Source organism: Mastacembelus armatus, chromosome 4 (genome assembly GCF_900324485.2).
Source record: "Mastacembelus armatus chromosome 4, fMasArm1.2, whole genome shotgun sequence".
NCBI classification, from domain to species: Eukaryota; Metazoa; Chordata; class Actinopteri; order Synbranchiformes; family Mastacembelidae; genus Mastacembelus; species Mastacembelus armatus.
In genome coordinates, this window is record NC_046636.1 from 23,985,938 (window position 1) to 24,205,401 (window position 219,464).

The following is a 219,464-nucleotide window of genomic DNA, read 5'->3' on the forward strand; positions in this document are numbered from 1 at the left end:
TTCCCCTCCATACTTATACAAGGGGTGGTGAAGCCATGTGTGTTTAACATTACATGGAAAGGCCCACACATAAGTTTAAAACCTGAATATACTGTAAAAAAAAAAAATACCACTGATTAAGCAGCACTACGCTACTGTACATGTACAGCCCTGGAAATCCATGTACTCAGGCAAGGAAAGTAAGACAATAAACAAGAGTATCAGATGACTTTTGAGAGTGCAAAGATGATGACCGGACTGCAACAATACTTTTAACATCTTTCAAATTAAACAATTTCACATGCAATTTCACAAAGCACTTTCCAGTCAAACCAGTTTGCATTTGTGCAGAGCTTTTGCAAATACAAAAGGCAGGAAGCCTCAGCACAGACGTACGAGAACACCTCAGCCAATATGTGACAGGAACTCGAGTTTTGCAGAGGGAGACTGGAATGTCTCCCAGATAGGTGTGGTCTGTCTGTGTCTGTCTGTCTTTTGGGGCTTCCATTTTATAGCGTGTTGGTGAGGCCGACACAGATATGGTTTCACTCTCTTTGGCAGAACCAGGCCTCACTGCTGACAGCAGGTTTTATTTGATGTGGATGTCCCGTGTTGGGTTTCAGTGCTAGCTACAACATATGATCTCCATTATGACCAGTGGAGGAACGCGTACTGGTAGATGACTGGTGACTCTGGGCCGACAGAGGAGAGGGGGTGGATGAAGAAATGGAGGAAAGCCAACAGATGGAGAGTTGCATGGAAGGAGGTAGAAATGTCAAGGCAGAAACACAGTGGATCAGTGGGATCAGGTGGATGAGACAAAACAAGAACACGAAGGCAGAACAGAAGAAATCAATGAAATTGGGTGTAAAGAACTAACTAAAATGAATGGACTTTTAATGGAGTTTAGAAACCAGTTTAGTTGCACTCAGGCCTTTACTCTATTACATTTATCGGTAGACAGTTATGGCTGTGTCACGCGACACATGGGACTTTACTACATGCATTAGAGCAAAGATAAACAGGGACAAATATAGACTTTTTTAACAAAAAACTTGCTAAAATTCAACTTTGCATTGCATAGTTAAATTAAATAATATAGTGAGATTACAAATCCGTATCTTTTCAGTTACCACTACTCTCCTGCACACTCCCACTGAGGATTCAGGATTCAACAGCACGCAGTCTGTCTTTACAGCATCGGTCCTTACAAGCTAATGTATTACATATGCCAGGCCTAGCCTTAATTGGAATCTCTACATATTACAAGTCTCAGTAAACTTTATGAAGCACATTCAGCATTAGTTCCACAGTAGTGAAAATGAGGAGGATGTAATACATTTCCTTGCATACAGAAATGAAATAAAAACAGGTACTAGCTCAGGGTACAAATTACTAATCTGATACAACATGTACTATGGTTCATGAAACTTAATTATATGTTGGCACAATACTTGGATGTTGCTTAACTAAGTGCCTCTAAGCGCTGGAATATTTTCAACTAATAGATTCATGGTGTTAGGTGGCATTTGTTTAAAGCTAGAAGAATTAATTACACAGAAAGTCTAACATAGCACCTGCTGTGAAAGGTCAAAAAGATAAGTGACTTAAAGATGGCAAACAGTTCAACAAATGTATTAATTCTATTTAAGGATGTCTAATAAGTCAGAGTGGGGAAAAAAATCTTTCGAAATATACAAAGATCGCATATCATTGTAACACATTCCTCCCATACATCTAATTATTGTCCCAACTAAGTGAAGTGATAATTGACTCAAATTGAGCCTGTGTTGACAGTAATATAAGCAAAACAGTATTATCATCAGTAACACTGGCAATCACATCTCACACTGATGATATTCTTCATGACCTTCGGGGGCCTAAAATTACATTTGAGCACCAACAATTAATTTCACATCATTATGTGTGCATTTACATCATGTCACATGAAACAGCCTCTTATTATCCAAACCACATTGGACTGCCTTGGAAATGTAATTCTTCAATAATGGGAGTTAGTTGCTTATGGTTGGCTATATAGTCTCCCATCTTCCCCTGTGTTGATAATAACTTGGGCTAACTCTCGCACCAATGTGTTTAATAATTTGATGGAGGAGGGGTAAAAATCATATTTATTGGATTTAACTGTTTTGGGGGCTCTCTCTCCGCCAAATTGAGCTTGCACACCCTTCTATAATTCCTTCTTATCGGCCAGAGGCTTTAGTTATTTACTTTAAAATGGACTAATTTCTTATTCCAGCGGAGGGGGGCCCGGCCGCTGACTTGAACAGCTGCTTCATGACCCAAAAAACTGTCAGTCTTTCCCTGGAATAAATTGTGGACTGTTCCATTTCTCAGTGCAGGGGTGGCGGGAGCTGAGAGAAACCGTGAATTCTGCGTAAAAACGTTCTGACGCATCGTTTTAATACGACATATAGTGTTACATAAAAGCTGTAAGATACATGGGTTTACCTGTGTGAGGTTCAGAGAGCCTCTGATCCGGACAGGACGCGCTGTTTCGTAGCGGCCACCCCCGCCCCTGGGAGCACAGATTCATGTGGGCTCATAGTAGAATCAATTCACAGAGAGGGCAGCTTGAAACCGGCTGCTCATGCCTGTGCTCTTAGTTTGGAGAGAGTGGCGTGTCGGGCAGCTTGGAGTTTAATAGTCCGGGTAGCATCCGTGCTGTATGTTCATGTCTGTCTTCCCATGTGTACGTGCATGGCTGCTACGGCTGTAAAAGACCGAGAGACAGAAAGAGAAGGAAGGAGGGAGATTGGGGGGGAATGTGCTCGGAATTTTGATTTGACATGTTAAAGCTCTGATTGAATCTTTGTTTTAGGCGCAGCGGAGGTTTATGACAGATGTCGTGAAATAAAGTTAGTGCTCCAGCAAAGTCCGCTCTGCTGTGGATGTCTTGATGTTTCCCTCTGTCTCTTACTCTGTGAGTGTGAAACAAAGCGACTGACAGTGAGAGATGCGTGTGTGAGCAATGTTTCTGTGCCCAAAACACACAACTTCATGGTGTCAACGCACATTTTGACATTTGTCTCGCACAGTTGGCTCTGACTTACATGGCTGCAAAGTTGGCAGCTTTTATGGCCATCTACCTCTTCGATCCGTCTCTGTGCACCAAGAAACATGAGTGAAAATCATATCAGCTCCACTGCCAGCATTCAAGACTCACATTTAGTCACATTTAGTCAAATTAGGAAAATAGTTAACCCTCCAAACCATCCAGGCAAAATCAAAGGTTTTTTCCAAGCATGGGCCCAGGTGCTTCTGGCTTATCTATCTGTAAATAAACTCTGCTGCATCTATAGTAGTAATATTTCTACACACTTCCATTAAAACTCATTTGTCCTGCTTTTCTTGCAGCTTTAGCGATTAAACTTCTCATCTCCAGGTCACTTTCTTGCACATGGTATTCAGAGCAACAATATATTACCTTTTAATCATTTTCTCTGAGAATATTATTGGAGATAAATTATTCACAAAAACACACTACAATAGACTGTCCCATCAATCCCACTGATGAACTCTCCTTCTCCCTCCCTCAACTGTCTCTGACTGTTGTTCCTCTATCATTATTCTATTCACACACACGCACACACACACACACACACACACACACACACACACACACACACACATGCTGCTCACTCTGTATTTGCCTGTTTATGTGAGTGTGTGTGTGTCAGTGGTGGTGGCGTGTTTAATGCACTGCAGGTTGGCTCCTGCAGCAGGTCTGGCCAGATAAGAACAGCACACAGCTTTCTGCTGGGAGGCAAAGAGAGAGAGGAACACTGCCGCTTCACTCATATAAACCATTAAATTGTAATAATGGGGCCACCAGCGCTCAAGCCTGGATCCATAGCGCCCCCTGTGGGTCGCAGGATCCTTGTTATTGGACGTGCATCCCACTGCTGAATGAAGTACTAGTGGCAGTTATTTGGGGTTAATTGGCTAAAAGGTGTAACTACAGTTTTTATTTGTAATGAAGCATACAAAGATGAGGGTTAGCAGAGCGAAAAGGGATTATTATTTCTCTGCCAGGATTATATTCCTGGAAATGTGGCGAAGGATTCGAAGGAGCATGTAGATCATACAAAGACGTATAATTCAGTACTTGTATGGGTTATTTTCTGGGAAACTCTGGACTCTGGTCTATGGCACTGTGTGGTGCTTTTGTCCAGAGGCAGGAAAAAAAAAGAAAAACTAAACATCACTTAGTGTGTGTTAATGGTTCCTCCTGGGTTTGCGCTGCAGGAAACCCAAGTTCACCCTCAGTGTTACTGAATGGTGGTCCACACACTGTGCTCAAAGTATGGGAAGACCTCTCATCAGGTCATAAATGTGACGTGTGAGTTGTCTGAGGCTGCAAGAACCATAAAATCTCAGTTTATCTTTCCCTGTGTCAACAGAGAACGACTGATTGTAGGAGGCAGGGAAAGAGTGAGACAACAGGGTCCATTTGCATTCAATGACTCAACATCTGTGTGAAAAGTACAATTTGTTCCTGCTCCTTTTTTTTTATTTTTATGCTTCCTCCTCCACCACACACAGATAATTTTATCCATGATTAGGCTGAGACACACACACTGGAACCCATAGCCCTTCTTTCTATCTCTAGTTTGGTATCAATGGGAGGCCTGCCGCTGCCAGACTCATTCACTGCACACAGTGAAGGCTGGCCCGGTCAACTTACTGAAGTGGCACTACAGTGTTCAATTTTTCTCTCTTACCCAAAGTGTGTGAATGTATGGCAGAGCATTCAGAGCTCTGATCCAGCCTTCACCTCCTGTTTGATACATGAGAAGAAAGTCAAAGATACAAATTTTCACCTACTACAACAAAAAAGCGTAAGGACTGAACTGTGTGAGAAACCAACAAAGATGTCTGAGGCTATTTTTGCACAGAAGATTGTTTAGGCCACATCCTTTACATCCTGGTTGTCCAGAGACCAGGTTCCTTCCAAATTTGCATGACATCCTTAATCTCTCCCCTTTTCCTTTCACTAAAGGCTTAAAATCTGCTGTCATCAGTCGTGGAGCACATCAGTGCTGCCTTCACAGCCCAGTATGTGCACGGTGACCAGCAACAGCACCCTTGCCAAAGCATCACAGGGTAATGTAATATAACACCCCCTTTTGTGTTTGATTATGTGTCACAGCTGACAACAAGGAGGCATGTTTTGATATATCCTTCTGTCTGTCTGTCTTTCACAGCCAGCCGGCATGTTATGCTAATTGGACACATGTACTGGAAGCTCTGTTGTGCTGCCCCTGTTTTTTGGTGTTTGATTATAAATTCACTGTGTCTGGTCTGTTTTTTTTTTTCTATGACAGAGAAGCTAAAGCAATTGTAGATGTGGCTGTTGATGAGGCTTAATCCTACAATTTACAAGTAAATTCAGAAGGAAAAATGTATGAGATTATAATCTGATTATTATAGAAATTATTTTGTTCATATGCCAGAAAAAAAAAAAAAGTGAATTATATTTAGTTGTATTTAGTTGATCTAATGTTGACGTGAAAAACAAACAAATTATCAAAGTTACCATATGATTTTGCTGAAATGTATGGGAAATGGCCAACTCTCAAATTCTACTGTAACTCAGTTTTGAAAACTTGTTTTTGTTTTTGTCTCCTGCAGGTGAGCACAGGTAGGTGCATCATTTATTCCTTCAACAGCTGTTACAGCAGCAACATTTACCCTCGCCTGACGTTACAGCTCTCATCTGTCAAACTTTTTTGTGCTCATTTTTCATCCCTTTAGAAATCCACTTTCTGCTCAATTTATTTTGTGGCACCCATTCATTTCCTTGACTGTTCTCCACATCAGCTTTTTCTGCTGTGTTCAGGTGTCTCCACATGACTGTGTCTCTGTTCACCTACTCAACTATCATATCTGGCCAGGAAAACTTTCTCTCAGTCACATTAAGTGATAAAAATGCAATAACTATCCTCTCCGACACATAAACTTTAATGATTATAAAAGTCATTCCTAAGCTCCGGTGAACTCAAAACAAGGCTGAGCAGATGCAATATTTTATAAATGGCATTTAGTGCTACAATAAACTTCTTACTGAACCTCTTAAACGCTGCTGCCACCTAGTGGACTGTAATACTTACTACACAGGATGGATTTTATTTGGGCAAAGTGAAAGATTTCTTTGTTGGGCTTAAAATAACAGAATTTTCAAAATGGCGAGTAGTAAATGCAGGTATTTTATATAGTAAAAGACCTGCATTATGTGTTAAGTATGTACACATTGTACTGTTACCATAAAATTTCTGCTTATAGAGTCAGCTTTATAAAGGAGAAATGCTGACTTAAAATATCAGTAGCTGAGTGGGAGCTAATTCCTGCCGCCAGGTTTCACTTTCTGCTGACAGTGTTTCCTACAGGAGTGTATTCATATCTGTGGTTTTGTAAGGGGATGTTCAACAGACCCATTTGTTCTGGCATCCACCAACATTTGTCCATATACTGTATCTTTAATGAGGCTTTGTGCTATTAAAATAAGCACAGTTCTTCTCTTTTTCTTATTTATTCATCTGCTTCACCCTTATTCTCAGAAGTAACAAATGACGCACATACACACACACACACACACTAGCGTCAGTGTGAATAATCAATATGGTGTTTAAAATATTGCTCTTTTTAAACAGAAAAAACTATCTACTTCTCTTACTTATTTACAATGAAAACACTTTATTTGTCATGTTCTAAGCATCATTTCATTCAAAATAAACAGACCAGTAAAAAGAAAGCAAAACACAGTTTGAAATTCATATCCCCTGTGATATATACCTTCAGCTTGAACCAGCAGATATTGATTGGATGGCTTTTAAATCGAGAGTCCTTCCTGGAAATCATGAGGACATTGTCATTCATCATTACACTTTCTATTCAATGAGTACAGTAAATATGAACACAAAAAAAGCACAAGTCTACAGTAGGGCCGTGCCATACTGGGATGGCGGGCGGTTAAGATAAACTATCAAAGCATCACTTGCATGCACAGTTTATTGTCTACACAGCCTGGATTAAAAGAGAGCATTACAGGACATCAAAAGCACTGAGAGGAAAACAGAAAATCTCTAAGACTGTGCAACTCTGCTCAGTAACAAAAGTCTGTTAAAAGCTTTGCATTACACGTTGTTACAGAGGTTATCTTTCAGTATGTGCTCCTAGGACATACAAAATAGTCAGCTATTAGAAAGCACATGGCACATATAACAGCTAAGAACTTTTTAAGTGATATAAGAGCAAATATATGATAATACTATAGTAATAGGTGCAATCTTCCTGCTCTACGTCTCCTTCCCGCCTGTGTAACAGTAGGCCTATATTTTACATACAGAGCAATTACATTTGTATGGTGCCACTGTACTTGGCACTTCAAATAACACTGTTGAACACACAGCTCATGTCGATGATTCTGAATAAATAGAGAAGAAAATAAATAATAGGGTTGATTTTTGTTCATTCTCGGACAGAGCATCAAGTTTGAATCCAGGTCCAGTTTTAATACTACCAGCTGTTAAAACGTGTCACTCATAAATGAATGTGGACTGTTGCAGCTACATCGAAACGCCTGGAGGGGTGAGATGACAAGAGACATATTTTTGGATTTCTGAGTAAATGTGTCTTTGATTTTCCAAACTGGGCAAGAATGTGCAGCTCACCTGAGAATTTTTCAGATTGTGTGCAGGTCAACCTTGATTTTTAATTTCTAGACCATTTTTCGTAACAATGTCAATAAACAGGTCAAATTGTTGACTAGATCAATGGAGTAGGTTTCCTGCAGCGCTCACAAAATCGCTTTCAAAGTATTTTGCTCACCATTCATTCACCTTCCCTCCCTCCCTCTATCTCTCACATACCTTTTACTATTTTTTTACCCCCTGTGAAGATGAGGACAGTTAAATCTAAAATGCCTTTTTTTGTCTACAATCGACATGAAAAATGATATGAAAGCTCTCAGCTGTAATTCATCCTCCCTGCGTGTCTTCAGCGTGGCTCTGATACAGTGTTTTATCAATACTAATGAGCAGGCCAGTCATTAAGGTAAAGTTGAGGATAAACTTTAAGGTATCTGGGCTGTACACGGAAATGAAATGTATGATTAACTGAAAAACCTGTCTGATCAACACAAGCTAGATGTTTTAGAAAGCTAGTTTCAAAAGATGGGAGGCAGCCATGCTCTTAAAAATATGTTTTTAAAAATTCTGCTGACGGCCCACAGATTTTAGACATGGTTCCCCTGGGAAACAAGACAGCAGGTCTCCCATTGGTCCTTTCTAAACGCATGTTTTGTTGAGGTCAACTTTCACCGGCAGCGGCCCCGCCTCCTGGCTCTCCTCTGGTTGTTTCACAGGAATGGCGATCATGGGACTCAGGTGGTATGGGTTGACTTTGTGGGTGTTGTCCAGAAACTCTTTATCTCCATTGATGCTCAGCTGAAAACACACAAAGAAGAAAGAAAGAAAGTGAGAAAACCTGAAGAAGGTTTCTCCACCTTGCCTTGACTGTTACAACAAAAAGTCTTAAGTTTGCATAACCTGACGGTTCCTGTAATGATTTGTAAGGTGAGCTGTTATACATCCCTTTTTCAGACCCCTTGGATGAAAAGGATGCAGAGTCTTTAGATGAGGATACAAGATTCATAGGAACAGACAGTACTGACTGATTTTAATGAAGTGAAGCGCAGCAAGAAGTCTGATCATTTTTCATGGATCTCTGAGAACCATGTTTTGTGCTGATCTTTACTGAGAAAAAAAAAAACTCTCAAAAATGGTAATTTGTACTGTAACCAACTCCTCAGCCTGGCAGCGTAAGATTGAAACGAGACAACCACAATAACTGTGGGGTGCATAACCACACTTTGACAATGCATGTCACTCAGATTAGAGGCTGCGGATGGAAAAACACCTTTAGATGACTGTGAAGGATGTAATCTACTGAAAAGAAATGCCATAACACAGCATGTGAGCTGCTGTGGATGAAAGAGGCTGGTAAGAATCACATTTATCATTACTCTGCTTCCCTGCCATCATTGCCAACCTGGAGTTTTCAGTGCATTTTGTTGCCTGCTAGTTGAGGAATAAACAAAAGACTGTGTACTTCTGGTCCATGAGAGTGCACCTCCATCAAATTAAGAGACAACTATGTCACAGAAGATGGGAGCACGTGGACTCAGACTCCAGTCTAAGTTGTTGTTTGCCACCATATTGCTAGTGACACTGCTATGCCTCTTCAGCCACATGCTGAGTCATGAAACAGGGCACGTCGAATAGCAAACGAACCATGAACTCATTAGGCCACTTTTACATTCTCTGACACATATGTGAGTGCTCATTAGCTCACACGCTCATGTGTGTTTGCACCTGCGTTTTGATGTGCTGCTCTGGTGCGGTGACGAGGCTTGCACAGCTGAGCCACAACATCACCATGATGGACAGGAAGAGGCAGGCCGCTAAAATCCACCGTGGAAGGCCTGAACGTCTGGAGGACAGACACGCAGAGGACAGGGATCGATCAATGAAATGCACATGAAGTGGTCGTTAAATGCGAAACTTCCATGAATGCAAATATATGAACAGTATGCTTCTTACAGTTACATGCACTTTCAGTCATTATGCATTATGATGCAATTAAACTACTATAAATCAAGACTTATTTGAGTTCCATTTCAAAAGCATAGAATAATTAATGGTATGGTGTTAATATCAGCTTTCAGATACATGAACATTAACTTTACAATACAGCAGTTGATTGACAGGTCTGCACTGCCAAACACCACAATAATATTGTAACTCAGAGAGTAATAAAAGCAGACATAATATTCCATGTTCACTGTGATGGATTAGTGAGCTGTATCACATTTCAAGTCTCTGCAAGTTGATTTTGATTCTAATATTAAATTGGCTGGAGGGAAAGAAATCAGTGTATGGAACACAGTTTCCTTTACAAAATGTCTATCAGTTTATGGAGGAACACAGTTTATTTTCTTTAGCTACTAAACTCTCAGCAGGATAACACTGGCCTCACCTTGACATGCAGCCCAGGAAGTCATGCTCAGCCGTGGCGTCGTCTGTGTGCTGGACTGGGTGCTTCCCTTTGCCTCCTGCTTTGGATGCTCCCTTCTCCCCATGCCCCCTCACACCTGCAGCACAAATTCAAGATGTCCAAGCGACTCATTTAGACACTCAGTTTGAATCACATGACAAGGGAATGTTGCAGCAGCATATACTGTATGTGCTACTTACCCTGACAAAAGCTTGCCCATGTATGTGTGTGTTGGGTGTATGTTTATGTTCTCACCATGAGGCCTCTGGGTGTGAGAGTGGACCTGAGGCCATGGTTTGTCCGCCACATTGGACCGAGGAGCCTGCAGCTCAGGCAGAGAGTACTCCATCTCTGGCTGGCTCTGAGGAGAAACAACAACACCAAACACACTCAGCCGCAGTTTCACCTCAAAAGCTCACAAGCAGGAATGACTGGAAAGGGTCTGGTTAACCCTGCAGGGTTGCACCACAGACAGACTCTAAGGATATGCTGCGTCTTCACCCTGAAAACCTCTGTGGCTCCTGTGGCTTTGTTTAGGATCGATGTCCTGATGAATGACAAAAGGTTGTCCAATGAGTTTTGATACAATTGGCTGAACTTGAACACACAATGCTCCTGTATACATTTGCATTCATCCTGCTGCTGACTTCAGCTGTGAAATCATCAACACATGCCCAAGCCATAACAAAGCTCCCATGTTTGACAAATGAGGTTCTATGCTCTGAGTCAAGAGCAGTTCCTTGTTTTCTCTACACTTTCCTCTTTCCATCAATGTTGATTTTTGCCTCATCAGTCAATAGAGCTTTGTTCCAGAACTTTACGGCTTTATTTTTGGATGTTTTTGTGAACCCTAACCTGGACTTTCTGTTTTTGAGGTTTACCAGTGGTTTGCATCTTGTGGTGAATCCTCTGAGGTTCTGGTTATGAAGTCTTGTCTTGACAACATGTACGTCTGTATCCTGGGGAGCATTGCTGACTTCTTGTTTTCTTCATCATGCAAATGATTCACTGCTCATCCACAGACGTGTCCTCCTTATATTGACAGACAGTATTGAGTTAGTGAGCTTTAGAGGTGCTAATAAGTGGATTTGTTACCAAGCAAAAACTGCAAAAATGATAATCATGTTTTCATCTCATTTGGAGCATTTAGCATGGTTCCATACTGTCATCAGCATGTCTAGGTGTCTCTCTCACCAAAATCTGTTAAGTTCACTTGAACTGGGACAGCACTTCTGAAAAATGACTTTTAAATCTACTGCTACACACACGCACACACACACAGAGCCTGCTGTCAGTATTTGCACTGATGTGTGTTTCATTATGTGCTCAGTGTTTCTGGTTCCCCTGGAGAACTCATTAAAAGGGGATTTTGTTTCCCCACTGCCGACCTTCCCTGCACTACCACAGCAGCTGTAGTTGGTTGTAACAATACTACTGCTGGTCTCAGCAACAACAACGCACCTATTTAGAACAGTACATCCCTGTCAACCATCCCGTATTTATTGATTTGCACACTTAACCGGATCAATGGACTCACACTAAAATGTAGAAACAGCTAATTTCATTCTCTGTTTCATTCATTTTTTTTACTTTATCTAGGAAATGAGGGTAAAACAAACACCATGCCACACTGTAACTGAGTGTGGAGTCATGGCTGCTTACTGAGTTTATTTCCCAAAACACCTAAAAACCTCTAAACCTCTGCTGCTGAAAAAAAGTTATTTCACAACCGAGTTTATTACCCCTAGCGAGCAATATTTTTTGACAGCATGCATTGAAACCAGATGCGGCGCCAGTGTAAAGTTTAGGGAGAGACAAGGGTAGATGTGAGGGGAATAATTCTCATTGGCTGCAGACTGAAGAGATCTAACCATCAGTATGAGTGCACCCTAATCTGCATCTGTCATGCATTATGAGCAGGATCGCAAAAGGTGCTCTGTTTTAAGAAAGCGAGAAGAGAGAAAGAAAGAAGGGGTTTGAGAGTTCAGAAGCCTCTCAGCCATAAAGAGACCAAAGTTTTAAGGAGGAGGAGGAGTGGTGGATACAATTAAAACAAAGAATCCTGTGTCCCTTATTTAGTTGATTTTGGGACTGTTTCTGCTGTTTTTGATAAGAGTACAGGATCTCAACAAATGAGTAAATTGTAGTAGTAGTAAATTAGTCTGTAGGTGGAATTTTGATTGCAGCCGAATTATAAAAAGGCATTTCATACTTTTATACACACCATTTTATGCACAGTGTCATAGGAAACAGAGAACATGTATTGAGAACAACAAAAACATGTGAACAATATGCTATGGCTCAGCACTTAAATGCCACAAGATATTTACAGTGATGTTATATCTTTGTCAACAACTGCTCAAGATTATTTTTGGCATATCAAAACCTTCAGTGATGCAGGTTGTGTCCTGCATGACATTCTCTTCATGCATAAATACTCATTAGGGCACCAAATGTGGATTAATCCACTGCTGAAAAGAACTTTCATTGAAAATGGGAAGATATTTAAAAATATTTATGTCTTCAGTAGCAACAAATGAGTGTGTGGCCAGTGACAGTTGGGGAATTCAGAAAGTAGTGAGACATCTTTGCTGTTTTTTGTCTTTTCATGGAATCTGTTGACAATAGGAAACATTTCTAATTTGACATAACGTACCCTTTAAACCACAGACCATAATAAATAGACACCATAAGTTACAGTCAATGTGCTTCATATATCCACGCTGCATGTAACGTTCATGCTTAAGTCACATCAGACACTTGAGCCCAGATGAGTAAACTAATCTGAGAAAACACTCCGACTTCTATTTTGGTGTAGCGTCATAAATCAAAGTCACGCTTCCTTCAGACTGTTATATTACCGGTTCGCTGTGTTCCATTCTCAGGTTTTGTTTCTGTAAAATCCATTTTGGCAGAATGACTAATGCAATTGTCAAGAAGAAATGGGGTAGTGGCTTCTTGCATTCAGCCTTACACCACATTCAATTTGCACTGCAGGCCACCTTGCTAACTCACCACAGCTCAGTTGGAGGAAGCCTTTAATTGACTCACTTTTGTCAGGAACATCCTCACTGTCACACTATCTCGGACTGATTTGTCAGAATAACAAGGAGGTGGTGAGGGAAGGAGTGAGGTATAAGGCTGCATTTATACGTGTTTCCTCAAAATTAGTTTTCTGTATTTTTTCCTCGACTGGGGACAAAATCCCAGTCGTGACCAAAAACGGACTTTTCCACCCTTTAATCTGAACTAACTGCTTCCACTGGCTACTGGCGCTGCCTGTTTTTTCTGATATTTGAGGCTGAACGCAACAAGTTGCTGTCACACAAACGCACACAGGAGCCTGCAGATGGATGAATGTAAGTAGTGAGCTCATTATGGGTGTCCACATAATTTGTATTGCAAGCTCGCTTGGCTTGTTTTTCCTGTTTTGTTGTGTCTCAACTTAGTTGGACTTTTTCTGTTGTTTCAACACTCAGAGGGTCAATCTGTCAACTTGGTGCCAGTTTTCCAGCTGCCCACTAAACACAGGCCTGTGGAGCCTGGCTTCCCCTCACTGCTTCACCCTGCATGTCACTGCTATAAAAGCCAAACATCCATCACCGAGTCCAAAAGAAAGGTAATTTCATGTTCTCTGGCTGCTCTGTCTCTATATATAAAGTGAAAGCACACAGCCCAGCGCGCACATAGTGAATTTCAGTATATAGGGGAGTCTTCTGTTATACAGAAGCCCTTTTGTATGAGTTCGAGTGCATAAATACTATCATTTCCCACAGAGACCTTTAATTATGTAGCTAAAATTACCACCAAAGCCACATTATTCAAATAGAAAAACCCATGACAGAGCAGAGATACAGGTTTCTGACCAGCTTTTGAAATTTAGAGGATATGGTTGGGTAGTCTGGTGGTTAGCAAGACCAAATCTTATTATAGCTTTAATGTATAGGTGGTGTACTGCACTGACTTTACGAGTGCACTCAGTTAGAACATAACAGAACGTACTGGTTGCACAAACTTCAAAATTTGCTCTTTCAATGATATAAAATGTGTAGAAAGCCTTAATCTGGATCTGGATCTGCCTCAAAATACACACCGTGGCAGATCATTGTGGGATACATGCGTCCCAGTTAAGTAGTCCATGAGAGAGAAGTGAAAATGTTTCAGAATTACTCCAACTCGTAATGGACCAGCTCTAAAGTACAATCATTTGTTTCTTGAGCCTATAACTTGTCTACCGAATCTCATCAAATGTCCTTCTGACAGCTACCCAGCAGACTTCAGCTCGGTGGATGTCATCAAACCCTGACATGAACAATGAGTCTGTCAAGCACATTTTTATTTTTTCAAATCCTGCAAATGAACTTCTGAATATTTATTTGTCACAGTCAGAACTTCTGTTCTGTTCTTCAGTAAAGTCCACTCTAATAAATCTTGCAGTGACTTTTTGTCTTGAGGTGAGTTCACTGCAGTCGTCCTGTCACTAATCAAATATGCATGGTGCTGAGGGCAGTGACATAATTTAAAAGGACATTTAGAAACAATTAAAGTGCTGGGAAAAAATGCAGAACTCTGAATTTAGCCACCTTTTCCACCATCCTGCTGTGTGCCCTTGTTCAGTCAACCTTCACAGATGCAGACACTAAAATGGGCTGTGAGGCACGTTGGCAGCGACCCAACTTCCACAGCACCATATCATATAGGACATGTTAGGCAGGCAGAGTGTGGCTAAACCAGTAATCTGTACTAGGCTTTTATTGCGAAGTTAAAAATACACAAAGATCATGATTGCTCAAAGAGCCATAAATACAATATGAGGAAAGAATTTTCAGGGGTTTGTCTTTGCTGTTGCAGAAAAATACATACAGTATATACAAAAACAAATCACATCCAAAAGATTTTAACGCTTCCAAACTACTTTTACATTAACAGACAATTGAGTCCAGTGCATACACTTAGTTTTATTCCTACCTGGAAAACCACAACCTTGCCATCATCAGCTTGCAGGTAGAAGGTCCATGTAGAGGAGATGAAGCTCTGAGCCGAACTGACGATGTCATTGCACCAACCGGACACAGCCTCCATCACAGAGGGGGGCTTTGGGCGGAGAGTCATGGCCTTCAGCTGCAGAACAGAGGGTAGGGCGCTCTATTACGAGGTATTAATGGTATTTCTGTTTCAGAAGGTGTAGTCAGCATGCTGGCTCTTTGTTATAGCTGCATTTACTGTATGTGTGTATGTGTGTGTGTGTGTGTGTGTGTGTGTGTGTGTGTGTGTGTGTGTGTGTGCAACCACAGACTGCAGAGTGGCCTTTCTCACCTTCCTCCTCTTGATCTCAGGTTCAGAGGGCTGGCTGGCACAGCCGGTGCTGCAGGCCTCCTGCTCCAGCAGCTTAATATATGCCTCCTGGCAGGCTGAAGAGAGAGACAGGGACAGTTGTGAAGCATTACAGAAAAGGCACAATGGTATAAAAAGGGAAGAAGCAGGAGGGAGGTGAGAGTGCAGATGGAGTAGAGAGAAGACAAAGAAGAAGCACAAAAAAGAGTGGGCATAGAGTACTAGCCAGCTGAATCACAGAGAAGAGGAAATAAAACTGGCACAGACTGCTTATGTTGGAAGGAAAATAAGGGTGTAAGGCTGCTGTTGTATCCTTTGGCCACTGTGGAGATGATTCGCTGCACGTTGCAATTATTGAAACAGGGGGCAATGGGGCATCTGCTGTCTGGGCGGCAAATCACAACATTGATTTCCAATAGAGCAGTTCAAACAGAGCAAAGAGCCTCAAACATCCCGAAAATACCCAGAGTCTGCTCTCAGGAAGCACAGCAATGTTTAGCAGAGCTGTTGTGTTTGACAGCTTGATGCCCCTGAGCAAGAAAATGTGGACACTATCTGCTTTAGTCTTGACAACCTGGAATCTAAATGGATTTTTGACTTCACCTTAACTATTCTGTCTGACTTCTACTCAGACATGTCTTGATTCAGCCCTTTTGGGGTTTTACAACATCCAAGAAACAATAACAGGAATGAGAAGTTGAATTTGCACATCATCTTGTTGACACTGATTTTATTTGCTCTTTTTGACCCAACACATTAAGAATTAAGGCCTCAGCAGTTTAAACTTTGGCCTTTGCCTGTTCAACCAGCCATTCAAATTCATTGAAACAAGCAGGCCAACACAGTGACTCACCTCCCTGACACTCCTCTCTGCTGGTATTAAAGCCGGCGTTGCCATTGACAAACTGGCAGATGGAGTAGAGGCGACAGCCACGGTGACAGGCGTTCATTATGGAGTCCTACCAGTCAGCCACAGAGAAAGGAAGGGGAAACAAAATTAGAGATGTCTGCTGCACTCTTGGATAAACTTTACCCTGTTAGGAAATATGACAAAGATAGGTTATGGCACTTGATAAGAAGCTTTCAGTCACTGTAAAGGAAAACCAGTGATAATGAGCCACATGTGTACAAGTTACTGCCTTCATTCACTGCAAAGTCAAGAAACAGCGCCCTCTGGTGACCTTCCTGCGAACAGGAGAGACAGATATTCTCTGACCACGGCCTTGCACGGTTTTTTTACTGCCTTGTGCCTGTCATCATCTTTACTGCTGTCCCCTGTTTGTTCGCAGAGAGCAGGGAGGCAGCCCCTGTAGTTTGAAGGCGTTTGCGTAGTGAACAACTCTGCGGTAAAATAGCTCCAAACCCGCTATTTTTCTATCTCAACCTTCCATCCAGGGAAAACAACACCTTTGCAGCGCTGCTCCCGCTGCCCTGCAGGATGTCTGAACCACACCTGAAGGCAGCCGAGTAGGAGGAGGAGGAGGTGGAAGGACAACAATCCGACACTGGAAATGTAGGCAAGGGTCTAAACCACAGAAACACAGAAACCCATAGCCATCATCTCCAGTCCCCCCAGGTCCAGCGTGGCCTTGTCTTTAAGAACAGGATGCTGTGGAAAATGTCAATAAAGGATCTTGGTTTCATGCTGCACAACAGTCTCACTGATCCTCATGGTCTGCACTACGCCTGGTTTGGCTTATCTTAATTGCGCATTAAAAATATTGAATGATTGGCGCAGTCTGTTGCAGGTATAGATTAATGTGAGCCTGGACGCAGTTGACTCTCTGAATGAGTCTTTAAGGTGCAGATGAAAATGAGCTGCATCCATTTTTCGGCCTAACTGCGCGCTGTGGCATCCAAGGGGATGCAGCGAGAAATCGGGGCCAGCATGGTGCTGGTCATTACGCACAGATATGGACACATTTCTATTCCTCGTTTTCATGTTAAAATAGCGGTTTTTTTCGATGGTGAGTGTATTGAGTTAGTCTGTATTTCGCTGCAGGCGTTGAAATGTCGGACAGCAGGACGAAGCTGTGAATCCGCTGCGGGTAATGCGCTTTCTGCAGAGATAGTCGTAGACACAGCACAGAGGAATGACTTACTTTAGCGGGGCTTTTGTTTTTGATGGTGAGCTGGCATTGTTTTTTGCAGTAATTGATGTCGCCTAGTTGGTTGTCAAACAGATCCGAGGACGCAGCCGCGAGTCCAGCAAGAACCACTGAGAGCAGGGCCGAGAAGCCGCACATCCTGCCGCCGAGCCGGAGCATCTCAAAGCCTGGAGAGAGGAGCGGAGAGTCGAGCTTCTACAGCACTGAGCTCCCTTTGTGGCGGCGTAGCTGGCGTGGAAGCTGCTGCTGCCTCAGCCCAGGTCCTGTCTGCTCCGCTGATCTGCTTCTGTTCGTGGCGTCACGCATCCTCATCCTCATCATCATCACGCATACGCTGCCCCCCCTAAACACACATACACGCACTCACACAAACCTGCAGAGCAGCCTTCACTGCGGTGCATAATGTGACAGCGATGACATTCATTAAAATGAGCAGATGTCCCGCTTGTTGAAATATGGACACAGTTCATGTGACTGTTTCCAGTGTAAAGATCCTGCTGAAAGACATGTGGGCCGAGGGACAATTAGTGGAGTTCAGCGCCAAAATATTTTAGAATCCTTCCTGATTTATGGGTTTACAGAGAAATGATCAACTTTCTTATCGTTATTCAAAGTGTGTGTATGTTTAAACTTTCTATCCTTCAATAAAAGAAGACATAACTGTGCATTGATTCGTGTTTAATATCATTTACTCATAAAAGAAGTCCAAGTCCAGATACTGGATAAACGTAGGCGATAAAGGAAATGAAAAAATACAAGTCCACTACAAAAGTACACAATTCAGCTGCATTTATATTGTATTGTCAAGTGTGTCTGTGTGTGTTCGGTGTATGTTGTGGGGGTGTGTGTCTGGGAGGGGACAACTTTTGTGATCTCCGATGCACTAATGTGATTGTGTGGGAAAACAAGGGAGGAGCAAACAGCATGAAGCGGAGTGTTAGAGCAGCAGCAGCAGCAGCGGAGCCACTCTGGGGTTGAAAAAAGGAGCAAACCCCTAAGTGTCTGCAGTCACTCTGCTCTTTCACTAAGTTTCACTGAAGACTCACTGATTTGATCTGAGATCAGTCGCTGGCGAGCGAAGCAGCGCAGTCCCTCCTCCAACTTTACCCCTTGTCTCCTCCTCACGTCTGTGGAAAGTCGAAAAGGACAGAGAGGGAGGAAAAAAGCCGAAAGAACCATGTTTGCCTTAATGTTTCTCCTGCTTGTTCCACGTGTGTTGTTGTCCTCGACGCGTAAGTACCTTCACTTCAACAGACGCACACAGCCCACAGGAGTAATTCACCTCGCTGCTGTGGGTTCAGACCGCAGGAGAAGGGAGGTGCAGAGTTGTCTTAAAGATTAGATCAGTTTCCCACAGGGAGTTTGTCATATGGAAACTCCAAACCAACAAAACGAGTTCATATTTTAAAAGAGTTATTTCACTTGCTTTAAATCAGCACAATGGATGACTCTTCTGTTCACACGTTTCACCTCCCCAGGTGTTAATTATCACCGCACCTATACCAATTATAGTGGAGATGAGATGTACCTCAGTAAGTAACCACAAAAGTCTACTTGGCTTCTTTTTGGTAAGATTTTATTGAGAAGGAGCCAAAAACATGTTCAGTCCAGTGCATTCTTCAGATTATTCAGACACGGATAATCCCCTGTCACAGTATTTGTAATTGGATATTGTAGTGCCTGTATATGTCAAGACATCAACAGCTATAGGTAAACTAGCAGGATGGGATTTTGTCAAATTGAGCAAATGAAATGCTGACAAACCAGGAAATGTCAACACAGAAGAACAATTCAAACCCAGTGTTACCTGCAACGAGCTAACAGCAACAAATGCTAAAAAGCAATTTCTCACAATAAACGTCTTAATGTTATCGAACCCTAATGCTTATTAGTTAGAGAAACCTTTTTGAATATTATGACAAATGTTAGGAATCTTCTCAACGAGATTAGATTGTCTTAGTGTCAACAACAATTACGTAAAGAAATCATCAAATTGTAGTAATTTCTACTAAAATAAATCCAGTTGCAGTGACAAGGCACTAATATGGGAATGATCATTAAATGTGATCACCCTGTAATAGTGAATTAGGCTGAGAACAAGGCCTGTTAGACGTAGTGGTGATGAAGCTGATGAGATAAATTGATATAAACAGTCTTCATTAGCGCTGTTGCATGAAAGAAATGCAAGAAAGATCATATTCAAGTCATCAGTGTGCAGTCATTTATTATCAGAGAGCAAGAAGCTTCTGTGTGTGTGTGATGAAAAGACACATAAAACACACATGTAATAAGGACCAACACATATGCTGGTTCATTTCATGTTTTTCTGCTTAGCATTATTTTTAAAGTGAATCACTGAGGCTCAAACTTCAGTCCTTCTTACATGAGAACGTCTCTGTACACGTTAATCCACTGAGGCTGGGAACATGGTAGCATAACACACATGTATGTTAGCAAGCTGTTCCACTGCCCACCTGCAGCATGGTTAATAAAAGTCTACACATTATTCCTTATATCAATGTGGAGAAAGAGCTCAGGGTTTCGCATCAATCATAAAGGCAAACTTTAAGAGGTGCAGGTTACAGATAAAGCAGGGTGACCTCTCTGACTGATCTTACTCAGAGTCCATAAATGTGCCGAGCTGCTGTTCTGCAGTGGTGCAATACTGCTTCTCGATGCGCTCCTCACACACAAAGTTTTCTCATGTTTGGCAGCAAAGTTGGACTCTAATGATTTTTTTGTTGTTGCGGTTTCACCTCAGGCTTCACCTGCAACGTGTCCAACACTTAAATAAATCAAACTGCACAGAGAAATGGCTGCCCAGGCCCTAGAGGGGCATTGAGTCAATAAAGGTTAGGGAGATAAAAACCTAAAATCAAATTAAAGAATGATGGTAACTTAGCCTAATTTTTGCCTCTGGTGCATTTAACATTTTTGTTTGGTATAAAAAGGTGGGGGTTCTACGCATGTTACCACTAAAATTTGCACTATCATAGAAGCAGTGTACTGCCTGTGACGCAGGGAAAATCTCAGAAAATTATCTAAACCACTTTTGATAATTGATTTATCACTTTAAGGGGCAGCACGGTGGATGAGTGGTTAGTACTGTTGCCTCACAGCAAGAAGGGCCCGGGTTTGCAACCCGTTTCTGTGTGGCGTTTGTGTGTTCTCACTGTGCTTGCATGGGTTTGAATAGGATTAAGCGAGTATAGATAATCAATGGATGGATGGATAGGAACAGAGCATGAACATAGATGTCTGTGTGTCCATCATCCAGATGAAGCGGCGATCTCTCCTCAAGATCCCATCCTGCGTATCGGCTCCAGTCTGACGGCCACGTGCACACTGAGCCCTGAGTTTGGCCTCCACGCCAGTATGTTGTTCTGGACGCTGAACGGGATGCGTCTGTCCAGCAGCGCCTATACCGTGATGTCCTCTGATGTCCTCAGTGTCACCCTTCACAACTTGAATGGCTCCAAGCAGCAGTCTGGAGACAATCTGGTGTGTCATGGTGCAGATGGACACGTCCTGGGTGGTTCTTGTCTCTATGTGGGCAGTAAGTGAAGGCTTTTCCGTCTGTGCAGAGTTGTAGAACAGGCGATGTCCCTCTGAGATACATTTGGGCTAAGGAGTCTGGCACAGGGCTTTCAAGAGGTAATATGGTAAAGAATAAATGGGTTTTTCAAGCACATATTTAATTAACTCAATTTTAAAATTGCTGTGATCTTGAGATATTATTTGTAAAAACTATAATGGATTTTTGCAAACAAGAGTTTCATTAATATATTGACATATTCAGACAATTTTCTATTGTTTAAACAATGCTGATCCTTTCTTAATACAGAGCAACAAAATAACAGTATCATGCTTTTATTATAAAATACTTTGTTAAAATTGGTAAATTATAACAAGGTGATCAACTTTAAGCTTTAAAAATTTATACTGATAAATATCTAAGTAAAAAGTCATTTCAATTCAACAAGGGTAGCACAAGCATAAATGTTTAGACATAAATGTTTAAATAACCTCATGGAACATAAATCAAAATTGAAATATTATGAAGCCAACTTGAAAACAGTTTTATATACTTATCTAAGTTGTAATTTCTTAAACGCCTCGTAGTCCCTGTTTGATTCCTATATAAAGCACATTCAGCAACTCCTAAGATTCACATTCAGAATTTGAATTAAAGAAACCTTTCTCTGATTGCTGGTGTATAAGGAAACACATACTCACACACACACGTTATTAAGAAATGGTCCTATTGAAGGCAAACAACGACGATAAGTTAACCTGATTTCTATTATAATAATAGTTATGCAACTTTGTACAGATTGATTATAGCATAACATCTGAGCTTCGTTTTGGTAAAATTGGTGTTCTGTTATTTATTTACGTGTCTGAAGCCTTTGAAGACTCCGACAAACAGTGTGTGGTCTTTGGTTCTTCATACAAGTCGTTTTGATTATACGTCTGTAATGATTTGTTGTATAACTAATCTGCTTTTTAATGCGTCAGTGTGATGGAGCGAATGCTTCACGTGAATGGATGAGACTGACTCTGTTTTTATACTATTTTCTTTGACTTCCCTTTACATTTGACTGCATTTGATTTCAACATGTGGACAAAGTTTTTTAAAAATTATTTCTGTCCCTAAAAATTTGATTTTTCATTTTTTTCACCAGTGCCTCCAGAAAAGCCGGTCAATTTAACATGTTGGTCCCGCAACACGAAGGACTTGAGGTGCAGGTGGAGCCCAGGGGGGGTGGGTGAAACCCACATCCGAACCAAATACACCCTCAAGTACAAATTGAGGTGAGCGTCCCAGACCTGCTGCAGCTCACAGGTGACCACCTCGTCCAACACCACTCAGGTAGACTAGCAATAAATGCACATACAGTGTGTGACACATACAGTTGATCGTCATTGAGGCTACACTCGAAGGCGGCAGTGTGCAGTTTTGCTTTTGTACTAAGTTTTTTAAAATAGTCATTAAGCCTTTTCCGATACATACCTCAGAGGGATGTTTTGTGTCCAGGTGGTACGGGAGAGAGAAGGAGTGTGAAAATTACAGCACAGGGAAGCAGCGTTACACCTGCTACATCCCTCGCAACCTCGCCCTCTTCACCCCATACGAGATCTGGGTGGAGGCGAACAATCAGCTGGGCTCTGCCACCTCTGACATCACCACCCTGGACATCCTTGATGTAGGTGAGTAAGTGAAGGCTCAAGTTGTGTGGTCTTGTTTAAACTCTTGAACATTATGAAACACAACTACTTTCTGTCCTGTCCCATCTTCTCCTCTCGTCTTCTGTGGTTGTTTGTCTGCAGATCTCCTGCATATGGCTAGCACACTAACACGGGGGATTTATTTTTATGGTTCCCTTCCTCCAACCCACCGCAGTGTTATGGGTTCATACTGCAACTCTCTAAGATAAACTGCTGTGTTGTAAAAGTTAACCACACAGCAGATGTCTCTCAGGTAATGGCTCCACAGGTTTCTCACTGTGAAATGCATGTTTTGACGTATGAGCGATACCAGGTATTCCATACAATTCCTCCAGCCATGATGTAGTAGTGTAATCTCGTGGCCACCATGAATGCCACATTTTTTTAAAAACAGTGTTTATTGTCCATGGCTGAGCATCCTCTGCCTCCATTCATCCACACTGCACACTGAGGAGATAAGATGGGGCTGACAGTGACTTGGAGGAGTGATGCCATACATATGCTGCATTACAGCGACTCAGTAAGGGAAATGATAAGCTCAGAGAATATTGTTTTCTGGCTGGATTTTCCTCCGTCCCTTGAACTGAAGGCGATAAAGCAAATAAAGTACATCATCGGACAAACAGCGTCACACTCCCAACAGTGACGGATGCCTGAAGCAGAAGGTTACAAGCAGGAAACACTTTTACAAGACATTTAATCAGTTCCTTCCTTTGTCTCCTTCTCCTTTATCTTTCTCATCCTTTCTCTCCTTCTAAGTACTTGATTTGTTTGCACACTTTATTACACCGGGCAAAATGTTTTATTTAAGACCGACTGTGAGGGAACAACATGCTCTCAGCAGGAAGTACAGGCTGACCTGAACCAAAGCCTGACAGCCAGTCTGTCCAGCAGGAGAAGACCCACCAAGTATTTTTGTCAACTCATTTTTTTAGTTTTCATGATAATACTTAAATATTCTACTTGCCCTTTGGAACATCTGCATATCTACTATGTGACAGATGTCTGGAAAACAATTTTTTACACTCAATTCCACTTCAAGACTTTTAGCCTTATTTTCAGCTGTTACACACTGTCCTAGTGTCATTTGATGTGTTGGAATCTGTATTTAGGTTTTAATATGTGTAAAGCACTTTGGTCGACCCAGGGTCATGTTAAACATGCTACATAAATAAATGTTGATCTATTGATTGACACCCCTGCACACATTCAAGCCTATTTTAAGTTTGGATATTGTGTCTCTTTAAGACTCTAGGACAAAAAAAATAAAATGGTGCTAAAATATCGGATGAATAAATTCTGGGAGCCTGTGCTCTGATGGTGATTACGTTCTGTTATTTATATATTTGACTCAGGCTGGTATTGATTGCAAAAAAGTAAAATTTCAATCATCTAAGACTGTATGACAGTCAAACTTCACCTCTTGTCATTTTTTTAAAAAATATCTACATGATTTAAATGACAAAGTTACTGCATTTTAAAATGAAGTATTATGATTTAGAAGTATTGACGTGGCTCTGATATTAGACAACGTGATGGTTATTTTCATCTAAGGTTTTCTCAGAACTGACCCTTTCACTTCAAAAGAGAAGCAGTAATAAAAAATGAGAATAAGACAAAACAAGAGGGAAATCTTTACAGTCAGAAACCCAAAAATCTGATCATGAATATTGACTCAGGGTAAACACCTACATCTGCTTCAAGCAGTGAAATTGAAGGTAAGAAGTCATTTCTACAGATGGTGTTCTCAGCACAAGGGAATAAAAAATAGACTGAGTGCAAAATGAAGTTATCGTGCAATGTTTACTCTCTGGAGGTCACTCAGACCTCCTGTGTGCTGCATCCCTGTTCTACATTCTGTGCATCTGTTGTACACAAACTTTTTACTGTTTGTCCCTGTGCGTTCAGTGACTACAGACGCTCCTGCCAATGTGCAGGTGAGTCGTGTTGGCGACCTCGACGACCAGCTGACAGTCCGCTGGACCAGCCCCTCCGAGCTCAAGGACATCCTGTTTCAAGCCAAATATCAGATACGCTACAGACTGGAGGACAGCACAGAATGGAAGGTGGTCCTCACGCTGAATCACACACAAGCCTGCAGACTTTACTGTGTGGCTACAACACCTCTATAGCTGCTGTGGAAATATTTTGAAGTGCGACATTGACTAATCCATTAAATGATCAACATAAAAGTTGCTGCTGCTTCATCCTCAGCCTCCTGATTGGACTTTTATTATAAAGCAAATTTCATTCTTTTGTAAAGGAAAAAAAAAAACTAGGCTTGCTGCGATCTAAAGCTGGTAAATTTAAAGCCTGGCTTTGACCCCAAAGTGCAGAAGTTATCTGTTATTTTTCTCTGCTGTGTATGTACCTGTGCCTGTAGCATTCAGGCTTCACTATTGAATGAGAGGATAAAGAAACTAACATTCAAATGTAGTTTAATCTCTGGAGCCCCTTTTATCCAGACTACATAAAATCAAAATAGAAAAAGCTTGTATATCATAAAACAGACTTTGAATCTGTGCTAGAGGCAAATGCACAGCAGATATCGCTCGGTGTTCAGGTCTTGAGGCTTTTCCTTCTCTGACAAATCCACTACTGTTATTTCATCTCAGTTATTTTGTATCCTGCCTCAGGCGATGGATGACGTCGGTAACCAGACATCATGCCGTCTGGCAGGCCTTCGGCCCGGGACTGTCTATTTTGTTCAGGTGAGGTGTAACCCAGTGGGCATCTATGGCTCCAGGAAGGCCGGCATCTGGAGCGACTGGAGCCACCCGACCGCCGCCTCCACACCCAGCAACGGTGAGTCAGAAGGTATAACAAAAAAAAAAAAGAAAAATATGCAGCATGCAGTATTTTGCTATTTGGATGCAAAGTAGTAAATAATTGTAGAAATTTTTATGTAAGACTGTTGGATCCATCAAATGTTTGAAAGTATAACTGCAGTCTTTCCATTCCTTGTCTCTCTTGGCTTAAATGGATTTTAAATGCTTCCCAAATGTCTGTGATGCCCACAAATCTTGACCATTCATTCCTCTTTAATAATCAACCTTTCATTGCCAATTAAAGACAGAAAAACTACGTCCTTATCCCCGATTCAACATCCTGAGCTCATAGATCCAAACCGCATGTGACCCTGGAGAAACCAAACATCAATAGGCTAGATACCTTGATAGAGATCTCCAACCAGATGATTAGAAGAAACTGCAATGAGCCAGGGGGACATTTGATAGATTTTTGTCATCGGCTTCAAAGATTGATCAAGTTAAAAAGCTGGTTGTTCGTCCAAAGCACACACAGAGCCTATAAACTTGAGTGGAAGCAGGTTTGGGAGTATGAGAAGCAGATAATGAGTTACATAGGTTATGTGGTATTTACTCCCCAGAGGAAGGAAGTGATTATCAGGCACTGTTGTTTGCCATAAAGAATTGATTTATGGCAGAGTTACGACTTTCAGTAGCGTCCTCCACAGAAAGCCAACTACTTTATAGTATATCACCTCCACAGTGTGGGACATGAAACTGGGAAACATTTCTGTCCATGTGAAACTGTAGCACATCTTGTTTTGAGAAATTAAACTACATGAATCATCATAAATGTTCACTGAGGAACGCTGTGTTCTCTAAAAGCATTTGTGCTCAGGGATGTGCATTTTTTCTGTATTACATTACTTTTTAATAATGCACCAGAGCAATATTTGTGTTTGAAGACAAAGAGACTAATGGAAAAATGAAATTACTGTCCTATTAAAAAACACAGTTCTGGTGAGTTCTGCTAAGCTGTTATTTGCTATCAAGCTATTTTTTATTTTTTTGTCTCATGCAAATTTCACTAATATGCACTAAACATAAATTACAGCTGGGGCTCGTGAGAATGTCGATAGTTGTGCAGACACTGAGATTAACCATCCCTCAGGAAAAATGTATATTTGCCAAGAGATGAGAAGTCAGGAGATCAGGTGTTATATCCTCTGGGAAACATGAGTGTGCTGACTAAATCTAATGGCCGCCCAGCCAGTGGTTGTCAACATATTTCGGTGTGGACCAAAGTGGTGGATAAGCCAACAGAAAGATCATTATTGCTGCTCCTAGAGCCACCTGCCAACCGAGTTACATTATTTTACCAGGTTAATCCACTACTAGAGCTGCTTTCCAGAGACGTCATATGTAAAAACCAAACAATAAAACAGCATGAGAATTCTAACAGTCAGATAAAGAGGCGCATCAAAAACAAAATCATTCCCTGCATCTCCACAACATACAGTACATTCATTAAACAAGTGTTTGTTCTATTGTATCTAATCTATTCCTGTGCTTGTTAGTTGACTTAAATACATAGTTTTTGAGAAAGTGCCAAAAAAGACTAAATGTGTCCGTCACATTTGTACCAACACATTTCCTGTATGTAATCTCTACACCACATTGCACTAAACCTTATCCTGACTCTATCTCTGGCTCTGTTCTCTCATCCTCCCTACATTGTCTCGTTCCTTTGTCTTTACCCCTGTCCTCTTCATCCCCACTCCCCCACCCTACTTTATCCTCCCAGAGCGGCTGCAGAGCGGCTCATGTGATCCTAAGCCTGGTGAGCAGAACTCCACCCTGCGGCGGGAACTCAAGCAATTCTTCGGCTGGGTCCGCAAGCATGCGTACGGCTGCAGCGGCATGTCAATCAAGCTGTACGATCAGTGGAGGGTGTGGCTGCAGAAATCGCACAGGACGCGCAACCAGGTAGGTAAGCAGAATCTCTCTTTTCATTATCTCCACACACACATAGACACAATATAACAGTTAGTGCTGCATTGGTGTCCTGAGCTGAATTTCTGACCCTGCCTTTGTTATGCCATGTGGTTACAAACACAGATTATTCTTGAATTGGCTGAGTCTGTGAAGTTACAGTCCGTACTTTATGATAAGGTGAAATGTGCGGTTTTGACTTTATTGGCCCAGAGGTGGGATCATAAAAGCAGATATGGTCTAAGTCATGCACTGATTTTATTACATCTTTTAACGACAGAGACTTCTGATCTTCAGCTGAGGACCACAACAAAGAGAAATGAACATGTAAATGTAATTAACAGTCCATTTTAACGTGTTCCTTTTGTGTTTTGTATTCTCTTGGCATGAGGAGCCCCTTTCACAAAAATAACACAGGCCAAATGGCAGCCAGAGCCTCATCATCCTCTCTGTGTTCACATGACTTTGTGAGGAGTTGAGACCCTTTTTTAGCCACATCCTCTGCTGCTCAGACCTTGAACTTACATAAACCTTCACTCTACCTGACTCAATTAGCACAGCAGTCTCTGGGTTTTTTGGGTTTTATAGGACACGCACTGTCATCTGAATAATGTCTTTGTTCACAGAGTGTGACAGGTTCCCATTGATCATCTTGAGAGAAAGGTAGCAGGGGGCTGGGAACGATACGCAGAGAATAAGAAAGAGATAATGTAAAGAAAGACGGAGAGGAAAAAGTGCCAGCCTGACAGAGCAATTACTGTGATGATTATATATTACATGGTTTTTCCCATTTAATTATCCTGGTATGAACCATCTGCTTTTGTCTTTTCAGATTCTACAAGACGATAATTCATAGCACTACCGTGGTGTTTAATTCAAGAACCACATCAAGAAATACAGATAACTGGCCCTGAGGGTCCCAGCTGTATGAGAGGTCCAGTGTCCCGGCTGAGGGATACTGCAGTGTCACACAGCCGTAAGCTTAAAGCACTAAGACTAAATTTGTCTTTGCACAACAGTAATATTTTAGTCAGCGATAACTAGTGTTACTCTGAAAAAAAGGAAGTTATGGTGATAATCCAGACATTTTATTAATCTAATGTAGGAAAAGCACATTTTAAATATTAGTTTGAAGTTAAATGGTAACAAAACATTGCTAAAAAAAAAAAAAAAAAAAAAATCAGTAAAAGTAATTTTTAATATTAGGTATTTTACCTACACATTTCTACTTTTATATCCTCAAATCTGAATGTGACATTTCTTGTTATGACAGTTTATGGCCATTAGGATAGTGTGTCAATATTTCAAATAGAATTTTAAAATTACAAATGAGCTGCATAGAGACGGATGTCACACATCAAAAATTGATCACAAAATGTTTTTTAAATTGCAGAAATATTTGATCAATTAGTAAAGTCCTAACTAGCCCACTATGTGTAAAATGTACATACTGTTGTGTACCTGACCAAACATTTTGATGCTATATATTTTTATAACAATATTTAAGGAATGTGGATTTTGTCTAAGTTATATACACTTCTTGTATTCACTAAGCCTGAAAATATGTATGGCGTATAAAACAATAGTAAAGTGCAAAAAAAAATCTTGAACATTGGCTTTTTTTTATTTAACAAAATAAAATGTATCAAGTACACAAACATATTCAGATGTGCATCTTACAGTATTTACACACGTTTTTCTTCTCCTTTTCCTTTTGCTGGAGCATGCATTAACGCAAACACATGACTACAGATAGAAATGCACAAAGCCCAGAATGTGAAAAGCCCCCTGGGTGGAATAAGACTGCAGCAGTGAGCAGGGTGGAGCCAGCGGGGGGATCGATATGTGCAGCTGAGGAGTCTGAGAGGGAAGTTGCAGCAGGGCCCAGTCAATCTGTCAGCACCAGTGTCTGGTGAAGTGAGAGGGTGGCTACGGGACTTAGTGGAGTCACCTGTCAATCACACTCCTCCGAGTCATATTTAAAGTCCTGCATGATCTCACTCAGCGCCTCTTTGTTCTTGATGATTCTAGACAAAAATGAACACAGACATTTATTTGGAAACTACAGTGTTGCATGGGTTAGTTGTGAATATCTATGATTTATTTCCCAACCAAATGAAGCTGCAGTGGTAACAAAGGAAAGTCTGTGAGGTCTCCAGAGGCCCTGAGCAGTTCTACAGCCGACAGGAGGTTAATAGTGGGTGAGTGAATGGGTCAGCAGGGAGCTAACTCAGTAAACCAAGGGGAGGTAATAGCTGCTCTTACTCGTGTTTGATCTCCTGAATCTTTTCTTGACAGTCTTCGTCCTCCGGGTGATCCTGGGCCCGCTGCCTGGCCAGCTGCAGCCTGGCTGTCTGTTGAGAAGGCACATCAGATAAGATTTATGCAAACCATTCATCAGCAGAGGATGGAGCAGAGACAGATGGTGGTCTTTTGGATAATAGAAGCTTTATAACATTAGTGGTAGAAAGTGAGTTAATATCGGAGAGGAGTGCAACGCAAAACTGAAACGAATCACCCCTTAAAACCAGATGTACAGGAATGTGGGGAGCTGAAGCGGTGACATTTTAGCACAGGCCTCACTCAAACTGCCCAGCCATGATGAGCGGCACAGACCGATAGCAGCTTTCTTTAATTTTATTTTTTTTTTGTCACTGATTTAAAACAGAATCGCTAAAAAACTCCGTAGCACCACATCATGATTTCAATTGATCTGAATTAGTTTTTGTTGTTCCAGAAGCCCTAAATATTTCCTATCACAAGCATCAAACAGTTTCCCTCCTTTAGTGGTTTATGTTTAAAACATTTATGACCCTAAAACCAATAAATGAAATCTTTAGTGTGACAGCAGCAAAACCTGCTGGCAGAGAGCAATTTTGAACCATTTTAGAACTCTGCCTCCTTCTGGTGATACAGAGGAGTCGTCTCAAACATTAGAGAAGTGCTGAGAACATTTATACCCCATAACATCATTTTTCATTTAACATCAGTTATGGCAGGTAAAGTGGATGTTGAAAAATCTGCACATGAAAGATAAAATAACTGAAAAGCAACGTTAACATTTAGTAATGGCAAAAACATACAAGAATTTTAGGCAAATTAAAAAGTATAAATTGATGAATATTTCAGTATGCAGTCAATTAGTGTTTGTTAGGGGTGGGACTCTGTGAACCTCATGGTTTGATTCAATTACAATTCACAGGGCAATGATAAAGTGGTAAATGATTATTGATGCTTTTTTTTTTTTTCAATAAAGGATTTGTTTCTCGTTCTGGGACTACTTAGCATTTTCAAAGTGTAAAGAATTTGTAATAATCCATAATGAATTTCCTTCCAAGAACTACTAGAACAAATAGAAGAGATCTGGCAAAACCAGAAAGTTCAATCTATCAGCACTGAACCAACGAGAAAAGAAGAGTGTGTCTGTAACTAGTGTGTCTGCTACAGTCCATGTATCAGATATTACAGCTATCCTACCAGCTTTCATAAGTGATTCTATGTACATCATTGTCAGTGAAAGTTTCAGTTCACCCTTTCCAAGTTGGGTGGAAGATATAACGTTGCTTTCTTAATGGTCCTGTGGTTAGCAGTAACTAACATAACTAGGTGTTTTTCTTCCTCCTAGGTGTTTTTGCATCTTTGTCATGTTTGCAAAATAGTTTAGTTTGACACAATATAGTGTGTCTTTCATCCAGGTTTTTCCTCTTCAGCTTCACAGAAGCCAACGTGCATCCACATAACTTTTAATGCTAAACGTTCACACTGCCAAGTTCCATGTTTTGTGTTCCATCCATATAACATTATCAATTAAAATTCAAGAAATCGATTTTTAACATTTGTGAATCAATTCATAACCATTCATATCAGCATCATGATGTATCTAAGAATCTGTTTTTTCCCCTGCAGTATTCGACTGCTCTCTTCAGTTATATGTGAATCCTCTTTTAGTCTGGGCTCTTACTTACAAATTTATTTATTAATTTGACTTTTTAATTTGCTCTTTGCAGCATCCAATTAAAATATTAAGCCTTTAATTACATTTCAACCATTTGCAAGTCTCTAGTTTCTTTGTAGCTGCAGCTTCTATATGATGAACAAACAGTGATAAATAAAGGTATGCTGCAAGTTTTATGTGTCTCCTATTGACCTGCTGGTCTCTCGCTCAGTGTCTAGACTCAGTACAAAAAAATTGAAGCATACAAAAAGAGTTGCCTACCAGTTCAAGTTTCTGCTTCTCTTTGCATTGCAGCTTTTCAATGTGTTCAGAGAGATCTGGTCTGTCAAACTCATGGTGCAGCTTCCCCTTGAGCTCCAGCACTTCCTTGGAGATGCCGCAGAAGGCCTGCGTTATCTCATGGACAAGCTGCTTATAGTGGTCGAAGTCGTAATGGGGTCCTGTCCTCAAGTAGGCCTCATGTCCCCTGGAAAGCAGTCAGCAGCCAAAACAGCAAGGGAAGAAATCAATGAGGTTTCAGATTTTTCAGATTTGTCTGTTTATGTGCTTTGATTCAGGGAAAGTGATCCCTGGAGGCAGCAGTAAGGTCCTGTCACAGTATGTGTAAATGTATATGCTTGCAAATTATTACTAGATCCAACTTACTCTTCAAAGAGTCTATAGGTCTCCAGCCGCTCTGACTGAAGATGATAAAACCTCTGGATCAGAGCTTTGAAGTCTGCAGGGACCTGCAGGCATGAGCCACATTAAGGCAAGTTAATACACATCAGGCAGAGAAGAATCACTGGTTTTAGTGACAATAACACACAAAATGAATAACAGTTGTTACTTTTTATAGACATATGAAACATCTAATTTTAGTTTAAGAAATATTTTTCTATATATTTTAATAAACTAGTTGGGCCTTTACTAAGCCAAAGTAACATTTTATAACGTAAACGCCCATAAGCTAAACTCATCTATAAATAATCTTTGAATAACGGCATATTCTACCTCACAGGTTAGGCACAATAGGTGCTCATAGGCTCTATGCAAAGCTCTTTAGTTTTTACAGTGAAGTGAAAAAATCAAGAGGCAAACAGGCAGAAGTGCTCAGCTAACATTAATTTAGCTTAGCTTAGCTTAGCTTAGTTTAGCACATGTGATGCTCCAGCTCTGAGACGTTAACTGTCGAATAAAATGGCAAACACTTACCATCATAACATGTCCGGAAAAGGTGCGCGGAGTTCAGAGAATTTAAAATAGTCTCATATTCATATTTGCAGGTATAAAACTTTGCGTTTCTCTCGTGTATGAATCAGCAGCCTGCGTGCCCCCTGAGCCGGAAATGACGCATCAGCGCAGGCAGGTTCCAACGGTCGATTTCAAAATAAAAGTCTGCTAAACTACTTGGACTACAGTAACTGCGGGGCGCATTTTCATTCTGTTGACGCTATAAAAAAAAAAGCAGTTCTTATTGCATTTGTGTTTTTAGCCATTCAGTTACAGCAACCGAATTATTAGAGAGCATCATATAAACCAATAAATGGACTATATTCACGATCGTGAATATATTCACAATTGTGTTTGACTGTAAATACTATAAATGATATTTAGATATATATTTACCACATTGCAAGGCCTGTAGTTCTGCAATAAATTCAAACTACTAAATACCGTTGTGTGTTTTAAACGTTCAGTGGAATGAGTCAAACTTTAACAAAATACCAATTAAGTGGTCAACATTATTACTTAAATGTACTTCAATTTTCATAAATCGTGTCACCGAGGGCAGATGGGTGATGTGATTGAAACCTGTCTTGAGACATGTATTGCATGTACCTTTCGTTATTGTGTGGACGTGACATTACATTGAACGTTATTATTGGTTTTATTTTGAAAACCTGCTGGCAGCTGATTGGTCCAAACCAATGAACTAGTGCCCAGCACAATTATAGGCAGGTCATGTCTTTTATTCCATTACAGACGGTGCCTATGAAAAGGAAGGTACCATCAAACGGTGGCATATGAACAACAGACCATGAATTGTGGTTTTAAAAGCATAACGCGAGGTAAACAACCTCAAAGTCATTTCTGAAACTACCTGTTGCTCCTGATCCTGCAGCACAAATACAGCGAACTATAATTTCATGCACTGGGAGCTCGTCTGTCTCTTGTCTGCTTTGTGATTGTGGGATTAGAGAGCATTATCTGGATATGGAGGAAATGGGTCGCAAAGCTACTACTGTGCAGACGCGGACCCTCCTACGCCTCGAGTCTCCCTCTACCGTTCATTGGTCCATTCAGTTCAGCACCACGCAGACTGAACAGCGACACAGCCGCTGAAGATGCTGCGCGGCGTACGCTGCTCTACACGGTTACTATGACACTGTTGGTCTGTTTTTTTAGTACTACTGCCATTGTTTCAGCAGTTTCCCACCGATGCTCCCACTCGGTGTATTTGTAGATGATTGTGCTCCCTCGTTCTGATCGCTGACACCCCGCCTGTGTCGTCTAACTCTGCAAGAGGAAGCTGTTTTTCCCCATCGCAGATGCTCGGACTCGCCGGTTTTGTTTGTTTCACCGGGTTTCCCTCCCGTCGAGGTGACAGGCATGACGGGCTGTAACGCTGCCGCTCCGGTTCTAGACAGTAGCAGCATCTCCTGCACAGTGCCGCATCAACAAGCCTCACCGCCCGAACACCGGGTCCCCCTGCCGGCGCCCCGGTGTCCGCCGGTTCCTCCTCGCTTGTTGTGACATGACAGCTCGGGGAAAGAAGAAGAGGATCAAAGGTTACGGGCAGGGGTTCAAGCAGGAGCGCAGGCGGCTCGGATCCATGAGCAGAGGGCACACGGAAACAGGCAGTCTGTCCCGTTGGCGTGGAGAGGATACAATCATATATTAGCAAAAATCCACCTGATACTTTATTAATCCCTTCGGGGTCTTTCTCTTCTGGCTTGCACCCTCCAGAGAGGTCAGAGCACGGGGTCAGCAGCGCACCTAGAGGTGGGCGAGTGCCTGCTGACACAGACGGACTGAACCTGGATCCTGGTCTCACTAGAACCCAGGAGCGGTCCCGCGATTTCACTGAAGCCTTATTGTGATTCGGATTTGGGCCTGTATCGTGGTAGCACCCACATCTGCCTTACAGTCTTATCTGATGCACGGCCTCATAGTGTTGATACTGGTCGAGTCCCAGTCAGCTGTGCTGTTCCCCAGGCCTGCCAGGCTCACTTGGCTGCTCCTGACCATCACCTTCACCTACACAGCCATGGGCTGCATCCAGAGCATAGCCTGTAACAAGTCACGCATCAAACGAGAGAACATTGTGGTGTACGACCTGTCCGCCACCATAGACCACTGTCCGACTGTCATTGAGGAGAACTCGCCTATAGTACTTCGGTACAAGACGCCCTATTTCAAAGCATCGGCGCGGATTGTGATGCCCCCCATTGCGCGCAATGAGACATGGGTGGTGGGCTGGATCCAGGCGTGCACCCAGATGGAATTTTACAACACCTATGGAGACATCGGCATGTGAGTTGACACCTCCTGTCACCCGAGTCCCTCATCACACCCTTGTGACGTGTGAATGCATGCTTGTACACACCGTATTATAACGTGCCCATGCCTGTGCGTCACACTGGGTTGCAGAGAGGAGCATTTGTGCACGCAGCAGGTTAACTGTGCTTGTCAGCCTCCTTCATTCAAACGCCCACCGACAGATTCTGTTCCTGTGACTTTGGCACCTAAATAGAAAAGCTGCTATTAGAGGAGCTAAACAACAGTTGCTGCTCTCACACTCAAATTGTGCCCACGGAGACATGTCCTCCCCCACACCCCCACAACAGGCAGGCAGGCAGAGACACACACACACACACACACACACACACACACACACACACACACACACACACACACACACACACACACACACACACACACACACACACACTATCTTCAAGGCATATGTGTGGGGGTGTTTAATCCTGCTGGGTTTATAGAGTGGGTGGGTGTAGGGGTGAGAAATAGGGGCTTAAGGTTGGGTGTCATCAGACAGGTGCTGAAAGCACAACAAACAGATGACACAATTGTTACAGTACAACAAAGTGATGATGATAATCCGCGGGCATAGTGAATCACCAGATCACCAGATACCATTTACAGGCAGCTACTGTTGTCTCAGGCTTGTGTCAACATAAGACTTCTAGAGCATTTCTGAAACTTCTGCTGCTTTCCTGTAAGAAAAAAAAAACTTACATCTCAGTCACCAGTATCCAAGAAATCCCTTAACCAAATATCAAAAAGCTCACACTCAAACACCAAGATATGGCACTATTACTAATAAATTCACTGATGGCTCATTGATCTATGCTTCAGCTGTTAGACTAACAACTATTTTCTTCAACTAATCTGTCAAATATGTAGGCCAAGTCAATTAATCATTTATTGTCTAAAATTTGTGAATATAGTCGCAATTTTCTAAAGCTCAAGATCTTGTTGGTTGATTGGAATTTCAAAAAAGCATTACATTTACAGTGAGTTAAAAAAACATCAAAAGAGCAAATGCAAACATCTGGAAAGGTGAAAACGTCAGAATCTTGGAGTTGTTGCCTGATAAAAGACTGATAAATGTTTATTTTATTTTTTTGACAGAGTAGCTGCATATTTCAATCACTCAATCTAGTTTAATGTGAAAAGACGCTTTAAAGTCAGGTGTAGACATTTTCATGATCAGGTGATAAAAGTGGAACCAACCTAACATTAGCTGGAAATCTTTCCAGTCTCATGCTTTGTTTCCTTCCAGGTCGAGCTGGGAGCTGCCTCAGCTGCGAGAAGGCCTAGTCAGAGCCATCAGCGACTCAGATGGTGTGAGCTACCCCTGGTACGGAAACACAACAGAGACCGTCACCATAGTCGGTCCCACCTCCAAGCCATCCCGCTTCATTGTCAGCATGAATGACAACTTCTACCCAAGTGTCACCTGGGCTGTGCCAGTCAGTGAATCAAACACACCTTTACTGACTAACATTAAAAGGGACCAGAGCTTCACTACCTGGCTGGTGGCGCTCAACACCACATCCAGGGAAAAGATACTGCTCCACACCATCAAGTGGAGAATGAGAGTGGATATCGCAGTGGATCCAACCAAGCCTCTGGGCTCAAGGGCCCGGCTCATGGGCCGGGTGCACCAGGACCAGCCACGGGTGCTGACTCGCATGGAGCCCATTCCTCTGAACGCAATGGGGAGGCCCAACGCCAACGACGCCCAGGTTCTGATGTGGAGGCCGAGGAGAGGGCCTCCGCTTGTTGTCATACCACCCAAGTAGCGCAATGAGAGCATCCGATTGGCTGTTTGTTATATCACGTCACAGCGGGCACTTCTGCAGTGAAACAGCTAACAAGATAATCAGATGAAAAGAGAAACAAAAACACAAAGTGAAAGTGATCTCTAAGTAGGCTGAGACTGGCTGAGCACAAATCAGAGAAGCTGTTTGCTTGTAAAATCTTGAGGGGACAACTGCCTTAATTCCCCACTTTTGCCTTTGATGATCCAGAAAGTAGGCCTGATGCCTACTTCTGGTCCTGTTGAGCTTTTGGGTGATCAGGCTTTTACTCCAACCCAGCGCAACAGAGAAAAGCATTGTATAACTCTGAAAATCCCCCATCAGTGTTGGGATGTAACACAAACCTGTACTGTAGCTACTCAGGCACAGAAAGATACGACCATGCCTAGATTCAGACCGTGTATTAAAAAGGTTCCTCAACCTTAATGATGATATAAGTCCAACCTGCTCTGTACTGTAATGTACTGTAAAGTGCTGTGTAAGAGTGTTACCAAGGAAAGGTTTCAGTGTTTGTATGTCCCGCGGGTCCAAGCAGGATGGCACTGCTGCAGGGTTTACTCATAAAGGCCATAGATAACTATGACGACAGCTGAAATGTTACTGGGTGACTGGCGATCTGTCCAGGGTGTACCCCACCTATTGCGGCATGTGGGCTAGGATTGGCTCCAGCGACCACCTCCGCGACCCCGCAGGATAAGTGATAGATCATGGATGGATGGATGTTACTGGATGATGTTCTTTTGCAGATGACATGTGTATGTGTGTGTCTAGGCATGTGTGTATGTGTTTGTAGTTGTGTGTTTTCTATAATGAAGCCCCAGGGTTTGGGCCAGGCTTGCTGCTTTGACAAACCAGACTGCCTCACACACTCACACAGTCACACACACACACACACTCACAAACAAACACAAAGTGGGCCTCATTTATGATCACGGTACTTCTCTGAGATGATTTAAAAAAGAGATTAAAAACACAAAGGTACCATACATCCATCCACAGAGCTACTTTCCTTTCTACAAATCACAGAAAAGGTAGAAAACAGTTTGGTTTAGTCATATGCACCCACAGGCATAAATGAAGCCCTAAATCTTGATTTCTTCATTTTTTTTTTTTTTTTGCAATTACAAGCTGCAGAGCTTCTCCCTCCCTGCCTTTTGAAAGCCAGTGATGCCTGTGTTGATGACAGCCTTCTACAGTAAAAACCTGATTTCGCCTTTTCCATGTGCCATCTAATTAGGTTTGTAAGGTTGCTGTATTTTACGAGTCATAAAATGAGCCTGGCCTCAGCAGCTGCAGCAGGACAAACTGAGCTTCAGTATGTGTTTCCCCAATCAGTATATGTTGTTGAAGAACAAAGATTTTTGTGAAAGAAATCTGTATTTGTGTTAAAAGACTTAAAGGATCTATTCACCCAAATTACAAAAAAAAAAAAAAAAAAAGCTTCTCATTGATCCCTAGCAGTATACAGACATGCAGATTTGGGGGATTTTAATTTTCCATTTCTTAAAAAAATCTGTCAGTGTCCTTTGTGACGCACCAGAAAATGATGTATAAGGTTTGTAGTATGTCTGTAATCACCTGCATTGTAGTGAAGCAGAATCAGAAATCTCAGATACTTAAAGGCCTGTGCAATTATAAACAGACCTATCTGCATGACGTAAGACTGCTACAAGTAGGAGATTATTCTTTTCCCTGAAATTTGGGGGAAATGACCCTTTAAAGACTTGTGTAGTGTTTGGTTGGACAGATATACAGTCCCTTGTGCCATCATAAGGTTTTAATAGTCCTTTTTATGAAGAACTTTGAGAGAAAATGAAATCCTGCAGCTTACAGAATATTATGTTGACTCTGAGAATGTTGCTTATTGTTTTGTAGACTGGTCTATGTGCTGTATTTCTGTTCTTACACACTCAGCGCTCCCTGGGCCAGTAAAACAGGTCATGCTGAACTGCTGAGCTGGTCCAGACGAGACAGAGATGAAGAGAGTCAGAGGACATAACCACATTCTTTTACCCCATGCTGCTCATTACTCTTGGTGCAAACCAAACAAGCCTTCACTCACACAGAAACACAGACAAAAACACCTCATGAAGACACTACAGCCATGACCACCAGGAACGAGTGTTCGGCACACACAAACACACATCATGTATAGGTATGGACTGTGGATATTTTACCAACTTGCCTATTGTAGCTATGACACAGGAGCAGAGTGTGAGGTAAACGGCATCTGAGCGCCCATGTTGACAATCAATGGAAACATCTAGAGCAGCACTTTCAGCTAGAGAAGCTAGGGAGGTGATCTTTCTTGGTCTCTATATTCAAATAATACAGGCTTTTATATGGTGAAACCAAGAGGAAACGATTTTTTCCACATTGCCACAATTAAAGTGTTAAGAAGATTAATTCCTACTCAGACATGAGGTCACTCAGTTTGCTGTCTGTGTGTATCGGGCTTGGTATCAGGGCCTCAAGTGTCTTTTACAGTAACAGATGTGCCTGGGGATTCAAGGGTAGAGCTGAACACAGCCCTTCATGAGGAGCTTGACTTGTTAATTCCTACTTGTTCTGCTGACTGACTGGACTTTAATGCAGTGATTATTTAAAATGACTGAGTAATGGTGTTTTACAGTGTTATAATATGAAGGACACAAACTCTGCCATGTTACAGTCCTTTCTCTCAGACTGTCTGGCTTTTGCATGCAGTGTTTTTAAACTCATTAAAACAGATGCCAAATATATCAAAGTGTGAATGGATTTATGTTATGGAGCTCTAAGATGACATGCCAGGCTAAATTAGGCAAATTAGAGGTGTAATTATGTAAAAATTCATTTAGAATCAGATATCTGGGGGTAATACCTTGTATGAGATAAACTGTAGTGCTGTCTAGTTTGATGAAATGTAAATGTGGTAGACAAGATCAGGGAGGAGACTCACAATGACACATTCATAGAAGTTAAAGGATGCAAATCTCTTTTATAAAAGATTCACATATTTGTAATTAAAATAATAAAGTTAATAATAACCCGCTTTTTTACACAAGAGAAAAAGTAAAACTGTACAGTCCAAGGTTACTTTCTCAAATATGTCTGATGTAATCAGTATCAGTAGACTTACTGTAGCTGAGCCACATCCAGTATTTTTATGATTACTTTGCCACAGAACATATTGCAATACAAGCACATGACATTAAAAAACGGATGTCAATAGCCAGTGGCTTTGAAAAATATTGTAAACTTAGACCTAATGAATGAATAAGTTACAGACAATTCATTTAGATTTAAAGGTTACAATAGAAATGGTGTTATTTACTTCATTTTCAAGTACAAAATTACAACATAATCAAACTGTCCCAATATCAAAATCTTCAAATAATCCCATCTGTTACAGCCCAGAACAGTATTTCTGTGTCAGATTAATTTATTCTTGTAGCATTTTATTCACACAACCAAATTAGATAGAGCAAAGTCATACATGAACCATTTCTGTCAGACGCACTCTATATGTTAGCGAAGACATCCCAGTCTCTATGTTGCCTGGCAACAAAAACCGTCTCCAGAAATAGCAGAATAAAACCCAACAACTGATGAGTGTAATTTAGACTAGTCACAAAACTGCAACTACCATAGCCTAAAGGCTTCTGAGCTTGGGAAGTTTTTGCCCCTAGCTGTGCCTTCCAGGTAGACAGGCCTCTTAAGCTGCAGCCACATCTGCAGCAGGCTCACACCCCAAACCACGTGCCCAACACAAACCCTGATCCAAATCATTTGAACTGTCAGAGCTTGTTGGGGCATTGCATGCAGCATTAGAATAGACAATTGCTTGGAAGGCTCATGTCATGTCCTTAAATGTGCTTTCAGAGGCTAAACTGGGACAACCTGTGACTGTCAGTGCCTCAAAAGAGCAAGTCTGAGGTGCCACCAGTTGAAATGACACAAAACATTTGAAAATTGAGGTGTAGAAGGCTATGAAAGTCCTGTCTGCTTCTTTTATCCTTTACTGTATAGCTGTGATTGACGTGGCAGTAACAGTGTCAGGCAGTCAAACAGGTTCTTAAACACAATCAGTCCTGTCAAGAAAACCTCTTCAGCTCTGGCAGCCAGGATTATCTGTACAGCTGCAATTACGAGGGGAAAAAAACCAAAAAAAAAACCAAAACCTTTTGCCACAGTTTTCCCATTCTCATTGGCTACTTGTCCCAGCTGAGGCACTTTTGGTGTATAAGACCCATCACAGTGTTTTGCTAGCTGTTTTTGTATTTAATCTTCTTTACTTTTCCTGTCCTCTATTCCCAACCTACTTATCTCCTTGCCTCCTACTCTTCTCCTACTCCTCTGCTCCTCCTTTCAAAGACCTTTCCCCTCTTTTTAGCTCTGTCCTCCTTTACCTTCGTTGGCTTGTCACTTCAACAGGACCTCCTAATGCTGTTGTAGCGTTAGCCGAGGGAGTCCTATGCCCTGCTGGGGTTGGGGGATGGCTTTGCTTCATAACCATATAGGAAAGTGGCCACGATGACCAAAACAGCTCCTAGGAAAAACACACTGTGGACGAGAAGAGACATTATCAGCTCGAGACACTGTGATTATGGGTAAGAAAAACAGAGATAAAAAAATATACAGAGGAGAGACAGGAAGAGATGGTGACTGATTCCTCTACCCAGTGGGGTCGAAATCCTGCAGCCAGAAGTACGATATAAGAGTTGACAGGATGATGGAGAGCGATGTAGCAAAGCCCTTGAGGATGTTGTCTGCGTACTTGATGACCGCTGCTATGACCAGACCACCCAGTGCCTGGAGAAACAACAAACACGAACACAGATGGACAAAGGCATGACCTGTACAGGCTGACAGAGAGAGACAGAGTCTGAGCCATGACATTACACAGTCTATTACACAGGCTTGAAAATCCACTCCACAAACAAATGAGGGCAACACTTAAATCACACATCAGCTCTTGATGAATGGTTTAATAAAGTTTAAAATCTTTACTAATGTACATGTCACAAAATGACAGTCAATGGAAGCCCTGCTAATTCTGCAGTTCTCTGGTGAATGCTAACTGAGCTACATGGTGCAGGGCTGTGAGCGCTCCTGGTGTTACGGCCAGTCTCCTGGTATCTCCTCAAAGCCCTTGAGACTGCTGGGAGACACAGCAAAGCTTCTTGTGACTGCACACATTGGACAAGGACATCAGCAAAACACAAAGCTTGAGAAGAATCAGTCGGGGAGGATAAGGAGGGAGCATTTGTCTGAGGCCACCGCATGCAAAACCATTTTAGGGTTGGTCTCCCTTTTGCCTCTCCATTGTTCGATTTTGAGCAGTTTGTATTTCAGTTTTGATGGGAAACACATACAGTATTGAATTACTGTTGGTGGAGGGAGAGATACCTGCAATGCTACAACACTCCAGGTGACTGTGTTGTAACCCTGGAACATTCCTGACTCCTTGACCCTCTCCCCATCGTAGACCAGCATCCCAAAGAGACCAAACACCAGACCGAACAGCCCTGGAAACCCACACAAACCAAAGAATGAGCCAGCTAAAGATCAGTCAGACAGAATGAACTATCCCAATTTAGGGAACGTCATATGCTAAGTACTGTGTTGACATATAGCAGATACAAATTATACGCAGGGTCAATTAAAACTTTAAATTTAGAATCATTTCCTAAAAGTACACACACAAGGAAAAGACAGGGAGAGTGAAGAAATGGAGTCCCTGGTGTGTTCTGAGGTCTCTCTCGCGCACACACACACACACACACACACACACTCGCGCGCGCGCGCGCGCACACGCACGCACACACACACACACACACACACACACACACACACACACACACACACACACAGATGATTAAAACTAGAGTGCTAAAATGCTCAAAATGAAATGCTGCTATGTTGATGTTTAGTAGGTTTACTGTTTATCATAGTCACCATTAAGATGGTGACTAAAAATGGTTAATGGTTCTTAAAAAACCTGATTTGGAAAAAGTTATTCATGCCTTTATCTTCTTCAGATTGGACTATTGAAACTCCATCCATTCTGGCATCTCCTCTAAATCATTCTTTCGCCTCCAACTAGTCCGAAACGCAGCAGCTATGCATCGTACTGGTTTTAACAAACAACATCACATGACCCCAGTGTTGGCATTTTTTAGAACTGATTTTAAAATTTAATTGATTACTTTTAAGATCCATCTGGAGCTGGCCCCCAGTTGTTTTTATTAGATTACTTAATCCCCTATGAGCCACCCCGCAGCCTCAGACCCACAGGTGGGGCTTTTTTGAGTCATGGCTGAAACCTAAGGGAGACCATGTGTTTGCAATTCAGGCCTCTCGGCTTAGAAATACCCTGCCTGAGGAATATTAGACCCACCCAATCAGTTTCTTCGTTTAAATCTCTTCTCAAACCGTATTTTTATAGACACACTTTCATGTGATGCCATTGTTCTTTTTTATCTTATGTTTGTTTGCTGTGGGTATGTGCATTATATTGTTATGCTTGGTTTTATTGTTGTTTGCTCCATGTATGTCAGTTTATACTCATGTGCAATGATATAAAAATTAGAAATGTGTGGCTTTTTGTTTGTCAAATCATGTGATCAATTAACCAAGTCAACATTTCAAACCTAAATTTCTCACATTTTTTATTTATTTTGTTGCATCACTTTTACAACGACCAATAAAAACACACTGCTCTCATCTAGGTTTCAGTATTTAATGCAGGTGAAAAAAATGCCAAGCTCACACCAGGAATCGCAGGAGACTTAACACGTGCCTTACACGTTGCAGGGTAAAAATAAACTAGACAGGAACATTCATCTTAACAGAAAAAGATTGGAGGTAAAAAGCCCAGCTGGCTTTCTGTGCTCACTTCAGAAAGACACTAATGGGGACTTTTTCAATCTGTTTGCAGAAACAACATCTCTCTGTGTGATCCCTTCGCTGACGGACGTGTCTTTATCAAATATTATAAAGTAATTTTGGAGATTTTACAGCTCTATCTTTGGAATTTTAACATTATTATTGTGTGGATTCAATTTCCTTTTGCTTGTAAGAATAACAGGTGTAGCATTCACATGTGACTGAACAGCTGACTGATTCCACTGCTTGATGAACACTGACCTAGCTGGATGTTGCGGATCCAGACGCTCTGTTTGCTCTCCTTCAGGATCTTCTCAAAGTAGACACCGGCAAACCCGCTGGAACAGCACGCCACCAGGACCGCTGTCACACCAACAAACTGGGAACCTGCAGACAGGACCTCCTTCTCCGGGGCAGTAGAAGACTCAGAGGGCCACTGCAGAGAACAATGACTGGTTACCACCGTGACGTAATGACAATACCGCACATCCAAGAACTGGAAGAGAAGGCATCTACTAAAACTCCAATAACTCAGGAAGACACCAGAATGTAGCTGAAAGAGCAGCTAGAAAGGTTAAAAAAAATGATTTCTTCAAATACAACAAACACAAAAAAGAGAGTACTATACAGTTTATAATCAGCAGGTCAATATAAGAAAACACACTGAACTTTTAGGCAATAACTGTCAAAAGAAGCAAGTTCTTTTATAAACTTTCTGCATAGTGTGTTTGGATTAAAAATACCAATGAAATCTAATCTTAAGAATCACTCTTAAATCTCTGCCCCATATGAAAACAACTTCACATCTTTTCAAAGTTATACAAAATGCTGCAGAGTAAGTTCCTGCATTATGTGCTGCAGTAAGCAAGAAACTGATAATCTCTGGTTGTGCGGTGCACGGAATATATTGCAGCTTCTGCATTTTCTCTTCCCTCCATCCATTATCGAAATGGTTTCCTCCTATCAAGGGTCATGGTGAGATGGGAGGGATGAGCCGATCTGAACCGACTGAGGCTGGGTGCTACATAGGTGTGAAGTCACATTCACACCTAGGGGCAATTTAGAGTCAACAATTAACCTAAACCCAACCTGCTTGTGTTTGGACTGTGGGAGGAAGCTGGAGCAGCTGGAGAGAACCCACACAGACAGTGGGCGACACTCACTAACCACTGCACCGCAACACAACAAGATGGAATTAGTCTTTAGTCAAGGCCATTTCAATAAGTTAATCATTTTGGAAGAAGATGCTGTTTGCCTTCCAACTTCATACCTCCTCCATCTGCCCCAAAACAAACCCTGCTGAGTGAGAAACAACAATACAAACCTTAGAAACAAACAGTGAAAATGAGATGCTGTGTCAAAGCAAAACAGACCAATTATTTCTAACAGTAACAGAGTCATGCTGGCTTTTAAGCTCCTGCTTGTTTGTAGGTGATACGCTTTGCAAACACAACAGTTGCTATGGCTAATGTGTTAAATACTATTCTTGACAGGATGATCTGTGATATGAGCCTTCAGATGGTTAATCTGCAGTTGCATTCCTGAAAATGGCCTGTTCACACTGAGAACAGTTTGGGAGTAAATATTTCTACCCAACTGATCCTGTACACACACGAAGGTGTGGCTCCACGTCCTGCTTTGCACTCCGGTTTAATTCTAACTCACTGCCATTTTCTTTGTTTTGCCAATGTGGAGGAGGAAGTGTTACAACGACAAGCTTTGCTTTTCGTTTTGTTTTTTTTTTTGACACTTCATCATTCAGCAGCACATCCCTCTGAACCACTGGTAGCCAATATTTATTCAACGCTCTAGTGCAGGCTTCATTATTTGGCTTTGCTTATTTAACCTCTATATACCTGAGTAACTGCCACTGAGATTAAGTTACTAATCTTTCTGCCTGGCCCCAAGAAGGAACTAGAGTTCACACAGTAACGGAAGCAAAAAACACAGGAACTATTCCAATAAACAGCTGAGGAAACACTTAATTAGAACTGAAGTGACAGAATTAGCCACATTTTTAAAAACACTAACGATGAATTTTTAAAGCTTCTCAATGATTTCAGGAGAACGCAGCCAAAAACAAGTGCTGCCTATTTTTTGAGAACAAAAAAAAGAGCTTAAAGACTTTAGAAAGCATGATGAGAATGTCCTCAGTTTCAGTATATTTAGAAATGCAGCCATTTGTCCATCAACAGGAGATATAGACGATATTCTCTAGTCTGTTTCTTGAGATAGTGAAAAAGTTGTTTTCATTTCTACAAGTAGTTAACATTTAAGAGACATGAAGCTGCACCGGACCTGCACAAGAGCCACTCCAGCCATGAGAATCAGCAAAGAGAGCCACTGGTAGACCCCCAGCCTGCGGCCCAGCATCGACACTGAGAACAGAGCTGTGGTGAGGATCTTCAGCTGGTACGTGACCTGGTGGAGACAAAGCGAGAGAACTAAACAATCCATGAGCAGGAATCTTGTGCTAATTGCTAAAAGACTCAGAAAGAACATCAGCTCCTCTGTGTATTACATAGAACCTGGCCTCTGTCCTACCTGGTAGGTGGCGGCGTCCAGGTTGGACAGGGCGACGTACAGCAGGTTGTTCTGCAGTGTGTAGATCCCTGAGGGGATCGCCAGCTTCAGTGTTTCAGTGGGTTTGTGAGCGATTTCCTGACGCAGGACACTGTTCAGAGCCCGCATGTTGTAACCTGTAAGGGAACCCACTGAATTAATCTTCCCAGTTTATTCTTTGTTCCAGTACAAAGGAACCAAGCCAAAAGAACTGATCAACAGGAAGAAGAACCTCTGCAGCACTTTGTCATTTTCAATACTAAACCTCAGTACTAGTTTCATTACATCTGTAAATGTGTCCACTGTGCTGGACTGACAGAAAACTAATCAACCATTTCATTATCTGATGAATCATTTGAGGAATTTCTGAAATACAGACACCAGCTGTTCTCTGCTTCTCCAGTGACCCCTGGTGATGAAATGAGAGTTTCTGAGATTTCCCCACTATTCACTGCAGATATACTCATCATTGCTCACTGTGCTCCTTGAAGACGAGCAGCACACAGGTGAGGATTTTCAGGACCTCTGCCACCACCACAGCGGACGAGGCCAGGTACCGCGGGCCCTCGGCCTGCAGGGTGCGGGAATACCGCATGGTGAGCACCAGGGAGGTCGTCTGGAACACCAGCACGCCCAGGGAGAGGTACTTCAGTCGGGAAGAAGCCATGGCCTCTGGTCGGTGGGGAACTGGACACAGAGAAAGAGGTGTAATTACAGCAGAGAACCACAGTGAGGAGGGTTTTTACAAACAGAAAGGTTTTTACTGACACTCACCTTTTAAACCAACTTCAGCCGCGTCTTCAGATATGCGTCTTTATATAAAATCAAACCTCCTTTAGGGCTTAAACCTCGGCTGGTCGGATCGGGGCAGCTCTCCCAGACACACGGACCAGGTACTGAGACTCAGCCCAGCTGTCAAAACAGCAGCACTTCAGCTCCTGGCGCCCAATGACCCGCACCGGATCTTTACCGTCCGCCGAGACCTGCTCATTTTCTCCCCGGGCTCTCCACACCGCCTGTCGGCCCACTGACCCCCATCAACTCCCCGCTGCAGGAAAGAGCAAAGCGTCCAGAGAAAAAATCCCAACCTGTGAAGTCCTGGATGATTTCCGTGTACACGGTTCTTCCTTGTCTGTTTCGCACGAATTCTGGTGATCCCCAGCGCCCCCTGCCGGACGGGAATAAAGTGAACCACTCATATTTGTTGTGAGCTATAAGAGAAAAGTGTTAGTGCTAAAATGGACAAATGACAAAATCCATAATGGTGAAACACTAAACGCTTAAAAAAATTAAAACCGTGTAATAAACGTCCAGTTCTATGCACTGAATTAAAGAGAGATAGCCATCTCTATCCTACTTGTCCAGCTATCCGTGCTGGTTACCTGCATCAGGTGTGTTCAGTCAATACCATCTCAGATGAGAGGGGATTTGAGGAAAACAAAGTGAATTGGTATCTTCCAGCTTCTGGTCATCTATTAGCTTCACCATTCTGAACAGGAATAAGGAATTAAAACTGAATTTACACTTTTAGACCCAAATGTAGGTCAGCACAGCACAACTGTAACTGGGGATCTGAATATAAAAAAATATATATATAAAAAAAATAGGCTTCACAATTATTATTTCTGCCTTTCTTATAAAACAAAAAACGTTATATTTTAATATTAGAAATACTACTTTAATTAAAGTGCTTGTACGTACTGGTGGATTAAAAAAAAAGGTAAATCACCAATACTGTATATTTGTCAAGCACTGTACATTACTGTTGTAGTGTGTTGTTAATGCTATTAATATCATCAGTATTAATTAACATTGTAGTGAAGACCTCTGTCCGTAAATATTGTGGTAATGAATCTGCAAACCTGAAGCACCAGGTCAAAATTATCCAGATTTACAGGATAGACACAACTTTGATGATCTTTACTGCTACTGCAAAGATTATTGCAGATTGAATCATGCATTTATATCAGCCCGTTAGGATCAATGCAAACAACAGGCATATCATAAGATGAATATATTGTAGGTGTTTTTTTTTTTTTTAGTAAAATACATCCTGCAAGAAAAATAACATTTAAAGCAGAGATAAACACAAAATTCATGGAGATCTGGTTTTATTTCAGTAAGCACATTTGTTTGATCATTTCTTTTTTTCAAACTGTCACGTTTTAGTCTTCTACCTTATACAAACATGGTGACAACTACTTCATATGCCATGTATATTATAGACTATGTGGTTAACAAAAGTACAATGAAAACATTTTATATACAGAAAAGAGACACATTGCCTTGCATATGTACGGGAACTGACATGCACTACTTTCAATAAAGTGATGACTAACACCTCAGTACACTTGTTTAGGGCAGATGGACATTGTAAGTATAGAAAAAAAGGCCCTAAACTATCAGGCACTGATAATATTGTTGAAACATGAGTTTGGTTTGTTTATACTGATAGTAGTAATATGAAACAAAGGGAACATTTTTATTTCTACAGTATGTGTGTGCTGAACTTTTTACAAGACTTCTGCAAACATTGATGTATCTGACAGAAATTTGGACATGAGGTACATTTTTGGCTGTATAAAACAAATTTGGTCATAAAAACTGATTTTCCTTTTTATAAAGTTTCAGTGAATTTAGTGATTGTCTGCGTTTACAGAGCAGATGCACAAAGCTGCTCACTGCTATTAGAAGGAAAAGCTGAAAAATACCTTTGTTTAACCTTATTTACCTCCAGACTTGGTTTATGAATCATGATAATTTAAAAAAGGTGCAGAAATATACTGATTGTAGTTAAGCAAAAGGCAGAACTGGTTAAATATTTCTGAAAGACAAATATTTAGAAGAGGTGGGTTAAAGGTAAAAACATGCACCTCTATAACATTCAGAATCATCTAAGAAGTGCGAACAGTTTTCATATATAAAAAAACAGACTTTAAAACATGTCTTTGCCAAACGTAGCTCAGTAATAACAAGCAGAATGTGCTGTAGTCTATATACATTTCATCATACATCAAACTAAACCTGGTGACGCAACAGTAACAAAGAGTGTGACAAAACTAACATGTTTTTGCATAAAGTTTGTCAAGCTTCTGAATTAATCCCTCAGCAACATGACTGTGTCCATGCAAACTGGAATTGAATCCCCCATATTTCTGTAAAATAGCAATTGCCTTCAAAACGCCGAAAATACCCTGTGTTCTCACTGTACCACATTTATCAGCTGCAGGCAAAAATTCCATTATATGAACTTTTGTTGTGTACAGACAATGTTTGACTTGAAACGGTAAAATACTACACAAAAAATACATTTAAGCTGTCGCCACATGAAGTGTAAAACCACTTAGGAACAAGGAGGTGTGACTTTGTTTATAATCTATGATTATTTTGGTGTTTGTCCTGCTAATCATGCAACAGCCTTTTATAAAATCCCTCCGTTGGCACATTAAAGCAGACGAAGTATGAATAATAAAAAAATAAAGCAATACCTAGGTAGCTCTGCTTTGAGAATTAAAGCATCAACTGAATGTGACTCATCATATTAAAAGAGCAGAGTGAATGGCTCTGACAAGGAGTTAGTAATGAGTGGCAAGCTTAGCAAATAGCTGAATTAAAAAAATGTCCTCCAAAATAAATCCAGAACTGTCGCAGTCCTCTCTCAGCGTCTTTCACTACCAGCACACTGTCATCTTGCCAGCAGCACCTCGATGATCCCTCAGTTAACAGTTTTGAGGCCAAAGACCAGAAAAGAAAACTGACAGTTAACAGAGAGCCGTGCTGGGATCATAGGAACCACACAGAAAATTCACTTTGTGACAGCAAAATCCATGCTTTTTGGTATTGAGAACTTTTTCTAGTTGGTAATAATTGATGATGCTTTAGAAACTATACACAGTTTTCTTAAGTGCAAAGAGAAGAAAACATAAAAGGGTATGTAACCAAGTATTCTAATGAGGAACATACAAAGAGAAATTGAGAAAAAAGTGAGAAAAGCACTGAATGAGTTACTATGTACTTTAGTGAACTACACAGAAACCCCCCGAGTCAGTCTGTTTATGCTTTCCTCTGGCCGGCCTACGCAAACACCTGCATGTTTCCCAGCTGAGGCTGTTGAGAGGACTGCTGCGGCTGCGGCTGCAGCTGCACCTGCTCTGGAATGTGAGTGCGGTGTGATGATGGCAGTGCATGGTGGGGGTTCCCCAGCGGGGTGGGGCTAGTGGTGACGTCGGACCAGTCCGAGTTGGAGTGTGGCGAAGAGGATGACCAGGGGTCTGGGGATTCAGGTGAAGGTGTGAGATACGGATGCTCGCTGGGTGGGTGAGCAGAGTGGCCGGGGGTGGTGCCCTCTGAGCCAGCGGTGGTGTAACTGTGCTGGGAAGGGGGTGTGGGATATTTATCCACAGGGCTTTGCATGGGTGGAAAGGAGGACAGTGGCCGGGACTGGCCTTCAATCCCGCCATGGCCACCGTGGCTGACGGTGTTGCTGGGCTGCAGAGAGTGGGGGAGACTGTGATTCATGGTTAACTGCTCAGGCATCGGGTACATCATACTCTGGGTACAGGTGAGGTGGCCTGGCCCCTGCTGGGAATGACCCTGGGACTGTGTGACTTGTACCTGGCCCAGCTGTGGCTGTTTCAGCATAGCCTGGTTCCCTCCAGGGGCCATCATCTGGAACGTGACGATTGGAGGCAGCTGCTCCCTGCTCATAGTGACATTCATGGGTGTGAGCATTGGGCCCTGGCTGCGGTGTTGGCCCACGCCAGGATGAGATCCCCCCATCTGGTGCGGTACGAGGCCAAACATATGGCCGCTGTAACTGTGCTTGGTCATGCTCACCCAGCCCTGCGGCTGTCCCAGCATGTGGCTGACGGGAGGCAGCATTTGTCTGGTGGTGGGGTTGCTCAGGAGGGGAGGGGAGTTTGCTGTCGTTGAAACAGCGCCCGATGCATCACCTGCATAGGAGTGTGGTGACTCCAAGGAGTCAACAGGTGACATGGTGACAGAGCTCTCTGGAAGTCCTCCTGCTGCCTTGACACCATTCACGCCCCCTCCCGTACCTCCTCCACTTCCTCCTCCTGCTGCAGCACTCACACTTGGCCCCTCCCCTCCAGCAGGCTTCTTTCTTCTCTTGGCCTTCATGTCTTTCATATCCTTAGCTCCTCCACCAACACCTCCTACCTTTGCTCCACCTCCACCCCTCCTGGTCTTCTTCCCTTGCGGTCCAGGACGCATGCCAATGAAGCCTGCTCCGTTGGCCCCACACATAATAGAGGAGTTTCCTCCACCCATGTGGTTGGGTCCATTGTGTGGACTGTGAACCAAATTGTACTGGTCCAGGAGGCGGACTATGTCATGATGCATACGTTCTTGAGCAGTATCACGGGGCAGCCGATCCAGATGATCAGTGATGTCACGGTTGGAATAGTGGTCGAGGAGAACCTGAGCCGCCTCGAAACTGCCTTCCCTGGCCGCAAGAAACAGTGGGGTCTCCTCCTGGAGTGAACACACATAATGATAAATATGCAACGGTAGTTATAAACAGTAGACCTTTTGTTATCTGTGCTATCTTTCTTTTCCTTAACTATATTTGAACTGTCTGGAGTGTAAATGAGCATACAGAGATTATATTTTGAGTGTACATGGTGTGGTATGAGAAGTTTCTTTTTATATTTACAGTTCATGGCTGAACGAGCAGAGTGTAGACCAAGTTTTGATGTAAATAATAGGTTGCTATATTAAGAACTAGCTTATATTGATTAAATATGACTTTTCCAAGTACACCTATGCCCATATACGTCCATAACTTGCACTTAATTATTAAGCACATAACTTAGTGTGGTATCTTTATTTCTACTTTTGTATGACTTTTCATTACTGTTGCACTGCAAACAGAGCATTCCAGGAACATGACTGAAATGGCATTAACAAAAACATAACAACACACCTTATTGTCCTGCATGTCACGATTGGCCCCATTCTTCAAAAGCACAAGAGTGGCCTCTACATTATTAACTGCAGCTGCCCAGTGCAGAGCAGATTTGCCTGAAATGGTGATATGGTAAGAAAAGACACAAATACACAGTAATTATTAATCAGGATTACAACAATTTCATTTATAACTCCTCTGTTACATATAGATATTCAATACAAAAGAAAGATATTTGATATAGGATGTAAATAAAACATGCAGTTTCCTGACCATGGTCATCTACAGCATTTATGTCAGCGTGGCAGTGGATCAGCTCTTCCACCATTCCCTCCACAGCCAGCCTGGCTGCCAGGATCAGAGGCGTAGTGCCGTCGTTCATCCGAGCATCCAGTTCTGTTGCACGATTACGGATCAGAATCTGAGGGAAGATATAGATAAAAGAGCAGAGAGAAAAGAGATGATGAGGAGCAGATTTCAGAGTTAACTATCAGGTCAGCTCCAGATCAGATGGTTGTCTCACCTGGAACACTCCCTGGGCATCAGCTGCCACAGCAGCATGCAGGGGAGTTCTGCCCATGTTGTCATGAGCGTTGGGATCAGCTCCAGCATCCAGTAGTCTTTTAGCAGCATCAGCTCTGGCGTAGCGAGCAGCCAGGTGGAGCGCTGTTTCACCTGTGCGGTCCGTCTGGGCCATCAGTGAAGCACCCTGGGTGATCAGGTCTGAAATGACGCTTGGTCCTGGCTCATCTCCTCCACTCTCCTCCTCCTCTTCTCCATGCAGGCTGCAGTCTGGGCCTCCACTGTTGCGCAGCGATGCCAACATGAGTGGCGTGAAACCATCTGGGAGAGGAGAAATTCATTATTAAGTAAATTATTAAGAATGAATCAGTCCTAGAAGTCTAAAGGTTTTTTCTCACCAGGTCCTTTGACATTAACATCCAGACAGTCAGCATCCAGGTCAGCCTGTGGGGGAGTGAGTGTGATGTCAGCAGCCTTGCGGTGCTGCAGGGTCCACTCCCTTCGATCAACACCGCCATCCATAGCACTGGGCAGCAAAGGTTTGTCTTCAGTCTATAAGAACCAAGAGAACTTGAAACATTCATAAGAACTAAAACCTTTCCTCGTGTTCCTAACATTTCTTACTCATAATTTCCTCTAATCCATAAATGCATTTTTATTATTTTTTTCTTAATTTACTTACTCTTGGTATTTTGCATGGGACCTCATCTTCCATCCACCTCTGACTCTGACCTCCATCAATCATAGCTCCATCCTGGCTCTTAAAATTCCTGATGTGGCAAAAACAAACAAAAAGTTTATGTGATAATAATCATCTGAGAAATCCTACTCTTAAATTAATTCTTATTGGGTAATTGTTCTCGTGTGTCCCATTTTAAACATGTTTTAATGAAAGCTGCTTGTCTGTATATGCACTCACTTCATGTCAAAGTCATCCTGGCCAACAGGCTCCCTCCTCTTGTCATTTTTATTGGCCAAGAAACCATCAGGCAGCCATAGTGCACCATGTTTATGCTTCCTCTTAGCTGCTAGCATCCCCAGCACCAGGATAAGCAGAATAATAAACACTGCCACTCCAACCAGGTACAACAAGTAAACTGACTTGTCATCCAGAGGAACTCTTTCTCTGTCTGAAAGAGAAAATCAAGGTTTTTACCAAAAAACAAACCAAATCAATTTCACTTACTGCTGAGGGACAGGCCTACTTACCTTCGACTGACACTAGAGGGTAAGGCAGGTCAGCTTTGATATGTGCCGCTGCAATGAAGGATGCAGCCTCACTTGTATTGGAGAAACAGTTGACTGAACTCTGTGAACATTCTCGGTTATCGATTTCCAGGTGCACCTCAGAGCTGTTAACGACAAAATACAAAGACAGACAAGGACATGAGGCCATTTCAAACTTTCATGGCAGCTATAAAGAAGAGAAATTATGTGACTATTTCAACATAAACTATCCTTACCCAATAGCCTCCTTTTTCAGTTCCCGCTTGCTTCTGCTCCTCTGTCCATGTCGACCATGCTCATCCTCTCTCTCATAGTAAGGGTACACCATTGGATTATTATATTTGTCCAACTTCACCTGTAGGTTGGTGTGCAGCAGGGCTCCCAGAAAGCGCAAGAAACCCCTTAAGTCTTCAAGCAGCTCGTCAGGTTGCAGTAGGACCACGATAACTAGTGTGCCATCTGCCAGTTTGGGTGGAGTGTCTGCAGAACAGTCCAGACCGTCCCAGCCACAGGCCGCCGTGTAGCAGCTCTGGTCACAGATGCCATTGCTGTAGTGGTCTGTGCAGTATATGTCATACCTGAAAATGCACAGTTCAAGCAGGATTATTTTTGGGTGATTTTACTGTACTTTATACTAAACTGCAATAGAAAATTGTGGAGGACTGTTACGTACTTGCACGGAGCTGGTGGGGTATTCTGGCATTCAAAGCCATCAAAGAGGCACCCAGGGTTGTTACACTCCTGATTACACTCTCCATTTTTAAAATATTCCCAACAGGGAACTGTAGCAGTACAGTTGATCCAAGGCTGCTGCCTGTTGAGTGAGCAGTCTCCTCCATCCCACTGGCATTCATAGTTGTTACACTTATCATCACACACTTTGTCCCCTGACTGCGACTTACACTCGACATTGGGGCAGGGTGAGTGTAGTACAGTTAGGTTGTTTTCACAGAGGTCTCCAGAGAAGCCCATGGGGCAGTGGCAGTACTGGTATGAATGAAATCGTTTTTTGATGCAGGTTCCTCCATTGTGGCAGGTAAGCTGACATGTCTGCTCTTTCTCACAGTAGTCCCCATCGAAGCCTGGCTGGCACTGGCAGTAAGGGTGGCCACCAGGTGACTTCACGCAGTGCCCGTCATTCTGGCAACGTAGTTCTGCACAGCTGTATTCGATTTCGTGGCAGTTTGACCCAGTGAAGCCCTATAAAACATGAAATATAGTTGAGGTGTGGTGGTAATGCAGCCATTTTAAAGGTCAGGGTTGGCTATGCATTTTTAACAGCCAAACAAATCTGTAGTAGACATTTAATTACAATGTCTAATGTACCTCTAGGCTCTCCTACAAATTTGCTGCTTGTCTACTATACCTGAGCCATGGTGTGGCCCTCTGAAGCAAGCATGAGAATGAGAGAGGGACCAAGAGGTTAGTGTAGAAAAAACAATTTAGTGTGAAAATGTTGACGTTCTAATATGAGAGAAGAAAGGAAAACACTGAGGTCGGATCTCCTATCCACTTTATGCATTTTTACATAAAGTTATTACATACTCCTTCACTGTGATCAGACAGCAAAATATACCCATTAACCTAAACATGTGTTTTAATTGGACTGTAAACTTTCATATTAAATGTTTTATGGAGAAAAGCATAAATTATATGCAGTATTTAACTTAGTTCATAGTCGCTTGCATTCCTTATAAACATTCACTGTTTGATAACCAGGTGTGCAGGGCTGCGTGTAACCCAATACACTAATGTTAATTTAACTACAAAACAATAGCTTGCAGAAAAAAAAAGCAGAAACTTCACTGCTATTTTTTTTTTTTTTGTGTTGATGAATTGTAACACTGAGTCCTGCCAGACACACCACCTGTATTCTGCTTCACACTCTAAACTTTGTAACATATGCAGAAAAATCCAAGCAGATCAAAAAGCCAGGCATGCCATACTATAACTTATTTGAAAGCTGGATGAACATGCAATATGTTCATCAAGTGACCTTAATAAAAAACAATAACCTGGTATAAAGGTATTTCAAAATATTAAAGACACTTACAGAAACACAGGAACAGGTGTAGCCATGTATGGAGCTTATATTTATTGCACAGGTGCCACCATTATGGCAGGGCTTAGACAGGCACAGATCCACCATAGACTCACAATGACGACCTAGAAACAAGATGAGGGAAAGTTATAATGGAAAATAAGTCATAATCAACAAGTGAAATACTTTTCTCGATTATTTACCAATACATTTACTGTAGATTACTCGTTAATGTTATAAGAAATGACAGAACTAGACCAATGACCATGTACCTGTGTATCCAAGGCGACAGCGGCACTCATAATCGTTGACTAGCTGCACACAGTCGAGACTGCCGAGAGCGTGGCAGGGCCTAGAGAGGCATTCGTTGAGATCCCCCTCACAGTGTTCTCCAGTGAATCCTGGAGGGCAGGAGCATGTGTAACGGCCCACACCGTCTACACACTGTCCTCCATTCCGACAGCGAGGTTCCCAGGAGCCAGGCTTGGGGGCGCAGTCATCTTCATTTACTTCACACTGGATCCCTAAGAAGGGAATGACAAATAAATATGTCACTGTGTGGATCAAGTAAATTACATGTTTTACAAGATAGTGTTTCAATGTGTGATAAACTCAGACTTCATGATTTTTATAGAAAATATACCACACATCCAATATTTCTTTCTCACCTTTTTACTATATGCAGACTTACCTTGAGTTCCAGGTGGGCAGGCGCACATGAAGCGGTTGATGAGGTTGATACAGGTCCCCCCATTGAGACAGGGCTTTGAGTGGCATTCATCAACATCATATTCACAGTTCACCCCTTGGTAACCTGGTTTACACTGGGGTAATGAAGCAGCAGAGGTTAGCTTACTGTTTGCTTCAGGACTAAATGTTTCTGGTTCACACGCTTTGAAACTTATAAAACAAACACATACACAAAAAGCTTAGAACTGACTTACTATACACTCATATGTGCCCTGGTAGTCCTTGCATGTAGCTCCATTGCGACAAGGGTTTGACTGGCACTCATCAACCAACTCTTCACAGTAGCTGCCCATGTATCCAGCCTGGCACTGGCACTGGTGGGAATTGCCCACATTTACACATTGCCCGGCATTCTTGCACACATTCTCCACTTCCATACCTAGTCATTTGGAAAAGGAGGTGCATATGGTGAATAAAGACTGTGAACTGACTGTTTTCAATTATTGCCCATCTTTAGATTTGGTTAACACTTTTAAGCTAATTTAAGCTTAAGATGATTTGTGTTAAAAGCATTTATTAAATGTTTATAATGCTTAAAATGCTAAATGCAGAGATTAAAGTAAACTGCTGAAACTCTACACAGGCACACATGGCAAATTGGCTTAGTGACAACACAGTTTTTCTTGTGCTGACCTCTGTGCTGAATTTCTACATCACTGTAACGAGAATATTTGCTGTCATCCTAACTATAAATAATGGTGTCACTGAGATAAAAACTCAATAGGAAGTAGTCTCTCACCATTCCTGGCAGCAAAATCCTGGCAGGACATGTTGGGAACATCACAGTAAAGTCCAGTCCATCCCATTTTACAGTGGCAGGTCCAAGAGGTTCCTGTTTGAGAGCAGGCACCGCCATTGTGACAGCGCACATGACTACACAGGTTTACGCGGCTCTGCAAATAAACATAGGAAAAACAAGACAGTTAAAGCGCTTTGTGAATATATTAGACAGATGGACCTCACATAAAGCCGCATTTAAAAAGCCTCAATGAAAAATGTATTAACCATACCTGATTACAACTATTATTTAATTACACTTTGCTGACGACTAATTTTTAGTAGTTTCCCTCACTATCTGAGTGCTCTGTTTTGTGTGTGCAACCCATTTATTCCAATCTGGTCAACTGTATTTGGAGACCACAAATCACACATTTGCCTTTCCAGTCTGTATGCATACATTGTTCTATATACTTAGACCCTATTAAGTAGCTTTCACTTCAAATTTCCAACACTTTTAAGACCTAGTTCATGCCCGTTGCCAGCAGATCTACTCTGAACACTTGCAAACCAATTACCTGGCAATTCAGTCCATTGTATCCCATTGAGCAGGTGCAGCGGTATGTGCCCATGCCATCAGTACAGGTACCGCCATTTTTACAGGGCTGAGAGTCACATTCATTCTTCTCGTACTCGCAGAATGTCCCTTGAAAACCAGGACGGCAACGGCAAATGAAGGAGCTGATGCCATCGATGCAAGTCCCATTATTTAGGCAGGAACTGGGCAAGCAAGGTGAAAAAGAGTAATTAATGAAAAAACGTCTGTCTACAAGTGCTGAGACACAGACACATAATTTAAAAGGCATGAATGAAAGGGAAGAACAAAGAAAGCATAAAATGAAAAAATTATCTTGATTTTGTTGAGCCACAGAGTTTGTTTGAAGAACCCACTGTTATCCAGATTGGACATTTAATTTTGATAGTTATCCTAATTCTATTAGGTCATTGCTGGAGATGCAGTAGAAATCATTCAAGAAGAATTAATTAAGCATCATGGATCATGAGTTGAATGAATGACTCACCTCTCAGTACATTCTAGGATGTTGCGTTCACACAGAATACCATCAAAACCCGGTCTGCACTCGCACACAAAGCTGTTGACATAGTCCCAGCACACAGCATCATTCTTACAGGGTTGACTGGCGCACTCGTCTACCTCGATCTCACAGCGGTGCCCTTCAAAACCTGGGCGGCAGTCACAGGAGAAACCCCCAACTTCATCCACACAAGAGCCTCCATTCAGACATGGGTCTGTGGAAAGGAGAAGAGAAAAAGAGAGGCTTTCTGTGAACAGAAATTAAATTTAAAATTTAGGTACTCAGTTTATCTAAGTTATCGCTGGGCAATCCGCCAACGGCCGAACCACCTTCCTTTTTTAATTTTTTTTTTTACATCGTGTATACACTTATGCACCCATGGTGTCTAATTATGTCGCAACAGAAACTCACTGGGTGAGCAGTCGTCAATGTTTGTCTGACAGTTGTGTCCACTATAGCCAGGTTGACATTTACACATGTAGCTGCCTGAGTTGTTTATGCAACGACCACCATTTTTGCAAGGGTTCTTCATGCATTCATTCACATCTTCATTACAGCGCTGACCTACACAGTTGGGAACAAAACTAAAATTAGTAAAGGATCACACACATACTCAGACGGACACTTAAAACAATATTCTGAAGATACACACATACCTTGCCAACCAGCAGGACACCGACAGGTGTAAGATGTGTAGTCTGCAGTTGGATAACACACTCCCCCACTCTGACATGGATGAGATGCACAGGGAACCTGTTCCACCTCACAGTCTTTACCTATATTGATATTGCACATACTTTTAATAATGATAAAATAAACTGAATGAAAATCTTCCTTAGAATGATATTCAATTAGACACTAATTCTAAGAAATGGATGTTGATATGGTGGAAATATGGTTATCACCAACCTGTGAATGGTGGATTACACTGGCAGGTGTAACTGTTGACACCATCAATACAGAACCCCTGGTGCAGACAAGGCCCGGATGCACATTCGTCTATGTTTTTCTCACAGTTGGCACCTAATTAGAGAGAAGGCAGGATTCATTGGTTTCTTCTTTCTTCTATAGGTATCTAAGTATTAAGTTTTGAAAATGCTATGCTGATAAACAAAAATTATTAATACTAATATCAATGTTACCTCTGAAACCAGGCTGGCACTGACAGAAATAGCCATTACGTCGATCCACACAGGTGCCACCATTTTGGCAAGGACTTCGCTGGCACTCATCTATTTCCTGATCACAGTGTCGTCCCGTCCAACCAGCTTCACACTCACAGTAGTACCTTTACACCACAGAAATGTAAGCTCAAATTTAAATGTGAAATTAGCCACAGGGTAATAATAACAGTGGGATGCCATCTCCAGCATCAGTTCTAAGAGCTTTCAAACGGCTGTTAACTTGGATTATTATATCATTATACAAACAGCTATGCTAATACTGCAGAGGCAAATTTTCAAAGCAAGGCAAATACATTTTCTTTAACTGTAGGGGGTGAAGGGTTCACATATAGACAGAGTAAAGGGGAAACTATACTATTAAACTATAAAACAGAAAGTTAACATACCCATGTTGCCGTTCAATACATTCTCCGTGCACACATGGCTGAGGAGCACAGTGGTCGGTGCCAGAGAGACATAGAGGACCATGGGTGTTTGGTGGGCACAGGCAGTGGAACCCATTGACCTTGTCCAAGCACGTTCCCCCACTCATACATGGGTTTGAGTTGCATTCATTAATTTCCACATCGCATTTAACTCCTATTAGAGAGCAATTCATTTGGAATTAGCCAAATCATGGGGCACGCTGGATTACTGTGTTGATAAAAATATTCTGATATAATATGCTTCATTTTGAAAACACTTTACTAGATCTTTACAAAACATACCTGTATATCCAGGTGCGCACACACATTTGTACTCGTTAATGCCGTCCTGGCACTGTCCATAATCACAGGGGCTGCTAGCACAATCATCTTCATTGATCTCACAGTTTACCCCTGAGGAGAAAAAAATACACAAATTAAGAGTGAAAATATTCAGGTTATATTCTTCATCACTTTATCTGCTTAGTGCTTACTGAGTACTACAGCAATAACCTCATGAGAATGAGATAATTTACCACCAGGGGGAGGAAGACTCCATAAAAAAAGAGTTTAGCAAGAAGTGAGAAATGTGACTAAAAATGGAGACAGAACTTTAATATAGCAGTGGGTTACGACATAAGACTTTAAACTTTTAACTACTGTTAAAAATGGGAGACAGCAAGACAGAGAAACAGGATGAAAAGGAATACAAAAAGAAAAATGGACAGACATAGGACTACGCACCTCAGTGAAGGGGAAGTGAGGGCATGAAACCTGAAAGTGAGACCTGACACCAGTTTTGGTAAAGTGAGTACAGTACAGACTCCATTACGACACCCCCAAGTTGGTGTAAAGTACTGGACCGAGTTTATTAATCCACAGAGCAACATGAAGTAGCTGCCCTTGACCCAGTCTTGTGACTTCTACACATCAAGTGCTCTTCAACACATTTAAACCTATACAGGAAGCTCTAAATGTGGGGGATGGGAGTCTTCACATTAAAGGGTTCTTACCTCAACATGAGAAAAACTCTCCAGAACACATTAATGTGATCTGCCAAGCAATTATTTAGGAATGATGCAGATTTGTATTAAAAAGAGTCCATAGAAACTATTTATTATTATACTATTGATTATATTCAGCAGGGAAGTATTGAGTAACTATATGTTTAATATAGCAACAAGATGCACTTTTAAAAGTTAAAGTACTTGCAGGACATGCTATTATGGAGAAGTGGCTCAGATGCCCCTTGTACAAATCTACGAGAAGTACAAACAGGGTACTGTCTTATGAGGCACAAAGAAGACAGAGGAGCAACATTATTACATTTGCTTGTACCTGAACCACACTGCCACTCACACCAGTCTGGTGTATGTTTCAAAGTTATTTGTTATAACTGTATTTTTACAAGGTAACTTTTCTCAGTGAATTTCTCGAGTACTTGCATCATTTCTGTTTCATGAGAATGAACTAGTCTCACTATACAGGCAGTAATCTGAACACACAAAGTACTTACCGGTTGTTCCTGGTAGGCAGTTGCACTGGTAAGCATTAACCAGGTCAATACAGCGTCCTCTGTTCTGACAAGGGTTGCTTTGGCACTCCTGGACCTGGATATTACAGATGGGGCCTGTGTATCCAGGATGGCACTCACAAGAGAAGGTTGCGATGCCATCTTTACACACACCATGGTGGCATGGCTCTGGTACGCAGTCATTGATGTTCTTCTCACACAGTGTACCAGTGAAGCCTGTGGTGAGGACAATGCTTCTCAGAATAACAACCAAAGATATTGTATCATGGATCATGTGACTATTTCAGATTATTTTTTGGGTCAAATAGGACATCGGCATCATTTTATAGTGCAACAGGACTGTTTGTTCATCAAATCAGAATTTGAATCATGTTACTTTTACTTCAAATTAACAATTATTCCCTTTTACCTTCGGCACATTCACAGTCATATCCATTGGGTCGGTCAATACACTTGGCCCCATTTAAACATGGTGTGCTGGAACACTCATCAATGTCTATCTGGCACATGTCACCACTGAAGCCTGAAAACAGAACACAGAACAACCTGATGAACAGTCTGGAAACAGATACATAAAACATAAATACATAAACATAGGTTCATGTCTACTAACCTGCTGGGCACTCGCAAACAAAACGGCTGACCTGGTCGTGACATTTACCCTGGTTCAGACAGGGGGAGCTGATACACTCATCCACCTCATTCTCACAGTGATTTCCCATAAATCCTGCAGGAATACACAGAAATAGGGTTTTATTCCTGAATTTTTAATGGGTCACCTTTGCTAAAGTTCTAAAGTTTATTTGCAGTTTTATTTAAATGTAGTAGCATTTCTAACAAGAACGTTTTTTTCCCCTGTCTGTTTGTATATGTTCACTATATTCTCATGAACTACTACACATCCTTGAATGGAAAAAATGTAGCACATGAATTGCTCATCTCCTACGTTTTGATCAGGAATATCCAGATTTAGATTTAATTTCCACAAATTTTTAAACTAAGTAAGCATTTTACAGCCTTAGTTAAGTCTTTTGTAGTGATTTCTATTAATCAAGTCTGTGTAGATTCTCAGTTGTCCAGGGAAAGAGGTTGAGTCATGACAACTAGACTTTCAGTTCTTTAAAGGTAAAACGTTTCGCCACCCATCCAATTGGACTGATGAAGCCATGACTCAACCTCTAGATTATATTAATCAGTAAACTATTATTTTCCATTAAATCTCCTCCTGACTGAAAATTGTGGATGGTCAAAAAATGCTTAAAAAATAAAGTAATACATAATTTCTCAAAAACTCTACCAGGCATGCAGATGCAGGTGTAGCCCCCAATACGATCTAGACAGGTGCCATCATTCTGGCAGGGGTTTGAAGCGCACTCATGTACATCTTGCTCACAGCGTGGTCCAGTGTAACCCCTAACACAGTTACACGTGAAGGAGCCATCGGTGTTCACACACTGACCACCATGCTCACAGGGGTTGGTACCTGGAGATGATAGGGAAATGGGTTGGAAAGCCATACAGAGCAGACATGTGTATGCAAATCTGAGAAGGGTAGCACTGTTTCTCACCAATGCTGCATTCGTCTATGTCAGTGTTGCAGGTGGTGCCGACATATCCAAGTGGACAGTTACAGTTGAACATGCCACTGATGGGGTTTGTGTCACAGTGGGAACCCTCCCTGCAGGGGCTACTGATGCAGGCATCATCTCTATGGCAGAGTAAGCCTAAAAAGAATAAGATGGTAAGAATGAGTAATAAACTTAAGTGTTCAGCCATCAGAATCAATTATTCAAATTCAAAGGACTTGTCTGTGCTGAGACAAAAAATATCCCCAGAGAATTTCCAATGCAGGATTATGCATGAAAAACAAACTCAATGCAAATTTGCTATTGCAGAGAGGTTTACTTTTAAGGCAAGGCTTGTTTGACAGTTTGACATGGATAGCATTCAGCACCTTTTCCTTGAGGAAAAAGCTTTAACGAATATAGTGAAATGATCTTCTTAGAAATTACATCAGCTCTCATTAGACTAACTACACAGAAAGTCCCCTAATATACGAAACTCTTTCAACAGTAACTGATAAAGAGTATACACATCTTCCATGAAAACAGCAATACTGATATTGTGTATTTATTGAACTACTTGTGTTTCTCTTTTTTCCATTGTAAACCATGAGGCAATATCTAAAGGGAAGAGAGACAACATTTCAGTTTTGTCTTTTGACAGATTTTCTTGATATACAGTTATTTTTATTATTTTAGTGTGTTATACGGTTTGGTACAAAAATGCCCAACAGCTTTTGGCCTACCTGTCTTTCCGTATGGACAGACACAGAGAAAAGAGGCAACTCGGTCGATGCATGTAGACCCTGGGCTGCACGAAGCTGTAGCACAGTCATCAATGTTTTCAGAGCAGTCAGGTCCACTCCAACCATTAACGCATACGCACACATAGCTGCCGATCAGGTTGCTGCAAGTACCTCCATTCTGGCAAGTGTTTGGCTGGAGATGACACTCGTCTACATCCTCTGTACAGTGCTGTCCTGTGGAGACCAGTAAAGAGAAAAATGAACGCAAGTAGGCTAAATATGCACAGTCTAAGAATGCTGCAGCATCATGTTGGCAATGCATCCCCTGGTTGGATTAGTTCTACATAAACTCAGAAAAGCTCAATGAAATTGATCTATGCATGTTTGCTTTGTAAATGAAAAGCTGGCACTGGCCACAAAAATGTGTTAGCAGAGACACGTCCTGTGTGCAGTATGAGCCTTAAAAAACATAAAGACAGACAACAGTAGAATGGTAGGAAATATGATATCAAAACAGATAACACAAAAGGCTGTGAACTATTATCTATTACAGTTATTCAATCAGCACAGAAAAATGAAGACCCAAAAGTAGAAAAGTCTTTCCAAACTAATTTGACTACCAAGATGTAAAAAATATAATGCCTTACCAGTCCACTCTGGAGGGCACTGACAGTTGTATGTGTTGACTCCATCCATACATGTTCCTCCATTGGCACACTGATGACCAGGGCAGTCATCAATGTTGTTCTCACAGTTAGTCCCATTGAAACCTTCAACAAATTAAAGAAAGAGTAATTCATTGAATTATTCATTGTATTCATTATGTGTAGAGTTTAGACACATGACACATGATCAAATACATTAGCTTTAGTATAATATCCTCAGGTGTACACAAGCATTATAACATGCCCTGGTACAGTATAAACAGCAGCTGTGTGTGTTTGTTATGTCTACTTGTGAAATGTAGCAAACTGACAGTACAATGTGTCTAATACACCACAGCCAGCAGGACCAGACTGTTTGCATCTCAAACAACATAATGTAACAACTCAGACACTCAAAGCTACATTCATTTACTGTTAAATACCAATTACTGTGTGATTCTTTATCCCTACATTCAAATCACTTGAATTTCCATATCTTTTTCGCACCTTCCTGCTTTCCCTTCTCTCTCTCTCTCTCATCCAGCAACAAAACTTTCAATATTTATGTTGCTGTGCAGTGGTTGGTCACATTTTAAATGTGGTATCAGCCTGGGTTTTTTCTGGTCTATATTCAGTGTGAGCTCAGAGGAACATCCTACCTGGAAGGCAGTGACACGAGTAGCTGGTTTCAGAGTTCTGGTGGCAGGTGCCTCCATTTAGGCATGGTGAAGGTGAGCAAGGGATGTATGAACTTTCGCAGTGTCGGCCAGTAAACCCCGGGGCACAGCTACACCTGCATCAATGACAAGTCAGTTTCACTTCATTTAATTCACAATTCTATAAAAAATATTGTCCTGTTTTCTACTAGCTAAGAAGATTGAAAGCGCAGATTAGGTTATTATAAACTAGATACTCACTTGTAGGAACCAGGGGTGTTAATGCATTTTCCTTCATTCTGACATATGGAGGGCATGGTGGCACACTCATTTGTGTCATTAAGGCAATGAGGGCCTGTGTATCCAGGCGGACAGGAGCATGAGTAGCTTTCGGTCTGTTTGTTTCCACCAGACAAAGAATTGCATGTTCCACCATTGGCACAGGGACTTGATAGACAACTGTCTTCATACTCACACCGAGGTCCTGGGAATGAAGGAGAGAAAGACAACTGAGCATTGGTTATATTTATCTGTCATTTCTCAGTGTGTTACCCCATGAATAATTTAGACTTGGATACTAGAAGAAGAGTTGTATCGAATGATGTGTTTGTATTTGTGATTATGAAGAAACGTCTTCAGATGTTTTGTTTTATCCTATAACACTTTTATGAAGATGCTGCATCAAAAATGCAAAGACTTCTGTGAGATACACATGCCAAACGTGTCAACCAGTAGTGCAGTAACTCCAAAGAATTGGGTTTAAGCCGTAAGGCAACTACATGGAAAGTTTTCAAACAGCTTCCAAAACTTTAACTTTTAACTAAATTTGTCTGTATAGTTTCAAGACAATCCTCTGTGGAGGTAATTAATGGCTTCTTGGATGGCAGACCCCACTAGCTTAACAGAACCTTACCTTTCCATCCTCTAGCACATTCACACTTGTACTTGTCGAGGGACAGCAGGGTGCAGGCACCTCGGTTGGCACATGGGTTGTTGGGGTAACATGTGGAGTTCTGGGGAGTTTGACAGTGCTGTCCAGTGAAGCCAAGAGGGCAGGTGCAGGTGGCGCTGCCTGGTACTGGTACACCAGCTAACATGGACACTGAGCAGTTCCCTCCATTCAAGCAGTAGCCAGGGTGACAAGGGTCCTTATGTTGGCAGTACTCACCTAGGAAGCCTGGCGCACACCTGGCCCCACACACACACACACACACACACACAAAAACAAAACAAAAATGAAATTAGGCATGACGATTGAAAAAGCATGTACACACAAGGATTTAAAGCTAAATAACCATCAATACAGAAAAGAACATTAAACAAACAGACAAGTATGTATTTGTGTGCGTGTGTGCTTCACAGAGAAGAAAAACAAAACAAAAAAGAGTGAGTTTCAGTCAGGTGTATATAATTCACCACATCAGACAGGAGCTGCTCAGAGCATACTGAGGATAGCATCTGCTAAAGAGCACTCTAGTACACGACTTCAAAGAAACAAATGAACCAGTGCAGGTAAACACTACTCTCTAACACTCAGTCTTGCCACTGCATATAGTGATCAGGATATTGGGAACCTCACCCCTACATAGCAATACATACATACACATACATACATACACCCCATACATTAGCAAAATGAGTCACTGCACATAAAGAAAAAGTAGTAGTTTAATGACTCCATGGCAACTGACTACATTTACTTAGTCCCTTCACTCCATGAGAGACAGGAATCTATTTACATTATTTGTACACACATATTCATATCACCATGAGCTGCCAGACTGAAGAAGTTGAGGTTGTGGTGTCTTGCTAAGATGATGCAGGAATTGAACCACTAACCCTACAATTACTGAACAGAGTGCCCTGGGTCCTGAATTGCTTTGACTAGTTGCCACATAAACCCTAAGAGAAAAGGGGGAAGCTGAGCTCGGTGGAAAGGTTGAACTGGGGTCAGTGATGGCAAAGAAGAAGTCCAAAAGCAGAAGGATGTGAGGTGGAGTTTTCTGGAAGTTGTTGACTGAAGTATGGCAGAAACTAAAAACAAGTGGAAAACACCAGAAATTTGTTTGGGGTGGGGGTACAAAGTAATATTTAAACAAAAATTCTGCTAACAGATAGGTAATACAACATATCAACATCTAATTAGATTATTAGCATAATCTAATCATGTCCATATTATAGAAAACAAACATATTTATTCTCAATTAGCTTCTTCCTGTAAAATCCAGAATAGAATTTAAAATCCTTCTCCTCACGTACAAAGCCCTTCATGATTAAGCTCCTAAAGATACCAAAAAAATCCCCTAGTACCATATCATCCCAAAAGAGCACTTCATTCCCCAAGGGCAGGTCTACTTGTGGTTCCTAGAGTTCCTAGAGCTATCAAGCTCCTCTCCTGTGGGTTCAGGAGGCAGATACCCTACTACTTTTAAGGTTAGACTTAAAACCTTCCTTTTTGACAAAGCTTATAGTTAGGGCTGGCTCAGGCAACCCCGAACCATCACTTGGTTATGCTGCTATAGGCCTAGACTGCCAGGATGACTTCCCATCATGCACTGAGCTCCTCTCCTCCACCCCCCTCACATGTATATGCCACCACTGAATGTCATTAACTTTGTGCCTTTTCTGTAGTTTATGTTCTCTCTCTCTGTACATTCTGCAGGTGTCCCTGGTCCTCGAGCTGTATATTGCTATTGTGCAGTTACTGGCCCCACCAACCTGCAGTGTCTATTTGTTGTTTATTGTTGCTGTTCTTTTCTCTCTCCTCTATCCAGTCGAGGCAGATGGTCACCTGAACTGAGTCCAGTTCTGCTGGAGGTTTCTTCTGTTAAAGGGAGTTTTCCTCCACTGTCACCAAGTGCTTGCTCATGAAGGATTTGTTAGGTTTCTATGTAAAGTGCCTTGAGACGATTCTAGTGTGATTTGGCACTATACAAATTCATTCAATTGAACTGAACTGACAACTTTTGCTCTTTTATGTTGTGTGACTTTAAGAGAAGTTAACACTTGCCTATTGCTGTGACCACATTTGTTATATGGACTGTCTCTGTATGTTCTGCCCTCTTTCTATTTACTGATTTCTTTCAATTTCTGTTTTTCCTTTTTTTTCCAGTAAGGTGAATCAGTCATGTGCTGAGCAGTAGTGAGGAATTTACAATATTACACAACATGTCCAGCAGGGATCACATCAGACAATGTACCCTTCATCACTTTCCGTTCCTCTATTTTATCTTAGTCCCTCCTACTTTCACTTACTACTTCTCTCTGTGTGAAAGTATTTGATCATAGGTGGTATTTTGTTCTGTGTAAAAATGCTATTAGGTAGGTAATTTCCTGTGCATGCTATTTTGATCAGCGTCTGTTTCGCTGCGTGTGTGTATGGCAAATGGCAGACATGCCGTTTGGGGACTGTGGTCGACAGAGCAACCGGCTGCCTCTTACACAGGCCTCTAAACCTGCCTCCCTAGAGGGGTTCAAGTAACATAATAGGAGAGCACAGATAAAGCACACAGCAAGACGTGCATAGATAGATAATCTAATACCCTCTTTCATAAATACATAAAGGAAAGGGAAAACTTAGCATCATAGACCTGTGTGATGAGCCTAATGAAACAATGAAGATGGGAAACATTCGAAATTCTCTCATGCTTCCTAACTTTTATTTGTTATTGGCCACTCCACCCCAAAGCAGCTTGAAGATATTAGGTTGTGAGCTCATGGGAAAGTAGGAGATTCATGAATCATGCCAAGCAGAAGAGTCACAGATCAATCACATCTGTGATACTTCTGCCTGGCAGGACGTGTGAGTCACGCAGTGTCTCTTTAAATAAGACAAACAACATGTGACAGAAAATACCCACTCTAACTAATATATTTGGTTCACAAGCATACAGTAACATGAACACACTGAAATGTACACAAATGAATGAAGAACACTTAACTGAATAAACACCATAAAATTAATGTCCATGATTTAGATGTCAGTTTTTAATTTGTTTACACTTGGTATGACAAAACATCTCATAATCAAATTTAAAGGACATGTCAGGCATTTTTTTCTGTTTTTGTTATTATCAACAAATGAACTGATCCTATCCTATTGTTTGTGTAACTAAAGTCTGATGTAGCTTATCCCTGTCCCATAGACCTTTACTGATGTTTAAACATTGTCAACCCAGCACTGACTGAATTGGTCCTTTAATACTACAAACATGAACTGTCTATTTTGAGCCAAGATTTAATACACTGCCCTGCTGCCGGAAATACATGGCGGTGACCCTAATCCAGTACAAAAAATAATCCCAATAAATGTCTCTAGTGGAGTACAGTTTGCTCTCAAGTGGTCGCAGATTCTTATTTAAACAGGAAATCATGCATTTGTTAAGCCACGATTGATGGCTTAGTCACAGAGAGGCAATAGACATTGGAAAGTAGTTAGATTGACTAACAAGTTATTGATTTTGGTCTTAGATTAGCTGACAATGACAAAACAAAATATCACAAGCCACTTTAAACATGCAATTTATCTCCCTGAAGTAAAAATCTTCAATTAAAAGAGAAAATATTCATGGTGCTGGTAAACAAACAAGAGAGATGGTAGATTAGTAACAGCAGATCTTCAAAGAAAAGAGGATTTATGCCTCTTCACCTCAGCCCTGTCAAATTAGACATGGCCCACCTCCCACTGTCTCTGTTTCTGTCCAGGTTTCAACAAGTCTGCACTGCAACCCCCTACACACTCGAAAACACGTGTATACACAAACACAAACACACACACACACACACACACACACACACACGCACCCATAAATACACAAACAGAAAGATGTCCCCCCAAGCACTCTTAATAAAACACAGCTTGGTCGTCATATCACAACAAGACGGCTGTCCTGGGAATTAGGACTGCTCTTTTTTTGTCCTGGACAATCTCTCCTCCCATTCACTCAGAGTAATGGCATGGCCCTCTGCCCTGTGACATACATCACATTAGCAAGCTGTCACACAAAGAACCGTGTCCAGTTTAATGCCAGGTTTGCATTTCACTTGGACATTTCACACATTTTCACTGTTAAAATTACGGGCAATATGAGATGCATTCTTTAGGTATAACCACTTCAGTAAGAGGCAGGAAATTTGAAACTGGTGCTTTGTTGTAATGTTTAGCCTAATTTTAAGACATCTGAGTTTAGAATTAACACTATGCTGCTTAAAATCAAAGTCCTTGTTAATGTAGCAACATATCATGATTCCTATTGTTGGGTTATCTTGCAACTCAACACCACCTTTGAAAAATGATTTGTGAATTTTAACATTTGTGTAAAAATTCCAATGTGTCCACAGAGGAGACCTAGTAAGTTCTATTAAATTAAATCGCTGCTGTCTAACCAGTGTTGACGCAACCAAATGCCATGGCATCAGGAAACGATACCGCCCTGTCCTTCAGGTTTCACTGCCTGGTATAGCTCATTATTAGCCTCTGGTTGTCTCACTACAGCCTGGGGCAAACAGACAAGGCTGTGCATGATTCACATTATCAGGGAGTGGTGGCTCACCAAGGAAGAGATAACCCCACATGCTGGCTGGCCAGTCGCTGAATACAACACAAGAAACTGTCTGATTGTTCAGACAAATTTCCATACACGCTACAACCTAGAACAATCTAGAATTTGCACAAAGATGACTGCACACTGACACCTCGGCACACACGGTCAGCTCTGCTTTCACGAACAACACAACAGAGTGGGTTTCTGCAGCCCAACTCATCTATGGGATTCTTTGTTTTGCTCCGTGAGGACTTTTTTTCTCCTCTTTTCTCCATCCTTCTTTTACTTACTGCCGTTTCCTGCAGCCCTTCTTTCCCTCCTTTTCTCACTCCTCCACCTCTAATTTCTAACCCACTCTCAAGGTGTCAGATTTCTACAGCTGGTTCACATTAGCGCCCCCATTTCATGCACTCCCCTCCCTCGCTTGCAATCTCTCTCTCCCAGACCCCCCACCCCCTTCTCTCTTTCGTTTTCTCCCTCCTCCTCCTCCTCCTCCACCTTATGCTGACCTCTGGGTCTCCTGGCTGGCCATGGGGGCTTCAATGAACAGAGAGGTGGGCTGATTTTCACTCACTCATGTAATTTTCCCCCACTTCCTTCATGTCTAATTCCTATCTGAGGCTCCCCACTCATCACCCTCCCCCCATCCCTACTGCCTCATTCCCCTTTTCTTTTGTACTAACTCTCACCTCCTACATCTCCCTAACTACAACCCAACCACCACCACTGCTATTCTACTCTCAGTAACGCTTAATAACTCCATCATGCACTCCCCCTGCGGCCATTACAGAGTAGCGGTGTGAGAGAGAAAGAGGGAGAGCATAAACCAGCTCACATTTCAATCCTTGGATCATTCCCTGGCTTGACTAGAGCAGAGGTAGCCTATTCAATGTACTGCAGTCCTGTGTGTGCATGCACAAATATCATGAGTCAAATCCACAGCACGTTCCTCTTTGCTGTTGCTTCTGTACATAGCTATGCTGCTTAGTGGTGGAGGTAAATTAGGAACATGTATGAAACAATATTCATACCAGGGCACATGTATGTAAAAAAAAAAAACAAAAACAAAAAAAAAAATCAAATCTACAATAATCCAACTGATGTTTAAAACAAATAATTGTCTTGGTTACTACATGAGACCAAGATCTTCGTATGTGAACATCAAAAACTTACTTCAGACATCATACCACATGCTGATTAACTTTCACAGTCTTACCAAACTCAGAAGTAAAACAAATCGTAAAGCTGAATAGCGGGGGCGGCTTCAGGAGCTCCCAAGACAAGTTTGAGTGTGTTCATGTGTATCACAGTGGTGGTGGTATATCTGTGTGTGACCGCATCTGTTCTAAGTCAGCTTGGATGAGCCCACACTTTGTCACCATTTCTGTGCAGGCAGTCCAGTCAACTACTGCTGTTACTATTGCACATAAAGGACTGAACAAACAAACAAGAACTGAAAAAAGAAAGATCTACAGCAGTGCATAGGCAGCCCACTAGGCGTTTCTACTTCCTTCCAATCACACACACTCCGTTACCAAAAAAGCTAAACACTGCAAGACGATTTCTCCACAACACCGCCACCTGAAGCCCACTAGTACTATAATAATGACATGAACCAGTCAGTTTATGGCAGCTACAGGATGCCCTTGATGAAAACCAGACAACTCAAAAGTCATAAAAATCACATAGTGAGTTCTGCCAGATTTTTTTCTCTCACACTGCCACAGTCTTAATGTAGTTTGTGGATAGGTCTGGCAACGTGAGGCAGTAGTTCACCAGTTAGGGCTGGAACATGTTGCATGCTTCGACTCAAGTCTACAGTAAACACACAGGAAGGCTGCTGCAGAAGAAAAAAGCAGAAGCCGAATGTCATGGTTTTTTGTTTTAGGCTGGTTTCTGTATGCCAACTCTGTACAGTATGAGTTCTCTTGTAAAAACAATGGCAAAAACAATGTTATGCTACAACACGACTCAGTGTTTCAAATTTTTGAGAGTCCCATGCTGCAACTGGAAGCTGCTGCAAAAAGCATGCAGCTAGGTTTAGGCCCATATATCAGTGGGTGAGGAGGACTGTAGAGGACTATTTCACACATTTACACATAGTGTAAATCTACACTTCTACACATCTACACTTAGATGTAAAGGTTGAGTTATGAGGTATGGGTTATAAACTATGAGTATTAAATGAATATTAATTCATTTAAAAAATACATATTTACTAAAAAGTCAATTAACTGATCAGTAGTAATAATGTAGTGTTCGTGAATGGGAAGTGTTTTTTGACATACTATCACTTCTTAATTTCTTCTCGCATTTTTAGAGAAGAAAAGAGGCAGAGGCAAAAACAACTACAAAAAAAAAAAAAAAAAAAAATCACAGAGGAGGCAGACAGGAAGACGTCTACAAGTGATGTCAAACCTATACCAGAAAAACATGTAAGAGAGCAAAGAAGAGGAAGGTGGATAGAATGAAGAGATAGTAATGACGTGGAAGTAAAAGCTAGCAAAGTAATAAGAGTGCGACACATAACTAGAGAGAAGGAAGGCAGGCAGTCAGGCTGGAAAGCATGTCTGCAGACAGAATAATGGAGCGCAGAGCAGGGTGGAGTCCAAACTAGCGCCATGTGGTAAAAGCTGAGTTTAGAAACACGTTCAAAAAGACTCATTGTGTGAGTGTCTGCGCTACAGCACACAGTGCAGGACCCATTTTCTCTCTGAATGCTTCTTCTGCCTGTCTCTGCGTTGTTCTGTCATTATCCTCTGTGTGGTTGTTTGAAAAGAAATCACCAACAATAGGTCTGCTGGCCTAAAAGCGTTCCATATGCAGATCTACACAAAGAATACTCAGCTACCGACTGATTTAGAAATTTCTAATTAAATAAATATAGTGAATACCTCCACCCAAAGACACTGACCTGATAAGTAGGTCAGTGTCAGGTGCTTGTAGATATGTTTGTTTTTGCTATTCCAACACTCTGCTTGTAACTTCTTACTGGCACAAAACAAGGTGAGTAATAAACAGGTTTTTTTTTTTAAATGACATTTAATGTTTGACAGTATTTTAGTATCTGATCGTTTTTCAAATTAACCAAATGAAGAAGACATACAACTTGCATCATAGTGCATGTGCAGAGAATGTGTGCCCTATTGACAAAACTGAGGTACATTTGACCCCACAGTGTCATGCTCAGTGTGTTACAGAGAGCCACTTGTCACCTTACTGTATGTGGGTTTATGGCCTGGTTGCTACATTCCCCACTGTTTTGAAAGGCTTCCTCTTTCTGACAGTGGGGTTTGAATCACCAGACCTCTGAGCTGAATGGGAGTTGTGTATTTGGGTGTCTGTTTCTTTTATCAAAATGAAATAAGAAATAAAAAATGAAAAGCAAAACCCAGTGACCACTGATGACAGGCTATGTTGATCTAATGAGCCGACAGCTGAGAGAATCTTTAGTTACAATAACAAAATATTTGCTTGTTTCAGCTTGTCACATGTGAGGAGCTACTGTTTATTTAACAGATTAGAAATTAATTTTTTGTGGGAATTTGGGGGGGGGTGGTCAGTGACAACAAATAATCTGAAGCCTTCACCTTAGGTGCTAAGAAATGGTGACAGTGTTTCAAAACTAAGCAATAAAATAAGTGACTAGTTCATAATCAAAATAATTGTTTGGCACTGACGATGTCAAATTGTCTCACACTCAGAAAACACACAGCTACATTTCCCCCATTTAAATACAAAATGTTCGCTAAGCTTCAGACCTCTCTGTCCAGCATGTGAACTTGTCCAAGGCTCAAGGTGCCCCTGCCTCTCCAGAAACACACACATAGCACAAACACAAATATGTACACAAAGAAACGCTTATCATTGTGGTTCCAGGCTCAACCACAGTGACAGTGCTGCTAGCTGGGCTGTAGGAAAGAGATAGGACTTTGGAAAAAAAGAGCAGGCAATCACTGCCACAGGTTACTATCTCCTACTCTATGGTTTGTTGACTTTAGTCTGGATCATGTGCCTAACGCAGTTAAAATGAGTATGTGTGTGTGTGGGTGTGTGTGTATATGCATTTTGGCTTGGCTTGACTTCCTTGTGGGGACAAAATCTAGAGCCTCACTATATATAGAGATGACTGTTTAAGATTAGGAAGAGATTAAGTTTAGGTTAAGGTTAGGGTTAGGCAGCTAGGGCTTATGATTAAGGTTGGGGTAAGTTTCCAGGAAATTAATGTAAGTGAATATAAAAACAAGCCTGTGTATGCACATGGGCAATGGGTTGGGTGTTGTGTCAGCTGTAGAGGTGTGAAACAAAAGTGATTGTCCTAAACCACTTTTCTTGCATTATCATCTTTGCCTGTTTCCTATACCTCTCTGTGTTGACTCTGTTGCCTCATTCTCTTTGTGAAGACACAAGCCTTTGAGAGGAGACATGGACATGATCTACAGCTTTTAAGAAACACGATTATGAATAGGAGATGAAACACGTGGCAAAAAAAAAAAAAAAAAAAATCAAGATCTCAGAAATAATGCCACAAGAAAAGGGACTCTTGAAGAAAGAGTCTGGGACTATGGGAGAAGGATTAAGAGGCCAGGTGAGCTCTGTTCAGGGGCATCTAAATCTCTGAAGCAAAGGGAGGAACTCAGGCATGGATGGATAAGTGACATTTTGATGAAGGAACCATTGCACGAGGGAAATTACACTCCTCTCACTGCTCTGCTCCTCCCTTGTCTCCCTCCTCCCCCCAGTGCTGTTCTCTCATCATTAGTAAGGAGTTGTGCTCCGAGGTATTCCTCCTCAAATTACCTGTGAAGAGACATCCTCTTTTCTTTTGGTCCTTTTTCTTCCTCTGTCTGCCTGGCAGGCAAATTCTACCTGTCAGATCAAACAGGCAGCACGTCTATACAAGGACTCTCTCCCCTCACTCTAAAGGAAAGTCTTTTTTAAAAAAATAAACATAAAGGCATCACAGTGACTGAAAGAGAAAGACAGAAAGGAAAGAAGAGGATTAGGAGGGAGGAAGAGAGACGTAGTTTGCACCATGGCCTGACAGCAGACAAAGAGATCTTGTTCTGAAAGAAAAGCATGCTTGTGCACCATAATGTGTGTAGCCACACTATTGCTTGAATTGCTAAGATTTTAATTCAGTGAATCAGTCTCCATGTTGGTGTCATGAATCCTGCGTGACCCCAAAGCAAGACCAATGACACTGTCCTCTTAGCCAATCCCTTATCTTATGTGTCCCCTCAGTAGAGATGTACCTACCAAGCAAACTGGTGACTTGTGTCACAAATCCATGAAGAGACACACCTTTTTCTCACACTCAAAGCTGACGGCTTGTAGTGTCACCGGTTAAACAGCTTCTCTGCACCCTACCCTGCAAGGCAACAAGTCAACTTCTCCCATGAACTTAAACTCTCTTGCAAAACATTTTTCAGGCCTAATATGAAACAATTGAGACTGCCATTCAGGACAGTCCTAGGACATTTTCAGATGTATTTCTGGAAATGCCACACAGACCTCGGTACTTTGGATTCTAAAAAAAAAGTTTCTCTTTTCTCCCTTATGCATTTTCTTTCTTTCTCTGCATTAAGTGTAAAAGCAGCAAGGCCTGAGAACAAAAGTCTCTAAAAAGGAATGAAATGGTGAAAAACACAGAAATATGACTAGAGCAATTCTCTAGGATGTAAGGGAACTCCACAGAAAAGGCACTAGAGGTGAGATCAACACTGACAACATGCACAGAAGCTCATTCTGTTGCCAATCATATCACGGCCTTCTCTCCACTGTGTTATTGTCTCATTATATTTGTTAAATAAAAACAATCTTCACCTGTACAAATCTATGAACAATATTGTCTTGTTATTACATAAACTAGGAAAAGTTGCATTTTGACACCTGCTCTTGCTTCCCGTTCACAGCATTTCTAACAGGCTTGTAAATTATAAACTGGTGCCTTAAAATGTCTTGGAAAACAAATGTTACTGTGCATCAGTTGAAAAGAGCGGTGCCTTTACTCATATAAGCCTGTGCAATTAATTGTCTGTTTAATAATTCAGCTACTCAGATTCTGACAACAGGCATGATCCACATGAGACAATTAAGCTGGTCTGAGCCAAGAGGCCACAGTGACTGTTTACTTACAACCGACTGCCTTTACTACACTGAGGAGACTAATAAACACATAATTAGATTTTTACACAAAAGGCCTTTTGACCAGCAGAACAGTGTAGCCAGGAGCAGACAGACTTGACAGAGGCAATGTGTGTGTCTGTGTGTACAGTTATTCATGTTTGCTTGAGGACAGCGGAAAAAATGGACTGACTAGTTAATCGGTCTAACAGCGGGCCTGCGCTCTGTCAGCTGACTCTTCTAAACTGGGAAACTCTTCAAGTCACACTCTACTGTTTCTTTTATCATCAATGTCATCATTTAATTCATAGAAAAAAATACTGGCTTTGCATTCAGGAATGGAGACAGCCTGGCTGAGAAAGTCTAAGAGGAAATCCAAGAGAAAGCTAATAGTCTCAGATTCCTTGGAAAGTAAAAATTAGGTACTAGTTAGGTAATACTACTTATAGCAATTAAATAGTAGTAAAAGTAATCAAAACAAAATTAAAAATATTTAACTAAAAGGATGTGGTCTAGCCATCAACTACTGTTGTTTCAGATGCACATGCCAGTATGTACTGGCATAAAGTACTGCTCTACTGGTACAACGTGCCTGTCAGTTCTTATTAACAACAGATCTCTAGGTGTTTTGTTTGAAAACCATCTAACCAAGACAATCCAATTGTGTTTCTTCCACTGTAGAAACATTTCCAAAACAAAAGCTGCCTTTTTCTAAGCTCAGCCTGAAAAGGTCACCTTACCTGTGGCGCACTGCATCACACAAGTTTGAAATGTAGTTGCAAACTAACTAGATGCAGCATGACAACATACATCTTAGTCACACGTAACTGGTTAACTGATCCCCTTTGTTTAGTAATACCATAGCTGACTAAAATTTTTCTCTTCATTCTGAAGTTCACTAGGAGTGTCACAAACATATGCAATCACACAGACATGCAGCTAGTACAGAGACAATGAGCCTCTCAGAAAGATCAGTGTCTACCTTTCTGTAGACACCCAACACTTCCAACATGCAAGCACTCACTATTTCTCGTCTTGACTACTGAAACGCTCTGCTAACATGTGCAACCAAATCTCTCCAGTTGATCCAAAATGCAGGAGCTTTTCCAAAAAGCACACACGTCAGTCCACTGTTTAAACCTCTGCACCGACTCCCTGTGGCAGCCCACATCAGGTTCAAAGCTCGGACATACGCTTACAGAATGGTCACCTCAACAGCACCTTCCTAGCAGAATGCATTCATCCAGGCTTCTCATCCCACTGCGCTCAGCCAGTGGACGGTGTCTTGTGGTCCCTACACCACACAGCAACATCCCAAGCAAAGCTCAGTGGTCCAACGATGACTATGCGCACCCAGCAGCTCCACTCCCAATTTTCAAAAAAGTCTTGAACACAGAAGTCTTCTGCAGCTTCCTATGCACTTAAATCTCTCCAATCTTGCACTTAACATGTCATGAAAAACATTTCTTCTTATTTCACTTAGCTTTTGTTTTCTCCCTAATGCAGCTTTTTTGCCTGCTTTGTACCTCACCTGTAAATTGCTTTGAGTCAAAGTGTCTGCCAAATGACAAAAATGCACATGTTAATGCCTCTCTGCACCTGGGTTCAGTGTCTATGTGACCTTCAATTAGACCGGGGGAATGTCAAAAACTGATTAAGGAATGTTGCTTTCTTAATCTCTTTTACAGAAGTAGCAGAGTGCTGAAATTCCAAAGGTCTGGGAACAGACATACACTGTGATTCACAGCACATTTGAAGAAATATGATCAGGTTCTTGAACCAGCTATGTGTGTGTTTTTGTTGGGAATTTGGCTCAGGAGTGGCAACGCAATTATAAAGATAGCTCAGTCTTAATTACAAACTAGGCTAAGCTGTCAGAAAGTGGAGGGCATACATCATAAAGGCCACTGGTCTCCCTTACACTAAAAGCACATTTCCCTAATGATCTGATTTCACAACCGGTAGTGGGCAGGTTATTTCAAGTTTCCACAATAACTTGGCATGTGACAGAGGATAAAATGCTGGACCAATATGTGTGGTTAACAATCATTAGCTTACCTATTTTTATTCAGTCTGTTACACTGCATGTGTTTCTTTCTCAAGAAATAATAATTTACTTTTTTTTTTTTTTTTTAAATTCAACACATCCGTGGGCAGTACAATATCTTGGCAATGCCTAGAGCTATCAATTCTATAGCAACAAGAGAGTATGTAACAACACCCTCGAAATGTCCTAAATAAGGGCTTGGAGGTGGAAATGTGTGTATTGGTATTGTTCCCAGTACTGGTGTACTTTGTCAGACAGAGCAGCCTTTTATTCGCTCCTTCGTGCCTGAGCAAAACCTCATGGTCCCGTGGACAGGCTGGGGTTGATCTTAAAACCCTATTTTTGCTCTGGCTTTCACATCCAGCAATTCCATTATGAGGTGTTTTTAGTACTGTGTTCACAGATCTTTTACAGTGTTGGCATTACAGCATGGGTTGAATAGACAGGCCTGTGTGTTTAGTCACAAAGCCAACCAGCCAATCTTACCTGCAGTATTCAATGCCGTTGGTAAAGGTCTGACATGTAGCATTGTTAACACAAGGAGCCTTATCATCCACACACTGCAGAGCTGCAAGAGACAGAAGACAAGTTAGAGAAAGGCACTTCACCTGCTATATATTCAGTCAATACTTCATTTCATTAAAATACGTCCAGTGGTTTTGCGAATTAAACCCTTCATTAACACAGATTTAAAATGTTTTTCTTCACACTGTTGTTGTTGGGTTATAAAAGCAACAATCACAGTCACATCTTAAAACAGTAAGAAATTGAAGTATTCCAGGAATTTCAGTTTCCTCATTGTTGTGGTCTTGACTTCAGACCTACAGAGACACCATAATAATGTTGATGTCCTCTGGCTTTATGTGGCTAAAATTAAAACACCATAATATCTATATCAAAAACAATAATTGGTAGAAAACTCCTCAAAGCCTGGGTAGCTTTAGCCTTCCTTGCTCCCCATGAAATTGGTTAACTGAGGTAGAGAGATACCCCCCACTCACACTCTCCACGCCTCCGAGGGAAACCCTCTACTTCGTCTGAAAGTTTCTGTTCCTTCCCCTCATGACTAGACAGATAACGCAGGGGGCTCACCACCTATGTAGCCAACTATGCAAAGCCAGCCTGAAATCAACCAGTGGTCACAGGGCAGCCGGATGGGCAGGCAGACAGAAATGAGCCTTGATGAAGGCAACAAAGCCCAACTATCTCCCCACCAGCGAGACACTCACAGCCAGACACATCAGGCATTGTATGTCTTAAGCCGTCAGAAACACATGGCTCAAGTGGTCTTCACGCAGACCATGCCAGCCCAGCATGCCAAACAGAAGTGTGGTGTTCTTAGTATTTATCAATGTGATATGGGAGCCAGATGAAAGAAGCCACTGTTAACTTCATGTGATTAATTGAGCAAAAATGTAATAAATCATAAGCACTAGCAATAAAATATCTGCTATATTAACATTTTGTCTCATTTATAGTCTCACATGTTAAAATGGTTAATAGTGCTGAACAGAGCTCTTTTTACAAAACTGAGAGTAGGTCAGCTGATTTCAAAGAAACACCAACAATTTCTTCACAAAATACTCATTGCATTACAGGAAGTGCGCTCAGCAGTGGTGTTACTTCCTGCGCCCAGATTAATCACAGTGTCACAGTTAAGAAAAGCTTTTAAGACACTTTAACTATAAGAAATATCCATCCATCCATCCATATCAGAGTGAGGCCTTACAGCCACACTGACAGACATAGCCCATTAGACATGGAGATGCCATACATAAACCACTGTGAAATTCATAATCCTAACAAGCATGCACACACACACACGCCTCTATCTGTGCAGTTGTAATCACTGTAATAGTGACAAACTACACTGTAAAGTAGTCTGAGTGATGTCAGACTGCTGCTGCATTACAGGAGACCATCTACAATACTTTACAATTTTGGGGACTATTTTTGTACTGAGCAAATATATTACATGCAGAGTCAGAACATGAAAATCACACACATGCAATAACCCAAAGATATGTGGTTATACCAGTGGAACTTTCACTTTTGATTAGGTCACATGTAAGTCAGCATTTAATGCAAAAGGAGTCAACTAAAAGTTCATCAAAAAAAAAAAAAAATCATGCTGAGGGGAGGAGAAAGGTAGAGCAGAGAAGACCCATGCATAAGACATAGCAATTGAAAATTGGACCAGGAGGACCAGAAAAGGTTGCTTTCATCCAGACTGGTTTGTTGAGCTTCCCATGCACACTGTCGTAATACCAGATGCAATTATATTTGCAGATTTGGGACAGAGTGCCTCCTATTACACCATCGTAACACGCACAAATACCAATTACTCCATTTGTGCAAGTCTCCAATTCCCTGACTGAAAGTTTGGAAAAGATTTCAGCAATCTAAAATAAAACAGAATGTTCACAAACATTCAAATGACAAACCTGTGTATTGTAACCCAAACCATGCTCATATCAGCAGCACTGCATTCTCTACCTAGCTGTTCTCACACTTCATTATCAATGAACCACAGACAGGAAAATTTCCCAGGAAAGGGAGGCCAGATCAACAAAGTCAACAGTGAAACTACAGCCAGATGGTGAGAGAAAACACACAAAAGTTATCAGACTGAATGATTACTATTCTTTGGACCATTCCTGATCAAATGGACTTGTTCCTTTTCTCACCCACTAACCCTGAATCCTCCAGCTTTGTTGGTGTTTGCCTTTGTGTATAAAGGTGAGGGAGAAGAAGACCTCCAAAGAACTAAACTCACTGTTTTACAGTTTGTGCAGTTTAGTAGGAGTGGGAGAGAAGCGGTGTGTATACTTTGCTTACCTGACATAACCTAACCCAGCCCCAGAGTTCAACACTGCAAGACACATTCCAGTTTCCAGTATTGAGAAAATACATGCCTGTCATTGGTGATGACACAGTTGACTTGCACCATCATTGTCACCATTAACGTAACTGTGGATGGCAATAATTGTCTATAAAAATTGCAAAGGAAATGGCTTCATCTTAATGTAGTGAATGTACCTGCAGATGATCTTTAAATTTTGTCAAACTATTTACAGAAATCTGACTTATGATCTAATAATACTGTAATAAGTATTTCATGGATTAAGCATGAAACTTGCTTAAATAAATTATAGTGATCCTTTGATCTTCCTTTTTTCTAGCACCACAATTAGGTCAAACTCACAGAAATATATAATAAATAATAATAAAAAAAAAAAATCTAAGTAAAGGGAAAGCAAGCTATCATAGCCCGTGATAGCCTAGACAGAAAAAATGTTAGAAGGGTGTCTGGTTGTTTGTGTTCAGATGGAATTACGCTGTGTCCTCCTTCAGCACCTGTCACTACTTTGTCACCAACACCTAGAGGGATCCAGCCATGTACTGAGAAGAAAAAAGTTTGTCAAAGAGGAAGAAAGAGGAGGGGTGAGGGAGGAAGATAGACAGGCTTTGAGCTAATAGCTGTGGATTGAGATGGGGAAGCAATTACGAAACTACAGACAAAGACTACACACGAACGGGTGTCCCTGAGCCCTGGCACACATCCATACAACGGAGGGCAGGAAGTTGTTCGCACTGAGTGAGGAAGTAACCCTATTTCCTGGAATTGCTGCACATGCCTCTATATCCAGCAGGCCAAGCAGTCACCATGGTAATCTGCAATAAAATACCCTAGCTCAGCATGGAAGGAGGGAGACGAGGCTCAAACTAAACACCATTACCCTGAGGGAAGCTTTACTGGCCCACACAAACAGCAGAGAAACCAAGTAGACAAACCCAGCTCAGGTTTTAAGGCTTCAGACCCACTGGTCAGCTTCATTTTTAAGGGTGTGGAGTAAGAAACGGGACCATGCCAACAGAAACAGCAAAAGCATGTGAGTACCAGTAAGTTTGGGGATGACATTATTATCTTCATCAGGACAGATAAAAACATTATTAAATGCAACAATATGTGCATTATTACATCTGAATTATTTCTAACATTTGCACTTTGGGTAAACCTGCTGTCAAAAACACTCCACTGCCTGATGTTAAAACACTGACTAGCAGAAAGTAGTTTCAACTGATAAAGATGAGATAAGAAGGTGAAGGACAAAGGTCCTGGATGCCAAAGCTTCTGTAATTACTATCGACCACCCAACTGAGACGGTTGCCTTGCTGTTGTAATTACTTACAGTTGGAGTCTCGTCGAAAGCTGAGTGTATTGAGTGGGGCTGAGCTGTTTTGGTACAGCAGAACAGCAGGATGCACTGCTGGCTCAGTGTGTGCATGTGCGTGTTTGTGTGTGTGTGTATGCGCTAGAAGGAGTAAGACAGACAGACAGAAATAGGGAAAGCAGACCAGACCAGGCAATTATAGGGACTTTCCCTACCTCATTTATATCCAAACTTTTCCCCCCACTGTTAAAACTTTTTTGTAGTGTTAAAAAAAAACAAAAACTATCTAGACTTCAACTGTGCCTATAAATATAGTCACACAAAGTAAACAGTATACATAGCTGGTGATGCAATACCATGTCTGCAAAACCACCTGCAGCTCACCTTAATACTCCAGAAAGACAAACTCCCACCCCCTGATCTTATTGAGTCAAATGCTTTTTCAGGCAGTTCTTAGCGATTGTGACAGATTTTGGTAACATTTTATTTATCTGCATTTGTTATCAGAGTTTAACCACTAGAATCAGGGCAACAACCACCTTCATCTCATCGGTTTATGTTATTTCATTTTCTCAGATTGCACATTCATGTTTGGTTAAAATTGATTTTCTGGTCAAATAATAAGACTTCTCTCTCTCTCCTCTCAGCCAATGTTTTTTCTTCAAATAATCAGGCAAAAATATATAGTTTTTTACTAGTTAATTATGGCAGACATTTAAGGACAACAGATTTATCACTGGGCAATCTTTATTAACTGCATGTCCCACTGAAACACATTCAGCACAGGCAACCCCGAACTGTTAAGGTGACAACCACAAAGATTTCACAGGGAGTTTTAAAGTTTCCAATCTCCAAAAGTAAAAGATTTGCTCTGGTTAATTCATATTAATTTCCATTTACTGACAAGAGACTGATTTTAAATGGCAGCATTTCTTTTCTGAACTTTACCATGTAGTGTCCCTCCTCCTGCCTCATGTGCCCTGCTGGGTTCATTACTCCTTGCGCCCTGCTTGCCTGTCTCCAGGATTACGGGGCTGCGTTGGCCAAGGAATGCAGGCCACAGTAATTCCCTGTTAATTTGCTAACCTGTTCAACAGTGCAGACACAGCTCTCTGTAATCCCCTCGACCTTTACAACCACAACCACCACCTCCTGTAGTAACAATGCAGGTAGTTCTTGCAGGGCATGCACCTACTGTACCTTCATTCACGTTCTGACTGGTATTTATTTAATGCATGAGGATCAAAGTGACTATCAAAGTGACTAAGCACAAACTGGTCAAGCAGGTATGGGTGCTGTATTAGCACTGTTAATCTAAACAGTAACAGGCCATAACTACGTCTTTTCACATTGTTGTGGATTTCAACATGACTATATTTCCACACATGGAAATATAGACACACATACTGTACATCTGGGGCACCTTCCCACAGACCTTCACCCACTGACGCATATGGTTTGACTCACTATTTACTACTCTCTCCTACTACAACCAATAACCATGGGACTGAAACGCATGTGCAAGTGCGGCTTTTTAACTACTAATCAGAAGGGTGGAGAAGGCTAAACTGAATATAGCCTGAAACATGATGAAGACACTAAACCAATGGCAAATGTATTTTGCTGAGATGGCAGGGAGCAAATGAAAGAAGACTTAAAAAAAAGAAGCCAAAGGAAAAGCTTTAAATGAGGGTGTCAAGGAGAAGATGCCCTGAGCCACATAAATAACACAGCCAGTAGGCAGTGGGTAGAAATGGTGGTCAGTTAATAATGCAGTGTTGTGGGAAGCTGAATAAATATCTTTGTCTTCAGAGCACAGGGTGAAGCATGGTGCAGATAAATCACATTTCACACCAGGCTCCAGCTTGGGTCAGATGCAAGTAAACCATGGGCGGCACAATTACTGGCCTTTGTCAGATTCATCCACAATGTAATACAGACCCACACGCAAATACATACACACACGCATGTCAGCTGTTTGCACTGGGAAAATATATGCAACCATCCACATGCCCACACCATGGGGGTAACAATAAGTCGTGTGCCATAAAGATGGCACCTACGCTTCCTCAAGGATCAGATTAACATTCAGCTTCAGCACTGTACCACAGTATTACCAATGTTCTTGCATAAATACAGATGGGTTTCATTGTTTTTACACGTACTGCTAATGCAAACTCACTGGTTCACATTTAAAAAAAACTTTCAACTGGCAAACATATGGAGGTTTTTTTTTTTTTATTGTGAAAAAGCTCCAGGAAGTGCAGCTGCATTTGTCACAGCAGGGCTGCCAACTCCTTAAGGTATTTGATAAAAATTGGTGTATGCAGCAACATATAAACATTTTCACGTGATTTTGCAGGTGAATCATTTTCAAATATTGCACACAGGAAAAACCCGCAATACTATAGTTGGAAAAAAGCTGCAGGCAATAGGAACTCGTGGCAGCATGGGTAAACCTCAAAATTCATCACGGTAAGCAGCACCTACTACCTGCATTCTTGTCATATGGACAATTACTTGTGCCTGCATGCATCACATGCTGTGATTGCAGTTGCTCGTGTTGCAGTACATTATGACGCAGTGACCCAGAAATTTGGGAAGTTCAGCATTAGCAGAAAAAAAAGCATAGGTGAGGATGGAAAGAGGAAGGAAAAGTGCACCAGTGTGTATGGGACAGACGGAGAGAGGCTGAACGAGAGGAATGTCAAACACCAACAACATTCCACTGCTTCTCCTTGCACAGCCTGCAGCACTTCTACATTGTCTTTTCTTCTTTTGTGTTACCTATAGTGCATGATAAAGAAACTGGAGGGCTGCATGCATCAGTGCTTGAGTGAAAAGCTAAAAATCACGAGTAGAAATTAAATTCACTGCTTTGGCACCCTTACATAAAGGCTTAAAAGGCTACAGGCGATTTCTTATTGTAAATTTTTCACAGTAGCCACTGAACAATATGAATATAGAGTAAAATCAGTACTTATCACATATGCTGAGAAACAAATATCAACCTATAAAACACTTCAAATAGGGATTTCATTTATATTCACAGAAGAATAAAGGCCACTTGAAACACACATCTTGCTCAAAAGCCATCAGTAGTTAACCATACATGAAGAAGCACATACATACTTGTTTTCAGATGATTAAATATTACAACCATGGATGAGATGAGAATCAAGATAACCCCAACTTGCTAACACCCAGGAAACCAGGCATTTCGGTTACACCTTATCTCACACAGAGGTATTTAGAAGTGTTTATGCATTAGTCACAAGTTACAGAAAAGCAAAGCAATATACACTGTTGATCAAAGTTTGTTTTTTTTACTTTTCCATATTTCATATATTTGACAGCAAGCAGAACTGGGCATTAGATATAAATATATCTGATTTTTTTTTCGTTTTTTTTTTTTTTTTTGGTTTCTGGAATGACTCAGGTCTAAATAGGTCTCTAGCAGGCAGCATGTTGTGTATTTGTCTGATATTTTAGTATCATTATGTTTAGAGCTTGATCTACAAGACATAATTAGTGACCTCTTGTATTTTAGGTGTCATTTGGTAGTGTCAGTCACAACACCCAAAGATACTTTTAGTTTTTCTGTTTTCTGTTTGTAGTTTCTATAAGACAGACTTTTACTCTCTGGCAAGTGTGAGCAGCCCCAGGCCCTAAACATGTATTGTAGGACCTGCTATTAGACTCCTAGCTAAATTAAAGACTAGTGCACTGGAAGCTAAGCCTGTTATCCTCATACATGTCACGTTAAACACACAATGACACCTTACAAATTCTATGTACAACAGAGATACTTAATCTGATTCATTGAATTGTCTCTAAAGACATAAAGGTTATTTCTCAATTCTTAATCCTTCCTTAATATTCCACCTTTTAGAGCATAATACACTTGCTGGTAATTCACCTAAATTATACTCAGTTAAGTAATACATGGGTTAGGGTCTTTTACAGGAAAAAAAAAGTTAACATTACCTCCTGCAACTCGATTTTACTACAATGATCCAAATTTTATCAACTCCTCCTTCACTGTCAGTTCTCATAGTTCAACAAGACAGTCTAAAGATTTATGAATCCATATTGGATTCTTGCGCTTGCTGTTCAACATCTGGACAGCTGTGCAACCCATCTAGAGTCAGTGCTATCAGGCCATAGCATCCATATGAATCAGACCTTAAACAGGCTTAGCTGCACTTTTAATGTCCTTATGGAGGTGTGAGGTAAATGCTCCTGAGAGTCATTTCATAGTTTTACATACAGGGGAATAAGGTTGGTGAGTATTAAAACGACGTTATCTTCCATAACTGCTAAAACTGTTATTAGAGTGATATCAAATTAACCCCACGTTAGCTAAAGTTAGCGTAACTTATGTTTTGGGTACAAGGCCATACAATGTCCATCCAAACGCATTGTATATGGGCGTTTGGATGGACATTGAGGACCATAAAATACAAGTTAACATGCCCTCTGTGGGCAAAGTTTACTTGCACGAACAGTTTTTGCGTTTTCATAAGTAACTTTATATCAGAGCACTTCACCTAAAGTTAGCTAACGTCAGTCAGTGTGAGTGGAGATGCTACGTCTGCTCCGCGCAACTAAACGCGATCATGACAAATCATAAATTATACGAAAAAAATAAAATAAAATAAAAACTTCAGCTGTATCATCATTAAAAACTTACCCAATGAGAGGTGGATGAAGCAGACGATAAAGACTAGTGACTTGCCCGAGGAGAAACCGGGGATCTGCTCCATATTTTCTGTAAAATCCACATAAGGTCGCCAGCCCAAAGTTGAGCTGTCTCCCGGGACGCTTGGTGCTCAGAAAGTCTCGATGGAAGCGGCTCACTGATAATTAAGAGGAGGGGGAACAAACTACATGTATAGTCAAATTATAACATCTCCTTAATTCTGACGTGTCTTCTTCTACGGCCGGTTAGTTTAAAGAAGTTTTAAAAAGACATAAATTAAAGCTGTACTAGTCACGCACGGCGCTGAGGAGCCTCCGCCTCTGTAAACTCACAGTCACTGAAGTCACTGCGACTGAAGAAACAACACATATCCTTCCGCTGAAGTCAGCATGGACCTATGGTTGGGTTCAAAAGTATAGTTAAACTTTTCTTTAAAAGTTTCAATCTAAATTAGGATATGTGTCCTTTCAGAGAATTCGTATTACCCGACATTTCTGTCCAACTAATTCTGGACACAGCACATAATCACACTAGAAGTTTTCTTTCTCCGTGTCGCCGCGGCGGAGGAATTTTTTTCTCATTTTTCTACTTGGTATGAGTCAAAATTAACCCGTTCAAGGATTTTTCTTTCTTCTCCCCATGAGCTGCGCGTTTTTTCCCGATATGTCTTTTAACACCCACTCTTTGCTTACGTTTTTCATTACGATACCATTTAATGCCAGGTTCAGTACCACGATTCAGGTCTGCAGCGTTGCAACGACACACTTCAGGTAGTTTTGGTAAAGGAGTCTTTCACACTTTACTCAAGGCTTTAGAGGGCAAGGTAAAAACGTGGGTAAGACCTTCAGTGATTTCCAAAACCACTGATACACTTTGTATGATCAAATCATAACAGTGCGTGATTTTATTTTGTTGATGACCAACAACATTAGGTTTGGTCTAAATGTAAAGCAACGGTGGCGTCTATACAGGTGAGTTCCCATCAACCAGTCTTTACCTGCAGGTTTCAGGTTAGTCATCGCTTTGCAGAGTGAATTTATGATGAGGATCTTTAAGACTAATATCATATTTATAGAGAATTATTAATGTCAAAGTGTAAAGTCTAGTGTATTTTTGCTGTTATCACACATAACAGAAATATCAATCAATCAATCCATCGACTGGTCGATCTACAGAAATGTAATCAGCAACAGTATTTTACATTTATTAATTCTTTAAGTCATTTTTTGCAGTTGCACTTTCTCAAATATGGCAGTTATTTCATTTTCTGTTTTCACAATATATTTTTAGAATCTACTTCAAATTTGATTCAGTAAAACTGCAGCCATAGTTGTTAAACAGGTTAGGTTTAAAGCTGGGGTTGTCAGTAGTCTACATAATTAAACTTTTTCTTATTGCTTATAAGCAGAAACGTATTTTACAACAGTTCATAATTTTTTAAATCATGTTATTGATTTTATAAGAGGAATATGTCAGTTTTAGTATTAGCTTCTAAAATACAAAAAGAATCACTGCTTTTTCCTCATGCACAGGCAAACTCACACTGGCTTTATTAACCATTAATGACTGCCATAATCCCAAACTAATTATCTCTTATCAGCCTGAATGATCCAGGTGTAAATCACAGGCTCATCACAACAACAAGCCTATTTCTCATCCTAGTGATTTGTTTGTCTTTACACCCCATTAGAGAAACATTGCCAAGCCTCCTGTGGCTGTGACCGGCCCTCTGTCCTCCATTCAACCCTGCTGAAAGGCCTGGAACCAGGGGGGAGCAAATTGATCTCCTCAGGGATCCGTACTGACAATGCTTTTGTTTCTGTGGCCAATGTCAAGCGCTTGCTCTCATGGTTGGGTGTCAGGTGCTGGCATGATAACAAATGCATTTGGTCAGATGCTGTTCTTGTTAAGCCTTTTTCTTCTGCTCTGTCATCAAAACATATAAACCCATTGCCTCATATGCACTGCATTCTGAGTAAACCCTGCATTCTTTAGTTGTATTTTCTGCCACAAGATGGTAGGGTTGCAAGTTGAATTCAATACAGAATCTGCCCAGCTAGTTTTTGATCTATGTCCTCTTTCATGGTAAGACCACTGGTCCTACACACCAATAGTAAATCACATCAGAGGATCACTTTTTCTGCAGCACTGTTTTCCTAATGATGTCACTCCAGATGTGGGCTTCTATACTTTGGGAAAGATGGAAGGAGAGGGTGTGGATCTGCCTCGTGAGCAGAAAACGCTGATTAGTTCCTTCTTGCCGTTGCGCTGATGATAGACTTTAAGAAGTCTGCACGAAAAAAATAAAACTTTTAATATAAAGAGGTGGGAAAGCTCAAGTTTAGTTCATCACACACAGAGGTGTTATAAAATCTCTTTAAACCAGTGTTGTATTAAATTAATCAACAACACAAACCTTATGTTGAAGAATACAATAGAAACTGTTGTATAGGATAATGGCAATTTGCAAATCACATTTAATCCATTTTATTAGCAGTGTCATGATTTTGGATACATTGCCTGAGTATTACTTTTTAGTATGTAAGGTATACCACAGAGTAGTAATAAAATTTAGCCTGGATCAGAGCCACTGGCCTCTGTCATGCCAGTGATAGAGGCCTTTCATCAATGTTTGGGCTCTTCACACTGATTTGAACCTCATTAGTCAGGGTGACTCCAGCTGTCAGACAGTAGATTTATTCTGCAGAACATGTTGTTCAGGGGGCAGATAGTAATAACTGATTACACTAGAGTGTGTGTGTGTATTCCCATGCACTCCCTTTAACCATAAACATGCCATCTTCATATGACGTGGAAAACCAGATTCCGCCTGTGATTCAAGGCCTTTACATTCTAAGATGGTAGGCAAGCAAGTCAATATGAAGTGTGTATATGACTCCTTTCTATAATTAGTAGTACCAGGACTTGTCTATCTAATGTCATCTTCACTGTGTAAGTAGATCTGAGGAACAGGATGCTAAAGAGGGTATATTTAGGGTTGATTATCGCCTCCTCCTCTCTCTCTGATTGCTGTAAAAGAAAGTCTGCACACAGCTTTACATTGGTGTTATGTATATGCCCTTCTGTAAAAGGTTAAGAGATCTGTGGGTATGTTATGAACAGGTTTGAATTACATCTGGTACGCCGGGTTGGAAAATGTTTGTCTGCTCTGTGGTCATAACTATGATAACACAAGAAGAACCTAACAGTATATCAAATCTGTCTAGTTTCAGATCCCATTGACATCAGAGATAGTTTAGGCACTAGAGCAGGGTCATCATGATGAGAACCCACATGGTGTCTAGTTTACTGAGATATGCAGAGCCGATAAAAGGATTTCCACGCATTTAATCACAGTAAATAATTTTCCTGTGTGAACTGGAGGTTATATGAACCAAATGTCAACATTGGACCAGATAATGCACCTCCTTTTCTTGGTTAGACATTAGATTATTTCCAAATGAAGTAAACATACCTATGCAGATTTTTTACTGGCTTCACTTTTATTGTAAAATAAGATAAAAGCCAAATAGCCATACATGAAATGAATTTTTATAGGTATTTTTGCATGTAATCACTCAAAGCTACTTTACTGTGACCATATACTCCATTAAGATTAATCTTAGCTTGTCATTTGAGGTTGTAACTATTTGATTGTCAGTCTGATTAATCACTTAACCAACAGCATTACTTTGCAGTCAATAATCAAAACAAGGAAAAAATTGTAATGTTCTCTCCAGCTGATTTCATTACCTGTTGATATTCTGTGGCTTCGCATGTACAATATATGTTACACTAAAGTAGCATTTTGCAATTGTCTTCTTACTTGGAGGGAGCAAGGATTTTGTGAGCAGGCCTCTGTGTGTGATAAACCAAGTGTGTGAGTGAATGTGTGCATCATGGTGTTTCACCGTGGTCAGAGGTGGAGCACGAGTCAGTGAGCGCAAGGACCCGATGTGACCAAGCGTGTTGTGTGTGGAGCCGAAAAATCCCTCATGAGCATAGGAGGGGTGCTAGCAGCAAGATGAGGAAACAGGTGATAAAGGACAAGTAGGAGGAGGAGGGATGTGTGTATGTGTATGTAAACACATCCTGTAAGGTGAACTAGGGCGCTGGCAGGGCCAGGTGCACAGGAATGTGGTGTTGTGTGTGGATGGAATCCTCGCTTGAGCGTCCTAGCCTGCCCACCGTCACCCCACACTAACAGGCTATTTATACTGTGCTGTGGGAAAATAATGTGCCCAGCAGTGTCATCTGGATTCTGCAAGGTTTTCTACTCCCCACCCACCCCCACGCACACATATATAACACCACCATGTTTCCCAACTCACTTGGTCACATACAACTTAAGATCAAACTGCAGCAAGTGGCCTAGCTGGTGTATTCGTGTTTGAGTTAGTATTATCTCTGCCGGTGTTATGAATTATCATTGAGTCACAGTAAAACCGGATTCTGTGGGATGAACAGTTTGGATTTCACTTAGATTTGTACAGGCAAGCAAGTCAACACAAGGCAAGACTATAGTTTGACATGCCTTTAAGTAATACTACCAGGGTCATGGACTAGGAAACAGATTTTGTTACTTTAATAGGATTTTCACAGACATATGCACATACACACACAGCTTGCACTCACACATGCAGAAGCCTCATTTGTGGACAGCAAACATTCCACAGTTCTCTAAAACATTTGTTCTGGCATGAATATAGTTTTAATGTCTGCTGTGGGAAGCACATAGGAAGATAATACAACAAAGGTCTTTGTAAAGGCTTTGAAACATAAACATGTAAACATGCATGAACTGCATGGATCTAACACTGCTACTAATCTGAGTGTGTTTCCAGCAACATCTACTCTAATGTGGAAAAATATTGACCAACTTATGGTCATTACACTGTGACACTGGGTCAAATTAAATCAAACTGGTCATAAGACATGTAATTTGACACAAAACAACTTTAACAAAAGTGATTTTTTAAGGACTTTGTGGTGGTGGTAGGGTGGGCATGGGGGGTGGTGTAGTTGGAGTGGATACTTGTGGTTGTTGTTAACTGCCTTTAAGCATGAAGGTAAATTTAGATAGACAGATTTAGTAAAGGGAGTAATAGTAGAGCACCTGAAGTTTTCACCATGACCCCTGCGTGTAATCCACCATAACAAATGCATATTATATTGCTGATGATATTTGGATTTGAGAGAGGTCTCAGTGAGGGAAAATTCTGGCCTGCATACTCCCACACAAGGTCATCTAAATCTTTCTCTGGTGCATTAACACATAGTATAAAGGGACACATGCTGACCCAAAGATGTATACATACACTTGCATGCAGCAAGGGCAAAACCTCAACACACAAAAATGCTGACACACATATGAAGACTCTTCCATCATGATGTGGTCCCTGAACCCCTCTGATGCAGCCGGTGGGAGTAATCTGCTACAGTCCATAATGTTTATCACAAGATAAACAGAAAAAAAAAAAAACATGATATGTGGGCTGATTGTAATATGGTGATTGGTTTGGTTTTATGCTGTCATAAAATAATATATGCACCACACACTTCCCCAAATATATACAAAACACAGATTTCAAACAATATGGTCTTGCAAGGCCTAAACAGTGACATGACAGAAAACATAATCAAACAAACAATAACAGTTGTCTGCATTGGTGTGTATAACGTGTGCAGACCATGTTTCTCTGCATGTTTTCGAGTTTTGGTCACACACTGAAAGTTATAGAGTGTAAAGTGAGTGTGCTTGGCATATCTTACAGGGTTAATTGTATCATAAATTCACAAGCTGCTGAAAGAAAGGCATGGTTGGAATTCACACTTCATCTCTCACTTTCTCAGAAGCTCAGCTCAACATAGTGCGTGTCAGATAAGATCCTATTATTAAGCCAAAAAATCTTTTCTATTTGAAAAAAGCAGAAAGCAATAAAGTATTCAGAATATTTAGTCTACTGTGTACTACATTTTAATACTAATATGGGGCTAGCTGTTCATTCACATTCAATTCAGTGTATGTGTTTTTACAAGCACTGACTCATGGCCTTGAACAAAGCTAGTGTGACATACAACTCTGCAAATCTCTTTTGTTCCCCCTTTCTCACTTTTGCTCACAATTTTCTCTTCCCGCTTTATAACCTGTTTTTGTTTATGGCATATCCTTGAACATCAAGGGCAACTTGAGCACTCTGCATGAGATGTGGGTAAATATGTAGTGCTGGGAAAAAGAGAATTTATTACATTGGTTTTATGACAGAGTTAAAGGTCTGTTCTTTTTTAAATAGACTCATGCAGTGTTATGATGGCGATGTATGAAGGGTCATCACTGGTCTGTGACGAGGTGATAAAGAATACACAGAGTGCAGCACAGGTCCAGGGCTCTGCAAAACACTCAGTGCTGACCCCCCCGTGAGAAGTTCCTAGTTCCCAGGACCCGGTGTGTACGTTTGGGGGGCAATAACTCACCAGGTCCTTTGACTTCCTCTTTTGGCCTTCTGCGTTTTATGACCCTCTTCTGCCATACAGCTGCTGTCTCCGCAGCTTCCCTTTGCTCTGATTGGATTAGGCAGGAGTTTGAGGAAAGAGGATGAAGGGAAAGAGACTGGGAAGCAGCTGGGATGAGGTGGGAAGCTGGTTTGATATGAGATGGAACACGTTTTTATCGTAGCTATTATAGTTTACTTGATGGAAACAACTTCCCTAGTGGTGGTCCACAACTTACTGCCTCTTCCCACTGTACACCACATGTTGGTGTGTGGTGTACAGGGAAGCACGATAATCAGACTGATTTACCATTTTGTTTTCACTTGACTAAACACACTTTCTATTTGAATGAAATGTGATGATCACAGGTCAAAGAAGTTTCCTTTTGAAAAGTTTCCTTTTCAAAGTATATATATATATATATATATATATTTCACATCAGGAGTGAATTAATTTAAAGGATGTTTCTTTAGAACTTTTAGAGGTGTTTGTGACCCAGTTTTGGTGTTATTTTTAACCATACTGACCACATGAGTATGAGGATGGAAGTTTTATTCTGTTAGTCTGCTGGTTCAGTTTGGTCCAGACTACAATATCTCGGAACTCTTTAATGAATTGCCATGAACGTTTGTATAAACAAATACAGTGCACGAGGAAATCTGCTGAGTTTTCTTCAAGCAGATTTAATACATGTTCAGGTTATGAGGATTAACTGGATAACTTTAGCAATCTTACAATCTTTCATTTAGCCATCACCAGAATATAATAATAATAATAATTATAGTTACACATGAAATATGTTTATTCATATAATACTAGGTTTTAAAGGTGCACTGTGTAAAATTTGAAAGATTTAGCGGTATCTAGTGGTGAGACTGCAGAATGCAACCATCTAAGCGCTCCTCACACCCAACCCTGTAACTCCATCCATCCATCCATCCATCCATCCATCCATCACCTATACCCGATTAGTCCTAACCAGGGTCCCAGGGATCTGCTGGAGCCTATCCCAGCTCTCTTTGGGTGAAAGGCAGGGGAACACCCTGGACAGGTCCCCAGTCCATCACAGGGCCACATAGAGACAAACAACCTCACACACTCACACTCACTCCAATGGGCCCCACCCTGTAACTTTAGAAACTTCTAGAGCCAGTGTGTGGTTTGTCCATTCTGGGCTACTGTAGAAACATGGCACCACAACATGGCTCCCTCTGAGAAATGAGACCTGCTCCCTGTGTAGATTTAAAAGGCTCATTCTAAGATTAAGAAAATGCAACGGTTGGCATTTTCCAGTGATCACACACTAATTACAAAATCTTTAGGAATGCAATATTCTATTTCTGATAATAGATCTCTCTAAACATCACACATTAAAACTTTAGGTACGTGCAAAAATGAATGTCATGCTCATCATCCTGAATTATTAGCAAACATCAGCATTCTAACATGCTAGACTGAGACCTGCTTAGCATCAGCATGTTAGCAATGTCACTTTGACACTTTAATATGTTGGTGTAGGCATTTAGATCAACGTGCTGCCTCAGTAAAGGAATCGAAGAGCTGCTCGCATTGTTGTAACCCCTACTGTTGGGTTACCAAACCAAACTATGGTTGTAAACTGTTTGCCCAAATCTAAGTCTGTTAACCTCCTTTTAACAGTGCATGTCACTATTTGTTGCTGATTAATAAATAGCACATTCATCCTCCAGTTTTTAATGTCATATTTTGTGCAACTAAGAACCTGTTTTTATATTTAACACTGAGTTAAGACAACCTGCTGGTTAAAAGTGGTAAGGACACCCTCGGGGGACTAGATGGAGTCAGACTGTGCAGTGGGACAGACCCCGTACAAACATTTGTACAGTGGGGCCTCAAATTAATCACATCCTATGTGTGAAATTTCTGTCAGTTTATTGTGATTAGAACTAGTAATTAGAACTCTGTCTCTGAATTTGCATGCTTAACGTTTTGTCTGATGATGAAAGTCAAAGTGAAGGTCACATTAATGTTCTGTTTCTTTAAGATTACACAATTTTCAGTAGAAGTCAAGTGTGGGTGGACGGTCTTGTGGTTGACACTGTGTCTTTGACAGGAAATTTAATCAAGATAGGGTAATATGAGTTGGCAAGAGCACACACCACTGGTTTTGTTCTATCTAAAAGTGTGTAGAAGGTACTGCAGTCTTTTTACCTGTGTAGGTTTGTGAGTCCATCTGTGATTGTGTGTGTATATGTGTGTATTTGTATTTCTACTTTTGTGAGGACCATTTTGACCTTAATTCCATCCAAATGAGGACATTTTAGACAAGTCAGGAGTTTTTCCTGGTCCTCACTTTTCACACTGCCATTTGAAGATTAACACTTGATTTCAGTGTTAAGGCTTAGGGTTGAGGTTAGGCATTTAGTTGTGATGGTTAAAATTAGGGTAAGGGTCTAGGCAATGTATTACGTCAGTGAGTTTCCTAATAACAAGGGTAGAAAATACTGTGTGTGTGCTGAAATCAGGCTGTGTGTGTTCAGTACATGTACCGTATTCCTGACCCCTGATCACACAAAGTATTTTAATCCAATCAGTTTCATTTTCACATGACTGTCACACACTTACTGCTGCTATGGTAACCTACAGAGGAAAGAGAAAATAGTGGAGAGAGAGAAGGGTACATTGCCCTCTTTAATCACTGTGACATTTACACACATGGATTTTACATTTTATCTGCGTAGTACGTCACTTTCTCTTCATGTTTCTGAGGAAATCTATACTGACTTGGCAAAAAAGAAAAGCCACTGTTTCAACAGAAATGAAAAAAATGAATGCAGACAGGGGTGGGAAATCACCAGTAACAAAACATTAGTTAAAACAATGATAGTATTGAAAATGTATGTAACATTGAATTCAAGGGGTTTTATTTTTCTGCATGTGTGTCTCAGAAATCTACAGCAATTTTGTTGCATACTAACAAAAGGTCAATAGAAATACATTGACTGAGGCAGTTAATTAAAAGAAAGGTTGTCAAAAAGCATTTTCCAGGTAATCAAAGTTGTTTTCATAAAACAGCAGCTTTGATCACAACTGGGGCCAAACACACAAATACCTATTTCCCTTGAGAGGTGAAAAGGTTAACATTTGCCCTGTGGTTTTTCTTATTGGCACGCTACCATCTGCTGCTTCTCATTTTTCTCTGACATTTCCTGTTCTGTCTTCAAGTTGAACAATCAGTTGTTTACACTGCTAGTAGTTGTTGCGTTTATTCCTATGTGCTAGGAGTCTGCATCTGCAACTTTTTTTTAAAAACTTGCTCATATCCTGGAAGCTGCAGTCTGTATTTTTCAGTCTTTTAAGGGTAAGTTATGATTTGGTGCTGAGCAAACAGGAGGCCACTGTCAGCAGATTGTTATCCTTTTTTTTTTTTTAGCAGTGAGCAAAGCACTCTACCTTCTGGTCATGACTGGTATCATCACCCTGTATTTATGGTTCCAAACACCATGAAATACTGTAACACCGACATAATATTTCCATAGACGTTTTTCAAAACAATAGATCTACTAGTGACACTAGTAACATGAAACATTTTGTAGGAACATTTTGGAAGAAACAAAAGAGTAAAATGACACATTTCTCTAGAGTGCCCTTTGAGTCACTGAGTTTCAGCTTCCAAATTTGGGTAGACTATTATTTTTTCATTTTTGTTTTCCCCCATTTCATATTAAGAGTTTTTTTCCTGGAAGATTTTTGCATGCTGTATATTACTCAGACTAACAGGAAAATCTGCTTTCAGTGTTTATTCTTCCACTGTGTGACTCTGTGATATGCTTTATATTAAGAGATTAAAAGATTGAAAAAGCAAGTTCTTAGACAACCCTCCTGAAATGACTTGGTTTTGCATTTCAACAGTAATTATCATAACTGGTGGCACTTTGCACTTTATTTTACATAAAAGGTTTAACAGAATTCTAACCCAACTTTATAAAGTAAGCATCTGTTTACTCAGAAGTTATTAGTTCAACACAATTGTCTCTGACAGGAAGGAAGTGTGTTTTGTGCAAATGATTTTATTCATACATAGCAGACAGAACAGAAAAAGAGAAGGTGTCCTTTCCAGCTGAGAGCAGATGGTGACCTCCTAGAATACCTCTGGTTCTCAGCAGGAATCAGCTTTAAAATCAAGTCTACACTTGTTTAAACCTCTTAGGACCTGACCAGACTTCAGACCTTTTTTTATTAAAGTTGCTGTTCCACACAGTCACATTGCAAGAGGTCAGGTTGGGGGCTGGATTAGAGTTATTAGAGTGGTAAGGGGGATAGAAACATACATTTCTCTCTTAAAAAAAGGTTCTTCTGAGCATTATTATTTTCTTTGCCTTCTCTATATGAACAGGCCACCAAATTTGCACACTAAACCATCACTTGCACTTTTTCAAAAATCATCTTGCAAGGGAAGGTTAAAATATAAATTTGTTGTGAATAAAAACTAAAAGATCCTAGTCTGACTACCCATTCCTCATCAGACAAAATACTTTAGCCCCTCCTTTTCTGACCACCATCTCCCACCTAATAATGCTTGCACAGCCCCTTGTATGAAGAATAACCACAAAAAAAAAAAAAAAACAATAATCTGGAAACACACAGACAGAAAAAGCATTTGCAAAGTGTCCATTAAATAATTTTAAAAAACAGATTCTACTTTGCCTATGTTGTTGCTGCGCCTACTAAACTGATTAAGGATTAATTTCATGTTTTGCAAATATAATATGTACTGTTTGTTGTCCAGGCGCATCAAGCCACCACTACTGTGATTAACATTTTAATGAATGGCAATAACTATATGGAAAATAAAGGATAAATAAAATATTTTTTTTTGTTTGTTTTGCTCTTTTTTGTATTATCGGAGAGTATGCAAGAATAAATCACCCACTCCAGTTACAAGCTACAGTTACAGCTTTGGAAAGTCACAAAACAGGAAATTTCTTTTTCTCTTCATTTTTCCTGCACCCTTCAAAAACAATCAACCCACAGACAAACACAGACAGACAGACAGACACACACACACATATACACACGTACACACATTCTCTCTTAACCTAAATTTAGGGCAACTACTAGCACATTACAGTATAATTGTTAATAATAAAACAATGTATTGTGACATCATTTACATCCAGCTCACATATCCATGGACAGGAGAGAACAAAAATGTGGCATGTGGCATGTTTGTAAGTCTTATTAAGAGCAGGGATCCCGTTTGAAGTCAAAGTTGAAAATTCTTAGTGTCTGCAGACTCTGTGCAGCTCATAACCACTTCATTACCTCCTTCCTCTTCTTCCTCTCTTCTGTCTCTCTCAGAGCCACCAGAAGCGTACATAGACAATGAGCATGATGAAAAAGACACCACCAGCTGCCAGCTTGGCATAGGTGGAGCGGGTATTGAGATACTTGGCATCACTCTTGTACTTCTTTGACAAGCTGGACAAGTTACTAGCCTTGGAGTCGAGTGCTGCAGGGAGGAGAAACCAGAGGAAAGGAAACAGAAGTCGAAAACAAAAGAGAAAAGAGGACAGTGAAAAAGGATATCAAAGAAATGCAAATCAGGACAAAATTAAAAACAAAAACATACAGTATTAATCACAGGCTTTTATTAGTCAAAGAAACAACACAATGCATCAGTTCAACATGAACAGTTCCGAGGTAACATGGACTCACCAGAAAGAGCCTCTCCTCTCTGCAGCACTTCCTCTATGTTGGCTACCATGATCCTCTGTACATCCTGTAGCTCTGTGTTGATGCTGCCCAGATTCCTTCTTGCTCGGCTGTCGATATACGACTTCTTGGTTTTTTGGATGTAGGTGTCTAAAGAGGCAGACATGAATAGTGAAAAGCATCCATGTTGGCCGTCAAAGATCTAGAACTACATTAATTTCTCCAACAGTGTAGCTTCTCCCAAAAACACTGGGCAGGATTTTTGTCAAAATGTGAAACAATCACTGACTGCTTTCAAATTACCCATAGTAATAGTACACAACAAAGTTGGTGATGACTGTAGCCTCAAAATGCTTACGTATAAAAAATGCAAGCGAAGAAGACTAACACTCTACCAACAAAATCTACCATCATCTTCAGTCTATTACAGGGAATTCACTCGGAAAGCAGGACTTCAGCAGAACATAGTAAGCACTATTTACGTAACTCACACAGACTGTCAGCAGCTTGTTAAGCTCAAAGGGCATCTGCCTAAAAAAATGGCCTTCACCACTAGGGGGTAAAAAAAATTTGCACCACATAACAGGAAATGTACAATATTTAAATAGCAGCGCTTGGAAATTATGTTTTATACATAAAACTACATTTGATACTACATTTGATAGTATGTTCAAGATGTGAGACACTCAAAATGCATCGAAAAATGCTTTCAGTGTGAAGTGGCCGAAATACTTTAATCACACTGTGTGACCTTTTGTCTCAGGTCAGGAAGTGACCACAGATGATCTTCATCTCTAAAATGTGTGAAATTGACAGAAACAGAAATATTCAATAAATTAAACTATTGAGATAAAGGTTAAAAGTGGTACAAAGTGGTACTGTAGCCTGTTCTACTGGCTACCATCACAAGGATATTTTGACCTGTGGAAAACAACTATAATATCAGAAATACAGTGGGACTAATGCTACTACTATTTGACCTCAGTGGTGGCACCAAATATGCCACACGTTTTTCTTCTTACCAAATTCAATGAAGGAGTAAGGTCGGGAAACTGTTGGGACCTTCTTTCCATGCTGCTCATGAAACTCTGCCTGGAGGTCTTCTAAGTAAGCAAAAGCCAGTTTTTTGGGAAAGCTGGCTTCACACAGCACAAGGTAGCACACTCCTTTCTCTATAAAATAGCTGCAGAAAGGACAAATAGAGAGATCATGGGTAATGCTTGAGCTTGAGACCTCAAAATGTGACATGTATTCTTGATGTTTTTAGGGAAGGGCACTACCTATTCAACATTATACAAGGAATCTGTGGTCTTTTTTTTTTTTTTTTTTTGCACAGTCCTTCATACTCACTGAAATGTCATGGAACCAGCCTCTAATGTGCAGCGTGTGGGACTCTGCTCATTGAGTTTTCTGAAGAGCTGCTTAGCCTGACTCTGATACTGCTGTAGATCCCTGCCCAACTAAACAAACAAAGAAACAATAATAGTTATCACACAGCTTGTTCACATCTTCAAAAAATAAATGTGTGGTTACTTGCTGTGTTTGACAAGACAGACAGAAATAGCATTCACCCACAATTTCACACTATTTTCCTTCATGATGTTAATGTCTTGCCTTATAAAGTGTGGTGAAAATAAACAGTTGATGTAAAAAAAAAAAAAAAAAAAAAAAAAAAAAACTACAAATGGAGGCAGAGGTCGATGCTTCTTCTGAGACTGAAGGTGATGTCTTTAAAAGAACAAATAACCAATCGGACTGTTTGTGTAGTTTATGGTCAACACTGGGCTGGTGGATGCTGGTATTTCTTTGGGTGTTGTTGAAATGGCAGATTCTTTACAGCCACACTGACACTGTAGCATCACAGAAACATGCATGATATTGAAGCACAGAGCAGAGACAGAACAAACCTTTTCACTTCCCTTTTTGAAAGCAAACGAGAGAGTGAGGGGAAGAAGTTAGACTCCTGATAGGTCATGCTCAAACATAAAAACACAAACTGCACTGTTGCACATTGATTAACATTGACGCTGACTGCACATTAATATGTGTCTTGTGGGTCCTTCAATAAACCATTAGACTATACCTGTCCACCCAATAGCTGTGAAAACCTTCTTACAAGGTGTAAACGCCACTCAATTATAAAATAAAAAGAACTTAAAGATATGTAATAAACATTTCATTCACTATAGTATGGTCAACATAACTTCATTAAAGGAAGCTGATCATTTTATTTGTGGACTTAAAATATCTATTTTATCAGTCTATACAAAGAGGAATATTTAGCAGCTGGAAAATAATCATACCAGTGCTCTCTGGTGGACAAACCATGTAATGGCAACACCCTTTGCCTTGAAGGAATGGATACTCCTTATTACTTATACGCCATCATACCCATGATTTTGGATTGATCTGGTGCCTCTATGTGCCTGTATTTGACACGCTCATCTAATAAACAGCAGCATCTTCTGTGAGATACAGTTAGATATCATAAAACGAGGATTTGAGTTTTTTTTTGTAAGTTTCGACTCAGTAAGAAGCATCAGAATAGAATAAGTTTTGCCAAATCTAGTGAGGAACGTGCAAATAATTGGAAACACCATGTGAATAAGGTCGGGACTAAAACACGCTGAGCCTGTTCTCTTGAAGCACTCGGAGGACTGAGTTGATTGTATTAGACAAACAAAAGGCCGGCTCTGTTTACAGACAGGCCTTCTGCAGGTTATCACCCAGTCTACAGTTTACAGCAGCGAGTGGTCAGTTTTTTATCTCTGTCTTCCAGGACCCACGTCTGGTGGAAAACCATCCTCTGACTTGTGAACTCATTGCTGCTCCGTTCGTTAATACTAGCCAACGTGTCACTACAGCATTTGTGCAACCAGAGGCAGTCACAGCAGTCAGGAAACAGCTAGCAGACAGCTAGCAACCACAGGGGCAAAGAGCTCAAACTGTAACCTGCTCGTCCTCCTGCATCGAGGCGGCCAGCGGCAGTCCGTCCGCCAGTCGAGCGATCATGGTCAGCAGCAGCATCTCTCCGCGGTCTACTGGTGTTTCTCCACCGTCCAGGTACCTGGTGCCAGTGTTTGGCAGGCTGCAGACTGACAACACCACAGCACTGACGCGCTGAGCTGGCCGGAAACGCTAGAGCTTTGTGTGTCACAGCGAAGTATTTCCGTGACCTCGCTATGCGGAACCAAGCGGCCATAAAGAAAATTCCATTTATATAGTTTGACTCCAAGTTACTCCAATTAAAGGACAGTGGCATAGTGTCAGTTTTCTCAGGAGTAACTTTACTCTTACTTGTGCAGATTGGTGCATTTGATGTAATGTCGGTGTGGATATTTACTACAACATTTACTTGCAACCCATTTCCTCAGATCTAAGTGGACTGACTCCAAACTGTGGTTTATCATTTTATTGCTGAATTCAAGTTATATAACACTTTAATTAAAGAAAAAGGTTGAGAATACTTTCAATATATTCAATAGATATATTTTTTTTTCATTCATTATAACTAACTGCTTACTCGTCTTACCTTTTACCCACACTGCATCTCAGCAGTTCAGTTTTGTTAAGTTGTTTTTGTTAAGTCACCCTCCAGTTTTGTCTCATTGCACACTGTTATCATTTGTTACTGTGCTTTACACGGTGGAACAACCAAAGATCAGGATGAGTCAGGAAGCTTATCTGGATATGAAGGGTACAGGCAGCAGAGGGCAGCGTTGTTTATGAGGCAAAGGTTCCACACAAACTGAGAAGTGTATGTCCCAATTTTTTTCAGTTCTTGAAGGTGCATTCTGACAAATGCATCCTGAGGCACAAGCTGCTACAAAACACACACAGACCATTATCTGCATTTGATTTTTAATCCAGATGTTCCACTATAGAAATGAAATGTGGCTTGAACAAGCTAAAGATGTGTAGACAAGTGCAAAATACTGCAGGAATGACAGTTGCACATTCGCTGAATGTATCAGAGCTGGTTATGGCTATCTATATGGGTTACCACAAAGGTTGAGATTTAATTGGATCCACTCAGACTCTATGGTGAGTGAAGCGGTGGTTGAAATTTAAGAAACACTTTTGCCAAAACCTGATTAGAAGTTAATTTGGAACAACAGAAGTGATGCTGAGTGTTTTTGTGGGGGACTAATACTGAAAGGAGGGTTTTCAATGTAGTTGCCAACTGGATTCTAATTTAGGTAAAACACTTTCTTAAGAGAAACAACAATTTAATCTTGGTGATTTGGTAAAATCATCCACTGGTGATCTTTGCCCATCATATCTGCCAACTTATCAGAAATATAGCTTAGGAATCAGACATGGATCACTGCAAAAAAAAAAACAAATGGACCAGCATAGTTATTAAGAAAGATTTGTGATCATTCATTTTAATGAAAAGCAATATAGCACAATACATTTACCTTCTAATATCATTTGGAAAATATACATGACTGAATTTCATGTGTTCGTGTTTTATGCTCCCTTATAATCTCTTGTACTGGATGTTCAGTTAATGTCACTACATTCTGTACTGAAACAGCATTGATATTGTATAAATGACCTTATTGTCGACACCGTCTTCCCTCGGATGAGGGAGCTCAAAATAGGTGTTCTTTCTCTGAACTAAGATTTTTAAGACAGAAAAACAAAAAAACAATTAAACTTTAATTTGACCAGTAGTGTTGCTATTATCATTTTTAACTGATATGAAAGTGAATTTATAGAATAAGTTTTTAAAAACTCTAATTCCTAAGATGAAATTCAGCCATGGTCTAATACATCACTATATAATAAAGTAATACTGTTTACTTCTGACAATCCCGTGCTCCATGCTGCTAAATGTAGCAAAGGTTACACTTCTTTGGAAAGTGGAAGTTAATTATTTAAGTGTTTATTTTTTAAAATCACAGACACTGAGATTAACATATTTGTTAGCAAATTGAAATTTACACTAGAAAATAGAAAAGATGAACTCTTAATGCCATGACAACGCTCACAGAAAAGAGTACATTCCCTTGAGCTGCCCTGTGTTATGTGCTTTGTGTCATTACAGTAGAATGTACTGTATAATGCTCCAGTGCTATATTATTCAAAATCAGTTTGAACTGACTTCACAGATATACCAACTCTTTCCTGACTATGCACCTGGAACTACTACATGCAATTTAACTAGTTAGAAAAAATAATAATGTGCTTTATTCATATAGTAAATGGTAAGATTTTGTGCAAAGCATAGATGATTGAGAGTTGCTGGTTCAGTAATATAGCATGATACAGTAACTGGTTACATCATAGTAAATTACACCGAAACACTAGTAACAGGAATTTGGTGAGCTCTAAATGGCATGGTGCTTGAAGTATTTTCCAGGTTCAACAATCCACCATGAACAAATCAGTGCTCAGGAAAAATGCTGTGATATTTCTGAGCGATGGACAGGGCACGTGCAGTAGGACATGGGACCACAGGGAGTCGAGGGGGCCCCAGACACAGGCCGGACACCTCACTCATCAGCTGCTTATTCACTCCCAGATCAAAGCCTGTTAATAACATTATAGCAGGTTGAAAGATAATTGCTGCTGTAAAACATGAGAATTTATTTATCTTGCATATAATTTGGTCATATAAAAAAAAAGATGACACAACCATCACTCACCTTGTTTCTTTGCATAACTGAGAAGCTCTTGCATCTTGAACTGCTCATAGAAATTAGAGAAGTCAGTAACCAAAGTTGACATGAACCATCTAAACTGAAGCTGAGAACAGAGCGAAGGACAGCACCTGTATTGTCCTGGCTTGGATAAGGTCGCCGTTCTCAAATGCTGACATGAGCTTACTCACATGACACCCCATATAGTTATATGTGCTGTGGTCCAAGAAATGAATAATATTTTGCATGTGATCACTGCTTAGAAGAAGGAATGGAAGACGACCAATCGTTATGTATATAGTATTTGCAGATTATACACTGACCTGCCAACTGCTCCGTGTGCTCCCATAGCCAGAGCGGCTAGCAGTTGCTGTGAAAATGAACAGGGTTTGAGTCACAAAACGTCACCTTGCAGTTTAGGCAACTACTGTGCAAACAGATGGACCGAAACAGATGGAGAGGGAGAGAAGGCTGACCTCGTCCACGCCATAGAGGACTGACCAGTGAGGCTGACTGTAGCTGACACACTGGCCAAAGTCCATCAAGTCAATCCCAGTGAACTTCACTCCTCTGAAGGAGGGAATTAGCTCCTCAATATTTTCCAATACACTGGTCACAGGCACTGAAGAAAATAAAGAGTTTATCTCATATTCACTATAACATCACTGACGTAATTAAATATACTTTCACCATAACTGCAAAGTTATGCAAAATCAGCACTAACCATTGACACCAGTAACAGCTGGAATATGATAATAATAGAAAGGCAGAGTTGGAGCAACTGAAGACACTTCATGGAGGAATGTCCTCAATGCCTCTGAACAAAAGAGACAAGAGGATTATGGAAAATCTGCAGTATAGAAAGTGTGTATTTTCCAACTCAGCTTGAAAACTACAGTATTGATGTGGATGAAAGATGTAAATAGATGATTTGAAATTGTAGCCATTTGCTCTCTAAAGCCATCACATACCTGCACTATTGGGCTTAAAGAAGGAAGGAGCAATGACTGCTATCCCATCAGCCCCAGTTTGTGCAGCATGGCGGGCCTGGAGGAAAGATAAACTTAGTGAGGAAGAATAATAAAAATGAAGGCAATTTGTAGCTACAGCTATTGTACAGCAGTTAGTTTTTTTCTTTACAATGCATGAAGAATACTGACACTGACAGATTTCACATATATAGTATTGTATTTCTAGGACACTGCTGTCCGAGAATCATAGCTCAAGACTATATTCTAAAGCAGGGGTGTCAAACTTACGGCCCGCGGGCCAGATCAGGCCCGCAAACGACTTTAATCCGGTCCGCGAGATGATTTGAAGTTTAAATTAGCTGCAATTTTTCAATGAAAGAAACTGCAGCTCTAAATGTGTCCACTGGGTGTCGCAATAGCAATTATGTTAAGCAGGCAAATTGTTTATACCGGGGCTGAGCAAGTAGGCTTATACCTGTCAGCTGGCCCGGAGCCAGCTGCCTTGTCGGTCCGGTCCTAAAATGAGCTTGACACCCCTGTTCTAAAGTGTGCTGCATTACTACAACCGTAGAGGAAATTTAAAACAGACAGGAATCAAATATTCATTGATGATGAAATGAGTCATTCTGGGTTGCATGCTACACGCAGGTTGACAGGTGGCCTGTGGTGGATGACTCTTGTTGACTTTTCACTTAATTATGTCAGAGAAGGTTTCTTAGGATACTAGAGAACTAATTTTATTGTGCTAAAAATGGGTATTTCATGTCACCTTTCATGGGAAAAGTGTTGAATGAGTCTAATAAACAAAACCAGCCTTAAGCTGTTTCATAAAGCCAACCAAACTACTTCTGAATATAAACAGCTTAAATATTTAATCACACATAAATTGTATATTGAAATTATTCTATGAAAAATAAAATATTAAAGCAAAAATAAATAACTTTCATAAACACAAGACAACGCTTAGCAGCATGTCGTGTGCCAACAATGAGATCAGACTCAGTTGTGAAGTGTCTGAAATGCTGGTGGCGATAACCCTGAAAACTTCTGCAGAATACTTGGTACCAGGACTGTGTGGAGGATACGTTTCCATGGTGTCCTAAAACCGACTTACATAAGCCTTACATAAACATGAACTTTGTTCAGTGATCATATGATTGTTGACAATACAAAGACAACAACTTACCAGTTCTTGGGAATCTTTAAGACACATGCAGCCAACATGCACAATCACCTGATCCATTCTGCAGAGACATGCAAACACAGACACAAAGAAGTGCCGTCAGCAAATTTTTACCTGCACTGGGCAGGACACATGGACAAATCCTCCAAGGGCCGGTGCAATGACTTACTTTCCCTTGGCTTTCTCGCACCACTCCTCTGCCAGGATCTTCCTCTCCGCAACATTGAGAGACATGCTCTCTCCGGTGGTGCCATTCACTGTAAGCAAGTAAAGTCTTATTTCCAAAGGCCTAGCAGTTTTCACATCTTAAACACATGTCTTATGGAAAATAAATAGAATAAAGAGATCTTAATCTAGCTATAGTCAAATACTCACAAACTAACAGCATGCTGTACAAAATCCATGAAGAAGAAAAGGAAACACAGCAAGACAAGTAACTGCATGTTTTATAGGCATAAAAAGACTACCTAACCTAAATAGTCACGCTTCGCCAATGTATATATATATATATATATATATACACATACACATACATACATATATATATACATATGAATATATGTAGAGAGAGAGAGACAGAAAGACAACATGTACTTGTACAATATGTCAAGGACAAAAACAATTTCATGTGTAATGAGCAGTGGTGATGTGAAATAACATAAAATATGATAACACACATCCTTTGCTTGGCAAGCTCAAAGAGAGATAACTGAACAAGAATGGAAATGAAACACTGACAAAAGGAGAGGTTTAGCACAATCTGTGATGAGTCATTGAATTTGGGCATGAGAAGAAACTGTAATCACATGAGACACACAGGAAACACCAACTAGCCTTGAACAGTGTACAGAAAAGGGCAGACCTTACATCTTAACACTGTGTAACTGTCCTTCGTGTTAAGATTAATAATATCAGAGCCAGAAAAAGTCAGATAAAACAATATCAACCTAAAGGTCAGAGTGCCATACAAAAGGTTTTTAAATTTCTTTTTCAGGATGATTATAGGATGTGTGTGTTCTGGCACAGCAAAAAGTACATTCTTTCTCTACATTTCACATACAACAAAAAAAGGAATCAACAAAATTCTTCTAGGCTCTAGTTTTGAGTACACTTTATTTTGTCTGCATGAACACACAAGATAAAACCTGCTTAGAATACGTATGTAGTATGGATTTGACAGTTGACAGTTTTGTTTCATTTTTCAGGTATTTTGGTGAGTAAGAGTGAATGTAAATATAGCTCTGTAACTGCACATTGCACCATCTTTGGGATTAAAGGGATTAATTAGTGAAATGACTTCACAGATTATCTCAATTTTAAATGAAGAATTGCTGGAATAGTAAATGTAATGTCCAAATGTTCTCAGTCATCTGACCAAACACTGCTACTTATTTTTAACCAGAACTGGGGATTAATTACCAGAGAAGCAACACATCAGTCATTTTTTTCTAAACAGGTAAAACATGCAATAATAGGGTTGATTCAAAACACAGACGATGACAAATATCAAATGCAAAATCCACTTGTAAACTTACCAAATATGCTACTTATACCTTGCTTCTCTGCCAAGTAGTCAATATAACGCCCAATCTCTGTTATGTTGATTTCACTGTTTTGGGAAAAAGTGAGTGAAAATATAGAGCCACACATTTGGCAAAAAGAATACCAAACATGTTTCAGCACTCCTAATATTTACTGGTGTGTATGATGGCTGCATATTGCCACACTCATTCCTCGTTAAGCCTGTTTAGTGTAGTTCAGTGTTGGACGCAAGAAAAGCAAAGGAAAAGAAAAAGACGACAAACACGGGGACGTTGTTTCTACAGGTTGCTTACCCTTGTGTGGTGAATGGAGTAAATGTAGCCGCAACAAGTCCTGTCAACTTTCTGGCAAAAGCAGGAGCCATGGCTGACATTAAGAAGCTGGTACAGGAACAGGCATGTCAGGTCCAGTAGAGAGAGACAGAAAGGAAGGGAAGCACAGTGACAGGAAAAAGACAGAAAAATAAAAACACGAAGAGGCTGTTAATCTACTGACAAACTGATATTTAACTCCCATTTTCTAACACATTTACATGAACACTGCATCGCGGACCTGTTTCAATAAAGAGCTTAAGAGCTTACAGCGAAAAATGTTTGAAAATGAAATTACATCACTGAAAACTGAAAAAAAGTTAATGTAGCTAAAAAATTAATCTAAATATCAGCTTCACTTTACCTGCAAGATTGCTCTTTGTCCGCTGCGTTGAGGAATTGAAGTTGCTTACTGGCATTTGTTAACATGTAGGTCATGTGAAAACATCTACTCGTCAACTGACAATGCAAGGCTTCATGGGAGATGTAGTAAACGGAAGAAGGTGGTTTACAATCAGCTGTATTATTCTGTTTAATCGTAGCCTATAATGTAAATCACATCATTGTTGTAATTGTCAATTCAAAACTATACATTTCAAATGAAATTATTTAAATCGTTACAACATGTAAAACAAGGCAATGGGTTTTTTTAAGTTGAAATTTTTAGATATTAATGTGTTAAAATACAATATCAGTGCTACCTAAACTTGATGAGTGGCTTATGATGTGTAACTGCACAATTTAAGTTATATAAATATATCTCCATTTAAAAAGAAAAGCATATCACAAACAATATAGCCGCAGGGTAAACATTTAATAAATCATGTAGGACTTTGGTTAGGTACTGAAAGGTTAGAAAGCTCAAATTTTTCTAAATTTAGCTCGGGGATCAGAAGGCTTTTTGTTAGGCTGTATGAGATTCTGTAAAATCCCATTTACCAACATCACAATTGTGACATGATCACCCCAAATGTGTTTACATAGAAAATGTGTCTAAAGGCAAAAACGACAAAATTACACTCAAATAAGATGTCATTATAAAACTCTTGCGCACCACACAAGAGCAAGAGTGAATTTAACATAGTTAAAACTTTATGCGACGTTTCTGAAATAAATATGGAAGGTGTCGCCTTTACAAGAGAAAACAAAACTAAATATCTTTGCAATAGAGATAAAACTGAATCGGTCTTCCTCTTGCTAGGCTATCGTGCATGACATCAGAGCAAGTTGGGATTAAGTCAGAATCATTGCATTTGAGAACTACGGGAATAACCGTAAATAACAACAACAACAATAACAATAATAGTAATTATTACTTATTATAAATGTTATTATATAAACGCGTAGAGCATGGCTTCTCCCGAGCTTTGTGAAGGCAACACAACTGACTATGGGCAGGACAGAAAGTATTACGTGTTTTGCTTCCCACAGTAGGAACTTTCAGGTAACTAACCCTTCTCCTTGCATAATTGATATAGACTCAGTTAGAAAATTGGTTGTACTTAAGTTTAGGTTTTACATTCTTACGAGTAGAGTTGTGTTCATGGCTCTAGATACGTATTAAATTGTAGCGAAAAGAGACGATTTGTTTCTCATCTTGCGCTGAATTTCTCCCTGACAGGCTACATACGGGGCAAACAACTCTAACATTCCGGAAGCGGATATTGTTGACGTTTTCGTTTCAACAGCATCCGGTTCTTTCGGGCAGGCTATCTGAGGGAATCGGCAGCGTACGGTGAAATTGTCCACTTTATTTGAAATAAGAAAGAAACATATCGCGGTCAGATCTGCTGCTCAACAATGGACACAGTTTCTGTCGATTTGTTTTGTATTCTCGGGCTGTCTGTTGTCACTACCTCAGCTAGTTAGCGTAGCTAGCTAAGGGGCTAATTAAAGCCTAACAAGTGCTCGGCTTCTTGTTCGTCCGGAGCTGTCAAATGTAGGAAATAATTAACTTATCTGTAAAAGTTTACACTTGACACGCCAGAGTGATAACAGGAGCTGACATGAACAGGAGTTTTCAAGGACTGTGGGTTTGGCTTCTGTTTTAAGTGGCTCTAGATTGTGTGGAGTAAGTAAACTATTGCATGAAGGTAGGAGGTAGTCTTCAAGATGGCAGTGTGTTTTTATAACTGGAAAGTCATGTTATGTGAAAACTGTAGGAAATAGCCCGGACATTGACATGTTCAGATCAATTCAAATGAATGTGATTTATCCGGGGTTGCTGTAGTTGCATGTAACGTTAATAGTTAATGTTTGTTTGTAATGTTTGCACATGAACGTGTCACATCCTATGTACAGTAGGTCTGGTGTGACAGCTTGGAAAGGTAAACAGGAGTGACACACCAGTCTGCTCACAGGACTTGGACCAACTTTGCACAGAAGCTGCTAGCACAGTATTTACATCTTTATCAGATACTGGTTGATCCGGTGACTTGATGTAACATTCCTGCAAACTAGTTGGCAGTCTTCACTGTTGGTGCTCACAACTTAAGCATACACTGACTCACAGGTTTTTTTTTATGTTGGTAAGAAACAGTTGGAGTGTAAGAGCAGGACTGAGCAACCATTATAATGTTGGCATGATACCTTCTGTAACTATTGATGAATACGTGGTACATTGTAGGCAAAGCAAAAAGTGCATTAACATGGTCTCGAAGGTATAACATTGATGTCATGGTGCAGGTGTGTTTTTTTAATTGTGAGCTGTCAGGATAGAGCAGCAGTGATGACTAGATTATTGCTCAGTGACTGACTGAGAGCCAAGCTGTAGTTGTATGTATATTGCTGCGATCTTAGCCATTTGCCACGATGCCACCTTTATTGTTCTTAATGATACTGGCTGGAGGAATGTACAGCCTCGGGGAAGCAATGCCACAGGATGAGAAGCAGAGGTTGAGGTGAGTTGAGAAAAACACCCAGCAAATTAAGAGCATAATGCAGGGTTGGAAATTAACTTTTTTGTCCACCTGTCGCTATGGCTGGTGGGTTCCAAAATTTATCAGCCACTTTCTTACTTCAACCAGTTGCATGCTTGTGAAAAATTTCATAAAGTAAATATTTAAACAAAACATTAGTTTCTCTATCCTCATCTCCAATCCGACTTTGTCACTCTCAATCCTCAGAAATGGATTATGAAGTTTCAAAAATGCTTTCCTGAGCATTCCTCTTCCCCGTCATGAGCTCTGGCCTTAAATCAGAACTCTATAGAGGGAGTGGAGAGCTGGATGGTCAGCAGGTCACCCAGGCTTCATCTGCTTGAAGCATCTTTCACAGTCAACTGTAGAGGGTGGTAGGGTGAGAATTAGGTTGACAGCAGTTGATCTTCAGACAGATCTTCCTGTGGAGAATCTCTCTCTTCTCATACAGTCTGGTCTTGAGGGTGGTCCACTGGCCTGGTATGAGCTCAACAGAGACCCCCAAGGATGCCAGGATGCTTTGGAAGTGTGTGCCTAATTACTCCTCTTCTGATTTGCAAAACTCTGAAGAGGCAGACATCATGAAAAAAATGATATGCTTTGTAGATGAAACAGGTGTTATTGTCTGAATCAAACTAACCTACATACCTTGACAGTGATCTGCATCAGGTCAACTGTTAAGATTCATCAGATTCGTAGCTTGGGGAATCTCTGTGCTATATCAGTGAATAAACTTTGTAGACTCTGGCAGACTTGATCAAGCAGCTTCAACTTGGTCTTCATAAAATGGTTTTGTTATGGAGCATTTTCACATCATTGTTGTGCTGGTCCATACAACCTTTCAGCTTGGGGACAGATCAGTAGTACAACAGTAGGTTTATTATTTAGCTAAGCAGCCAGACAATTTTTCAGTTCCCTCTTTCACTCACTCACGAGTGTGTGCTTGTCAGGAAGCTATGTACTTCAGGGACTGTGTCCAATGAAGTTTGAAGGGTCTGAGAGAGGCTACTGACATTGATCAGGCAGTCATGCATAAAGCTGCAGAAAAATAAAACTGCTGGATCACAGCAATAGTGACATTCTTTGCCCCTCTGTACTGGATTTATCCCTTCAGCATCTGGTGACTTAATCTTTGCACAAAATCAGGCAAACAAAAAAATTGTTATTTTAACAGCTTAACCTTTAACGTCTTCTCTGTTATTTAGTCTAAACATTCTAGGTGCTGGGTTAGTCCCAGTAACCTCTCAAAAATGGTCAATGGCCACAAAGAAGTGAGAAACCTGTGAGAAAGAGTGGCTCCAATCCTAGTTGGAGCCACTAGAGGCTGGAGCCATCCACTTAGAGGCTCCTTCGCCATCAACTTGAAGCTGTGCTTAGGTTTGCCTTATTGTGAGCACTTTTACTCCAAGCTGCTTTGCTACATTGCCATTGCCTTTGTGTGTTTAGCTAACGTTAACATCCATGCTAAATCTGACATTACATGACAACTCTATTCTGACGTTAATTCAAAGCCTACTCTAACGACAATAAACAGAATTTAAAAATGGAGACTTACTTGCATTGCTGTTCATAATGTCGAAACGGCCTTTCCTTTTTTTCGTGTTGGTACGGGCATCCCTAAACGGGAAGTGCCTTCACACCAGCCGAATCCTCCGGGGCGATTTCCCTGTAACGTCACTTGCCGTAGTATCTGGATGCGGCTTTTGACGATTCGTTGTCCTCTATGGCTTTCAAATCAAAGTCCCAATCGTAAAACTTTAAGTTTTAATATTAGTTAGTTTTCCTTCTGACACACGAAGTGCGCTGAATATCACGTTGCCTAGGTAACCCGTGTGTCTACCGGTAAAGTGTCCGAGTGAAACAAGAGACTTGCGATTTAGTCTGAATTGTGGAATGACACTGCTCTGGTTGTTTGTGTGTGTTTATACACTACCGTGGCTGGTAGGTTGAGGAAAAAGAGAAAGAAGAGGAAAGGATGTTAATTTCCAACCCTGGTGTAACTAACATTTCTTCCACTGAAAGGATGTTATACAATCTGTTTTCTGTCTCTTCCAAGGAAACAAGTGGTTGAGATGTTTGACCATGCATATCAGAATTACATGGTAAGTTCTCTAAAAAAAAAAAACAAAAAAAAAAACAGGAATGTTTACTTTGGCAGTTATTCTGCTGCCTTGATAACTCTGATACTATTAGTGTAGAGGAATGTGTGTTTTAAAAGCAGTTTTCATATTGTTTCTATTAATTGGTAATTATGGAACAATAAATAAATTTTTATGATGGTTGTGGCACCTGTTTTTTATGTCATTCTAAAAACCCAAACACAATAATGAACATTAATTGGTGTATAATAAATATTTCAACAGAATTTGAACTTATCGTTTATGTTTTAAGATGCCTGAGGTCTAATAACACTCAGCTGGCCAAACCATGACATTACAGGTGTGTTTGTTTGTGTTTCCCAGGACCATGCATACCCAGCAGATGAGTTGATGCCTCTAACATGCAGAGGAAGAGTACGTGGACTTGAACCTAGTCGAGGTGACATAGACGATGCACTGGGAAAGTGAGTAGGATGCTGACTTTGTTCCTTGAGAACTAAGATTAGTTGCGTTAAATCCACACAAATTAACACCCCTGTTCTTGCTCGTTTCTCCCTAATGTCGGAGGTGAAAGCAAAGCAAATTGTACTTACATGTGGGTTAACCATCATTATGTTGAAAAATCTTTACACATTTTTCTTTTAGTAACACCGTCTAAACTCTTATTTTCTGTTTCTGCTAGATTCTCTTTGACCCTCATAGACACTCTGGATACTCTGGTGGTGAGTATTGGCTTTGTATGTTTTGACATTTGGTTGTTATGCTGTGATTTTTTTTTTTTTTTGTAGCTATATGTAAATTAATAGGGTAGAACGCAGTGGATATAATGATGAAAGCGAGAGTGAAATGTCAGCAGTACTCACTTAAAATAATTCAGTGCCTTAATGGATATTTCTCGGAGCCTTTTCTGAACTGTAGCCAATGGATTTTATTCCACTTACAGACTGTTAAATGCTCTATAATTGAACCTGACCTTCATAGTCTTGTACTGTTTTTTTTTTCCCCAGCTTTTGAATAAGACCACAGAGTTTGAGGATGCAGTGAGGAGAGTCCTGTCAGATGTGAGGCTGGACAATGACATTGTAGTGTCAGTGTTCGAAACCAACATTCGAGTCCTGGGGTAAGATTGAACTGGATTGTCAAACACCAGGATTGTTGCTTATCACTGATGAAATTTAAATAGACTAAAGCCATAATAAATCAGTGGATTGTGATATATTTTATTTCTCATATGTGGTTCTTGGTGTGTGTGTGTGTGTGTATATGTTCAGAGGTCTGCTAGGGGGACACTCCATGGCTATGATGCTGAAGGAGGGAGGTCAACACATGCAGTGGTACCAGGATGAGCTCCTTCATATGGCCAAAGATCTGGGTCTCCGACTGTTGCCGGCCTTCAACACCAGCAGTGGCTTGCCTTACCCCAGAGTAAGACAGACAGACACACAACCTTGAGCTTGTGTCTTTTTTGTCATAATCCCAGATTATTGCGTTTCAGTAGTTTTAAGTTATACCATGGCAAGAAGAAGAAAGTAAACACTTGGAATTAACTGCATTCGTATATGTAAAATTGTCCAATGTTTTAACTAACAACATATAAATCAATGTATTGCTTTTATCCATATTGAATGCATTACACAAACATTCAGAATAGTGGTTGGAAATAGTATGTGAAGAGCCAGTTAACGTCTCATGTTAACTGGCTCATGAGTGTACCATATTCAGATATGCCCAATTAGTGGAGAAAACCAGGTAATTTCAAAAGGTTCATATGCTTTTCCTGTGAAACCTTGTGGATATTGTGAAACCTCTGGATATAGGAAAGAGCTAAGAAACCTCTGGATATAGGAAAGAGCTCTTCAGGTGTAATGTAAATTAATATGGTTTTGTTAAAAAGCTAACACTGCATAAGAAATCATTTGTGCAATAGCTATTCCCCCACTTGTTATAGTGTTTAGTAACAAGAGTCAGTGAAAACCACAGTAATTTTTGAGGCATTTATTGGAGTCATGAAAAAAAGTAGCAGTTACTCTTGAAGAATTTGGTCATGTATACATCATAAGAATAAATGTGAGTTTTCCATGAAAACAAAATAACATCTACTTTTGCTCCCAGTATCCTCTCAGATCATGACTACACATTTCCATTTTCTGCATCACTGCTCTGCACGCAGCTGTCACAGCCTTTAGACACAGACCTTTTTGTGGCTGACTGGTTTTCATGCACAATCTCTTGCATGCCAAATGTGACTCTAAAAATGTATTTAAATTTGTTTCTGTCTGACAGGTGAACTTGAAATACGGTGTCAGGGGTCCTGAGACAAGAACAGGCACAGAGACTGACACGTGCACTGCATGTGCAGGAACGATCATCCTGGAGTTTGCTGCCTTAAGTCGTTTTACTGGAGATCCTGTATTTGAGGTATTAAATTTTCATCAGATAATCAAATCCTTCACTGATTATCATTGTACATGTTGTAGTTTATCCATCCATCCATCCATTATCTCCACCGCTTATTCCCATTTAGGGTCACGGGGTGTTTTATAAGTTTTTTTGAAGTAAACATTTTAATGTCTGTCTTAAATACTGCAGATACTTTGACCACATTCTTATCACTACCACTGGAATTGTTACTTTATCACAGTAATGTACAATGTGAACAGATTTATGCTGTTGTTTATCAAAATTTAATAGAAACAGAAGCAACATATTTTCTTGTCAACATGTCCTAAAACAAAAGCAAAAACTACTAATATTGTCTAAAATAAGTTCAGATCTGACATCAGCTACTTGAACTGACATAACAACTGTGAACAGCCACACCCTACAAAATAGTTCATCTTTCTTTCTTTGTCTCTAATCTGGGCTGTGCTTAATTGGTTTCTCTTCTTCAAGATCCGGTTACAGAGGTTTAGTTTTATGAAACCGCCCAGCTGTTTCACAACGCATAAAATAAAAAAACACTTTCTGTCATGTATCTCATGTACAGTATTCAGTGAGATCTGAGTCTCTGTGTCCTCCATTTAATTATATGTATGGATGATGGAGTACTGTATACCTACAAATATTTGTAATTTTGAAGACAGGGAAAGCTGATCACTACATTCTACAGCAACATTCGGACCCACTGATCATAGATAATAGGTTTATATTATTCCTGTTATTATTATTATACATTTTGTATGTAGAAATGAAAACTTGCTGTTTGTCATTTGTCTGTGTTAAATCTGTCTTCTTATAAGATCTTTGTTAGCTGGAACAGCAGTTACATTTAAGCTGTCTGTATACATCTATTAAGTGGTTAATAGATGTATACAGTACTAGCTCTGTCCTGTTCAAAAGTCCCTATAAGTCATTACAGTGTGTTAGTTGGCCAACATGAATACCAGGTCCCTAAAGCTGAGGTTGATAATAATTATTAATAATTATCACTATAATTTTGTTTGTGGCTGTTTCACATTTTCCATCTGTGGCATGTCGGTGATAAGCGTATCTTATAAGAGAACTGAAATAAGCTAGACCTAGACATTTGTAAATGTGTAAAAATGTCATCATTTTATGTTTGCAAGTTTATTACAGTGGATCTAATGACATGTTGGTACTCTTTTTCCACAGTAGCGTAGTATTATATTTCAAGTTTAATATTATTCTTTTTGCTACAATATTAGATCCTGGGATTGGTTCATTTCCTGGGAACAGCAGACTGCTGGACAAGCCCAGACTCAATAACTGAAATCACTCTTAACACTGGGCAACTACTGCAGATTGATTTTTTTTTTTTTTTTTTTTTTAAATCAATAATGCACCCGTCCTCTCTCATGCAGGCCCATGCCCGGAGAGCTCTGGATTTTCTGTGGGAAAAGAGACAGAGGAACAGCAATCTGGTGGGAACCACCATCAACATCCACTCTGGAGAGTGGGTCCGAAGAGGTGAGAGAGGGCCTGTGTGGTAAGAGAGGGAAGTTGAATGACAAGATGGAGGAGGGAGTAAAATATCAGGGAGGGAGTAAGACAGGAATAAAAAAAAAAAAAAAATTAAAAAAAAGCAGAGGCTGCAGCAGATATGGACAGACGTGGAGACAAGGACAAGTAAGTGAAAACAAGGCATAGGGGTACAATCTTTCTGGGTGGCTGAAAGAGGATGTGGTTGTACAGGATCTGAGAGGATACAACATAACATTTATTTGTCATCTGATTTCTCCTGTCTTATAAAGTGATGTATGGTTGTGTCTCCAGACAGTGGAGTCGGAGCAGGAATTGACTCGTACTATGAATATCTCCTAAAGGCCTACATCCTCTTGGGAGACGACCTGTTTCTGCAGCGGTTCAATATTGTGAGGACACACATTCGCACATGCACACACATACACACATACATATACCAGAGTAATTTGTTGCCTCTCTGTCTACTTAACATTTGTCACATGTGGTGTACACAACATAAAGCAGCATTTTACAGTATTTGTGTATTTCAGAAATCTATGGATTCCCCCACAACAGAAGTTATTATTAAAATATGGCTTTTTTAAAAATTGCTTTTCTCTTTGATTTATTTTTGTATAACACCATCCCATTCTTTTGCTGTGCATGTCCTATTTAGCACTATGCATCTATAATGAAGTACATTAGCCAACCTCCTCTTCTGCTGGATGTCCACATCCACAAACCTCTGCTCCCTGCTCGCACCTGGATGGACTCTCTGCTGGCCTTCTTCCCTGGACTGCAGGTCAGAGTGGAACTGAAGTGAACTGAAGCCTTTTCTGTAGAGTCTTGTGCTGTTTCAGTCTATGTGTTCATGCTTATCACTCTGTATCTATCTCAGGTGCTGAAGGGAGATATCCGTCCTGCCATTGAGACTCATGAGATGTTGTACCAAGTTACAAAGAAACATAACTTTCTTCCAGAGGTAATGTGTCTCTCTGTGCATCTAAATTAAAATTCTACACCTTGGGTTCTTAAAAAATTGACTGGGTGTCACTCAGTCAAAGTCAAATAACCCCACATGGCTTGTGCTGCCAACCAAAGCTGTTTGGAAGGGAGCAAGCTTGCATTTCACACAACACAGCTGCATTTTAGTGTGGTCTGTCTGTTCCAATTACAACCCCTCGGATGGTGTACTGACCATTTTGTCCTTCTCCTGTTTGTTCCCAGGCCTTTACTACTGATTTCAGGGTACATTGGGCCCAACATCCCTTGAGGCCTGAGTTTGCAGAGAGCACCTATTTCCTTTACAAGGTAATTTATCAGCAACGCTTGACATAATGCACACCTTCTCTTTTCAGCAGCATAGTCCAGAGGCTAATGTCTATTACAATGCAGCAATTTATGTTACTTTGCTAATATTATGTTTGGTTCTAAGGTTTTGACATTTGAATCTCTAGGTGCACCCTGACTGAATTATTTAGAAGCTCTGTCTCTATTCCAGGAGTTATAAAGCAATATCTAGACCACTGATTAATGTTCATAATTATAATACTTTGCCTTTGGCATGATGGCATCTTTTAAAAATTAACGAAGGAACATAACATGATATAACGCTGAGTTTATTTCTCTTAGGAATGTTGAAATGAAAAATTCCATTTTGTCTCATTTCACTGAAGTCTTCTTCACAGTTTTTGCCCTGTTCTCTGTTTTTATCACACCACTATACTTTTATCCTCCTAGGCCACAGGAGACCCTTACTACCTGGAGGCAGGTCGCACTATCCTGGACAACCTCAATCGCTTTGCCCGTGTTCCCTGCGGCTTCGCTGCAATGAAGGATGTGCGCACTGGGAGCCATGAGGACCGGTGAGAATATGAATACTCAAGAGTATTTGTTTTCTGATTTGTTTGATTACCTAACTGCAATTGTAGATGTCTTTCAGACATCATAGAGTACACACATTCACATACCACAAGATGACAGTATCTAAACATGGTATGAAATATAGCGGGTGAAAGGAAGAAGTTTAGTTATTTATTAATCATTGGTAACAAAAATATATATGGACAGTCTTGAGATTGTCATTGAAACTGAGCCTGACCATTACTAACCTGTGGGGCTGAGATTGGTTTTTAAGAGACATTAACTTCCAACATAGTGTTAGTACAATAAGTAAATGTTTAAAAAAATATTGGCCTGCTGCTATTTCAACAGTTCTTTGTAATGCACATACGGGTTATTTGGAAAATATATACAATATTCAGATGTTTTAACACTGTCCCATTTGGTAGCCCACTGACCCATATCTTGCACCCCTTCTCTTTTTCTCAGAATGGATTCGTTCTTCCTTGCTGAGATGTTTAAGTACCTCTTCCTGTTGTTTGCTGAAGCAGAGGACCTGCCGTTTGACGTGGAGGACTACGTTTTCACAACAGAGGCGCACCTGCTGCCTCTGTCCCTTTCCATGGCCCCTCACTCTTCAACCGTTCCCTCAAACAGAACGGTGATTGGCATTAAACAACTGCAATTAAAGTCTAACAAAATGATGAAAGCATTTGCCCCATTCAATTCCTAACAAAACATGTATACTTATCAGTTAGAGGAGGAGCTGGATGATTCTAACTTCGACTGGACGTGTCCTAACACCCGACTCTTGTTTCCTGACCCCGCCTTCCCCCGTAACCTGCGGGAACCAATTCGTAGTGCTGTGGACAAGAGCTGCCCCCGTCCTGCTCCTTACAGGTGTGCACACACTTATTACTAGTATTCCCTAGCTAGTGGATTTTTTTCTCATATTTTTAAATTTCTTATTCTTCATCCTCTTCTCCTTCTTTTCAGGGAGCCCGGTATTGGGCGTCCTCCCCTCAGGGCTCAGGACTTCATGGCAAACAACCCTGAACATCTGGAGCTCCTGAGGAGAATGGGAGTCAGTCTCATCCACCTGAAAGATGGCAGAGTGCAACTGGTGCAGCATGCTACACAGGTACAACGTTTCAGTATTGATCTGCATAATCAAAGACTGAGAAAGGCTAATTCTCTTTCTTAACAGTTCTTTACTTTTGATTGTGTGTTCTGTTAGAGCTGGGAATGACACACTGATACAATGCTATTACTACATGATGGTATCATAACATACAGACTTTAATATGCCATCACTTTGGCAAACACATTTTTTTGTGATCTAACTCTAAAAATCTTGGTCCTGAAATTATAAAACCTTTTCTCATTTCCTCTCCTCTTTTACTCACCTACACTTAGGCGGTGAGTGCAGTAGCAGCAGAGGATGGCGTGCGTTTCATGCAGGAGATGATGGAGCTGTCCAGCCAGCAGCAGAAAGAGCAGCTGCCTCCCAGAGCCATTCAGATTGTCTCACATCCATTCTTTGGCAGGGTTGTGCTGACTGCTGGCCCAGCACAGTTTGGCACAGACCTGTCCAAAAGTAGCACAGGGGTGAGTGGCTTTGTAGATTTGCCAAGCTGTCATGTTCCAAATGGCCAAATTAAATATCCTATTCATTGTTTTTCCTCAAAGAGCCACTCAGTATTCCACTATATTTTTTAAGAGGGCACTTTCTTAAGAGGACATTTCGTAATTTAAACACAGGGAAAGTTGAGTTCTTGGTTTCAGCACCAGAAGGGAACATGTGGGAGTCGAGCACAGTTTTGTACATCACACAATATTACAACATGTTCCTTCGTTCTTTACAGTAATTCTCTCTCCTCCTATGTGCAGGTACGAGGCTTTGTGACTGTGGCTGAACCTTACAGTGGCTGCACTGAGATCACCAATGCTGAGTACGTCCAGGGCCACATTGCTCTACTCCAGAGGGGTCAGTGTATGTTTGCAGAGAAGGCTCGACACATCCAGAAGGCTGGCGCCATCGGGGGCATAGTCATCGGTGAGTGCAGGCAGTTAACGTGACAAGACGGAAGGTGACTATCCAGTGACTAGATTAGAGCTCGATTAAATTGATTATCTTGAGAACAGACAGTGGAACAGGGTCCTGCACATCAAATGATGATTAAATAATAATCTGAAATGTACGTGAAATTAATAATAGTTACAGTAATAATCTTCACGTATGCAGTTTTCACATTTCATGTACATATTCCTGTACAACAAATACATTATTTATTAACCTAAGTTATTTTTAAAATAATTTTTTTGGGTTAATGGAAGGAGGAAGGAGATATCATCATCACTGCCTTTGATTATACCTTCCAGTATCCTGCTTTGCTTTTAACAAATGCTAATACAAAACTGTGAGAAGTTTTTGAGAATGTGAGAAGCTGGGATCAGCAGTTTGTAATTTTCTGTCGATAAAGGACTTCATTAAGTTTTTGTTGTCAGATAACTCTGTGGGAATTGCCTTGCTCTTGCTCTTCTTCTACGCTTGCTAAATTCCCCTCCCCCCAGATGACAACGAGGGCAGCAGCAGTGACACGGCTCCCCTGTTTCAGATGGCCGGGGACGGCCGCAGCACAGATGACATCACCTTACCTCTCCTCTTCCTCTTCCACAAGGAGGGCAGCATCCTGTTGGAGGCGCTGAAGGAGTACAGGGAGGTGGAGGTGCTCCTGAGTGACAAGGCCAGAGACAGAGGTGTGACATTACTGCCTATGACTGTATGCCTTCCTAACAGTTGTTGGAGCTCTTTTTTTGTTCCCCTTCTCTCTCTTGATAAGATTGATCGTGTCAGTGGGCATATATCTCTCCACTGACTAAACCTCCATAAGTGCTCGGGTTCATAAAATAAATATGAGCTGTAGGGATTCAGGCAATATTTGAAGTCTCAGAGATCATGAGTCATTCCCGAACCACGCACTAACTGCGGTGGTAATAGTGCAAGTGTTTAAGGTTTAGACCCTTATCAATACTGCATCCTGATTCTTTTCCTCTTTTTCCTGATTTGCCAAATGTCTAAATTCCCCCTGATGCACTGTAACAGTCTTTCCTCTCCTCTCTTTATCGGTTTCTCTTCTGTTTTTTCATACCCTTTGGATGGGCAGAAGCCATATTTAAAGGTAAACCTCTTCCTGGCACCCTGATGGAGGGCAGTAAGTATTCTGTTTGTTTTTGTCTTTCTTTGTTACGCCCATTTTTTTGTCCTTTCCCTTCTCTGTCTGATTTCCCTTCTAACAGTAAGGCTTGCATCTCCCCACCCCTTTTTCTCTCATGCTCCCTTCAAGCCTCAGTATTTTGTTCCTGTTTGCTCAGTGCAGTCACAGTTTGGTCATTTGTTATTTTCCCTCTCCGAGTGCAGGGCATGACTGTTATTTTTTTCTCACAGGAGCTAACCACACACGCCAAGGCTGGACACAGTGGCAGGGATTGATCAGACTTGTAGATTTTCACATTTCTTAAACTTATAATCAGCTCTGCTTGTCTTGGTTTACAACTATACTAACAAATTGGCAAGATTCCATAGCTAAGAAGCCTAAACAGATACTATACTCATTATATGTACCTTGGCTGTAGGTACAGTCCAGAATATGATACCTGGACCTGTTAGTTATCTCACCACAAATCCTATGATCAAAGAATGATCAGATATGGTGCCATGAGCCTATCTGCACCCGAACTTTTGCATATCTAAAATTAAGGACATTTAATGTTAATTTTACAGCAGCCCAGGCTGTATTTCCTTAACTATAAAGTTCTTTAACACATTTCTAGTCTTTAGTTAACACCTCTTAGCAGATGAGATACACTTATCTATTATAAACAGATCTGTTCAAAATTCACAGTACAACTTTTTGCCAGATTTCTTTTCACAGTTGACTCTCAGTTTGGTTATACAGCTATGTGAGAAAGGCTTTATCCTGTGGGAAACATGACTCACCATCAGCATCGTGCTGTTGTAGTTGACAGCCTCTCGATGAAAACTGTTCTATTTTTGTCTGAGAATAGCTGCCAGGAGGCATGTTGTATAGATTACTGACTGAAGAGGAGGAGGAGAAGGGTTTTGTGACTGTGTGTGTGTGTGTGTGTGTGTGTGTGTGTGTGTGTGTGTATGTATATATATGTGTGTCTGACACATCTTTTTGTATAAACCTGTTCCGTCTCACGCCCCTGCTTCCTTTTCAGGTGTGGATGTGCAAGAAGTGGAGGAGGGCTGCTTAACTGAGGCAACAACTCCTACCTCATTTGAACCTATTGGCCAATCGCAATCGAGCACGGTGAAGTTAGTCGAATCAGTTCCGGAGGAAGTTTCTCCATCACAAGAGGAAGCCAGTCCTATGGTTGAAGACACTAGCCCTGTAGAGGAAGGTAGGCCACTGGAAGAGGAAGCTAGTCCTGCAGAGGCAGGGGCTGATTTGTCTCAGCCCAAAGAGGACAGAGACTCAGAGAGGAGAAAGGAGCCCGAGCGCGACACGGATTCAGACAGCCAGTCAGTGGATGAACTGCTGGCTGATTGGCAGGAAGACCTAGAGGCTTTCCAGCAGATGGAGAAGGATGAGCTCTGACAATCGCTGGCTGTAGGGTGTTGTGAAACTCTGGTTTGATCTGACTATGGGTAGAGCCCTGGAGGGTGCACATCTTCACACATTACCAGCCTCAGTCTTGTTGAACTCAATGGAAACTGGGGCGGTGTCGTTAATGTCTGATTCATCTCTTGCCCTCAATTAATGGTATCGCGTGCCAAGGCAGCCCACATACTGTATCTCTCGAGTACAAAAGATGTTCTTTTGGTTCTTACCTCAGTTTCTCATACACTTTGTTTATCTGTTGTAACAATCCCAAATGAATGACACGGACCAGACTCTACGTAACATCGTCTCACTTTCCAGCCCACATTATTTCTCTCGCTGTTCTCTCTATGCAGACTCCTTTTGCTCAAAAGAAAGAAAGCTGATGCAACAACTACTTTCTAATTAATCCATTGACCAAGTGCTTTTATTTAAAGGTAATAATTATTTGTGATGATACTTTTACTGTTGTCATGGTCGTGGGCCTAATCTTATGTACACATTGGTGTTGATTGATTATTGTGGCCATCAGTGACATCAAATAAGCTGCAGCATCTTTTATGGCTTTACGGTACACAAACTCAACACCAAACCTAATCGCTCTGGAGGATATATGAAGTCATCTGACAAGGTAAATATGGACTGACTGAATATAGCGCTCATCGCTCAGGTTCTGGTTCACCCCCACAGCCAACAAGTTCTGGACCACATAGGGTGGATCAGACACACCCTCAGCTGTGTCGGGATGCATCACACATCCATAATTCGACACAGGAGGGCGCTATATGATCTGTCCGTCAAGCAGTAGCTGCTAAATGGAAAGAGCAAAATAAACCAATAAATAAACAAACCCGATAAAATAAATAAATATTGTGAGGGAAATGGGGAAGACTGGATGGATTCTTTTTATTTCTTCAATTTGAACACTGCTTTTGATGTTGCACATTCAGAGAAATGATGCTGAATGGGAGGAGATATGAATTTTGTCTGAGTTTACTGTAACAGGATAAAAACACTCGAATCCACGAAGATGTTCCCAGTTGACAGTAAACCTTGTGGTAACACACGCTGACAGGAAGGCAGAATCTTTAGTGAAATGTAAAGATTTGATTTTTCAATACGTTTCTTTTCCCGACAGACAGTTTCTATACAGTGGGCAGACTCCCACACAGCAGTTGAGTCAACATGACAGATCTGTAATTGGAAATTTCTCAGATTGCACCGTGGCATTACTGTCAAAGTGGCGGAAGAAGATCTCCTGTTTAAAGAAAACTAACAGCAATGCTGCTGGGTTACAAACAAAAGTCCTCCACTCCAAACATCACCCCAGAAAACAGCAACATGTATCCCAGCAAAAAGAAGTGTATGGCATATTAACCCTCTGAGAGTATTTTATATATCATATTCAAATATTACTGAAGATGTAAGATATAAGCAGTATTTTAATGTCACAGCTGAAAGAGGTGGAGCTGCTACTCGTGCTACTTTGTGTTGTTGAATTTGTTTAGGAAGAAAAACGCTCACTTTTTAACTAGTTCATATAAAAATGGCAAAACAGTAAAATCAGCCTGAAGTCAAGAAATGGTGCATTAATGTGTAGCTTCACTTCTTTTCCAGCACTTTACTGAAGTGACACTGAAACATGGGTTGTGTTGTCAGTCGTCCTCTCTGGGTTTCCTCTAGATCTCCCTGCATGTGAAGTGGTAAATATGATAAGTGCGCATAGTGGATCACTTTTCATGGCCGGGACCAAAATAAGACCGCGGCTCAGATCCAGCAGTGATTGGTGAGTTGGTGGGGCACTCCTCAGCAAGATGGCTGCATTGCTGCGCGCAACAGTGGCATCCTGGTGAAATGACGCAAGCCACAGTTTAGGTTGAGTCCTCCAGGCTCCGAGCTCTCCAGTCTCCGTAGCGCAGATCCCGCCCGACACACAGCCGGAAGACCGAGCGGCTATCCTCCGGTGGACCGAGGGGAACCGGTTCATCTGAGTAAGTACCAGCGTTAATCGTCTCCCAGAGGTGTCATTTATCCTCCTGTGAAATCCACGCTGCTGTTGTGGCTTCTTTCTCTCTTTGCTCCTCTCTTTTGTTGTTGTTTCCTGAGTGCACCGTGATTACCCGGCGCTCTCCTTCCTGCACACTGGGCTTCGCATGTTTTGTTGTCGGGGTTGTCGTTGCAGCGCTAACGCAGCTTTATGTCGTCGATTTATCGGCGATAAAACACGAGAGGGCTCGAAATAGACGTGTGTACGTTTGTGATATTGAGCGTGTGGACGTGCTCGCTCGGCTCGGACAGCGTTGGATCAGCGCGTTTCAAATTTTCCACACATCCTGGTCGACGGTGCCAGCCCTGCTCCGCTGCGCCCTGTCTGCCCGCTGCCGTGAGGCCGGTTTGGTTTTTGAGAAACCTTCACCAGAAGGTACCTGGGCTGACAGAGGCCACAGGCCGTTAACCTTTGTGGAAATGAAACTATGTGTACACAGGCAGACCGTTTGCAGTCGCTCTGCCTGCCCCTGTGGGGGAACAAAGCGCCCAGTGTCTCCTTGTAGCGCAGCTGGACACAGCTGTTGAGCCGAGCTGCAGCTCAAGCCTCAGGACAGGACAGAGCTCTGTGGCCCGGCCAGGGGCTGCTGCTGCTGCTGCACAGCCTGTGTGCGCCCTCAAATACCATTAACACACACATATAACCAGTAGGGTTTTTGGCGTTTGCTTGGGAACTGCTGACTGACTTTGCAGTGTGTCTGCCTCATAGGGAAAACGAAAGCTGCTGGATAATATCAGGGAAGTCACAGCAGCCAAAATTAGCTTTGATATACAGATTGATTTACAGCTCATTAGTTTAAACTTAGCCTGAGTCTATTTCAGATGTCTCCTTCTCCTCTTGCTCACACTGTCACACTCTGCACTGACAAATAGGCTCTATAGGTCCTCAAATGTGCCATATGGCCATTAGAGGCAACACCAGATCATTACTTCCATTTGGTGGCCGTGCAGCACCATGATGTGGTTTGGTGTGGTGAGTCTTACAGCACAGAGCATCCTGTCACCACCAGCTTACATCAGGGTTATATAGGCTACAGTCAAGTACCAGTAAATCTGTGAGTGGATGTTGCAAGTCCCCCTCCCTGCTGGATTTATCTGTCTGTCTTCATCTATCTGCCTCCGTCTGCCTTTCTGTCCCACCCTCCCTCACTTTTGTGAGTTTTGTGTGTGTGTGTGTGTGAGAGTCGTTGCTCACATATGGCTTTTGGTTCCGGTGGCTAGCAGAAGAGACTGAAATAGAAGAGTGTCACTCCTCCTCACTCTTTTCTCTTCCTTTCTGTCTTTCTCCAAGGCAGGACGATCTGTTCATAGCTCTCCTCCATCTCCATCTCCCCCCGCCCCCTCAGCCATCATCACCATCGCCACCATCGTCACCATCATCTCCACATCCTGCCCATCCACCTGTGACCACAGCAGCAGTCCAGGTGATGGTTTGACCCCTGTTTGGGTCATGATGCAACACCTGTGATGTCACCTTGCAAGGAGGTGGAGGGTTTCCATGGTTACAGGATGTCTTGTATGTATGTATGTGTGTGTGGGCAGGCATGGGAGGGAGTTCCCATGACTGTCTCTTCCATCCAGTTTGTGTTTGATTTGCGTGTGCTGTGTTCTCTCTGGGGCAGGTCTTAGTGATCAGGTTGTCTATATTGCAGTGCAGAAAGCACAAGGCCAGCACAACACGATCCCTCTGGGTTCTGTGTGTCTGTCAGTTTGACTGAGGGGCACTCTGGCTGTTCAGTTTGTCTACCTGACTGGATAATCTGAGGTGAAGTGGCAGCAGTTTGAAACCTAAAAACTGCACTGGATTCGTTATTATAAGCTTTGTTATGTGTGTGCATGTGTTTATATGCGTCTGTCTGCATTGCAGTTGATGTTTAGATGAGTGGATGTGGTCTGTTTCTGTTATTGGTCTGTCTTTTGACTACTTGCCTTTTGAGTCAGGAGGGTGGGCTATGCAGCCACCGAGCATGCTTGTGTGTGGTCACATGGTAAAGCAGCGTCTCTCTCTGTGTCCCTGACTGTGTTTACAGTACAGTTTGTGTTCAGAGTCCAGTTGGGATGGGACACGCAGACAGGGTCCAGTACTGATTTCTCTTGCCAGTTTTTTTTTCTTTTCTTATCTCATATTCTCACTTTAGTGCTGAATCTGAAGCGCTGTGTGAATCTCTGCACAGTGTTTTCCCATCTCCACCACAAATAAAATGGTCCCTGATAGGATCTCTATAGGCCTGTTCCTTGGTAATGACAACTCCACAATTGGACTGACACAAGAAAAGGAACTGAGCATTCAGCAATACTAACAATTACTTTCATTAGTGATGAATCTGCTGATTTTTTTTTTCATTAATTAACTGTTCTGTCTATAAAATGTCAGAAAATAAAGAAGAGTGCCAAGCACAAGCTCTCATAACCCACAGCAACATCTTTCTTAGTTTTTTAATTTATCCAAATAACAATCCAGAGCCTAAAAATATCACATTTGAAAAGCCTGGAGCAGTGAATATTTAATGTTTTTAAAAAAAATAACTAAAACAATCATTCATAAACAGCACATCATTTCTATCAGCTTATTGATAGAGTGTATCAGCCGTTATCATTTCATTGCACCATTAAATCTTGGGCAAGCTTGGGTGGTCTGGGTGGTTTACCACATGGGCTGAACCCTTCCAGGAAGTTTTGCATGTATTTACCATTTTGTGATGTGCATACATATTCTATTAATACATTTTAGCCATGTTACGCAGCACTGCTTCTTTCAGTTGATTGTTAATGATAATAACCTCATGTTAGGTGTCATCAGTCTCTTTGACAGCTCATTAAAAACTGATGAAGGGTGTACTGAGTGGAAAGTTTCCTCGCTGCAGCGTGTGTGTCACTGTGCGGCAGAACAGCTGAGGAAAAACACTGGTTTGCATCAAAAAAGAGCAACACTGTGGATATATCACACCAGCCATGTTGAGACATGAAACATCATCTGCAGCTCGTCGGCGAAAGACTCGATCAGGCAAACAATTCAGTGCATTTCATTCACACGCATCTGAAACGGCTTTGCCAGTTACCCTGCAGCATGCTCGCCAATTACACATGAATTGATATTTATTTTCTTCAGCTGTGGTAATTTCTAATGAATATTAATGCCGTTTTTATTCCTTTATTTTTGCCAGTTGCTAGTTGGGTTGTTAGCAATTCAGATTGATTTGGATGAGAAAACATAAACACGTTTGACCTTGTGTGGCTGCTGTGTTGGCGTAGGCCTGCTCTCTCAGCCATGTGCGGATGTCTGTTAGAAAATGTGATGAACAAGCACTTACTCACACTAAACCTGAATACATAAACGCACTGATAGTAAAAACATAAACCACAACAATGAACACCTTCATTGGTCTGCTGTCACTAGTTAGCAACATGTCTTTTACATTTGAGGAACTGCAGCCAGTATAGAATATACAGGGTGTTTTTCTAGAGACCAGTGTAAGTGTTAGGCCCAACTTCAAGATTGTGCATCAAAGTTACAACTAAAAACTTTGTAAAGTGCGTGTTAGACGAGGTGCTCTTCACTCTGCAATCACCTCAGGCTCTGACCCACTTTTACCTCAGTCACAACTGGAAGCAGCAGAAGAAAGTACCATAGGAGGGGATAATAAAGGCATGACTACTTGCTTTTTGCTTTTTCAGGGAATCCGTCTCGCTCTTGAGAACTCTATGGTACAAACGCCACCCATGAATAGGCCTCAATGGGGACATTTTATATGCTAGCCTTTCTTGTATTTGGTGGAACAATCTGATTTTTATGGTTTGGTTCTACCTGCACTGAAATGTGGCCCCATGCAATTGAGGTTTCAGTTAGACTACTGTATTGGTCTATGAGGTTAGACTGCTAATAGTAATCTGAAATGTTTCTGTTTTCATTCCTTCGTTTTAACCTTTTCTCACGCCTGTTTCCTCGTATTTGCCTCTTGGTTTCCCTGTAAGCTACACTTGAGAGATAATTGTAGGAGCCATACAGACCCTCCAGTTTCAGCTCAACTGGATTTTAAGGACCTAAAGTAAAGACACAGACCTGTTGCCAAAAATATATATAAATATGTTCTTGTTTCTTATCCAGCACAAGCTGTAGCTGTTTGCAATGTGTCTCTCATTTTTCATTCATATGTCCAGTCTACCATTTCTTCCAGCAGGACAGAGGAGTTCCTGTATCTGTTCCATGTCCCTGCCCCCCTTCATGACCACTTGTCAGCCTCATTACAAGAGTGACAAAGAGGAAAAAAGCTGCCACTTACACAGAGAGATTGGAGATATGCACTTAAAGCAACAGTACACATCTTAGGAGAAACCTTTACTGTCCAGCAGCTTGCATGTGTTGGCGTGGCTTCCCCAGCTTGTCAGACTGATGGAGTGCTTAAACTGGAACAAGAGGAGAGGTGCAGCATTTGCTGCCTGGATAGAGTAAATATTATGGCGTGCTGTACTGTCGTAGTGAGAGGCAAAGACACACTCAACACACTGCGGCACACAGCAGTAATTCTCCACCAGTGTGTCGTGAAGTTATTTCGATTTTTGCTTTAATCTTAAGACATAACTTTAAATTTAGTAGAAAGGACTTTTTGTGGTACTATGGTTATGTTTTGCCGTAGACTTTATGCTGTGATAGCTACCACCTCAGTATCTCTGGTTTAATATCACTTCCACAAAAGACACGTCAGCATGTGACAGTAGGAAGAGAGCAGGTGTAAATAATGAGGTTAATGATGGCTGAACTCCATGTAGCTACTTCACTTTCATGGTCCTGCTATTATTCATGCAGTCACACTGTGATGACGTAGTAGGACACTGGAATACAACAGAACAGTCCTGCCGCAAAAAAAAACATCCTGCTTTAGGCAAAGTTTCAAATCGTCGAGCAGGATTGTCGTTATATTTTTGTTCAGTTGGTATTAGTGGAAAACATTTTTTCCTGCCTGTTCGTTTTATCCATACACAGTTTTTCGATTGATTTTCACAGCATTTTCAGGTGAATTTTTGTGCCACTGTTCTCAAAAATGCTAAAACGCACTCCACATGAGAGGTGGGAGGTATGATTAAATCCCTCGCACAGAAATTCTACCAGTTATAGATAAAATATCCAGATGGCTGTCTTTATTTAGTAAATCCACTGACACCTGGAAAATCATCACATTGTGAAACTGAAAAATCCTGTGAATCCAGTATTGCTTCAAAGTCGTCCTGCTCGCTGATTTGCTGCCTGAAATATCTTCACAGTGTCACCTGCCAACTGAGAGAATCACTAGCATATGGCCATTCACTGGCCAGCTCAGTCACTTCAGTGTAATACAGAGCATGGCTCAGCACTTAGTCATGCTGCATGCTGAAGCAGAAGATGAATCTCTGCTCTGTCGCAGGTTGATACACTGAGAGACCTGCCCTGGAACTTTGAGGCCCCTTCAGGCTTTGACCACAGTTGAATTCATAATTTTCCCTTCCAGGTTTCTCTTTTCTTACTAGGAAACTGAATCACACTCACTCACGCCTGTTACAGAAGCCATATGATTAGAAGTCATACACACAGAAACAAATCAGCTTCACAAAAATAATCTGTCACACACCTCACAAACGTTTCTTCTAGTACTGCTCTGTCTTTTTGCTCAGCCAGTTTTTCAGGCTCTGTGGTCGCTTGTTCTGCCTCTGGCACAACCCTCCCTGTGTTTGAGAAACCTTTGCACTGCACACAACTCGACTTGTGTGCACGGTGTGTATTTATGAAAGCATGTACACTCAAATCTCCCTCCACAGTCCTTTTTGAGTTCCTCCTTTGACAAACTGACTTGTAAAAGAGATTTATTCAGCTCACGTCCCACCTCAAGGTATGTGGGCATGGGCAAGCCTCTGTGTGTGCCAATTCCTATTCATTTTGAGGACCTGCCATGTGTTAGGGATCCCTCTTGGCCTTAATGTGCATTAAAGAAGAGTTAGAGCTCTATGTGTTGCAGAGAATTCTGTTATTATTTTCACGTATTTGAGATAGCTTGTGGGGTAAAACAGACAGGAGGCCTTTTGCCAAATCTAGTTTAAGTTTAGCCAGAATGACCTGCTAGCTGACTTCATGGCATTATTTATATCTCTAAATTAGGCTCCTACTTTGCTTGGGCGAATATGCCCACAATGAATGCTAAGCATCTGGAGCGGGTTGGATGGATCCTGAGGTGGTTCTGTGCCAGTTGGTATTAAGAACTCTTATCCTCTTTAGACATTGGATATTTATCAGATCATGTTGGCTCAGCGTGTGTGTGGTTGTGTTTGACAGCAGGAGCAAGAGAGTTGTTCAGTGTGAGGGTCTTAGCTCCCTTGCCAGACATGAGCTTGCCCCATTGACACACTTTCACATCTCAGAGTGCCCCAGCCCAGCTGTCCTGTGGGCTGGATCAACACTGTGGTTTTGCATGTGGCACTCAGCAGCTCACAGGAACGAGCTCAGCATTAACTCAGGCTGGTTCCAGTTGGAGTCGCTAATGCTAAAAGTGTGATCCACTGATCTCATTACACAATGTATCACATGCAAAAGAGCGTTAAGCATCAGCACTATGAGTGTCCATGAGTGAGTGGTTCAATTAGAAAGAAATGTTTCCCATGTTGACCATTTCATTTCAACAATTTCAATGCCTGAATTGATAAAACCAGAAAATATTTGACAAGGAACAAGGCATGAATTGCCAAAGTTAGAAAAATGAACGCAGTAATCCCTCACATAAATTAGATTTTTGTCTCCCCCTGGAAACCACTTCTTAGGGGGTGCTTTAGGACACATATTTTGCATGTGAGACAACAAAATTGTCACATTTTTAAAAAGTAGCAAAAGAGTTTTGAAAAGAAAATTTAATTAAAATAGTTCCAAAATTCACAGTGAGCATCTCTCAGCACAGCAGAGGAAACACCTGTGGGGATTCTGCAGCCTTTAGCAGAAAGACCCTGAGTAATAAAACAACCTGTTAGCATGTCGGATTTTAACCAGCATCTTGCAAAACATGCTGTTGTGACTCTTTGACATAACTCCTAGAATTTTAACAGCATTCCTTTATTCTTTTCCTTATTACAGAGCTGTCTGTCATTTATTTATAGGTATGTTTGACTTTGAATTGTCTGCCGACTAGCTGTAACTTATACACAGTCTAGCATTATCCCTGCACACAACAATGGTTTTGGGACTGCTGGGTCTATTTTTAGCTTGCTCCTTCTCACAATTTGATGTTTCAATACACACAAATCAAAGCCCTTCAAACAGATGCTGCCCACTCACTGGAGGCCCTTTGAAACTCTATAAAGGCTGCTCACATTTCTCAATACACGTCCTTCAGTGTTTTCAGATCCCCTTTGCTGTGCTAATCTGGCATTCACAGTATTCACTTCAGTTCCTCACTAATAGCTCAGAGTCAAGGGAGACTGTCGCCTCTGTCTCATTGGCTGTTGTTGCTTTATCTCCATCTTCTTCCTTCTCTGTAGTTCCTTCTGGTTTTTGCGCTTCTGTTTCAGCCTGCTGTGAACACTCACCCCCTGCAGCGCTGTTTCCAGCTGTGCACCTCATCCTCTGTGGAGCAGAATCCTCCTTTAAGTGACTCTGTGAAGAGACAGATTATACTGGATGAGATTATTTTTGAAACTTTGCCACTAGTCTCTCTTTGTGATAGCATGAGACTTTCCAACTCATACATGGTTGGGAGCTATTGTGTGTGTGTGTGTGTGTGTGTGTGTGTGTGTGTGTGTGTGTGTGTGTGTGTGTGTGTGTGTGTGTGTGTGTGTGTGTGTGTGTGTGTGTGTGTGTGTGTCTGTGTCTGTGTGTGTGTGTCTGTGTGTCTGTGTGTGTGTGTGTGTGTGTGTGTGTGTGTGTGTGTGTGTGTGTGAGAGAGATGTAACAGTAGTAGTTGAAGTGAGCTGAGTCCCTGGCTGCCTGGAACAGACTGATAAATTGCGTTGCGTGTGTGTGTGTGTGTGTGTGTGTGTGTGTGTGTGTGTTGAAATTAGGCTTTCCCTCTCTGGGTACACCCCCCTCTCACCTGCAGCTCCTTTGAGCCATTTCTGTGTAAGTGCTACTTGGCCTGCAGAGATTAATGCTGAGACATAGATTCATATACAAGTTCCCTCGTCCTCTGCTGAATATAATACACACACATTCACAGCAGCACTAAAGGATAGTTCATTCAAACTTGAGTCTTTCATTCACAGTTTGGCTTTTGGTTGCAACATTTTACTTACCATAGGGCCGCCAAGTTTTTCAGTCTGATTTGAACAAATTCCAAGATATAATTTGTTCACAATCCATCTAACCAAATCCTAAACAACATAATACACCAAAATGAATATTAGTCAATATATTGTAATGGCACTTTCTTAAATAGGATAGTGAAAGATTGGACCTCTTGCACTCTAAAGCAATGAGTTTTTAATTGGGAGACATCATTTCTAATTGATTTAGAGCTGAAACTGCTAGTCAGTCTTATGGTTGACGGTTGATTTTTGATCATTTCATGTGTTTTTGAGTAAAACAGAAACTGATATGTCATTGATTATTCAAAAGAACAATAGATTATAAATATAATCATTAGCTGCAGCTCTAGAATTGAGTATTTAAACTTTAGGGCAAAAAGTGACTCACCAAGTTAATTGCTGAGCTCTGTGAAACCGGTGACAGTGCTCCAATGATCAATCAGACAGGCTGTGAACAAGCTGATTGTTAAGCCAGTCCAAAAGACTTTAGAAAAAGGTAAATCTGAAAGTGAGTGCACCTGAATTATCTGTAATGATCCCTCACTGAAACCTATGGATTTTTTTTAAAACCTTTGTAATCTGCTGACTGCTCATGCCTCTTGCCCTTTTTAGAAACACCACTGCTTTCCCAAAATCTCAGCATATACAGCCACAATAACATGCTGTATAATCCCAATACATACGGTTCGGTTTTGCAGTATTGATAAACTCAGAGTCAATATTAAAACAGCAAGCACTTCCTGCACCTTGTACACCTGGAACTTTTCCTTGTGTCCAGACGGGTGGAGGTTGTTTTGGCTGCAGTCTAAACACCCAGGAGTGAACGCTGCTCTCTTATCAACTTCAAATGCTCTGAGGATCACAGGAGGGAGAGAGGGAGAGAGGGAGAGAGGAAGAGAGGAAGAGCCAGAGGTGCTGTTTTGAAGCTGGTCTTAATTTGGCCTCTTTCTATCTACCTATATTCTGTCCTTTTCCTCACCCCTGTCCCCCTTTGTCTCCACCCTACTATTTTCTCCTTTTTTGTTTTTGTCTGTTTATTTTTTGTCCTTTCAGAAAGCCTCTCCTCCTCCACACTCATCACCCAACACTCTTCCTCCTCTCACTTCAGTACCAGTGCCGTAGACTTTTGGTGACGGGTAATCATAGGCTGTCTCTCTGTCTGTATGTGTCTTGTGACTGGCAGCAGTCCGATGGGCTCTGTCAATAACAGTGGATGGCATGTGATAGTGACATGAGGACTATCTGTAGTGTAATGTGTCTGACAGGGTGTCAGGCCTCCCCTGACTATGCGTTTGACTGACTGACAATGACTTTCACACCTTTGTGGCAGCTCTTTTCTGTGTGTTAGGTTTATTTTGTTCCTCATCACAGCACAAGATCTCAGTGTAATGTTAAAGTAATAAATTGAATCAATGCAAATTTTGAAGCTGCACATACATATTTTGCCAATAATAATGGATTAATGTGCTGATTGGAGTGAAAAAACCACACAACATGGTCACTGTAGTTCCTCTCAGCTGCTTTAGCAGCTTTCGGATCATTGTTTTGGTTTGGCGATGGGAAATGTCACGGCTTTGGTCCAGTGTCATGGCTTTTCACCTGCATTGTCCTCAGCTGCTGTCAACACAAAACAAATAGCAGATGACACAGTTGGCGCCTGGCAGGTGAACACAGTGGAGCCTTTAGTTGGTTAAGAGCCACAAGTTTTCCCCATGAGCCAGTGGAGAGTAAAACACAGCAAAGCTGAGAGTGATTATTGGCCACCCATTCATCAGGTGGCGAGAAACCTGACTCCAATCCGTATCTGCTGGATGTGTAAATAGGCAACTGTTTGCTAACAGCTTAGCCATGTCAGCTGTTTAGGATGATAAAATTTCACTGTTGTGTGTTTACAACTTGTTCCACTTACTCCAAGAGCCCAAGTGCACCAAAAGAAAAAAAAAAAAACAAAAAATACCTTTTTGTTTTTCCAAATGAAAATGTCAAATGTTTCTAGGTTCTCACATTTGCAGATTTTCTTTACTTTACTTACTTTTCTTTACACTGAGCCACTGAAGCACATATGTGAGATTGATCAGTAATATTTTGACACAAATGCTCACTTTCTGCTCCTTCAGCCTATTATGACCCAACCTGCACATGTGGCTCTGTACGAATCTTTAGACATGTTTCAAACAGGAAATATGAAATGTGCTCAAGGTTTTCCTGCTTTGAAATCATATACCAGAGGGTTAAAATGCAACCAAAGTATTTTTCCAAGCACATAAGTGAAACATGTAACACCCTGCTCTAAAGTACTGGATCAGTTTGAATAATTGTTAACATTCATTTTTTGTTTTGATATGAAAAAGAAGAAGAGGTTAAGTTAGCGTGACCATCACTGTGTAGTCACTGAACAAACAGTGCAGCATTTTTGAGAAGTGGCATCTATAAAACATGCTATAAAAAGAGAACAGCAGTGTTGTTCGTTTTATTTTGTTTGTCATGTATATAAAAAGTCTTCTCCCTTTCCTTGGCCAGGTGAGAGTGCGATGAGGAGAAGTTTCAGAGTGTGAGGCCATGGGCTGCACCTCGGCCAAGCAGGTGTCGGCCGTGCCCAGCGATGAGGAGGGACGTGGCAAGGCCTACAGCAACGGAGACCTCTTCACCGGTCAGTTTACACACAGATACACACACTCTCTCTCACGCACACACAATTAAAGCTTCACAGCTCCATTTTAATTGCTCAACGTAGACCCATTGCCCCGTCTGCCCTCACAATGTATTCTTTTCATTATAGCTCCTAGTCCTCTGGCAAAGTGGTAAGTTCTCCATTTCAGACAATAACTGTCAACGCACAGTTTTATTGTTGTCATCCATGTTGACAATTCATGTACAGAAGAGGAAGTAACCATTTAGTAAAACTTAATATTTTAGTCCTTGGAACTGGAGAGAGAAACAATGAGGAGCAGTGAGAGAGAGGAAGACTGAGGCACATTGTTGAGATTGTACAGATATAGTAAAGGCTAGTTTTACACATCACAGGAAGTCTTCTTGAGTAATGTCTTCAGTGGCTATAGAGGAAGTTTTCCAGAGTTTGAAAAAAACTCCTGGGTTTTGGCTTGAGACTTTTAATATCACACTACAGGACAGACTGAGTGTTGAGTTTGGAAAGAATTGGCCATTTAGGAGACTGGTGGGATCTAATGAAACTGTTGAGTTGCACCATGGGAAATCTAGCATTTTTGGAGGTAGATCCACACAAGAGACTAAATGTATGTAAAAATATTATTTTATTTATTATTTATTATTATTATTATACTTTTTTGATGGAGGTCCCTTAAAGGATTAAAAGTAAACAAATCAGACACATATAGGCTCTGACAAGAAAAAAAAATGGAATCAGTCACTGGTTTAGTTCAAGCTCAATTTTAATAACTAATTTATTGTTTTGGTTGCAACATTGCTAAATACTGTCAAACTCCAGCATGTCCATGGCATGTCTCTCTACGATGAGAGTTTGAAATTTTTATTTTTATTTTTAATGTTGACTGTTGACTTGGACACTGTGTCCATGTTCATATGGCTGCAGCTCAGGTGGGTGACCTGTTAATTATAGGTTAGTGTTGACAGCAAAACAGTGAAATTTATGTGGGTGAAATGTGGGGTGAAAAAAACTGAAACACGAACGGATCAGTAATGAATATTATTGTTGCAGCCCTAGTTTTATTTATAGAGAGCATGTTGTTTTTGTAGTGAGCAACAGAAATAAAAGCGAAAGCCAGAGATGAGGGATGGTTGAGGGATTAACAGCGATTAAGAATTAGGAGAAACACTCCTGCATGTATGACTGCACGCAGGCGGAGGCTGTGGCAGATGACGATCCACAGGACGTTATCTCTCTCTCTCTCTCTCTCTCTCTGACCCTTTCCCTCCCTCTTCTTCAACCTCTCACCCTCTTTCTGAGACCTCGCTATAACTTGCTGCTCTTTCTCGTGCCTTTAGTTCTCTCTCCAACACGTGTCCCTCATCATCCTCCCCCGCCCCTACTCTCGATCTCTCCGCTCTCACGCTGCACTTCCCTCCTTGTCTTTTTAGGGAGCAACAGAATGAGGCAGGAGATGAGGGAGGAGTGGAGCTTTTTCCTTGAGAGACGAAGGGAGAATGACGCATGTTGAAGCTGTTCTTTTTTCCCCCTTTCTCTCTCTTAATGTCTTGTTCAGATCTCCTCTTGCCTTCTTTCGTGCAGGGCCTCACTCTTCCCTTCCCCTGTCTCTCTGTCTCTCTATTTTGGGTCCCTGTGCCCCCCCCCCCCCCCCCCCCCCCCCCCCCCTTCCTGCCTCCATCTCCCTGTGTCTCTTCTCTCCAGCTCGTTTCCTCTTCTCTCTGGCACAACATTAGGTCAGAACCTTATGTCCTTTCACCTCGCCTCCTGTTCCCTTCGTCCCAACTACCAAGGAGCCGTCGGCTGGTTAAAGGGAAATCCAGAGCGGTGGTGGCTTGGCCAAGCTACTGTTTGAGGGTGACTGTGAGTGTGTGTGCAGAGGTAGACAACAGATGACCTGAATAGTGTGGATTTAAATTAGCTCAGACGACAACCCCAAATATCACCTCCATTTCCCACCCTTCCCCTCCACCTTCTTCATCTTATCTTTATCTACTCTTATCTTTGTCTCTTCACTTCCAGCCTTCTGACTCCTCGCTTACTGTCACAGTCTATAGTCATTTTTTCCCACTTAAGTTGCCGCCCTTTCCACTCTAAGTCAAACAGGCTCACTCTATGCATCCGGTGTACTTCCCATGGTCAAGGCAGAAATGGACTGGTCAGTTCTGGTCAGTCAATCTGCCTACGCACATAAATGTGTTAGTGTGTGTGTGCATTTATTAGTGTTCATGTGCACATGTTGCATGTCAGTCTATTTAGCTGAGAGCCCTCTCCTTGTTTGTGTTGATCTGCTACTGACAGATTGTCTGTCAGTCTGACTGTGTGTGTGTGTGTGTGTGTGTGTGTGTGTGTGTGTGTGTGTGTGTGTGTGTGTGTGTGTGTGTGCGCGTGCCCCAGATATTCTGGCTGTGTGCTCTGTCAGACTTCAGCCAGTAACCCTTACCCCCACCCCCCCCCCCAGCCCTCTCTTGGTGGCTCTCTCTCACACAATAACCGGAAAAGGCTGAGCTCCATTACACAAACACTGAAGGACGACGAGGGAAAATAGCAACACTCTCCACAACATGATTCAATTGATGTCTGCAATAATCACAGTGAGAGGAGATTGTGAGGGAGATAGAGTTTGTGGTACTGTATGTGTATATGATTGTGTATGTGGTATCAGAACATATTTACACAACATGGCATGGTGGAAATTTCACTGTTTGTCTCAGAATGTGTGCAGTTTTGAGGCCGTGGAGCAGAGGTTAGAATGCCTGCCCTCCGAGCACTTTACTGAGTCTGATTTTATTTTTATTTTTTGAAATTAAATGTAATGTCCTTAAGACCAAAGCCTCCGTTAAGAGGGAAAAGGGATGTTGTTTGGATTTCTCGTTTCTCATTGGTTTAGGTACAAGGTGCCTGCAAAAGGATGAGTGGTGTGTTTTACTTCCAGGGAGTAAAACTGGATCAATCAAAATTGATTGTTTTATTAGTGCCTCAAAGAAATTCTGGCACTTCAGTTGTACTGAACTTTCTTTATCAGACACTCGATCTTTGGAAATTTTATGACATACACAGGTGGAAAAAAGTTCAAGAGAGCTGCTACATCCTCAAATGAACTTTTTGTGCCAACACATTTCAGAGAATCCTTTCTTCTTGCTCTTCAGGGAACAAAAGAAATGTTAATAACAAAGCAAACTCCAAATACAGGTTATGTGTGTGGGTTGTAAAGAGGGAAAACTAGGCTTCTTTAATCTTTAAGGCCTTTCTTGTGTAACTTTATTGGCAGGAATAATATGGCAGCAGGCAGTCAAAGATCAGTGCTTGCATGTCCCTTTTTATTAATGTTGAACTGCCCCTTAACGCGGCTGCTCAGCTGCTCCTATGGCTGGACTTCCAGGTGTGAAGCGGGGAACTCCTGGAAGAGTATTCATGGTGACTGAAACAACCCAAGTTAAATAAAGGTTAAATACTGTATGCATACTTTTATAGATATGGGCCTATATGTGCAGGAAGTGTTAATACGTATTAGTGTGTGATCTAAACTCTCTCACAGATCAGGTATATATTGATTTCTCATATAGAATTTATTCCTGTCTCCTCACTAACAGGTGAAACCATCTTAATGTCTCCAGTCCTGTTTATTTCCTGTTTATTTCTTGTGTGATTTGTGTCCCCTGAACAGTAAGAGACATCTCTGAAGTGTGTTGGCAAAATAAAGTTCACTAGATAGATCAAGTCCTGAAATCACTACCATGTCCACATGGTATCTATGGCTTGTTGATGGAATCAAAGCTCAGTGCATGCAAACAAAAGCTAGTATAGCTAATCAATGCTGAGTTTGAAACCCTGCCATCATTGAAACACTGCATCTACTTTCCTGTTACATTGTATTTGACATCTCATACTGTATAATTCAGCTATTAATTGGCTCCCTGAGATCGCTGGCAGCATTTTAGCAATATTAACAACAGGAAACAGAACCAGTATATTTCATTACAGGCCAATATCAGTTCTGTCATGTAACTAGAACTGCAAAGATTAGTCACGTAAGCATTTAGTTCTGTTTCAAGCAAATATCATATATCCGCTGCTTCCTCTTCTCAGAGGAGAATTTAGTGCTTTTCTTTATCAAACATAACAGCGGCAGTAAAGTAAACTATGTTTTGGACTAAAACAAGATTTGAGATGGCATCTCGGGCTCTCTAGGGTATTTTTCCGATATTTTCTAGACCAAATGATTCACTGAGGCAGTAATCCCCTGATGAAATACTAATAAAAAAACAGTTAGCTGCATCTTAATGAGAAACTAATTTCTCTGTATATAATGACAGTCAACATTAGGCTAATGAGACGACTGCTAACTCATGGCCAGTGGATCAGTAGCAACAGAAAAAGTCAGATTCTCAGTGACTGATTGTGTAACACGTATTTCTACATCACTTGGTTGTGGTCTAGTGTTTTCAATGTGTACATGAGGAAATTCTAGTGGGTCAGCAGCAGTGGTGAGCTGCTTACTCTCAGTGTTTACTTATTTGCTTCCGTCACATTCAATAACAGCCAATAACTGAATAATAATTCAAAATATATTTTCTATACAGTTTCAGTTTTTTTATAATTTTATTCCAACCAGCAAAAATTCTGACTTTTATTTCTGTTGAGAATATGATACACAACATGTATTTCTTTCTAAACTGATTCACTCTTGATGGGTATAATTCTGTGTGTTAGATGTAAGACTTGGTGTTCAGGTGGGCATAGCCTGTAGCCAGACTTGACAAGAAGGAGGAAACACAGCAGGAAGGACAGAGTGACATAGCCGTAGGACAGGCAGGCCAGCTCGAGCTGTGAGAGCAGACACACACCCAGAGAAGGCTATTTGAATGACTCACACCCATACAAAGACACAGAAATAGAAAAGCACTTGTGTGCATATCCTCTCGTGCACATGCAGTACCTTAAGGTCAAAGCAAAGCTGAAGTCTCTAATCGGAGATGAGAACGATGTCCACATCACAAAATCACAGCTTCTCAAAATAGTTCTTCCCTTTCATCTTTCTCTGTCCGATGGTTCCCCTCCCTGTCTCCCAAAGCATCTCAGAGTCTGCGTAACAAAACACCCTTGTCATTTCTTGTGACAATGACTTCCACACACACTTGTGTACTACAATTGCACAGCATGACCAGTTTTTCCTCCTATCTAAAAAGAAGCGAGGTCTGTGATGTGATGAGTCTTGATTGGTGTAAGCTGGGTCACTTTGATGTCTCTATACTCATCACATTAAGCTCAGTCATTATTGTGTAACAGAACATTCAGTCAAGTTGCAGCTCACAAAAAAAAACAGTTTATGTTACAATATACAATTTAGATTCATTTACAGTGCCAGCAGCAGCAGCTAATTCTACACTGTCTTATACCTTAAGGCACAGATTATGTAGCTTGAAATTCATGTGGCTTGCCCCTGTAATACGCAGGAGAGCAAAGGAAATGACTCTTAATTCTGTTTCCTACTGCAGTACTGTAGGTGCTGCATGTTTACAGAGCCAATCTAAGCTTTGTGAGCCTGTGTAGTGTTATAAAACAATTCGTGTGTGTGTGTGTGTGTGTGTGTGTGCGCGTGTGTGTGTGCGCATCGGCATGTTCAGACAGGAGCTGCTCTGCTCCAACTTGTTTACATTCCTGAGACAAAAAGCAGAGCATTTGTCTCTTTCCTCTTTTTCTTAATCTCTGCCAGCTTTCCTCCCCCTTCTTTTCTCAAACGATTTCAAGTCAGCACCGTTTGTCTGACAAGTCAGGCCCATGCTCGGCTCTGCACTAAGGTAGAAACACAGGTGATCACACAGAGAAACCAACACACAGGTGACCCAGGTGATGGGTGGATTGTGAGCAACAGCAGAGGGAGGAGTGAACCCTTAAGGTGGGTACAAAGTGGCACCGAAACATGGGCAAAGAGACAGGCTGCTGATAGAGAGATGGCAAGACCCCTGTGTACTGTGTGTGCACGCTTTTGTGTGCATATCAGCATATCAGCTGCTGCTTTATCAGTTAAATACACAACAACCAGGTGCTCAGCAGAAATGCCAGTGTGATTGTATTGTTCTACTCAAGGTTAGTTGGGGTTTGGTCTTACGTAAAGGTGCTTAGGTAGAGGTTTTAGACATCATATCATCTTACATCACTGTCAGATTCATGGTTATTCCTTGGAATGAGCAGCACTGAGGGTTGTGCTGTTTGGGATGTTTTAAGTCTTTTTGTGTCCTTAATGGAATTAGTGTCACAACAGTCAGACACTGTGCATTTTATACACAGTGCTTTATATTTACTCTGATGTAACATGAGGGTCTGAACTGAGTGTAATTTATTTGAACTACATTGTGCTCTGACAATGAAACTAAGTACTGCAGTCAATCTGCAAAGTACTTTCTGCTAATAATCCCACAATGCAATATATCACATTTGATGCCACAACACATGTCAGTCATAATGCAAAAAAGATGATTCATGTTTTACTCACCAAACAGAAGAAACTAAAGGTGTTCACAGAATGTAGGAATAGTGAGTATATTTATTTGGGCTGTTGATCAAAAGATCAAACATGAAGATGTCATCCTTGATTCTGCAAATTTGTGATCAGTGTTTGACATTTTATAAACTAATTAATTAGATTAATTTGTCAGTTGTAAAATGAAATAATGAAAATAAAAAATAAAAAGCAGTGTCAGTATATTATGGTTATACCAAAACACATGTAATGATCTATAATCTATATGACAATTCACTGTCACAATTAGTTTGGTAGCTACGCATGGGAAACTGTTTATTTAGTACGAATCAGTGCATGTGTTATATTTTCTTGTGCTGAATCACTTCTGATTTATTTCTGCAGTATAGCTGGGATTCTGTACTTCTGTGGGCTGGACTACTGGTTACATATCACTGGTGATTTTAGCTATTTTTGTGTAATTATAGAGGAATCAAACAATATTGGAATATGAGTAACCTTGGATCCATAAGAGATTCATAATGTCAGGTTTATTGCCCTAATTTCTAGCTGTAGCAGTAATTCAGGGCGTGGTCATGGTGCCGTGCAGTCGTGTGGAAATGTTACTGCTCTCTCTGCCACTGAGCTTGTCTTAAATGTCTTAACTGTCTAAGCTGTCCAAGTAGCCCAGGAGCTGTTCAGCACATCTTTAATCCTCTTCAGCGTGCACCTCTTTATCTGTTTTCTTGCTGTCTTGTTTTTTGCTCCATCTGATGTCTTCCCTTTCCTCTCTTACACCACACAGTCTCTACACATGTATTCCTTCTTGCTCTTGCTGTATCTTTGTTGTTGTCTTTCTCTTTCCTCAGATGAGTTGCTTTTAAATGGAAAGGAGATTACTTGTGTCCTCCTTCTTATACCTCAGATGTCATGTCCATTTTCTACAACCCTGTATCAGGTGTTAGTGATCAGATTACCTTAGACAAATTGTAACTAGAATCAATGATATAGTCATTGGTAATGTTGATATAATGCAGTGAGCATACAGTAAAGCCGATATGAGATAGTTCAATTATTGTAGCCCTTCAGGTCATATTATCCAGGATGAATGAAAGAAATCTAGTCTGTGTCTTTTCTGGAAGAAACCTGATAGACACCAGTTGTTTATTTCTCTCCTGCCTCGCTCTCCCTCCTTTTAATCATGCTTTTCTCTCTGTCTCTCTCCAAACCTCTCCCTCTCTTTTCAGATGAATACAAGATGAAGGGAGTGGAGGAGGTGAAGTACATGAGAGGGGATGAAAACCGAGTGAATGCACGCAACCAGGAGAACCTGGTGAGACACACACACACACACATCAACTCATCCACTGACAGCCCATCGTCCACACACAGACGCAGACCTTTTCCTGACAGTTCATCAACTCAAGCGAACAGGCTTGTGTTTGTGTCCAAAGGCAGCACCATCGGCCTCATCAGCTCACACACACACACACACACACACACACACACACCTACTGTCTCTGACACAAGTACAAAAGCACACACAAACATGAAAGGAGGTGCGTCACACGCAGGTAGAGGCAACATGCCGGCATGTGTGGAATGTGAGAGCTGATCATTTGGTTGACTCCCTGCTGCAAAACCTTTAGAAGTGTTATATTTTCACTGGTGAGGTTTTTTTTTGTTTTAATAACTTTGCAAATAACTTGACTGTCCAATGCCATTTGAGAAATCATGTAAATAATTAATAGGTTCAGGCACATTTACACTCCAGCCCATAGGAAATGATTGAAAAATGTGGTTATGTGAAGCAGGAGTTGGTGATTAATAAGTCAGGTCAGACTGCATGACTGTAAATCATAACTGAAGCAAACAAAAAAGAGAAGCAGCGCCACATTTCCACAAACTATACACTAGTATTACTCAAAGTACAACTGGCGGGGGGGGGGGGGGTTTGTGCACACAGCTTGACTTGTGTTATTGCAAAGGTCATAATGCCATTTTCTGTAATTTTTCATTTTTTGCAGTAGTTGTTGAAAGATTTGTTTTTGTTTTTTTAAATGGTGCTGTGTGATATTTTGTTGAATGAGACATCAAAAGATTCTCAGCACATTTTTAACCTTTTAACCTCCAATACAGCCACTGCATGTGCTCAGATCTGTCTGTTTTTTTCCACTTGTCATTACTGTAGGTGTTTTCCTATATACAACACACACACACACTCACAGATGCTGACATGCACAGCATTTGTTGGTCAATCACCACAGAATTGCTGCTGCAGGAAACCATACACAAAGCTCAAAAACACATTGAAGGGAAGCTGTGCAAAGTGACCCGGCAGCACATTTTATTAGACCTATGTACATTATGAGTGTGCTCCATGTTATGGCTGCTGTGCAGTTTCAGCTGGGTGGGGACATAAATTTGATAACAAAGATCCAAAGACCTTCTGCTTTTGGTGGAGTAGCTGTTTGCTGGTATGAGTTGAATGACCCCTGTGTGTGTGTGTGTGTGTGTGTGTGTGTGTGTGTGTGTGTGCGTGTGTGCGTGTGCGTGTGTGTGCGTGTGCGTGTGTGTGTGTGTCTCTCTGTCTGTCTCTCTGTCTGTCTCGCTGTCTGTCTGTCTGTCTGTCTGTCTGTCTGTCTGTCTGTCTGTCTGTCTGTCTGTGTGTGTGTGTGTCTTCCAGGAGAAGAGTAATGTACAGTACAGGAGCAAACAGCAGAAAGAGGTTGCTGCAGCAAACATCAAGTCTAAGTAAGTGTCCCACAGCAGTCTACAAATGTCTCTAAATCACTGCTGAAAAGGTATTTTGGATATATAATTTTGACCAAATACAGTGGCCGATTTCACTTTTGGTACTCACAGCTTTGGAAAATTATATTTGAAATAAGTAAATGACAGCACCTTACATAATCCACAGATCTCAGTGTGGACAGTTTTCATGGAGAACATTTCTTATGTATAATATAGTTTCAATGAAAACAGTTAAATTGGTTGTGACATTAAAAGGTCAGTTCAGCCAAATAAGTTTTTTTATGCAGACTTTATGTTTATTATATCACATTTCCATTAGCTTGCATGCAACTGAAAATCGGTATGATAATATTATGTTGTGTGAAATAAGTGATAACTGTGTGTGGCTTTTATAATGCTGCCTTTGGCCAACCTCACACTCTTTGTGTTGATGAGTCTTTGTATAAATATATACTGGTTGTGGCTGGCTGCAGAATATTTAGCCTTTGGATCAGCAACTGAGATAATACTTTAGAAAATAATTATTTAAATTCCTCCCTTGCTTCCCAAACATGAGTTTCTCACACAGCTTCGAGGATTGTGCATGTGTACGTGTGTGTTTGTGCAGTGTGGAGTGGTGTAATGGAAAATTCTCATGATGTATTTGTTGCCTCCCCTCTACTCCTCTTCTCCATCCTCCAACATGCCCCCCCCATCCCTTTCTTGCTTTTCCATCTCTCTCTCTTTTAGTATTCACACGTCAGAGAGCCAGCAGGAATTTTTCAGGATGCTGGATGAGAAGATTGAGAAGGTGGGTGGAGGAGGATGGGGGGGTTGTGTATAAGTGTGGTATGTGTGTGTTTTACACATTCTTAATAGGGGCTAGATAGGGACATAAGGGTCAGGGAATGGGTCTCTCAATGGACAGCCTGGTTTTAACATTTAAAGACACAGGCTGTACAACAACAACATCTGTTAGCCCACATTGTCATTCTCCTTACAAGCTCAGCTCTTTGCTCCATGTGTTTGAGGGGGAGAAACCAGTGATCACTGGGCTTTTCACTTGTGTTACACTAGGAGTTAGAGTTTAGAGTAAACAGTAGTTTAGTGTTCTTACTTTCAGGGCAATACGGTATTAGCTTCAGTTGAGTCAAGAGTGCCATCTAACGCCGGTGACTATGCAACAGAATGATAGTGAATTAACTTATATAAGTTGCTTCGCTATATAAGTCGCAGGACAAGCCAGACTAGTAAAAAAAGCATGACTTATAGTCCAGAAAATATGGTAGTTAAATCAGCAGTAATGGGAGAGGTAGTCATGTTCTTTAGTGTAAAATAGAAAAAATATAGTCAATTATTCCCAATAAGACAACATTTAAAACTGCTCTGTTTAATGTTATTATACTAACAGAGTAAATTATTGAGTAAAATGTTAAAGGGGTCCCTCATAGTGATGTGCCCACAGATAATTATTGGCCAGCACTTCCCTCCTGCTCCCTTTTGCCTGCATGTTTTTGGGTCTGCAACTTTACTGTACTCTCATCAGCGTCATCTCCAGCCACAGCAGGTAGCGGTTTCAGTGAAAAAACTCAAGTCAGCATTTAGCAGAAGCCAAGAGAGCAAACACTGGATTTTCCAGAATATTGGCCAGAAACATGAATCACCTGAATGCTAATGTTGCAGTGTGTTTTCTGGATGTGAAACTGCTTGCTACCATATTGGCTATATCAACTTTATAAGGTGACTTAATTTGCTGTTTCACAGTTTGTTTAAGTGCTAACAAGAAGAAAAGATGAAGTGCAGGGTTAAAGCTTTAATGTGTAAAATACAGAGTGATGTTATTTGCAGAAATGGAAAATAGTGTTCATAAATATTTTGTCATTAGTGTGTGATCCCTGGAAAATACCAGCCGTTGCATTTTCTTAATTTCAGAATGAACCTTTTAAATCTACACAGGGAGCGGGTCCCTGTTCACAGAGGCAGCCATGTTGCATCATAATGTTTTTACAGCAGCCAGACAAACAGAATGGACAAACCAAACAGCACTGCTAGATAGGGAATTGCATTTTGATTTAAAAGAAATGGCCATACCCTCGCTTGCACCTGGAAATGATGGGTGGTGTTGTCTGAGTGGTGCTCAGAAGGTTGCATTATGCAGTCTCACCACTATATGCTGCTAAATCTTTTACATTTTACACATTGCATGAAGCATCAAAAGCAATGCCTTTGTAGACATTGGTATGTGTAGTAGGATTATTAATACAGATGCATTAACATGTAAGTGGCAGTTTAAGGTATCTGGTTGGGGTGGAGCTGATTTTAACTGCTACTGCTGTGTATTTTAAACTACAATGCATTATATTTTTTAAAAGTACTCATACCTTTTGTGTTTAAATATTAATCTGCAATAGTGCTGCTACTAACAATTTTTAGATTAGTCAACTATTTACTACAGCCTGATCAGTGACTAGTTACTTACAGAGAACTCTCAGATACATGTAGTGTGTTAGAAGTATACAATAAAATAAAATGGAACTACAGCAGTTAAGTACATCACAGTAGTCTTTACACATACTCATGTAAAGGTAGCAGTGATTTTCAGTGTGTGTTTTAAAGCCTTATTGTGTGGAGAGAGAGAGTGTCTGCTCTGGAGTGAAAATGAAAGCAGTTGAGTTAGCTGCTTGTCACGATGGAAGAAACAAAACAACTGCACACCTGTTAGCACTTTATTGCCTTATCCAGGATTTTCTGTGCTAGTACCAGCAAATAGAGTGCTCAAACATGACTGAAGAAACAGGTGCATGGAGAATTGCTTCATGTAGACAGTTCAGAGAGATTCATTTAAAGATGATAATTACTGAGTATATTTAAAGAGAACAAATTTGAGTAGGAAAAAACAGCATAGTTCTGCACATCTTTTATTCCTTCTAATACCTTTCTTTGCAGGGGCGAGACTACTGTTCGGAGGAGGAGGAAGAGGAGGATGGGACATAGCACAGAGGCCCCCAATATTCACCCACACAGAGCCCCTCATTGTGTGCGTGCGTGCGTGTCTGTGGTGTGTAAATGCATACGTTTGTGCTTATGTGTGCCTGAGAGAGTAAGAAAACAAGCTGAATCAGTGTTTTGACACCAATCTTTCTATGGTGGGACGCTGTAAGTGTTGGCATAAGCATGTGTGTGCTGTATGAACATATGGTAAAGATAGTATTTTAATCACAAATGGAAGAATGGTGGATAAATGAGAGAAAGAGGGACAAATGGGATAAATAAAACTTTCTTCAGAGACTACCGCCCTCCTCTCACCCCTCACCCCTTCAGGCCCCGGCGGACAGATGGAAGTGGCAGAGCAATGAAGGGACAGACAGAAAAAAAAAGGAGGGAGAGGTGGAGGAAGACGTGATGATGGATGGGCACTCATCGTTGTGAACAGCGAGAAGGGCTTACCACAGTTGGGTCAACCAGAGTTATTTTCCTCAAGCGGGACAACGGCTCTTTGACTTTCCATCTGTCTCTCCATATCTGTCCGTCTGTCCCCTCTGTATCAGATCCTGAATATTTAACCCTTACAATTGGGCAAAGGAAGTCCCAAAACTTGATTGTGTGGATGACTGAGAGACACAGACATAGAGAAGAAAAGAAGCTCGCAGAGAAGAAGACACTGGAGGCAGATGCCGCTAGGATCCAAAATGAACTTTTTTGCCTACCTGCCTACAGCCAGGCCAGAATAGGCCATGAGGAAGGGTGATGCAAGGTGGTGATGAAAGAGAGAAAATTTTGGAAAAATTTATTAGGAGGGAGTAGGAAGTGAGCTGGTGATTTAGAAACTCTAAAACTCCTGCCTTCTGAAGTTAAAACCCTTTTTTTTCTTTTACTCAGTTCTGCAGCCACTTGTTCAGTTATTTTTTTTCTCCTTTTGTGATTTTTTTTCTTCAGTTTGTTTTTACTCTTGGCTTCTTTCAGTGTATCATGTTCATCAATGTCTTTATCCTCCTCATCACCACAGCAGAGAGACTGAAGCTGTGTCTTAACCCAATCCATCCTCCTTCATATACCATCACACAGCACATCCTCACAGACACACACACACACACACACACACACACACACACACAGAGACTTTATTTGTACATATGGTAACATGCTGATTCAAACACACCTCTACATGTACATATAAAACACATGAACATACACACGTTGTTGTCTCTTTCATTTCACCAGCAGACTGTCCTGTGCATCAATCAGATATTCTGTGACGCTCTACTTCTGCTTTGTTTCAGTGTCCACACACACATGCAATCAGACACACTCACACTGAAGCAGCAAAACAGGGTTGAGCTCAAGGGGAAGATGTGTGGTTGCCATGGAGACACAGATTCAATCACATTTTTTTTGTTTGTTTTCACCTTTACTGAATACTTCCTGTTGTATTATTTTAAATACCTTTTTTCTATTAAAAATAAAAATGCAAAAGCTCATAATGTGCATGGCATCTTTATGTATGCTGTGTGTGTGCACGTGTGTGTGTGTGTGTGTGTGTGTGTGTGTGTGTGTGCGCGAGTGTGCTTTGCTGTGTAAGCTGAGTAATGGAGCGCTGTCGTGCCTGCAGTGGACCGATGAGTGTGAAGGCAGCCTATTTTCCTGCGGTCATGGTGCCTAACAGCAAAACTGTGTTATGCCATCTGCTTGTACAGCATCAGTACTACAGTTCATGTGCACAGAAATAATATCCAGCTATGTTTTATACATAACTGAAAATTATTTTACTATGTGTTCAGCTTTGTACATTAAGGGCATTTTTCATATTTAATTTACAAACCAAATATGCAAGTTAAGAAACCCAACTAAAAAAAGTTCAGTAACCTCTGAAAAAAAGGCAAGTTGAGCATCTTTCAGAAAATTAAATTGCTTTACATAAGGAAACAGATTCATTTAAACATTTTAATTGAGACCTTTCAATGGATTAAATAATAGAAATGAAGAATGATTTAATAAACAATAACACACACCCTTGTCTTGGTCAGTGCAGTGGGCAACAGTTTTGCTGCTACACTGTAACTTGGTTCACTATGACCAGTAGCATTTCTTGGTTAATGTTATACCAAACATGAGATGTTGCTGTGTATCTGACATTCAGTTGTGTTTTTCTCTTCTTGTGCTGCTTTATGGCATGTTTCATTATTTATTTGATATCCCACAGACCTGCAGCCACACGTCCATGATAAACAGTGACATTCATTTAACAAAATTCATTACAGTGCAATTAAAAGGTGTAATCCGTCATAGAAATGCTGATGATTTGTCCTCACAGTTGAGTAATCAGAATGACACCTGAGTGCTTTTTTCACAAATGACTCCATTATGTTTTAGTAGAAAACCCCAGAGAGCTGAATCGATATGTGCTAGGCTTGGCCTAATGTACGCCCATTGGGACTGAATGCCATAATACTTTGAGTGTCAGTGGTTAAGTTGATCATCACATTATAGAAGGAAAATCCAGTGGCCTGGCTGTTTCTTTAGCAGCTGTACTAAACTGTCTCTAACACATAACACACAAACAAACTCCTTTACCTTACATGACTCACTTTAAAAGGGCACATGAGGTTACAATTAGCAGCCACTGTGTACATCAGCAGCGTGAAAAGGGTTCCTGTGGGCCAGTGCTTGCAGCAAGGCTCTCCCACACAGACATAAATATGTGCCGGAGGCAGACGGAGGGAGAGAGAGGCGGGCGAGCTACAAGTGAGAAATTAAGAGGAGGGAGTTGGGAAAGTGAGAATGTGGGAGGGAAACAGCAAGGACGAGAAGGATGTTGCCCATTAACCTCAGACAGGAATATGGGCAAGAAAATGTTCTTTCCACCCTGACGTAAGTACCAATAAAGAACCCATTCCTCCTTGCTTTGTGTGTGTGTGTGTGTGTTTGTGAGTGAGAGTGTGAAATATAGCCCAAAATATGAGAGTCCATGCTAGGTACAACATGTTCTTGCCTGTATTTGATTTAAGTCCACTTTTAAAACAGTAATAAATGAGATTATTGCTGCTGTTGATTGATTCAAACACATCTGTAGCAGCCTCAGAAACATTAATACCTGGGATGTTCTTGCTTCATGCAAACAGTATTTTAAAACCAATCAATGAACTATCAACTCAGGAGTGATTAGCTTTGCAGGTAGGTTGGCCTTTTATTAATATGTTCATTTTTTCTTTAAGCAATGTGTTTTTCACAGGACATCCAGGGCCACCCTTTGAAATTTGCAGGTAACTTTGCCAAACTGTGTAAAAACTCTACAAATTGTAAAACATAAATCTTCCACTTTTTCATTGCTGTTATTCCCCTCAATGAAAAATAGTTAGCAGACTCAGGACTCGACTCTTAAAAAAAAAACAAAATAAAAAACTTTTTTCTCTATTATGATTAGATTTGTCTACTGCCTTATTTGTGTGTTAAAAGAAACTTAGTATGATGCTGGAGGACTCAAATAGACTTATCAGTTATTTGGGTTGTTTTTTTATGTTTTTGTTTTTTGTGAAGTGTCTTGAGACTATACAAATAAAATTAAATTGAATTGAACTGAATTGAATTGAACTGAAACTGGTTGGAAAAGTCAGTAACATAGCTTTATCTAACCATAGCTGTGGCTGTGGCTGTGGCTGTAAGTCAGGTTTTGTTGTTTTGACTGTTTCTTACTTTACAGGTTTAAATGATGCTGTGTAAGGCAGTGCTGTATGTGGGTGTGTACATGCCGGGAATTATTCACACTGTGGAGACCTTGCTCATGAGGGGAACACGCTGATCCCCAACATGCAAATCTATGAATTTTAGAGTGACAGCTTGGTCTAAGTTTAGCACTGGGTTAGAGCTGGGCAAGTAGTGGTTATGGTTAAGGTTAGGGTAAGCCTGCAGGAAAAGAATGAATCATGTAATGCCCCCATGAGTGATATATGTGTAACAAAAAAAGATGGAAACTCCATGCATAATTTTGCAAATGTGGTAGCATGGTGCATGTGAGTGCGAGTATGTACATGCTTTGCCCACACAGAGAGTATGAGTCAAAGGGATGGATCCCTGCCTGCATGCCCAGCAGGCCTTCACTCAGTGTCTTAACTCTCTCCAGCAGTTCCTGGCTGCCTAATAGCTTTCTTGGAGTGATCTACCTCTGGCAGCTCTAAACATATTCATTTAGAGATGTGGCAGCACCAGCCTCTTAAAGATCCTGCTCCCTCTTGGAATGGAGAAATATACATTTTCAGTCTGTCTACAGTGTGAAATAGTGATATTCCTGTGTTTCTTAATTCAGCTCACTTATTTCTCTCTGTCTGTGGTCTTTCCTCCCCCCAGTCCATTTGTATGTAAAGCCTGTCCTTGCAGATCCATATTCTGGATTACCTTGGCAAAGAAGCAGCTCACATGAGGAGGAGGCCGAGGCTTCAGGAAGGTAGAATTAGACACATTTGCATTCATACCACACACCCACAAGAAGTGACCTACTTAAATCCCAGGAAGCTAATTGTTCAGTGTAAACACGCCATACTTAATCTATGAAGAATTATGCAACTGTCTGGATGTGTCTACTTAATGTCAACAACACAACTTGACAGTTTTAGAAATTGTTTTATGAATTCTCACTGAGGTGACCAGCACAGTAGGACGGACTGAAATGGCCAGAGAGCCTGATCAGTTTATGGTTCTGCATTTGTTTGTTTTTTCTTACTGCAGTCTGCCAAATTCATATTAGCCGAGAAGCAGTCAGTACCTGGAGCACGACTGGTGATTTGAGCCCAGTGGTACTGAGGAGACTGTGCACAGCATAAGTTGTTTGTAGACATGTATAGGACAACTTCAACATTCATAAATCATCTGTGTTTTCCTCACATTGTCTGGCCTTGACCTTCCAATACAGCCTATGTGTGTGTGTGTGTGTGTGTGAGAGAGAGAGAGTGAGAAATCTTCAAGGATAAAACAAGAGCACCATCTGCTGGTCTGTGCTCTCCCCATCACTCCCATATGGATATAGAGTTTTTGCATGATAAAACAGTATCTGTTAGGGTTGTACATCACCCTGACAGCCAGGCGAGGAAGCATGAAGTCCGAAACCGCCCACACACAAACAAGTACACACACGCATAAATCAGCTCATTGGAATTACAATAAGGATCTCTAGTCTACCGAAGTTATTTCTGTCCCACTGAGTTGTACAGTCTCCAAAGACTGCCGTGCCAAACTCCATTTTTACATGCTTCATATTTGAGGTTCATAGCAGTGTGTGTTTTTTGTTCACAGTGGTGCCAGTTTGTGTCATATTATGGAAGAAAATATCCTCGTCTTGTCTGTTTAAAAAAACAATTTTAGGAAGTGCCACATTCCTTTCCTTATCTCATTTTTTAGCCTTCCATTACAAGGAAATACAACCTGTGGTGCACATCTCTCCTCGAATTTTCTGTAGTAGTTTAAACCTAGTTTAAACCTAGAATTTACCTTACGTAAATTGCTATTTAACACAGAAAATCTATAGCTATTTAAGGTACCACAGTTTCACAAACCAGAAGCTTGGCAGCGCTTAAAATATACATTTTTCCAAGCATAACTAAAAAAAAAATGATACAGTTTTGCGCTACCTGTCATCCATAGTTTAGCTACAGAAAGACAAATGGCTCTAGGCAACCAAAATTACAAAGCAGATGTTTTGCTACGTTAGAAAAGGAAGTACATGAGCCATTTGAATAATGGAAATATATTGCAAGCTGAGTGGGTGCTGAATGCTGACTGTGGGCCAACAGGGTGAGGCTGTTCAGAACTGTATAAAGTGCATAATGAATTGACAGACAGGAGGCTTTTCTCAGTTTAGTCATTTATTTAAATGACCTGGATTAAATGTTTGGCCCTAAGAAATGACAAGCCTGAGCAGACTCCTGCCGTCGGCAGTGGACTGTTTTATGACAGACAGCTGTTTGCAAGGGTAAAAGTTAAACTGCAGGTTTAAAAAGTCAGCATACCTTGACATAGCAAAGTTTGTAGTGAATTTTCAGTGTTGTCTGGGGTATAATTTTGGGCCAGTTTGTGTGGTTTTGAAGGCCGTGATCTTGTGGCGGCCTCCTTCATGTTTTTCACTCATCTGAAACCAGGTTTGGAAAAACACTAGAGGGAGCTAAGGGATTACTCGGACAGACTGAAATCATCGCTGCCTCTGTCTCTCATCCAATGGTGACTAAGAGCATCCAACAACAGAGCACACGACAGAGTACTCTCATTACCTCAGCGAAGAGGGAAAACATTACCAGGTGGCAGAGATCCTAGCTTAAATAAACAGAGCTGAATCGAGACAGGGACACACGTAGGCTGGCTTTGCCCATCTGTCTGTGTGTCTGTTAGTGAACTATAATTAAACAAGGTTACTGGAGGGTTACTGTAGTCATATATAAGCATATACTATAATATTGCGGCGAGCGGCAATGACAGGTCCAGGCATCTTGGGTGCCACAAGCCCTGACATGTCACCATCTAATATTGAAACATGGGATGTCCATCAAATGTACAGAACTAATGAGAGTGTGCCAAATTTCACAACCTTTAGACACAGGAAGCACTAATTGTCTGCAATGTTGCACATGTGCATCATGGTCATTGTCAGTAACCACTGAAGTTTGGTGTTTGTCAAGGAATGGTTCTTTCCCACCACTAAGGGACCAGGATGTCCAGCTGCCTTTAGCCAGCCTATGAGCACCTTCGCCTGATATAGGCTGTACCACAGTGCCCCTTGGTCTCTGGTTCATCCCCAACAGCAGGGGACCAGGACGTTCAGCGGCCATCATACAGCCTGTGAGCACCTTAGCCAGGCATGGACTGTACCACAGTGCCTCATGGTTCTCTGGTTCTTCCCCCACACCATGTGACCCAGACATCCAATTAATACCAATGCCAATGTGAAAAAGTGAAAGTCTAAGTGGCTAATTAATTTACTAGGATCAGCAGCCAAAAAGAGCTATGAAGAAAGCAGTGTAAGCTGTACCTGGATAGGATGCAAAACTGTGCCACAGTCTGAAAGACAGGTTTGCACAACAAATGATTTTTATGTTGTTTTATTAGGAGTGGATGCAGACAATAAAACCAATAAAATTAAAGAAGTATCTAAAGTTAATAGATATAAAATAAAAATATAGCACCTATCAGCCTCATTTTCTGGGGTGTTTTAATCAGCAGATGTGTTAATATAATATGCATATTTGACTGTTATACATTACCTATTCTTCAGTGTCATTTATTATTGTTTGCCAGTAGTATCCAGCAGTAACCCTGTCTGAATTAGGATTATCGGGGCACTTCACTAGAACAGATCTTTTCTCCTCCTCAGCACTACTAGATGTAGATACTGTCTACTGGGGCCAGTGAAGGCCAGTGCTGAGATTTACAGTGCGAGTGTGGTGCGCTTCACTTCCCACATTTAGGCCCGTAGGCTCCAGACAGCAGCAGAAGCCAGCAGAGGTGTAGGAGGGGTAAAAGAGGTAAGTCCTCCACCCACCCCCTTCTTTACCCCCTTATTTACCTTCCTCCTTCTCTCCCCCTCCCACTGTGGCTCACTACCTCTCTCCCAGTCTCTGCCTCGCTCAGTCTGTCTCTGTGCTCTGGGTCCAGGTCACAGCCGCAGCAGAATCAGAAAGCGAAGATGTTAGTCGTCGCTGTGCTGTGGGCGCTGCTGGCCGCCCTGGTGCCCGGCGGCTTGTCGGAGCCCATGACGCTGGTGCAGGAGCAGATTAAACCAGAGTCCTCCCTGCTGAAGCCAAAGGTTATGATCGCTATCGTGGTTCGTAACGCAGCGCACAGCCTGCCACACTACCTGGGCTGCATCGAGAGGCTGGAGTACCCGAAGGAGCGCATTGCGATCTGGTGAGGCGCACAAACAGGGATGCAGTAGTGAGACTTTATGGGAGGGTGTTTCTGGTAGAAATGACTCTTACAGTAAAATTTAAGTAAACAATGCTGTGCAAATATTTCTACAAGTAAGAGTACACCTCTTCATCATACATTGTTTTGTGCGTTGTAGTTAGCATTTTCCACAGTTACGGATGTCTGCACTGGAGCGTGTTGTACTGAAAAACAGCGTGTGCCAATTAATACATTATAATAACAGATTGTCGGCTCAGAGACCTGTTGCTGCATTTTACGATGCACCTTCCTCGCGTGGCTCTCGGCATCCAAATTGCACGCTGTGTGAGGAGATGAAAGAGCTGCTGTGCACGTTAGAGTTCGGCTTAACTCTTAATCACGGTCCCCTCCGTCTGATTCAGCACAATGCAGCGGAAACGGGGCTTTAAAACAGCAGGGCAGGCAGGTATGAAAGGGGGGGCTCACTCCAGGTACAGTCCTGTGAGTCTCTTTCTGTCTCATGAAAGCAGACAGAGACTATAAAGCAAAGAAAGGCCCTGCCAGTGAATGGATGAAAGGAGACATTGAGTTGGTCTCACAGCGGCATTACTGTGTGAGTATGTATGTGTGTGTGTGTGTGTGTGTGTGTGTGTGTGTGTGTGTGTGTGTGTGTGTGTGTGTGTGTGTCTATGTCTGTGTGTCTATGTCTGTGTGTGTGAGCTCTGCAAAGTCATGCGTAAAATGTGTGTGTGCCCTTGTGCGGTCTGTATTTGGGTTATCTAGGCTGATGGCTCAGACAGAAACACAGTCTGACAGATTACTGGGTAGAGGCAAGTTGATAATCAGCGCACATTGTAGGTGTGAAGAATGTGAGATGTTGGTCACATGGTGGTGGGTGTTTGCCATCCTTTCTCCCTTTCCCTGGCCTTCTTTTGTTTTGTTTCCCTTCTTGAGTGAAAGGGACTGTTTCTAATTCAGAAACCCTCCCCACAACACACACATGGGCACAGAAGAAACTTAGCACAGGCATGAGGTCTGTGTGTTTTGAGTGATTTATCAGAGGAAGGGCCCTATCTGCTCTGAGTGGTGTTTCTTTATCCTGCAGATGCAGCCAGAAAAAACTAGCAGCATATGTTTGAGGTCTTATTTGTCACAGAAGTGTCACCGACATGAAAGACAGAATTATGAAGCACACAGAAACACACACACAGCAGGCCCTGCATCACAAACATCTGTCAGGACTTGCTTTATTTTCAGGAGCAAAATCTGCAGAATCTATGCCAGGGGTGGGCAACCCATGTTCCTGAAGGGCCACTGTCCTGCTTGTTTTCCAGCCATCCCTGCTCTACCCACTGCTGGTGACCTGGATCAGGTGTGTTCAGCCAGTAAGAAGCTGGAAACTACCAATTCATTTTGTCTTCCCTCACTCCACTCTCATCTCAAATGCAATAGGCTAATTAGTGAAAACATTTGTTGATACAATCCTTTTTAGCACATAGGTGCATAAATTTATGTGTGCAGACTAACAGTTGTGCAAGAGACCAGGAAATTAGATGATTTAGATGAAAATAAGTGATGCTTTAGTTTGCTGTGCTGCTTCGTTTCTGTGGTGAGGATACGTTTGAAAAAATTTGGCAACTGGAAAGAGCAGAAACATCGAATCATCTTTAATATTTGAAGAGAAATGTCTTTTAGTGGTGGTGTTGGTGGCTAAACTGGTCAGGAAAGTGATTTACTCACACAGATCTGAGCCTCTTTGTTTCTGTTAGTCGTCATTAATATTGCTCAAGATGTAAGCCAAACCATAAATCCTTGCCATAAATGTCAAGTTGTAATTCACCTCTCACTAAAAGCATAAATTCATGATTTAGTGTCTTTACAGTGTGTTACAGATCAATAATTAGTAAGACAACAACAGTTTAAAAGCTAAAAATTATGTCTGACAAGTCTCAGGTCACAGAATTTGAATATGACTGAAGAAGAATTCCAGATGAGTTGTGCAACCTCTAAATGAGTAAAACCAGTTATTGAGTTAGTATTTCTAAATGACTTCAACATCACAGGAACTCAATGATTATTTTGTGTTATTTTTGTCGTTCTTTGACAGTAGAGCGAGGTAAGAAGCTTGGAGAAACAGACGCAAACGATGTGAGATGACGGTATGAGGGTCCATTAGGCAGTCTTGTTGTGCTACCACCCATAGTTTGTCTAGATAGATTATGGACAGAGGGATATAAACCACTACTGAAACTATCAAAAAGACCTCAGGCTTTGAAAGAACAGAGGATTGTTTTTCTTTATCCCCTCCCATTTATGCCAGACATACGATCCAGCAGAGACAGAGCCAGGAGGACTAGAGAAGAAGGATGTGGATAATTAAACATAATAATAAGAGTGATGATAAAAGGGGAAAGAGATGGTGTTTTTCTGTTTAACCTCCAGCACACCCTCTTTTACAGAACCAGGGAAGATGATGTTTTTGTTGTTATGTTAATGTGTGTTTGTTCTGCATCTGTGTGAATGTCCATGTATTATATATGAGCATGAATGGAGCATAATAGTTGAAACAAGAAGAAAGGTTTTTTAAAGCCTGATTAGTATTGCAGTATTACAAAACAAACAACAAAATAAAGAGCAAATGTTGAAATGACATGACAACAGCAGGCTTAAAGCACTTAACAGCTCAGTTAGATGGTGAAATCATCCATGTTGCCAAAAATCTACACAGGCTGTTGGGAGGACCAGGTTTTCCAGTTTGACAGTTTTGACAGGATAATCTGCATCGTCTCCTCCACCCTGTTTCTTCAGCTCTGACTCACACTGACAGTTGGGATGGTCAGTAAACTGCCTTAAGACATTGTCTGCAAGTGGACGCAGGTTTTAGAGAGAAGTGGCAGAGCAGTGAGACTTTCACACTGCTGTTAAAGGATGAAAGAATGCAAGGAATTAGAGAAAGGGGGATGTTTTGGGAGGTAGAAGGTGGTCAGCAATGTTGGGAAATTACCCAGGGGGCATTTAGCAGGATGGTTAATCCACATTCCCACAGTAGCTTGCACCATGTGCTCCCCCCTGCCCTTTTGTTGTGTTGCTCCTTTTTCATTCTAACAGAACGACTGTGAACTAAGCCACTAAAATTCATATTGTTCTTTACAAAGGCTAATAATCTCATTAGTGGAAGGGCCCCTGGAGAACAGCCACACTCAGTGTGACTAAGCTTAGCACTAGCTCCCAGTAGTTTCTATGAGTCAGAAAAATGTGTGATCACAGCAGCAACAGCAGCAGCAGCAGCAGCAGCAGGAAATCTTCTGCCTTATGAATCAATGATATGTCAGCTTTCACCTCACACATTGGTGAGATTTACATCTCTCATGTGTAAAAGCCTCAGAGTACACTGACAAACCAAGGTCAGACAGAGGGCACACTGGTCAGCAATGTCACCTTGCTGCAAGAAGCATCTGGATCTCAGTCCAAAGGCTGATGTCAGATTAATTGCAAATGTGAATCGTAAAGTCTCTAGTTCAGAATATAAAATTGAATGTGTCTGGTTCTTCAGGGAGCAGCTTGGCATAGCTTAGCCTAAAAAATTGAAGCAGAAGGTAACAGCTAGCTGGATATATGAAGATGTAAAAGAATCTGCCTACAAGCACCTCTAATGTTCACATTCAGCTCATTGTGTTTTGCTCATTTATTATTTCCAAAAACCTAAGTGTAAAATTGACAAGTTACAGTTTCACAGAAGGTTATGCTCTGGCTGTGTGCACCTAGAGCCTTGTCATCATGGTTTCCAGGCCATTGTCTGCTCCTGTCTTTTTAAGTAAGCAAAGCTAATGTACCAATGTGAGAGGGGTCAGGGTTTTCATCAAACACTCTGCATGAACCCAAATCAACATTTTTCCCACAATACCAAAGTATTTCTTTCATTAGACTAAATATAGAAATGTAGAGGGCTATTTCATTTCTTTTATCTTTTATTCTGTTGTGTTTTTCCAGTCAGCCTATTGCCAGTTATGCACCCTGTCTACAGTTATTGTTTATAGTAGGCAGCTTCAATAGAAATCATGAAGCATTTCATAAGCCGTGACATTTGAGGCACAATGCAGGCAAAGCTCTCTAAAGTTCAGGCCAGCCTGCTATTATTTTGCTATTCGTGCTGCTGGCTGCCTGCTGCTTACTGCCTGCTGGCTGTGTTTGTGTGGTGATGTGCTTTCCCAGGTGCTTGTCTCAGGTTGAGATGATTTGTTGACTTGTCAGATGATTTGTTGACTTGTCAGAGACAGAATGAGCCACGGAGAGGTTGTCAGAGCATTGACACCATCAGACTTCCCCAGAGGTCCCACTTTACTGCTTTCATTATGTCATGTTGTTTATTTACTCGTTTATCATCTAACCACTTATCCCACATTTATGCCTGTCATCGCTGTATGTTATACCTCGTGACAATGAGGCGTGGGCTTTGTGATATGATTTTTCTTAGTGTTGAACATTTTTTTCTCATTGCATTTGTGGACAAAAATAATATGCAACAAAAATTACTTACACCTATTGCACCATCTCAGCAAAACCTCAGGTATGATATGACTTTATACATATCAACACAGGATAAATGCCTTAGTGATTCATGTGTCAAATATAGTGTAGCTCCTCTGAAACAGTCAGTGTATGTTATTGTCACTGTATCTGTTTTCTATTATATGTTATAGGACGACTGATGTGAGATTATTAGATACATACCCAGCTCCACTCAAGCATTTGATGCCTGCGTGATATGACATGTTGTAACATGATGCAATCAATATACTTTTCTAAAGTAAACTTTGGCAAGTACTCAGAGTTACATAGCACTAAATGAGCCATAACAAAAATCCAGATAAATTTGTGCCACTTAAATGTTTTGTGTTTGTTCACTTGGGTGTCCCACTAGTTAACTCAACAGTTGCTTTGTTGTGACCAAATGGTAAAAATGAACCTTAAAGCTAGATTCACACTTATAATATAATGCTTAAAAATAACCAAAAATCCTGAATCACCCATGTGAGACCACTGACTCTCCTGCCCCTGCTTGTACAGCTTGTACACATTGCAGTCCCACCAGTGATCAACCTTTCATCAAACCCCCACAACAACAGATTCTCAACACTGTTTTCAATGAATCTTCAAATTCATATATAGATTATTCAAACTGATCATCCTTTCTCACCTGTAGCAGCATTACCCACAACATACAGCCCCTTGCACACAAGCAACCGTACCCATGTGCCTGTTCGAGGTGTCCTGTTGTGTTTCCACCAGAGTATATGAACACCCCTGATGGTTTTGTGACGCCAGTGTGTCTTTGTTAGCTGTTATTTACTATTAATCTGCATTTCCCCTCACTGGCATATATAAAAAATATGAGAAAATGGAAATAACTAAATAGGCTAAGAAGTTGTACAGTGTTGGATAGTACCCTGGTGGCTTCTTTATGCCAGTTGTTTACTTCAGGATTACTTCTTTCCTCCATGTCACCAACCAGTGAAGCAGAAATCCTGGTTTAAATTCCTGGTTTAATCAGGCAGAGCGTTCCGTCATATTAGGAGAATAGTTCATCCAAATGTACAGAATACATTTTTAGAATGGGGTAGGCTATTGTTTGTTATCTGGTGCAGACAAGATGGACATTTGTGAATGATTAGCAATCTGCTTTTGGTGTGTGTGTGTCAATAGGTATTAAATCATAGTGTTTTTATTCTGTCCTAAAATGAGTGTGTTTTATTATCGTCATTGGTGCATTTCAAATATGACTTTAACACGCAACAGTATGTTTCGTCACACATATGCTTGTGTGTTTTAGATGGGTATGTGTGTGTATTAATGCACACATAATGGGTGTGTGTATCTGTTCTTCTCTGGCTCAGCACCTGTTTTCCATTTACTTTTCCAGTTATCCCACAATGCCCACAGCAAGCCAGAACCTCCATGTGCAGAATGCCAGGCCACAATCATCTGTTTGACCTCCCAATCAGTATCACCTGAGGAGTTGCAGTCTGCAGTCACATCCCATGCATAGAAACTGAGAAACACATGGGAAAATTATATTTCTCAGATGAACAGCTTGTAGTGACTCACTGGAGCAGAGGAAGCTGATTGTGTCTGGGAAAGAACACAGTTTGCTTTGAATAAGTGAATCTGCAACTGATGTTTCACATACTACATACAAACTACTACCACCCTCAAGCATTGTGGAGAATTTCACAGAACATTTGACTTCAGAGACACCCACTCACTCACAGACACCGCTGGTTTCAGATGGCTTCAAATAAAACAGAACATATCTTGTTGGCACCCTGCTGTGAGAAAGTCACCCATTGCACTAAAATGGCACTGAGTCCCGTTCATATGTAATGAGGTTTAGGGACATTACTGGTGTTGCTCTTGATGATAATAGTGTCACTAAGCCATAGCACTGAAAATATGAGTGAGACAATGAAATGAGGCCAAAATAAAGTTAAAGTACAGCCAAGGATTTAATCTTTCTATACTTTTCATATTTGTCAAGAAGACCCATACAATAATCAAAACTAAGAATGAGTAAGTTCAACTCAGTATTTACTACTGGGCCCCAAGCTACGATAAAGATAAACTGGAGTGCGTAAAGGACATTGATGTTTGTGAAGAGGACATTAGGCACATTAAAAAGCACATTAAACAGCTGCAGGGTATCTGTGGCTAATAAAGACAATTCACATCCAATACTGAGATGTTATTAGTTGGAATTACTTTGTGGTCCAGTGTCTTTTTTCCATCTTTAAAGCTTAATCTTTCCCAGCCCTGATCTCAGCCTCAACCAACAAACTCTCTGAGGAAGCTGAGGGGATGCAGCTGCTGATGTTTTACCTGCCAATAGTCCAGCCCTGGCCTTTCGGCCCAGTAGGAAGAAGGCATAATTGGGAAAATCTCTGTAGAGCTGACATATCTGTTCAATCATTTGTAGTAAACAAACAGAACTAACTTTCTAATCCCTAAGACTTTTTTCAAATTCTCACTCTCTCTAGTCCCAGGAATGGAAACGATTGTTCCCAGACTTGGCCCCAAAGTATGAATTCTTTCCTTAGATGCCCCATGTGTTCCAGTACACTTCCAGCAGTACTGTCAGAGCTTGGCAGCATTACAGTGATAGAACAAAAACATAATGGGCGTCTTGGTATGAGGTCTCTCATCAGGGTGGGGGGTGCTGGATGTGGAATGTGATTAAGATGAAAGAGATGGGGATGTAAAGAGAGTGAGATGAAGAGAGAGGAGAAGAAACAGATCAATCCTTCGTCAGTCAGAGTTTAGAGCGCAGAGAAAATATAACTTTAGCACCATCTGTCTGTGTTACTTAACCGCTTTCTCTCGTTTCCTGCATCTTATCCTTTGGCTCCTCTGTCACAGCTTCTATATCAGCTTGCTGTGATAGCATGTGATGCATGTTCACATTTCTTGGTTCTCCATAAGAGAACACAAAATGCTATTATTTCAGTTCAGTACCCATTATTATATCACACTTCAGTGCAAGTTCTACCAGCCTTGGTAGTTTTGTTGACCCTCAGAGTCCTGAGGAATTTCAGTCAGGAGGTCCCGTCTCACCAGTCCTTCCCACTCTCCCTCTCTACCACTCTTTTCGTTCTGTTTCCCCCTCCATCTTTCTGCTCATCTACCCCTCCTGTTTCTTCTTTGCCATGGGCCATAAAACCACGTCAGCCTACAGACTAATATTACAATGTCAACACACACCAGCATAGTTATTATGTTTTAAAGGCATCCGTGCTCACGTCTGAAAGAGGCATTCTTACTTCTTAATTACATGCAGCACCCAGTCATTATTGGCAGTGATATTGGATAGTTTATTGAACCAACAGGCAGCTAACACTGGCCTGCTAGCTGGGGCCTTTCAGACCTGTGTTTACCGGAGAGGGCCAGTCCCAGAGACATGCCCCTGTGTTTAAAGCCAGATGTTAACCTTCAGTTAAGCTCTTCATGACATGCTTGGTATTATCTGACACACAAGTCTGCAGGGGGTAGCCATCCAGGTGGGTTGCAGAGAGAGTGATGAAGTGGTTTAATAATCAAGTTAATGATGGAGATACAGATGTATTGACGCATTTTATAACTGCTGCAGTGCCATCTGGCCAGTTCAAAGAGGTTTCACAGCAATTTTGCTAATATACAAAATAATATTACAATACTATGGCAATATTTAAAATAATATAGTCACATTTTATAAAATGTGATGCAATAGTTTGCACTTTTCATTGAAGAGCTGCGATTTTGTTGTCAGCAAAATACATGTTTTTCTCTTCCAGTCTACAATTTTATCTAATCTGTATAGTATCATAATATTCTATACCTGCACAGATTATGGACTGATGTGATATCTGAATATTGTGTAATGAGCACTGGAGAGACAACAGGTGATAATAGGGCTTGATGCATGTACTATGGCTGAGTGAAGGGACAGATGTGGTTGTGCAATGATGGGAAAAATAACTGGACATCTATGAGGTGTTAGAGAGATAAGAGTGGTGGGATGTGGAGGTAAGACCTGAAGAAAACATGTGGTGTACAGATGTTGATCATAAACACATAAAAGGGAAGAAGAAACCAAATCCCAACGCTGCAGGCAGCAGAATAACGAGGCTGCAACTTACTGTAAACTTCAAAACAGGAATGAGGAGACACAGCATGAGGCAAGAGCTAGGGTAGGCAAGAGATACAGAGGTATGAAGGGATAAGGACAGGGATTTTAGCCCAAGAGCCCAGATTATTGGATGTTTGTTATGTTAACCTTTTATGTGTTTGCTATGTCCATGTACCCTTTTTTGTTTTTAACAAAATCATCCTCTTGTAATTTCAGAGACTCTTGCCATAACTGAAGTTTTTGACAGAAACTATCAAAGCCTTTTGAAGTGACACTGAGGTCACAATGCAGTAGAGTTCGGCTTCAGTGGCTGATTTGCGGAAAATTGAAGGAAATTGAAGGGAAGGTGCATATACATAGTATGACAAATGTGTCTAAAATAAGATGAGAAGACGGAGCAATGTCCCATGAAAATTATGGAAAGCACACAATGAGTAACATCTTCTGTTTTCTTGTCTGTGGTTTGCCTGATCAGGCACATAAGAAATGCATAAACAAAACAAAACCAAAAAGAGCCTGTAAAATACAAGACTGGACTCCAGGGAGATTTATATTTTTTCTGATTTTGTGAGCCACAGTGAAAGCATCTTTAGCATTTTAGTGTGCTGTGTGTAAAACAAAGTCACGCTGATCCTTTTTAAGTTTGGAAGAGCTGTGTGAGGAATTCACAAATATATTAATACTTTATCATCATTTACATTTTAAAATTCTGGATATTTTTAGTTCGTGTTTAGCAGTAAGTGATGCAAAGACAAAGCCTTCACCCCTCCCACACTCGCTCATGTTGTCTTATGTACCACAAACATATAGATTCTGTATGTTTTCCTTTACTTCTCAGTTGCTCTTTTCAAATACTGTACCTGCCTCGAGCTGGGTCTGTCACTAGGAGACGACATGTAGGAACATATTCATATCCCCCAGCAATGTGCAGTTTAGCAGTCAAAGAAGCATGTAAACGTCTGTGCAGATCTATTCATTACCAGCAAGTCAGGTGTTTCACTGTGTCTCTACCCTGCGATATGCGTATATAACTTGTATAACACAGCTCACCAGTTATACTGCTGTAAAACAACAATTCCCAGAAGCCCAAAATGACCATTTGTACATCTTATTGCACATCTGCACGTGTTGACAGGCACACACACACATAGATATTATCAAAATTATTTACCACTGTGTGTCCTCCAGGCTTCTTGGAGGGGTTGATTATTTTGGATGGCTGAAGGTGAGTGAAATTCCAGACTTAGAAGCCCATTACTGCTTTCTGAGTAACCTTTGTGTGTAACACAGGACTGTACATGTATCTGTGTGATTTTTACATGTTTACTGTTTGAAGCACTGGTTTTTGTGATCATATAAGCATCAGCCTGTCTGTGTGTATATGCCCGTATCTGTATGTCTTAAAGAGAGAACAGGTGTTGTGAATGTATGGGTAAGTGAAGAGTGTCATCACTGTCATCCTCTATGTTGAGAGTCTAATTACAGTTAACTGCTGTGTGTGTATGTGTGTGTTTCTATGTCTGCCCAGCCGGTCTAAAATTGGTTGCAATTTTGGAGAGAGAACAGCAAGGAATGTTACAGCGAGCAGTGGAAAACTCCATCTCACTCACTCAAGTGTGTGTGTGTGTGTGTGTGTGTGTGTGTAGTTGTACGCACACATTCAGAAAGTGTACAGGGTTTTGCCTCATTCTGTTGACCTTTTCTCTTTAAATGGTCTTTTAAATGCAAAGAGCGGGAGAGACAGGCAGCATCAATCTTTCTGATGCCTCTAAATGCATAGAAGTGATCGCGAGCTGCACAGTGATGCAGGGCTTGTTTACAGTTTTAATTTATCTTGCTTGTACACACACACTCACCCACACATACAGTAGCCACAGTGTCTTGTGTGAGTCAACTCTGGGAATGGAAGTGGAAATCTCTGTGAAGAAACAGCAATACAGAGTATAAACCACAGGAGTAACAAACAAGCAGCTGCAACTGCCATAGATTTTACACTGACATCATTTGCTTACAGGTAGCAGTGTGTGTGTGTTGAAACTGGTGCTTTGGCAGTCTACCTTTACAATAATTTGGTGTCAAGTTGTTTACACATCAATATTCACAGTCAGATTAAGGAAAAACACCTTCAGCCTGACCTCATTCATTTTGTTGAGGAGCTTGACCTGATTATTTGATGGACGTCCTTATCCAGCCCCCACAGCTGTTAAAAGAAAAGTGACAGCCGGTCTCTAGAGGAGACTACCTCACACTAATGTCTTTCTACGCTGTGATGCCTCGCCTGAATCTCTTCATCCATAACATGGCAATAAGCTAATGACAGCTTTTCTGCATTATGTTTCACTCTGCTTCATGTATTCTTATTTTTCCATCAAATCATATCCCTGAAAATGGAGCTGAGACGCCAGGACAGTTGTTTACATCCTAAGTGTTGAGTTGACTCATTGTAGTTTCAGGGACAATAACAGTGGCTGTTTTGTTATAGGATTGACCGTCAGTAGTCTGTTTCACTTGAATGAAACACAGATGCTATGTGTTGGTGTTTCAGGGCAGCAACAGACCACAATATAGACAACAGCACTGCCATGTTGAGAGAGTGGCTGAAGAGAGCCCAGCATGACTATCACTATGTGGAGTGGAGACCCATGGAGGAGCCACGGTGAGTCACGCAGGAATCAGTTATTAAGCATCTATTAAGGCAAAGTCAGGAGAGGCTTCTGTTCCTGATTTGTTCTGCCTAAGTTTTCTAATGAAATGCTGAATATTACATAATTAAATTATTTATTATTCTTTTTATCAGGTCCTACACAGATGAGTGGGGTCCAAAGCACTGGCCCCCCTCCAGGTTCAACCACATGATGAAGCTGAGACAGGCGGCACTGAAAGCAGCCAGGGAACGATGGGCCGACTACATATTGGTATCGACTTTGATGCTCTTTATTGAATAATAAACACACACTAATGTGTCAAGCACTTACACATTATGTGGTTTAAATTGAATTTTTCAATTGAAGTTGATGTACACTGCAAAAATATTTACATAAATAAAATAAATGTTTCTTGTCCTAATTAGTTTTTATGTTCACTTAAGTTTTTTAGATTAAATATTAGGCACATTTGAATTTTGGAAGTTATATTTCATAATGAGTGACCTCTCAGACCCTACTCCTCTCTAGTTTGTAGACAGTGATAACCTGTTGACCAACCCTCGTGTGCTGAGCCTGATGATGGCTGAGAACCTGACCCTGGTGGCTCCCATGTTAGAGTCTCGCTCGCTCTACTCCAACTTCTGGTGTGGCATCACCCCACAGGTACAGTTTGGACAGTTCACCTTTCTGTCCATCCACTCCACTACATTTACTATGTTCTTCATCTCCCTCCTCTCTGGCAGGGTTATTATAAGCGAACCCCAGACTATCAGCCAATCAGGGAGTGGAAACGGCATGGCTGCTTCCCTGTTCCCATGGTGCACAGCACCTACCTAGTAGACCTGCGTCGTGAATCCAGCAGGGACCTGGCTTTCTACCCCCCTCACCCAGACTACAGCTGGGCTTTTGATGACATCATGGTGTTTGCTTTCTCTGCACGCCAGGCAGGTCAGTTTGAAAATCAGCATGTGTGTGTGCTGCAGTATAACTCAGGATGCCTTTGTTTTTACATCAGCCATAAATGTGGCTGTGTTAACTGTGCATGTGAATATCTGTTATTGTGCAAGTTTATCATTGTTTGTATATTTGTGTGTTTCTGATGAGTAATCATCCATTGTGAACAAACAGAACCATTAGGCCTTAATGCCAGTAACAGTGTGTGGCCTTTGCCTGCCAGCTCAGTAAAAAGTAAACACTTAAAGCATTTGCAGAAATATTAACAAATATCATCTCAAGCATGAAGACACTTAATGAAACACAGAGATAGCATTCTTCCATCTCAAAAAGTTAGTTTTAGTACTTGCAGTATACCATATACAGGTGCATGCAGATATAGCATGTAAGTGAGATTATCTGTCTTTTGCATGAGAACACACTGAATTTACAACTAACTTCCCAGCACTTTGGTTTGTTACAAACGCCAAAACTATATGAAGAGTATAGCATGTTGTGTGTGTGTGTGTGTTCCCAGGTGTGCAGATGTATGTGTGTAACAGAGAAAACTACGGTTTCCTGCCTGTCCCTCTCAAAGCACAACAAAATGTGGACGATGAAAAGGAGAGTTTCATACACACCATCACGGAGGCTTTGAGTGAGTACACACACACACACACGCACGCACGCACACACACCCACACACACACACACACACACAAAGGCACAAACAGTTTCCAGCTGTTGTGTTTTTACTGTCACTCCTTCTCCTTCTTGATCCTCTGTGATTGTATCCTGTCAACCCTCTTGCTTTAATCCTCCTCCTCTTCACTGTCCCTCTCTGTTTATCCAATGCCCCACACTGCTCTTTTCTCTGCTCTGATTTTTAAATAAACCAAACTAAGTAAACCATCACAATCCAGAGAAAATTCATTAATTCTCGAATCCTGTTTTCACCATTTTAACCTTCTCCTGCCTTTATCTCTCTGCCAACAGTTCACCATGACATTGAGCCCTCTGAACACTTGTACTCGCCTCCATCACCACAGGACACAATGGGTTTTGATGAAGTGAGTTATGAGAGTGCAGGCCAGGAAGTCAACAACTGCTGCCTCTCAGTGTATTTATTGTTAATCACCAACTGTCAGTTCCTGTTTTTCCTCCTAATTTTCTTCCTTGCCTTCTGCTCTTTGAGTTGTCTTTCCTTCATACACTACCTATAGTATCTGACCTTAATCTATTTTTTATGTCCTGTGTTTGTGTTTTGCGTCAGCCTGATAATGAAAAAATGTAATGAAATGTATATGTTTATTTTTTCTGTTGAATGTTTAGATTTTCCTGATTAACCTGAAGCGCCGGCTGGACAGAAGAACCAGGATGTTAAAATCAATGGCGGCACTGGGTCTACATGCCACACTGAGAGACGCAGTGGATGGCAGGTAGGTTAGGAACACACAACCCAAACTGGCCTGAAGATTAACATACTAATCCTGACATCAATCCTGAAAAAGTCTTCTCAAACTCGCTGTGATTAAACCTTTTTAGGTTTGTTCTGCACAAAAATAAAAGTGACATTTTCCTATCTTCTGTTCTGCACTTTATCTCCAGTGCCTGAGTGCCAGCTAAGATAAGGCTCAGTCTTTTGTCTCCCATCTGTCACTAGTACATCCAAACATTCTGTCTAAAAACAGATTTGGTGTTTGTAGCAATATGCCTGATTTACTTTCTCTCATGTTTTGAATGCCCTAATCCCTCTCCCAGCCTTTGTTTGCCTGGCAGTATGTATTACTTGTTGCAACCTGTCAGATTTTATTTTGCTGTTTTGCTCTGATGATTTCCTTACTGACAACCAAATCAGCTATATAATGAGTGTAGATACATGAAACACCCTGATATTCTCATCTCTACCCCTTGTCAAACTCTCTTAGTGCTCTGAACACATCACAGCTGCAGGCATTGGGGATAGAGATGATGCCAGGCTACAAGGATCCTTACTCTGGCCGAGTCCTAACCAGAGGGGAAATTGGCTGCTTCCTGAGCCACCACTCTATATGGACACAGGTGAGGACTGCTTTTGCAACAACAAAGATCCAACCAGTTGAAGTGTTCTGTAAGTGGATACTGAATCCCTTCCAGCTCCAGGGTTGCTGCTCTGGATGTAGTAGAGTCACTTTGCACCTGCAACCGACTTGATTTTATTGCACACACTAGTTAGTGTATTTTATATCATATATCTCTGATTAGTACGATCTGTTAAGAAGTTACTACACCACAAGTTTAGAATTAAACAGAGGTCAAACAATTTAATGATCTGATTTCACCTGGCATACAGTGCTTAGCACATTTTTAAAAAGCATGCTGCATGTCGGGTAAGATGAGTGGAGAGCTAAGAAAGACAAATTCATGTCAGGAATCTGGCATGAATGTAGAAATTCATTTTGGAATATTGCTTCCATGTCTTCTAGCTGGTAAAATTAAGAACATTGGAAAAGCGAGGGCTAAAATAATGCAGGTACACTTTAATTTTCAAGTGAATATTTGTGCTGTGTGATTATCAGGTGGTAGAGCGTGGCCTCCAGAAAGTTCTTGTTTTAGAGGACGATGTAAGGTTTGAGCCCCGGTTTAAACGACGGCTACAGGCCATAATGGATGACATCGACAAAGCCCAGCTGGACTGGGACCTCATGTAAGAACACCCATCCAACAATTTACACACACACTCTCAAGGAAGCACATACAGCTTGCTTAAAGGATTTCAAACTATGAAAAGCTCAGAGTCACATACATTCTCTAAATACTCGTATAATATTTTACTTTGGGTGAATGTCTGCTCCTAAAACCCATTTGTGTGAAGCCTCATCATTATACCCTCTCTTTCTTTTCCAGCTATGTAGGGCGGAAGCGTATGCAGGTGCAACAGCCAGAGCAGTCAGTGGAAGGTGTAAACAACCTGGTTGAAGCCGACTACTCCTACTGGACACTCGGCTACACACTGTCGAATCAGGGCGCCAGGAAGTTGCTGGCTGCACAGCCGTTCACAAGGATGCTGCCTGTTGACGAGTTCCTGCCAATCATGTTCAACAAACACCCCAAGTCAGTCGTCACTTTTCACCATATGTGATTTCAAATTACAATGCAGCATAAAAGCAATACATGTGTGATACAAGGCATGTGATCCAGAAACCCACACATTACAGAAAGAGTTACTGTATAATGTTCACTAACATAGATACAAAGACCCTTTCAGACCAAGTGGTTTATGGAGAGACATGCAAATATTTACCCAGGACCACAGATAGATGATTGCATGTGACCTCTTACATAACAACATATCCGGTAATCCACATTTAGAATAATCATGAACATTTAAAGAAAAAAAAAAGTGCATGTGAAGTACATTGTCAGAGAAATTTAGGCCATGCACGGATCCTGTGTCTACACAAAAACAGACCAGAGGGCCATAAATCAGTGTAGACTAAAGGCCTACTGTACAGTAATCGTCTATAAATAGACAAAAACACACATATTTATAACACTTTTGTGACTTTTTAGACACTGGGACAGTGTGTCGTTATTTAGTTTGTACCCAGCTGGTAGGCCACAACATCTGTCCCTTTTCATTCTGTCCTTACTGATCCTGATCCCCCTTACTTTATTATCCTCCTTTGCACCACCCCCCTCTTCTTCATCTCCTTTTTCTGTTCTCCCTCACACACAGTGCATGGATTGTTCCTGGGGTTCAGTGGGTACAGTGCCTCATACAGGACACACAATACCTGCTATTCTTTTCCTGTTCCCCTTGAGGATTCATGTCGTGCGCTCCTCCACCTATACCGCCATCCCCATCTCCTTTCTGCTTTTTCATCCTTTAAATCAGTGCTCCACCTTTCCCCGATCTGCTCTCATTCTTCATTTATCTGCTTTCTTACACTTTTTATATTCACTCTTCTCAAAAACAGACCCCTACTTTTGTGCAGTCCCTACATGTGTCACCCACTTCTCCTCCCTCTTCCGTCTCTCTCTTTGAGGAATGTGGGCCAGCACGGATCTTCCTGCTGGTTGGGGAAGGGGGACAGGATTTCCATTGATAGAGGCCTGAGAGTGGGGGTGGGGTAGAGATGGACACTGAGTGAGTGTGTGACTTACTATATAAATACATGGTGATGTGTGTCCAGTGTGCACTGTACAGCTTTCTAGATAAATACACAGTGTGTGTTTGTTGTAGTGAGAGAAGGTGAGATTGTTCGAAAGTGAGAGAAATGGGAACAATGGACTAATTACGAATAGGTGTCAGGAGAAATTTGTGACTTTTGTTCAATATTATATAAAGAAACTGCACTGGCTTATGTGCTATGTGGATATTATGTCAGTTGTGTTTGTTTTTTGAGGGGAGAAGGTACCGCTGTGTTTCTAAAGTCAGTGAGGTGCTTCTTTCCTAAGTTATGTTATGTTATGTTCTCTTTATAACTGAATTTTCTACTGGAAGCTGCATGGAAGCTGTGTGTGTTTTTGTGTTGGTTTAGGGAAGTTCCTTTGAGAGCTAATAAAAGGGTGGAGTTTCAGCCTCCCTGCTGAAAGGCTTTAAACAGCCAGTTGGACGGCAGGGTCTTGATCTCTGTAATGACCTCTGTCTCCACAGGTGTGACTCTGTCAGGCTGACATATCACGCACAAATATTGCTCATAGCTCCCTTTGGCTCTGCTGCAGGCTGACGATGACACACTAATAGTAGAGTTCATGCCGTTCACTATGTGCAACAATATTATGGTAGTTCACAAAACTACATGAAGGTGTGATTTTGATCTGATGGGATTAAATATTTTTATGCTCTTCATCATATCAAACCTGATACTTGTACTCACATACTTTTTATTTGTATTTTCTACTTATGTTTTATTTAGAGTCACAATTATATGAATTAATCTGGCACATGTTTTCACGGTGAAGAATGTTTGCTTATAAAATGTGAGATTGTCAGGTTGAGTAGTATGTTGAGTTTTAACTATACCAATTGCTATTTGGATATAAAGACTAAGCACTTCCAGCACTAACAGTTGTGTAGAACTTGCAATTATGTAAACAGCAATAAGAACATCTTTGTCTGCAGAAGGCAAGAAGATCCTGTTCTTGTTTTTGACATCCTGTATATTTGCTGTCTGTGTTTATATTACATTGGTGTCGGCACCAGAACTTCCAGTTGACAGGATATGATCGTCGTGTAAACCACAGTGAGCTAATCTCTCTTTCCAGTTATTCCTCCCTTCCTCCTCTCTTTTGTGACCTTTAGTATAAAACAATTACAGTCAGGGTAGATTGGTAATTACAAACATATGGGTGGCAGAGAACTGAGTATTTCAGATTTCAGTATTTAGGGTCACTAAGTCCCTTGATACATTGCAATTGAAGTAATTTTCACTGATCACTTGCTCTTGCTTCTTTTTCTCTGTTTAATATCATTGTGCATTAAATAACCTTGGTTTTTGGACTATACGAGACACTGCTTTAGGTTCTGGAAAATAATGATTGTCATTTTTCACTACTCTAACATCTACTGACTAAATGGCTGAAAGAATATTTGAGAACCTAATTGGAAATGATATAATAAATAATCATTAAAATGCCCCTATGTTGATAACATGTCTTACACATATTTTTTTCTCTTTCCCTCTTCCCATCCCTCCCTAATCTTCCTCAGCACTCAGTACATGTCTCACTTTGAGCCGCGGGACCTGAAGGCCTTCTCTGTAGAGCCGCTGCTCATCTATCCCACACACTACACTGGAGAGCCAGGCTACATCAGCGACACTGAGACCTCCACCATCTGGGACGACGATGCCGTGGCCACAGACTGGGACCGACAGCACGCCCGCAAGACGGCCCAGCAGGGTCGTATCCGTCCTGTGGCACAGAACAGCGTCACTGGAGACTCGCCTCCTCCTGCAGCACGAGCATCACGAGACGAACTCTGATTAAGACACATGAGAGTAAGACTTGTTCTATGAATGTCACGTGTACACACACTTGAAAAGATACTTGAACTACAAGCTGGCATACTGTATGTGCATACACATATACACACACTGGTATCCGCATGGATAAAAGCAGAAGTGAGAGGTCTAATCTGCTGCCTGACGAGAGGAAGAAGAAGCGAATCTGGGACGAGGGCCAGTTGGTCTTTGACAAAAGCTTTATTTATTCCCCATGTGCCTTCTCTGGGCATGTGGAGCCCATGAAAACTTAAGAGACACACGGAGGACGGCTCACATTAAATGCAGGACACGAATGAAAAACAATAAGAAAACATTCTCACAAATCAGTTTTTGTGATGTGCTTTTTAAATTGACAGCTGAGGAATAAAGAAATCTTAAAGCTGTGTGTGTGTGTGTGTGTGTGTGTGTGAAAGCATGTGAGATTGCATGTGTGTTTGTGTGCACATGCATATAATGTATGTCAGATGTCTACAGAAATAAACATGTGCAGGAGGAGGGATGCTCATACTGTACACAAGAGTGTCACTGCTTCAGACACACAGACACACAGACACACACACACACACACATTGAGAGTATTGCTCTCTCTTTGTCATGCAGCAGAGCAGTAACACATGTTATTGAGGCCATTGCATATGTCTCACTCACACAGCAGGCTGGTCCTGCTGGTTAGCATCTCAGAGCAGCAGTCATCCATTGCATGTAGCCTTTAGGGTGTAACATATGCTGTTTTATCAGAGCCCTCATTTGAATTTATGTGTGAAATGTTTTGGAAAAACTGGATTATTGAATTTTTCCATTTCTCAGCTCAGGCTGTTCTTCATTCACTTGTGGTGCTGGGGGGGAACCAATAAACCAACTTCTCTGTTTATGTGTTTTTACTTTCTCTGCAGCATAAACTCACACAGACCTGATCTATTTTTCTTACAGTGATTTTAGGTTATTGTTTGATTATTGGCATAGCAGACTGTTTGGAGTCAGCAGCAACAGAAGAAATGATCCCAGGATGGACTGAATTTCAGCAAAGCAACAACTAAAACACGCTGCACTCCTCAATGCTGTGGGGCCAGAATAGAGCTTTCATCAAATAGTGTATTTTATTATGTAAATTGACTGAATAGAAAGTATAAACTCGCTGCAACTGTTCCCATGACCTTCTAATATTTCCTTAGATGGAAGAGCATTCCTTCTGTGGCAGCCTCTTGGTTTTACACAAAACCAAGAGTAAAACTTGAAAGGAGCTGCAACCTTCCAGTAAATTCACGGTTGTGAATAGTGATTGTGTCAAGGACACTGTGTTGCCTCCCACTGTTCACTTGCTCAATGAAAGTCTGCTCACTGTTTTATAGTTCCTGTCTGCTGTAGGAGCTGACAGACAGAAGGATAGAGAGAGGGGGGAAACGAGGGAATAGGGAGACAGGGTTCAGGGGGTGCCAGAGGTTAAAGGTGAAGAAGTGAGGTGGGAGATGAGACCGATAATGAGAGAAATGTTTGACGAGTGAAAAGGATAAGTACGCACATAGGAAATCAGTTTAAATATTAATATGCTGCATTTTGGTTGAGATGTGAGAAAAACCTTTTTATCCATCTGCTATCAGGTATTTTTATTGTATAATGAGATAAAAACATAACACTATTGTTAATCCTGCTTCATGAAAATTTGAAAAGATCTTACTAGTTAGTGAAGTTAAGTTAGTTCCTTTATGAGATGCTCTATCTGCAGGATGGCCTCCTCAGGTATTGTCTGTTTTAATGGTAGGATGGTAACAAGGACTTGGGGTTAAGCTGCCATCTGCTGGTCATGTTTCAAACAGCACTACTACTTCTACTTTGCTGTACTTGCCTTGAAGACCTGTTACATAATATACCCAATATTATGATTGGGCTGCAGGCCATATAAAAATTCAAATCACTAGAGAGAGAGAGAATAAAGAGTATAATTGATAACGTTTTTGATTTTTACATTATATTTGCATGGAATTTGTCTGGAGAAATTTGACAGTGAATGCTGTTCAGGTTCTCTCTCCCTCTCTCTCTCTTTCTCATTCACACACACACACACAGCTCAACACCAACACTAAGCCTAAGCTAAACCTGACACCAACCTAAAACCAAACCTTAAACCTCCAACATCTATTCAGAGCGTGGGCCAAAATGTCTTCACAGTGATCAAGTCCAGTTAAAAATTGTTCACAGACACGTACACTGACACTAACACACTGCTAGTGGTCAAAAAATTGTTCAGTAGCGAGTTAGTGCAGGACTGAAATGCATTCATTTAACTATATTTCTACATGCACGTGCACATGCACACTTACTTACACCATTCCGTGTTTCCAGCTCATGTATTGTTTGAAAGAGCTGTAAGCCTGAGACAAATCCTCCTCAGTGGCAGATTTGCTTAGCTGGACAGAACCCGTACTGAGGAAAATAGTCTGTTTGTGACTACAGTGAACTTGGCAGGTGCAAATCTCTCTTTCTCCTCCTTTTCCTCTTCTTCTACTTCCTTTTTTCTGCTCCTACACCGACCAGTGATGGTATATCATGGATGGACCATATTCTCAGGTAAGAGAAATATTATTATTGTATCTAATTGTGAATAATAGTAATTATTATTATTATTTATTTTGTTAAATATACCCCAAAAATCACTTAAATGTGTGTTTGCTGTTTGTTTCACAACTAGGCTGCTGAAGATGATGTCTCCATCAGTAATGTTAACTTGAGGAGTTGGAGAAAAATGTTGTCTGTCTAAATGCTTGACATTGACATATATTCATGTTATAGATGAGTGCATGTGGAAACTTGTCTGCATGTTTTCCTGTTTATGAGATATTGTGGTTATGTATATGTGTGTGTGTCCTGTATCACAGACAGCATCTGAAATGCTCTTTGGTCCATGTCTGCTCTCTGGCCGCCTCTGTTTTTAAAAGTGCACTAGCTCTTATCTACCTGTGTACATACTCACACACACACACACACACACACACACTGAATGATGTCATGTTTTAGATTCTTATTTCCTACCTTTCAGGTAACTCATTTGCATGCTACATGAAAATCAACTTGCAGAAGCCTGAGCCTTGCTGATGGAGTTATGTGTCATCACCATCATGTCAGCATTTATTCTGTCACGCTGTTGCAGTGCAGACCTCAAATCAATACACACAGACATGATGCTTTCTGTATTCCACATAAATTACAGGCAGCAAGCTAACATTAATATTGTAGTAGTAAACATTTTTGTAGTTAATCACCATGCCATGTCATTTAGTTGTTGAATTTTTTTAGTAAAATAATTTTCTGCTCCTCTAATTGTATTAGGGTTAATGGTTTCAACAGTAAATGATGGAGAGTTGATTGGAGGCAATTATGAGAGCTGTAGCAAAGCTCCTTGTTTATTTCTTCCTGGTAGATCTGTCAGACTGGATGGGTGGTGTCTGTGAGCTGCCATATTCAGGTTTGCCCACAGATGTTTTGCAGAGTTGTGGTCTGGGCTTTGGCTGGGCCATTCAAAGATGTTGTCTTGGCTGTATGCTTGAAGTCATTATTGTGCTGTAATGTGCCCCATTGTCAGGTTGTGTGCATTCTGCAGCAGGTTTTCATCACCTCTGTATTTGTCTGCATTCATCCCTCTCACCCTTCTTACTATTCTCCCTGTTTCTGCTGCAGAGAAGCACCTCATCCTTCCACCTCCTGCTTCACTGTAGGGATGGGATTCCGCTGGTGGTAAGAGGCTCTGGTGTTCATTGTCTGCTGCTTGGAGTTCTGTGTCTAAATCTAAACTTAGAGGATCAGTTCACTTTGTTATAAGTGGACTGAGGTTCTAGACAAATCTCAAAGTTCATAAAAGCAAACAGGATGCACCTGCAAATGAGTCATTTCAGTATAAGATCCAAATAAACTTTCAAAAATGTCCAAAAAAATGTTCCCATTTTGTCAATAAGGCCTGAGCACAGATAGAAAGGCAGACTTTATGAATTTAAAAAAAACATAGCAAGAGAGCCACTGTAGTAGAACATGTATGTACTGGAATTCACTGGCATTTAGCAATTGCTGTGAAGCACAGGCAGTGAAATATATTAGAGATTATTTTTAAAAATCATTTCATAAGTAAGGCCCCTCATAGCTTGTACATCCGATATTTTAACAGTTCATTTTATGCAGTTTTATTGATAATCCTATTGGTGCATGTGAATAAATGCCAAATGGGGAAGTGACTGCCATCAGATGGCTCATCAATTGCAATACTTGGTGAATCTTTATATAACAAAGTGATATTGCATAAGTGGTGACATGAATCAGTGATGCTGTGCTAAGCAGGGAAGAAGCTGGTGACTAACAGTGCTGTTGTAAGACTGTGTCCTTTTCCTAAGAATGGGCACACATACACACATTTACGTATGTACATAATCCAGGCATGAACACACACATGCACGCACACACATTTGAAAAGACTAAGGAAGCAAAACTTTTTTCAAAAAAAAAAAAAAAGGAGAAATGAAGATGGAAAAGAAAACACTCTGCTTCCTTCTTTCCCTTTTTTGGTTTTTCCGGTTCTCTCTATTAGTGATTAGAGAAAGCATCTGTTGTCTCTTTCTGTTCTCTTCCTCGTGCTGATAATGCAGAACTGTTCAGTGTCAACAAGAGCTGCTCTACTCTGTGAGTGAATGAGTGTGAGTGTGTGTCTGTATGTGCGTGTGTGCACAAGACAAGGGAGTGTAGCACTGTCAGTACAGAAAGGGCCCTGACCACAGCAACAATACACAGAACAACAAGAAATAAATCTTAATCTAAATAATTTATTAATCTGATTTAAACTGCAGTTGCCCACGACAATCCACTATAATAATCCCTGATACGGATTAAACGTGAACAAAGAAAGAAGAGATTACTGTTGTGGTGTTTTGTTATTTGAATTGTGTTATCACTTTAACCAGCAGAGAGCAGTGTGGAGTTTAAACAATGTGAACTGATACTGAGACTCAACTACTGCATGTGTCATGTGTCACCATGTTAGAGAAAATGCTCAAAATGGTCCTGTTCTGTATAATCTGAGACATTTAGCATCTGTCTTATTCACTGCAAGTTATTAAACCCATTTACTCTAGTACTAGTACTCAGAAAACAAGATTTTAAAGTACTTTTACTGTACTTGAGTCATCTTTTTATGACTTTATGTTCTACTTTACTCCATCTCAGGGCCAAACGATTTAATTCTTCATCTTTTACATTTATTTGTCAGCTATAGTCACTAGTTTCTTTTCAGCCTAAGGTGTTTCTCATATACAAAACAGCTTCTAAATACAATTTAATATGAAAGAAATTTGTAATGTACTAAAGTGTGTTCCTGAAGTATCTATAAAAATGCTGCTTACACAGTAACACACCAGCATAAGTAATCAAATAATATTGCAAATAGTAATGCGAAAGTAAATGAATAAAGGTCTCAAACTTTTTTCTGGAACTGTGATATTTTCACTTTTACCTAAAATAATGTGACTTCTTCTTTCACCACTGTGTTTTTCACTAATGTACTCTAGTAACACAGTAACACGGCATTGTGTTCAACAGCGATGGCTCTTGTGTGTGCCACTCTTTGGGAATGTGAGTCAGAGAAAATTAGAGCAAAATGTAGAGAGTTTGTTTGTATTAACCCGGGCTGAGGGGATCTAATGTGTGTAGTGTGTATATGTGTGTAGTGTGTATATGTGTGTTGTCAGAGCTTTGGCTTCCCAGCTGTGTAAACTGGTGCTGGACACACTGTGACTGTGTCAGCACACTCAACTGGAGAGAACAGTTCAGGAACACCAAGAACAAAATTATAAAGTTACACTCAGAGGTAAAATATATGTGTGTAGTATATGTATGTGTAGATGGCGTTAGTAGGTCCCTAACCCTATAACCCTCACCCCTAACCTGAGAAATATGTGGAAAAGAATGTAAAGAATTTTGATAATCTCTTATTACAGTTAAGCTGCTTGGGCAACTTATATGTTGAGTCCAGGCTGCGTCACTGAGCTGATGAAAAGTGAAGCGACATGATTCTGCATCATTGTTAGCTCAGCGCTCAACAACAGTCAGAGGAAATGGAGAGAGGGGGGGGTGAGGGGAAGGCAGAAAGAGCAGAGGCTGGTTCAGTGGAAGTCCATCCACACAGCAAGAAGACAGGGCTGTGTGTTTACTCACTCTTCCTGCCTTTCATTCATTCCCAGCAGTCACGCAGGCACTCAAAGCCACTGAGAGTCATGGTCAAATGACTTTTCTTTTCCTCTTCAAGCACTTCAGTGAAGCTGGACTTATCTAGTCTGATTAGAGAGGCATTTTAATGTTTGATATGTGATGTTTTTAATCCACGAGCTCCAACCATGAGTCAGTCCTAAATTTAAACTTACCTTAGGTGGAGTCTTGTTACATTCTTCTGTTAAGGATTTGAAGTAATTTTACCATGTTGAGTCAAAGTCAAAGTCTGAGTCATGGCAGCAACATAGCTGAGAAAAAGCCAACTTGATACTGCACAGTGGTAGAAAGTTAACTAAGTGTTATTTACTGAAGTATTATATTTACGTACAATCCTGTATATTTCCTTGCTCCTTTATACATTTACTCCTTTACTCATTTTTACTTTGCTACTTTGTTCTGACAACTGTAGATACCATCACTTTTAAAATTATGACTGCTCATTGAAACCGTAAATGTTTATACAAAACACACACACACGCACACACGCACACGCGCGCGCGCGCGCGCACACACACACACACACACACACACACACACACACACACACACACACACACACACACACACACACACACACACAAAGCAGTATCCTGTAGGGGTCTCTTGTCATGTTCCAGATGTCTTTGTGTTGTCAGCAGTTCTACCAGAGGCATTTCCCTTCTAAACTGCTTTGGTGTTTTTATTTAAATAACAGTTTTCAAAGTCCAATTGTCCAATATTTCAGAGGTGAAGCAGCAAAGTTGTCTTTTTTGTCTTTCCACTGCTCATCTCACAGCTTCCCAAATTTATTTTGTGACTCTTTGGAGGGCCTGCTTTGTGAATGGGAACCAGTGGTAGTTAAAACTGGGTCCACCTCAACCATCTACATGGATAAAACACTACTTAAACATTGATGCCCCAAGCCTTATATAAAAATATAGTAGCTAAATATTTAACATAGCCAAGTTTATGCTTAGCATTTTTTCTTCTTAAAAATATACAGTTTTTGGTTTACATTGTTTTTTCTTGAGGATTGAGCTGCTGATTAAAAGAATACTTCACTGGTGTGTGTTGATCCCCATCCCTCTGCTATGGGGCGGGGGGGGGGGGGGGGGGGGGGGGGGGGTGCCTATTTGGCATCAGTGTTTTTGTAATGGCTGTTTATTTACCTGAGAAAACAGGATCCAAAGTATGACTTTATACTGTAATGTTAACCAGTAGGAAATAACTTTCATCACACCTTGTACAATATTAACTGCTGAATGTGTGTGTGTGTGTGTGTGTGTGTGTGTGTGTGTGTGTGTGTGTGTGTGTGTGCGTGCGTGTGTGTGTGTGACCAAGCACTGCTTGGACTCAGATAATCTTTCTCGCAGTATTTTATACATGACTGGTTCTTATCTTATTCGTACACTGAACTTGATTTCTCTCTCTCTCTCTCTCTCTCACACACACACACACACACACACACACACACACACACACACACACTTGCACATTCGCCCGCCATGATTGTTACATATTTATTATGGTTTGACTTACGCCCTACTGTCACAATGTGACCAGCTAAATCAGTAACTTACTGAACCCATCTGTTCTCCTCAACACTTGAACATGTTCATGTTAATGCAAAAAAGTATGTCATGTTTTATAAAAACAGCTTTTACTTTGAAAAAGACCTTAAAGGAAGGAAGGATTTGAAATCACTTTAGGGAAAATGTACAGCAATGACAAAGACAATGAGAAGAATTTAAAATCTGTTTGACAGTGTAATAAATGCAGTTTGGGATTCAGCAGAAGACAAAAGTCCACCCAGAAGTGGAAAATCTCCACCGTTAATTCTTCGAACTTTTCCCATAACATCCTTTTCTTTATCTGAGCTTTCCTGTCCTTCTTTCCTTTTTCTTCAAACTCTTCTAGTCAACCTCTCATTAGTCATTGGATTTTTAAAGGGGGTCGGCCACAGAGGTTTAACTCCTCCCCTTCTGGCTGGGATGAATGTAGGGGGTGAGGGAGAGAAGGAGGGAAAAAGAAACAGAGAGAGACAATAGACTTTAATCACTCATGTGGTTGAGAGCTGTTGGCAAGTTGAGTTCCACATGCGCTGAGAGGCTAAAAAAAGCAGAAGAGGGAGAGCAGAGAAAAAGGAAGGGAAAAGACAGAGGTTAATAACCTTAGAGGACAGTTATCATTGGGCACACATCTGAGCTGAAGACCAAAACCAGCCTGAAGACAGCATTTGACCTAAAAGAGTGCAAGTTATCCTGAAGAAAATCTTTGCCTTGAAGACCACAGCTCCAGGAATATACCTGTCAGGCTGAAGACCCCTCCATCCACTCTGCTGTCCAAATTGGAGTATGCCCTGCCATCCCTGTCACCCCTGCCGCTGATCAAAGCGATCGGCATGATCTCCCAATACTCTCTGGCCACCATCTTGACCTGGCCTGCAAATCCCTACCAGAGCTGCCCCGACCTGGACTGCACCTTGCTGCTGGAGGGGGATGGAGGTGTCTCTCTGCAGAGGTACCAGCCTCGCTCCCCCGAGAGCATCCCGAGACACTGGGTCAGTACATGTTGTCTATGGCAAGATAACTGTGCCTGTTTGTCAAATCTTGTTTAGGTTTCTGGGAAGGCACAGGTACTTCCAGTTTTGTTAAACAATCTGCCAAAGTCTGGCCTTCACACAAATGGCCTTCCTGTGCCTCGTGTTGTTCAGAGTGTGTGTGAGGTGTTCCAGCGTCAAAGGTTTTGATAGATACAAGGATGGGATTGGGAAGTGAAGTGTGAAGTGTTGGGCACAGTGAAAAGAGTCAGATCAAGACTGTAAAGAACAATCCACAGAGAAAAAAGCTTGGTATTATAAACATGTAAAGATAATATGTGGGGCATAGTGTTTGGCTGTGTTTGTGATTCCTCCAAGGTCTGTTTGTTGAATGGTAACTGTGAGAAAGTAGAAGAGCGTGTTAGGGGAACAGAGCTGCAGTAACAACAGCAAAGAGCAAATCAACAAAAATCTGTAGTCGCTCAGGACTCAGGAGTCCTGGTTTAGCTGGGGGTTTGGCACTTCCTACATAAAGACTGTACAATGTTCAACAGGTGAGGGTCATTTTGATACCAAATGAAAACAAAACTCAAAAAAAAGATCAGTGATCAAAAGATGAGTGATTGGCTCAGTGATTATCCCATTTTCAGTTCCTCTGTTTGATCTCTACTCAATGAGACTTTATGTAATACACTGACAACTATATGTGCAATAATGCAGACTAGACAGTAAACTTTTGTGGCCAGCTGACCTCTTGTGAAAGGTGGTAATTTACAGTCATTCTAACTGCTGCTTTTTGGTGACCCTGTGTTTCTGGATGACTAATCAGAGTTCACAGAAATGACATTAATAAGCTTTACTTTAGGTCCCATTCCCAGATTTCAGTATGTGTTAACCAAACAGAACATGACAAAAAACACGTTTGTTTATTTATCAAGATTTAATTCTTCTGTGGGGTTGGAGATTCCTCATAACAGTATGATTATCAGAAAACGACCTGCAGCGACAGCTTATTCCAGCTTAGCTGTGGCTAATTGTTTGCATGTGTGCACTTGTGGTTTTGAGGCCAAAGTGAAAATGTTTTTGCTGTGTCTGTGACAGCAAAAGGAGAGTTCCTGCTTGTTTGTAAGAATCAGTTCAGTGCCTTTCCATCAGATGACTGTCACACTGTGGGGTTTGATTGTATGTTTTGCCTGTTTGAAGATCATCCTTCTCGCTGCCTATCTGACATCCTGGCTGAACTGTCCTCCCATGTCACAGCACTGTTTCCACCAATTGTTTTGAGGGCTAAGAAGAAGACTGGAGGTTAACTTGCAGACTCTCACTCTTTGAACACTGTAGCAAAAGGAGGCTCTCAGCTAATTTGTGTAACTCTGCTGGAAGCTACCAGAAGCTCATCCTGACTGTATCTATATTGACTAGAAGTCAATATGAATGAGACTTAATACGTTCTATATGAACAAGACCATCAGTGGCAGAATGAAATAAAACTTTAGGTGATATTTACGACAGTTTCACAAATCCTGGTGTTTGTGACAAAAAGCACCAAAATGCCTGCAATAAAGAGCATGATGTCTCCATGTGCTGGTTTGGAGGTCAAAGACTTTGCCTTTACTGCTCTCAGGTGCTCGTCACTCGCCTGTCAGTTAACTTTTTGCTTACCTGCATGAGGTTATGAAACCACATCAGCCATAAAGGCAGTGATTGGACTCTATCTCGGTAATTACCCTACTTATAGAAAGCAGTCAGGTCCACTGGTCAGGTCAGAGACGAGGGAAGAGCGCTGAACTGTCAGTTGTTATCAGTGAGACTCCCATATCAGTGCACTTAAGGAGGGACAGAGAGATTGAGAGGAAGATGGAGAAACTGGAAATCAAGGGATTAATTATTAAATAATAAAGGACCTGACCATGTTTGAACCCAGCTGCACAAAAGTGAGTGTCAGCATCTACCCAGCAGGTTATCTAAGTGCATTTTACTGCTCTAACTGCATTTTGAAGTCTGCAGTGTTGTTTAATACTGTTCTCTCTCTGTCAATGATAGGGCAATGTAATTAGGCTCCATGCCAATCAATAAAAGTCCAGTAGAGGGAATACTAACTGCTCCCTAATCCACTGGCTTATAACAATCAGCAGGGCAGTTCAATAACCTCAGTCATTCTCTGCAAATGCAGAAGTCACTTTATACAGCGAAAACAGGGACAAAGGAAGGGGGGCACAGAGCATTTCGATGATGGCATGTTTTCCATTGAAAAAGTAAGAAAGCTGAGTTAGCACTCCTCCTTCCTCTTTCTTGTCTTTTTCAACAGAGAAGTGCACGTTTAAGGCTGATGCTCTGTGACGTCTCAGTGTTTCCAGTTCTACAGTTTTTTTTTTGTTTCTTTGTATGTCATGTGTTTTGATGGTTGACAACTGTTTCAACAGTTTGTGATTCATTCATCTGGACAAGACTAGTTCCTTTGCTTATGACCTGTTTTGCTTGGCTTTGCATGGTGATAAAGCTGCATGGGTTCCAGTAATATTTGCTGCAAACCCCACAAGTCATATGTAACATGCATAACATTTCTGAGATGTTGATTCATATTCCGACTACTAGTTTGCATATCAACAGACCCCTTCAGAAGAAATGAAATGGATGGAATGGGTTTTTTGATTAACTTGTTAAACACTGACAATACAAGACATAGAGGACCTGTAAATTCTATCCACTCATATATCTTCATTCTTTTGGTTCAAGTTGCACAATTCACAAATTAACAGACTTCTCTTTTCTCCAAAATCCAAATCTCTGACATCCTTTTATTCTGTCAACCACTTAGGAGAGTGTTTACAGACTTGGCTGAGCCGTAGAATGTCAAGTTGTCTAGTTGCCTGTAGCTCTGTACAGCCACACTGTCATCTTGGGCCTAATTAGGTCACATAATAGGACTAGTGTGAAAAGTCAATATTGTGGGCATTGTCCCTGTCACTGGAGTGTCCAGCTCAGTCAACTGGGGCAGCAAATGATCTCACCATATGGAGATGGATCTGCAGTTGGTGGTGGTCTGTGTGTTTGTGTGTGTCTGTTTAGGGATGGGTCAAAGGCAGGAGGCAATATGTGTGGCAGCTGTGTGTGTGTGTGTGTGTGTGTGTGTGTGTGTGTGTGTGTGTGTGTTGTGTGTGTGTGTTGTGTGCGACAAGGTGCCCCCCCTCAAACACACACACAAATACAAATACCCACACAAACATACATAAATACAAACACACACACACACACACACACACACACACACACACTTGTCTTTCTATGAAGACACTTACTGACATAATTGACATAAAACATTTCCCCCAAAAAGTATTAACCCTTACACAGCCTTTTGGATTTCTAAGGAACAGATTCAGGTCCCCACAATATGACTAATTAAATCACACACACACACACACACACACACACACAAATACAGTAAATTCTCACACACACACACACAAATACAGTAAATGCTCAATTCCTTTTCCAGTTTGAAAAGGGCATCCAGGATTATCCAGGATGCGTGACTGGAATCAAGCTGGCACTATGTGTTTGTGAGTGAGTGTTAGAGAGACAGAAAGTATATACTGTATGTGAGTATTCTGCTATTACTCTGTGTGTGTGTGTATATATATACAGTGTAAGCAGTGTTTTGGAGTGTGCATCGCTTGCACAGTTTCATTTCCTACAATGCACATGCTTCACACTTCAATTTATCACTAACAGAACTGCAGACGGCAGTGATTATATCACTCAGAGTCAAAACAAGACCCAAAAATGAGAGGTTTTTTTTTTTTCTGACAGCACATTTTCATGAAGTACAACATGAAAGAGTGAAATGGTTGACGTGAGTGAGACTTTGCACATTCTGTTGTGATGAATGTCAGGTCTGTGGTCTAATTTTCCAGGAAGAAGTTTAGTTTTGGCGAGGCAGTATTATCACTGACGTGTTACTGGTCTCACTGATGCTGTGTGTTGTTTTTGTTGCTTATGTGACAGCTTTAGGGTAGCGTGTATCTGTGGAGCAACAGATGGTCCTGGTCTCATTAGCGGGGGGTCAGACAACTGAGCCAGGGCTCAGCAGGACTTAGATCAAGAGGGTGGTCAGGTTTGGGGGCCCACGAAATGGGGGAGGTTGTGCATGTGCTAAGATTTGTTTTTACGTTATGGTAACACTTCTGAATGTAGGGACACCTGAAAATACCTTAAGTATGAGCACACCATCTGAGTCATCATAGCTCCAGAGTGGATAATCCTTGCCTTAGTGTAACACATGCCAGCTCTCAATATTGACAAAAACATGTATGGCCCAAAATTTCAAAGCATAAAGATGATTTGACATTAATGAAACTTAAAACACCTGAACTAAACAACACCTCACCCTTGAAATCTGTATTGTATTGGTTTTAATGTGAAGTGTGGGGGAAGAGGGGCCTCGGTCTGCAGCTCTGGAATTAACTGGAAACTAATGATGTCACCCCTCCACACCGACAGAAAGGGAGAGAGAGAGAGAGAGCACTTAGCGACAGCCAGGACAATGGATCTGAGGAGCTCAGACCTGATATAAGAGAAGAGGGAGCGAGTTAAGACACAGCTGTAATGCGGCTGTTTGAACAAAGAGTTCGCAGAGAGAAAGAAAAGGAAACTGCAGCTGTGTGTGTTATGTTATGTGAGATGACCTCACATGTCCTTATCCATCTGAATTTTCATTGCTGTCACTACTGGATCCACAGATTGTCCTGTGCTGATCCTGTCCTGTTGCCACAGCTTCATTGTCCCCAAATGCCCCTTTTTAGCTACTTTGAGTGTCACATGCTTATGTTTTATTAAGTTATAGCAGATCACCTGATCCTCCACCATAAATCCAGCCCTCTTGGGTTTTTCTGCTCTGGTCTGTTCTGGCTAAAACCTCTGCTGGCTATGGATAAACCTGGTGGTTTATGAACTCTGCCCTCTACTGGACAGTATGCTTTGGAACCATAAACTCACCAACCACACATAAACATACAGTGAAACGCAAGTCTGATAAGTACATTTAATTGTGTGCACACAAACACATGCGACCTAAAAACATGGGCATAACAGAGAAATATGTATAAACATTGATATGGTAACAGGAAAGACTCTTAAATTTTTCCACTGGAGAGTTGAGCTTCAGTCACAGCTGAAACACCTCATTCTGGATGAAAGGATGAGTCTCCTCTGTTCTGTTTATGTGTTTCCAGCAGAGAGGAAGAGCAGCCTCTTTCCGGTCTGAAATATGAAATCACTCCTTCTCTGAAAACCAGTGCAATACGGTCCTTTTGCATCACACTTGTCTTTCAGCCAGTGTGGATCCTCTCAGTTTCTGACTGTACCGTGAACTCTCCCCCGTCTGTCTCTGTCTCTTCCGCTCACACTCACACTACAGATAATGTCTTTTCAACTTAATCTCAAGTGTTCTACACGTTCTCTGATACATGACCTTCTTATCATGATGTAAGCACTGAGACTTTCACATGCGTCCCATGATGCTCCTTTTGTCTGCTGTGTGTCTGTGATTAGATTTTGGGTTTTCAGTATTGTGAGCCACAGTTTGTTGGTGTCTCCTGCTTCTTTCCTCTCCTCCTTATTGATCCACTTTTATGAGCATGGTCCAGGTCAGAGAGGCTCCCCAGCCAGTCAGGTATGAGAACAGCAGGCTCGCTGGAGTCAGGAGGCTGGAGGCAGGAAGTGGGAGATTTCCTGGAATGTGCATTTTCCCCACACTGGTGCAATAACAGTGTGAGCAGCCCTCCTCCTGTTTCTGTCCCCTTTCTGGCCATAGTTTAGTGCCCTGTTCTGACTTTGTGTACAAGACAGAAGAGTGCACAAGTTCAATATGGTGAAACTCTTACATAAAAAACTGCTTTGCCCCTGTCAAGGGCTTTCCCAAGTGGAATGACATCATTAGGCTTCCAAGAAGAAAGAAAAGTTGGGATGAGGACTGACCTGAATCTTGGTGCAGGAATCTCATGTGCAATATTTGACAGCCTTTTAAACACTGGAACATAACGATGCCACTCACTTCTGCCACATTGCTTTGATTGTTTGCATTCACCTGCACTTTATTTGAGCATTTCCATTTTTGCAGCAATTCTTCTACTCAACCACATTTCAAACGGAAATACTGCATGTTCTCTTCACTGCAATTATCTCACAGATACTCAATATGTATTAGTTACTTTAGATTTGTGCATTACATAAAAATATATTAAACTAAATTTATGAAAAGTGCATTATTGAACCTTAATGACCAAACAGTATGTTAAAACATAGCTCCAGTTAGACCAGCTTCAACATTAAAATGCTTCTTTGAATTAATTAGTACTAAATATTTCATATCTAACCAGGTCTGTTCTGCAGTACTTATCTTTGATATTTAAAGTGTATTTTTCTGATGATAGTCTTACAACTTTACCTTTTTGACATCTGGATGCAGGAGATGAGTATTTTTACCTGGTAAAATCCAAGAACAATAAACCCTAAAGAAGAGAGCACCAGGCAAGCCTGTACCTCCTTCAAATGATTCATTAAAATCCTTGGTCTCTGCTGTGACAGAAACATTAAAAACACAGCTGCTGTCAGAATTTGCAACTTGACTATCAATTGACTTATGAAGAATTGAAACTGAAAGAATTAGTTTGATATTTGGGAAACAAATTCAACTCCCTGGCCAAGAGAAACTGAAGTGTAGAAATGACACTGTGGTTTTACAGGACATTATGAGATTATGCACTGTGCCTGATGCATACCATATAGAAGTGAGAGTGGTTTTAATTTTCAAATCTAACCTTGAGCAATAACAGGCCCTTTATGGTGCTAATATAATGTTACAAATATTACTTTAATAACCTGGAGCCAAAAGTATTTTTTACATTTTTATCTCAAGCTGAAAATACTCATCTGCTCATCTCCAGAGACAAAGAAGCAGTTGTCATATTTGTCAGATGTCTTGTTTTCACTGATATATGACATCACTCCCACTGTGAGACCAACACTCCAATCCCCCTGGGACTGAGCTTGAGGTTGCGTGGGGTCACAACCTTCCCACTGCCCCTCTGGGCTTCCCAGAGGTCTGGAGACCCTGGTGGATACCGGGGCAACTTGTCCTGGGAACTGTAGCTCAGCCAGATATCAGCATGATGAACAGCCAGTGAGAAAAAAAAAAACGTTATAAAACATGCTGTGTGATTAGTACACACAGAGAAACACTGATGGAGACATACACTGGGCTTCCCTGGCCTTTGAGCAGCCTCTGGGAGAGAGTAATGATGCTGGGATGAGCACCTTGTACGTGCACACCCTGCTAGACTACGTGGTGTGTAACAGCCAGTGACGCTCACTGTGACGTTGGGGTTACATGTTGGTGTTATGAGAGTCAGAACAGTGGGTAGACACATCATGCACACACACATATCAAAACAGGGGACCAGCCAAATGGTAGTTCAGCATTGTAAGGTTGTCTCTGTCTCCTCCTGACAGTTCGCATGACTCTGGCTCAGTAGTTTGACATTTGATCACCGGACTAACTGAATTTGTAACTGCATGAACCACTGCTTGGTCACAGCTGATATATTTTTACAATACAACACTGTACAAATAGACCCCTCACAGAGACGATGTTTGATTCATATCTTCCTTTTTATTCACACAAGAGGCCTGTTTGAGTACGTGTTTGAGCACATTCACAGTGGAACAGTGTCGCCCATTCTAACACACTCGGCCTATTCTCCTCTCCTGTCACTGACAATGCACAGTACTGGTGACGGCATCTGCAGCCTTCCTTGTATTGTCCCACGCACGGGTTGTAAGGCCACAGCTGCTTCTCTCACAGGATAACTATAGGGCCCACGGCACATTACTTCATCCGCACACATGCCTTTACATTACAGACTATCTATAGCTTAATGACCACTGGTAAATACAGGTGTACAAGTTGGCAAACTACAGTCTGAAAACTAAAAGATTAGTAATGATGCCCTGAAGAATCACTGAAGGAGAGTGTCAACTTAAAATGGCTGATGTAAGTGATGTAAGGGAACATAACTCACAATGAATTTTACAGGTCAGCAAGGAAATAAGTTCTAGGAAACCAAAAGATATTTGACACTAAAAACATCAGGTGTATGACACAGTGGCTCCTGAAACCTTAAAAAAATATATTAACTATACATTATGAATTAAAATAAAATATCGTCAGATAAAAAAAAAACAGCTGACTGAAGAACACGATCTTTTAAGGAAGAGTTTTCTGGTCTATTTTCCCAGACTGTTTCTGAACAACTAGGTGCTGTCAGGAATGCAATCAGACGACTTTGCCTCAGCATAGAAAGCAGAAATCATTCTTTCTAAAAACAAAACCACGAGTTTATGTTTTAAACTTAAACTGTTAAACTTTGAATTAGCTTTAAAATGTAGATATCATCATTTTCAATTTTTTTTCCTACATCCAATAATGTAAAATGTTCATTTTATTTTGAAAAACCATGCATCAAACATGCATTTAATACCCCTATAAACAAATTCTAATCGTGTGCTCTGTGCGTTTCACTGGAAAGAGATTATAATGTATCGCGCAAAGAGAAATCGCGGTCCTGTGACGGAGCACACGCACCGCTCCATCCGAGGAAAGTCGCACTAAAAGAGGAGGAGGAGTTTAAACGGGACTGCGAGGGCAAGTAGGAGGAGTTCGGTCATTCAGTAGAAGAGGGGAGAGCATAGTGACAGGCAGAGGAGGAAGATTTGGAGTTTGGAGAGGAACGGACGAAAGATCTTGTGGTGAGGGAGAAGTTTGTTTTTTTAGCGAGGATTTGGGATTTGTCTTTTTCGTAAAAGGAGCGCATCTTCTTCTTGTCTTGGCGGATTATTACCGAGCTCTGATGCTGTTCCCGGATCATGAAAGAAACGCTCACCATGAAGTTCGCCTGGAAAACTAAAATGGTAAAAACCTAAACACAAACCCCCCATGGTTTCCCATCTTATGCGCTCTGTTGTTGCGGTTTTGAAGAGAGGGAGGTTAAAGGGGGGAGCGGAGGGAGAGAGGAGGGGGTGTTTGCAGGCTTGGGAAAGTAGCGCATAAAGGGGGGACGAAGAGGAGGAGGTGGGGAATGACGGGTTATTGAGTTGAAATTGCGTTTACTAGGCTTTAAATCCAGTTTAACCTACATTGCCGATGCGTAAAGATGTCGCGTGCAGTTTGGAAACGTGGGGAAAGAGGGGAGGGCATGAATAAAAAAAATCCCCTACCGACCCCGCCAGTTTATGAACTCGATCCGCTACTTTTTCTCCTCCCTGATGATGGATTTGAAAACTTTTGTGTCGGGGCCCGCAGTGAAACATAGAGCGAACAATTGGCGAGGCCCGGGGGCATCTCTGTTTCTCTACGGGTCCCAGCTGCGTCCAGGCGAGGAAAGCACAAAAACTAACAGATCAACACAACTGTTGTTGTTGTTATCTTGGGAGTATTGTTTCACACACAGCTGGTAAGCAGAGAGGGTCTATTAGAGCAGTACTATTACATCTTCCCTTAGTGTCCCCCAATGCACGTTTCAGTATCATCTGAAGATCCACGTTATTTCAGAGTAAACATCTATCTCCTGTTTACAGCTCACCCAGCCTCAGTGCTCCGTACACACATCTGTCTACTCTGATAGTCCTGTATTGTGCTATGTCTTTTCCCCTCTGCTGAATGGAAATATCACTGTGACAGACTGTTTTGCTTTCCATTTTCATGGAACTTTGTCTTACATTAAGCTCTGCCTTGGTGCACAAAGCAAGCAAAGCATTTTTTTCAAAGCCCTACTCTGAAAAACATCTCCAGCTCTGTAGCTGACAAAAACCAGGCTGTGTGTGCAGACTGTGAACTCAGCAGCCTGGGTCGGCCAGCACACAGACCTCCCGCTATTGTTTTGGGAGTGTGTGGACTGCATGACTCATGCACTGATGTATTTATCTGTCTCTGCGCCAGCCAGCCTGCAGCCTGCAGCCAGCATCAGCTAAGGCCAGAGGGAGACAGACAGCTTACTGACCATAAGACATACTGATAAAAAGAGGCAGCAGGGGTGGACGTGTACATAGACTTCATAGAACTGCATCTTGAAAAATGCAAAAACACACTAATGATTACTGTTTGGTGTCACGTCAGGAATTCACTTAGCTGGTTCAAATCCCCTTTTCTCCTCCTCTCCCTTTCTGTCTCTTTGTGTTTTCTATTTGGGCTCTTTCTTTTCACTTCTGCATCACATGTTTCTGCTCAAACCCAAACATGGTCCAGTCATGGATGAGTGCCACGAGGCCTCCAGGACTGTTCATTGAGCCTGTTAATGCTGTCTTTGACCCTTGACCTCTTTTCTGGCATCCCTTGTGTTTAGGGAATAGTGTGGACTTTGGCAATAAGCTGTATAAATGAAAGTGGGGACAAGTGAGAGTGATCTTGGCCGCTGCCTGTGTGTGGATTTGGCCATAATACTGCATGCGTGGTGTTTATATTTGGCCAGTCCTCTCCTTCGCTGTCTCCCAGCCTTTGTTTTTGTCTCTGTCTCCGTATGTTGATGTCTCAGCAGATCTCAGTCTCTGTTTGCACTCACACGCTGGATTTGGGGAAAGATGACCGCACTTTATGCTTTACTCTAAGCTTTATGAGTTCATTCAAGTGTCTTTGTCTCTTAAGGATTGTGTTCTAGCACTCTTGACTTGTAAGTAGGTAGACAAATGGACAAAGACAGAAAGTGATATGCAAGTTTTACTACATAGGGATTTGTTTGAGAGCCTCCAATCAGTTCTGGCTCTTATCTTCAGCTTTTCTGAGCACCAGGAAAACAGTCCAGCTCTGACTTCAGCTCCAGAGAGACAGGGGCGCAGTGAAAGAGATGGATAGGGAATAAAACAGGGAGTAAAAACAGAGAGTCAGGGAGGGAAGTCTGGCAGGCTGCAGTGGTGGGGGTTGGGGAGTTGGTCATTCTTGATGTTTTACAGCACAACAGCAATTGTGTTTCTGTGTTTTCCTCATCATTCTGCTTTTCTTAGAGAGGTTACCAAATAAGTGAATTCCTGTTTTGTTAAACTATGATAATGACACTTGTGGCAGTTAGCTCTGCAGCCTGCAGCTATTTACAGAAAATAGTGGTGTGTTTTTATCCTAAACACAGGCCTCTACTCCTCTATTGTCGAGGCATCTAACATTTTCCCTCTCTCCTTGCAGAGCTCAGTGCAGGACTGGGGGGAGGAAGTCGAGGAGGGTGCTGTCTATAATGTGACGCTGAAGCGGGTACAGATCCAGCAGGCAGCCAACAAGGGAGCAAGATGGCTGGGGGTGAGTAGGCCTATTTGATGTGTCACACTGTGAGACACAATCACAGCTTCTTCAAGCAGGAGATAAGTCTAAAATCAGCCAGGCTGCAGGCATCAAATCCTGGTACTTTTTCCACTTTCTCAACCTGTTGCAGTGAAAAATGCAAACTCTAGTCTTTAAAGCAATCCAGTTATGTGGGTGCAGTCTGCCAAGGCTTTAAAACAGAAAAACCTAATCTCTATTGTTTGAAGCAGACCATGTCAGTGTCGGTTGTGAGGCGCCTCTCTGCATTGTGCTCCACTGAGGCTGTTATTGTTTTAGCATTTGAGCTATAAATCTCCCAGTTTAGACAACACCTTTTAGTTGCCTGCTGCAAATCAACAGTTTCACCAGACCTGGACTGTTTAGCCAAAGCATGTGATTTCCTGACTTTCCCGTCTGCCAACAAAACCTTTCGCTCCCTTGTACTGCAGTGTGTTATGGAAGACTGTTATGACAAAAAAAGCTGCATTAAAGGCTTTTCCTTGAGTTGTGCATTTTTTCAGTTCATATGAGCCATTGCTGTTTCCTCCTCTGTGCTGTTTATATCAACATAATAAGATGGTATGCACTCTACTATTATGCTGCACAGAAGGGCAATTAGGAGCATTTGTCTTGTGAGTTTACTCAGCATGAAACCAGTGTAAGAAATTAGAAGTCAGATATATGGGATTTTCCTCTGTTTAGTTAGCCTCTGTGTGCGTGACATGGAGCTGGGGGTTGGCACATGAAAGAAAAAATAGATAACAGCTCTGAGGCTTTAAAACTGTATTGATGTATTGATGTACAATGGCATGAGCTGCCAAATGTATTAAAGTTAATTAAAACAATGTGGTTATTTTATACAGCAGCACTGTGAGTAGAACAGAGAGCAATCCCTTTTCAGACACCATTATACTTACAATGAACAGTCAATTGTGAGTGAATAACAACAGTTACAATCAGTGGGATTGCATGCCTACACCCATGCATTGTTTACAGTGTTTGGTAGTGAAGTGTTTTTTTGTTTTTGTTTGTTTTTTTACAAAGTTACTGTTTTTTCATGTTAATGACAAAATCCAGGCCTGAGTGTGACTGTACAAAGGGTCACCCCACAGAACGAAATAGTCGTATTTGTTGTGTGTACTGGGCTGTTATCAGAAGGGAGTGGTGGGACAACTTGACTCTGCTGCTGTCCTCCGCTCTGTGTGGAGGGACGGTGGAGGAGGGGACTGCTGTGATTAAAAACAGATTGGAGCGTTTCCTGTTGTAGCGTGCTAACTTCACCAAGGCCTCTCTCTCCATGTCTGTGCCACCCTTTCTTCGACTCTCCCTGACTGTTTGCAGCTACTTATTCTCTCCCAGTAGACATGATCACCCAGCACGTCTGGAGAAATATGAAATAAATATAGGTCATGGTTATCGCTATGGTTACTCTTTCCTTTATTGCTCCATCTTTTTGTTTTCTGCTGAATTGTCTCACACCAATTATTTAGCAGTTTGGAGTTAGCCCTGACTCAGTGGCCAAAATATATGTATTCATTAAACCATTTGAGATTCTGCACAACCTGCTATATCATAAGAGCAAATATGTAACCACAATGAAATGGAAAGCTTTGGGATCATGTTTAAACAGCATAAAAATATCTATGTTAGGCGGAAGGGGATCGCCTGCCTCCCGGGCACACGGTGAGCCAGCTGGAGACCTGCAAAATCCGAAGTATCCGTGCTGGAACACTGGAGCGCCTGGTAGAGACATTATTGACAGCGTTCGGAGACAACGACCTCACCTACACCTCCATATTCCTGTACACCTACAGAGCTTTCACCAGCACACAGACTGTACTGCAGCTGCTGCTAGACAGGTAGAGGTACAATGAGGTGTTTCACAAAACCATGTACGGACTGGAGTTTGTAGTGATCTTAAGCTTTTATTCATGTTCTGTGATGCAGATATGGAAATGTGGATGAAAACGAGCAAGACACAGACAGATGCCAAGGCTCTGAATCCAACAGAGCCATAAGAAAGTGAGATATATTTATTTGTGTATCAATTCCATGTGAACAACTTTTCATATATAAATTTATTGCTACTTTCAACATGATGGCTGACTTTCCACACTTGTCCTCCTTAAAGTGCCAACTCTCTTAACACAAATGTTTTCCTCCACTGTCCACAGTGTCTTGGCCTCCATCCTGCGTGCTTGGCTGGACCAGTGTCCTGAAGACTTCCAGGAGCCTCCAGACTACCCCTGTCTCCACAGACTCATGGACTACCTGCGCAAAGCCCTGCCCAACTCAGAAGCCCTTAGACGGGCAGAGGGTCTGCTGGAGCTACTTCAAAATCAGGCCAGCATGGATGACACTGACACTGGTAACTGTCTTTTCAAACTCCTGCTAACATATATGTACATCTTCTCTAAAATACTATTTATTCTTTCATTGAAGATTCACATGTCAAATTAGCTGTTTGCCTGTTTTCAGCTGGTTTCCATGGCAACGGTTCTTTCTGCCTGGGGGAGGAGGAGGAAGTGGAGGTTGAGGTCCAGGAGGACTTCCTGTCATTTGACGCAGACCTGGTGGCTGAGCAGCTGACCTACATGGACGCAGTAAGTGGAGGGACATGAGATGGAAAGAGGAGAGCATTGGCAGTGTGTGTAGCAGGGAAACGTTTTCTAAAGTTACATCCTGGTGTTGTCACACTAATGTCAGCCTGTTCTGCTCCAGCTGCTGTTTAAAAAGGTTGTGCCCCACCACTGCCTGGGCTCCATTTGGTCTCAGAGGGATAAGAAGCACAACAAGCACAGCGCCCCCACCATCCGTGCCACGATCACTCAGTTCAATGCTGTGGCAGCCTGTGTGGTGAGCACAGTGCTAAAACACAGACAGATCAGACCTCACGTCAGAGCACGGGTCATCCAGCGCTGGATAGACATTGCTCAGGTGCGCAGAAACACACAGTCTATCCACACAAATTACTATAAAGAAATCTTCAGAAATATGAATAAAGTCCTGACCGGCTTGTTTGTTTAATTGTTATTTTTCGTCTAACAGGAATGTCGAATACGCAAAAACTTCTCGTCTCTGCGAGCCATTGTGTCTGCGCTGCAGTCCAATCCTCTGTACAGGCTGAAAAGGGCATGGGCCTGTGTGCACAAGTAAGCCTCCAGTCTGTCAACTATGCACATAATCACAAAGAAATCAGCTTTTTGGCAGTATTCATCTGGAGCTCTTTAATGTTTATTTTGCACGAGTATGTCCAATACCGTGACCTAACATGAGTAATGTGCTTGGTGCAGAGACAGCATGCAGACGTTTGAGGAACTGTCTGACATTTTCTCAGACCACAACAACTACCTGACAAGCAGAGAGCTACTCATGCGGGTGAGTTCCACTATAACTTTATCATCTGTGAAATTATGAATGCGAACGTTTCGATTCTGTATCATCTGCAAAAATCCCAGTCGTAGCGTGTAGATGTTATTCTCATAGCTTTGATCTGGAAACATTTTTTTGTTCCCTTGTTAGAATCTCAATGACCAAAGCTTCTTTTGTGTTTCCCCTGCAGGAAGGTACTTCAAAGTTTGCCAGTTTGGAAAGTTGTGCCAAGGAGCACCAGAAACGCACACACAAGAGACTACAGCTGCAGAAGGAAATGGTAAGACAGAGACTGGCTCATTTAGAGAGTCAACAACAAATGCCAGATCTACTGATCTGCCTGTGTAAGACCCTCTCAGACAGCTGTCCTGTAAAGTGAGTTCTGGCCTCTCCAGGATGATGAATCCACGTTTACTACGACTTTCTTTCTCCACAGGGAGCAATGCAAGGAACAATACCGTACTTAGGGACTTTTCTAACCGACCTGACCATGTTGGATACAGCACTGCCTGATTTAGTAGAGGTAAGAAACATCCTTAACACCTGCTGAATGTGTGTGTGTTTCAGAATTTGAGAACACATGTCTGTGAGTTTACACAACTCTGCACCTGAGAGTCTATTTGTGTAACCGCTGTCAGAAACTGGGGCACAAGTTTCCATGAGTGTCTGAGGAATTTCTCGGTGCATTTTTGGAGTGGTCCACCTAATGCTGTTTGTCCAAGCGGCCACTGGTATGTGATGTTCGAGCTCTGACAGCATGCTCTTTGTGTCCTCCGCAGGGTGGTCTGATCAACTTTGAGAAGAGACGCAGGGTGAGTGTATCTGCAGCCTCTTCTGACACGCCATGAGTCAGGTTGACATGTTTGAAGTTGAATCTAACACCAGCGACTTTCTCACCGTCTCTGCAGGAGTTTGAGGTGATAGCCCAGATCAAACTGCTCCAGTCGGCCTGTAACAGCTACTGTCTGACTCCAGACTCGGCTTTCCTGCGCTGGTTTAAAAGCCAGCCTCAGCTCAGCGAGGAGGAAAGGTATCAGTGCTTCACTGAGAACAGCTTCTTTCTTGTTACCTGTTAGATAACAAGCAAATTAGTGATGTCATGGCTGATTGGATCACAACAGACGCTTCTTTTTTCTCCATTGTCTTTACTCCCTACTGATCTATTGTGAATTTACACTTGTAGTTTTATAGTGTTTACCTCCTTCTTGCTCCTGCCCTCCCTGACTTTCTCTTTCATTCTACACTTAGCACTGAGCACATGCTTTGGTAATTCAATTCAATTCAATTCAATTTTATTTGTATAGCGCCAAATCACAATACAAATCATCTCAAGGCACTTTACAAAAACTAAAACTAAAAACCCAACAATTCCCTTATGAGCAAGCACTTGGCGACAGTGGAGAGGAAAAAACTCCCTTTAACGGAAGAAAAAAACCTCCAGCAGAACCGGGCTCAGTTTGGGCGGCCATCTGCCTCGACCGGTTGGGGTGAGTGGATAGAGCAGAGAGAAAAGAACAGCAAAAATAAACAACAAATAGACACTGCAAGTTGGTGGGGCCAGTAACTGCACATCAGCGATAAACAGCTCCAGGACCAGGGACACCTGCAGAAGGTACAGAGAGAGAGAGAGAGAGAGGGAGGGAGAGAGCACAAACTAGGGGAGAGAGAGAGCACAAGGTTAGTAACATTCAATGGTGGAATATACATGAGGTGGGAGAGAAGGGGGGGGGGGGGGGGGGGGGGTAGGGTAGGGGAGCTCAGTGCACCGATGGTCCTCGGGCAGTCTAGGCCTATAGCAGCATAACTAACTAAGGGATGGTTCAGGGTTGCCTGAAGCCAGCCCTAACTATATGCTTTGTCAAAGAGGAAGGTTTTAAGCCTAGCCTTAAAAGTACAGAGAGTGTCTGCCTCCTGAACCCAGGCTGAGAGCTGGTTCCACAGGAGAGGAGCTTGATAGCTAAAGGCTCTGCCTCCCATTCTGCTTTTGAGAACTCTGGGAACCACAAGTAGGCCTGCACTCTGAGAGCGAAGTGGTCTATTGGGATAATATGGTACTATGAGGTCTTTAAGGTATGAAGGAGCTTGATTATGAAGGGATGTTTTATGTAATGTTTTATGATGTTTAAGGTTTATTATTAATGATCTTTCTTGCAGCTATGCCTTGTCCTGTGAGATTGAAGGTCTTGGTGACAGCAGTCCAACTCCACCCAAACCTCGGAAAAGCATGGTGAAGAGACTCAGCCTGTGAGTATATGCAGCAATGAGATGTTAATAGGAGGAGGATCTAGTTTCAAATGTTCATGAAAGTGCTTGAAATGAAATAATACTGGCTTGGACATGTCATATTATCATATTCAACTGCATTTAACTACATGGCTTTGACTGATTATTTTATTTTCTAACAACTGACTTTCTTTACTTTCCAGGCTGTTTCTTGGAACAGACAGTAATACAGCCAGTTCTCCAGTCAGAGAGATGCCACGATCGCCTCCTACTGGCAGCTCAGGGGAAAGCATGGACTCAGTCAGTGTGTCGTCCAGTGACTCCAGCAGCCCCTCAGACAACGAGGGAATCGCCACTCCCACACACACCTCTGACTCCCAGCAAAACAAGGTGAGTTAGTACGCTATGGAAGAGGGTTTTCTTTCACTTAGAGACTGTATGAAAATCACTGGTTTTGCATAAATGCCATGGAACTGGGAAATTTATGGAGAGCATAGCAAAGTGATGCATACTGTTGTGCATACAAAATATTCCCAACTTTTGCATTTTTTTGTGTTGTCACTGTCACTTTGTATGACACATTTAACCTTTGTGACTAAATGAATCATAATTATTGTTCTGGTTTCCATTGAGATGGAAAGTTAGAGGTGCGATGCTATCAAAATAAAATGATGCACTCAGACAGTGTTCAGAGAATTAGGATGAACTTTCTCATTACTGGCATTTTGAAAATAAAGCATGATACATAATCACACTTTTCCTCCAAATATGGGAAAACACTTGTGATACACTGCACTCAATGCCATCTTTTTTGTGTCTTTTTATCCTTTTTTTCAATCAATCTTTTCCGGGAAGGGTTAATTAAAATCCTCCACCACATCCCAAAAAAACAGACTCAGTCAAAAAGAAAAACATTTGTCACCTAATAATTGTTGTATTCTCCCATAGTTAAAATATAAGCTGGTATGTTACAGACAAGATATGAAAATCCATTTATCTTATTTGAGTATAGTGGGTGTTACATTGTTTCAGTACTTTCAGGTCTGGTAATACGATGCCTAAAATAATTAGAAGATTATTAGAGGTTCAGTGCTTTATTTTCATGTTTCCTCAGCTATCAGAATCCTCCTCATGTAATTCGCTCCACTCCATGGACACCAGCTCATCAACAGCCAGTGTGTCCATGACTCCTGCGTCTCCCTCCCTCCCCGGGCCCCTCTGCACCCACCGACGCTCTGTTTCCCTCACCCCCATGTCCCCTAGCTCCCCAAGTCTAACCCCAGTGTACAACGCCCAGGCACAGGACGCATGCATTATAAGAGTCAGTCTGGAGCATGGCAATGGGAATCTCTACAAGAGTATACTGGTAAGTAAAATATGTGTGTTTATGTGTAAGCTACAGATTTACAGTTTTACATCATTCATTTTAAACCCTGTATGACTTTCCTTCTGTTCTTTGAATAGCTGACCAACCAAGACAAAACTCCGGCTGTAATTTCTAGAGCCATGGCAAAGCACAACCTGGAGGTGGAGCCAGAGGAGGGGTATGAGCTGGTACAAGTCATCTCTGAGGAGAGAGGTACACATTGCTCTGCTTTCAGTTTGAGGCTCATTCATAGTTTTTCTCACAGGGTCCTTAGAGGCTGTGGTGGATCATTTTTTTCTATATTCAGGCATCTCAACCTCTCAAAAATCTCTAATTGCTGTGTGAAGCTTTGTGTCAAATTGAGTTAAATGATATCGTTTGCTTTTGCTTCCAAACTTACTAAACCGCAGTGACCCACGTATTGCTGACTAAGGGTGTTCCAGCACTAACGGCAAGCTTTTATAACTGATGTTTGTGCTCTCCTTTGTCTCTTTCAGAACTGGTGATCCCTGACAATGCCAATGTCTTTTACGCCATGAACACCTCTGCTAACTTTGACTTCCTGCTGCGGATGAGAGGCTCAGTTGGCCGGCCTGTTCAGCTCCGAAGCCAGTGTAGCTCCACACTCCCTCGTACCCAGCACCGCTCAAGCCTCTCGCTTAGACTCAGCAAGGTTACACTGTGACCCTGGACTGTTACAGCAGTTAGCTCTTACACCACTAACCCAGGACAATACAGGGTCTGAACTGGATGGCTAGACTGAACTTGTGGAAGCTCAGGAAGATTGCTAGATTCAAAAAGGAGCAGATGGATCCCAAATGAACTGCCAGACTTTTGAAGGGCTCCACTTTGATCTCATTTTGCCAGGCAAGTCTTTTCCTGAACTGTGCCATCTCTTCGCCCAGCCTTAAATTGAAACATGGATGTGTAGCATGACTGCTGTGCCAGTGGGACTTGACTTTTGACTGGTGATGCCTGTGACAGAGTGAAACAGGGACCCCATGTGGCCTCCACTCTACAGGTTTTTGCACATGTTATGGGAGCCATCAAACTCCTGACCTCCAACAGTATTCTGATATTTTATTTCCTGTGATGTACGTGTAGCTGAATAATCACTTCTGGTAATAGAAGAGTAATGATGGATGGTCAAATAGAAGAAGTGGACTGAGTGTCCTGTCCTGTTGCCTTTACCAATAAGTGATTGGACCTCTGACAGTATTCTGAATGATATTGATTCATTAATTGACAGGAGCTGTGATGTCATTATTTTTCCCTAGTTGGACATGTTTACCCATCATGTCTAGCTCATGCACGCTGTGCAGTGTGTGCACATGCTCAGTTGCTCTCATATTGTGAGCTGTATGACGAATGCAGTATTAGATGCATTCTGATTGGTTCCAGTACTTGGTTTCAACAAGTCCTCAGTAAACGTTGAAATGGCCTTAGCTGCCTGATCTTTAGGGTGTGAGATGCATTTTGAGCTGCTTTCTAATCCAGGAAGATGTTCCTCAAGATTGTTTGGGGAAAAAAGATAAGAGGTATACAAAAACAGGAGGTGTCTTACTGAAATGGAAAGCATCACGCAGTGTGTCTCAACCTGAAGTATACTTGTACCTCTTTGCCCTTCATTATATGAACTACAGAGTTGCACTTGTCAATTGGTAGGAGATACCAATGGGATGTGAATACAGAAGAATGAGTAAACCGCTCGCATGGTGTTTTACTCCCTCTTCACTAAATGACTATTTTTGTTTGTAATTTTTGTTTTTTTATGTTTTTGTAACACATTTTAGTCCAGAAAGATATGCCAGATTGGACAGTGATGGAGGATTTTGAAAGTAAATGTTAATGAATTCAGAGAGTGTCATAAAAAAAGCCAGTGCCAGATTTTACTAATACAGTTGGAAATCTTTTCTGAGGGACACTTCATGTCATTATATACACAGATGCCAAACACTTGTTCACCCAGCAAACTCCCATCTGTTTGTCTCATGGGCACACTCCTCATTTAAAACCCCATCATAGTTTCACAGCTCATCACCTGTCCATGTAAGAGCAACACAAACATTCGTCAGTCGTTCATTTCTTTCTCTCAGTTGGTCCTACAGTGCCAGTGCTGTGGTCCCATTACCGCAAACAGGTAATGTTGCTTGGTTAATATTACATTTCCCCTGGAAGAATTAGCTGGACTTATGTTAATGAACCAATTGGACCAATCATTTGTCTCCTTGCAGATATTCATTTCACATTGTTAAATCCCCCTCAGTTCCTGTTCTTCACTGCCAAAGACTCTTCTTCTGCCTGAATAAATAAATTATTATCGTTACTATAATGCATGTGTTGTGTGTTTTTTATTTTCCAACATTTGGTTATTGTAGTTACTCTTCATCATGTTATTCATGACCATTTCTATGATGACAGCAGCTTTGTTTTCGTCTCTTTAACCTTTTTAGCCTCGTGTGACATCATTCTCTGTCCTGTTAGGAGTGACGCTGTCAATAAAAGGACCCAGGCTGTTCTGGACAGAGCCCAAGTTATTTTGCTGAGTGGAAGACATTTCTGCTGACTTGAATGCAGCAGTCATGACCTTCTTTTCCTGAAACTGTTTGCTGTGTTGGTCACGTTTTTTCCAGTAATTCAAAGACAAATTTGCATTTTTTTTATATTTACAGGATTTCATATTAAATCACAAAAATAGCCATAAGTTTAGGAAAAATACATTTATGTAACTAGTCATTTATTTTCACCCTCTTTTAACACATCAGCCTGTTTCATAGATGTGGTGGGGTGAAAGGCGAGACCAAGCCTTGAGAGTAAGCCAATAGCCTTTCGATTGAATGTAATTTCCTTCTAAACCTGAACTCACTCCACAGTCTACTCTGGCACTGACAGGGTGGGAATAGACACTCAGTGAGCTCCATCTGCCTTGTGATTTACTATGGAAGACAGAGTGACAGAGTGCACTTCACCAGGTGGTCGCTCTGTGTGAAGTACTTACATAAAGAGCAGCACAAGGGCTTCACTCCTGTGTGAGTACAAATGTGAGATCAGATTGAGCAAGCCTCCTCTTACAACTGTACATGCCAGGTACAAACAAATGGAGCAGACATAAAAACACAAAAAAACAATAGCAGCTAGATACCATGTACTGCTAGAAGTGGAAACGCAATAACATTTGGCAGAATAAGGTCTGTGCCTGAGTATTCCCCGAGCAAATCCAACAAAAACAACCATTAAGGTGGAAAGCACATTTAAATTCAGAGGACACAAGATAGATCCAGTGATATCTACACAATATATAGGGCAAAAAATAATAGTGAGAAACAAAAGCAGACTATAAAGTGAGCAGCCATGCTCGATACCCTCAAATAAATATGCAGCACAATACAAAAAAAAATTCTTTTATGTGCTTTGCTTGCAGCCATATTGTTTTTCCACTGTATGATGCATTGTAATATCAGCTCTGTCTGGTCTTACAATGCACCATATTAGTGACTGACTGTTAGTTGCTAACAAGTATGAATACAATGAGCTCAAAAGCTGTTTGTAATATTTAGGATTCTCCTTTTTATTCTCATGTTAGGCACCTAGACTCATTCTGTATTCGAGACCAAGAGCCACTGATGTGCATCACCATAAAAGGGTTCATGTGTGACAGTCGGTGCGTTTAAGTGTGGAGGGCTGGTTGTTGTGTTTGAAGTCAGGCTGCACTAACTTTGCTGTACAGTGGGGGATGTGCTGCAGCTGCTTTTTAATCCATAAGACCATTTCAGTGGGACAACAGATTTTTTTATGTAGCCCACTGAAAAAAGCTGGGACAAGTATGCATGTGTGTGTGCATGTTAAGTGGGAGGAAAGGGAGCATGGCTTATGATCCATCTGTCCCTGTTTCAACATGGTGACAGACAATGAGGGAAGCCTGGGACAGACCTGAGTCTTTGTGCTGATTTAATTAAAATACATGACTTGAACCTGTTCTGGCACAAGTGATAACAAGCCAATCCCAAAACACAACTATACAGGAAAAAAAAAAAAAACACCAGGCAATTAAAAGCTCATTTACTCGTCAGACAGTTATTCACCCGAGCCTTTCTTGCAGTCCTGTGAGGCCTTTCACTGCAAGTCAGGGCTTTTTTTTTTTTTTTTTTGCTGTGTGCCAGGACTGGGCTGGATGGAAAATCCGGCCCTGAATGAGACACACACACACACAACTCCTTAAGAAAATTCCTTGTTTGCTGAGTTAAGCACACAAAATACCTCCAACAAAAAAAGAGGAGATAAGCCAAGTTAATGATCAGTTTCTGTTTATATTTTATTAATTTCCTTAGTCTCTTAAATTTTTGGAAAAAAGACAAAATCTAAAAATGCGTCAGTATATTAAACAACGGAAAATAACGCATGACAACAAAACTGATATACAGCTGTGTTACACCAGATGTCCAAACATTTGAAAAAGACAGTTTTCTTTTGAAGCAGCAGCCGTTTGTGTGTCTGCTTTTAATTCCTGCCACTGTTCTTTCATCATCCCACACTTTTTTGTCTAAACATATCCCAACACACGACTTCACTGTATTGCTTTGTTGTACTCCTCCACAGGTGATAAATTATAAACAGCCTGAAAAACAAAACACCCATAACATATTAACTCAGTTTTTGCATAAGTGAAACCAGACATGATATGACAAAGTATTTGTTTTTTTTTTTAGAAATATGACTATTTCATTTTCATCCAAATGTGAAGAGGAAAATTGATCATACAAAGCATAAAGATAAATAAAAAATTACAGAACTGAAATTTAAACATATTTGTCTTTGGTGACATAGACGGCAGGTAAAATTCTACAAAACATGTCTGTTTCATACACTGATAAAGAATCCTGACTTTACTATCAAAAAAGATCAAATTAATGTCTATGCTATGTTTAACAATGCAACACTCAGTGTCTGAAGTTCAAATAACTCAATTCAGTTTGTTAAAAACACTTGGTGCCTCTGTAGCTATGGGTACACATTTTGGGGATGGCTTTAAATGTCTGTCTTAGTACCACTGAGTGTTGCACCTTTAAGGTAAATACTTTAAACTACACATCATGTCTGCTTGTAAAACACACCATTAGTCAGAGAACAACGGGATTATGTCCCAGTACAGTGCAGTGATTCTGAAAATGGCAGTTAAAATAAAGGGATTATGATTTCTCTTATTAATCAACCCAAAATGACTTCAACAGGACTGCCAAGCAACATCACTTGTACCAATTTGTGAAAAATCCCAATATTGTCACAGGGAAAAGAAATGGTTTCTGCAGCAAAGTAGGACTTTGATTGATCAGTGCTAATTCAAATAAATCAAATAATCAGCGCAAAAACAACAATCAAGCACAAGTGTAATTAAACCTGTTTGAGGCAGCACAAAAATCACATCAGCAGCTTGAAAAGGTACTGTACCGCCCTTATACTCAGTTCTATGTAAAATCAACAATCAACATTTTCACACAGGCTCTATATGCTGTCTGGTTTAGTCTAAAGTGATGCTGTCTTGTAGGAATATAAATGGCAAATACTGAACTCTGCCAATGCTTTTTAAGCTGAAAAACATCCACTGAACTACACTGTGGTATTATTATCAAACATGTGCTCCTGTGCTTATCTGTGGGTGGAGTTTTATTCAACACAACATGAACCTCATAAATTGTTAAAGTGAGAAAAACCACTAACTATCTACTAAACTGATTCCAAAGTGAAGTTTCCATCCGCTGCCTCCACAAAATATGCCTGTCAAGACAGAGTGCAAGTGAGTAAGGAGGTTATCAGGCAGAAATTGAAAAAACTAGAGACAGACGGAGATAAAAGCAGGCTGGAGGTAGAAAACCGAGGCCTGTTCAATTTTAGTGTTGTTCTCTGTTCCAGATACTGAGGAAACAGGAACTACTGAGAACTACTGGTGTGAGACATAAACAAGACGAACAGACTAAAACAAAAAGGACAGGGCTGACAGATTCTCAGAATTACCACTAAATGAAGCAGCTTTCTTTAACACATCCAATCCTGCTCCATTACTGGGATGTTAAGGTGCTGAATGAAAAGAAAAGATTTCCTGGAAAATCAACTTTAGAAAGAAAAAGTTGTAACAGCTCAATCAACTTGAGGTTTGGTCTGTAGCTCAGTCTGGGAATCACTGTTTGATTCACTGCTTGGTTAAATATTAAAGATAAAAACTATCAAATTGGATCAGCATGATTTCAAAAATCTGCTCAACGGAAGTAGAATTACAGATTTAGCTGACTGCATATTCAACAAATCACACTGACCCAAATGTCTAAATGGGGGATACCTGAGCAAAATGTTCAAAACAGTGAAAAACAAAAGAAAAATATTCTAAATACAAACTCATCTCTATGAACAGTCTTAATTTCTCCCATGTTCTGTCCAGACTACATATGTGAGGGTTAGAGGATATTAGGAACACTCTTCAGTGTCATGCAGTTCACACAATGCCACCAATAAGAGAACAATCATCTGAACACTACTGAAATGGGATTTACTTGATTGCATTCCTGCTGGACTGCATTAGATCATAAAAGTGCTACTAATAAAAACTGGCACCTCATTGTAGAGAAAACAGTTGCAAACCTATTCGATACTTAGAGGTGCCAAGACGCCCAAAATATTCCCTGGTATATGTCAGAGCATCCTTCAGGCGTTACCATGAGCCATTTAATGGGTTAGCAACTGAAATTAAAGTTACACACAAAATGTATGATTAGGTTGATTTTGCATGTGAATACAATGTAACTGACCTACATGATTAGTTTGTTGTTTATCTCCTTTTTCTATTTAAATCCAACAGAAGTTCTTTTGTATCATATCTGCTGGAACTTGACACACAGCAGCTGTGTTGTTAAAGTTTCTGCTAAAAAACAAAGAGTTTAAAAGCAGTTTGTCTTTCACACTTACACAAATGTTACGTACACACTCCTCCTTTCCTCTGTGTCACATCAATCAACGATCCATTAAAGGCATCCCGCACCCACAAAACCCAGCACTACAGTTCATATGCCATTACGGACAGTTTTAGACAACTCTTGGATTTCCATGTTGTACACAGAGAGGTGAGGCTTTAAGTAGACCAGGAAAAACAGTAATTAGATATAATTATGATTGTAGTGGTGATAATCAGGCATGCTGTACCACCAACTCCTGCCCTATAAAGCGGCGCAGGCGCTCTAGATACTGGCTGTACAATTCAATGTCGTTATGTCCCGCTCCGTCCACCCAGAGAGGCTCCACAGCCTTGGGGCAGCGTTCAAACAGAGCCAGGCCATGGGAGAAGTCGATCACTTCATCCTCTGTCCCATGGATGATCAGAACTGGAGATGTGATTTTGGACACTTTCTCAATGCTGTAAGGGGAAAAGCAGGAATAAGATTATAGAAATAAACAAGATTTATCATTCATATTGGTCTTTTATACGCATCCATATAAAAGAGCTCTGAAAGCAAACACAGGCAATTTCACTGCAGAGTGTTTTGTTCTGAAATAAATGAATATGTTCTTATAGAAAAATGCAAAATATCTTAATGGATCAGTGAAGCTTTTTTTCTAGACTGCAATATTCAATTGTTTGGGGCTATAAATCATTTTTATTGCTTTACAACTAGTAAAATATTTTTGTCATTACTTTTGTTTAGCAAAAACAGTATGTATGTATATATAGCAGTCCAATGACTGACAAATATCTGCTTTACTGTCTGGTTGCAGGTTTTGGTTTTGTCAGAGCTGACCCACCCATCTCTGCAGTTGATCTGACTCAGTACAGAAAACAAACATACAGATGTGGGATTTGCTTCTAAATTACAGATTGTAAAGAATATTTTTATTGCGAACAAGCACATACTTACTTTTGAAAAATAATCACAGCTACAAACATAATACATGGAATAGCCAAATTCAGTACAGACAAAAGAGAGAGATACAGACTGACACACAAACCAAAAGGTAGGATGCTAGGTGCCCACTCCACAGGCTTCTTAACTCACTACACACAGAGGTATTCCCTGGTTTCCTACCGCCCCTACTCCTCACCCACTTGTGCCATCTGGGACTAGAGTCTGCATTACTGCTGGCGTCAGATGCTACTGATCTGCATCAGACTCAGGCACTAAAGCTAAACGGACAACAGGAACAGAAGGGATAGCACTGCTCTGTGCCCAGCCAAAGGAACTGTTTTGTTGCCAAGGTTTTAAAATAAAAACACAAAACACAGTAGCAAAACAGTGAACATTCACATTATAATCACGCACAAATGTGTGTAACTAAATTTGCTCAGATTAGGAGGTTGCTACTGTATATGAAGCGTTTAAAGAAGCTCTAAAACGTAAAAGGAAAACCAATACTGAAATGTGCAACCAGTCACTTGGGTTCATTTATAGAGCTGTTATTGTTACTGTCTTCATAAAACACTTTGTCCACAGGCACTGACAGGGCACATTACATTTCCACGTTTTTTCCCCCCATTTTAAACAATGAATGTGTGTTGCATTCTACTGGAAAGAATGACTGTGGCTGCATGCTATATACTAAGAACTCTAAAGATAAAGATGACACCAACTGCTTTCATATGTTTGCATAGGTTGACTATTAATAAAGCACCTGTTAATCAACAATAAAAAACTGTCATCATAGTTATCCTCAGTTGGCTCAGATTTAATTCCTATGGGAAAGTTTCCTTATCAATCAATCAACCATCAACAGTTTAGAGTTACCAATTAGCCTAACCCCAATCTGCATGTTTTTGGATTGTGGGAAGAAGCTGGAGCTCCTGGGGAAAACCTGCCGAGGCACAGGGAGAACACGCAGACTCCACACAGAAAGCCTGAGCAATCCTGTAAACTAATATTGTAACATATACTATGTTATCGTTTAATGCATGTCTGTGTGATAATCATAAAACATCCTTCGGTGTTAATAAAAGTCTTTGGAAGTATTAGAAAACCGTACATAAGGGGTCTGAATAAACTTGATATAACAAATGATGGTTATTAAATCTGACACTGTCATGTCTGAATGACACGTAAAGTCTCTGTAGAAGCTGACACAAATGTGAGCCACTGCTTTACAGAAGATTTTTTTTTTTTTTTTTTTTTAAAAAGAGCCCAGATGATTGCTGAACGACTGGTGCACAGTGAGATCACTCCTGAAAGATAACACAGACACCTGGAGTGTGAGTTCTTCTCTGAAAAATCACAGCAATTGAATCGTCTATTCAGATCTATAAAAATAAAATCAACACACTATCCAAGGAAAGATAGTAAAACTAAAATCAAGGCAACAAAATGTAACCCACAAGATCAGGAGTTGTTCTCACAACGCAGATGTTTGTTTTGCATAAAAAACACTTTTACAAATGCAAGTGGCAATTATGCTTTTCTGTTGGCAGATGTGTAATTACGTGTAAATACCAACAGGCAGCCAAATAAGCTGTGTAAGCTGTGTACGTGTGTATCATGTTTACGTGAACACCTAATTTAGAGGCTTAATGAAACAGTGAGTATAAAGTTTCATTGTTGAATGCGCTGTCAGTTGCAGGATTTCTTTAACAAAAACCGGATCCTTACAGACAATTACATAATTTGTGCAATTCATTACCTGTACTGTGACCTAAGAAATAATTTTAATGCAATTATGTTATTTTATATTTATGCATATTTTTGTTTTATTTTATTCTGTATGTAATTGAGCTTCATAAAGATAAACTGCCTGAAAAAGATACAAAACAACCTTCAGCAGAGACTTACTTAGGGAAAGCATCGAAGCAGTAGGTTTTCTTAGTGTCAGGAAAGGCCACTCTCATGCCAGATGTGAGAGGTGAGTGAAGGACCACTGCAGCACACTCATACCGTGATGCCAGGTCCACAGTGGGAACTGTACCAATGCTCTGACCATAGAGAATAATATTCTCCGGGCTAATGCCATACCTAGTTAAAACCAAAGAGATGGGGGAAAAAAAAAAAAAACTTACAACACAGACTAACAAACAGAGCAAAATCAAAAAGTATTTCATCTAGGGACAGCTACACCCAAATGTAAATTCACTTTAACCAGTCCTTAGTCAATATATTGTAGAGTTGTGTTTTCCCAGGGTTACAGCTGCATTAAAGCAGCTCAACTTTCACTAATGAGACACTTCATCACACTGCAACATTCTTGAGACAACCCCTCACACTCCTCCCTCAAGCCTTCCCTCTCCTCATCCATCCATCTCACGCTGCTTAATTCCCATGGCATCTGTCCCCAGTCTAGACTACTTTTCATCCCTGCTCTGCCCGATCACAACCTCCTGTCACTTTCATTCACCCCTTCTTCCCATCCTTACCTTTAATTCAGCCTCTTCTACTGATCAATTTGCTCCTAATCTAAACAGTGCGTCCTGTCTTGGCCGAGCAAGACAAATTATGATAAATCACCCCCTAAAGGACACATAAGGGCCAATTATATCCTATCCTACCGTGTGCGCAGTGCATGCCAGGCAGCATCTATGTCTGCATAGAGGTTCTTCTCAGAAGGCTTGCCAGTGCTGACACCGTAGCCCGAATAGTCATAGGAGAATATGTTGCAGTTGATGCGAGTTCCAAGACCAATATAGAAACTGCTCATCTGGCCCAGGTCGACTGCATTTCCGTGGGAGAAAAGCACTGTAAATCTAAGAGGACACACAAACAGGTTAGACAGGTTAGAAAATAGAATAACAGATACAGAGATACACACACATTGAAATGGTTTCTATCTCAGTCATATACTCAGCAAGTTGGTAATAAAAGCATCCAACTATAAACAATTACACTGTGATTATCATTACTAAATGAGAAATGTCCCTACTTATTGCCATTTTAAACTGCAGATAAATACCCAATTTGATTTGTTACTTTTTTTGAAAAACATTGTTCAAATCTGGTATAAACAATGCTAGTCACATCAGGAATTAGTGACAGCATTAAAACAAAATACAATCCAATTTATCACATTTCTCCAGGTGACACTACACTGAATAAGACCATGAGCACAATGTATAGTAAGGTTACTTAGACTCTGTGAACAGGTCAAATGACTCTTAATTGTAGACATTTTGTACAACCTGAGAAGCATAGTATATACCGTAAATGCTGGCTATTCTAGCCCTTGGTTTTTATTCATGAATCTGTGTGTTCTCCAGAGAAATCTGATCCTCCCCCAGTGGTTCTGTTTATGAACTCATTCATCCTGTGGCTTAGCTCTTCGCTCTTCCATTCAGAATATGGCACAACTATGACTGAGGTTTGGATTAATTCTTGTGCATTTCCATTAATACAAGATACATGGACTACAACACAAGCCTGTCCATTTCTTCTTAACTGATTAGGTAAATAGTTCAGTGGTAAAGGATTGTTTTACTGTATCAAATCTTTTCATGAAACATCTATAAACCACTGTGAATAAACTCACTAACACAAATCCACAGGAGAAACAACCAAGCAGAAAATATTTAGTCTCTGATTCACTGATATATTTTGAGCACTTTTTTTATGATGATGATTAATGTAAAGTATAGTGATGTCAGAAACTAAACATTGTGTTAAAGGGAATGGCAGTCATCCATGGAAGAGCAAGAAGAGAAAATCCTTCAGTCAGTGAGACAAGCAAACAAAGTAGATATGGGTGTGACAGAAGAAGACTGACAAGAAGAGGTGGTGACTTCTAAGGAAGTATGACACAGCTATAAAATGAATGTGAAAGATTAAGCAAGCCTATACAAACAAAATTGTTAATTAGAACTGTTGCCACACTGACCCAAAGGTAAATAAACCTTTGTAAAATAAACTTTTTAAGTCAAACTTTTATTGAGTACTAGTGGTGAGCTGCTTTGCACAATTGCCCTAATATGCATTGAGAAGGTTGTAGTGAACTGAATACCAACCTCGCATTAGGAGCACAGCGAATGTACATGCATCCGATTTTGTTTCCTCGGCTGGATCGAGTGAGGAATACCTCTGTTGTGTCCAGTTCTCTCTGAGAGTACTGAAACTCTGCTCGTTCTGTTAGGTGAAGCTTCCATCTCTCCTCCACGGCACCAGCCCCTCCACTTCCTGCAACTGATGCTCCGCTCCGTGACCGCAGGCTAGATGTCCCTGTTGTCCCTGGTACAGCGGGACCTGCCTCTGGGTCTGGAAGAAAGGTGTATGTGGGCTCTGGGGGCAGGAAGGCGAGCTTGGCTGCGATTCGACTGGGACAGGGTGGGCAGCAGAACAGGCAGCAGAGCTCACTGAGAGACAGGCCATTCATCCTTCACTGTGCAGGAGGAGGACAAGAGAATCACTGTGCCAGTAACTACACATCATCCCACTGTTGAAACAATGAGATACTCATTACAGTGTAACGTATAAGACAGTCAGTCTGTGGCAACAATTGTGATAAAAATGTTTTAAAAACACCCACTGTGGACATGCATGCATTATAAATCACATACACCACAAACCATCAATATTAGCTACACCTTCATAATCTAATAATCAGTGGTCAACTGGCTATTTTATCAAATTTAAAAGCAAATCAATTAGTTGAACTGATTAAACCATCAACACAAACTAAACAAGAAGACAATACTAATAATCAAACATTTCGGGAAATGTTCAAGATAAACAATCACTACTTTTAAGCTTACAAATGCCTGTGTTTTCTGGTCTGCTGTGATATTAAAATGAATATTTTTGGGTTTGGTACTGTTGGTCCGACAAAACAAGACAGCTGTCATCTTAGGACTTGTGATGCTCACTTTGTTGGCATTTCATTGAATAAACACTTCCTCAGTTGATTGAGAAAATAACCAACAGATGATACTCAAAATTTGTCATGTCAATACAAAATGAACCATTTATGGACATGAGTCAAACAAGTAATTGGGCCTTTGGTTTTAGCAGTAAGGGTTGATTATTTTAACCTATATCATCTTATTTTCCTTTGGGCTGCTCCCTTCAGGGGTCACCACAGCAAATCATCTGCCTCCATTTAACCCTATCCTCTGTATCCTCCTCACCCACACCAACTATCCTCATGTCCTCCCTTCACTACATCCATGTGCCTCCTCTTTGGTCTTCCTCTAGGCCTCCTTCCTGGCAGCTCTAACCTCATCATCCTTTTACCAATGTGTTCACTGTCCCTCCTCTGAACATGATTATTTTAACCTATACGAAGACAAGCAATTAATAAATTAATAAACAATAAAAATAATAGTAAAACACAAGCGTACATGACATCCCTGTAAACTACAATACAATATCACAACAACAAAAACTGACCTACCTGTTGATCTGAGCAAATATGAGCCGTGTTGAAACTAAAAACCAAAGGCAGACTTCCTCAACCTCAGCCAAACTCAAACACAGGACAAAGTGTCCTGTCAGCAGGACGAGCAAAAAGTAATGACGGCTGACAGGAAAGTGTTATTTACTAAGCATTTGCTGCGTTTTCTGTGTGCCGACTGAAGTCCACAGCACATCCAGGTTCCCCATTTCTTCAAAGTTGATGAGAAATCCGACGCACCGCTTCCCAAGTGTATCCTGGATTTATCAGGAAAACAGTTTCTTCAGCTTCTTACTTGTGTTGACAAGTGGGAGCCTGCGTTTCCTTAGCATGCGACCAAAAACAAACCCTGAACGCTTTGCAGTTACAGCCAAACACACATAGCAGATATGTGACAGATATGTCGAGAATAACACCGACGACGTGTCACATTTTACCGAAGAGAGGAGCCAGTTTCTCTGCGGCTAACGCTACACTGGCTTAAGCTAGCAAGGAGATTTAAACACGGCTAACTTGCTGGGTAAAAACATCACCCGGGGGAAACATCGCTAAAACACAGTCTCCAGCCGGTGTGTTCGAACCCACTGGTCTACCGTGAACGGTACTGGAGTCTCCACTGACTTTATGGACGGCGTCTTGTCATTTAAATTAATCCGTGTGGTGTTTTCCCACTTCTCCGCTGTTTCACCGTATCCGGAAGTGACAGCTGACCGGATGTGACGCATTGATTTTCCATTTGGACAATTAAGGGAAATTTGTTATCAGTGTGGGAGACAGTTGTAGAAAATGTCACGTTTGAACTTAATTGTTTAGTTGTACACTTAAAGAAAAAAAATGGAGTTGACACATGAATCATCAGGATTACTTTGAATTGACGACATGAAAGATTAAATGAAGTTAGTCAAGGAGCTATAACCAAGAACAAGATGCATCAGGTATTTGTCTAAGGTCAAGTGATAAAGTAGAACCTGACAGGAAAGCATGGCCTGCCTGCATGGATGCAAGTTATTGCTGAAGGAGGAGATAAGGGGCTGCTTAAGCTGAGTCTGTGTAGTGACTGGTAATAATCCTTGTTTCAAACTCAAACAGCTTAGTAAAAGACACAAAACAACCACAAACAGACCTAAAACGACGGTAGAGAGACACAAAATGACCTGACCTACTACTATTTGTCATATCCTGTTTTTCAGTCTCCTATGCAGGAGACAGAGGCAATCATGCCTGCACCCCTCCCATTCCAAACACACACTGCACAGAGCAGTCTTCCTGTGAGTTACTCAGGAAAAAGCTTTGCTGGCTCAGGAACAACCTTTACTACCCATTACAAAGAACTGCAAATGTCAGCCCGTTATGTAGCCCATCCAAACACACACACACACACACACACAGATTGTTCTCATTCCTCTAGGTTACTTTCACTTACAGTCTTAAACATAACTCCTACTATCCTAATCGTAATCGATGGACTGATGACCTGTCCAGGGTGTACCCCTGTCTTCCACCCAAAAGCGAGCTGGGATAGGATCCAGCAGATCCCCGTGACCGTGGTTAAGGAGTAAGCGAGTATAGATAATGGATGGATGGATGGATGTTTCACTACAAATCCAAATACTTGGAGAGAAAGCTGGTATGGAACCTCCAATTTGTCCTTCAGGTTGGTTTCACTACACCCATAAACTCATTTGGTGAGTTATGCGAATCAGGTGAGAGTCATCATACATACATACAAAACATATCTTATGACTTACCTCTAGTGGCTGGCTAGCCAGCCATGCAGATAGTTTTGATTTCATCTGTGCTCTTTCCACTATAATATGATGAATATTAGAAGTGGAATTTATTTAAACAATTAAATGAAATGTATATGGGTGTCTTTATAAAAACAATATTCTAGTTACTTTGAATAATCAGATCTTGCTGTCGCCTCAGTTTTCACAGCAGCTCTTCAGTAGAAATGAGCAAGCATTGTTGCCAAGTGCTTGCTCATAAGGGATTTGTAAAGTGCCTTGAGATGACTGTATTGTGATTTGGCACTATACAAATAAATTGAATTGAATTGAATTGAAAGCTGTTCAAATTTAAATGTGTAACAGTGAGGATTGTTAATTATGCAGTGTGTCTCAAAACCTGGGAAATTAAAACCAACACTGACAACTGCTAAATGTAGGTAAATGAGAAAATTGTATTTCTTATTTTAACATTTGGGTGAATTATCACATTTAAATTGGGTTAAAGTAAGCTGGGTCTTTGTTAAAGCAAAAATCTCTGGATATTTTGGATATGGCTTGTTTCATTTCTAGAGATGTCAGTGAAACTTTTTTTTTTTTACAACAGACATTGATATGTCCACCCATCCATTATCTATACCCACTTATTCCTAATTAGGGTCACAGGGATCTGCTGGAGCCTATCCCAGCCCTCTGGGTGAAAAGCAGGGGTACATGATGGACAGGTCACCAGTCCATTGCAGGGCCCAATGATATATCGTTATATGAAAAGCACAGGTATTTAATGAAAGCAATGGTGACTGATTTCCAGGGACACATAATTTAATTCTGTACAGGCCCCTGGGGAGCTAAGAGGCTATCCAATTAGGGCAATTATGTGAAAGCAAATGTGTTGGTGGACGTGGGTTTCCAGGGGCTTTTAATTACTGAAAGAACCACAAAAGAAATCAGAATATTACAGCCAAAATTAGGAGAACAATGACATAATGGTGTGAAGCAAAACATGTTCCCTCTTATTTTAATAACAACTTCTGACACATATCTGCTTTATACATTTATGCACAAATTATCACCTCAATTCATT

General features: G+C 41.1%; 13 protein-coding genes across 21 annotated transcripts; 6 read left to right on the top strand and 7 right to left on the bottom strand.

Moving 5' to 3' along the window:
- Positions 1-6,708: 6,708 nt before the first annotated feature.
- On the bottom strand, positions 6,709-17,799 carry tmem59l (transmembrane protein 59-like). Its single transcript, XM_026305212.1, has 8 exons — positions 17,493-17,799; positions 16,244-16,349; positions 15,373-15,467; positions 15,025-15,177; positions 10,312-10,417; positions 10,039-10,153; positions 9,375-9,492; positions 6,709-8,447 (listed from the first exon to the last, which is right to left on the bottom strand). Exons 1-8 carry the CDS (start codon positions 17,655-17,657, stop codon positions 8,289-8,291), a joined length of 1,017 nt encoding a protein of 338 aa, XP_026160997.1. The 5' UTR covers positions 17,658-17,799; the 3' UTR covers positions 6,709-8,288.
- Positions 17,800-18,675: 876 nt separating this feature from the next.
- On the top strand, positions 18,676-28,322 carry crlf1b (cytokine receptor-like factor 1b). Its single transcript, XM_026305593.1, has 8 exons — positions 18,676-18,730; positions 20,776-21,054; positions 22,184-22,313; positions 22,537-22,709; positions 24,636-24,793; positions 25,364-25,532; positions 27,279-27,460; positions 28,299-28,322. Exons 1-8 carry the CDS (start codon positions 18,676-18,678, stop codon positions 28,320-28,322), a joined length of 1,170 nt encoding a protein of 389 aa, XP_026161378.1.
- Positions 28,323-29,074: 752 nt separating this feature from the next.
- rex1bd (required for excision 1-B domain containing) lies at positions 29,075-32,769 on the bottom strand. Its single transcript, XM_026305119.1, has 5 exons — positions 32,616-32,769; positions 32,067-32,149; positions 31,683-31,887; positions 29,732-29,820; positions 29,075-29,493 (listed from the first exon to the last, which is right to left on the bottom strand). The coding sequence occupies exons 1-5, from the start codon at positions 32,619-32,621 to the stop codon at positions 29,421-29,423; spliced, it is 456 nt and encodes a 151-aa protein (XP_026160904.1). The 5' UTR covers positions 32,622-32,769; the 3' UTR covers positions 29,075-29,420.
- Positions 32,770-34,560: 1,791 nt separating this feature from the next.
- On the top strand, positions 34,561-36,730 carry fam78bb (family with sequence similarity 78 member Bb). Its single transcript, XM_026305258.2, has 2 exons — positions 34,561-34,937; positions 36,208-36,730. Exons 1-2 carry the CDS (start codon positions 34,561-34,563, stop codon positions 36,728-36,730), a joined length of 900 nt encoding a protein of 299 aa, XP_026161043.1.
- A 2,978-nt stretch (positions 36,731-39,708) lies between these two features.
- Positions 39,709-47,736, bottom strand: slc35a3a (solute carrier family 35 member A3a). The gene is made up of 8 exons (XM_026305438.2): positions 46,952-47,736; positions 46,655-46,864; positions 46,160-46,314; positions 45,914-46,036; positions 43,877-44,051; positions 42,137-42,255; positions 41,406-41,539; positions 39,709-41,290 (listed from the first exon to the last, which is right to left on the bottom strand). Exons 2-8 carry the CDS (start codon positions 46,842-46,844, stop codon positions 41,200-41,202), a joined length of 987 nt encoding a protein of 328 aa, XP_026161223.1. The 5' UTR covers positions 46,845-46,864; positions 46,952-47,736; the 3' UTR covers positions 39,709-41,199.
- A 535-nt stretch (positions 47,737-48,271) lies between these two features.
- Positions 48,272-88,182, bottom strand: notch2 (notch receptor 2). The gene is made up of 35 exons (XM_026305583.1): positions 87,772-88,182; positions 79,390-79,471; positions 66,101-66,375; positions 65,449-65,671; positions 65,191-65,324; positions 64,535-64,657; positions 63,888-64,121; positions 63,148-63,303; positions 62,877-63,062; positions 62,193-62,306; positions 61,989-62,102; positions 61,562-61,795; positions 60,349-60,459; positions 60,028-60,220; positions 59,600-59,745; positions 59,367-59,480; positions 59,114-59,233; positions 58,869-59,021; positions 58,443-58,671; positions 57,939-58,140; positions 57,383-57,536; positions 56,838-57,022; positions 56,585-56,717; positions 56,166-56,417; positions 55,906-56,018; positions 54,526-55,052; positions 54,089-54,430; positions 53,835-53,977; positions 53,545-53,755; positions 53,308-53,395; positions 53,024-53,177; positions 52,627-52,946; positions 52,377-52,524; positions 52,122-52,219; positions 48,272-51,670 (listed from the first exon to the last, which is right to left on the bottom strand). Exons 1-35 carry the CDS (start codon positions 87,842-87,844, stop codon positions 50,252-50,254), a joined length of 7,503 nt encoding a protein of 2,500 aa, XP_026161368.1. The 5' UTR covers positions 87,845-88,182; the 3' UTR covers positions 48,272-50,251.
- Positions 88,183-98,301: 10,119 nt separating this feature from the next.
- On the bottom strand, positions 98,302-103,121 carry sec22bb (SEC22 homolog B, vesicle trafficking protein b). The gene is made up of 5 exons (XM_026305437.2): positions 102,919-103,121; positions 101,317-101,426; positions 100,989-101,149; positions 99,970-100,116; positions 98,302-99,763 (listed from the first exon to the last, which is right to left on the bottom strand). Exons 1-5 carry the CDS (start codon positions 102,991-102,993, stop codon positions 99,609-99,611), a joined length of 648 nt encoding a protein of 215 aa, XP_026161222.1. The 5' UTR covers positions 102,994-103,121; the 3' UTR covers positions 98,302-99,608.
- A 1,201-nt stretch (positions 103,122-104,322) lies between these two features.
- npl (N-acetylneuraminate pyruvate lyase (dihydrodipicolinate synthase)) lies at positions 104,323-110,307 on the bottom strand. Of its 2 annotated transcripts, XM_026305149.1 has the most exons (12): positions 109,986-110,304; positions 109,604-109,690; positions 109,304-109,377; positions 107,938-108,025; positions 107,772-107,829; positions 106,586-106,661; positions 106,339-106,431; positions 106,091-106,236; positions 105,938-105,984; positions 105,746-105,830; positions 105,621-105,660; positions 104,323-105,504 (listed from the first exon to the last, which is right to left on the bottom strand). In XM_026305149.1, exons 1-12 carry the CDS (start codon positions 110,057-110,059, stop codon positions 105,359-105,361), a joined length of 1,014 nt encoding a protein of 337 aa, XP_026160934.1. In that variant the 5' UTR covers positions 110,060-110,304; the 3' UTR covers positions 104,323-105,358. The 2 variants fall into 2 exon arrangements, with proteins under 2 accessions (XP_026160934.1, XP_026160935.1); XM_026305150.2 differs by lacking the exon at positions 105,746-105,830 and having other exon boundaries at positions 109,986-110,307.
- A 998-nt stretch (positions 110,308-111,305) lies between these two features.
- On the top strand, positions 111,306-125,918 carry edem3 (ER degradation enhancer, mannosidase alpha-like 3). Of its 2 annotated transcripts, XM_026305147.2 has the most exons (21): positions 111,306-112,521; positions 114,596-114,641; positions 115,002-115,102; positions 115,321-115,360; positions 115,646-115,758; positions 115,910-116,063; positions 116,922-117,056; positions 118,460-118,565; positions 118,872-118,969; positions 119,236-119,361; positions 119,458-119,541; positions 119,787-119,870; positions 120,300-120,424; positions 120,891-121,062; positions 121,156-121,301; positions 121,398-121,542; positions 121,818-122,009; positions 122,292-122,457; positions 122,976-123,161; positions 123,569-123,616; positions 124,647-125,918. In XM_026305147.2, exons 1-21 carry the CDS (start codon positions 112,433-112,435, stop codon positions 125,024-125,026), a joined length of 2,736 nt encoding a protein of 911 aa, XP_026160932.1. In that variant the 5' UTR covers positions 111,306-112,432; the 3' UTR covers positions 125,027-125,918. The 2 variants fall into 2 exon arrangements, with proteins under 2 accessions (XP_026160932.1, XP_026160933.1); XM_026305148.2 differs by lacking the exon at positions 123,569-123,616 and having other exon boundaries at positions 124,647-125,026.
- Positions 125,919-126,681: 763 nt separating this feature from the next.
- LOC113129261 (uncharacterized protein C1orf21 homolog) lies at positions 126,682-151,652 on the top strand. Of its 2 annotated transcripts, XM_026305151.2 has the most exons (7): positions 126,682-127,020; positions 128,367-128,499; positions 137,852-137,981; positions 145,686-145,771; positions 147,125-147,192; positions 147,922-147,982; positions 150,118-151,652. In XM_026305151.2, the coding sequence occupies exons 3-7, from the start codon at positions 137,891-137,893 to the stop codon at positions 150,163-150,165; spliced, it is 354 nt and encodes a 117-aa protein (XP_026160936.1). In that variant the 5' UTR covers positions 126,682-127,020; positions 128,367-128,499; positions 137,852-137,890; the 3' UTR covers positions 150,166-151,652. The 2 variants fall into 2 exon arrangements, with proteins under 2 accessions (XP_026160936.1, XP_026160937.1); XM_026305152.2 differs by lacking the exon at positions 128,367-128,499 and having other exon boundaries at positions 126,685-127,020.
- A 1,357-nt stretch (positions 151,653-153,009) lies between these two features.
- colgalt2b (collagen beta(1-O)galactosyltransferase 2b) lies at positions 153,010-177,127 on the top strand. Of its 4 annotated transcripts, none has more exons than XM_026304573.2 (14): positions 154,513-154,609; positions 157,523-157,673; positions 157,804-158,055; positions 169,236-169,346; positions 169,488-169,605; positions 169,864-169,998; positions 170,079-170,283; positions 170,807-170,926; positions 171,265-171,338; positions 171,601-171,707; positions 172,197-172,329; positions 172,827-172,954; positions 173,155-173,361; positions 175,964-176,237. In XM_026304573.2, exons 3-14 carry the CDS (start codon positions 157,835-157,837, stop codon positions 176,235-176,237), a joined length of 1,833 nt encoding a protein of 610 aa, XP_026160358.1. In that variant the 5' UTR covers positions 154,513-154,609; positions 157,523-157,673; positions 157,804-157,834. The 4 variants fall into 4 exon arrangements, with proteins under 4 accessions (XP_026160359.1, XP_026160358.1, XP_026160357.1 ...); XM_026304572.1 differs by having other exon boundaries at positions 154,525-154,609; positions 157,617-157,673; XM_033325133.1 differs by lacking the exon at positions 154,513-154,609 and having other exon boundaries at positions 157,382-157,673; positions 175,964-177,127.
- Positions 177,128-184,881: 7,754 nt separating this feature from the next.
- Positions 184,882-205,654, top strand: rgl1 (ral guanine nucleotide dissociation stimulator-like 1). Of its 2 annotated transcripts, none has more exons than XM_026304970.1 (18): positions 184,882-185,040; positions 196,247-196,357; positions 198,011-198,219; positions 198,308-198,382; positions 198,535-198,728; positions 198,839-198,963; positions 199,082-199,297; positions 199,409-199,512; positions 199,654-199,738; positions 199,923-200,012; positions 200,169-200,255; positions 200,512-200,544; positions 200,641-200,762; positions 201,887-201,976; positions 202,159-202,345; positions 203,070-203,321; positions 203,420-203,534; positions 203,819-205,654. In XM_026304970.1, the coding sequence occupies exons 1-18, from the start codon at positions 184,882-184,884 to the stop codon at positions 204,004-204,006; spliced, it is 2,442 nt and encodes an 813-aa protein (XP_026160755.1). In that variant the 3' UTR covers positions 204,007-205,654. The 2 variants fall into 2 exon arrangements, with proteins under 2 accessions (XP_026160755.1, XP_026160756.1); XM_026304971.2 differs by lacking the exon at positions 184,882-185,040 and adding an exon at positions 193,755-193,986 and having other exon boundaries at positions 203,819-204,006.
- Positions 205,655-207,615: 1,961 nt separating this feature from the next.
- Positions 207,616-217,365, bottom strand: abhd17ab (abhydrolase domain containing 17A, depalmitoylase b). Of its 2 annotated transcripts, none has more exons than XM_026304984.2 (5): positions 216,654-217,365; positions 215,272-215,696; positions 213,826-214,020; positions 213,116-213,295; positions 207,616-210,720 (listed from the first exon to the last, which is right to left on the bottom strand). In XM_026304984.2, exons 2-5 carry the CDS (start codon positions 215,634-215,636, stop codon positions 210,495-210,497), a joined length of 966 nt encoding a protein of 321 aa, XP_026160769.1. In that variant the 5' UTR covers positions 215,637-215,696; positions 216,654-217,365; the 3' UTR covers positions 207,616-210,494. The 2 variants fall into 2 exon arrangements, with proteins under 2 accessions (XP_026160769.1, XP_026160767.1); XM_026304982.2 differs by having other exon boundaries at positions 215,272-215,642; positions 216,654-217,364.
- Positions 217,366-219,464: the final 2,099 nt, after the last annotated feature.

Bases quoted from the DNA above. Each gene is read 5' to 3' on its own strand.
- tmem59l (XM_026305212.1), bottom strand. From the start codon at position 17,657: ATGCTCCGGCTCGGCGGCAGGATGTGCGGCTTCTCGGCCCTGCTCTCA. The intron at 15,468-16,243 runs GTGAGTCACTGT...CTCTCTCTTCAG, and splicing joins CAGAGAGGAGTGTCAGGGAG to CCTGCCAGGAGGCATATATT. The intron at 15,178-15,372 runs GTGAGAAAGGCC...TCTGTTCTGCAG, and splicing joins CTGAGATCAAGAGGAGGAAG to CTGAAGGCCATGACTCTCCG.
- crlf1b (XM_026305593.1), top strand. From the start codon at position 18,676: ATGTTTGCCTTAATGTTTCTCCTGCTTGTTCCACGTGTGTTGTTGTCC. The intron at 18,731-20,775 runs GTAAGTACCTTC...TCCATCATCCAG, and splicing joins TGTGTTGTTGTCCTCGACGC to ATGAAGCGGCGATCTCTCCT. The intron at 22,314-22,536 runs GTGAGCGTCCCA...TTTTGTGTCCAG, and splicing joins ACCCTCAAGTACAAATTGAG to GTGGTACGGGAGAGAGAAGG.
- rex1bd (XM_026305119.1), bottom strand. The intron at 29,821-31,682 runs GTAGGCAACTCT...CCTTCTCAACAG, and splicing joins AGAAGCAGAAACTTGAACTG to ACAGCCAGGCTGCAGCTGGC. The intron at 29,494-29,731 runs GTAAGAGCAGCT...ATTTTTGTCTAG, and splicing joins ATTCAGGAGATCAAACACGA to AATCATCAAGAACAAAGAGG.
- fam78bb (XM_026305258.2), top strand. From the start codon at position 34,561: ATGCACGGCCTCATAGTGTTGATACTGGTCGAGTCCCAGTCAGCTGTG. The intron at 34,938-36,207 runs GTGAGTTGACAC...GTTTCCTTCCAG, and splicing joins ACCTATGGAGACATCGGCAT to GTCGAGCTGGGAGCTGCCTC.
- slc35a3a (XM_026305438.2), bottom strand. From the start codon at position 46,844: ATGGCTTCTTCCCGACTGAAGTACCTCTCCCTGGGCGTGCTGGTGTTC. The intron at 44,052-45,913 runs GTCCGGTGCAGC...TGTTCTCTGCAG, and splicing joins CTGGAGTGGCTCTTGTGCAG to TGGCCCTCTGAGTCTTCTAC. The intron at 41,540-42,136 runs GTATCTCTCCCT...TTGTTTCTCCAG, and splicing joins GGAGTGTTGTAGCATTGCAG to GCACTGGGTGGTCTGGTCAT.
- notch2 (XM_026305583.1), bottom strand. From the start codon at position 87,844: ATGGAGCAGATCCCCGGTTTCTCCTCGGGCAAGTCACTAGTCTTTATC. The intron at 79,472-87,771 runs GTAAGTTTTTAA...TGTCTCTTGCAG, and splicing joins CTTCATCCACCTCTCATTGG to CTCTGCAGTGTGTGGATGAT. The intron at 59,022-59,113 runs GTATGTGTGTAT...CCAACTGTGTAG, and splicing joins GTGTCCTGCTGGTTGGCAAG to GTCAGCGCTGTAATGAAGAT.
- sec22bb (XM_026305437.2), bottom strand. From the start codon at position 102,993: ATGCTGCTGCTGACCATGATCGCTCGACTGGCGGACGGACTGCCGCTG. The intron at 101,427-102,918 runs GTTACAGTTTGA...TTGTTTGTTTAG, and splicing joins CGATGCAGGAGGACGAGCAG to TTGGGCAGGGATCTACAGCA. The intron at 99,764-99,969 runs GTGAGTCCATGT...TCCTCCCTGCAG, and splicing joins GAGAGGAGAGGCTCTTTCTG to CACTCGACTCCAAGGCTAGT.
- npl (XM_026305149.1), bottom strand. From the start codon at position 110,059: ATGACCTACATGTTAACAAATGCCAGTAAGCAACTTCAATTCCTCAAC. The intron at 106,662-107,771 runs GTAAGTTGTTGT...TCTTTCCTCCAG, and splicing joins TTAAAGATTCCCAAGAACTG to GCCCGCCATGCTGCACAAAC. The intron at 105,505-105,620 runs GTGAGTGATGGT...TGTTATTAACAG, and splicing joins CAGTTATGCAAAGAAACAAG to GCTTTGATCTGGGAGTGAAT.
- edem3 (XM_026305147.2), top strand. From the start codon at position 112,433: ATGCCACCTTTATTGTTCTTAATGATACTGGCTGGAGGAATGTACAGC. The intron at 115,361-115,645 runs GTGAGTATTGGC...TTTTTTCCCCAG, and splicing joins ACACTCTGGATACTCTGGTG to CTTTTGAATAAGACCACAGA. The intron at 121,543-121,817 runs GTACAACGTTTC...ACCTACACTTAG, and splicing joins TGGTGCAGCATGCTACACAG to GCGGTGAGTGCAGTAGCAGC.
- LOC113129261 (XM_026305151.2), top strand. From the start codon at position 137,891: ATGGGCTGCACCTCGGCCAAGCAGGTGTCGGCCGTGCCCAGCGATGAG. The intron at 137,982-145,685 runs GTCAGTTTACAC...CTCTCTTTTCAG, and splicing joins CAACGGAGACCTCTTCACCG to ATGAATACAAGATGAAGGGA. The intron at 145,772-147,124 runs GTGAGACACACA...TGTGTCTTCCAG, and splicing joins CACGCAACCAGGAGAACCTG to GAGAAGAGTAATGTACAGTA.
- colgalt2b (XM_026304573.2), top strand. From the start codon at position 157,835: ATGTTAGTCGTCGCTGTGCTGTGGGCGCTGCTGGCCGCCCTGGTGCCC. The intron at 170,927-171,264 runs GTGAGTACACAC...CTCTGCCAACAG, and splicing joins CACCATCACGGAGGCTTTGA to TTCACCATGACATTGAGCCC. The intron at 171,708-172,196 runs GTAGGTTAGGAA...AAACTCTCTTAG, and splicing joins AGAGACGCAGTGGATGGCAG to TGCTCTGAACACATCACAGC.
- rgl1 (XM_026304970.1), top strand. From the start codon at position 184,882: ATGATCTCCCAATACTCTCTGGCCACCATCTTGACCTGGCCTGCAAAT. The intron at 198,383-198,534 runs GTGAGATATATT...CACTGTCCACAG, and splicing joins TCCAACAGAGCCATAAGAAA to TGTCTTGGCCTCCATCCTGC. The intron at 198,729-198,838 runs GTAACTGTCTTT...GCCTGTTTTCAG, and splicing joins CATGGATGACACTGACACTG to CTGGTTTCCATGGCAACGGT.
- abhd17ab (XM_026304984.2), bottom strand. From the start codon at position 215,636: ATGAATGGCCTGTCTCTCAGTGAGCTCTGCTGCCTGTTCTGCTGCCCA. The intron at 214,021-215,271 runs GTTGGTATTCAG...GTGTCCTCTTAG, and splicing joins CGCTGTGCTCCTAATGCGAG to ATTTACAGTGCTTTTCTCCC. The intron at 213,296-213,825 runs GTAGGATAGGAT...GGTTTTAACTAG, and splicing joins TGGCATGCACTGCGCACACG to GTATGGCATTAGCCCGGAGA.